General features: G+C 42.5%; 5 protein-coding genes, 1 long non-coding RNA gene, 8 other non-coding genes and 1 pseudogene across 19 annotated transcripts; 6 read left to right on the top strand and 9 right to left on the bottom strand.

Moving 5' to 3' along the window:
- Nucleotides 1–10,988: 10,988 nt before the first annotated feature.
- On the bottom strand, nt 10,989–34,242 carry LOC490647 (E2F associated phosphoprotein). Of its 3 annotated transcripts, XM_038544470.1 has the most exons (6): nt 34,053–34,240; nt 28,357–28,538; nt 26,918–27,013; nt 24,929–25,046; nt 19,770–19,883; nt 10,989–11,558 (listed from the first exon to the last, which is right to left on the bottom strand). In XM_038544470.1, the coding sequence occupies exons 1-6, from the start codon at nt 34,124–34,126 to the stop codon at nt 11,282–11,284; spliced, it is 861 nt and encodes a 286-aa protein (XP_038400398.1). In that variant the 5' UTR covers nt 34,127–34,240; the 3' UTR covers nt 10,989–11,281. The 3 variants fall into 3 exon arrangements, with proteins under 3 accessions (XP_038400398.1, XP_038400400.1, XP_038400399.1); XM_038544472.1 differs by lacking the exon at nt 24,929–25,046 and having other exon boundaries at nt 34,053–34,242; XM_038544471.1 differs by lacking the exon at nt 19,770–19,883 and having other exon boundaries at nt 34,053–34,242.
- Nucleotides 34,243–41,133: 6,891 nt separating this feature from the next.
- LOC119876487 lies at nt 41,134–52,890 on the top strand. Its single transcript, XR_005363132.1, has 4 exons — nt 41,134–41,286; nt 49,271–49,430; nt 49,510–49,595; nt 51,157–52,890. It is a non-coding gene; the product is annotated as an uncharacterized LOC119876487 (long non-coding RNA).
- A 950-nt stretch (nt 52,891–53,840) lies between these two features.
- On the bottom strand, nt 53,841–54,004 carry LOC119876581. The gene has a single exon (XR_005363884.1). It is a non-coding gene; the product is annotated as a U1 spliceosomal RNA (small nuclear RNA).
- A 4,992-nt stretch (nt 54,005–58,996) lies between these two features.
- On the top strand, nt 58,997–59,160 carry LOC119876582. Its single transcript, XR_005363894.1, has one exon. It is a non-coding gene; the product is annotated as a U1 spliceosomal RNA (small nuclear RNA).
- A 1,187-nt stretch (nt 59,161–60,347) lies between these two features.
- On the bottom strand, nt 60,348–64,543 carry LOC119876480 (translation initiation factor IF-2-like). The gene is made up of 4 exons (XM_038544083.1): nt 64,115–64,543; nt 63,166–63,881; nt 62,249–62,515; nt 60,348–61,861 (listed from the first exon to the last, which is right to left on the bottom strand). Exons 1-3 carry the CDS (start codon nt 64,541–64,543, stop codon nt 62,398–62,400), a joined length of 1,263 nt encoding a protein of 420 aa, XP_038400011.1. The 3' UTR covers nt 60,348–61,861; nt 62,249–62,397.
- Nucleotides 64,011–64,100, bottom strand: TRNAY-GUA. The gene is given in 2 exon segments: nt 64,011–64,046; nt 64,064–64,100. It is a non-coding gene; the product is annotated as a tRNA-Tyr (tRNA).
- Nucleotides 64,544–67,833: 3,290 nt separating the features above from the next.
- LOC119873082 lies at nt 67,834–67,997 on the top strand. The gene has a single exon (XR_005363903.1). It is a non-coding gene; the product is annotated as a U1 spliceosomal RNA (small nuclear RNA).
- Nucleotides 67,998–79,311: 11,314 nt separating this feature from the next.
- Nucleotides 79,312–79,475, bottom strand: LOC119876583. Its single transcript, XR_005363912.1, has one exon. It is a non-coding gene; the product is annotated as a U1 spliceosomal RNA (small nuclear RNA).
- A 3,737-nt stretch (nt 79,476–83,212) lies between these two features.
- On the top strand, nt 83,213–83,302 carry TRNAY-GUA. Its single transcript is given in 2 exon segments — nt 83,213–83,249; nt 83,267–83,302. It is a non-coding gene; the product is annotated as a tRNA-Tyr (tRNA).
- Nucleotides 83,303–87,987: 4,685 nt separating this feature from the next.
- LOC119873071 lies at nt 87,988–88,151 on the bottom strand. Its single transcript, XR_005363923.1, has one exon. It is a non-coding gene; the product is annotated as a U1 spliceosomal RNA (small nuclear RNA).
- A 5,013-nt stretch (nt 88,152–93,164) lies between these two features.
- Nucleotides 93,165–93,328, top strand: LOC119873060. Its single transcript, XR_005363933.1, has one exon. It is a non-coding gene; the product is annotated as a U1 spliceosomal RNA (small nuclear RNA).
- Nucleotides 93,329–94,993: 1,665 nt separating this feature from the next.
- Nucleotides 94,994–154,204, bottom strand: SNX6 (sorting nexin 6). Of its 2 annotated transcripts, XM_038544473.1 has the most exons (14): nt 154,100–154,204; nt 153,896–153,943; nt 139,565–139,669; nt 138,627–138,737; nt 136,147–136,268; nt 134,094–134,217; nt 126,748–126,843; nt 124,664–124,769; nt 113,002–113,077; nt 111,388–111,427; nt 105,622–105,708; nt 97,724–97,883; nt 97,559–97,644; nt 94,994–95,997 (listed from the first exon to the last, which is right to left on the bottom strand). In XM_038544473.1, exons 1-14 carry the CDS (start codon nt 154,103–154,105, stop codon nt 95,944–95,946), a joined length of 1,221 nt encoding a protein of 406 aa, XP_038400401.1. In that variant the 5' UTR covers nt 154,106–154,204; the 3' UTR covers nt 94,994–95,943. The 2 variants fall into 2 exon arrangements, with proteins under 2 accessions (XP_038400401.1, XP_038400402.1); XM_038544474.1 differs by lacking the exon at nt 105,622–105,708.
- A 9,058-nt stretch (nt 154,205–163,262) lies between these two features.
- LOC100855468 lies at nt 163,263–164,355 on the bottom strand (annotated as a pseudogene).
- A 1,112-nt stretch (nt 164,356–165,467) lies between these two features.
- On the top strand, nt 165,468–165,895 carry LOC119876467 (metallothionein-1). The gene has a single exon (XM_038544030.1). It carries the CDS (start codon nt 165,564–165,566, stop codon nt 165,747–165,749), a length of 186 nt encoding a protein of 61 aa, XP_038399958.1. The 5' UTR covers nt 165,468–165,563; the 3' UTR covers nt 165,750–165,895.
- A 48,160-nt stretch (nt 165,896–214,055) lies between these two features.
- On the bottom strand, nt 214,056–218,341 carry CFL2 (cofilin 2). 3 transcript variants are annotated; one of them, XM_038544475.1, is made up of 4 exons: nt 218,229–218,341; nt 216,829–217,136; nt 216,635–216,711; nt 214,056–216,552 (listed from the first exon to the last, which is right to left on the bottom strand). In XM_038544475.1, exons 1-4 carry the CDS (start codon nt 218,229–218,231, stop codon nt 216,440–216,442), a joined length of 501 nt encoding a protein of 166 aa, XP_038400403.1. In that variant the 5' UTR covers nt 218,232–218,341; the 3' UTR covers nt 214,056–216,439. The 3 variants fall into 3 exon arrangements, with proteins under 3 accessions (XP_038400403.1, XP_038400405.1, XP_038400404.1); XM_038544477.1 differs by lacking the exon at nt 218,229–218,341 and adding an exon at nt 217,739–218,216; XM_038544476.1 differs by lacking the exon at nt 218,229–218,341 and adding an exon at nt 217,256–217,359.
- Nucleotides 218,342–237,052: the final 18,711 nt, after the last annotated feature.

Genomic DNA, 237,052 nt, shown 5'->3' on the forward strand with positions numbered 1-237,052 from the left:
AGGGGCTGCATTCCTGACCAATTCATACTAATCCCCTAAGATTCAGCTCAAACTTGATCTCCTTTCGTGGAGCTGTCCCTAGTCCTTCTTCTTTTATACTCTGGTGGCATCTGGCGTTACACTGGTGCCATGGCACCTATCACACAATACTGTGATTGTTGGGCTATCTGCTTCCCTGACTCATCTCAACTCATTGATGACAGGCCCCTGTCACTGACTGGCAAATACCTAACACATGGCATAATCCCTGGCACATCGGAGGAGCTCAATTACTGTTGAATAGACAAACCAATGAAGGAAAGAGAAATAGGAAGAAAGAAAACCAGTTGGCAGGCAGTTGTAATGTTCCACAGGGGATGAAAATGATCTGGACTCAGTGTGACTAGAAAGCAAAGATAGATGAAAATGGGCCATTTGAGGATGAGAAGGAAAAAAAAGACTCTTTGGGGTACCTGGATGTCTCAGTTGGTTAAGGTACTGCTTTTGGCTCAGGGGTCCTGGGATGGAGCCTCAGGTCCTGCTCTCTGCTTCTCCTTCTCCTTCTGCCACTCCTCTGCTTGTAATTTCTCTCTTTCAAATAAAGAAATAAAATCTTAAAAAAAAAAAAACTGATTAACTAAGGGCAAGTGTGAAGCAAAGAGAAAGGAATCACCATGAGAATTTTTAAATTTTAAACCTACACAAGTAGGAGGTGAACACTACAACTGGCATAAAGGAATCCTAGAGTTGTTCAGCTTTATTGAAGCAGATTTTGTGAGGTCCTCAAAAAATACAATATGCTTTTGCACATTCAGAATGAAAATCAAGGCCCAAAACAGACTTGGGAGCCACTGGCATTGAGGCTGAAACTTTTTTTAAATGCAAATGAGGGCAGCCCAGGTGGCTCAGCGGTTTAGCGCCACCCTCAGCCCAGGGTATGATCCTGGAGACACGGGACTGAGTCCCACATCAGACTCCCTACATGGAGTCTGCTTCGACCTCTGCCTGGGTCTCTGCCTCTCTCTCTCTCTCTCTCTCTCTCTCTCTGTGTCTCATGAATAAATAAATAAAATCTTTTAAAAATAAATAAATGCAGATGAATTCTCTAAGGAAGAGTAGTAGAAGGACTGCAATCTCAAGAATGCAAAGTCCTCGAGGAAAGGAAAAAGAAAAAGGGTAGGAGAGTATGTTGTGAAGGAGTGGGGCTGTGCAATATCCCAGACACCAATGGAGAAGTACTGCCTGAGGACGACAGGCAGAAAACCCAAGAGGATAACCTGAAAAACTATTAGAACTCGAAGTTCAGCAAGGTGGTAGTTACAGAATACAGCAGGCAATTGCTTACAACAATCAATGGCTTTCCTCCAAATACAATCTGTTAGAAAATATAATGGACAAAAGATCCCATTTGCAATAGCAAAAACAAAAAACAAAAATAGGGATAAACGTTGGAAATGTGTGGACTTCTATGAATTTACAAAAACTGAAAGAAAGTTTTAACAACAAGAAGTCCTGGTAAATTGAAAACATGAAATGTCAGTGTCCTGACACTGTATACACTCAATGTATACACTTAATATATTTAATGTATACATTTATTATTTTATATGTATACATTTAATACAATTTCAAGCCAAAATAAATTCCAGGTGGAACAGTGAAATATTTGAAAAACAAAAACAGATAAAACAGGGATCCCTGGGTGGTGCAGTGGTTTGGCACCTGCCTTTGGCCCAGGGCACGATGCTGGAGACCTGGGATCGAATCCCACATCGGGCTCCCGGTGCATGGAGCCTGCTTCTCCCTCTGCCTATGTCTCTGCCTCTCTCTCTCTCTCTCTCTATCATAAATAAATAAAAATTAAAAAAAAACAGATAAAACAAGTATAAAAGAGAAAAAAGGGGGAGGGCATTTTTCTAGTCATAATCCCAAAACAAGACTAAAGAATATCAGGGTTTCTGCTTGCCAGATAGGATTTTGAACAAACCATGATTCCTAGAGCCCAAGCATCTCAGCCTTTAAAATGTCCTTCTCAGTCCTTGGATCTGTGATAAGGCCATTGCAATTTTTCTCCCCCTTTGCTCAAAATATTTCCATCCACCCAAAAAAAAATTTCCATCCCTTGTGCAGATGAATCATCTGTATTTATCAATGAGCTCCACAGTCTTGCTGTGAGCAAATCCATACTGCACATTCTCACATTCCACAACCTCTCTCAAAGCCTTGTAATATAGCAAACACTTAGCCCTGGCTAAGAAGTGAGATCAAGAGAAAAAAACAACCAGGCCATGTTTGGCACTGATAAGCCAAACACCAAAATTCCACACCAGGAGTATGTTTGGGGCTAGAGTTTTTCTAGCCCTAAAAGTAGAAGCAACACACTTCCACCTGACCAGAAGCAGAGGGAAAATAGTAGTAGGTGTCTGCATTTGGATGAATGTTTGAATGTTATTGGGCTTGCTTTTTCCTTGACATGTTTTTCTTTTTTTCATCAACATAAGTGTACTCTTTAACTCACATCCATCCCCTATTTCTATCATCCCCCCACCTACCTCCTCTCTGGTAACCATCAGTTTCTCAGTTCATCTCTCTTTTTTTTCCTTTGCTCATATGTTTTGCTTCTTAAATTCCACATATGAGTAGATTATATGGTATTTGTCTTTCTCTGGCTTATTTCACTTAGCATTTTACTCTCTAGCTCTATCCATGTTACTGCAATTGGCAAGATTTCATTCTTTTTATGGCTGAATAATATTCCATTGTGTGTGTGTATCCGTATATATAGATATATAGATACACACACACACACTATATATATATATATATATATATATATATATATATATATATATATACACACACCACCTCTTCTTTACCCATTCATCTATCAATGGACACTTGACCTGCCTCCATAGTTTGGTTACTCTATAAATAATGTGGCCATAAACACAGGGGTGCAAAAAAAGAAAAAAAAAACACAGGGGTGCAATGTATCCTTTTGAATTAGTATTTTTGCATTTTGGGGGTAAACACGCCAGGGTGTGCTTGCTGGATCATAGGGTAGTTCCATTTTTAATTTTTTTTTTAAGATTTTATTTATTTATTCATGAGAGAAACTGAGAGAGAGGCAGAGACATAGGCAGAGGGAGAAGCAGGCTGGCTGTTCCCTAATTAAAAGAAATTAATCAGGGATCCCTGGGTGGCGCAGCGGTTTGGCGCCTGCCTTTGGCCCAGGGCGCGATCCTGGAGACCCGGGATCGAATCCCACGTCGGGCTCCCGGTGCATGGAGCCTGCTTCTCCCTCTGCCTGTGTCTCTGCCTCTCTCTCTCTCTCTCTCTCTCTCTGTGACTATCATAAAAAAATAAAAAATAAAAAAAAAGAAATTAATCATTTCAATAAACAGAGAACATACTTGATAAAATTCAATATGCATTAATTATAAAAACTTTTAGCCAATCATAAATTAATCTGATAAAATATATCCACCAAAAAAATCTACATCAAACATTATTTCTTAAAACATTAGAAGCAGGGGTGCCTGGGTGGCTCAGTCCATTGAGTGGCCAACTCTTGGTTTCTGCTTAGATCATGATCTTGAGGTCATAAGATTGGGCCCCATGACTGGCTCTGTGCTCCACACAGAGCCTACTTCAGATTCTCTCTCCCTCTCTCTCAAACTCACTCTCTCTCTCTCTCTCTCTCTCTAATAAATAAAATAAAATAAAGTAAAATAAAATAAAAAACATTAGAAGCATACTCTTTAAGTCAGGAACAAAGAAGAATGCCTGCAATCAATGCTTCTATTCAACATTTTACTGGAGATCCTCACCAGTCCAGTAAAATAAAGAACTTTTATTTTATTATACCTTTTATGTATAATGATTGGAAAGGAAAAAAGAAATTCCATCATTCATAGATGATAGAGTTGTCTACTCAAAAAAAAAAAAAGCCAAGACAAAAGTTTAGGAACACAAAAATCTTGCAAGATGACTGAATATAAGATTGATTTATGAAATCAACTGGCTTTGGGGATCCCTGGGTGGCTCAGTGGTTTGGCACCTGCCTTTGGCCCAGGGTGCAATCCTGAAGTCCCTGAATCGAGTCCCGCGTCAGGCTCCTGGCATGGAGCCTGCTTCTCCCTCTTCCTGTGTCTCTGCCCCTCCCTCTCTCTCTCTCTATGTCTATCATGAATAAATAAATCTTTAAAAAAAAAAAAAAAAAAAAGAGGGACACCTGGGTGGCTCAGCGGTTGGGCATCTGCTTTTGGCCCAAGGCGTGATCCTGGAGTCCCAGGATCGAGTCCCACATCGGGCTCCCTGCATGGAGCCTGCCTCTCTCTCTGCCTATGTCTCTGCCGATCTCTCTCTCTCTGTGTCTCTCATGAGTAAATAAATAAAAAAATTTTTTTAAATAATAAAAATTAAAATTAAAATTAAAAAAAATCAACTGGCTTTAAATGGACAAATTATACAGTATACGAATTGTATCTCAATACAGCCATTATGTTTTTTTTAAATCAACGAGGGCCAGTGAGTGTAGAGCTTTGGTGAATGGAGACTGAGTGACTGAGCGTTTATAGTTTGTGCAAACAAAAGGAATGACTTCGAGTCTCATCCAAAAGCAAATACCAGATTTTTTAAAATATAGCAGCTGGGATCCCTGGGTGGCTCAGCAGTTTAGCGCCTGCCTTTGGGCCAGGGTGTGATCCTGGAGTCCTGGGATTGAGTCCCACATCAGGCTCCCTGCATGGAGCCTGCTTCTCCCTCTGCCTGTGTCTCTGCCTCTCTCTCTCTCTCTCTCTCTCTCTGTGTCTCTCATGAATAAATAAAATCTTTTAAAAAATAAAAAATAAAATAAAATATAGCAGCTCTACTAAGGTATAATTCATATACCATACAACTCACCCATTTAAAGCCAAATGAGATATACATATGCATATATATACATATATGAGATATATATATGCATATGTATGTATAAATATATATCATATTCAGTCATTTTGGTAAACTCCCATATTCCTGAAAACTTGGCATGCCAAATCACTATGTTGTACACTTGAAACTAATATAATAACATATGGTAATTATACTTCAAGTAAAAATAGAAAAAATTTTAAAATAATCTAGGCCAGACGTTTACTAAAGTTAAGGCACTCTAACAGAGACCATGATAGTGATATTGTTGTTTTGTTTTTTTAAAGATTTTACCCATTTATGCATGAGAGACACAGAGAGAGAGAGAGGCAGAGACACAGGCAAAAGGAGAAGCAGGCTCCATGCAGGGAGCCTGATGTGGGACTTGATCCCGGGACTCTAGGATCACATCCCGGGCTGAAGGCAGGCGCCAAACCACTGAGCCACCCAGGGATCCCCTGATAGTAATATTGTTTAACTATACTTTAAAAATCCAAAACAAAAAATAAAATAAAATAAAATAAAATAAATAAAAATTAAAAAAAAAAAATCCAAAACTAGGGATGCCTGGGTGGCTTACCAGTTGAGTATCTGCCTTCGGCTCAGGGCGTGATCCCAGGGGCGGGTAGTGAGTCACACATCAGGCTCCTTGCAGGGAGCCTGCTTCTCCCTCTGCCTATTTCTCTGCCTCTCTTTCACTGTGTCTTTATGAATGAATGAATGAATGAATGAATGAATGAATGAATGAATACCCAAAAGTAGGGGCACGTGGTTGGCTCAGTCAGTTAAGCATCTGCCTTGGGCTTAGGTCATGATCCCAGAGTCCTGGGATCAAGCCCCTGGTTGGGCTCTCTGCTCAGCAGGAACTCTACTTCTCCTTCTCCTCCCCATTTGTGCTCTCTCTCATTATCTCGGTCTCTTTCTCAAAAAAATAATAAATAAAATCTTCTTTTAAGAATCCAAAAGTAATCTGGAATTAGAAACAAACACAAGTTCAAAATTGAAAAATTTGAGGATGCTCCACTTCAAGAGAAAACTGCATCCTTAAATGACAAGCTCTACAAGAGAAATCTAAGTTAATCAGAAAACTAATATAACATTGCATGTTAACTAAGTGGAATTAAAATAAAGACTTAAATTAAAAACAAAAAGAAGTTAATCGGCATTATCAGAAGGAACCATCAATTTTCCACTAGTGTGCAGGGACTCCAGGTTAAAGGAATTGAAACATACCACAGTACTAAAAAAAAAAAGGAATGAATGAATGAGCCTTCCCATTTGTCTAATTGCAGCACAATTAGTGATTATTTAAATTTGAGTAAAATAACAGAGGACATGATTTTCATGATACTTAATGCTTGGATAGGACAGAGGATGAGTCTTTCATGTGGACACATTAGACCCTGTATTAGTGATCGGACTTCAGTGAAAGTGAAGAAAATAATGAACTTACTATGAGTAAAAATGGAAGTTTTTTGGTTTTTGTGAAAGGAAAAACAAAAGCCCCAGTAAAAATGGGAGAAGAATCCACCTAAATAAAAATATAGTACTTTGGGGACCCCAGGAGATGCTGCTGCTATAGCAGCCAATAAATTAATCAGCTCATACCAAAAAGGGTTTCTCTCACTTCAAAGCCCATAAACAAATATTAAGGGCAGCCTGAGTGGCTCAGTGGTTTAGCGCCGCCTTCAGCCCAGGGCGTGATCCTGGAGTCCCAGTATCGAGTCCCACATGGGGTTCCCTGCATGGAGCCTACTTCTCCCTCTGCCTGTGTCTCTGCCTCTCTCTCTCTCTCTCTCTCTCTCTCTGTTTCTCTCATGAATAAATAAAATCTTTAAAAAACAAAAAAACAAATATTAAGTCCTGCAGCTAAAAGTGACAGGTCTACATAGATTCCACAAGCAGCATTAGGAAGTAGTGGGAAAAGCAGCAGCCGGCTCTTTGGACTGAGACAGCCAGGCACCCTGAAAGCAGGAACAATTTTGAAGAATTTCTCAATATATTTCAGATCCTCTCCCTAAATACTTTTTTTTTTTTAATTGTCTTTCTCTAGTCCTTTCTCAAACCAAGAGCATAGCTTCCAGGTACAGAGTGGCTCCATTTCACGGGGCTTCTATAAGTTGGCTCCCATTTCTTTTGTATGAGATCTCAGTGAACTCTCCTTCATCTGCCTTGCCCTTCCCACTCTTGTGATTCTCTCCCTCCTTCCTTTAGTTTTCAATGTTACCATGTGCTAAGGCCTAGAGAAACAAAGTAAGAAGAGGCAATATACTTCTTTTCATAGAGTTTCCTGTATCTTAGAGAGAAGACAGACCTCAAATAAATGCACGGATTTCAGATAGTAACTGATAGTTGTGTCTGGTTGTAAATGTAGCTGCTAGAAGACAGTGACCGAGTGTAGGTGTGTGTTCTGAATTTAAAGAAAGCTCAGAGAAGGCCTACTGAAGTGGCATTTGAGCTGAAACTTGCCTATTGAGAAGGGTTATTTTCCTGCTGGTTGATTTTTGGGTTGCTTATTATTGTAGATTTAGTGGAGCCAACATGGGGCTTGAACTCAGGACTGACCCTGAGATCAAGAGTTGGAGCTTAACTGACTGAGCCCCCCAGACAGCCCGTTTATCTTGCTATTATAAACATCGGTATTATCAACATTCTTATCCATATTTCTTTATGCATGTTTGTCAGAATTTCTTAAGGTATAAATTTAGGAGTGGTAATCATAGGTTGTAGTGTATTTGCATGTTCCGTTTCCAAGATAATGCCGAATTGTTTTCCACAATAGATGTGCCAATTTATACGCCTATGAGGAAATAGAAGTAATCCCAGTTAAAGATCTCCCAGCCTTTATTCTAGAATAAAGAATCTTTATTCTTGCCAGTACTTACCAGATTTATTTTTTACCACTCTAAAAAATACGAAACAATTTTTTAAACATTTATTATTTTTTTATTTTAGAGAGAGACTGTACACTCGTGCATGAGCAAGGGGAGAGCAGAGGCAAGGAGAATCTCAAATTGATTCCTTGACAAGTGCAGAGATTACTGCGGGACTTGATGTGATGACCCTGAGATCATGACCTGGGCCGAAATCAAGAGTTGGTCACTTAACCAACTAAGCCACCCAGGTACCCCTCCATTTTACTTCTTTTAAAACATTTAAAACATAAGTACATTTTGAGTAGCAATCTTTTGTTAGTAATAGGCATTGCAAATACATTTTCTTATTTGTGGCTTATCATTTTACCTTTCACTGTTTCTTTTCCTTTTTTTTTTTTTTTTTTTAAAGATTATTTGAGGGATCCCTGGGTGGCTCAGCGGTTTGGTGCCTGCCTTTGGCCCAGGGCGTGATCCTGGAGTCCAGGGATCAAATCCTGCATCGGGCTCCCTGCATGGATCCTGCTTCTCCCTCCGCCTGTGTCTCTGCCTCTCTCTGTGTGTGTGTCTATCGTGAATAAATAAATAAAATCTTTTAAAAATAATAAAAAATAAAAAAAATAAAGATTATTTGAGAGAGTGCGTATGCATGAGGATGTGTGAGGCCCAAAGGGAGAGGGAGAGAGAATCCCAGTCAGACTCCATGCTGAGCACAGAATCCAACTGGGGGCTCAATCCCACAACCCCAAGATTAGGACCTGAGCTGAAAATAAGAGTCTGATGCTTAATCGACTAAGTCACCCAAACACACCAAGATGCAATTGCTTTTATTTTATTTTTAAAGATTTTATTTATTTATTCATGAAAGACACACAGAGAGAGGCAGAGACATAAGCAGAAGGAGAAGCAGGCTCCCTGCAGGGAGCCTGATGCAGGACTTAATCCCAGGACCTCAGGATCACAACCTGAGCCAAAGGCAGGCGCTCAATCAGAGCCACCCAGGCATCCTAGCATGTGACTCTTGATCTCAGGATTGTGAGTTTGAGCCCTAGAGTATAGGGTATAGAGATTACCTAAAAATAAAACTTAAAAAAAATCTTTAAAAATTTGTTCCTGCTTTGTAGTTTACACTCTTACTCCCCCTATTGATATGCTTTATCAGTGGTGGCAGGATGGGAGGCTGTCCTAACTGGAAGACGTTGGGAAATAATAAGACTCACCTTCATTGAAATGTGCTTTATCGTCAACTTTGCTCATCTCATAAAATGAAGGATGACGATTCTTATGGGCTTAATTGCATCCTCCCAAAATTCATATGCTTAAGTCCTAACTGTGGTGTCTAAACGAGGGGTTAGTCCAATCAGATGGGGGCCCACAAATGTGGGGTGATGTTTTGGTGGAAACAGGTGGCTTGGGCAGGGAAAGAATTCACCCCAGGCCCTAATTCACTGTGACTGGTTCCTATCAAGAGGAAATTAGAACACACACTTGTGAACAGAGGAACCATCATGTGAAGACACAGCAAGCAGGCACCCTTCTGCAAGGCAAAGCCAGGGACCTCAGAAGAAACAAAATTTGCTGACACCTTGATTTTGAACTTCTAGCCTCCAGACCTATCAGGAAATAAACTTGTATTAAGCCACTCAACCTGTGGTATCATGGAAGCCCTAGCAAACTAAAGCACTGATTTAAACGAAAAGTATTCTGCCTAGAATTGCTTTAGTATGAAGAAAATTTTTCCGGTGCTCCCCTAAGTCCCATAAACTAACACCTATTAAGTGAAAGTAAAATCTATCATTCTATTAAGAATTATTGAAATTGCTTAATTTTCTTAGTACGGGATAGTGGTAAACTGCTGCCAACCCTACTGATCCACAGGAAGAGTCAAACAAAACCAATTTATCCATTTGGCACTGCAGGCAAGGAAACAGGCATGAAGTGGATCCTGCCAATAATTTAAGGGAGCTCAGAGGTGGAATCTTCCCCAGTCAAGTCTCTAGACAAAAATGTAACCTGGCTGACAACTCAATTATAACCTTCTGAGACCCTGAGTAGAGGACACTAAGCTGTACCCACACTCCCAACTCATAAAAATGATGGGGTGAGGGATCCCTGGGTGGCGCAGCGGTTTGGCGCCTGCCTTTGGCCCAGGGCGCGATCCTGGAGACCCGGGATCGAATCCCACATCGGACTCCCGATGCATGGAGCCTGCTTCTCCCTCTGCCTGTGTCTCTGCCTCTCTCTCTCTCACTGTGTGCCTATCATAAATAAATTAAAAAAAAAAAAAAATGATGGGGTGATAAATGTGTCATTGTTATGCCACTAAGTTTGTGGTCATTTGTTACATAGCAATAAAAACTAATACAGTGAGCCAAGGTGAACAGGAAAAAGAACAGTTAATTTCAGTGGGATCACCAAACCATAGCTCCAGGCCTACATATTTATTTAAATTCACTTAAATATTAAATAATTTATGCTTCATTTAAAAAGGTAATGGTAAAAAAAATAAAAAATAAAAAATAAAAATAAAAAAAAATAAAAAGGTAATGGTAGCAGATTAAGGCCACAAGTGTTTTTTTATTTTTATTTATTTTTTAAAAGATTTTATTTATTTATTCATGACAGAGAGAGAGAGAGAGGCAGAGACACAGGCAGAGGGAGAAGCAGGCTCCATGCACCGGGAGCCCAACGTGGGATTTGATCCTGGATCTCCAGGATCGCGCCCTGGGCCAAAGGCAGGAGCTAAACCGCTGCGCCACCCAGGGATCCCAGATTTTTATATTATTAATAGCAAAATAGAAGAGAAAAAAAAAAAAGGAAAAGGAAAAACAATACCTTGGTTGCTGGCAGTAGAAATTCCAGAACAAATGAGGGCAAAAGAGGCAGCAACAGGAGTTTGAAGTCTAAGTGCAGAGGGTGAGGTTCTTTTCCTTCACCATAAATTTGTATTTACTGTGTTAATTCACTAAGTTTAGAATACTGTTACTACACAATCCTTTTAGGGAAAGACCTGTATCAATTACTCAGAGCACCTGGCAATATTAACTCCACATAATTGTAACAGTTACTAAATACTGTCACTCCATTCTATGGGGTAGAAAATAAATAAAGATACTTCTTAGCAAAAACAATATGGACAGAAGCCAGGAAATAGTTTCTAGTTTAATAATACCACAACTATATCCAAAATAAAAAATAAAAATAACACTGAATCAAAGATTACTTATAACTGCAGAACATTTTAATTCTAAAGAGCTTTAATACATGAAAAGCCCCATAGTTTCCAAATGCCCATCAAAGAGGGAATGAATTATCAGTCCCATCAGAGCTGGGGGAAAAATTTTTAAAGGGGGTGGAGGGATGAAGGCTGACAACCATTCTCTTTCAAAAAGATAAACACTGTATCCTCAGATAACCGCTCAGAATGTTACTTGATATGAATAGGCAAGAGGGTAATAACTGTCCGTGTTTGCCTTATACTGTATTGGGCAATTAAATGCCAACTGAACTATTCAAGAATGACTTGCTAAAACGTTGAAAAAATGAAAGACTTCGTCCTTGTCATAGACGGCCACTTCCGTGGAACATTCGGTGCACATAACGGGGTGATAGATCTCTTCTGCTTGTGCCTCTGTCTGCTCTGCAGCGTCTTCGTGGTTAGACCTCATCTTCTTATGGCCTCGCCTTTTCTTCCTGTTCTCTGGGATTTTGTATCTTAGAACCTCCTCTTTGTTGACAGAACAATTCATCACAAACATTGCTCTATACTGAGTTTTGTATGATTCATGCCTAAGAAGAAAATGAGATGGAGAATTTGGATTTATGTTCAATTTTAATAGGTTATCCATCCAGATTTTAAGATTTTATTGAAGAAATTAGCTGACACAGTGTTACATTAGTTTCAGCTGTACAATTCAGTGATTCAAGAAGTTTACACTAATTATGCTATACTCACTGGAGGAGAGCTATCTTCTGTCAACATACAATGCTGTTACAGTATCATTGTATTTTACCCCCAGGACTTATTCACTCCTTACCCAGGAGCCTGTGTCTCCCACTCCCCTTCACTCATTTTGGCCATCCCCTACCTTGCTCCCCTCTGGCAATCATCAGTTTATTCTCTGTAATTAAGGGTTTGTTTCTGCTTTTTTGTCTGTTTATTCAATTGTTTTGTTTTTTAGATTCTATATATAAGTGAAATCATACAGTATTTGTCTTTCTCTTATTTCACTTAGTGTAACACCCTTTAGGTCTATCCATGTTGTCACAAATGGCAAGATCTCATCCTTTTTATGGCGAAGTAATACTCTACTGCATATATATAACTATTCTCTCTTTATTCATCAAAACACACTTGTTTCCCTATCTTGGCTATTGTAAATAATACAATACACACAAGTGTGCATATATCTTTTTTAATTATGGTTTTTGTTTTCTTTGGATAAATAGTAGTGGAATTACAACATAGGTTATTTCCATTTTTAATTTTTTGAGGACTCTCCATACTGTTTCCCACAGTGGCTGCACCAATTTACATCCGGACCAACAGTGCACAAAAGTTCCCTTTTCTCCACATCTTCACCAACACTTTTTATTTCACATCTTTTTTTTTAGCCATTATGGCAAGTGTAAGATGACACTTCACTGTGGTTTTGAGTGCATTTCCCTGATAATCAATGATGTTGAGCATCTTTTCATTTATCTGTTGGACATCTATCTATATGTCTACTTTGGAAAAATGTCTATTTAAAAAAAAAGGAGGGATCCCTGGGTGGCACAGCGGTTTGGCACCTGCCTTTGGCCCAGGGCGTGATCCTGGAGACCCGGGATCGAATCCCACGTCGGGCTCCTGATGCATGGAGCCTGCTTCTCCCTCAGCCTGTGTCTCTGCCTCTCTCTCTCTCTCTATCATAAATAAAAATTAAAAAATTTAAAAAAAAAAGAAAATCTAAAAAAAAAAAAGGAAAAATGTCTATTCAGTACTCTGCCCATTTTAATCAGATTATTTGGTTTTTTTGGTGTTGCATTGTATCAGTTCTTTTTATATTTTGGTTTTAATTCCTTATAGATAGGTCATTTGCAAATATGTTCTCCCATTCAGTGAGTTCTCTTTTCATTTTGTTTTTTTTTTATTCTTTTTAAAGATTTTATTTATTTATTCATAGAGACACACAGAGAGAGAGGCAGAGACACAGGCAGAGGGAGAAGCAGGCTCCATGCAGAGAGCCTGACATGGGACTCGATCCAGGGTGTCCAGGATCACGCCCTGGGCTGCAGGCGGTGCTAAACCACTGTGTCACCGGGGCTGCCCTCTCTTTTCATTTTGTTGATGGTTTCCTTCACCATGCAAAAGATTTTTATTTTGGTGTAGTCTCAATAGTTTTTATTTCCCCTTGCCTTAGGAAACATATCTAGAAAAATGTTGCTATGGTCAATGTCAAAGAAACTATTGCCTGTTTTCTTCTAGGAGCTTTATGGTTTCAAGTCTCACATTTAGGTCCTAATCAATTTTGAGTTTATTTTTGTGTATGGTGCTAGAAAGTAGTCCAGTTTTCCCAGAATCATTTATCGAAGAGACTCTTTTTCCCCCATTGTATATTCTTGCCTCTCCATATAGTTTTTTTTTTTTTAATATTTTATTTATTTATTCATGAGAGAGACAGAGAGCGAGGCAGAGACACGGGCAGAGGGAGAAGCAGGTTCCCTATGGGGAGCCCGATGCAGAACTCGATCTTAGGACCCTGGGATCACAACCCGAGCCAAAGGCAGATGCTCAAATGCTGAGCCACCCAGGCGCCCTGCCTCTCCAGATAGTTAAAATTGAGAACACAAAAAACTTACTAAAATACAACATTGCATTCTCATGAAAAACATAAGAACAAAATGGGAAATTTAAAGAAATGTTAAGAATAGGAAAAACTTGTTAACAGAGAATAGTTTAAAGAATGAATATATCCTCTTTTCCACTACTTTAGAAGTAACTTTTATCTCTGAAAAAAAAAAATTGTTTGCTCTTCAAACTTAGAAAAGTTACTGGAAACTTGAGAGTTAATGTTTAAACGATCTTCGACTGTGTCTTTCACACTGAGGCCTACAATTCTGCCCTCCTCTCATTACAAGTGATGCCATTCTTGGGGCACCTGGGTGGCTCAGTTGGTTAAGAGTCTGCCTTTGCACTTGATGGGATGAGCACTGGGTGTTATACTATACTGTATGTTGGCAAATCTAACTTATATAAACACAAAGGAAAAAAACAGTCTGCCTTTGCCTCAGGTCATGATCCTGGAGTACTGGATCAAGCCGTGCATCAGGTTCCCTGCTCAGTGGGGAGCCCGCTTCTCCCCCTGCCCCTCCCTCAGCACCAACCCCCCACTCCCTGCCAGTTGTGCATAGACATACACACGGACACACACACACACAAAAGCATGCACTCTCTCTCAAATATCTTTTAAAAAATAAATTTTTAAAATGGTGCCATTCTTACCACCATTTTAGTGGTGGTAAGCTACAGTTTTAAAAGCTTAAAGAGCTTCTGACTTTTATAATGCCCACTTTTGGCTTTATTCCAACAGTTTAAAGAATAGATAATGCTTCATTTGTTCTCCTCATATACTCAGTATTTTCCTACTTCTTTCCCCACTTAATGTTTTTTTCCCCCTTAAACCTCATGCAACAGAAATATCTGGCTAAACATAGTGAACTCAAGTTATACTTTTATTAGTTCCAAATGTTGATCTCCATCACCACCACCACCCACCACTACCAGGAATTTAAACTATGCAACCTGGTACTTCTCCAGATAAGATTATAAAAACTTAATTTATATAGCACTAGATTGGAATCCTGTATTAACATGGAATACAATTTTTATCAAAGGTAATTTCTACATCTACTATTGTAGATGTAAGTTCTACTGCTATATCATTAAAAACTTATTCTGGATACAGAAACTACGTAGTAACAGTTAATTTGGAAGAGAAACAAGTACAGAGACATTTTATTTTTTCTGCATTCCATAAACATGCTCTGAGTGTCAATTTATATACAAAAAGCTTAAGAGTTTATATGGAAAGCACATTTTTTTAAAATTTTTATTTATTTATGATAGTCACACAGAGAGAGAGAGAGAGAGAGGCAGAGACACAGGCAGAGGGAGAAGCAGGCTCCATGCACCGGGAGCCCGACGTGGGACTCGATCCCGGGTCTCCAGGATCGAGCCCTGGGCCAAAGGCAGGCGCCAAACTGCTGCGCCACCCAGGGATCCCTTTTTTATTTTTTTAAAATATTTTATTTATTTATTCAGAGAGAGAGAGAGAGAGAGAGAGAGAGAGGCAGAGACACAGACAGAGGGAGAAGCAGGCTCCATGCAGGAAGCCCGATGTGGGACTTGATCCCGGGTCTCCAGGATCACACCCCAGGCTGCAGGTGGCGCCAAACTGCTGTGCCACTGGGGCTGCCCAGAAAGCACAACATTTAATTGTTGTAAATGACCAAAAGCCTCAAGCTAGGGATGCCCGGATGGCTCACTGGTTGAGCATCTGCCTTCAGTTCAGGGTGTGATTCCAGGGTCCTGTGATCAAGTCCTACAGCAGGCTCCCTGCAGGAGCCTATGTCTCTGCCTCTCCCTCTGCCTATGTCTCTGCCTCTCTCTGTGTCTCTCAAGAATAAATAAATAAAATCTTAAAAAAAAAAAAAAAAAAAAAAACTCAAGCTGACTAATAAGATAAACTATAGTTGGCTATTCATTGGTTCCTAGAAGAAATCCATCACCTACATCATCACCTAGTTTCAAGTTAACTTGATTCAAAACATGGACTAAGCTAGGAATTTATGAAGCCACTAAAAAGAGGGGGGAGAAAAGGAAAAAAGGTTAAGAGTCTATTTAATTAAAAGAATGAAGGGGGTGTCTAGGTGGCTCAATCAGCTCAATCAACTCTTGATCTCAGGTCCGGTCTGATTTCAGGGTCATGAGCTCAAGACCTATACTGGGCTCCACTAAAAATTAAAGTGGAGCCTACTTAAAATTAAAAATTAAAAAAAAGAAAAGGAAAAAAAAAACCACATGATCATCTCAATTGATTCAGAAAAAGCATTTTTTTTAAAAGATTTTATGTATTTATTCATGACACAGAGAGGCAGAGACACAGGCAGAGGGAGAAGCAGGCTCCATTCAGGGAACTCGACACGGGACTCGATCCCAGGTCCCCAGGATCACACCTCGGGTTGAAGGCAGCACTAAACTACTGGGCCACTGGGGCTGCCCCAGAAAAAATATTTAATGAAATTCAACACCCATTCATGGTAAAAACACACCATATACTGAAAACAGAAGGAAATTTCTTCAATACAATTAAGACCATATATGAAAAATCCACAGCTAACATCATATTCAATGATGAAAGACGGAAAATTTTTCCTCTAAGATCAGAAACAAGACTAAGGGCAGCCCTGGTGGCGCAGCGGTTTGGCGCCGCCTGCAGCTCAGGGCGTGATCGTGGAGACCCAGGATCGAGTCCCACATCAGGCTCTCTGTATAGTGCCTGCTTCTCCCTCTGCCTGTCTCTCTCTCTCTCTCTGTCTCTATAAATAAGTAAATAAAATCTTTAAAAAAAAAAGAAACAAGACTAAAAAAGTCCTGCTTTTACCACTTCTATTCAGCATAGTACTAGAAGTTCTAATCAGCGATTAGCTTAAGAAAAAGAAATAAAAGGCATCCACACTGGAAAGGAAGAAGTAAAATTTGTTCACAGATGATATGATCTTTACAAGGAAGAAGGGGAGTGGGAGAGATAACCCAAGCAGTCTCCACGTCCAGTGTAGCCCAATGTGGGGCTCAATCACACACCGTGAGATCATGACCTGAGCCAAAATCAAGAGTCAGATGCTTAACTAACTGAGCCACCCAGGCATGCCAATGACATGATCTTTTATGTAGGAAACTCTGAAAATTGCACGAAAACTATCAGAGCTGATAAACTAACTTAGCAAAGCGGCAGAGTACAAAATCAACACACAAAAGCCTGTTCATTTTTATAAATGAGCAAGCCATGAATGATCCAGAAAGGAAAACAGAATAGAGGTTACCACAGGCTGGGACGGGAAGGGATGGGGAATTTTGTCTAGTGGGTACAGTTTCTGTTTGGAATGACAAAAATGTTCTGGAAATGGATTGTGGTGACAGATGCACAATATTGTAAAGTAGTTAATGCCACTGAATTGTACACTTAAAATGGTTAAAATAGGGAACAAGAGAAACACCAGTTGAGCATCTGCCTTCAGCTCAAGGCATGATCCCAGGGTCTGGGATCGAGTTCCACATTGGGCTCCCTGTGAGGAACCTGCTTCTCCCTCTGCCTATGTCTCTACCTCTCTCTGTCTCACACGAATGAATGAATGAATGAATGAATGAATGAATGAATGAATGAATGAGGGACACCTGGGTGGCTGAGTGGTTGAGCATCTGACTTTGGCTCAGGGCATGATCCCGGTGTGGGGATCGAGCCCCACACTGGGCTCCCTGTGAGGAACCTGATTCTCCCTCTGTCTATGTCTCTGCTTCTCTCTGTGTCTCTCAAGAATAAATAAATAAAATCTTTTAAAAAATAAATAGTCAATTAGTCCATAGTGAGACACCTGGATGGCTCAGCAGTTGAGTGTCTGCCTTCGGCTAAGGGCTCACAAGTGATCCCAGGGTCCTGGGATCGAGTCCTGCAACAGGCTCCCTACAGGGAACCTGCTTCTCCCTCTATGTCTCTGCCTCTCTCTCCCATGAATAAATAAAATCTTAAAAAAGAAAAAAAGTCCATACTATCCAAAGTCATCTATTGTCAATGCAATTTTATCAAAATTCCAATGGCATTTTTCACAGAAATAGAAAAAAAACCAACAAGCTAAAAAGCTTCAGCATAGCAAAGAAACCATCAACAAAAGGAAATAGAAACCTACGGAATGGAAGAAAATATTTGCAAATCATGTATTTAACAAGGGGCTAATATCCAAGAAACTCATACAACTCAATAGCAAAGAAAAAAAAAAGGCAAAGGCAAAGAACCTGAACAGACATTTTTCCAAAAAAGATATGCAAATGGCCAGCAGGTACATGAAAAGGTGTTCATCATCCTTAATCATCAGGGAAACGTAAATAAAAACTGTAGTGAGGTATTACCTCACACCTGTTAGAATGGCTACCAAAAAGACAAAACAAAAGTGAACACTTGCACATTACTGGTGGGAATGTAAATTGGTATAGTGACTATGGAAAACAGTATGGAGGCGCCTCAAAATATTAAAAATAGAACTACCATATGATTCAGCAATCCCACTTCTGGGTATATAACTGAAGGAAATGAAATCACTCTCTCGAAGAAATATCTGCACCACGACATCAGCCAGGTGATCAAGGTCAACATTAACAGTTAATAAATCTGTTTTTTTTTTTTTTTTTTTTTTTAATTTTTATTTATTTATGATAGTCACAGAGAGAGAGAGAGAGAGGCAGAGACACAGGCAGAGGGAGAAGCAGGCTCCATGCACTGGGAGCCTGATGTGGGATTCGATCCTGGGTCTCCAGGATCGCGCCCTGGGCCAAAGGCAGGCGCCAAACCGCTGCGCCACCCAGGGATCCCTTTTTTTTTTTTTTTTTTTTTTTTTTTTTTTAATTTTTTAAATCTGTTGATTTTTGTTGTTGTTGATAGTCCATGCCCTTGATACAATGTAATGAAAACAACACTTTACCTCTGTGGTCTTCTCCCCAAAAACCTACTGCAGCTTTATTCATAATAGCCAAACATGGAAACTAAGTGTACATGCTACGTGAATGGATAAAGAAAACATGGTGTATAGATACAATGGAATACAAAAAAAAAGAAAGAAAATCCTGTCATTTGTGAAAACATGAATGAACCTCGAGGGCACTAAGCTAAATGAAGTCATAGACAAAAAATTACTGAATGATCTCACTTGTATATAAATCCAAAAAAAAAAATGAACAGTAAGAAACAAAGTAGACTGGTGGTTAGTGGGGGAAGGGTGGACAAGTGAAGACTGTCAAGTGGTACAAACTTCCAATTATAAGATGAAGGTCTGAGGATGTAATAAACACAATGTCTACAGTTAACAATCTTGTACTATATACTTGAAGTTGCTAAAAAAAACTAATTTTAAGAGTTCTCAACAAACAAAAAAAGGAAAATACATGAGGTGATGGATGCATTAACCTTATGTAATCATTTAGCAATATATTTGTATATCAAATCATCATGTTGTACACTTCAAACTTACATAATGTTATGTGTCAATTATATCTCGATAAAGCTAGGAAATGATTTTAAATTTTTAAATGGTCTAGTTGACAATAAATTTAATACCCAAATGATGTACTCTTTAATAAAAAGTTTTCAATGGTTAAAACAGTAAATTTTATGTTTTATCACAATTTTTTAAAAAAGAATGTATTTGACAGATTACATCATTCCACAATATATATGCAGTTTCACTGAATCCTTTTAAGTATGTGCTTTATTAGAAAAACTACTTATGAGATGCCTGGGTGGCTCAGTAGTTGAGCGTCTGCCTTCGGCTCAGGTCCTGATCCCGGAGTTCCAGGATCTGGTCCCACATCGGGCTCTCTGCATGGAGCCTGCTTCTCCCTCTGCCTGTGTCTCTGCCTCTCTGTGACTCTCATGAGCAAATAAATAAAATCTTTAAAAAAAAAAAAAAAAAAAAAATGAAAAGAAAAAGAAAAAGGAAAAACTACTTAGAACTATGTATAACTAAAAAAAAAAAAAAAAAAGAACTATGTATAACTAAAATTATTTGTATAAAGATTAGTTATGTAGCAGCAAGGACACAGGAGGACAGAACTTTATCAGAATTCCTAAGTATATACCTCAAAAGTCTATTTCTGATTTAAACAAAAAACCAAGTTGTTTTTCATCATTTTGTGTATGCATGTGTGTGTATGTGTGTTTGTGGTGTGCTATGACACCCTTTATCCATTACCTTTGGCAATCAAGACATAGTGTGGTCATGCAGGCAGGGCAATTCAAGACAGCATCACTATTTGGAACAGGCTGCTGTTGTTGATATGGTCTCTGTATTCCAAAACCATGGTAGCTGGAATAAAAAAAGAAAATGTGGGGGGGGGGGGGGGGGGGGTAGACACACACTTTAAAGCCAGATCTTGATTTTCTTTTTTTAAGTAGGCTTCACACCTAAAATGGGGCTTGAACTCAAGACCCCAAGATTAAGAGTCACATGCTCTGGGGCACCTGAGTGGCTCAGTCAGGTAAGCATTGAACTCTTGATTCTAGCTCAGGTCATGATCTCAGTGTTGTGAGATCAAGCCCCAAGTCAGGCTCCACTCGGCATGGAACCTGCTTAAGATTCTCTCTCCCCCTCTACCCCTCCCCACCCTCTCAGAGGGAGGGAAGGAGGGAGGGAGGCTCTACCAACTGAGCTAGCCAAGCATCCCCGAGACCCTGATTTCTAATGCCACCCTCCAGTAAAAGAACCTAGTACTCCTAAGAGAAATGACTGATTCTAGGAATGAGGCATATGAAATGAACCTGGAGCATCTTGTAGTGCCAGGAAGTAAGGAAGTGCTCAAAAACAAGGAGGTAGATATATCAAGGGGCACAGAAGCCAACTCAAAGAATTAGAGTTGGCCAAAGCTGAAACAATTAGAACAATAAAATAAAGCAGTATTGGATACAAAATATAAATAAATACTCACAAGTCCATACTGATACAAATGACTAATGACTGAATAAATGAATGAGGGAAGAACGGAGGGAGGGAGAACAGACAAATGTCCCAGATGGAAGAATAACTTATGAAGATACTCTCCTCTCAAGGAAGTGGAGCATAATGCACATAATGACTTCCTTCCAAAGAGTACAGTATAGACAGGAGGGGCGGAGAGTAACTTTACAGTAGAGAAACCTGACAATTCCTTGCTAAGATGATCAAGGTCAACATTAACTATCATAAATCATGTTGACAGTATGTGCCATAATTACAATGTGATGAAAATGGCACTTTATCTCTGTGTTCCTCCTCACCAAAACCCATAATCCCAGTGTCTAATCACGAGAAAAGCATCACACAAATTCCAATAGTGTGGCCTCCTACAATATACCTGACCAGTACTCCCGAAAACTGTTAAGGTCATCAAAACCAAGTAAAGTCTCAGAAACTGTCATAGTCAAGAAGAGCCTGAAAGAGACATTACAACTACAAGTAACACAGTATGCTGGATGAGCTCCTGGAACAGAAAATGCGCAATAGGTAAAAACTAAGAAAATCCAAATAAAGTATGGGCCTTAGTTTATAATAATGAATAAATACTGGTTCATTAATTGTGACAAATGTACCATATTAATGTAACATGTAATAATAGATGAAACCATGTGTGTGTTGTTGTAGGAGAGTATACGGGAACTCTGTTGTTATTGGCTCGATTTCTCTGGAAATCGAAAACTATTCCAAAAACTAAAGTCTCTTGGGGTGTCCGGGCGCCTCATTCAGTTGACATTCCAACTTTTGGTTCGAACTCATGTCATGATTTCATGGGTTGTGGGACCAAGCCTGGAATCGGGCTCCACACTTAGGAGACAGTCACCTGAGATTCTCTCCCTCTGCTCCTCCCCCATGTGTTTTCTCTCTCAAATAAATAAATAAATAAAAATAAAGCCTCTTAATTTGAAAAACCCAGTAAAGCTACATTTAAAAAGCAAGCATGGGGAGATCCCTGGGTGGCGCAGCGGTTTGGCGCCTGCCTTTGGCCCAGGGCGCGATCCTGGAGACCCGGGATCAAGTCCCACGTCGGGCTCCCGGTGCATGGAGCCTGCTTCTCCCTCTGCCTGTGTCTCTGCCTCTCTCTCTCTCTCTGTGACTATCATAAATTTAAAAAAAAAAAAAAAAAAAAAAAAAAAAGCAAGCATGTGGGATGCCTAGGTGGCTCAATGGTTGAGCATCTGCCTTTGGCTCAGGTCATGATGCCGGGATTGAGTCCCACATCAGGCTCCCTGCAGAGAGCCTGCTTCTCCCTGTGCCTATGTCTCTGCCTCTCTCTCATGAATAAATAGAATCTTTAAAAAAAGGCAAGCATGTAAGCTTTAGGCGTGTAAAGACTTTTGTCTGTGTTGTTCCTTGCTGCATTTCAAGAATCTAGAACAGTGTCTGGTACATAGTAAATGTTCAATAAACATTTGCAAAAATATAGCATGGGTGGCTCAGCGGTTTAGCGCCTGCCTTCGGCCCAGGGCATGATCCTGGAGACCCAGATCAAGTCCCACATGGGGCTCCTTGCATGGAGCCTGCTTCTCCCTCTGCCTGTGTCTCTGCCTCTCTCTCTGTGTCTCTCATGAATAAATAAATAAAATCGTTTAAAAAAAATATATATATATATAGCATGAATCTACTTATAAAAGTACTAAAATATGAAAGTATATATTCTTAAAAGGGACTTATGGTAAACTCCCAAAAACTGAACAACAAAAGATAAATCATTTAACGTTACTTCCCAAACTCTTTAAGTGTCTCTGGGGAAAAATACTGAAAATATGTGTACATATTTTATAACCATTGTTAAATCCCTCTAATGCTTATCAGATTTCAAATCCCAAACCCAAGAGAGTAATATATTCATTCAATAGATACTTAATGTGCGCCCATTTAACAAAGCGCATGACTTCTGGGATACAGCAGTGAACAAGACAGCCATGATCACTGCCCTGGTGGCACTTAAAAGGTAGCAAATTCATTATTTTAAGTTGATTTCTGTGGTCCTAATAGGCAACTCCTGGGGGTGCCTTGGTGGCTCAGTTGGTTAAGCATCTGCCTCAGATCATGATCTCAGTCAGGGTCCTGGGATTGAGCCCTGCATCATTGGGCTCCCCGCTCAGCAGGGAGTCTGCTTCTCCCTCTCACTCTGCCTGTGCACCTGCATCTTTCTAAAAATTGTAAAAAAAAAAAAAAAAAAAAAAAAAAAGGCCAACTACTGCTTGGTGCAGGAATATGAATAAATCATTAAAATGTTATTTCTTCTCAAGATTATATAAGGAATGGGGCTCCTGGCTGGCTCAGCTGGTGGAATATTTGACTCTTGATCTTGTGGTCGTGAGTTCAAGCCCTACATTATGGGTAGAGTTTACTTAAAAAAATTTTTTTTGAAGATAACAACAATGAAAATACATTCCATCTTACCTCACTGACAAATTCTATTACCAGAATCAAAAGCTACACTGTAATTTCCTTAACTATCTCAGTATCATTCAGAGACTTAAAATGTTCATTTTACATTGGGGATAATCAAAAAACATTCCTTAAATAAATGAGAGGGGCAGTTGGAGGAAGTGGTGCATGGGTGAAACTGGGAGAGGAAAAAAGAACAAAGTGGGAGAATGGAGGCTAAAAGGTAAGGTACAAACACCCAACACCACCAAAATCTCTCTGGGCTTAAAAATACTGGATTTATCTTTTGTTGTTCAGTTTTCAAGGGTTTATCATCCTAGCCCCTACCTTAGCTAAATCAAAGCTTCCTAGAGTAGGACTCCAGGGTATGCATTTCATCCTTCCCAAGTGATTCTGAAGCACAGCCAGGTTAGGGAAGCACTAGGTAACAGTGGTACACTGACTAGCTTTTAGTTTTGTTTTTTGGGTTTTTTTTTTTTTTTTAAGATTTTATTTCTTTATTCATGAAAGACACACAGAGAGAGACACAGGCAGAGGGAGAAGCAGGCTCCATGCAAGGAGCCCGACATGGGACTCGACCCTGGGTCTCCAGGATCACACCCTGGGCTGTAGGCGGCGGTAAACCGCTGCACCACCAGGGGTGCCCTAGCTTTTAGTTTGATAACAAATCAGCCTTCATAAAATCAAACTGGAAAACAAGGATGGCATTTCCTCTTGGGATGATGAAAATGGTTTGAAATTAAACAGAGGTGGTAGTTGCATAACACTGTGAATACACTATATGCTACTGCATTGTTCGCTTTAAAATGATTAATTTTAAATCAATTAATTGATTTTTATCTCAATTTTAAAAAAGCAAATTTGTGGGGCACCTGGGTGCTTTAGGCAGTTAAGCGTCTGCCTTTGGCTCAGGTCGTGATTCCAGGGCCCTGGGATGGAGCCTCACATGGGGTTCCCCACCCAGCAGGAAGTCTGCTTCTCCCTTTCCCTCTGCCCTTATCCCCTACCCCTGCGCCCTCCACTCTCCTGTGTGCACATACTCTCTCTCTCAAATAAACAAAACCTTTAAAAAAATCAAATTATTTAAAATTATGTCTATTTGAGAAAAGTCAACTTTGTTTCTTGGAGAGACTGACTACAGCATTTTGAATTCAACAAGTGTTTTAAAAATAAACCATCTGGGGCAGGCTGGGTGGCTCAGCAGTTTAGTGCTGCCTTCGGTGCAGGGCGTGATCCTGGAGGCCCAAGATCAACTCCCACATGGGGCTCCCTGCAAGGAGCCTGCTTCTCCCTCTGCCTGTGTCTCTGCCTCTCTCTCATGAGTAAATAAAATCTTTAAAATAAGTAAATAGGGATCCCTGGGTGGCGCAGCGGTTTGGCGCCTGCCTTTGGCCCAGGGCGCGATCCTGGAGACCCGGGATCGAATCCCACATCGGGCTCCCGGTGCATGGAGCCTGCTTCTCCCTCTGCCTGTGTCTCTGCGCCTCTCTCTCTCTCTCTGTGTAACTATCATAAATAAATAAAAAAATTAAAAAAAAATAAAAGCTTTAAAAAAAAAAAAAAAAAAAAAAAATAAGTAAATAAATCATCTGACAGGCACCTCAATGGCAGTCAGTTAAGCATCTGTCTCTTGGTTTCAGCTCAGGTTGTGGTCTCAGGGTTGTGGGATCAAACCCCATGTCGGGCTCCATGCACAGAACAGAGTCCACATAGGACTCTCTCCTCCTCCTCACCATGCTCATTCTCACTCTAATTAAATCTTTTTTTAAATTAAAAATAAAATAAAATAATCATGACTGAAATGTGTTGGTAAATTTCAAAACAAACAATTCAGCAGGTTTTTTTTTTTCCAAAATTCTTTATGTCTATGTGAACATATACATACATTAAAATGTGAATGTAGTGAAAATCCTCTTTTAATTATTTTTCTCTAAAGATTCTAAATATTTAAGTTAAGTTCTTACCCTCTTCTTTGTGCATCAACCCAGGCCTGATCTCTGTTATCTTTTTCAGGATCATATAATAACTCATCATTTGTTGGAATCCTGTGTCGTTTTTTCTTTTTCTTCTTGGTTACCTGTGCTAATTTTGAAAACGTTAAGGATATGGCTAGGTATCATGTCTCAAGTACATACCTCTTTAATACAGAACACAGAATCTTCAGCTACATTTTTTTTTCTATTTATATTTTCCTTAAAAAAATTCTTAACTCTTCCTCCAAATAAACCTCTTGGCCAATTAACAAGGCATTAAAATGAAGATGACAGGGCACCTGAGTGGCTCAGTCAGTTAAGCATCTGCCTTCAGATCAGGTCATGATCCCAGGGTCCTGAGATCGAGCCCCACATTGGGCTCCCTGCTTAGCAGGGGGCCTGCTTCTCCCTCCCCCTCTGCTGCTCTCCTTGCTTGTGCTGTCTCTGTCAAATAAATAATTAAAATCTTAAAAAAAAAAAATCAAAGATAACAGAAGATGAAAAAATTGTTTCTTCACTAAAAACATAGTGCTGGGCATCCTGGGTGGCTCAGCGGTTTAGCGCTGCCTTCAGCCCAGGGCGTGATCCTGGAGACCCGGGATTGAGTCCCACGTCGGGCTCCCTGCATGGAGCCTGCTTCTCCCTCTGCCTGTGTCTCTGCCTCTCTCTGCATCTCTCTGTGTCTCTCATGGATAAATAAATAAATTCTTAAAAAAAATAAAAAATAAAATAAAAAATAAAAACATAGTGCTATCTCAAGAACTGAACTCACATAATGAGAATTTGGTCTCAGAAAAGCCACTCAAAGTGAACCAAGATCAGAAACGTTTTGATGTTATAATTGTCAACAAGTTCCTATATATAAAATGCTACTGAAATCAGAACAAAAATATTTCAAAAATGAAAAAACAAAGGCACCAGGGTGGCTCAGTCACTTGAGTATTCAACTCATGATTTTAGCTTGGGTCATGATCTCAGGGTCATGAGATCGAGCCCCATGTCAGGCTCTGAACTCAGGGTGAGTGCTTGAGGTTCTGTCTCCCTCTCCTTCTGCCACTCCCCCGACTCACGTAAGCAGGCACATGCACATGTGATCGCTCTCAAAATAAATAAATAAAATCTTTTTTAAAAAGTGAAAAAACACTGGTTATCCACATGCACTAGACTTTAAAATGTACTTATATAGGTTAATATTTAAGTAATAATATATAAAAATATAAAATTGTTTCTTGGGGTACCTGGGGTACCTGTACCTGGGTGGCACAGTCAGTTGAGCACTCAGGTTTTGGCTCAGGTCATGATCTCAAGGTTGTGGGACTGAGCCCCACTCTGTAGAGAGTCCGCTTGAAACTCTCCATATCTCTGTCTCTTTCTCTCTCCCCCTCCTTTGCTCCTCCCCACCCCATACATGTGAACTTTCTCTAAAATAAACAAATAAATCTTTAAAATATGTATATATAAAATTTTTTCTTTACCATATAAATGTGTCATTTGTGCATTCCAGTGTAATTATGATATTAAGTTAATTTTAACTCTTATGTTCACTTTTGCTCAGATTTTATACAAAATCAATTCCAGAGAATAGAGAAGCCAATAAAAAAGCAATGAGTTAGAAAAATATAAAATATATATGTTTGTATATTTTCTGTAAAACTATAGGAACTATTCACAGGTGTGAAAGCAAATATTATTGCACTAAGGAACCTTAAGGAAGGGGGGGCCAAGAGCCCTAAGGAAGTCAGGACTGAGTCAGGACACACTCTCCTTGTCGTATGCCCATGCAGCACCATGGCTGGTCCCACGTCCTCATATGTGCATTCCTATCTGTTCTTATTCATCATTCCTGCTTTTGTTTTCACATCAATGGCCTACAATTTCTAAAAGATAAAACTCAGAGGGAAACCCTAATGTCCAAAAATTGTTAGGTAAACCTTTTTTCTATAAAATGTAACCACTAAACCTGGTAAACATGCTACTAACCTGTTTTGTCTTCATCTTCAGAATCAGAATCAAAATATATATCATCATAGTACTTTGTCAGAGCTGTTCCAACTTTTCCAGTTCCTGAGGAAGACCCTATTTACATAAGGACAGTTTACAGACTAAATCATATGGAACTAAAAAGGAAAAAAACTCAATATACTCTTCTATCACCTCAAAGTAGTATCAATTCATTCCCAATCTCATGTGGGTGGAAAAAGACTTTCACATCAATGACTTACTGAATTTCTGTGCCCTGTGCAATTACAGAGGACTATAATTGTTAATTACAGTAATTAAGTGTTCCAGATCATGAGAAAATCTCTCACCTTTCCCACAAATCTAATTCAATAAAATCGCCTATTTCTAAGTTGCCACCATACACAGCTCTACCTTTCAGCCATGCAGTACACTGTGACAAACAAGGAATAAACACCTCATTGTAGGGGACTTTAAGGGAGAGAGGATAAGAGCCCTAAGAGAGGCAAGGGGCATGATTCAGGGACACACACTCTTCCTTTCTTCAGTTTTCCCTCATGCCATGACTCAGACTATATTCATGTTCTCCTATCCCTGTCTCCCTAATTCTTCCTCTTAATTCACATCTGCTTTTGCTTTTATTATTACTATTATATATGCTTTCTGTTCCTAACAATTAATACATGGAAACCAAAGCTGAGGCACAAATCAGTTTTTGGGTAAGGTACACTTTACATAAAAATGAAGTATCAAAATGAAGTATGTTTCATTACTTTCTAAAATGAGATAGGAATTTGTGATGACCAATCATTCAATCTGCCATATCAGTGCTATATAATCCTAAAAATACCTTTAAAAGCTTGGGTCTTTTTTATCCTGGGGTAAAAATTACAAAAGAAGGGGAGCCTGGGTGCCTCAGTGGGTTGAACATCTGTCTTCAGCTCAGGTCATAATCTCAGGGTTCTGGGATCAAGCCCTACATTAAGCTCCCTGCTCAGCAAGGAGTCTGCTTCTCCCTCTCCCTCTGCTCCCTTCCACCCCCATTCATGTGCACTCATGAATAAAAAAATAAAATCTCTCAAATAAATAAAATATCTTTTAAATATTTATTTATTTATTTATTCATGACAGACATAGAGAGATAGAGAGAGAGGCAGAGACACAGGCAGAGGGAGAAGCAGGCTCCATGCCGGGAGCCCAACACGGAACTCGATCCTGGGACTCCAGGATCGTGCCCTGGGCCAAAGGCAGGAGCTAAACCGCTGAGCCATCCAGGGATCCCCTCAAATAAATAAAATCTTAAAAAAAAAATTACAGGGCACCTGAGTGGCTCAGTTGGTTAAGTGTCTGCCTTCAGCTCAGGTCATGATCCTGGGGCCCTGGGATTAAGCCCCATGTCAGGCTCCTATTCTCGTGGAGCTTAGAAAGTTATTTATATGAAAATCTAACTAAAAGTTTACCTGTTTCCAGAGAGGATAACTTGTCCTCCATTGTTTTTATGGTGGAATTTAATTCAGCTTCCATTTCTTTTTCAAATTCATCTTCACTAGATGATTCACTTTCTCCAGTAAGACATTCTCTGATGAGTTTTCTTTTTTGGTCAGGAGTTCCATGTAAAAGCACATCCACTTCATCTTCAGAACTAGTATGCATTTAAATCATAAAGCATATAAATACTAAAGAATTAAAATAATTTAAAACACCCATCATCTCACTGTCCAACAATTTTAAGTTTTACAAGGTTGCATTTATCTATCATACTACATATAGCTAGCTATTCTCATTTCTTGGGATGTCTGGGTGGCTCAGTCAGTTAAATATCTATCTTTGGCTCAGGTCATGATCATGGAGTCCTGGATAGAGCCCCACATCAATCAGTGGGAAGTCAGGGAGTCAGCTTCTCCCTCTCCCTCTGCCCCTTGCCCCCCCATCATGCACATGTAATTGCACTCTCACAAATAAAAATCTTTAAAAAAAAATAAAGATCAACCATTTCTACATATTTCCAAATACAATTCTAATGTCTGCATTACATTTCCTTTTATAGATGCTGTACACTTATAACTCTTTGCTAATACAATGAATATCTTTGTAAAGTATATATAATTTTGTCTCCATTGATTTCCTTAGGATAAATGTCTAGAAGGAGACATATAAACATCTCTCTGACTTCTTGAATTTTCACACTGCTTTCCTAAAGCACTGCATCAATTCCTAACTCCATCAGCAGTGAAAAGTTTACTTCACAGAAATGGGATTTTTTTAAAACTCTGAGTACTTAAATAAAACTTAATATATGTAACTAACATGCAGATAATATACCCAAACAAAATGTTAAGATAGTAATTACATATTAGTTATAAAGGCACAACGCTATAGAGAACTATAAAGAGAAAGTAAGATTATATTACAAATTCTCCTGAGCAATTACTGCTAATTTACTTGGCCCTTTGCACCTGGGTTTCCCATCAGTAACAGTATGACAGGATTAAAGGAGATATCAGAAAGAACGAAATGTTATCAAAATGAAGGAAACACGTAAGGTATTTCTAATATAATCAATAGGACATAAATAATATCCAATTATTTGTGGTCTGATGAATAGCAACAGAATGCCCCTGGTTTTTATTCCTCTGTTTTCTTCTTCTAGAACAATGCTTTTGAGCCTCCAGCAGAAGATATATCCAAAAAATGCAATTCACACCAATCAATTTTGCTAATAATGGAGGCCTTAGCCGGATTTTACTCCCAAGAGAATTTCCCATCTAACATTCCTCATCCTAAAAAAAAAAAAAAAAAAGGGATCCCTGGGTGGCGCAGCGGTTTGGCGCCTGCCTTTGGCCCAGGGCGCGATCCTGGAGACCCGGGATCGAATCCCACATCAGGCTCCTGGTGCATGGAGCCTGCTTCTCCCTCTGCCTGTGTCTCTGCCTCTCTCTCTCTCTCTGTAACTATCATAAATAAAAAAAAAAAAAAAAAAAAAAATAACATTCCTCATCCTGCCCAGGATGAGGCTCCCTTTCTCCATTACCACTATATTCATTTGGGTCCTCTTTAACTCTGCCTGTCCCACCATATACTAAGGATCTCCAGGCCTTCAAAATCTTTATATTATGTTCCACCTTAAATCCTGCTGCCAGAATGTTAGTCCTAAGAACTCTCATCACATCACTACCCAATTCTGAAAAAAACCATCCAGGCCAAACCTCTGAGCACAGCATTCAAAACAGCCTTCCCTATTTGGTTTCAACTTTTCTTTTTTTTTTTTTTTTTTTAAGATTTTTATTTATTCATGAGAGACAGAGAGAGAGAGGCAGAGACACAGGCAGAGGGAGAAGCAGGCTCCATGCCAGGAGCCTGACATGGGACTCGATCCTGGGTCTCCAGATCAGGACCTGGACTGAAGGTGGCGCTAAACCGCTGAGCCACCCGGGCTGCCCTCAACTTCTCTTTTCAACCTTACATCTCACCCTTGAACTACACCACTGGTCTCCAACTGGGGGGTATTTTGCCCTCTAGGGTACATATAGCATAGCTAGAGACATTTTTTACTGTTACAACAAGGAGGGGCTAGTAGCACTTCGTGGGCAGAGGTCAGGGATGCTGTTAAACATCCTGCAATGCACAGGACAGCCCCCCACAATAGATGTCAATGCTACTGAGGCTGAGAAACTCTCATCTATCCTATATTCCAGTTTTTCCACAGTGGAATGTAGATTATTTTAAGGAGTCTCAGGATAGACAAGCCACTAATAACTCCGAAGCCATTGCTGGTGGGAATCTAAAATAATACAATTACTATGGAAAACAGCTTGCTTAGTTTCTTATAAAACTAAATGCAACTACCATACAACCCAGCAATCACACTCCTTGGCATTTATCCCAGAGAAATGAAAATACATTCACACAAAAACCTATACATGAATGTTTATAGATGCTTTATTCACGAATCAAAATTAAAAATAACTAGACATCTTTCAATAAGGGAATGGCTAAAACAAATGTGAAATAGTCCTTAGCAATAAAAAAGGAATGACTCACTGATACTTGCAACAATGTGGATGAATCTCCAGAGAATTACACTGAATGAAAAAAGCCAATCCCCAAAAGTCACATACTGCATGATTCCATTTATTTAATACCCTTGAAAAGGACAAAATTATAGAAGTGGAGAATAGATTAATGGTTACCAGCATTTACGTAGGGCACGATGGGGCAGAAGTGGGCAAATGAGGGATTCTTATGGTGATGGAAATGTTCTCTATCTCAACTACACTAATGTCAATACCCCAGTTGTGATATTACACTAAAATTTTGTAAAATACACTGAGGGAAACTGGGTAGAGGGGACACAGAATCCCTCTGTATTATTTTCTAACTTTTCTTGTGGCATAATTTACTGTCATAAGTTCATGCATTTTTAAATATACACTTCACTGATTTTTTTTTTAAGATTTTATTTTTATTTATTCATGAGAGACACACAGAGAGAGGCAGAGACATAGGCAGAGGGAGAAGCAAGCTCTCTCAGGGGAGCCCAATGCAGGACTCAATCCCAGAATCCTGGGACCACAACCTAAGCCAAAGGCAGACACTCAACCACTGAGCCACCCAGGTGCCCCCAATTCATTGATTTTTTTTTTTTTTAGCATACTATTTCTTACAACTACATGTGAACCTACTTCAAAATAAAGTTTAATTTAAAAACTTAAATCACAAGGCAAGAGAGTTAGTTTTATTACAAACTTTATCTAATCCTTGTGATTATTCCAAGAGAAGTGTTTAGCACTGCTAGGTGAGGTGATACATTATGGGCCATGTACATTCTTAATGACTGTGTCAAGAATGCAAGGTTCTCACCACTCAGGCCATTTCTCAGGGTTATGTTTGCAGTATGTAACCTTGAGGGATGAGGTGATGTCTCTTTCCAGAAGAAAGGACTTGCTTATTTACTGACTGCTGTAAAAGAAGTGGATGCTCCAAGCTCAAATGGTCGTTAGCCATGATGCCAACCCGTTGAGTGTGAAGCATCCACCTGAGTCTCTCTGTGCAACCCCTGTAAGAGTTGGGAAGTAACAGCAACCAACACGAACATGAAGCTCATGCTGCTTGCACCGTGAGTAGTCTCTGACCTAGGAGTCTCATATCTTCTGCCAGGTTCTATGAAACAGTAACACGCTATAAAATATTAGCTTATAAATATGGTAAAATCAAATCCTGAGAGACACCTCTTAAACACCTCTCAAATCTCTCCAATCTCCCTTTTTAAGACAACAAGCACTTGGGGCACCTAGGTGGCTGTTGGTTAGGCATCTGCCTTCAGCTCAGGTCATAATCCCAAGGTCCTGGGATCCAGCTCCACATCAGGCTCGCTGCTCAATGGAGAGTGTGCTTTTCCCTCTTCTGCTCCCCCAGCTCCTGCTCTCGCTCTGGCAGGCCCACTCTCTCCAAGTAAATAAATAAAATCTTAAAAAAAAAAAAAAAAGGACAAGCACTAGATTCAGAGCCTCGAGCAGGCAAAAAAAAAAAAAAAAAAAAACACACACAACTGTAATTACAGTTTCATTTTCACAGCATTTTTTAGTTAACCTTACCAGTGGCAACTGTCACAGGATTACAGAGCTTAAGAAAAAGAAGAAAAGAAAAAAAAAGAAAAGAAAGAAAAGAAAGACAATACTATAAAAATCTTAAAAATCTTAAATAAGTTGTAACATGTGAATGTGGAAATTGTAATGGCTGACTAACTCAGGTCCAGGAAACATTGCTATATTCCAATTAAACTGAATTACTGGGGGATCCCTGGGTGGCTCAGTGGTTTAGCGCCTGCCTTTGGCCCAGGGTGTGATCCTGGAGCTCTGGGATGGGATCAGGTCCCACATTAGGCTCCCTGCATGGAGCCTGCTTCTCCCTCTGCCTGTGTCTCTGCCTCTCTCTCTCTGTGTCTCTCATGAATAAGTGAATAAAATATTTTAAAAAATAAACTGAAAAAAATAAAAAAATAAACTGAATTACTAAGTGAGACCTACTAATTCATATACTTCCTTTAACAGACCAGACCCATTACCTGAAACTTTCGCAAGAAATCTTGGAATCCATCCTCACTCCCCACAAGAGAAATCTTCACAGCAGTCCGATCTCCCAAGCCCACAACTCCTCCCCAGGATAATATGAGGAAACATTACGATTGGAGGAAAGACAGTTTCACAGAAAGCTTAGCTGAGCAGAATGCTTTAGAGTTTATGAACAGGATCTGCTGTCAGCTTTTAAAACGGGGTAAGGGACGCCTGGGTGGCTCAGCAGTAGAGGGTCTGCTTTCAGCTCAGGGCGTGACTGGGTCAAGTCCCTCATAGGGCTCCCCGTGGGGAGCCTGCTTCCCCCTCTGCCTGTATCTTTGCCCCTCTCTGTGTGTGCCTCGTGAATAAATAAAATCTTAAAAAAATAAAAAACGGATAAATCTGCCAAAAAATCTCTTGCCGACATACCTGCATGTTCCCCCCAAGTAGGGTTAATCCCTCTTCCTGGAATTTCCCATGGAACTTCATCTGTGTCTATCTCAGGTCCTTGTTTTCTAAATACTCTTCTGAGAAACATACTTATTTCCAAGGTATATATATATGTTCCGAGATACGCATCTTATTTCCCCTACTACACTGAGAGCCCGTAGAAAACTGCAGCCCCGAGCAAGCATATAATAGGTGCTCAAAAAAAGCCTGAGCATTCCCTTATTTCTGTTGATGGCACTTTAGTCTTCAAGACGGTCATTTCACATTAAGCCCCACTAGTCTCACAACACACTTAAGATATCGCTATTATATTTCCTTTTTATAGGCGAGGAAAATCGCAGGTAAGTGACTTGCTTTCACCCACAGTGCTAGTAAGTTGCAGAGGCAGAATTTGATCCCAAGGCTTCTGAAGACTTACGCGTAATTCCCGAATATCCCGGTTCCCCGCGCAAGTGTCGGCCCCGCCTCCCCGGGGCTGCGCCACCTCACCAGAACCCCACTCGGCGTCCCACAGGCGAGAGGGGGGCGCAAAAGGCGCCCGAACGGCTGGGCCAAGGGTCCGCAAGGGCCTGGCAGGCGCAGCGACTGGAGGAGGCTAATAAGGCCAGGCCTCGGGCCGAAGCCTCGGGGGCCGGAACCGGGCCGGGGCCCACCTGCTCAAAGCGGGTTCCTCGTCGCTAGGCTCTTCCACTGCGTAGGGGTCGTACTCCTCCTGGAGCCGGCTCATGGTGACCTACACCCTCGGACGCCGACTACAAGCGTCCACACAGCGTCTGTTTACGCCACAGGTACCCGGGCTAGAGCGTCCGCACGTCCACTTCCGCCGACGTTTCCGCGCCCTCCCCGCGCGCCTGCGCAGATCGTCCCAGGGCGAGGGCGGGGGAGGGGCGGGGGCGGAGTCCTAGTGCCTCTCCGCGGCCGTGCGCGGTTTCTGCTTACCTGGAAGCAGCTGCATAATTACCGAAAATACTAATCGGCAGCCTCCTAAGTAGCAGTCTCTGAGATGAGCCCTCTATGTGCAGCGTCTCACGTCGTGACGTGAAGAAGCAGAAAACTGGATGCTGGGCAGCCCGGGTGGCTCAGCGGTTTAGCGCCGCCTTCAGCCCAGGGTGTGATCCTGGAGACGGAGGATCGAGTCCCACGTCGGGCTCTCTGCATAGAGCCTGCTTCTGCCTCTGCCTCTGCTTCTGCCTCTCTCTGTGTGTCTCTATAAATAAATAAATTTTAAAAGAGAGAGAGAGAGAGAAACTAGATGCTGAGGGGACATGCAGACAAATCTGAGCCAGTAGGTCCCAGACACCAGCACCTGATTGATGTCCCTCCAACCTTCAAGCCTCAAGGCCTTCTGACTTCTTTCTACCGCACGGCTGCCTCACCTTCCCCTTCACCGCTATTCGCTCCTCTGTCTGACTTCGGCCCGACTGTCTACTGAAAGTTGCTAGCTGTCACCAGTTAATTCCTAATTACCTTTTCTTGGCCTCTTCTCAGTCCCAGCCTTTGGTCCTTGTCCATTTCCGCTCAGTACTTGAGATGAGGCAGATGATAATTTGAAATGAGTCCTCTTGATTGTGAAACTGTTCGCCGCCTTGTTTCTATACTGGCCTGTTCTCAAGCTCCTGTTCCTCTTCGTGATCCTATTCAGATAACTACCCATTTTATTTGGTCCTTGCCCTCTCCTTGGGTACTATAATGGATTTCCAGTTGCCTGGGCAGGTAATCTCCACGGCTGCACCACTGGTAATTCAAATCAGTGTAGTCCAAACCCAACTCAGCATCTTCCACCCCATTTCTATACCTCAACCAATAGCTATTTTGACTCTTGATTTTCTGCTCACTTCCTCCATCCTTACTACTGCTATAGGCTTGAATCTTGGTTGACTCCTTCCTCTGTCCCTCCATGAGCCCTTAATTCCCAATTCCTATGATCAGTTAGTAATGCCTCTTTCATGCACATCCTATCACCCCCACCTCTCACCTTGACTACTGATATAGGCTCCTAATTGACAGCCTTGTTTGCTTTGTTCCCTCTATGCCACTCTATATAGCAGAGTAACCCTTTCCAATCTGGACAATTTCCTACCTAAAAAGTTCTAATAGTTTGCCTTTACCTGCTGATCTTTTCACCTTATCATGCAGTATTCTTGGCCCTCCACAATGCTTCAATACATCATGCCAAACTGATATCCCTACACATATCCAACACAATTTGCTGATTCAAGAATACGTCCCAGAAGGAAAAAAAAGAATACGTATCATGCCTTCCATGACTAGGCTTTTGTTTATGCTGTTCGTTGGAGCTCCTCCTCCTACTTTTAATTCCATTATCCAAACCCTATCTATCCTTCAGGATGCATTTGCAAGCAATGGATGGGTCAGTAACTAGACAGAATGACCTTTTTAGGATATCTCTCAGCCATGAGATGCTGCAGTAATAAGAAGTTAACCTGTACCTTTTCTACAGTGCCTTTTCAGATTCTCCCTCTACATGGGATATTTCTCTGCTTTGAACTCTTATGGGATAATGTACCAATCACATACCATGGATTTCTCTGGTTTTCAATTGTTCCACCCACTTTTTGAGAAATATTATACTCTCCCTGAGTCACAGTGATGTCAAGGAGATATCTTTTGGGGAACCTATTTTCTCTTTTCTGGGACTCATTGCCCTCCTCTGGCATATGCCCTTAACAGCATGTCCATTCTGCTCCACAAAAGTTGGGTCGTTATTTACTGATTCTCATAAAGTTAAAACCAAGAATTAGAGGTTCTAAGGAGTTGGCTGTGGTCCTAGGACTTATAATAGGACAAAGAAGCTCAGGGAATTTGCCAAATGAGACTGCCATTTTGGGGTGGCTGTTGGGGAGTTTTGTGTGCTGATGATGAACAAGCAAAGAAAAGCAGGACTATGTAGCAGAGAGGCTTCCCTTAACTCCCTTGTCAAAAACTTTAAGCCCTCCTCCCCAGTGCCTTCTCTCTATCCCATCTTCTCTATCCCTTAGCCCACTTTTTTCTTCTTCTACTTCATATTACTTGTTTGTTTCCATCTCCCTGTTCCATTCTTTACTGCTGCACAAATAAACACCACCCCAAAACTTGAGAGATTTGAAACAAAAACAGTCCTCTATTTTGATCACAAATAGGCAATTTTGGCAGGCCTTACTCTGCTTCCTGATATTTGGGGTCTCAGTTTGAGATTGAAACAGCTGGGGATTAGCAGCACTCTTTCTACACAAAGCCTTCGGCTTCCTCACAACATGGCAGCCTCGAAGCAATTAGCCTTCTTACATGGTATCCCATATCTCCCAGACAGTGTTCCCAGAGACCAAGATGGAAGCTGGGTCTTCTGACCTAGACTCAGAATTCCCTGAACAGGGGCAGCTCGGGGGGCTCAGCGGTTTAGCACCGCCTTCAGCCCAGGGCCTGATCCTGGAGACCCGGGATGGAGTCCCACATCAGGCTCCCTGCATGGAGCCTGCTTCTCCCTCTGCCTGTGTCTCTGCCTCTTTCTCTCTCTCTGTCTGTCATGAATAAATAAATAAAATCTTAAAAAAAATAAAGATAAAAATATTTTAACAGTAATATGTACTTGGCCCTGCATAATTTGTTCAGTGGATGAAGTTTGCACTTTGCCGTGGTTTTCTGTCTTCGAGCTTAGAGTCTTGACTTTTTTTCTTTTAGGGTGTTTTAGAGTTTTTTTTTTTTTTTTTTTTTTTTTTTTAGAGTAGCAGCAAGGGACAGAGGGAAATGTAGAGAGAGAGACTCTCAAGTAAGCTCCCTGCCCAGGGGAAGCCAAAGTTGGGGCTAGATCCTACCACCCTGAGATCACGACCTGAGCCAAAATCGATACTCAGCTTAACCGACTGAGCCATACAGGCACCCCTCCTATAGGTTTTACTAGGCTTGGTCATATATGTGGGGGTTTTTTGTTTTGTTTTGTTTTTGTCATTTTGAGAGAGAGAGAACACAAAAATGGGGGGGAGGGAGAGAGACAAGCAGACTCCCAGGATCCTGAAATCATGACCTGTGCAGAAGGCAGACACTTGACTAAGCCACCTAGATACCCCTTTACTTGTGTACTTTGAAGAAGTTCATATATTGAAGGAGTTTATGACAGGCTTACTCAGGAAGATGCCACAAAAAAATGATCCTTGTTAAGTTGTTTTCTTTTTTTTTTTTTTGATTTTTATTTATTTATGATAGTCACACAGAGAGAGAGAGAGGCAGAGACACAGGCAGAGGGAGGAGCAGGCTCCATGCACTGGGAGCCCGATGTGGGATTCGATCCCGGGTCTCCAGGATCGCGCCCTGGGCCAAAGGCAGGCGCTAAACCGCTGCGCCACCCAGGGATCCCTGATCCTTGTTAAGTTGGTTGGGGAAGTTTTAATACTTAAGTGCTTGAGGGGGGAGTGTAACTGAACCTATGTCTGTCTGCCTGATGCACACAAAACCGACCAGTGTGACAGCAGGATGCAGTAAATAAAGGGCTTATTTGAGAGGCAGCCAAAGGAGGAGATTGGAGAGCAAACCACAAATCTGCTTCCTTGAACGGGGAGAGAACAAGTTTTTTATAATCATGGGGGCTGCATACATAAATATTGATGAAAAGAGCAAAGAAACATATGACTATTCATGAGTAAAGATGGAGCGTGTGCATTGCTCAAGTGTATATGTAACATACTTCCCATGTTCGCTTTAAGTGGAGACTTAACATCAGAAAAAAACAAATTCAGTCCCTCACATCGGGTTATCCTAGGACAATGAGAAGGGGCTATGGGCATGCTCCAAGAGCTGGTATAAACTGGATGAGATCTTGGGTTGGTTACCTTGGGCTATATAGATTATATAGGTCAGAGGCTAGAGAACCATATTAGTTGGCCTTGAATCCAGGTTTCTGTAGGGACAGCTAGAAAATTCATTAGTGGGGTCAGAAAAGACACAATACGGGCACCAGGGTGACTCAGTGGGTTAAACGTCTGCCTTGGGCTCAGGTCATGATGCCAGACTCCTGGACACAGCCCCACATAGCCCCACATAGCCTCCTGCTTAGTGGGGAGCCTGCTTCTCCCTCTCCCTCACTCTCCTTGCCTGTGCTTCCTCTATGTCAAATAAATAAAATCTTTCAAGGAAAAAAAAAAGACACAATAGCTGATTCGGGGAAAATGTTCTCTGACCAACCAACTAAATTTTCTGCAAGCTTCAACCTCATTAATCCTACGGGACTCACTTTCAGAAGGGGAAATGACCTACTAATCTGTCCAATTAGGATGAGTTGACAAGGCGGCTAAGCAAAACCGACTGAAACTTCCTTTTCGCTGAGGGGAACGGGATCAGACTCCGGCCCCCATCCACCCTCTAGTGGGGCGGCAACGGCTCCACTACTTGGGGGAATCTCCCCTTCAACATGCAACTCCTGGCCGCAGACTCCTCATCGCCCATCCCTCCACCCCACCCCCAAACCCCCACCTCCCAACCCCCACTCCTCCATTTGGCCCTCCAGTCGCCGGCTGCCACCGCCCGGGAACAGTAAGTCCGCTGGCCGGGAGTCCAGGAAGGGACTGCGTGGGATGACGTCATGACATGGGCGGGCATACGCAAATGAGCAGCGCGCACAGGCTGCTGGGCCGGCACCGTTGTTTACAAATAGTACTTCTGGGACGCCTGGGTGGCTCAGCAGTTGAGCCTCTGCCTATGGCTCACGGCATGATCCTGATCTAGGATCAAGTTCCCAATCGGGCTCCACGTGGGGAGCCTGCTTCTCCCTCTCCCTGTGTCTCTGCCTCTGTGTGTGTGCGTTTCATGAAAAATAAATAAATCTTTAAAAAAAAAATAGTACCTCTAAGACCGATCTTGCATATCTTCAGCTGAAAATAAATATGTATTTCTGTTGGGTGTATAATCAGGAGAACTAGGAGCCATAGAGTCTCTTTGTGAAAAGCCTTCATAGATAGTGCCAAACCGTTTCCCTGTTTCCCAAAGTGATTCTACTAATTTACATTCCCACCGGAAGAAATGTGAGCATTGGGTTGTTGAACAGGCTTGTAATATTTGTTATCTTTTTTGTTTTAGTTATTCTGCAGGATGCGTAGGGTTTTTAAATTATAACTTTATTGCAACAGTAATTTCAGACTTACAGAAAAGTTGCAAGAATAGTACAAAGACCGGAGCCTGGGTGGCTCAGGTGGTAAAGCATCTGCCTTCAGCTCCTATTATATCTCAGGGTCCTGGGATCAAGCGCCATGTCAGGCTCCCTGCTGCATGGGGAATCTGCTTCTCCCCTCTGCCTGTACTCCTTTGCTCGCTCTCTCTCACACACACACAAATGAATAAAATCTTAAAAAAAAAAAAAAAAGTACAAAGAACTCCTGTGTATGTGTCACCCAGATTTCCTGAATGTTAACATTTTCTACATTGCTTAAAGTCCTTTTTCCCAAAGGGGCAACTGGGTAGCTCAGCCATTTAACATCTGATTCCCGATTTCAGCTCAGGGCATGATCTCAGGGTCCTGAGATGGAGCCCGAGTCTGGGGCCGCACTCAATATGGAGTCTGCCTAAGATTTTCTCTCTCTCTGCCTCTCCCCCTGCTCAAGCTCTCTCTCTCTAAAATAAGTAAATAAAATATCTCTTTTAAAAAGTACTTTTCCCAAAAAGGCCCATGTTCATTTCTTCTGCCTTTTGTGCATATCTCTTTTTTAAAAAGATAAGAATTTTTAAAAAGATAAGAATTAATTTTAATATACTCAATGTGATTATCTATGATTCCCTTTAATATCATCAAATATTCAGTATGTAGACGATCCCAGTTGCCTAGGATGGATTTTTTTTTAAATTTTTATTTATTTATGATAGTCACAGAGAGAGAGAGAGAGAGAGAGAGACACATAGGCAGAGGGAGAAGCAGGCTCCATGCAGGGAGCCCGACGTGGGATTCGATCCCGGGTCTCCAGGATCACGCCCTGGGCCAAAGGCAGGCGCTAAACCGCTGCACCACCCAGGGATCCCTACGATGGCTTTTTACAGTGGAATTCGTTTGAGTTAGGATTCAAACAAGGTCCCTATATTGTATTTGATTGACACAGTACTTTTTTTTTTTTTTTTGGTCTGTCTCTCCACACTAAATTGACTAGTTTCATCATTTCAGTCTGACTCAAACTAACCACATCTTTTTATTAGTCCTTGGTGGCTTCTGGCACATTTTGTTAATGTTTTGACTATGTTTCTGGTTGTTTTCAGTAGGAAGGTTGCTTTGAATGACCTAGTCTTCCATTGTCAGCCTTTATCACTTTATTTTTTTTAGGGCAGGGGGAGTGGTAAAGGGAGGGGTAGAGAGAATCTTAGGCGGGCTACACACGCAGCATGGAGCCCAACTCGGGCTTGATCTCACAACCCTGAGATCATGACCTGAGCTGAAATCAAGAGTTGGACGTTTAACCTACTGAGCCACCCGGGCGTCCCAGCCTTCATCACTTTAAAATCATGTGTCCACATCATTGAAATGGTGTAACAAGAGAGAAATATAAGTCATACCGAAAGATATTAAAAGTCATAGCCAAGAACTTGAGTCAAATATAGAGTCCTTCCGTAATTTCAGTCATCTTATCTGATCTCATTCTTTTTTCTGATCATTTTTTGTCAGAGTCACAAAGAAAAGGAATAGGCTAGCGGAAAGGGGAAGGCAGGGAACCTTAGGTGGAATAAGAATGGATACTGTGGTTATTTATTACTTTAAATTTTTTATAGTAGTTAAAACATTGGCTGTAGAACATGTGCTAATTAAATGCCTAACTTTTCCCCCTTTGTCAGAAAATAGAAGCACGAGTGTCTGCCGATGAGGACCTCAAGCTTTCCGACCTTTTAAAATATTACTTAAGAGAATCTCAAGCTGCTAAGGTAATTTGATTCTTCATTATTTTTACAAAAATGCATCTCATTAGAGGTTGTTAGACTTAAGATTGTTAATGATTATCTTTTAAATTTGATTTTCAAGTGTGAATTTTTGTTCTCCTTTTATAAATTGTTGGTCACTGAACCCCACCTAAGAGTCTCCTCTATAAACTTATCACATAGTATAATCTAGAACTTTTTCTTTTTTGTTAACTTGGTCTATTCATTCAGTTAAAATGCCGACAAAACAAAAAGTAAACCCCCATATAACAGTCTATATAGCTGAAGGATTCCAAAGTCCTCTATTGAAGGTGAGAGAGCTATAAAACCAGGATATGTTTTATTTTAAGGCAAGTCACATTTCCCTTTGGAAGTCTGTGTGCAAGATTAAAACTCTTACTAATCAAAACAATGTTACACAGAAGCATCTTTAAAGCACTGAAAATGTAGTGGCCCAGATATTCTAAGTTCAGGGCACCTGGGTGGCTCAGTCCATTAAGTGTCTGCCTTTGGCTCAGGTCATGATCCCAGGGTCCTTGGACCAAACCGCATGTCAGGCTCCCTCCCTGCTCAGTGGGAAGCCTGCTTCTCCCTCTCCCTCTGCCTCTCCCCCAGCTTGTGCTCTCTCACAAATAAATAAATAAAATCTTTAGGGGAAAAAAAAAAGATATTCTAAACTCATTGTTAATTTATGAATCGATATATTGTACAGAAAATTCCCATGTGATCAGTGGTGCTTTATACCGGTTTTTCATTCCTTATCAAATTATAAATAACCCTTGGGGACTTGGCTGGCTTAGTTGGTAGAGCATGCAACTCTTGAGAGATCTCAGGATCCCTCAGTTCAAGCCCCACATTGAACACAGAGCTTACTTTATTTTTTTTTAATTTATTTATTTATTCATGAGAGAAAGAGACACAGGCAGAGGGAGAAGCCGACTCCCTGCAGGGAGCCTACTACAGGATTCCATCCCAGGGCCCCGGGATCACACCCTGAGCCAAAGGCAGATGCTAAACCAGTGAGCCACCAGGTGCCTCCACAGAGCTTATTAAAAAAAAAAAAAAAAAAAAAAAAAAATTATTATAGGGGTGCCTGGCTGGCTCAGTCAGAAGGGCATATGATTCTTGATCTCAGGGTCAGGAGTTCAATCCCTATGTTGAGTGTAGAGATTACTTAAATAACCATAAAGTATAAATAACCCTTTTGTTTATTAAGATTGTGTCTATTCATGAGAAACACAGAGAGAGGCAGACACACAGGCAGAGGGAGAAGCAGGCTCCCCGTGGGGAGCCCAATGCCGGACTTGATCCCCAGACTCCAGACTCGTTCCTGGGACTCGAGGCTCACGCCCTGAGCTGAAGGCAGACACTCAACCACTGAGCCACCCAGGTGTCCCTGAATAACTCTTTTAACTTTGAGGACTTAGGTACTTGCAAAAATACTGTCCGTATCAGATTATAAACCATTCACGTGGGTGGGCAGGGATAAAATGAATTACTTACTTTGAGGACTTTAAATTCATTATTTTATTATAGTACGTAGTTGCTAAGGCATAGTTTTTAGAACATGGCTTTAAAAATAAATGCAGGGCAGCCCTGGTGGCTCAGCGGTTTAGCGCCTTCAGCCCAGGGCACAATCCCGGAGATCCGGGATCGAGTCCCAGCATGGAGCCTACTTATCTCTCTGCCTGTGTCTCTGCCTCTGTGTGTGTGTGTGTGTGTGTCTCATGAATAAATAAATAAAATCTTTTAAATAAAGATTAATTAATTAACTAGATGTAAATGCAGGGACGCCAGGGTGGCTCAGCAGTTAAGCATCTGCCTCCCTCTCTCTCGGTTTCTCTCACGAATTAATAAATAAAATCATTAAAAATAAAAATAAAAGTAAATCCAAATTTTTTAGTGACCACAAGAAATAATTGAAATTTAATTGCAATAATTAAAACTACAGGGTCGCCTAGGTGGCTCAGCAGTTGAGCATCTGCCTTCAGCTCAGGGTGTGATCCCGGTCGGGGGATCGAGTCCCGCATCAGGTCGCTGCGAGGAGACTGCTTCTCCCTGTCTATGTCTCTGCCCCTCTCTGTGTGTCTCATGAATAAACAAATAAAATCTTAAAAAAAAATTAAAACTACGTACAGCAGAGAGAGTATAGGAATCGATGGTAGTGTGATAGCATTGTATGGTGTCAGATGGTAGCTGTACTTGTGAGCATAGCATAACATACAGAGTTGTCAGAGCACTGTTGCACACCTGAAACTAATGTAATACTGTGTGTCAGCTCTACTTGAACATGAGTGAGTGAATAAAATCTCAAGCATATTCCATGCTGAGCAGAGACTCTAAAGACCCATTTTTTTTTAAATTTATGATAGTCACACACACACAGAGAGAGAGAGAGAGAGAGAGAGAGAGAGAGGCAGAGACATAGGCAGAGGGAGAAGCAGGCTCCATGCACCGGGAGCCCGATGTGGGACTCGATCCCGGGTCTCCAGGATCGTGCCCTGGGCCAAAGGCAGGCGCTAAACCGCTGCGCCACCCAGGGATCCCAAGACCCATTTTTAAAAGGCACCTCGGGGGCACCTGCGTGGCTCAGTCAGCTGACTGTCTGCCTTCAGCTCAGGTCACGGTTGATAGAGCATGCAACTCTTGATCTCAGGGTCCATGAGTTCAAGCCCCACGCCGCGCTCCCTGCTCGGTGGGGAGTCTGCTTCTCCCTCTCTTTAGGGGCACCTGGGTGACTCGGTTGGTTGGGTGTCTGCCTTTGGCTTGGGATGTGGTGCTGCAGTCCTGGGATCGAGCCCTGCATTGGGCTCTCTGCTCACTGGGGAGCCTGCTCTTCCCTCCCACTTGTGCTTTCTCTCACTCTGTCAAATGAATAAATAAAATCTTTAAAAACTAATAAAAATAAAAATGGGTCTTTAGGGGCGCCTGGGTAGTGCAGTAAGTTAAGCATGTAACTCTTGGTTGCAGCTTAGGTCATGATCTCGGGATAATGAAATCGAGCCCTGCATCGGGCTCCAAGCTCAACGTGGAGTCCGCTTGAGATCCTCTCTCCCTCTCCCTCTGCCATCGCCCCTCATGCACTCTTATTTCTCTCAAAAAAATAAATCTTAAACAAACAAACAAGGGTCTTTAGTGGGGAAAAGAAAGATAAGGGCACCTGGCTGGTTCAGTCAGTGGAGCATGTAACTCTTGATCTCAGAGTTGAGAGTTTGAGAATCTTGAAAAATAAATAGAAATTAAAAATGGCTCGGCTCAGGGGTGCCCGGGTGGCTTAGTTGGTTAAGCATCTGCCTTTGGCTCAGGTCATGGTCCCGGGGTCCTGGGATTGAGCCCCACATCAGGCTCCCTGCTCAGCAAGGACTCTGCTTCACCCTGTCCCTCTCCCTCTCCCCCTCTCCCCTGCTCATGCTCTGTCGCTTGCTCTCTGTCTCTCAAGTCAATAAGTAAAATCTTTAAAAATAAGAATAAAATAAAATAAATAAAATAATGTGTCCCTGGCCCATTTTTAAATTGGGTTGTTTGTTTTCCTACTGTTGAATTTAAGATGGTTTTTTTGTTTTGTTTTGTTTTTGTTTTTGTTTTCTATATTTGGGATAGGGGTCCTTTCTCAGATACATCTCTTGTAAATACTTTCTCTTGGTCTGTCTGTGACTTGTCTTCTCATTCTCTTGATAGTGTCTTTGGTAGAGGAGACGTTTTTTATTTTAACGAAGCTTACTTTATAATTATTTCTTTCATACATCATGCCTTTAGTATTATATCTAAAAAGCCTTCACCAAACCCAACATGTTCTCCTATGTCACCTTTTAGGGTTTTTATAGGTTTACATTTAGAGCTATAATCCGTTTTGAGTTAATTTTGTAAAGGGCGTAAGGTCTGTGTGTAAATTCATTTCTCCGTGTGCAGATGTCCAGCTTGCCCAGCACCATTTGTTGAAGACTGTATTATCTGCATGGTATTGCTCTTGTTCCTTTGCCAAAGAATAAATAGGTAACTGTATCTGGTTCTGGGCTCTCCGTCCTGTCAGTTGACTTACGTGTCTGTTCTGTCACCAGTCCCACACTGCCTAGACGGTAGCTGTATAGTCAGGCTTCAAGTACATAGGTCGGTCCTCTGACTTTGTTGTTCTCCTTCAATATGTTGATGATTATTGTTTGCCTTTTGCCCCCCTACACTTGAGAATCTGTTCGCCAAGATCCTCAAAATAATTTGCTGGGATATTGATTGGGATTAGTTAAACCTATAGATCAAGTTGGAAAGAACTGATGTTGACAGTGTTGAGTCTGCATATTCATGATCATGGAATAGCTCTCTGCTTACTTATTAGCTCTTCCTTGATTTCTTTTATCAGGGTTTTGTCGTTTTGGCAGCAGGCAGCAGAAGATGCAACTCCTTCTGTCCATGGGTCCTGCCCCTACCCTTGAGTTTTGTAGTTTTCCTCAAGTTGACTTTCTATTTATTTTGTTAGATTAATTCCTAGGAGTTTCATTTCTGGGGTGCTAATGTAAACATGTTTTTAATTTCAAATTCCACTTGTTCGTTGGTGGTATATAAGAAAACCATGGATTTTTGTGTATTAATGTTGTATTCTACAACCTTATCATACTCCTTCCTTAGTTCAGGGTTTTTTGTTGCCTCTTACAAAATTCTACATAAACAAGTCATGTTATCTGTGAATAAATACAGTTTTATTTCTTCCTTCCCGATCTACATACTTCCTATTTCCTTATCACATTAGCTAGGGCTTCCAGTATGATGTTGTGAAGGAGTGATGAGGGGGAACATGCATTATTACTGATATTAGTGGGCAAGCCTCCAGTTTCTCACCATTCAGTGTGATGGTAGCTATAGGGTTTTTTTGGTAGATGTTCCTTATCCAGTCGAGGAAGCACTTTATATTCCTAGTGTGCTGAAACAGTTGCTTTTCTTTAAAGGACAGAAACTTTTTTTTTTTTTTTAGGACAGCTGTCAATTGTTTTTTTTATTAAGATTTTTAAAATTTATTTATTTATTTATTTGAGAGAGCTCAGGCACGAGTTCGAGCTGGGGAAGGAACAGAGGAAGGGGGGGAAAAGCAGACCCCCTGCTGAGCAGGGGACACCCCCCCCATGTGGGGCTTAATCGCAGGACCCCAGGTTCATGACCTAAGCCGAAGGCAGACCAACTGAGCCACCAAGGCTCCCCAGTCAATTGATTCTTAACAAAAGTGCTAAGACAATTTAGTGGGGAAAGCATAGACTTTTCAACAAATGGTAGTACTGTGTCAGCTGCATAGTCACATGAAAATAAAGTTAGGCCCCTTCCTCATACTGTGTATAAAAATTTGCTCAAGATTAATCAAAGACCTAACTGTAACGGCTAAAACTTTAACATTTTTAGAAGAAAACATAAATGTAAATCTTTGTGACCTTTGATTAGATGTCGGTTTCTAAAAAAAAAAAAAAAAAAACAGATGTTGGTTTCTCAGATACACCCGGAACACAGTAACCAAAGAAAAAAAATAATAAATTGGACAAACCTTATTAAAATTAAAAACATCTGTGTGTCACAGTACACTAGGAAGAGAAGTGGAGAGACAACCCGTAGACTGGGAGAAAATATTTACAAGTCATACGAGTCCCTAATAAGCAGCTGAGATCCAGAGAATGTAGAGAACTAGTCTTCTCGATAAAAAGACAAATAGCCCAGTTAACAAATAGGCAAAGGACTTGAATCAACCTCTCTCCAAAGAAAATATACAAATGACTAATGAATACATAAAAAGATGCTTCTTCGTCAGGGAAATGCAAGTCAAAACCACGGCAAGGGTTGCTGGGTCAATGGGTAGAGCATGCGACTCTTGGTCTTGGAATTGTCAGTTCTAGAGATTGCTTAACAAACATAATCTTTAAAAACAAAACCAAACCACAGCAAGATACCACTTCACACCCACTAGGTGGCTTTAATCGAAAAGACAGATAAGGGTTGCCAAGGATGCGGAGAAATTAGAACCCTCATACAGTGTCAGCGGAAATAGAAAATGGGGAGTGCCTGGTTGGCTCAGTGGGTTAAGCGTCTGCCTTAGGCTCAAGGCACATCTCAGGATCCTGGGATCGAGGCCTGTGTTGGGCTCTCTGCTCGGTGGATAGTCTGCTTCTCCCTCTCCCTCTGCCCCCTCCACCCCCGCTCATGCTCACTGGCTCTCTCTCTCCCCGCCCCCCTCAAATGAATAAATAAAATGTTATAAAAAAGCAAGCAAGCAAGCAAGCAAGCAAGTGTGCACCATAAAATGGTACAGCTGCTTTAGAAAACAGTCTGGCAGTTTCTCAAGAGGTTCAACATAGAGTTACCAAATGACCCAGCAATTCCACTGCTAAGTAATGAGATATGAAAGAGAAAGGAAAACATGTTCACACAAAAACTTGCACAAATATTCATAACAGCATTATTCATAATAGGCAAAACTTGGTAACAAACCAAATGTCTATCAACTCATAAGTGGATAAATCAATGTGGTATTTCCATATAATGAAATATTATTTAGCAATAAAAAGGGAGGAAGTACTGGTTCACACAATAACGTGAATGAATTTGAAACTTTATGCTAAGTAAAGAAAGCCAGGCAGACAAGGCCCCATATTATAGGATTCCCCCCCCTTTTTTTTTTTTAATGAAATGTCCACAATAGGCAAATCTAAGAAAGCAGATTAGTGGTTGTGGGGGGCGGTGGGGTGGGGGGGGACGGTGGTATGAGAGGAAAATGAAGAATGACTACTGATGGATTGCTTTCCCTTTGGGTTACAGAATCGTTCTAAAACTGATTGCAGTGTTGGTTGTACAATTCTGCGAGCATACTAAAAACTGTTGAGGGGTGCCTGGGTGGCTCATTCGGTTAAGCGTTTGCCTTGGGCTCGGGTCATGATCCCAGAGACCCGGGATCAAGCCCCACTTGTTGCTCCCTGCTCATAGAGTCTGTTTCTCCTCCCTCTGCGCTCCCGGCCCCACCCGCGCTCATGCGGGATTCTCTTCTGCAAATAAATAAAATGTTTAAATTTCAAAAACAACGTAGACGCCTGGGTGGCTGAGCGGTTAAGCGTCTGCCCTCGGCCCAGGGCGTGATCCTGGAGTCCCGGGATCGAGTCCCGCATCGGGCTCCCCGCATGGAGCCCGCTTGTCCCTCTGCCTGTGTGTCTCTCATGAATAAATAAATAAAATATTTTTAAAAAGATTTTCAGGGATCCCTGGGTGGCGCAGTGGTTTGGCGCCTGCCTTTGGCCCAGGGCGCGATCCTGGAGACCCGGGATCGAATCCCACGTCGGGCTCCCGGTGCATGGAGCCTGCTTCTCCCTCTGCCTGTGTCTCTCTCTCTCTCTCTCTCTCTCTCTCTGACTATCATAAATAAATATATTAAAAAAAAAAGATTTTCAGGGATCCCTGGGTGGCGCAGCGGTTTGGCGCCTGCCTTTGGCCCAGGGCGCGATCCTGGAGACCCGGGATCGAATCCCACGTCAGGCTCCCGGTGCATGGAGCCTGCTTCTCCCTCTGCCTGTGTCTCTGCCTCTCTCTCTCTCTCTCTCTCTGTGACTATCATAAATAAATAAAAATTAAAAAAAAAAAAATTTAAAAAAAAAAAAAAAAAAAAAAAAAGATTTTCAAATTTTATTTATTCATGAGAGACGGGGCTCCACTGGGCACGGGGTCGGGGGGTGGCTGCGGGCAAAGACATAGGCAGAGGGAGAAGCAGGCTCCATGCAGGGAGCCCGATGCGGGACTCGATCCCGGGACCCCAGCATCACCACCTGAGCCTAAGGAAGACGCTCCACCACTGAGCCACCCAGGTGCCTCATAGCTGAATTTCTCTCGGTAAAGCTGTTATAAAAACCATCTAGAAGAGTAACTGGCATGTGTGGTATCCATAGTTGAAGTATTCCCTCTGCTGATGATGGGGTGGCGGGGTAACTATTAGAAACATGCAGCGTGTATTACTGGGAAGCATTCTGTTTTATAGGATCTCCTCTATCGAAGATCCAGGTCACTAGTGGATTATGAAAATGCGAATAAAGCACTGGATAAAGCAAGAGCAAAAAATAAAGATGTCCTGCAGGCTGAAACATCCCAACAGTTATGCTGTCAGAAATTTGAAAAAATATCTGAATCTGCAAAACAAGGTACTGTTAGCTTACCGTTTGATCCTGAAGTATACTTCAAGCTATTCTATAAAATTAATCTCATTTCTTTTGTTCACAGAACTTATAGATTTTAAGACAAGAAGAGTTGCTGCGTTCAGAAAAAACTTAGTGGAACTGGCAGAGTTAGAACTGAAGCATGCAAAGGTTAGTGTCACATTGAAGCTTAATAATTTAAATGACTTCTAATTTAGGAATGAGTCAGTTACAGGGTGCCTGGCCAGCTCATTGGGCTCCTGAGTTGGAGCCCCATCTTGGCGTAAAGGTTACTTTAAGAAGAAAGGAAGAAAGAGAGAGAGAGGAAGGAAGGAAGGAAGGAAGGAAGGAAGGAAGGAAGGAAGGAAGGAAGGAAGGAAGGAAGTAAGTAATTGTGGAATTGATAATAATTCTTTAATGACCTTTTCCTTCTTCCTACAGGCATACACAAAGTATTTCTGAATTAGAATTCATAATAATTGGAATTATACTTTTTGAAGATTATTTTACTACTTCACAATAATTCTGATTTAGAAAATAAACATCCTTCTTCTGGGGTTTTTCTGTAGCGTTTGTTTCCTTCACATCAAGCCCTTTCTTGTAGTTACTATAAAGATACAGCTTCGGGGACACGTGGGTGGTTCAGTTGGGTGAGCGTCCAACTCTTGCTTTGGGGTCAGGTGGTGATCTTGGAGTTGTGGGCTCCAGGCTCAGCATGGAGTCCACTTGAGATCCTTTCTCCCTCTCCTCCTACCGCTCCCACTCGTTCTCTCTCTCTCTCTCTCTCTCTCTCAAATAACCACTTTTTAAAACAGGATAAAGTTTGGCCCAAACCTTATAGTGATTTTAAAACTAGAGAATCTTAGAATTGAGAGGGATGTGGGCGCCGGAGTGGCTCAGTGTTCGAGCGTCTGCCTTTGGCTCAGGTCACGTCATCCCGGGGTCCTTGGATCGAGTCCTCTACCGGGCTCCCCACGGGGAGCCTGCTTCTCCCTCTGCCTGTGTCCCTGCCTCTCTCTGTGTCTCTCGTGAATAAATAAATAAAATTTTTAAAAGAGCCAGAGAGAGAGAGAATTGAGAGGGATTTTACAGAGCACCTAATTCAAACAAGAATATCTACAGTTTCTCCAAACGGTCAGCTCTGCGAGACTCTAGTACCTAGGATGAAACCAGTATCGTGTTTTGATTAGCTAAAAAACTAAATCACTTTTTTTTTTAAAGATTTTATGTATTTATTCATGAGAGACATAGAGAGGCAGAGACATAGGCAGAGGGAGAAGCAGGCTCCTGGTCTGGGACGCTCGCCCAGGACCCCGGGACCACGACCTGAGCCAAAGGCAGGTGCTCAACCACTGTCCACCCAGGGGCCCCAGACAATAAATCTTAAAAAAAAAAAGAAAAAAAAAAAAGAAAGAAAGAAAAGAAAAAGAAAAAGAAAAAGAAAAAAAATGTTCAGTAGTTTAACTGGGACACAAAGAGCACCTCCTCTCTCTCAGTAGATCATGCCAGGTAATCCAAAACAGTCATATTGGTGTACAGGGACATTTACTGAAGCAGCTGGTTATGTGGAAAATATTGTACGTGAAACAGGTTAAATAGTTTTAGGTCTTTAAACAGTTAGTTCCGTATAAGAAGCAGTTGTTTTCCAAATCCGGTTATCTTCGTGTAGCGTGCTGTGACTTTTCAGTCCGGTTCTTCTGGGCTTCGTAACTTACTCTCCTTTCCTGTTTAGGGTAACCTACAGTTGCTGCAGAACTGCTTGGCAGTGTTAAATGGAGACACATAAGCCGCACTCCACCTTCGGCTAAAAAGGGCTGCCTTCCTTCAGATTTTATTTTTGTTTTCTGAATGATATTAAAGCATTTACTGCTCACCGGGAAGAAAAGAAACAGCTGACAAAGCGCATCTACTCTCCTTTTTTCTGAGAAACAACGGAGCGGAGCCGTCCGTGGGTTCTGCCGATCTGTGGGGGGACACTGCCCTCCTGTACCCGAATGCTCCCTGGGACAGCCGTGGGTCACCTCGCGCTCCTCCTCTTCCAAAGCCCAAAGTTCAGTCTTTTCCTTAAGTAGCCTCCGTAGCTGTGTTTATTTTATGCGTAGTATTCCTTCTGGCTGCCAGCCGCATTTACGTTTAAGTACTTTCTGAAGTTTAACCCTTTTAAAAATACATTGTTCAAACAAGGTAAAGATCGCCGGCCGTCACCTTCTTCTGAATTTTGTTTTCAAAAGACATTGTGTACCTACCACCTTAGTTCATTCATGTATCCTGGTAAAGCGTCGTAATCAGACTTATTTTTAATTAATGAACATTTCTTAGAAGTTTTGGGACAGACTTTATGTAATCTTTATAAGTATGATTTCTGATGAAAAGCAAATGCATTAGTATGTTTGCCTTAAACTTGTAGACTAAACCAACTATTATCAAATAAAAAGTGATAACAGTGATAGTTTTTTTTAACTCTGTGGTCATTGTATCACTCTAAAATTTGGAGTAGCTATAACCCGTCTACTCCTTTGTTATGCTTTACAGTACAGGTCCTACGTTTTCTTTTTCTTTTTCTTTTTCTTAAAATGGCATATTGAACCAAGTTCACCAGTCCCTCTACAAAAGGATGAGCTGCTTTCCTGTGTGCGCTTTTTTGCATTTCATAGAAGATGGGATTGGGCAGAGGCAGGTTAGAAACAGCCATGTCTAAACTACGGGAGCAGACAAAATAAACGGTCTGTTACGGTTTCCTGGATTCCGTCTCCATCTAGCTCAGCTGAGGAACCATGCGACGTGCCATTGAGCCACTTGATAGTCATACTGGTGTGTAAATCGGTACGTAGAGAGGAAGAGTGCTCTAGGGAACAGCACTTGTCGGTGGGGGAACGGTTGGAATAAAAAGGATACTACTTGTCAGTAATTACGAATATTATTGGCCTTTTGGATGTAAATTAACATCCTGTCATCTCTCCTTTAAAATTAGGTTGTATGGTTTGATTGTTTTTTTCTTTTTCTTTTTAACTGTCTAACTTTTCCTCCAGTTGGAAGCCACAGGTATCGTGGGTGGGTTCCTCGTTTACATTTTCCCAGACCCTGTTTGTAGGTCTTAAGGGTAGTCCCCAGGATTCCAGCCTCGCATGTTCTCTTGCCTCACTGGTGTGCCATTTAATGTTTCTTTCACTGAGGTGGTTCCCTGATGCCGCTTGAGCCTGATTTTTCTGTTGCCTGAGAAATCTCTGTGTTTTGTCCTCCCCCACGTCTCCTTCACTGGTGAAAACATGCCCATGCGATGCTCTCCGGTGGGTGAACATGGGACAGAGCCCCGGCTTCCCGACTCGGGTGCGGCCCTTTCACCGGCGGCCCTTGTGGCCTGAGGCGGGTGGGCTTGACCTGTGTCTGCCTCATTTTCTCTACTACAAAGGACATACTGACCTACCTCACAGGGGTGTTGTGAGGATGAATAAACATTGGTACAGTGCTTTGGAAATGTGAAGATGCTGTGTAAATGCTAAGAAATAGCAGGTACAGGGCAGAAAGCTACGTACGACGTTCCACGTAGCCCTCAGCTACTCTGTACCAAGGAGGTCTTTTTGGAGGAAACCGGTAGGAGAGTGTTAACATACATCCTTTGGTCCCTGGGTTACATTTTTACCGTGTTTGTTGGGGTGGGTTAGACTGGAAGCAGTACGTACGTATGTATTAGAGCATGGGGCGCGGGGGGGGGGGGGGGCTGCTTGATGAATACATATAAATGAGTTGACCACACTGTCCCAGGGCCTTCTCACAAAACACAAATAAGAACAAAGGTTACTCCCTCAAGGGCCTGCTTTAGGAAAGATTCTACTTGGTACGTCGGGAACGACCGAAGCATTCCATACTTCATTGCTGGTTGCTGATTTCAGAAAACCAAGGTTTCACGGCTCTCGTGCTGTGGCCTTCATTACACGTTTGTTGGCCCCCGTGCCCCTGGGGGACACGAAGGAGAAACAGGAGGGTGCGGTGGCCACCCTGCACGGGTGGTACAGAGTTTCCGGCGGGTGACGGCGGACCCTCTGAGAGGAAAAGAGCGACCTAGGCACTGTCCGGGATGGGAACGGTGGGATGGGAAGCAGGGGAATGCGGTTCGCAGGTGAGAGCGGGAAACGAAAAATAAAGAAATTGCGGAGGGGGGGGGGGGGGGGGTAAAGCTTCGAAGCCCGACCGTGATACCGGAACAAACAGGAAATCTCGAGCGTTAAAACGTGGGCAGGAAGAAGCCGATACCGAGCTCGCGGTTTCCGGCCGGGCGCACGGCTGAAAATCTCGAGTCGAGAACACGGCGACGCCGCCAGGCTCCAGGTAACAACACGGAACGATAGCAAGAGCGAAGCCAGAGCAAGGAGAAAGCCGCCAAGAGCACAACCAAAGCTGCTGTTCAAACCCAGATGCCAGGGGAAAGCGCGAACGCAGTCCCCCACTACCACAAATTATGCAGTCGAGTTTCCCACATTTGGGGAAATCGCAGGGGTCAGCACATCCGGAGTGCAATGGATAAGCCTCGCCCTGGGAAAACCACCTTCGTGATCATGGTATCTCCCCTGCCAGGTAAGTATGAGTTGCTCCCCGCCCCGACGCACACACCCTCGCGCTCGCCCCACTCCTTACACACGGTCACTTCACGCCCGCCGCCTCCGCACCCCGCCTCCCCGCGCCACCCCCGCGGACACCTGCGTCCACCCCACGCACCGCCTCCGGCGCCTTCGTCTCGCCCCACGCGGGCCCCGCGGGCCCCGGCGCTGCCGGACCAGCGGCCTCTGCGCGCCTGCTCATCTGCATACGCCACGCCCCTGTCCCGCCGTTCTCCGGCTTGTGTTTGGCGCCCTGCAGATAAAACTAGACGACCAGGCGAGATCTGCTCTTTTTCTTTTTTAAGCGAAAATAAGCGTTAGTATATAGTTCCGGTTTTTGATTTTTGATGTTTTGTTTTGTTTTGTTTTGTTTTGAAGTAACCTCTACACCCAGTGTGGGGGCTTGAGCTCCGCCTCATAGTCGCCTGCTGTACTCTGGGCCAGCCAGGCTCCCCACACGCTAGGTTGTAGTTTAAGACCAGACTGAGCCGTTAGACACTCTCATTATCTTTTTCTAACCTTTTGCCACTGAGAAAGTCTTTTGGACAGTCATCCCTCCATGGGTGTCTACTTTTTCTTTGGCTGACCTGCGGCTTCCAGCAGGTGAGGGCAGGTTTCCTTGACCTGTACCTTTCTCTGGGGATGACACACTAACTATGTTAGGTAAAAAAAAAAAAAAAAAAAAAAAAAAAAAAAGATAAACTCGGGATCCCTGGGTGGCTCAGCGGTTTGGCGCCTGCCTTCGGCCCAGGACGTGATCCTGGAGTCCTGGGATCAAATCCCTCATCCGGCTTCCTCCTTCTCCTTCTGCCTGTGTCTCTGCCTCTCATGAATAAATAAATAAAATCTTAAATATATATATGTATATATAAACTCCAAAAACATATATAGTATGCTACCGTTTGTCTAGGAAAAATGTGAAAACAAGAAAAGTATACAGTCTTTCAAAAAGACAATAATAAACCAGAACTGACGACAGTTGGGGCGGGGGGAATAGAAAGAGTGATGAGTGATGCTTTACTGAGTGTACCTTCTTCGTAATTCTGATTTTGGGAACTCTATCAATGCTTTACCTGCATTTTTAAATTGCAGGGGGGAAATCCCTAAAATTGCATATAAGCAAGCACGCCTGAAACAAACGGTCTCAGATGAGTAGTATAAACCCCACTGAAATAGGAAAAAAATAAAAAATAACCTAGTGAAATGACTTTTGGACACAGTACACTGACTATAAACATCTCATAAACACCTTGTCCAAAGACAAGAACTGCGGACAAACTCTGAACTGTCCCATAGTAGGTTTGTAGTTCGTAGCTATCTCCGTGGAACAATTCTGTAACAACGTTGCATGTATTGTAGGCTTCAGCTAATGAGTAAATGGAGATCGGGGAGTCAAGGTTCTCACTGCCAGAGAAAACAGATACAAATAGGAGGTGGTGGAAGGCAAGGGGAATCCATGTGTGTAAAACTGAAAGTGGTAATTGACGGTATCGGGATGGGCTCATTACCCTTAATAGAATTAATATAACAGGTACAGATATATATACATACATACATACATATATATGGTGGGTTTTTTTTTTTCTTCTTTTTTACCTCTATCCACCAAAGGGGACTAGAAGGAAAGACAGCATTCAGCTTACCTCCTGCCAGGATCTGGCTTTCTAAACGCCATTCTCCACTAAAAAGAACCAAGCCGGGCAGCCTGGGTGGCTCAGCGGTTTAGCGCCTGCCTTCGGCCTAGGGCGTGAATCTGGAGTCCCGGGATCATCGAGTCACGCATCGGGCTCCCTGCACGGAGCCTGCTTCTCCCTCTGCCTGGGTCTCTCTCGCTCTCTCTCTCTCTCTGTGTATGTCTCAAGAATAAATAAATAAAATCTTAAAAAATAAAAATAAAAAAGTATATAAAAAATTAAAAGAACCAGGCCTCTGGAAAAGTAGATTTTTTTCAGGAGTCAAGAAAGGTACAAAGTGACCCAGGAACATCTCGTGCCAGAAGATAAAGAAATGCTCCAATAATCGTATGGATGTGTCAAAGGACACAGCAGCCACCCTGCACTTGATCTTAGCCAAGAGGCCGAGAAGTGATTCACAGTAGCCACCCTGAACCGACTTTCATAGGCCCAATCTGATAACCTCTGAACATCAAAATAAATTTAAAAACAGTTAGTGGTCACAAACAACTGAATAAAATAGCCACCATGAGTTCATATGGATGGTACACAGGGAAGGAGGCAAAGTTCCTCCGTACACTACAAGTCCAACTAATAAATGGAGAACGAATGATGGAATTAGAAGATCAACATTTGTCAATTAGAACGCAAGAGTCCTCAAAGGACGCTGAAACTATTGTGTTAGGGGTGCCTGGGTGGCTTGGTCGGTTTACCGTTCCCACTCTGTTTCGGCTCAGGTCATGATTTCGGGGGTCCTGAGATCAAGCCCCCCGCCCCCACTGGCTCAGGCACTCAGAGGGAAGTTGGCTTGAAGATGCTTTTTCTCTGCCCCTCCCTCCACTTGCTTGGGCCCCCCAAGCAGACTGCCGGAGTGCGGAGTCTGATGCGGGGCCAGATCCTAGGACCGGTGAGATCCTGACCTGAGCTGAAACCAAGAGTCAGACAGACACTTAACCCACGGAGCCACCCAGACGCCCCTAAGTGATCAACGTTAATACCACCGATAATTGAACAAACTCGCTTCCTGGGCCTCCGAAGGTGGTGCCCAGTGGAACACACCGTATTAATTTGCTAGATCTGCCATCATAAAGTACCACAAAGCGGGTAGCTTCAAAGAACACAGTTGTGTTCTCCTACGGTTCTGGAAGCCACGGGTCCAAAAGCAAGGTGCCAGTAGGACCATGCTCTCTGAGTCTTTGAGTAGAGTCTTTCCTTGCTACTTCCTAGCTTCTGGCGCTCACGGCCAATCCTCGGCTTGCAGCCACATCACTACAATCCCTGCTTCTGTCATCACATCGTGTTCCGTTTGCAAGTATCTTTACCTGGCATTTTCCTCTCATAAGGAAAACAGTCACACTGGATTAGGGCCTACTCTAGTGACCTCGCCTTAACCTGATGGTACTTGCAAAGATCCTTTTTCCAAATAAGGTCACGTTCATAGGTACCGGGGCCTTAGGACTTCAACATTTTTGGGGGAAGGACGTGAGCCAACCCATAACAGACACAACATCATTTATGCAGTCTGGGTATCAAAAATACATACCCGGATATACTTACGAGGAAACATAGGACGACTCAAAAATTGAAGGATATTCTACAAAATAACTGGCCTGTAGTCTTCAGAAATGCCTGCAAAATGAAACGTAAAGAATTACCTGGGAGCTATCTCATAGTAAAGTCGGTTAAAGAGACCTGACAACTGGGCTCCCTGGTCAGCAGGGAGTCTACTCCTCCTCCTCCCCCTGCCCCTCCCCCCCCTGCTTGTGCATGTGGGCTAGATAGCATTCATTTGACAGAGAGAGAGAGGAGAGGGAGGGAGGGAGAAGCAGACTCCCTGCAGAGCAGCGAGCCCTATGTGGGGCTCCATCCTAGGACTCTGGGATCATGACCTGATCCGAATACAAATAAATGTTAAACTGACTGAGCCACCCCTCAAATAAATAAAATCTTGAGAGAGAGAGAGAGAGAGAGAGAGAGGTGACAACTGAATGCAATGCACGATTTTGAATTTTCCTCTGCTGTAAAGGACATTATTGGGACAATTGATGGAAATGGAATCATGCCTGTAGAGGAATAATATTGTATCAATGTGAATTCCTTCATTTTGAAAATGTTCCCTTTTTTCAACCAAACAGGATGCTATGCTACATTTCCTCGGATCTGTATGCTGCTAGAACCTCAGGGAAGCCTTTGCTGACCGTCTCTTGCCTTGCTCTGCTCCGGAGCAGCAATTATCCAGGGACACAAACAACTCCATCATCTTGCTCATATCGGGAGAGGATATTCATATTTACCTCCACTCGATACCCAGGAAGGATCTTCTTGTATACAAGAGGAAAGGACAAGTGTGGACAGTGTGAAAGAGGTAACCTCACCCGGCCGGATGGAAGTGGGACATTTCTGTTCATTTGATTTCGGGAGACCATTCAACACTCCTCCCCAGCCCGACACCTACTCTGTGAAGGGACTCCTTGCCCTGCCTGGGGTCCTGTTCAAAGGTTCCTTTGCTTGTTGCAAGATTAGGTCACTACATAATCTGAAAGGTCATAATCAGGGTTAAAAGAAATTTTTTTTTTTTTTAAGATTTTATTTGTTCATTCACGAGAGACGCAGAGGCAGAGGCAGAAGCAGGCTCCCAGGAGGAGTCCGATGCTGGACTAGATTCTGGGACCCCGAGATCACGCCCTGAGCCCAAGGCAGGCGCTAAACTGCTGAGCCAACCGCGCGTCCCGGGTAAACAAAATGTCATGTTAAATTGGTGACAAAACTCTCATCTTGGTATGTAACGTTTAGCCGACTGTCTGTTGCGTATTGCGTGGAATCTTTGCGGAAAGGAAGGCGAGACCGAACCCCGGCCCTGAGCCACCACCACTCCCGCGGGGCTCCAGCGGACCCCGCCTTCTCGGGTCTCCGATCCGGGTGCCGCCTCCCGGCCGCCCGACCGCCACCCCGGCCCCCACCCCGGCCGCCTCCCGTCCAGGCGTCCGCCGCCGCCGCGGCCAAAGACTGGGACGTCCGCCCGGCGTCCCAGAGCCGGGGACCGGACTGGGGGGTGGGGACGTCACGACGGGGGCGTGGCGTACGCAGATGAGCGGGCGCGCAGAGGCCGCTGGTCCGGCAGCGCCGGGGCCCGCGGGGCCCGCGTGGGGCGAGACGAAGGCGCCGGAGGCGGTGCGTGGGGTGGACGCAGGTGTCCGCGGGGGTGGCGCGGGGAGGCGTGGTGCGGAGGCGGCGGGCGTGAAGTGACCGTGTGTAAGGAGTGGGGCGAGCGCGAGGGTGTGTGCGTCGGGGCGGGGAGCAACTCATACTTACCTGGCAGGGGAGATACCATGATCACGAAGGTGGTTTTCCCAGGGCGAGGCTTATCCATTGCACTCCGGATGTGCTGACCCCTGCGATTTCCCCAAATGTGGGAAACTCGACTGCATAATTTGTGGTAGTGGGGGACTGCGTTCGCGCTTTCCCCTGGTAACGCTGGTAGCTAAGATCAGACCTCGTTTCTGGCTGCGTGAGCCTCGGAGGCCTCGTGACCTCTTCTTTGACCTTCTTGTGGTTACGGCTTGGCCTTCGGGGCTTTTCGCGTGTCATCCGTCCCCGTGTCGTCCGTATGACCACTCACGTCGGTGCTCACTTTCGGTTGTATCTGTATGTGGCGAGGAGTTTCCTTACTTGGGACGCCTGGGTGCTTGGGAGGTGACCGGGTCTCTCAGCAATAAAGAAATAATATACTTTAGGAAAAAGAATTCCTTTCTTTCAGGGTTTTCGGTATCTTTGAAAAGACTCACATAACGAGAGGCAAGTCGCTTTCAGCAAATCCTCTGTGGGTTGTTTTTGTTTGCTTTTTAAAGATCTTACTTATTCAAGAAAGACAGAGAGAGGGGCACAGACACAGGCAGAGGGAGAAGCAGGCTCCCTGCCGGGAGCCCCACGCGGGACTTGATCTCAGGACTCCAGGATCAAGCCCTGAGCTGAAGGCGGCGGCGCTAAACCGCTGAGCCACCTGGGCTGCCCTGCTCCTGTGTTCTAAACCCAAACCAGGGGATCCCTGGGTGGTGCAGTGGTTTAGCGCCTGCCTTTGGCCCAGGGCGTGATCCTGGAGACCCGGGATCAAATCCCACGTCGGGCTCCCGGTGCATGGAGCCTGCTTCTCCCTCTGCCTATGTCTCTGCCTCTCTCTCTGTGTGTGTGACTATCATAAATAAGTAAAAAATTAAAAAAAAATTAAAAAAAAAAACCCAAACCAGGAGAACGCGTTTTCTTTCTTTTTAAGATTTTTATTTATTCTTGAGAGAGAGAGACAGAGACACTGGCAATGGGAGGAGCAGGCGCCATGCAGGGAGCCCGATTTGGGACTCGATCCCGGGACTCCAGGATCTCGCCTGGGCCGAAGGCAGGCGCTAGCCACTGAGCCACCCGAGATGCGTTCTTTCTCTTTTTCTCTTCTTTTCTCTTCTCTTCTCTTCTCTTTTTCTCTTTCTCTATTTCTCTCTTTTTTTTTCTTATGTTATTGAGTTCGTAGTCGTAGTCTTCGTTTTCTTCTTTCTTCTTCGTCTTCTTTGTCTTCTTTTCCTCTTTCTTCTGTTTTTCTCCTTCTCCTCCTCCTCCTTCTTTCTTTTTTCTTCTTTTTTAAGATTTTTATTGAAGAACCCCCCCTTTTCAACTCAACACTTCTTCCTGCCCATCTTCTTTCCTGCAGAATTATTATCAAGGCTTTATCAAAACCTTCATTAGTGTGGTCCAGTGACCAGCAGCCTCAGAAGCGTCACCTGCCACCCTGGGGGCATGCTTAAGAATGCAGCATCTTAGGGACTCCTAGCCGGCACACTGGGTTAAGCCTCGGACTCTTGATACCAGCTCAGGTCGTGATCTCAGGGTCTCAGTGGAACCTGCGTAACTTTCTCCCTCTCCCTCACCCTCTGCTGCTCCCCCTGCCCCAAAGGATGCGGCATCTTAGGCTTCACCTTTGCACAACTTACCAAATCATAATCGCCGGTTTAACAAGAGTCCCAGTTGATTCTATACACGTTGACGTGTGAGAAGCAGGGATCTAACACAGTGTATATTTGGGTTTTCTGACTCTACCCACTGGGACCTAACTTCCCTGAGGGCAGGCTTTCTTGCTTATTTTGTTGACTCTTCCATTCATACTTGGCTGGAATAGCGCATGGCTATGTAATAGGCTTTTAATATACTTCATGAATTCACTTACTGATCTCAGGCTTAAAAAAGTAGATTCCAACCATGTTCCAGATTCTAGCTCTGAGTCCAGGTAAGATTAATAACACTGTATCCTTCCTACAGAGAAGTCACAGAGTTGGAAACACTCACTCCTTGGTCATTTTCAACAGTAGTGTCTTTGAAGGTCATTTGCTTGGGCCCCTCCACGAGAGCTGTGAAAAAACAGTCCCTGAGCTCAGGGGGAGCATCCGCTGGTCTACACCATCAGCCCCCAACCTAGTCTCCTTCAGCCCCTTCTCGCTTTGGGAGAGTGGGAGGGATCATCTTACAGACATCAGAAAAAGGTAAGTCAGGGGTGTGCGCCTTAACTGCTCTCACACGCCTGCCTCCTGCTCGTGCATTGCTTCACCCTGGGTCAAGCTGTAGGGGAGCCAGAGCCTTATTTTGATCCTTCCGGGTCTCCAGCAGGCCCTTAGAATTAAATGGACAAAAAACAGAATAACAGGAGGAAAGCACACGGAGTTTTACGTGTACATAGAGGACCACATAGGAAAATGAAGACCCAAAGAGGTGGCTGGGTGGTTCTCCAAGGAGCCCTGGTCCCTTTTGCTTTTTATTTTGTCTGAAGACCAAGATCTGGTGCTTAATGTTCACTGATACTGGTGTGTCATCGCATCGCCAGTTTAACAAGGCTCCGCACCTATGTTATATCCATTGTTATCATTGTCTTATCTTGCCTTGGCCGGTGGGAAGCCTTTCAAGCTGGCTCTCTGGTGTGCTTGACACGCCCACATCAGTCATTGTACATTTCTTTACTTTTTGACACGGCTACACGTTCCGGGCTTGACGAGGCCCATCGAGACCCAGCCGTGGGGGCCCTTCTGGTGGCTTGGCTCCTTTGCCCCTCCTTTGGCCAGCGACCTGGATTCCTTTGACAGAGGTGGCCACCACCTGGAATAGGTCAAGATTCTTTGGATCTCCTGGAGAGGCCCTGGACTCAAAGGAAGAAGAAGAGAACACCAGTGCCCAGATGGGACTCCTTGCCCCGGCTCCATGTGTTTTAACACACGGTTCAGATCCCGTCTAGTGTGTGCCACCCAAGACCACTCACCCACCCTACGCAGGTCCCACAGAGGCGCAGCAGGCCGCATCCGCATAGCCTTCCCTTGACTGAGTGTGTCGCCAGCCCTGCACCCTCAAGGACGGGGCGGGGGAGGGAGTACCTTGGAAGCCCCCCACTGCTCTCCATGACTCCCAGACAGGAAGGATCGGCCATGCTTGGGGCCCACACCTGCACTGGCTGGTCACCAAAGCCCGCTGCCCCCCCCTCCCCCTACTTCCCCAAAGCACCAAAGCTAGGTCCCCGGGCATTCCACACCTCTGCATCTCATCGGAGATGATGGGGGCGCGCGCCCCATGAAGGTCTTAAGGTTTCCTCTTCGGTCCCTGTCTGCTGGTCTCTGTAGACGGTGACATTAGAGGCTGGGGTCTCTGGGCGACTTCCAAGCCATACCATCTTCCTGAAGGTCACCTGTTGGACTTCCGCGGCAGGGCCTCCTGAACCCGCAGAGGGTCCCCTTCAGTCCTTCTTGGTGAGCAGTGGGACTGGGACTGGGACTGGGTCGGGGAGAGAACCAGGAGGTGCCTTCCGGGAGAGGAAGGCGTGTGGGGAAACGCAGTGTCCCGGCGGAGAGACAGAACCCAAACCAAACAGGAGCCTGTGGGCTCAGAGGCCGGGGATGGCGGCGGCTGGGTCCCCGAGGCCTCAAGAGCCACATTCCCACTGCGGTTCCGGTTCCGCTGCCAGTCCCCCCGGCATGCACTCCAGCTGCACTGGAGCCTCTGGAGTTTCCTTCCCACAGGCAGGAAGAGAACACCCCCCCCACCACCCCCCACCACCCGGCCCCGTCGCGATCTCCCCGGGGCTCTCCGGCTGGGCCTCCGTACCCTCCTCCGCAGGCCTTGTCAGTACAGCCTGAAGGGTCTGGCTCCAGGTCAGCCAGCTGGTCAGGGCCCAGCCGCCGGCGGCCCGTGGAAGGGGGTGAATTTGCGTGCGGGTCCAAGAGGGCAGCCGTCCAGCCCGCACCCACCGCACCCCCACCGCCACCGCCACCCCCACTCTCTGCGCCCTGCCTCCAGCCCTCATTGCCCGACTCCCCGGCTCTCCCTCAGCTCTAAGTCTGCGCTTTGGGGGCCAGTCTCCCCTTCCTTCCCCCCTGCCCCTTTCTGCAGGTGGAGACCCCAGCGGTCGGAGGCCGGAGAGCGGACAAGGTGGAAGTGTTGCGTGTGTCTCACCTCCCCGGGCCACACGCACACGTGCAGCAGGAGAATCGGCGCCCCGGCTGACTGCGGAGGTGCGGGTGTGGCGCGGCGTGCGAGCCGTCCCTGCTCCCTCGGCGGGAACGCTGCCCCCCCGCGGCTGCAGGGACAGGTGCAACGGCACGGGAAGCCTCGAGGGTCCTCCCGTCGACCAGAGACCCGAAGGCGCCTCCGAGGTTCTTGCTCATCACCACGGCCAGGCCCGTGGGGGCCCCCGCGGCATCTCGCTTCGGCCAACGTCCGCCTCGACGCGAGCGCGCGGTGGGCAATGGCTTGGGAACTAGCACCCTGAGGTGTGCTAGTCCCGTCCCACCGAGTAGATCAGGCGGTCTTCTGTCTCCGTAAGTCTGTATCTTTCGGGACCATACGAGGGGCAGGGAAGAGGGAGACAGAGCCTGCAGCAGCTGGGAGGGACGGAAGCAGGGACCGCCCCGCCCCGGGAGGTGGGGCAGGAGACCGAGGCCGAGACGAGACCGAGGTGGAGAGGGACAGTTTTCACGAACGCCCAGACGCCGGGCCGCCTCGGGGGCTGGCCGAGGGCACAAGCCCTTTGCCCACTGCTGTCTGTCTGGGGCGGGAAAGGAAAGGAGTGGAAAGGGCGCGGGGACGCGCGTGTAGGTAGGCTGCGGGAGGAGGGCGCAGGCGTGTGCCCCTGGCGACAGCGCACGCGCGGCTGAGTAGGGGGCTGTGCCCTAAAGGTTTCCCCGACTTGGGCCTGGGGGAAGACGGCGACGCCAGGCTGCCAGGGCCGGCGCGGGGCAGAGGCCGGGCGGGCGCTGCGGGGCCGTGGCTTCCCGGAGGGCGCAAAAGCGTCAGGCACCTCCTTCGAGCCGGAATCGAACCAGCGACCTAAGGATGTCCGCGCCTAGCCAGCCTACAGTCCTCCGCTCTACCCGCTGAGCTACCGAAGGGTGCGCGCTCACACGCCTGGGTCGTTAGCGTTTCTCCGGGTGACGGAGGCCACCGCCCTGGCGTGCCGCCGCCCCCGCCCCCGCCTGCCTCGGCGGCGCGGTGGGAACCGCTGCGAAGGGAGCTGCCCCCGCGCCGCCCGCCGCCCGCCGCCCGCCGCGCCGCTTTCCCCGCGGGGCAGCGAGTGCCTGCGCTCGGCAGCTGCCCGGCCGGGGCCGGCCTCCCGGGTCGACGACTGTCCGCGGCCTGGGCTCGGGCTCTCGCCCGCTGCCTCAGTTCCCCACGCGTGCGGTGGGGGAGGGAGGCCCTGACCAGCAGAGGAGGAGAGCCCCCCCCTCCCGGGACCCCGCAAGGCGCGCACCAGGTAGGCGGCTGCGACCGCCTCACTACCTGCTGGGTGTTTAAATGCCTTTGGTTCAAACTGATCCTTAGGCCAGAATGACATTTTCTGGCTATGCCGCCCGCCCTTCAAAGCCAATAGCATCCTTAAAAAAAAAAAAAAAATTACATACTTATCTCCATAGAGACACAGAGAGAGGGGGGCAGAGGCACAAGCAGGCTCCATGCAGGGAGCCCGACGTGGGATTCGATCCACGGTCCCCTGGATCAAGCCCTGGGCTGCAGGCGGCGCCAAACCGCTGCGCCACCGGGGCTGCCCGGCCAATGGCGTCCTTGATTGATTTCTTTACTTTCGCCCCTGCGGCGAGATTTCTTATTTTTATTTTATGTATTTACTATTCCTATTGTTTAAAAAATAATAATGGAGAGTGGGAAGTGGAGGATTCAGATCAAGCCACTCCTCTGCTCAAAACCTATCAGTTGGGATCCCTGGGTGGCGCAGCGGTTTGGCGCCTGCCTTTGGCCCAGGGCCCGATCCTGGAGACCCGGGATCGAATCCCACGTCGGGCTCCCGGTGCATGGAGCCTGCTTCTCTCCCCTCCTGTGTCTCTGCCTCTCTCTCTCTCTCTCTCTCTCTGTGACTATCATGAATAAATAAATAAATCTTAAAAAAAAAAGAGTCCCATATTCAGGTGACTGAGCAAGCCAGGCACCCCCATCTAGAGCTTACTTAAACAAAATAGACACAACAAACACATAAACAAACCCTTTTGATTCACTCAGAAATAAAGTCTTAACAATGGCCTGCAAAGAGTGGAGCCGGCGCTTGAGATGCCTGGCGGTCCATTCTGGGGAAAGGCCAGCAGCGCCACGGTCCCCTGCGGGGACCCCTTACACGGGGCTGGACTCCCGAAGGGCACTACCAGAGGTGGAAGTCCAAATCAAGAGTGTCTGCCGGCGGTGCCCAAGGGGATCTCCGCAGCAGCGAGTACCTGCGGTGGATTTCCAGGCCGAACTGAGACGCCAAGAGGTGAGGCGGTTAAAGCAGTATTGGAACATCCAAATAGCTGATTTCCAAGTGGAATGAAAACACTATCCACGAAGGGGCGCCTGAATGGCTCAGTGGGTAAAGCGTCCGACTGGATTTCGGCTCATGTTATGAGCTGAGAGTCAGGAGATCGAGCCCTGTGATGGGCTCTGCGCTGAGCATGGAACTGCTTACGTTTCTCTCTCCTCCCTCTGCCCCTGCCCTTCCCCGTTCTCTTTCTTGCTCACTTGCGCTCTTCTCGTGCGCTCTCTCTCTCTCTCAAAGAAGAAGGAAGGAAGGAAGGAAGGAAGGAAGGAAGGAAGGAAGGCCATAAGAAAACAGTCTGACGATGATCTACAAGACCCTCATGATCTCACCCCCACCTAGTCCCCTCTCTGACTTAATTTTGTACAATTCTTCAAGGATGCTCTGGACCCGAGGCCTCCTTGCTAGTCACACACACTCCTACCCGGGCCTTTGCTCTAGGCCGTCTCTGCGCTCTGGGTGCTTCTCCCCAGGGAGCCATGACGGACTGCCTCACCCCCTTCAAGCCTTTGCTCATACAGCACCGTCTCACTGTAACCTCTTCTGACCATCCCGCTTTTCCACAGCAACCTGCCCCCCACTCAACTCCTGATGCCCTCTCCCTCCTCAGCGTTGGCTTTTCACAGCTCCTAACCCCTCACAACCCCACTGAATTACCTAGTGTGTCCACTGGCGGTTTTCTCCCGCTCCCCCTGCCCCTTCTGCAAAATATGAGCACCAAGAGGCCCTTCTGGCACCAATTCCCGAAGCGTCTGGCACAGCCTATATACTCACCAAACAGTTGTCAAGTGGACAAACTCTCAGTGTCATCAAAGAGGAGATGAGAATATAAAAGAGGGGGAAAAGAGAGAGAGAGAGAGAGAGAGAATATAAAAGAGGGGGCCGGGGCCAAGAGCCAGGGTTCAGCCAGGGGGAGGTGTGGAGTTATCTTGTTGGATCAGGAAGCAGGATCTCTTAGGTTGAGAACTGCAGAACTCTCTCAGCACAGAACCACCCCTCCAGACCGTGTCCTTCGCTGAGATTTGACCAGACTCCTTGCAGCAGCACAAGGTTCTGTCCCTAAGATGGACCGCCAGCCGGAGAGATTCGTGAAACAGCTGACACGGGCCCCCAACCCCTCTTTCGGAGGGCATCTGAAGGGTGGTGGGGGAAGGACAGGGCCCATCTCCGCGTCCCCGAGGGAGGAGAGCATCCCCACTTCCCTAGCTGCCAGCTCACTAACACGGCTGCCTACCAGCAGTTACACCGACCTCCCCCATCGGGAACTTTTCGCTTCCCCGACTGGCCTGAGCCCCCTTTCCCGCGTTCTTGCTGCCAAACGGCCACATCACCTCTGCACGATTGGGAATGGAGCTCAGCTCTTTGCCCTCCCGTCACTTTCGCTATTGTCTGCTGCGATTATCTTTGACAGGGTCCAAGTCAGAAAGCGCCAGAGGGCACCGGGTGGGGCCGCCCCGAGTGGGTGCTGGGGGGCAGGAGGAGGCCGAAGGGCGCCAGCCCCCGACTGCCCGCTGGGGCTCCCGGGAGACACGCGACCCGCTGCGGTGGAAGGGCACCGTTTAACGCTTGCCTTCCTTTTCTTGCTTGCAAACTTAGCATCGTGGTTTTCCTTCCAGCGTTTACTAGATCAGGCCACTACCGCGCGTCCTGAAGAAGCGCTTTCCCTCAGAGAGACGCCGTCAATGAACATCGCCGGGGATTCTCCTTCGGGCGGCTTAGCACTGCGGGGCAGCCGGCGGAAAGGCCTTTCCTGAGTTTTCGATTGTATTTTCAAATGAGTTTCGAACACGCGAGGACACAAATGGGCTGAAACGTTCTTGGTGCCGAAAGGAAGGCGACACCGAACCCCGGCCCTGAGCCACCACCACTCCCGCGGGGCTCCAGCGGACCCCGCCTTCTCGGGTCTCCGATCCGGGTGCCGCCTCCCGGCCGCCCGGCCCCCACCCCGGCCCCCACCCCGGCCCCCACCCCGGCCCCCACCCCGGCCGCCTCCCCTCCAGGCGTCCGCCGCCGCCGCGGCCAAAGACTGGGACGTCCGCCCGGCGTCCCAGAGCCGGGGACCGGACTGGGGGGTGGGGACGTCACGACGGGGGCGTGGCGTACGCAGATGAGCGGGCGCGCAGAGGCCGCTGGTCCGGCAGCGCCGGGGCCCGCGGGGCCCGCGTGGGGCGAGACGAAGGCGCCGGAGGCGGTGCGTGGGGTGGACGCAGGTGTCCGCGGGGGTGGCGCGGGGGGACGGGGTGCGGAGGCGGCGGGCGTGAAGTGACCGTGTGTAAGGAGTGGGGCGAGCGCGAGGGTGTGTGCGTCGGGGCGGGGAGCAACTCATACTTACCTGGCAGGGGAGATACCATGATCACGAAGGTGGTTTTCCCAGGGCGAGGCTTATCCATTGCACTCCGGATGTGCTGACCCCTGCGATTTCCCCAAATGTGGGAAACTCGACTGCATAATTTGTGGTAGTGGGGGACTGCGTTCGCGCTTTCCCCTGGCTTTTCTCGGTAGAAAGAAAGAGATGCTCGGCTCGTTTCGCGCTTTCCATCGCCTGCCCACGGTTCTTTCTCACCGGGCTCTGTTACGTTCTTGTCGTTCAGTAGCCTCAGTCGCGGCAAGGCGTGAGCTTGGTCGCACGACAGCGCTTCCTCTCGCAGTTCTTCCGAGTAGCTAAGTTGAGGACCGTGCTGTGCTGTGCTGTGCTGTGCTGTGCTGTGCTGTGCTGTGCTGTGCTGTGCTGTGCTGTGCTGCCAACGTAGGAGTCCTCTGGAGACCTCGGTACGTCGAGCTTGAGGGCTTTTGAGCGAATGCTCGAGAGTTGCGAGAGGTATGCGGGGTGGCCGTCGAAGGCGGGCGCGGGCGGTCACGCCTACTCCAGAGAAGGTAGTTCCTGCGCCGCATCCGACAGCCAAGCCGGCCGGGTAGCGGGTTGCTGGGGAAGAATCGGGAGTCCCTTGGTACGGAGGTCAGTTTGCATTGCACGTGAGTCGCGGGCCTTTCTTTAAAGCGGTGGGAAGAGGGGCCCGGCGCCACACCGGGGGGACATACCCTGGGTTCCGGAATTGCATGCAGAATTAACAAATTTTTCCCAGTGGCTTTAGGAGGACCCGTGGGCCTGAGCCCCTCCACCGGAGGCCGCCGTAGAGTTCATCTCTACCGAGCTTTCCGGGAAGGTCTGGCACTGTCCTTCTCCTCACTCCCAAGTACGTATGTATACGTGTGGATACGTGTGGAGGCCGCGTAGGCCCGTCGCATGGACGGGAGACCGGGCGAGACCAGCCGGCCGTCTCAAAAAGACCTTCCAGGGACGCCCGGGTGGCTCAGCGCTTGAGCGCCTGCCTTCGGCCCAGGGCGCGATCCTGGAGACCGGGGATCGAGTCCCGCATCGGGCCCCCTGCCTGGAGCCTGCTTCGGTCTCCGCCTGTGTGTCTGCCTCTCGGGGTCTCTCCTGAATGAATAGCACAGCGCGTATACTGTGTCTCATGAATAAGTAAATAAAAATCTTTTTAAAAGAATACGTGGGGGATAGATCCCAGGGTACGAATTGCATGCCTCGCCTGTCAAAAAGCCTAAAGTGTATTGTATCATCACGGGTTGTGCTGTAACTTTGCCATTACTATCTTTGCAGCAATTAGTAGTTATATTGACTCAAACCAGTACCGTTGTGAAGGTGAGAGGAAAAACTCACCAATGCGTTTACTTATTCCTAAGGTGTTTATAGTTAACGGGGATTCCTTTCTTTTATTCAAACCCCTCCAATCAAGTCGGTTTACAAAACATTTTTGGATCAAATGTAGGGCTGGAGTATCTCTGATACATACTAGTTTTACTTTAGTATTAAAAAAAAAAAAAAGGTTATCAAGGAAGATGGCCCACATGTAATCTACCAGTAATCACTAATAATTGAAGTGTTGAAGTTAAATCTGACCATACCTATATACTGTGTGGAGGCCGAGAAAATCAAGGCCATTCCACCTCAAGTTTAGCGTTAGCACAAGTACAGCCATCTCAGGCCCCTGTGAATAAGAGCTGAACTCTAGAGGGAAAACCGCAGAACGCCCTTGACCGAGACAGAAAGTCCCATGTTGGAATGAAAACAGAAATTCCTCCAGCCCTTCTGAAAATCCCCTAGACCAGCCCATAAAGACCCAGCTGTAACCCACCTCGGGGTCCGAGTCCCTGCTCCGCTGTGTCGGGCACACTTGGACCCAGGCTCGAGCTTGCTAATAAACCCTCGTGTACTTGCATCGGTGTCGGCTCCTCGGTGGTTTTCTCGGATTCGCAATCTTGGGCACAACAACGGAGAGTGGGGAGTGGGATTAGTTGGAAATCTGTAACTGTAGGGAATCAGTACCTTTTCAGTTGCATTCGGTAGCAATATGTTATTCTAGGGAACTTAGGTGTCAAGTCCTTGTGAAAACCATTGTCCAGTCCTCCTGAAGTCAGTGCTGGCTGTACTTGGAAAAACTTGAATCCAACTGTTGTTTCCTTTACTTTTCTTTCACTTTGACAGCAAATAAGTGACCTCGGTGAACCTTTTCAAAAAGTGTAGCGGCCACTGCCACAGCTTTCGAAGCACTAGCCCAGGAACCAGCGTCCAGAACTGAGAAATAGACTATTACTTTATAGCCGAATTCAATTTTTGAGTTGACTCCACTAGCAGCATCTTTTTATTTATTTATTTGTTATTTTTTAAAAAGATTTTATTTATTCATTCACAAGAGACACACAGAGAGAGGCAGAGACACAGGCAGAGGGAGAAGCAGAGGTTCCCTGCAGGGAACCCGACGCGGGACTCGATCCAGGGACTCCAGGATCACACCCTGGGCCGAGGGCAGGCGCCAAACGGCTGAGCCACCCAGGCGTCCTAGTATCTTTATTTTTAAGACAAAATAAGTGGAAAGGTTTTTCAAATTTTGGAAAAAGTGGAGGGAATGACTATAGCTGATTTCATTCCTTCAAAATATTTTTCTCGGGCAGCCCGGGTGGCTCAGCGGTTTGGCGCCGCCTTCAAGCCCGGGGTGTGATTCTGGAGTCCCGGGATCGAGTCCCACGTCGGGCTCCCTGCATGGAGCCTGCTTCTCTCTCCCTGCCTGTGTCTCTGCCTGACTCTCTCTGTCTCTCTGTGTGTCTCATGAATAAATGAGTAAAAGCTTTAAAAAAAAAATTTTTTTTTTTCTCCTAAGGAACCCAACCACAGGATCTTGGGAATTTTCATGCAGTGTTTTCAGTGGTTTTGCCTGTTCTGTAAAACCTGAAGCCTACTGTCTGTCTACAATACCCTAGTAGTCCACCAATTTTTAATTTTTTTTATTTTTTTGGTAGCATACCAAACTTTGAGTTTGGTGACTTTGAGACTGTAACTTCGTAACGCTTTGCAGGCCTTAGCTGACATGTCCTAAATGTTATACTTCAGTTTCACAATTATTGCAATGTTGAGGCCCTATGTCCCTTTGAAGCAAGGGATTGTAACAAAGCCCAAATGCCCATTTCACATTGGCCTTTAGTTTGGGAGGCTACCAGCACATTATTTACATATTGAATAATTATGAATCCCTCTGGTCGACGATTCTCTCTGTTCCTGTAAAGGACTAGAGAAAATTGGAGTCCTGATTTCCTTGAGAAATTCTTTCCATGGATTCCACAAGTAAAAGCAAAAATGATTTAGACTAGTCCACCAGAGGGAAAGAAAAAGCAGAACATAAATCAACTACAGAAATAAGGTTTGCAGTTGACGATACTTAAAGTCAAAATAATTGCAGTTAGAAACTACAGGAGTGCATGTTAATAGAGTAGTAAGTTTTCTTTTTTTCTCTTTAAAGATTTTACTTATTTATTCATGACAGACATAGAGAGAGGCAGAGAGACACAGGCAGAGGGAGAAACAGGCTCCATGCAGGGAGCCCAATGTGAGACTCAATCCCCGGGGACTCCAGAATCACACCCTGGGTGAAGGCAGGCACTGAACCACTGAGCCACCCAGGGATACCAACTTTTCTAAGATCTTATACAAATCTACATATTAGTCAACTATTGTATCAAATTAAATTACTTCCTTATAGACTACTCTTAAAATTATTAAAATACCTTGTTTTTCTAATTCTTTCATCACTGTTTTTTTTTTTTTGTTGTTGTTGTTGTTGTTGTTTGGTTGGTTGGTTTTCAGTTTTTTTCCCTTCTAATTGAGTTCTTGACAAAGGATATTGTTTTACACCTGAGTTTGGTTTATCCTTTCAGTTATTTTCATTTAGTCTATATCTTTAATTAAACACTTTTTTTTTCTAATTTTTTATTTATTTATGATAGGCACACAGTGAGAGAGAGAGAGGCAGAGACACAGGCAGAGGGAGAAGCAGGCTCCATGCACCGGGAGCCCGACGTGGGATTCGATCCCAGGTCTCCAGTATCGTGCCCTGGGCCAAAGGCAGGCGCCAAACCGCTGCGCCACCCAGGGATCCCTATATCTTTAATTAAATCAGTACCATTATTCCCTAAACCCAACTCTGTACACCATTTCTTTCAACTCTGAGTTCCTTTCCAGTGCTCTGTGAGATTATCATTCTCTGCCATACCTCTTTTCTTTCAGAAGGCACATAGCAAATTAGGGACTTTTGTCTCCAGGGAGCTTCACAAATATTTCATCTATAATATAGGGTATGGTAGCCTTTAGTTTGCACAGCAAGTCTTCCCCAGCAGGTTAACAGAAGAATCAGAACAAAGTAAAAACACGTTCCTCAGAAGGTCTATCTATATAGGAACTGCAGAGGAAAGAACAACTAGAAAGGTGACCTGAAAAACCAACAACCTATATTGATCTCTCACCAGCTGGAAAGGAAGACATTTCCAGGAAACTACTGAATAAGCAGTACCAGTATCTAGCAGAAAAGGTAAGGCTCTATTAGGCCAAGGAAAAGTTGTTTCTTTTTTTATTTTTTACTTATTTATTTATTTATTTATGTATGTATGTATGTATGTATGTATGTATGTATGTATGTAGAGAGCAAGAGAGAAGAAGTTGGTGGGAGCAGAGAGAGGGGGAAAGTACCTTCAGCAGGCTCCATGCTCAGCATGGAACCTGTCTTGGGACTCGATTCTACCAGTTCTGAGATCATGAACTGAGCCAAAATCAAAAGTCCGAGGCTCAACCGACTGAGCCACCCAGGCACCCCCAAGAAAAGTTTTTGGTGCATGTAGTTGGCTAACCAGTTCCTACCTCAGAGATTTTCTCAGTCAACTTTGAACCATTTACTATTTTTTTTTTCTTTTTTTAAAAGATTTTATTCATGAGAGACACACACACTGAGAGGCAGAGACACAGGCAGAGGGAAAAACAGGTTCAATGCAGGGAACCTGATGCAAGACTCGATCCCAGGTCTGGGATCACACCCTGAGCTGAAGGCAGATGCTCAACCGCTGAGCCACCCAGGCGTCCCTCTGGAGTTTCTGTCTACAATCCTTCTTCCTATGTCCATCCTGTCCCACTAATAACATACATACAGCTTTTCCTTCTTTTGCTCTCTTCATAGGTTTTCCAGAGTAGGGATTAATCTCTTATTTTTCTGAGCAGGTAACAACAGCAATTTTTTTAAATTCATTCATTCATTCATTTAAATGATTTTATTTATTTATTCATGAGAGACATAGGCAGGGGAAAAAGCAGGCTCCCCACAGGAAGCCTGATGTGGGACTCTATCCCTGGACCCCAGGATCATGCCCTGAGCTGAAGGCAGATGCTCAACTGCTGAGCCACCCAGGCGTCCCACAACAGTTTTAAATTCCTTCATTTTTTTTTTAAGATTTATTTGTTTATTTTAAAGATAGAGGAGCAGAGAGAGAAGGAGAGAATCTTAACTAGGCTCCATTCTCATCATGGAGCCTGACACAGGGCTCAATTCCCACAACCCTGAGATCATGACCTGAGCTGAAATCAAGTCACTGAGCCAACCAGGTGCCCTTCCTTCATTCTTCCTTTATTTTTTTTTTTTAAGATTTTATTTGTTTATTCATGAGAGGCACAGAGAGAGAGAGAGAGGCAGAGGAAGAAGCAGGCTCCACGCGGGGAGCTGGATGTGGGCCTCCATCTTGGGTCTCCAGGATCACGCCCTGGGCTGAAGGCGGCGCTAAACCACTGAGCCACCTGGGCTGCCCTTCATTCTTCCTTTAGATGTTCCCAAAATGGGCACCTGAGTGGCTCAGTGTTTGAGCATCTGCCTTAGGCTCAAGTTGGGATCTCGGGGTCCTAGGATCTAGTCCCACATCAGGCTTCCCGCTTCTCCCTCTGCCTATGTCTCTGCCTCTCTATTTGTATCTCTCATGAATAAATAATAAAATCTTTAAAAAAAAATTGTCCCCAAACTGTACAGCTGCTGAGGAGATCTGAACAACAGTGTGCCCTTGCCATCCTGCCACCACCCTGACTTGAGTTTGGATAGTATGAGAGCTGAGAGAAAGGTGATTAGATTGATAGCACTTCTGATTTGCACCTGGATCCTTGCCCCTGTACATTCTGAGAATTTTTTTTTTTTAAGATTTTTATTCATTCACGAGAGACACACACACAGAGAGGCACAGACACAGGCAGAGGGAGAAGCAGGCTCCATGCAGGGAGCCCGATGTGGGACTCGATCCCAGGTCTCCAGGATCACACCCTGGGCCCAAGGCAGCGCTAAACTGCTGAGCCACCGGGGGTGCCCCATTCTGAAAAATTTCAATCAGCAAATTGCTGATGGAAATTAGTATGGAACTTGAGGTCTTGTGGCACAACACTGTAATTTCTGCTAGCTTACCTGTAGCAGTAAAGGCTTCAATTTGCCTCTGGATAGTTCTCTAAAGCTCTCAGTTCTTCCACATTGGGGGGTGGGAGGGGATGTGGCAGAGAGTTGGCTTCCCTTGGTCATGAATACTCCTTGGTGTGGTAAGTCACATAGTCCCCAGTGTGCTTGCTCCATCCAAGGAGCCAAGTCTTCTGGTTGCAGAATTCCACAGAGAGCAGCCCGTGCACATCCCCACCAGTGGAGCTGTTAAGTGGAAACACACTGTAAACTTTGGCAGCCTTCCTGGGATACAGAAAAAGCAGCTTTTGAATGATAACAGCTGGTCAGAAGGGCATGTGAAGGATGAGATGGTGGAGGCTGAGTTGTTTCTCAATGGTTTTTAGCTTTGCTCTTTTTTTTTTTTTAATGATTCTATTTATTTATTCATGAGAGACACGGAGAGAGAGACAGAAACACAGGCGAGGGAGAAGCAGGCTCCGTGCAGGGAACCTGATGTGGGACTTGATTCTAGGACTCTGGGATCACACCCTGGGCCGAAGGCAGATGCTGAACTGCTGAGCCACCCATGCATCCCTAGCTTTGCTCTTAATCTGGATTTGAGGGATCCCTGGGTGGCGCAGCGGTTTGGCGCCTGCCTTTGGCCCAGGGCGCGATCCTGGAGACCCGGGATCGAATCCCACATCGGGCCCCCGGTGCATGGAGCCTGCTTCTCCCTCTGCCTGTGTCTCTGCCTCTCTCTCTCTCTCTCTCTCTGTGACTATCATGAATAAATAAATAAAAATCTTTAAAAAAAAATTAATCTGGATTTGAAGGGCTGGTTTACTTCACATCAGAAAAAGAAAAATACAGAATGTTGGTTTCTTTTCCCATATTGAATTTACAACCTAAGCTTCTGGTTTGCCTTTCTCTAAGTACAGCTATTCTCCATCCTTTGGCCTTCATGGGAGACACAGTCTTTCTTCCAAGTCTCAATTATGCTCTAATCATCTCCAGTCAACTCTACTCCTAACTATATGGTATGTATGGCAAGGATCTCTTGGAGCTGGAACCTGAACTGACATGACATGGGTAGGACTGGAAGCACACGAATCTGTGCCCTCAAACAGAGCAGGTGACTTAATACCAGTAAAGAAGTTGTGCCTTCATCTTTTTCTCTCTCCCCAGGAGTTGATTTGAAGCTGGAAGGGATAAAGGGATGCTGGAGGACCAGAGGGAGCAGGGGCAACAGAGAAAAGAGGAAGATGGTTTTGTGAGAGAGAAACTGCCATCCTCACATCACAGTTCCTCTTTCATCGTTCTCAATTTTTCTTTGTCTATTCAAATAATTTTTAAGAGATTTTATTTATTTATTTATGGGAGATACACAGAGAGAGGCAGAGACATAGGTAGAGGGAGAAGTAGGCTCCCTGCAAGAAGCCCAATATGGGACTCGATCCTGGATCCTGGGATCACGCCCTGAGCCACCCAGACATCCCTATTCAAATAATTTTTAACTTTTCTCTTAGAATGATACTAATCCTACACATGCAATAATGCATTCACTTGGGATGAGGCTCTTCTAAGGACTTCTACAAATGTATTAACTTATTCAAGTCAAAGGAACCCTCTTCAGTCTGCACATCTGAATTCTCATAGGCTTACCCATTCCAAATGAGAGGGAGGTTATTGAAGAGAAAGACCTGTCGCCTGCAATGTTTCTGACTTCCTACATTTCTCCACCCTCATAACTCACAGCATCCCTTGTGGTGTCTGTCCAGATCCGATGGGGGCCCACAAATATGGGGCGGCATTTTGGTGGAAACAGGTGGCTCAGGCAGTTATAGAATCCACCTGAGACAGAACAAAGGAGACAGAAGTTTATGGGATACAGCACAAGGGAGCAGCGGCAGGTTAGCAGAGGAGAGGCTGTCTGCAAGGGGGCAGTGGGTGGGAGCTGTTTATAAAGAGGGAGAGTGAGGAGGTATTGGCAATGTATGGATTTCCTTTTTTTTTTTTTTTTTGTAACTGTGCCTAGTTGTAAGTAGCCCATTCTTTTTTTAAAGATTTTATTTATTTAGGGGATCCCTGGGTGAGCCAATGTGAAATGGGCATTTGGGCTTTGTTACAATCCCTTGCTTCAAAGGGACATAGGGCCTCAACATTGCAATAATTGTGAAACTGAAGTATAACATTTAGGACATGTCAGCTAAGGCCTGCAAAGCGTTACGAAGTTACAGTCTCAAAGTCACCAAACTCAAAGTTTGGTATGCTACCAAAAAAATAAAAAAAATTAAAAATTGGTGGACTACTAGGGTATTGTAGACAGACAGTAGGCTTCAGGTTTTACAGAACAGGCAAAACCACTGAAAACACTGCATGAAAATTCCCAAGATCCTGTGGTTGGGTTCCTTAGGAGAAAAAAAAAAATTTTTTTTTTAAAGCTTTTACTCATTTATTCATGAGACACACAGAGAGACAGAGAGAGTCAGGCAGAGACACAGGCAGGGAGAGAGAAGCAGGCTCCATGCAGGGAGCCCGACGTGGGACTCGATCCCGGGACTCCAGAATCACACCCCGGGCTTGAAGGCGGCGCCAAACCGCTGAGCCACCCGGGCTGCCCGAGAAAAATATTTTGAAGGAATGAAATCAGCTATAGTCATTCCCTCCACTTTTTCCAAAATTTGAAAAACCTTTCCACTTATTTTGTCTTAAAAATAAAGATACTAGGACGCCTGGGTGGCTCAGCCGTTTGGCGCCTGCCCTCGGCCCAGGGTGTGATCCTGGAGTCCCTGGATCGAGTCCCGCGTCGGGTTCCCTGCAGGGAACCTCTGCTTCTCCCTCTGCCTGTGTCTCTGCCTCTCTCTGTGTGTCTCTTGTGAATGAATAAATAAAATCTTTTTAAAAAATAACAAATAAATAAATAAAAAGATGCTGCTAGTGGAGTCAACTCAAAAATTGAATTCGGCTATAAAGTAATAGTCTATTTCTCAGTTCTGGACGCTGGTTCCTGGGCTAGTGCTTCGAAAGCTGTGGCAGTGGCCGCTACACTTTTTGAAAAGGTTCACCGAGGTCACTTATTTGCTGTCAAAGTGAAAGAAAAGTAAAGGAAACAACAGTTGGATTCAAGTTTTTCCAAGTACAGCCAGCACTGACTTCAGGAGGACTGGACAATGGTTTTCACAAGGACTTGACACCTAAGTTCCCTAGAATAACATATTGCTACCGAATGCAACTGAAAAGGTACTGATTCCCTACAGTTACAGATTTCCAACTAATCCCACTCCCCACTCTCCGTTGTTGTGCCCAAGATTGCGAATCCGAGAAAACCACCGAGGAGCCGACACCGATGCAAGTACACGAGGGTTTATTAGCAAGCTCGAGCCTGGGTCCAAGTGTGCCCGACACAGCGGAGCAGGGACTCGGACCCCGAGGTGGGTTACAGCTGGGTCTTTATGGGCTGGTCTAGGGGATTTTCAGAAGGGCTGGAGGAATTTCTGTTTTCATTCCAACATGGGACTTTCTGTCTCGGTCAAGGGCGTTCTGCGGTTTTCCCTCTAGAGTTCAGCTCTTATTCACAGGGGCCTGAGATGGCTGTACTTGTGCTAACGCTAAACTTGAGGTGGAATGGCCTTGATTTTCTCGGCCTCCACACAGTATATAGGTATGGTCAGATTTAACTTCAACACTTCAATTATTAGTGATTACTGGTAGATTACATGTGGGCCATCTTCCTTGATAACCTTTTTTTTTTTTTTTAATACTAAAGTAAAACTAGTATGTATCAGAGATACTCCAGCCCTACATTTGATCCAAAAATGTTTTGTAAACCGACTTGATTGGAGGGGTTTGAATAAAAGAAAGGAATCCCCGTTAACTATAAACACCTTAGGAATAAGTAAACGCATTGGTGAGTTTTTCCTCTCACCTTCACAACGGTACTGGTTTGAGTCAATATAACTACTAATTGCTGCAAAGATAGTAATGGCAAAGTTACAGCACAACCCGTGATGATACAATACACTTTAGGCTTTTTGACAGGCGAGGCATGCAATTCGTACCCTGGGATCTATCCCCCACGTATTCTTTTAAAAAGATTTTTATTTACTTATTCATGAGACACAGTATACGCGCTGTGCTATTCATTCAGGAGAGACCCCGAGAGGCAGACACACAGGCGGAGACCGAAGCAGGCTCCAGGCAGGGGGCCCGATGCGGGACTCGATCCCCGGTCTCCAGGATCGCGCCCTGGGCCGAAGGCAGGCGCTCAAGCGCTGAGCCACCCGGGCGTCCCTGGAAGGTCTTTTTGAGACGGCCGGCTGGTCTCGCCCGGTCTCCCGTCCATGCGACGGGCCTACGCGGCCTCCACACGTATCCACACGTATACATACGTACTTGGGAGTGAGGAGAAGGACAGTGCCAGACCTTCCCGGAAAGCTCGGTAGAGATGAACTCTACGGCGGCCTCCGGTGGAGGGGCTCAGGCCCACGGGTCCTCCTAAAGCCACTGGGAAAAATTTGTTAATTCTGCATGCAATTCCGGAACCCAGGGTATGTCCCCCCGGTGTGGCGCCGGGCCCCTCTTCCCACCGCTTTAAAGAAAGGCCCGCGACTCACGTGCAATGCAAACTGACCTCCGTACCAAGGGACTCCCGATTCTTCCCCAGCAACCCGCTACCCGGCCGGCTTGGCTGTCGGATGCGGCGCAGGAACTACCTTCTCTGGAGTAGGCGTGACCGCCCGCGCCCGCCTTCGACGGCCACCCCGCATACCTCTCGCAACTCTCGAGCATTCGCTCAAAAGCCCTCAAGCTCGACGTACCGAGGTCTCCAGAGGACTCCTACGTTGGCAGCACAGCACAGCACAGCACAGCACGGTCCTCAACTTAGCTACTCGGAAGAACTGCGAGAGGAAGCGCTGTCGTGCGACCAAGCTCACGCCTTGCCGCGACTGAGGCTACTGAACGACAAGAACGTAACAGAGCCCGGTGAGAAAGAACCGTGGGCAGGCGATGGAAAGCGCGAAACGAGCCGAGCATCTCTTTCTTTCTACCGAGAAAAGCCAGGGGAAAGCGCGAACGCAGTCCCCCACTACCACAAATTATGCAGTCGAGTTTCCCACATTTGGGGAAATCGCAGGGGTCAGCACATCCGGAGTGCAATGGATAAGCCTCGCCCTGGGAAAACCACCTTCGTGATCATGGTATCTCCCCTGCCAGGTAAGTATGAGTTGCTCCCCGCCCCGACGCACACACCCTCGCGCTCGCCCCACTCCTTACACACGGTCACTTCACGCCCGCCGCCTCCGCACCCCGTCCCCCCGCGCCACCCCCGCGGACACCTGCGTCCACCCCACGCACCGCCTCCGGCGCCTTCGTCTCGCCCCACGCGGGCCCCGCGGGCCCCGGCGCTGCCGGACCAGCGGCCTCTGCGCGCCCGCTCATCTGCGTACGCCACGCCCCCGTCGTGACGTCCCCACCCCCCAGTCCGGTCCCCGGCTCTGGGACGCCGGGCGGACGTCCCAGTCTTTGGCCGCGGCGGCGGCGGACGCCTGGAGGGGAGGCGGCCGGGGTGGGGGCCGGGGTGGGGGCCGGGGTGGGGGCCGGGGTGGGGGCCGGGCGGCCGGGAGGCGGCACCCGGATCGGAGACCCGAGAAGGCGGGGTCCGCTGGAGCCCCGCGGGAGTGGTGGTGGCTCAGGGCCGGGGTTCGGTGTCGCCTTCCTTTCGGCACCAAGAACGTTTCAGCCCATTTGTGTCCTCGCGTGTTCGAAACTCATTTGAAAATACAATCGAAAACTCAGGAAAGGCCTTTCCGCCGGCTGCCCCGCAGTGCTAAGCCGCCCGAAGGAGAATCCCCGGCGATGTTCATTGACGGCGTCTCTCTGAGGGAAAGCGCTTCTTCAGGACGCGCGGTAGTGGCCTGATCTAGTAAACGCTGGAAGGAAAACCACGATGCTAAGTTTGCAAGCAAGAAAAGGAAGGCAAGCGTTAAACGGTGCCCTTCCACCGCAGCGGGTCGCGTGTCTCCCGGGAGCCCCAGCGGGCAGTCGGGGGCTGGCGCCCTTCGGCCTCCTCCTGCCCCCCAGCACCCACTCGGGGCGGCCCCACCCGGTGCCCTCTGGCGCTTTCTGACTTGGACCCTGTCAAAGATAATCGCAGCAGACAATAGCGAAAGTGACGGGAGGGCAAAGAGCTGAGCTCCATTCCCAATCGTGCAGAGGTGATGTGGCCGTTTGGCAGCAAGAACGCGGGAAAGGGGGCTCAGGCCAGTCGGGGAAGCGAAAAGTTCCCGATGGGGGAGGTCGGTGTAACTGCTGGTAGGCAGCCGTGTTAGTGAGCTGGCAGCTAGGGAAGTGGGGATGCTCTCCTCCCTCGGGGACGCGGAGATGGGCCCTGTCCTTCCCCCACCACCCTTCAGATGCCCTCCGAAAGAGGGGTTGGGGGCCCGTGTCAGCTGTTTCACGAATCTCTCCGGCTGGCGGTCCATCTTAGGGACAGAACCTTGTGCTGCTGCAAGGAGTCTGGTCAAATCTCAGCGAAGGACACGGTCTGGAGGGGTGGTTCTGTGCTGAGAGAGTTCTGCAGTTCTCAACCTAAGAGATCCTGCTTCCTGATCCAACAAGATAACTCCACACCTCCCCCTGGCTGAACCCTGGCTCTTGGCCCCGGCCCCCTCTTTTATATTCTCTCTCTCTCTCTCTCTCTCTCTCTCTTTTCCCCCTCTTTTATATTCTCATCTCCTCTTTGATGACACTGAGAGTTTGTCCACTTGACAACTGTTTGGTGAGTATATAGGCTGTGCCAGACGCTTCGGGAATTGGTGCCAGAAGGGCCTCTTGGTGCTCATATTTTGCAGAAGGGGCAGGGGGAGCGGGAGAAAACCGCCAGTGGACACACTAGGTAATTCAGTGGGGTTGTGAGGGGTTAGGAGCTGTGAAAAGCCAACGCTGAGGAGGGAGAGGGCATCAGGAGTTGAGTGGGGGGCAGGTTGCTGTGGAAAAGCGGGATGGTCAGAAGAGGTTACAGTGAGACGGTGCTGTATGAGCAAAGGCTTGAAGGGGGTGAGGCAGTCCGTCATGGCTCCCTGGGGAGAAGCACCCAGAGCGCAGAGACGGCCTAGAGCAAAGGCCCGGGTAGGAGTGTGTGTGACTAGCAAGGAGGCCTCGGGTCCAGAGCATCCTTGAAGAATTGTACAAAATTAAGTCAGAGAGGGGACTAGGTGGGGGTGAGATCATGAGGGTCTTGTAGATCATCGTCAGACTGTTTTCTTATGGCCTTCCTTCCTTCCTTCCTTCCTTCCTTCCTTCCTTCTTCTTTGAGAGAGAGAGAGAGCGCACGAGAAGAGCGCAAGTGAGCAAGAAAGAGAACGGGGAAGGGCAGGGGCAGAGGGAGGAGAGAGAAACGTAAGCAGTTCCATGCTCAGCGCAGAGCCCATCACAGGGCTCGATCTCCTGACTCTCAGCTCATAACATGAGCCGAAATCCAGTCGGACGCTTTACCCACTGAGCCATTCAGGCGCCCCTTCGTGGATAGTGTTTTCATTCCACTTGGAAATCAGCTATTTGGATGTTCCAATACTGCTTTAACCGCCTCACCTCTTGGCGTCTCAGTTCGGCCTGGAAATCCACCGCAGGTACTCGCTGCTGCGGAGATCCCCTTGGGCACCGCCGGCAGACACTCTTGATTTGGACTTCCACCTCTGGTAGTGCCCTTCGGGAGTCCAGCCCCGTGTAAGGGGTCCCCGCAGGGGACCGTGGCGCTGCTGGCCTTTCCCCAGAATGGACCGCCAGGCATCTCAAGCGCCGGCTCCACTCTTTGCAGGCCATTGTTAAGACTTTATTTCTGAGTGAATCAAAAGGGTTTGTTTATGTGTTTGTTGTGTCTATTTTGTTTAAGTAAGCTCTAGATGGGGGTGCCTGGCTTGCTCAGTCACCTGAATATGGGACTCTTTTTTTTTTAAGATTTATTTATTTATTCATGATAGTCACAGAGAGAGAGAGAGAGAGAGAGAGAGGCAGAGACACAGGAGGGGAGAGAAGCAGGCTCCATGCACCGGGAGCCCGACGTGGGATTCGATCCCGGGTCTCCAGGATCGGGCCCTGGGCCAAAGGCAGGCGCCAAACCGCTGCGCCACCCAGGGATCCCAACTGATAGGTTTTGAGCAGAGGAGTGGCTTGATCTGAATCCTCCACTTCCCACTCTCCATTATTATTTTTTAAACAATAGGAATAGTAAATACATAAAATAAAAATAAGAAATCTCGCCGCAGGGGCGAAAGTAAAGAAATCAATCAAGGACGCCATTGGCCGGGCAGCCCCGGTGGCGCAGCGGTTTGGCGCCGCCTGCAGCCCAGGGCTTGATCCAGGGGACCGTGGATCGAATCCCACGTCGGGCTCCCTGCATGGAGCCTGCTTGTGCCTCTGCCCCCCTCTCTCTGTGTCTCTATGGAGATAAGTATGTAATTTTTTTTTTTTTTTAAGGATGCTATTGGCTTTGAAGGGCGGGCGGCATAGCCAGAAAATGTCATTCTGGCCTAAGGATCAGTTTGAACCAAAGGCATTTAAACACCCAGCAGGTAGTGAGGCGGTCGCAGCCGCCTACCTGGTGCGCGCCTTGCGGGGTCCCGGGAGGGGGGGGGCTCTCCTCCTCTGCTGGTCAGGGCCTCCCTCCCCCACCGCACGCGTGGGGAACTGAGGCAGCGGGCGAGAGCCCGAGCCCAGGCCGCGGACAGTCGTCGACCCGGGAGGCCGGCCCCGGCCGGGCAGCTGCCGAGCGCAGGCACTCGCTGCCCCGCGGGGAAAGCGGCGCGGCGGGCGGCGGGCGGCGGGCGGCGCGGGGGCAGCTCCCTTCGCAGCGGTTCCCACCGCGCCGCCGAGGCAGGCGGGGGCGGGGGCGGCGGCACGCCAGGGCGGTGGCCTCCGTCACCCGGAGAAACGCTAACGACCCAGGCGTGTGAGCGCGCACCCTTCGGTAGCTCAGCGGGTAGAGCGGAGGACTGTAGGCTGGCTAGGCGCGGACATCCTTAGGTCGCTGGTTCGATTCCGGCTCGAAGGAGGTGCCTGACGCTTTTGCGCCCTCCGGGAAGCCACGGCCCCGCAGCGCCCGCCCGGCCTCTGCCCCGCGCCGGCCCTGGCAGCCTGGCGTCGCCGTCTTCCCCCAGGCCCAAGTCGGGGAAACCTTTAGGGCACAGCCCCCTACTCAGCCGCGCGTGCGCTGTCGCCAGGGGCACACGCCTGCGCCCTCCTCCCGCAGCCTACCTACACGCGCGTCCCCGCGCCCTTTCCACTCCTTTCCTTTCCCGCCCCAGACAGACAGCAGTGGGCAAAGGGCTTGTGCCCTCGGCCAGCCCCCGAGGCGGCCCGGCGTCTGGGCGTTCGTGAAAACTGTCCCTCTCCACCTCGGTCTCGTCTCGGCCTCGGTCTCCTGCCCCACCTCCCGGGGCGGGGCGGTCCCTGCTTCCGTCCCTCCCAGCTGCTGCAGGCTCTGTCTCCCTCTTCCCTGCCCCTCGTATGGTCCCGAAAGATACAGACTTACGGAGACAGAAGACCGCCTGATCTACTCGGTGGGACGGGACTAGCACACCTCAGGGTGCTAGTTCCCAAGCCATTGCCCACCGCGCGCTCGCGTCGAGGCGGACGTTGGCCGAAGCGAGATGCCGCGGGGGCCCCCACGGGCCTGGCCGTGGTGATGAGCAAGAACCTCGGAGGCGCCTTCGGGTCTCTGGTCGACGGGAGGACCCTCGAGGCTTCCCGTGCCGTTGCACCTGTCCCTGCAGCCGCGGGGGGGCAGCGTTCCCGCCGAGGGAGCAGGGACCGCTCGCACGCCGCGCCACACCCGCACCTCCGCAGTCAGCCGGGGCGCCGATTCTCCTGCTGCACGTGTGCGTGTGGCCCGGGGAGGTGAGACACACGCAACACTTCCACCTTGTCCGCTCTCCGGCCTCCGACCGCTGGGGTCTCCACCTGCAGAAAGGGGCAGGGGGGAAGGAAGGGGAGACTGGCCCCCAAAGCGCAGACTTAGAGCTGAGGGAGAGCCGGGGAGTCGGGCAATGAGGGCTGGAGGCAGGGCGCAGAGAGTGGGGGTGGCGGTGGCGGTGGGGGTGCGGTGGGTGCGGGCTGGACGGCTGCCCTCTTGGACCCGCACGCAAATTCACCCCCTTCCACGGGCCGCCGGCGGCTGGGCCCTGACCAGCTGGCTGACCTGGAGCCAGACCCTTCAGGCTGTACTGACAAGGCCTGCGGAGGAGGGTACGGAGGCCCAGCCGGAGAGCCCCGGGGAGATCGCGACGGGGCCGGGTGGTGGGGGGTGGTGGGGGGGGTGTTCTCTTCCTGCCTGTGGGAAGGAAACTCCAGAGGCTCCAGTGCAGCTGGAGTGCATGCCGGGGGGACTGGCAGCGGAACCGGAACCGCAGTGGGAATGTGGCTCTTGAGGCCTCGGGGACCCAGCCGCCGCCATCCCCGGCCTCTGAGCCCACAGGCTCCTGTTTGGTTTGGGTTCTGTCTCTCCGCCGGGACACTGCGTTTCCCCACACGCCTTCCTCTCCCGGAAGGCACCTCCTGGTTCTCTCCCCGACCCAGTCCCAGTCCCAGTCCCAGTCCCACTGCTCACCAAGAAGGACTGAAGGGGACCCTCTGCGGGTTCAGGAGGCCCTGCCGCGGAAGTCCAACAGGTGACCTTCAGGAAGATGGTATGGCTTGGAAGTCGCCCAGAGACCCCAGCCTCTAATGTCACCGTCTACAGAGACCAGCAGACAGGGACCGAAGAGGAAACCTTAAGACCTTCATGGGGCGCGCGCCCCCATCATCTCCGATGAGATGCAGAGGTGTGGAATGCCCGGGGACCTAGCTTTGGTGCTTTGGGGAAGTAGGGGGAGGGGGGGGCAGCGGGCTTTGGTGACCAGCCAGTGCAGGTGTGGGCCCCAAGCATGGCCGATCCTTCCTGTCTGGGAGTCATGGAGAGCAGTGGGGGGCTTCCAAGGTACTCCCTCCCCCGCCCCGTCCTTGAGGGTGCAGGGCTGGCGACACACTCAGTCAAGGGAAGGCTATGCGGATGCGGCCTGCTGCGCCTCTGTGGGACCTGCGTAGGGTGGGTGAGTGGTCTTGGGTGGCACACACTAGACGGGATCTGAACCGTGTGTTAAAACACATGGAGCCGGGGCAAGGAGTCCCATCTGGGCACTGGTGTTCTCTTCTTCTTCCTTTGAGTCCAGGGCCTCTCCAGGAGATCCAAAGAATCTTGACCTATTCCAGGTGGTGGCCACCTCTGTCAAAGGAATCCAGGTCGCTGGCCAAAGGAGGGGCAAAGGAGCCAAGCCACCAGAAGGGCCCCCACGGCTGGGTCTCGATGGGCCTCGTCAAGCCCGGAACGTGTAGCCGTGTCAAAAAGTAAAGAAATGTACAATGACTGATGTGGGCGTGTCAAGCACACCAGAGAGCCAGCTTGAAAGGCTTCCCACCGGCCAAGGCAAGATAAGACAATGATAACAATGGATATAACATAGGTGCGGAGCCTTGTTAAACTGGCGATGCGATGACACACCAGTATCAGTGAACATTAAGCACCAGATCTTGGTCTTCAAACAAAATAAAAAGCAAAAGGGACCAGGGCTCCTTGGAGAACCACCCAGCCACCTCTTTGGGTCTTCATTTTCCTATGTGGTCCTCTATGTACACGTAAAACTCCGTGTGCTTTCCTCCTGTTATTCTGTTTTTTGTCCATTTAATTCTAAGGGCCTGCTGGAGACCCGGAAGGATCAAAATAAGGCTCTGGCTCCCCTACAGCTTGACCCAGGGTGAAGCAATGCACGAGCAGGAGGCAGGCGTGTGAGAGCAGTTAAGGCGCACACCACTGACTTACCTTTTTCTGATGTCTGTAAGATGATCCCTCCCACTCTCCCAAAGCGAGAAGGGGCTGAAGGAGACTAGGTTGGGGGCTGATGGTGTAGACCAGCGGATGCTCCCCCTGAGCTCAGGGACTGTTTTTTCACAGCTCTCGTGGAGGGGCCCAAGCAAATGACCTTCAAAGACACTACTGTTGAAAATGACCAAGGAGTGAGTGTTTCCAACTCTGTGATTTCTCTGTAGGAAGGATACAGTGTTATTAATCTTACCTGGACTCAGAGCTAGAATCTGGAACATGGTTGGAATCTACTTTTTTAAGCCTGAGATCAGTAAGTGAATTCATGAAGTATATTAAAAGCCTATTACATAGCCATGCGCTATTCCAGCCAAGTATGAACGGAAGAGTCAACAAAATAAGCAAGAAAGCCTGCCCTCAGGGAAGTTAGGTCCCAGTGGGTAGAGTCAGAAAACCCAAATATACACTGTGTTAGATCCCTGCTTCTCACACGTCAACGTGTATAGAATCAACCGGGACTCTTGTTAAACCGGCGATTATGATTTGGTAAGTTGTGCAAAGGTGAAGCCTAAGATGCCGCATCCTTTGGGGCAGGGGGAGCAGCAGAGGGTGAGGGAGAGGGAGAAAGTTACGCAGGTTCCACTGAGACCCTGAGATCACGACCTGAGCTGGTATCAAGAGTCCGAGGCTTAACCCAGTGTGCCGGCTAGGAGTCCCTAAGATGCTGCATTCTTAAGCATGCCCCCAGGGTGGCAGGTGACGCTTCTGAGACTGCTGGTCACTGGACCACACTAATGAAGGTTTTGATAAAGCCTTGATAATAATTCTGCAGGAAAGAAGATGGGCAGGAAGAAGTGTTGAGTTGAAAAGGGGTTCTCAATAAAAATCTTAAAAAAAGAAGAAAGAAGAAAGAAGGAGGAGGAGGAGAAGGAGGAGAAAAGAAGAAGAGGAAGAAGAAGAAGAAGAAGAAGAAGAAGAAGAAGAAGAAGAAGAAGAAGAAGAAGAAGAAGAAGAAGAGAAGAAAGAGAAGAAGAGAAGAGAAGAGAAGAGAAGAGAAGAGAAGAGAAGAGAAGAGAAGAGAAGAGAAGAGAAGAGAAAGAAGAGAAAAGAGAAAAGAAAAGGCAGCTCGGGTGGCTCAGTGGCTTAGCGCCTGCCTTCGGCCCAGGCGAGATCCTGGAGTCCCGGGATCCAGTCCCGGGATCGAGTCCCAAATCGGGCTCCCTGCATGGCGCCTGCTCCTCCCATTGCCTGTGTCTCTGTCTCTCTCTCTGAAGAATAAATAAAAATCTTAAAAAGAAAGAAAACGCGTTCTCCTGGTTTGGGTTTAGAACACAGGAGCAGGGCAGCCCAGGTGGCTCAGCGGTTTAGCGCCGCCGCCTTCAGCCCAGGGCTTGATCCTGGAGTCCTGAGATCGAGTCCCGCGTGGGGCTCCCGGCATGGAGCCTGCTTCTCCCTCTGCCTGTGTCTGTGCCCCTCTCTCTGTCTTTCTTGAATAAGTAAGATCTTTAAAAAGCAAACAAAAACAACCCACAGGGGATTTGCTGAAAGCGACTTGCCTCTCGTTATGTGAGTCTTTTCAAAGATACCGAAAACCCTGAAAGAAAGGAATTCTTTTTCCTAAAGGATATTATTTCTTTATTGCTGAGAGAGCCGGTCACCGCTCAAGCACCGAGGCGTCCCAAGGAAGGAAACTCCTCGCCACATACAGATACAACCGAAAGTGAGCACCGACGTGAGCGGTCATAAGGACGACACGGGGACGGATGACACGCGAGAAGCCCCGAAGGCCAAGCCGTAACCACAAGAAGGTCAAAGAATAGCTCACGAGGCCTCCGAGGCGCACGCAGCCGGAAACGAGGTCTGATCTTAGCCACCAGAATCACCAGGGGAAAGCGCGAACGCAGTCCCCCACTACCACAAATTATGCAGTCGAGTTTCCCACATTTGGGGAAATCGCAGGGGTCAGCACATCCGGAGTGCAATGGATAAGCCTCGCCCTGGGAAAACCACCTTCGTGATCATGGTATCTCCCCTGCCAGGTAAGTATGAGTTGCTCCCCGCCCCGACGCACACACCCTCGCGCTCGCCCCACTCCTTACACACGGTCACTTCACGCCCGCCGCCTCCGCACCCCGCCTCCCCGCGCCACCCCCGCGGACACCTGCGTTCACCCCACGCACCGCCTCCGGCGCCTTCGTCTCGCCCCACGCGGGCCCCGCGGGCCCCGGCGCTGCCGGACCAGCGGCCTCTGCGCGCCCGCTCATCTGCGTACGCCACGCCCCCGTCGTGACGTCCCCACCCCCCAGTCCGGTTCCCGGCTCTGGGACGCCGGGCGGACGTCCCAGTCTTTGGCCGCGGCGGCGGCGGACGCCTGGACGGGAGGCGGCCGGGGTGGGGGCCGGGGTGGGGGCCGGGGTGGGGGCCGGGCGGCGGCACCCGGATCGGAGACCCGAGAAGGCGGGGTCCGCTGGAGCCCCGCGGGAGTGGTGGTGGCTCAGGGCCGGGGTTCGGTCTCGCCTTCCTTTCCGCAAAGATTCCACGCAATACGCAACAGACAGTCGGCTAAACGTTACATACCAAGATGAGAGTTTTGTCACCAATTTAACATGACATTTTGTTTACCCGGGACGCGCGGTTGGCTCAGCAGTTTAGCGCCTGCCTTGGGCTCAGGGCGTGATCTCGGGGTCCCAGAATCTAGTCCAGCATCGGACTCCTCCTGGGAGCCTGCTTCTGCCTCTGCCTCTGCGTCTCTCGTGAATGAACAAATAAAATCTTAAAAAAAAAAAAAATTTCTTTTAACCCTGATTATGACCTTTCAGATTATGTAGTGACCTAATCTTGCAACAAGCAAAGGAACCTTTGAACAGGACCCCAGGCAGGGCAAGGAGTCCCTTCACAGAGTAGGTGTTGGGCTGGGGAGGAGTGTTGAATGGTCTCCCGAAATCAAATGAACAGAAATGTCCCACTTCCATCCGGCCGGGTGAGGTTACCTCTTTCACACTGCCCACACTTGTCCTTTCCTCTTGTATACAAGAAGATCCTTCCTGGGTATCGAGTGGAGGTAAATATGAATATCCTCTCCCGATATGAGCAAGATGATGGAGTTGTTTGTGTCCCTGGATAATTGCTGCTCCGGAGCAGAGCAAGGCAAGAGACGGTCAGCAAAGGCTTCCCTGAGGTTCTAGCAGCATACAGATCCGAGGAAATGTAGCATAGCATCCTGTTTGGTTGAAAAAAGGGAACATTTTCAAAATGAAGGAATTCACATTGATACAATATTATTCCTCTACAGGCATGATTCCATTTCCATCAATTGTCCCAATAATGTCCTTTACAGCAGAGGAAAATTCAAAATCGTGCATTGCATTCAGTTGTCACCTCTCTCTCTCTCTCTCTCTCTCTCAAGATTTTATTTATTTGAGGGGTGGCTCAGTCAGTTTAACATTTATTTGTATTCGGATCAGGTCATGATCCCAGAGTCCTAGGATGGAGCCCCACATAGGGCTCGCTGCTCTGCAGGGAGTCTGCTTCTCCCTCCCTCCCTCTCCTCTCTCTCTCTGTCAAATAAATGCTATCTAGCCCACATGCACAAGCGGGGGGGGGGGGGGGGGGGGGAGGAGCAGGGGGAGGAGGAGGAGTAGACTCCCTGCTGACCAGGGAGCCCAGTTGTCAGGTCTCTTTAACCGACTTTACTATGAGATAGCTCCCAGGTAATTCTTTACGTTTCATTTTGCAGGCATTTCTGAAGACTACAGGCCAGTTATTTTGTAGAATATCCTTCAATTTTTGAGTCGTCCTATGTTTCCTCGTAAGTATATCCGGGTATGTATTTTTGATACCCAGACTGCATAAATGATGTTGTGTCTGTTATGGGTTGGCTCACGTCCTTCCCCCAAAAATGTTGAAGTCCTAAGGCCCCGGTACCTATGAACGTGACCTTATTTGGAAAAAGGATCTTTGCAAGTACCATCAGGTTAAGGCGAGGTCACTAGAGTAGGCCCTAATCCAGTGTGACTGTTTTCCTTATGACAGGAAAATGCCAGGTAAAGATACTTGCAAACGGAACACGATGTGATGACAGAAGCAGGGATTGTAGTGATGTGGCTGCAAGCCGAGGATTGGCCGTGAGCGCCAGAAGCTAGGAAGTAGCAAGGAAAGACTCTACTCAAAGACTCAGAGAGCATGGTCCTACTGGCACCTTGCTTTTGGACCCGTGGCTTCCAGAACCGTAGGAGAACACAACTGTGTTCTTTGAAGGTACCCGCTTTGTGGTACTTTATGATGGCAGATCTAGCAAATTAATACGGTGTGCTCCTCTGGGCACCACCTTCGGAGGCCCAGGAAGCGAGTTTGTTCAATTATCGGTGGTATTAACGTTGATCACTTAGGGGCGTCTGGGTGGCTCCGTGGGTTAAGTGTCTGTCTGACTCTTGGTTTCAGCTCAGGTCAGGATCTCACCGGTCCTAGGATCTGGCCCCGCATCAGACTCCGCACTCCGGCAGTCTGCTTGGGGGGCCCAAGCAAGTGGAGGGAGGGGCAGAGAAAAAGCATCTTCAAGCCAACTTCCCTCTGAGTGCCTGAGCCAGTGGGGGCGGGGGGCTTGATCTCAGGACCCCCGAAATCATGACCTGAGCCGAAACAGAGTGGGAACGGTAAACCGACCAAGCCACCCAGGCACCCCTAACACAATAGTTTCAGCGTCCTTTGAGGACTCTTGCGTTCTAATTGACAAATGTTGATCTTCTAATTCCATCATTCATTCTCCATTTATTAGTTGGCCTTGTAGTGTACGGAGGAACTTTGCCTCCTTCCCTGTGTACCATCCATATGAACTCATGGTGGTTATTTTATTCAGTTGTTTGTGACCACTAACTGTTTTTAAATTTATTTTGATGTTCAGAGGTTATCAGATTGGGCCTATGAAAGTCGGTTCAGGGTGGCTACTGTGAATCACTTCTCGGCCTCTTGGCTAAGATCAAGTGCAGGGTGGCTGCTGTGTCCTTTGACACATCCATACGATTATTGGAGCATTTCTTTATCTTCTGGCACGAGATGTTCCTGGGTCACTTTGTACCTTTCTTGACTCCTGAAAAAAATCTACTTTTCCAGAGGCCTGGTTCTTTTAATTTTTTATATACTTTTTTATTTTTATTTTTTAAGATTTTATTTATTTATTCTTGAGACACACACAGAGAGAGAGAGAGAGAGAGAGAGAGAGAGACCCAGGCAGAGGGAGAAGCAGGCTCCGTGCAGGGAGCCCGATGTGGGACTCGATCCCGGGACTCCAGATTCACGCCCTGGGCCGAAGGCAGGCGCTAAACCGCTGAGCCACCCAGGCTGCCCGGCTTGGTTCTTTTTAGTGGAGAATGGCATTTAGAAAGCCAGATCCTGGCAGGAGGTAACCTGAATGCTGTCTTTCCTTCTAGTCCCCTTTGGTGGATAGAGGTAAAAAAGAAAAAAAAAAAAAACCCACCATATATATGTATGTATGTATGTATATATATCTGTACCTGTTATATTAATTCTATTAAGGGTAATGAGCCCATCCCGATACCGTCAATTTCCACTTTCAGTTTTACACACATGGATTCCCCTTGCCTTCCACCACCTCCTATTTGTATCTGTTTTCTCTGGCAGTGAGAACCTTGACTCCCCGATCTCCATTTACTCATTAGCTGAAGCCTACAATACATGCAACGTTGTTACAGAATTGTTCCACGGAGATAGCTACGAACTACAAACCTACTATGGGACAGTTCAGAGTTTGTCCGCAGTTCTTGTCTTTGGACAAGGTGTTTATGAGATGTTTATAGTCAGTGTACTGTGTCCAAAAGTCATTTCACTAGGTTATTTTTTATTTTTTTCCTATTTCAGTGGGGTTTATACTACTCATCTGAGACCGTTTGTTTCAGGCGTGCTTGCTTATATGCAATTTTAGGGATTTCCCCCCTGCAATTTAAAAATGCAGGTAAAGCATTGATAGAGTTCCCAAAATCAGAATTACAAAGAAGGTACACTCAGTAAAGCATCACTCATCACTCTTTCTATTCCCCCGCCCCAACTGTCGTCAGTTCTGGTTTATTATTGTCTTTTTGAAAGACTGTATACTTTTCTTGTTTTCACATTTTTCCTAGACAAAGGGTAGCATACTATATATGTTTTTGGAGTTTATATATACATATATATATTTAAGATTTTATTTATTTATTCATGAGAGGCAGAGACACAGGCAGAAGGAGAAGGAGGAAGCCGGATGAGGGATTTGATCCCAGGACTCCAGGATCACGTCCTGGGCCGAAGGCAGGCGCCAAACCGCTGAGCCACCCAGGGATCCCGAGTTTACCTTTTTTTTTTTTTTTTTTTTTACCTAACATAGTTAGTGTGTCATCCCCAGAGAAAGGTACAGGTCAAGGAAACCTGCCCTCACCTGCTGGAAGCCGCAGGTCAGCCAAAGAAAAAGTAGACACCCATGGAGGGATGACTGTCCAAAAGACTTTCTCAGTGGCAAAAGGTTAGAAAAAGATAATGAGAGTGTCTAACGGCTCAGTCTGGTCTTAAACTACAACCTAGCGTGTGGGGAGCCTGGCTGGCCCAGAGTACAGCAGGCGACTATGAGGCGGAGCTCAAGCCCCCACACTGGGTGTAGAGGTTACTTCAAAACAAAACAAAACAAAATAAAACAAAACAAAACAAAACATCAAAAATCAAAAACCGGAACTATATACTAACGCTTATTTTCGCTTAAAAAAGAAAAAGAGCAGATCTCGCCTGGTCGTCTAGTTTTATCTGCAGGGCGCCAAACACAAGCCGGAGAACGGCGGGACAGGGGCGTGGCGTATGCAGATGAGCAGGCGCGCAGAGGCCGCTGGTCCGGCAGCGCCGGGGCCCGCGGGGCCCGCGTGGGGCGAGACGAAGGCGCCGGAGGCGGTGCGTGGGGTGAACGCAGGTGTCCGCGGGGGTGGCGCGGGGAGGCGGGGTGCGGAGGCGGCGGGCGTGAAGTGACCGTGTGTAAGGAGTGGGGCGAGCGCGAGGGTGTGTGCGTCGGGGCGGGGAGCAACTCATACTTACCTGGCAGGGGAGATACCATGATCACGAAGGTGGTTTTCCCAGGGCGAGGCTTATCCATTGCACTCCGGATGTGCTGACCCCTGCGATTTCCCCAAATGTGGGAAACTCGACTGCATAATTTGTGGTAGTGGGGGACTGCGTTCGCGCTTTCCCCTGGCATGTGGGTTTGAATGGCAGCTTTGGTTGTGCTATTAGCGGCTTTCTCGTTGCTGTGGCTTCGCTTTTTCTGTCGCTCCGCGTTGTTACCTGGAGCCCGGCAGCGGCGCCGTGTTCTCGAGTCGAGATTTTCAGCCGTGCGCCCGGTCGGGAAACCGCGAGCTCGGTACCGGCTTCTTCCTGCCCACGTTTTAACGCTCGAGGTCTCCTGTTTGTTCCGGCATCTCGGCCGGGCTTCGAAACTCCCCCCCTCCCCTCCGCAATTTCTTTATTTTTCGTTTCCCGCTCTCACCTGCGAACCGCATTCCGCTGCTTCCCATCCCACCGTTCCCATCCCGGACGGTGCCTAGGTCGCTCTTTTCCTCTCAGAGGGTCCGCCGTCACCCGCCGGAAACTCTGTACCACCCGTGCAGGGTGGCCACCGCATCCTCCTGTTTCTCCTTCGTGTCCCCCAGGGGCACGGGGGCCAACAAACGTGTAATGAAGGCCACAGCACGAGAGCCGTGAAACCTTGGTTTTCTGAAATCAGCAACCAGCAATGAAGTATGGAATGCTTCGGTCGTTCCCGACGTACCAAGTAGAATCTTTCCTAAAGCAGGCCCTTGAGGGAGTAACCTTTGTTCTTATTTGTGTTTTGTGAGAAGGCCCTGGGACAGTGTGGTCAACTCATTTATATTCATCAAGCAGCCCCCCCCCCCCCCCGCGCCCCATGCTCTAATACGTACGTACTGCTTCCAGTCTAACCCACCCCAACAAACACGGTAAAAATGTAACCCAGGGACCAAAGGATGTATGTTAACACTCTCCTACCCGTTTCCTCCAAAAAGACCTCCTTGGTACAGAGTAGCTGAGGGCTACGTGGAACGTCGTACGTAGCTTTCTGCCCTGTACCTGCTATTTCTTAGCATTTACACAGCATCTTCACATTTCCAAAGCACTGTACCAATGTTTATTCATCCTCACAACACCCCTGTGAGGTAGGTCAGTCTGTCCTTTGTAGTAGAGAAAATGAGGCAGACACAGGTCAAGCCCACCCGCCTCAGGCCACAAGGGCCGCCGGTGAAAGGGCCGCACCCGAGTCGGGAAGCTGGGGCTCTGTCCCATGTTCACCCACCGGAGAGCATCGCATGGGCATGTTTTCACCAGTGAAGGAGACGTGGGGGAGGACAAAACACAGAGATTTCTCAGGCAACAGAAAAATCAGGCTCAAGCGGCATCAGGGAACCACCTCAGTGAAAGAAACATTAAATGGCACACCAGTGAGGCAAGAGAACATGCGAGGCTGGAATCCTGGGGACTACCCTTAAGACCTACAAACAGGGTCTGGGAAAATGTAAACGAGGAACCCACCCACGATACCTGTGGCTTCCAACTGGAGGAAAAGTTAGACAGTTAAAAAGAAAAAGAAAAAAACAATCAAACCATACAACCTAATTTTAAAGGAGAGAGGACAGGATGTTAATTTACATCCAAAAGGCCAATAATATTCGTAATTACTGACAAGTAGTATCCTTTTTATTCCAACCGTTCCCCCACCGACAAGTGCTGTTCCCTAGAGCACTCTTCCTCTCTACGTACCGATTTACACACCAGTATGACTATCAAGTGGCTCAATGGCACGTCGCATGGTTCCTCAGCTGAGCTAGATGGAGACGGAATCCAGGAAACCGTAACAGACCGTTTATTTTGTCTGCTCCCGTAGTTTAGACATGGCTGTTTCTAACCTGCCTCTGCCCAATCCCATCTTCTATGAAATGCAAAAAAGCGCACACAGGAAAGCAGCTCATCCTTTTGTAGAGGGACTGGTGAACTTGGTTCAATATGCCATTTTAAGAAAAAGAAAAAGAAAAAGAAAACGTAGGACCTGTACTGTAAAGCATAACAAAGGAGTAGACGGGTTATAGCTACTCCAAATTTTAGAGTGATACAATGACCACAGAGTTAAAAAAAACTATCACTGTTATCACTTTTTATTTGATAATAGTTGGTTTAGTCTACAAGTTTAAGGCAAACATACTAATGCATTTGCTTTTCATCAGAAATCATACTTATAAAGATTACATAAAGTCTGTCCCAAAACTTCTAAGAAATGTTCATTAATTAAAAATAAGTCTGATTACGACGCTTTACCAGGATACATGAATGAACTACGGTGGTAGGTACACAATGTCTTTTGAAAACAAAATTCAGAAGAAGGTGACGGCCGGCGATCTTTACCTTGTTTGAACAATGTATTTTTAAAAGGGTTAAACTTCAGAAAGTACTTAAACGTAAATGCGGCTGGCAGCCAGAAGGAATACTACGCATAAAATAAACACAGCTACGGAGGCTACTTAAGGAAAAGACTGAACTTTGGGCTTTGGAAGAGGAGGAGCGCGAGGTGACCCACGGCTGTCCCAGGGAGCATTCGGGTACAGGAGGGCAGTGTCCCCCCACAGATCGGCAGAACCCACGGACGGCTCCGCTCCGTTGTTTCTCAGAAAAAAGGAGAGTAGATGCGCTTTGTCAGCTGTTTCTTTTCTTCCCGGTGAGCAGTAAATGCTTTAATATCATTCAGAAAACAAAAATAAAATCTGAAGGAAGGCAGCCCTTTTTAGCCGAAGGTGGAGTGCGGCTTATGTGTCTCCATTTAACACTGCCAAGCAGTTCTGCAGCAACTGTAGGTTACCCTAAACAGGAAAGGAGAGTAAGTTACGAAGCCCAGAAGAACCGGACCGAAAAGTCACAGCACGCTACACGAAGATAACCGGATTTGGAAAACAACTGCTTCTTATACGGAACTAACTGTTTAAAGACCTAAAACTATTTAACCTGTTTCACGTACAATATTTTCCACATAACCAGATGCTTCAGTAAATGTCCCTGTACACCAATATGACTGTTTTGGATTACCTGGCATGATCTACTGAGAGAGAGGAGGTGCTCTTTGTGTCCAAGTTAAACTACTGAACATTTTTTTCTTTCTTTTTCTTTTTCTTTTTTTTCTTTTTTTTTTTTTTTTTTTTTAAGATTTATTGACTGGGGCCCCTGGGTGGACAGTGGTTGAGCACCTGCCTTTGGCTCAGGTCGTGGTCCCGGGGTCCTGGGCGAGCGTCCCAGACCAGGAGCCTGCTTCTCCCTCTGCCTATGTCTCTGCCTCTCTATGTCTCTCATGAATAAATACATAAAATCTTTAAAAAAAAAAGTGATTTAGTTTTTTAGCTAATCAAAACACGATACTGGTTTCATCCTAGGTACTAGAGTCTCGCAGAGCTGACCGTTTGGAGAAACTGTAGATATTCTTGTTTGAATTAGGTGCTCTGTAAAATCCCTCTCAATTCTCTCTCTCTCTGGCTCTTTTAAAAATTTTATTTATTTATTCACGAGAGACACAGAGAGAGGCAGGGACACAGGCAGAGGGAGAAGCAGGCTCCCCGTGGGGAGCCCGGTAGAGGACTCGATCCAAGGACCCCGGGATGACGTGACCTGAGCCAAAGGCAGACGCTCGAACACTGAGCCACTCCGGCGCCCACATCCCTCTCAATTCTAAGATTCTCTAGTTTTAAAATCACTATAAGGTTTGGGCCAAACTTTATCCTGTTTTAAAAAGTGGTTATTTGAGAGAGAGAGAGAGAGAGAGAGAGAGAACGAGTGGGAGCGGTAGGAGGAGAGGGAGAAAGGATCTCAAGTGGACTCCATGCTGAGCCTGGAGCCCACAACTCCAAGATCACCACCTGACCCCAAAGCAAGAGTTGGACGCTCACCCAACTGAACCACCCACGTGTCCCCGAAGCTGTATCTTTATAGTAACTACAAGAAAGGGCTTGATGTGAAGGAAACAAACGCTACAGAAAAACCCCAGAAGAAGGATGTTTATTTTCTAAATCAGAATTATTGTGAAGTAGTAAAATAATCTTCAAAAAGTATAATTCCAATTATTATGAATTCTAATTCAGAAATACTTTGTGTATGCCTGTAGGAAGAAGGAAAAGGTCATTAAAGAATTATTATCAATTCCACAATTACTTACTTCCTTCCTTCCTTCCTTCCTTCCTTCCTTCCTTCCTTCCTTCCTTCCTTCCTTCCTTCCTTCCTTCCTCTCTCTCTCTTTCTTCCTTTCTTCTTAAAGTAACCTTTACGCCAAGATGGGGCTCCAACTCAGGAGCCCAATGAGCTGGCCAGGCACCCTGTAACTGACTCATTCCTAAATTAGAAGTCATTTAAATTATTAAGCTTCAATGTGACACTAACCTTTGCATGCTTCAGTTCTAACTCTGCCAGTTCCACTAAGTTTTTTCTGAACGCAGCAACTCTTCTTGTCTTAAAATCTATAAGTTCTGTGAACAAAAGAAATGAGATTAATTTTATAGAATAGCTTGAAGTATACTTCAGGATCAAACGGTAAGCTAACAGTACCTTGTTTTGCAGATTCAGATATTTTTTCAAATTTCTGACAGCATAACTGTTGGGATGTTTCAGCCTGCAGGACATCTTTATTTTTTGCTCTTGCTTTATCCAGTGCTTTATTCGCATTTTCATAATCCACTAGTGACCTGGATCTTCGATAGAGGAGATCCTATAAAACAGAATGCTTCCCAGTAATACACGCTGCATGTTTCTAATAGTTACCCCGCCACCCCATCATCAGCAGAGGGAATACTTCAACTATGGATACCACACATGCCAGTTACTCTTCTAGATGGTTTTTATAACAGCTTTACCGAGAGAAATTCAGCTATGAGGCACCTGGGTGGCTCAGTGGTGGAGCGTCTTCCTTAGGCTCAGGTGGTGATGCTGGGGTCCCGGGATCGAGTCCCGCATCGGGCTCCCTGCATGGAGCCTGCTTCTCCCTCTGCCTATGTCTTTGCCCGCAGCCACCCCCCGACCCCGTGCCCAGTGGAGCCCCGTCTCTCATGAATAAATAAAATTTGAAAATCTTTTTTTTTTAATATATTTATTTATGATAGTCAGAGAGAGAGAGAGAGAGAGAGAGAGACACAGGCAGAGGGAGAAGCAGGCTCCATGCACCGGGAGCCCGACGTGGGATTCGATCCCGGGTCTCCAGGATCGCGCCCTGGGCCAAAGGCAGGCGCCAAACCACTGCGCCACCCAGGGATCCCTGAAAATCTTTTTAAAAATATTTTATTTATTTATTCATGAGAGACACACAGGCAGAGGGACAAGCGGGCTCCATGCGGGGAGCCCGATGCGGGACTCGATCCCGGGACTCCAGGATCACGCCCTGGGCCGAGGGCAGACGCTTAACCGCTCAGCCACCCAGGCGTCTACGTTGTTTTTGAAATTTAAACATTTTATTTATTTGCAGAAGAGAATCCCGCATGAGCGCGGGTGGGGCCGGGAGCGCAGAGGGAGGAGAAACAGACTCTATGAGCAGGGAGCAACAAGTGGGGCTTGATCCCGGGTCTCTGGGATCATGACCCGAGCCCAAGGCAAACGCTTAACCGAATGAGCCACCCAGGCACCCCTCAACAGTTTTTAGTATGCTCGCAGAATTGTACAACCAACACTGCAATCAGTTTTAGAACGATTCTGTAACCCAAAGGGAAAGCAATCCATCAGTAGTCATTCTTCATTTTCCTCTCATACCACCGTCCCCCCCCACCCCACCGCCCCCCACAACCACTAATCTGCTTTCTTAGATTTGCCTATTGTGGACATTTCATTAAAAAAAAAGGGGGGGGAATCCTATAATATGGGGCCTTGTCTGCCTGGCTTTCTTTACTTAGCATAAAGTTTCAAATTCATTCACGTTATTGTGTGAACCAGTACTTCCTCCCTTTTTATTGCTAAATAATATTTCATTATATGGAAATACCACATTGATTTATCCACTTATGAGTTGATAGACATTTGGTTTGTTACCAAGTTTTGCCTATTATGAATAATGCTGTTATGAATATTTGTGCAAGTTTTTGTGTGAACATGTTTTCCTTTCTCTTTCATATCTCATTACTTAGCAGTGGAATTGCTGGGTCATTTGGTAACTCTATGTTGAACCTCTTGAGAAACTGCCAGACTGTTTTCTAAAGCAGCTGTACCATTTTATGGTGCACACTTGCTTGCTTGCTTGCTTGCTTGCTTTTTTATAACATTTTATTTATTCATTTGAGGGGGGGCGGGGAGAGAGAGAGCCAGTGAGCATGAGCGGGGGTGGAGGGGGCAGAGGGAGAGGGAGAAGCAGACTATCCACCGAGCAGAGAGCCCAACACAGGCCTCGATCCCAGGATCCTGAGATGTGCCTTGAGCCTAAGGCAGACGCTTAACCCACTGAGCCAACCAGGCACTCCCCATTTTCTATTTCCGCTGACACTGTATGAGGGTTCTAATTTCTCCGCATCCTTGGCAACCCTTATCTGTCTTTTCGATTAAAGCCACCTAGTGGGTGTGAAGTGGTATCTTGCTGTGGTTTGGTTTTGTTTTTAAAGATTATGTTTGTTAAGCAATCTCTAGAACTGACAATTCCAAGACCAAGAGTCGCATGCTCTACCCATTGACCCAGCAACCCTTGCCGTGGTTTTGACTTGCATTTCCCTGACGAAGAAGCATCTTTTTATGTATTCATTAGTCATTTGTATATTTTCTTTGGAGAGAGGTTGATTCAAGTCCTTTGCCTATTTGTTAACTGGGCTATTTGTCTTTTTATCGAGAAGACTAGTTCTCTACATTCTCTGGATCTCAGCTGCTTATTAGGGACTCGTATGACTTGTAAATATTTTCTCCCAGTCTACGGGTTGTCTCTCCACTTCTCTTCCTAGTGTACTGTGACACACAGATGTTTTTAATTTTAATAAGGTTTGTCCAATTTATTATTTTTTTTCTTTGGTTACTGTGTTCCGGGTGTATCTGAGAAACCAACATCTGTTTTTTTTTTTTTTTTTTTAGAAACCGACATCTAATCAAAGGTCACAAAGATTTACATTTATGTTTTCTTCTAAAAATGTTAAAGTTTTAGCCGTTACAGTTAGGTCTTTGATTAATCTTGAGCAAATTTTTATACACAGTATGAGGAAGGGGCCTAACTTTATTTTCATGTGACTATGCAGCTGACACAGTACTACCATTTGTTGAAAAGTCTATGCTTTCCCCACTAAATTGTCTTAGCACTTTTGTTAAGAATCAATGGACTGGGGAGCCTTGGTGGCTCAGTTGGTCTGCCTTCGGCTTAGGTCATGAACCTGGGGTCCTGCGATTAAGCCCCACATGGGGGGGGTGTGTCCCCTGCTCAGCAGGGGGTCTGCTTTTCCCCCCCTTCCTCTGTTCCTTCCCCAGCTCGAACTCGTGCCTGAGCTCTCTCAAATAAATAAATAAATAAATTTTAAAAATCTTAATAAAAAAAACAATTGACAGCTGTCCTAAAAAAAAAAAAAAAGTTTCTGTCCTTTAAAGAAAAGCAACTGTTTCAGCACACTAGGAATATAAAGTGCTTCCTCGACTGGATAAGGAACATCTACCAAAAAAACCCTATAGCTACCATCACACTGAATGGTGAGAAACTGGAGGCTTGCCCACTAATATCAGTAATAATGCATGTTCCCCCTCATCACTCCTTCACAACATCATACTGGAAGCCCTAGCTAATGTGATAAGGAAATAGGAAGTATGTAGATCGGGAAGGAAGAAATAAAACTGTATTTATTCACAGATAACATGACTTGTTTATGTAGAATTTTGTAAGAGGCAACAAAAAACCCTGAACTAAGGAAGGAGTATGATAAGGTTGTAGAATACAACATTAATACACAAAAATCCATGGTTTTCTTATATACCACCAACGAACAAGTGGAATTTGAAATTAAAAACATGTTTACATTAGCACCCCAGAAATGAAACTCCTAGGAATTAATCTAACAAAATAAATAGAAAGTCAACTTGAGGAAAACTACAAAACTCAAGGGTAGGGGCAGGACCCATGGACAGAAGGAGTTGCATCTTCTGCTGCCTGCTGCCAAAACGACAAAACCCTGATAAAAGAAATCAAGGAAGAGCTAATAAGTAAGCAGAGAGCTATTCCATGATCATGAATATGCAGACTCAACACTGTCAACATCAGTTCTTTCCAACTTGATCTATAGGTTTAACTAATCCCAATCAATATCCCAGCAAATTATTTTGAGGATCTTGGCGAACAGATTCTCAAGTGTAGGGGGGCAAAAGGCAAACAATAATCATCAACATATTGAAGGAGAACAACAAAGTCAGAGGACCGACCTATGTACTTGAAGCCTGACTATACAGCTACCGTCTAGGCAGTGTGGGACTGGTGACAGAACAGACACGTAAGTCAACTGACAGGACGGAGAGCCCAGAACCAGATACAGTTACCTATTTATTCTTTGGCAAAGGAACAAGAGCAATACCATGCAGATAATACAGTCTTCAACAAATGGTGCTGGGCAAGCTGGACATCTGCACACGGAGAAATGAATTTACACACAGACCTTACGCCCTTTACAAAATTAACTCAAAACGGATTATAGCTCTAAATGTAAACCTATAAAAACCCTAAAAGGTGACATAGGAGAACATGTTGGGTTTGGTGAAGGCTTTTTAGATATAATACTAAAGGCATGATGTATGAAAGAAATAATTATAAAGTAAGCTTCGTTAAAATAAAAAACGTCTCCTCTACCAAAGACACTATCAAGAGAATGAGAAGACAAGTCACAGACAGACCAAGAGAAAGTATTTACAAGAGATGTATCTGAGAAAGGACCCCTATCCCAAATATAGAAAACAAAAACAAAAACAAAACAAAACAAAAAAACCATCTTAAATTCAACAGTAGGAAAACAAACAACCCAATTTAAAAATGGGCCAGGGACACATTATTTTATTTATTTTATTTTATTCTTATTTTTAAAGATTTTACTTATTGACTTGAGAGACAGAGAGCAAGCGACAGAGCATGAGCAGGGGAGAGGGGGAGAGGGAGAGGGACAGGGTGAAGCAGAGTCCTTGCTGAGCAGGGAGCCTGATGTGGGGCTCAATCCCAGGACCCCGGGACCATGACCTGAGCCAAAGGCAGATGCTTAACCAACTAAGCCACCCGGGCACCCCTGAGCCGAGCCATTTTTAATTTCTATTTATTTTTCAAGATTCTCAAACTCTCAACTCTGAGATCAAGAGTTACATGCTCCACTGACTGAACCAGCCAGGTGCCCTTATCTTTCTTTTCCCCACTAAAGACCCTTGTTTGTTTGTTTAAGATTTATTTTTTTGAGAGAAATAAGAGTGCATGAGGGGCGATGGCAGAGGGAGAGGGAGAGAGGATCTCAAGCGGACTCCACGTTGAGCTTGGAGCCCGATGCAGGGCTCGATTTCATTATCCCGAGATCATGACCTAAGCTGCAACCAAGAGTTACATGCTTAACTTACTGCACTACCCAGGCGCCCCTAAAGACCCATTTTTATTTTTATTAGTTTTTAAAGATTTTATTTATTCATTTGACAGAGTGAGAGAAAGCACAAGTGGGAGGGAAGAGCAGGCTCCCCAGTGAGCAGAGAGCCCAATGCAGGGCTCGATCCCAGGACTGCAGCACCACATCCCAAGCCAAAGGCAGACACCCAACCAACCGAGTCACCCAGGTGCCCCTAAAGAGAGGGAGAAGCAGACTCCCCACCGAGCAGGGAGCGCGGCGTGGGGCTTGAACTCATGGACCCTGAGATCAAGAGTTGCATGCTCTATCAACCGTGACCTGAGCTGAAGGCAGACAGTCAGCTGACTGAGCCACGCAGGTGCCCCCCTGAGGTGCCTTTTAAATATAGGTCTTGGGATCCCTGGGTGGCGCAGCGGTTTAGCGCCTGCCTTTGGCCCAGGGCACGATCCTGGAGACCAGGGATCGAGTCCCACATCGGGCTCCTGGTGCATGGAGCCTGCTTCTCCCTCTGCCTATGTCTCTGCCTCTCTCTCTCTCTCTGTCTGTGTGTGTGTGTGTGTGTGTGACTATCATAAATTAAAAAAAAAAATGGGTCTTTAGAGTCTCTGCTCAGCATGGAATATGCTTGAGATTTTATTCACTCACTCATGTTCAAGTAGAGCTGACACACAGTATTACATTAGTTTCAGGTGTGCAACAGTGCTCTGACAACTCTGTATGTTACGCTATGCTCACAAGTACAGCTACCATCTGACACCATACAATGCTATCACACTACCATCGATTCCTATACTCTCTCTGCTGTACGTAGTTTTAATTTATTTTTAAGATTTTATTTGTTTATTAATGAGACACACAGAGAGGGGCAGAGACATAGACAGGGAGAAGCAGTCTCCTCGCAGCGACCTGATGCGGGACTCGATCCCTCGCCCGGGATCACACCCTGAGCTGAAGGCAGATGCTCAACTGCTCAGCCACCTAGGCGACCCTGTAGTTTTAATTATTGCAATTAAATTTCAATTATTTCTTGTGGTCACTAAAAAATTTGGATTTACTTTTATTTTTATTTTTAATGATTTTATTTATTAATTCGTGAGAGAAACCGAGAGAGAGGGAGGCAGATGCTTAACTGCTGAGCCACCCTGGCGTCCCTGCATTTACATCTAGTTAATTAATTAATCTTTATTTAAAAGATTTTATTTATTTATTCATGAGACACACACACACACACACAGAGGCAGAGACACAGGCAGAGAGAGAAGTAAGCTCCATGCTGGGACTCGATCCCGGATCTCCGGGATTGTGCCCTGGGCTGAAGGCGCTAAACCGCTGAGCCACCAGGGCTGCCCTGCATTTATTTTTAAAGCCATGTTCTAAAAAGTATGCCTTAGCAACTACGTACTATAATAAAATAATGAATTTAAAGTCCTCAAAGTAAGTAATTCATTTTATCCCTGCCCACCCACGTGAATGGTTTATAATCTGATACGGACAGTATTTTTGCAAGTACCTAAGTCCTCAAAGTTAAAAGAGTTATTCAGGGACACCTGGGTGGCTCAGTGGTTGAGTGTCTGCCTTCAGCTCAGGGCGTGAGCCTCGAGTCCCAGGAACGAGTCTGGGGATCGAGTCTGGCATTGGGCTCCCCACGGGGAGCCTGCTTCTCCCTCTGCCTGTGTGTCTGCCTCTCTCTGTGTTTCTCATGAATAGACACAATCTTAATAAACAAAAGGGTTATTTATACTTTATGGTTATTTAAGTAATCTCTACACTCAACATAGGGATTGAACTCCTGACCCTGAGATCAAGAATCATATGCTCTTCTGACTGAGCCAGCCAGGCACCCCTATAATAATTTTTTTTTTTTTTTTTTTTTTTAATAAGCTCTGTGGAGGCACCTGGTGGCTCACTGGTTTAGCATCTGCCTTTGGCTCAGGGTGTGATCCCGGGGCCCTGGGATGGAATCCTGTAGTAGGCTCCCTGCAGGGAGTCGGCTTCTCCCTCTGCCTGGGTCTCTTTCTCTCATGAATAAATAAATAAATTAAAAAAAAATAAAGTAAGCTCTGTGTTCAATGTGGGGCTTGAACTGAGGGATCCTGAGATCTCTCAAGAGTTGCATGCTCTACCAACTAAGCCAGCCAAGTCCCCAAGGGTTATTTATAATTTGATAAGGAATGAAAAACCGGTATAAAGCACCACTGATCACATGGGAATTTTCTGTACAATATATCGATTCATAAATTAACAATGAGTTTAGAATATCTTTTTTTTTCCCCTAAAGATTTTATTTATTTATTTGTGAGAGAGCACAAGCTGGGGGAGAGGCAGAGGGAGAGGGAGAAGCAGGCTTCCCACTGAGCAGGGAGGGAGCCTGACATGCGGTTTGGTCCAAGGACCCTGGGATCATGAACTGAGCCAAAGGCAGACGCTTAATGGACTGAGCCACCCAGGTGCCCTGAACTTAGAATATCTGGGCCACTACATTTTCAGTGCTTTAAAGATGCTTCTGTGTAACATTGTTTTGATTAGTAAGAGTTTTAATCTTGCACACAGACTTCCAAAGGGAAATGTGACTTGCCTTAAAATAAAACATATCCTGGTTTTATAGCTCTCTCACCTTCAATAGAGGACTTTGGAATCCTTCAGCTATATAGACTGTTATATGGGGGTTTACTTTTTGTTTTGTCGGCATTTTAACTGAATGAATAGACCAAGTTAACAAAAAAGAAAAAGTTCTAGATTATACTATGTGATAAGTTTATAGAGGAGACTCTTAGGTGGGGTTCAGTGACCAACAATTTATAAAAGGAGAACAAAAATTCACACTTGAAAATCAAATTTAAAAGATAATCATTAACAATCTTAAGTCTAACAACCTCTGAGATGGATTTTTGTAAAAATAATGAAGAATCAAATTACCTTAGCAGCTTGAGATTCTCTTAAGTAATATTTTAAAAGGTCGGAAAGCTTGAGGTCCTCATCGGCAGACACTCGTGCTTCTATTTTCTGACAAAGGGGGAAAAGTTAGGCATTTAATTAGCACATGTTCTACAGCCAATGTTTTAACTACTATAAAAAATTTAAAGTAATAAATAACCACAGTATCCATTCTTATTCCACCTAAGGTTCCCTGCCTTCCCCTTTCCGCTAGCCTATTCCTTTTCTTTGTGACTCTGACAAAAAATGATCAGAAAAAAGAATGAGATCAGATAAGATGACTGAAATTACGGAAGGACTCTATATTTGACTCAAGTTCTTGGCTATGACTTTTAATATCTTTCGGTATGACTTATATTTCTCTCTTGTTACACCATTTCAATGATGTGGACACATGATTTTAAAGTGATGAAGGCTGGGACGCCTGGGTGGCTCAGTAGGTTAAACGTCCAACTCTTGATTTCAGCTCAGGTCATGATCTCAGGGTTGTGAGATCAAGCCCGAGTTGGGCTCCATGCTGCGTGTGTAGCCCGCCTAAGATTCTCTCTACCCCTCCCTTTACCACTCCCCCTGCCCTAAAAAAAATAAAGTGATAAAGGCTGACAATGGAAGACTAGGTCATTCAAAGCAACCTTCCTACTGAAAACAACCAGAAACATAGTCAAAACATTAACAAAATGTGCCAGAAGCCATCAAGGAGTGATAAAAAAAATGTGGTTAGTTTGAGTCAGACTGAAATGATGAAACTAGTCAATTTAGTGTGGAGAGACAGACCAAAAAAAAAAAAAAAAAAGTACTGTGTCAATCAAATACAATATAGGGACCTTGTTTGAATCCTAACTCAAACGAATTCCACTGTAAAAAGCCATCCTAGGCAACTGGGATCGTCTACATACTGAATATTTGATGATATTAAAGGGAATCATAGATAATCGCATTGAGTATATTAAAATTAATTCTTTTCTTTTTAAAAATTCTTATATTTTTAAAAAGGAGATATGCACAAAGGGCAGAAGAAATGAATATGGGCCTTTTGGGGAAAAGTACTTTTTAAAAGAGATATTTTATTTACTTATTTTAGAGAGAGAGAGCTTGAGCAGGGGGAGAGGCAGAGAGAGAGAAAATCTTAGGCAGACTCCATATTGAGTGCGGCCCCAGACTCGGGCTCCATCTCAGGACCCTGAGATCATGCCCTGAGCTGAAATCGGGAATCAGATGTTAAATGGCTGAGCTACCCAGTTGCCCCTTTGGGAAAAAGGACTTTAAGCAATGTAGAAAATGTTAACATTCAGGAAATCTGGGTGACACAAATACAGGAATTCTTTGTAATTTTTTATTTTAAAGATTTTATTCATTTGTGTGTGTGTGAGAGAGAGAGAGCACGCGAATACAGGCAGAGGGGAGAAGCAGATTCCCCATGCAGCAGGGAGCCTGACATGGGGCTTGATTCCAGGACCCTGAGATATAATAGGAGCTGAAGGCAGATGCTTTACCACCTGAGCCACCCAGGCTCCCGTCTTTGTACTATTCTTGCAACTTTTCTGTAAGTCTGAAATTACTGTTGCAATAAAGTTATAATTTAAAAACCCTACGCATCCTGCAGAATAACTAAAACAAAAAAGATAGTGCAGCCCAGGTGGCGCAGCGGTTTAGCGCTGCCTGCAGCCCAGGGCGTGATCCTGGAGACCCTGGATCGAGTCCCATGTCAGGCTCTCTGTATGATGCCTGCTTCTCCCACTGCCTGTGTCTCTGCCTCTCTGTCTCTATGAATAAATAAAATCTTAAAAAAACACTTAAAAAAAAAAAACAAAAAAGATAACAAATATTACAAGCCTGTTCAACAACCCAATGCTCACATTTCTTCTGGTGGGAATGTAAATTAGTAGAATCACTTTGGGAAACAGGGAAACGGTTTGGCACTATCTATGAAGGCTTTTCACATAGAGACTCTATGGCTCCTAGTTCTCCTCCTGATTATACACACCCAACAGAAATACATATTTATTTTCAGCTGAAGATATGCAAGAACGGTCTTAGAGGTACTATTTTTTTAAAAAGATTTATTTAGGGATCCCTGGGTGGTGCAGCGGTTTAGCGCCTGCCTTTGGCCCAGGGCGTGATCCTGGAGACCCGGGATTGAATCCCACATCAGGCTCCCAGTGCATGGAGCCTGCTTCTCCCTCTGCCTGTGTCTCTGCCTCTCTCTCTCTGTGTGACTATCATAAATAAATAAAAATTAAAAAAAAAAAAAGATTTATTTATTTTTCATGAGACACACATACACACACACACACACACACAGAGGCAGAGACACAGGGAGAGGGAGAAGCAGGCTCCCCACGTGGAGCCCGATTGGGAACTTGATCCTAGATCCCAGGGATCACGCCCTGAGCCAAAGGCAGAGGCTCAACTGCTGAGCCACCCAGGCGTCCCAGAAGTACTATTTGTAAACAGCCACAAACTAGAAACTATCCAAAATGCCTACCAACAGTAAAACAGAAGAATAAATTTACATATCTTTTTGCAAAGGAAAGCTACATAGGAAGAATGAAGGAACTATATACACATGCAACAACATTGACGAATCTTATATAGGTAATGCTGAGTAAATGAAACCAGACATAAAAGAATGTATACCAGATAAAATACTTATATAAGATAGTGGTTACCCTTGCAGGAGGTGCTGACTCAGAAAGCAGCTCAAGAGGGGCAAGGCATCTGAGTTGCTGGTAAATATTCTATTTTTTCATCTGAGTATTCATGATATGGGTGTGCTGAATTTGTAAAATTTCACTGAGTTGTGTACTAGTACTACTTTTTTTTTTTTTTTAAGATTTTATTTTTCATGAGAAACACACAGAGAGAGGCAGAGACATAGACAGAGGGAGAAGCAGGCTCCTCACAGGGAGCCCGATGCGGTACTCAATCCCCAAACCTAGGATCACGCCCTGAACCCAAGGCAGATCTCAACTGCTGAGCCACTGAGGCGTCCCGAGTTGTATACTTCTGATGTGTATAACATACTTCAATAAAAAGAAAAAACCTTGAAGCTTAAGTTTAAATTCCTTTATTTTTATTTTTTATGAAACATTCCTTTATAATAGAGAAATAAACTTATTAAACTTCTTAATCTAACAGATAAATGCACAGACACAAAGTATATTCAAAACTGACTTAGGGGATCCCTGGGTGGCGCAGCGGTTTAGTGCCTGCCTTTGGCCCAGGGCGCGATCCTGGAGACCCAGGATCGAATCCCACGTCGGGCTTCCGGTGCATGGAGCCTGCTTCTCCCTCTGCCTATGTCTCTGCCTCTCTCTCTCTCTCTCTGTGACTATCATAAATAAAGAAATAAATAAATAAAAATTAAAAAAAAAAACTGACTTAGATAAATCTAGGTAACATGTTAGATGGATGTTGTGTGCTTTAAATATGGTTCCTCTCCTTCCATTAAGATATGGGGTATATCTCCTTGAATCTGGGCCCTAAGATTGACCAATAAAGAAGTGATGCTGTCCCAGTTTCTAGGCCTTAATGAAACTAGCAATTTCTGCTTCCCATCTTTTGGGATGCTTGCTTTTGGAACCTACCCACCATATCGTGGGGAAACCTAAGCAGCAGTGTGGAAAGGCAACATGCAAATGTTATAGCTAAGAGCCCTGGCTGAAGTCTCAGCTGATGGCCAGTATCACCTTCAACATCGGAGTAAAAGAGTCTTCAGAGGATCCCAGGCCCTGGCCTTCATATGTTCCCTGTTGAGGCCCCAAATATCATGCAGCAGAGGCAAGCCATCTTTGTTCTGTCTTTTCTGAATTCTTGACCCAAAGAACTCATTAGCATAATAAAATGTTTTAAGCTACTGATTTTAGGATGGTTTGTTACACAGCAAATAAGACCACCACAAAAACACTAAAAAAGAAATGAAGATTGTGGTGGGTATGGCAATGTGCCACCTAGATATCCTTCAAGAGAAACTGCTTGCTGCAAGGAGCATAGATGGTTCAGAGTCCCAACCGCAATCTCTCTAGATTCAGAACAATATTCATTCCAAGGTTATGATGCATCCTCCCCTACCCACCTCAGCTGCAACCATGACAGAGCACAGGGGCAGTAATGCCAGCCCATTCTTGACTGATGCAGTACTCCTTGTAATGATCAACTCTGGCTGACTTGGACAAAACTTTCTTGGGACTACGCTACAGTTTGAAACTCTTCCTACCCAGTCCCCTCTTCCTCTGCTCTTTCCTTTCACAATATAGACCTGCACTATGGTCTGAAGGCTCTTCCTATCTATCCTGCTCCTTCCTCTTTGTTATTCTCAAGAAGTCTCTTGCACATCTAATTCCATTTGGTATCTGCTTGCACATCTACTGACACACAAAGCTATTTTGTGATAAATCCCTGTTCTTTTGATGTAAACGCATAGAAAAACAACTATATCTTCCCAGAAAATGCTCACTGGTACAAATACCAAAAGCAGAATAATGGACCCCAGTATAACAACATTTATGTATTTAACGACTCTTTCCTTTGTGAGAAAAGATCTTTCCTTTCCTTGTCTTCACCACACATTACTCAACTGACAAAGTCATGCTGAAATCTGATTTATACAATGGACTGGCCACCTCCACCTTAGTTTAGTATGCTTAAACATTTTCATTATTCCATCAACTTTATCAAAAGTGTTTAAATATTACTGTGTCTAAGACTGATCCCTGAAAAAATATGTCAACATTAAATTATTATTACTATGAATTAAACTTTTCTGCAGTTGTGTATTTGTCTTGTATTGGTACAACTCATTCTTATTTCTTAAAAGATTTTATTTAGGGCAGCCCGGGTGGCTCAGTGGTTTAGCGCCACCTTCAGCCCAGGGCGTGATCCTGGAGATCTGGGATCGAGTCCCACGTCAGGCTCCCTGCATGGAGCCTGTTTCTCCCTCTGCCTGTGTCTCTGCCTCCCTCTCTCTCTGTCATGAATAAATAAAATCTTAAAAAAAAAAAAAGATTTTATTTATTTGAGAGAGAGAGCGAGAGCATGAGAGGCAGAAGAGGAAGCAGGCTTCCTGCTGAGTCCAAAGCTACAAGGAGCTGGATCCTGAGACTCTAGGATTGTGACCTGAGTTGAAGGCAGATGCTTAACTGACTGAGCCACCCAGGTGCCCCAATACAACTCAATTTTCAAAAAAGATTTATTTATTTATTTATGAGAGAGAGAGAGAGAGAGAGAGAGAGAACGAGTGGGGTGAGGGGCAGAGGAAGAAGTAGACTCCCACCGAGTAGGGAGCCTGATGCAGAACTTGATACTGGAACTCTGGGATCATGACCTAAGCTGAAGGCAGACACTCAACCGACTGAGCCATCCAGGCATCCAATACAACTCATTTTTAAACCAGTGTCATGGGGAATCAAAAGCAGTATCATCTGGGTAAAATTAAAATGAATCTAAGACTTTCTTCTAGCTTACAAAGCCCCAGGAAAAGATCATTCTTCTTAAAACTAAACACAGTTATAAAATGAACATGTTCTCTGATCCAGGATATGAATTTTTATACAAATACCAAAGGCCATAACAAAAAAAGAAATTTCCTGAAAAAAAAAAAAGTCAAATTTTCAAATCTAAATCTGTCTCTTCATCCTTCTGAGGTATATCGCTCATCTTTCTCAATAAAGTTAAACGCAACCACAACAGGTTACACACATGACTGTATGCAAAGATTTAGACTCTCAAAGGTTAACTGATAGTACTTACTCTTGTTTTATCAAACAGTTCTGAAACTTTGAGAAAAAACCTGGAAGGGAAAAATATTTCATCAGAAGTCACCTTTGAAATGATTTTTCATTTCAAATGTTCAGAGCAATATGCCTCTAAAACCGTATTAATAATGAACTTTCTTATTTCATTATAGTATTATTTGATGATCTTGTTTACTGCAGACTTCATTTTAGTTCACCATCTCTGTACTTCCACCTATGGGAAAATCTTCTCATTTCAGGCAACAGTCTAAACCATTTATTTATTTATTTAATATACATTTTTAAAGTAATCTCTACACCCAGCATGGGGCTCAAACTCACAACCTCGAGATCAAGAGTCACAGGATCCCCGGACTGAGCCAGCCAGGTACCCCTAAGCCATGCATTAAAATTTTTAAAAATGTTTCTTATATTCTTCAGAAGTATGCCACATAATACTAAAGCCTGTATCTTCAAAATTACTACAGAAGTAGAGAACAATCAGATCCAAAGAGGCTGATGTTCACTTTTAACTAAATAGCCTATCTCTCAAAGGCTGACACCAACTAAAAAATGTCCCAATGTAGAACTATTAAGAGGGTATTCTGTAAATTAATACATAATTTACTGGTGACTGGATTAGGGCAAGTACTACTGAAAGTTAAAATACTATTTTATTAACTTTGTTTTACTAAAAAGAACTTGCTCTGACAGGTTTATGTCCAATAACTCATGGCAAGGTTAACTTTTTCCTCTTATCAAAGACTTAAGAACTAACTCTTTGGGAAGGTAGCATGTTAATCAATGTAAGCTACATATAGAATCTTGTTTTGCTGAAAAACTTGGATCTTACATATCTGCTAAGACAGGATATACCAGAAAAAAGTTCAAGGATGTGGTTTAGAAAAAGGCATAAACTATGAGAATAGTTTTGCTACTTAAAATTGAAAAAAAAAAACGGTTTGGATTATTTTTCAGTGAAGAGTTGGGTTTAAACAATATTATAGGAACTAAAATTAACTGGTTAGATTAATGTGAAAAACTAGTATAAAATAAATAAAGGACAGCTGTGTAAGCAAATATCCAAAGAGTGTTTCTATACTAACATGTGTAATACCTTCCCATCAGGTTACTCTAGGACTGCCCTAAGATTCATTAAACTTATTTATTTATTTTTTCATTAAACTTATAAACTAGAATAACCAGCCTCTTTAAAAAGTATAAACTGACAGCATATTTTACTTTAAAAGTCAATTTGGCCTCCAAAAAAATACATACATATATATCCTGTATATTCCAATTCTAAAACATTTATTTATAATAAACTTCAAAACCTAAGAACATTTTGATATGAATTCTCTTCCTATTCCTTATACACATGTATCAGCAAATTTTCATCAAATAAAACTTTGTAAATGTTAAAATTACATATATTACAGTCAATTTTTACTTTTCAGATTTAAAATAAAAGAAATGGTAGAGAAAAAAAATGACACTGATCCAAGTTTATAAGAAGCTCCTTATTACTGATGTATTTTGAAGAAGATATTCTAAATGCCTCTTGGGTCAAATGTTGTGTGCCCAGGCTGCCAACAAAATTTTTACTTAATTTTTAAATCAAAATCCTTACTTGCATATATCTGTAGAATCCTGAGTTCCTAAAGCATATAATGAAGAACCAATTCTATTGTAATCATCTGCAGCACCTATGGAAAAAAATTTTTAGACTGATTTATTCGATGATTCAAAAATACTTACTGAGCACCTACCTGCCAAAAAATGTGTATGTAGTATGAGATACCTCAAGTCTGGTGAAGGAAATGACAATAGCTATAATAAAATTTGATGAGATTTATTTATTTATTTATTTATTTATTTATTTATTTATTTATTTATGAATGATAGTCACAGAGAGAGAGAGAGAGAGAGAGGCAGAGACACAGGCAGAGGGAGAAGCAGGCTCCATGCACCAGGAGCCCGATGTGGGACTCGATCCCGGGTCTCCAGGATCGCGCCCTGGGCCAAAGGCAGGCACCAAACCGCTGCGCCACCCAGGGATCCCGAGTATTATTTATTTTTATTAAAGATTTTTATTTATTCATTTGACAGAGAGAGTGAGTACAAGCAAGGGGAGAAGGAGGTAGAGGGAGAGGGAGAAGCAGGTTCCTTACTGAGCAGGGAGCCCGATGTGGTGCTTGATTCCAGGACCCTGGGATCATGACCTGAGCTGAAGGCAGACTAAGCCACCCAGGTGCCCCAGATGAATATTATATTGGAAGTAGGAACAAACTACTTTGGGAGCAGGGGAAACAGATTCCACCTGAGTAAGTTAGGGAAAGATTTATAGACATAATTGAGTGAGTCAGAACTTATAGGAGAAGCAAATCTTTGCAGGCAAAAGGGAGGGGGAGAGCATGGACAAAGGCCAATGAGATATAAAAGAGCACAGTATATTTAGACAGCCTTCTAAGAAGAAGGCACTAGAGGGTACAAAGGGGAAAGGATAGAGTTGAAGATGGAAAAATAGGGATGCCTGGGTGGCTCGGCGGTTGAGCGTCTGCCTTTGGCTCAGGGCATGTTTCTGGGGTCCTGGTATCAAGTCCCACGTCGGGCTCCCTGCATGGAGCCTGCTTCTCCCTGTGCCTGTATCTCTGCCTCTCATGAATGAATAAATAAAATCTTAAAAAAAAAATAAAGAAGATGGAAAAATAAACGAATGGTCTTAGGGGGAGGAAAACGGGTTTTTGTAAGACATGATAAAGTTTGGATTTGATCTTATAGGAATGGGTGTCATTAAACATTTAAAAACGGTAGTGGTAAAATCAACTTGTTAAGGATTTTAGATAAAAAATTCTGCCGTCTGGAATAAAGTCTAGAAATGGAGGGACACAGAAGGCAACTGGGAATGTGTTGTGTCAGACACTGATGGTCAGGATCAAGATAGCAAAAACAGTGACAGCAGAGAGACACAACAAATATAATAGGTAGGATTTACAAACAGGAAACCTGAGGTAGGAAGGAAAATTATGGAGCTTGAAAAGCTAGATGAATGGTGGCAGCACCATTATCCTTGGGTACTAGGAAACAAAGTATTCAACTTCAGCACAATACTTTTCCTAGAGCTCACCCCAGAGGACAACTTGTTGAGAAAACAGCACTCTTTTCAGAAAAAGGATAGGATAGTTCAATGGTTAAGAGCATGGACCTGGAACAAAACTGTTTAGGGTTCAATTCCAATTTACCGCAGTTCAATCCCAATCTACGCAACCTTGAGCTTTTCACTTAACCTGCATATGCCTCACTTTCCTCATCTGGAAATGGGGATAATGGTACCAGGTCCATGTAATTACTTGGACTAAATGAGTTAATAAATGTTACTATATACCTGGCACATAGCAAGTATAGTGTTATACAAATGTTTGCTTTTTTTTTTTTTTTAAGATTTTATTCATTTATTTATTCATGAGAGACAGAGAGAGAAAGAGAGGTAGACATAGGCAGAGGAAGAAGCAGGCTCCATGCAGGAAGCCCAATGTGGGACTCGATCCCGGGACTCTGGGATCACGCCCTGATCCAAAGGCAGAAGCTCAACTGCTGAGCCACCCAGGCGTCCCAATGTTTGCTATTATTAATGAAATCTGAGACATGCCTACTTTGTATGGAAATTTCCATTTATGCCAGTAGTATCTATACAGGATTTTAATGTGTTTATTCTCTAACAAAACAGTAATCTTATGCTATACAAAGTTATATTCAACAAATAAAGCTGAAATTTGGTGACTCTATTTACTTTTTTTAATTATTCAAAAACAGATCTATCTTGATATTTTTCAAAGAAAAAAAAATTTAAAGTAGGCGCCATACCCAAAACAGGGCTCAAACTCACAACCCTGAGATCAAGAGTTTCATGCTCTACCCAAGTAAGCCAGCCAGTGCCCCAATAAAGAAACTGAATACAAACTTCAGATCTGATTGGTAAACTGTATATGCAAGACTGTCACTATAATCCTAAAAGTTTAAGTTAAAAAAAAAAAACAATACTTAAAAATCTCACAAAGGGTGAAAATTAATAAGACAGTAAACAACAAATGTTGGAGAGGATGTGGAGAAAGGGGAATCTTCTTGCACTGTTGGTGGGAATGTGAACTGGTACAGCCACCCTGGAAAACTGTGTGGAGGTTCCTCAAAGAGTTAAAAATAGAACTGACCTACAACCAGCAATTGCACTGCTGGGGATTTATCCCAAAGATACAGAGGCAGTGAAAGGGCAGGACATCTGCACTCCAATGTTTACAGCAGCAATGTCTACAATAGCCATACTATGGAAGGAGCCTCAGTGTCCATTGAAAGATGAATGGATAAAGAAGATGTGGTGTACGTATACAATGGAATATTACTCAGCCATTAGAAACGACAAATACCCACCATTTGCTTCAATGTGGATGCAACTGGAGGGTATTATGCTGAGTGAAGTAAGTCAATCGGAGGAAGACAAACATTATATGGTCTCATTCATTTGGGGAATATAAAAAATAGTGAAAGGGAATAAAGGGGATACGAGAGAAAATGAGTGGGAAATATCAGTGAGGGTGAAAGAACATGAGAGACTCCTAACTCTGGGAAAGGAACAAGGGGTGGTGGAAAGGGAGGTGGGCAGAGGGTTGGGTTGACTGGGTGACGGGCACAGGGGGGCACTTGATGGGATGAGCACTGGGTGTTATGCTATATGTTGGCAAATTGAACTCCAATAAAAATTATACAAAAAAAGTATGCTAATAACCAGACTACCTAATAAATAGCCTAACAATATTTGCTAAAAAAAAAAAAAAAAATCTCACAAAGGTTGGTTGAGGCAGCAATCAAAAATGATTTGTGTTTCACATCAAATACATTCATATTTTATACTTAAACTGACCCTGAAATTATTTTTTAAAGCAAGAAATTAAAAAAAAATAATAAAGCAAGAAATTCCTGGATCCTAATGCTATCTGGCTCTGGCCCTAGTACTATATACCCTCTTTAGCTGTTACAGCACGTGATTACAGAAAATAAGCAAACTGCCCTGATTTTATACATCACAGTGATGCTGAAGGCTTAATTTTTCATAGTTCAGATAGCAAGTTCATGCATCATAAAGAAATAAATTACTTTATAACTTTGTAAAATTGTGTGTAATGTACTTGTATGTAGTAATTATAATTTTCTAAATAGGTTCATAATAGTCTTTCTTAAAAGCATTGTTCCATTTGGCCAAATAAATAAAGAAGAATTACTAATATTTTCTTCAGTTTCTTAACAGATGATTCTCCACCTTTACAGTTCTCTATGTTTCCATGACATGAATACACACCTCTATTACAGGACTGATTACTATATACTGTAGTTTTTTGCTTATCATGTTTATTTCACCTGCAAAACTGGTGAGCAGTTAAAAAACTGGTTATTTTTAAGATTTTATTTATTTGAGCGAAAGAGAATGAGCAGGGGAAGGTGCAGAGGGAGCAGACTCTTCACCAAGCAGGGAGCCTGACACAAGGCTTGATCCCAGGATCCCGGGATTATGACCTGAGCTGAAAGCAGATGCTTAACTGACTGAGCTACCCAGGTGCCCCTTTCACCTGCAAAATTATTATTTAATTCAAATTCAATTACTTAACAAATAGTATATTATTAGTTTCAGAGTAGAGTTCAGTGCTTCATCAGTTTTATTTAATAGCCAGTGCTCATTACATTATATGCCCTCCTTAATGTCCATCACACAATTAACCCCATCCTCCACCCCTCTCCCCTCTAGCAACCCTCAGCTTGTTTCCTATGATTGAAGAGTCTCTTATGGTTTGTCTCCCTCTCTGATTTAGTCTTACTTTTCCCCTTCTCCCCATGATCCTGTTTTCTTTTATTTTTTTTTGTTTTCTTAAATTCCACACGTGAGATCATATAATTGCCTTTCTCTGACTGACTTATTTTGCTTAGAATACGCTCTAGTTATATCCACATCATTGCAAATGGCAAGATTTCATTTTTTGAAGGCTCAGTTCCATTGTATATGTTACCACACTTTTTTTTTTCTTTTTTTAAGATCTTATTTATTCAGAGACACAGAGAGAGAGGCAGAGACACAGGCAGAGGGAGAAGCAGGCTCCCCATGGGGAGCCCGATGTGGGACTCAATCCAGAAACTCCAGGATTACAACCTGAGCTGAAGGCAGAAGCTCAACCGCTGAGCCACCTAGGCACCCAATTACCACACCTTCTTAATCCATTTATCTGTCAATGGACATCTGGGCTCATTCCATAGTTTGGCTATTGTGGGCACTGCTGCTATAAACATTGGGGTGCATGTGCCCCTCCGGATCACTACATTTGTATTCTTTGGGTAAATACTTAGTAGCGCAACTGCTGGGTCATTTGGTACCTCTATTTTCAATTTTTTGAGGACCCTCCACATAGTGTGTTACTGACTGCACCAGTTAGCATTCCCACCAACAGTGTAAGACGGTTCCCCTTTCTCAGCATCCTCACCAACATCTGTTGTTTCCTGTCTTGTTAATTTTAGCCATTCTGACCTCAATGCAAAATTATTAACTCCTTAAGGGCAAAGACTGTATTTTCTTCATCTTGAAATTTGAGATATGCCAAAGTTTATGAGCTAAATAACTTTAAAGAAATTTTAAATAATCAAATCTAAACTTGAGAATATTCCTAATTATTACAACTTACATTGTATATACCATTTCATATTTAGAAAGTTTTTCTTTCTTGAGAGGGTACAGAGGAGGCCTGTGGGCTTGGGCCTGGTCCAGCTGCTACAGTGTGGAGTTCTCCAGGAAGGTAAAGAGGATACAGCTGGAACCCTGCAGGGTACTCAGTGTGACTGGGTGTGTAGGGGAGAAAGTGCAGGTCTTGATGGAGGGACATGGAGATGATGGGCTGGGACAAAGTAGCTCTTAAGAGAGGAGTAAAAGTATGAGATATTTTATCCTTAATGTCATTTTATTTTTTTTATTATTATTTAAATTATTTATTTATTTATTTATTTGAGAAAGAGAGAGAGAGAGAGCGAGAGAGCATGAGTGGGAGGTGGGGTAGAGGGGGAGAGAGAGATGCAGACTCCCCACTGAACAGGGAGTCTGCTATAGGGCTTGATCCCAGGACCCTGGGATCATGACCTGAGCTGAAGGTTTAATGCAGTGAGCCACCCAGGCGCTCCCCCTTAAACAAGGAAACCAACATAAGACCAATTATATGACTTGTCCAAGGCTCTAAGAGCAAATCAGTAATGAATCTAGGAAGGAATTCAAGCTTCCCACACCTTTATAGTTCTTGATAACTGAACATGCAAGTATACATAACTAATTTATTAAAAGAAATCTGCAAAGTGCAAAGATATAAAAAAAACTCTGGGTGGCTCAATTGGTTAAGTGTCTGACTCTTGATTTTGGCTTGCGTCTTGATCCCGGGTTGTGAGATCAAGCCCTGTGACTGGCTCTGCACTGGGCAAGGAACTTGCTTAAGATTCTCTCTTTCCTAGAGATGCCTGGGTGGCTCAGCGGTTGAGCATCTGTCTTTGGCTAGGGGCATGATCTCTGGGTCCCGGGATCAAGTTCCACAATGGGCTCCCAGCATGGAGCCTGCTTCTCCCTGTCTGTGTCTCTGCCTCTCTCTCTGTGTCTTTCACGAATAAATAAATAAAATCCCTAAAAAAAAAAAAAAAAAAAAAAAAAAAAAAAGGACTATCTTTTTCCCTTCCCCTTGCCCCTCCCCTTCTAAGATAGATAAATCTTTAAAATACTAATAAATCTTAATCCTCCCAAAAAATGACACAAGAACAAAAGTTACCAAGCCAGAGGCTTTATTTCCTCTTTTCTGTGATAGCATGTAACAATACTCCAAAATGGAGGTTCTTACTTCTAGGTACCAACTGAATTGTCTCTGCATCAGAGGTTCTGAAACTTATATAGGGACGCCTGGGTGGCTCAGCAGTTGAGCGTCTATCTTCGGCTCAGCGTGTGATCCCGGGATCCAGGATCGAGTCCCACATCGGGCTCCTTGAAGGGAGCCTGCTTCTTCCTCTGCCTATGTTTTTGCCTCTCTCTCTCTCTGTGTCTCTCATGAATAAATAAATAAAATCTCTTAGGGAGAGGGAGAAGCAGGCTCCATGCAAGGGGCCCAATGTGGGACTTGATCCTCAGACTGGGATCATGCCCTGAGCTGAAGGCAGACACTCAACCGCTGAGCCACCCAGGTGTCCCTACGAGTAATAGTTTAATAGTTGCATTGGGTAATCTAAAACCATTATCAATGAACTTTTGAACTCTATTACATTTATTATTTTTATTTATTTTTAATTTTTATTTTTTAAAAGTTTTATTTATTGGAGAAAGTGTGAGAGAGTGCACAAGCAGGGGGAAGGGGCAGGAGAGGGAGAAGCAGGTTCCCTGCTGAGCAGGGAGATTGATGCAGGGCTCTATCCCAGGACACTGGGATCATGACCAGAGCTGATGGCAGATGCTTAAATGACTGAGCCACCCAGGGGTATGTATGTATGTATGTATGTATGTATGTATGTATCTATTTAAAAGATTTTATTCATTTATTCATGAGACACACACATAGAGAGAGAGAGAGAGAGAGACACACACACAGGGACACAGGCAGAGGGAGAAGCAGGCTCCATGCAAGGAGCCTGATGTGGAACTGGATCCCCGGACTCCAGGATCACGCCCTGGGCCAAAGGTAGGCGCCAAACCGCTGAGCCACCCAGGTATCCCCTATCCCTATTTATTTTTTAAAAGATTTCATTTATTTATCTGACAGAGGACATGGCGGGGGGGGGGGGGGTGAGGGCGGAGAGGAGGTCAGAGGGAGAGCCCAATAAGGCTCCATCCCAGGACCCTGAGATTATGACCTGAGCTGAAATCAAGAGTTGGCCACTTAAGCCACCCAGGTGCCCCTGAACTTTACTACATTTAAACTCCTTTGGTATAAGTAATATTTATCCTAAGAACATAAGGTTGGTTTAACATTTGAAAATCAATCAATACAATTAACCATACTGGGGATCCCTGGGTGGCGCAGCGGTTTGGCGCCTGCCTTTGGCCCAGGGAGCGATCCTGGAGACCCGGGATCAAATCCCATATCAGGCTCCCAGTGCATGGAGCCTGCTTCTCCCTCTGCCTGTGTCTCTGCCTCTCTCTCTCTCTCTGTGTGACCATCATAAATAAATAAAAAAATTAAAAAAAAAAAAAAAAACAATTAACCATACTGTAGACTAAAAAGGAAAAATGGTATGATTATCTCAACACTGTAGTTGCAAAAAGAGCGTATGATAAAAATCCAACATTTATTCCTAACTTAAAACAAAACAAAGCAAAACAAAACAAAAACCCTCTCAGAAAACTAGTAATTTCTGGGATCCCTGGGTGGTGCAGCGGTTTAGAGCCTGCCTTTGGCCCAGGGCGCGATCCTGGAGACCCGGGATCGAATCCCACGTCGGGCTCCCGGTGCATGGAGCCTGCTTCTCTCTCTGCCTATGTCTCCGCCTCTCTCTCTCTCTCTCAATGTGTGACTATCATAAATAAATAAAAATTAAAAAAAAAAAAAAACTAGTAATTTCTAAGAGAATTTTCTCAATTTGATAAAAAGCATCCAGGAAAAACCTATACCAAACACTGCAATTAATGGTTTAAGAATGAATACCATCCTTATAAGATAAGAAACAAGGCAAAGATGCTTGCTCTTACCACTTCCGTCCACACTGTACTGGAGCTACAGGTACAGCTTTAGTACAATGGGGCAAAGAAAAGAAATAAGTGGAATTTAAATGGGAAAGAAGTATGATTTTTAAAAAAGATTTTATTTATTTATTCATGAGAGACAGAGAGAGAGAGGCAGAGACACAGGCAGAGGGAGAAGCAGGCTCCATGCAGGAAGCCCGATGTGGGACTCAATCCAAAGACCCCAGGATCACGCCCTGAACCAAAGGCAGGCGCTTAACTGCTGAACCAACCAGGAGTCCCTATAATTGTTTTTATTAGCAGATAATCATCTATGCAGAAAATCCTAAGGAATCTACAAAATAGGAATCTACTGGAACCAATTAGTGAGTTAATTTAGTAAGACTGCAAGATTTAAGATCAATATAGAAAATACATTTCATTTCTACATATTAGAAAAGAACAACTGGAAATCGAAATGTAAAAATTATATCATCTACAACAGCATCAAAAAATAACTAGGGCCCAATCTAACTAAAAGTGTATAAGATCTGTACAATGAAAGCTATAAAACATCGCTGAGAGAATTTAAGGAAGACCTAAGTGGAAAAATAAACTATATTAATGTATCAGAAGACTCAATATTGTTAAGATGTCAATCCTCCCCAAATCGAACTACTGATTCTACACAATCCAGATCAAAATCCCAGACACTGGGCACCTGGGTGGCTCAGTGGTTGAACATCTGCCTTTGGCTCAGGTTGTGATCCCAGGGTCCTGGGATCCAGTCACACATTAGCCTCCCTGCAGGAGCCTGCTTCTCCCTCTGCCTATGTCTCTGCCTCTCTCTGTGTCTCATGAATAAATAAATGACATCTTAAAAAAAAAAAATTCCCAGACATCATTTTTGTAGAAAGTGACACGTTGATTCTAAAATTCACATTTTAATGTAAATGTGAAAATGTAAAGAGCCTAGAGAGGCCAAAACAACTTTGCTAAAGAAGAATAAAGCTAGAGGACTTATATAAGAAAAGATGTTCAACATCGATAGTCACTAGGAAAATGCAAATTAAAACCACAATGATACACCATTACTGACCTAGAATGGCTAAAATGAAAAACAGTGAGTATCCTTCCTGGAAGATGTGGAGCAACTGAAACTCTCATGCATGGCTGGTAGGAATATACAATGGTACAATCATTTCATTCTGGGAAAAAAGTTTGGCAATTTTTTCAAAAGTTAATTATACACTTATCACTTGACCCAGCCACTCTACTTTTAGGTATTACCCAAAGAAATGAAAGCACAAGTCCATACAAAGACTTACATATAAACGGTTCATGTCAGCTTTATTTGTAACAGTCTAAAGCTAACAATGATCCAAATGTCCACCAACAGCTGAATGGATAAACAATGTGGTATATCCATACAATAGAATAATACTCAGCAATAAAAATGAATGACCTTTTGATACACACAACATGAATGAATCTCAAAATAACTTTGTTGAACTTTTTTTTTAAAGATTTTATTTATTTGTTTGACAGAGGGAAAGAGAGTGAACGCGCGAGAGCACAAGCAAGGGGAATGGGAGAGGAAGTAGAGTCCCTACTAAGCAGGGAGCCAGATGTTGGGCTTGATCCTAGGACACTGGGATCATGATCTGAGCTGAAGGCAGACATTTAAACCCATGGAGCCACCTAAGCGCTCTAATTTTGTTGAATTTCAAAGCCAAATAATAAAGAGTACGTATAATATGATTCCATTTTTATAAAATTCTAGAAAATGCAAACTAATCTATAGAAATAGAAAGCCCATCAGTGGTTGCCTGGATACAGGCAAAATGGAGGGAATGCAAAGGGATATATGGAAACTTTTGGTGGTGATGGATATGTTCACTACCTTGATCATAGTGATTTTACACATATGCCAAAACTTATCAAATTGTATACTTTGAACACTGCAGCTTACCAATATCAATTTATACCTCAATAAGGCTGCTAAAAAAAACCATTAGTCTATTTTAAACTTTGAATCAATCTTTTACATACATGATTTTGCAAATCTTCCAAATGTTGACACACTTCATTATACATAAATAATATCAAAATACCACATTCATATATTATCATCAATCTCTTCAGACAAGTCTTTAATTGTTGGGAAGCAAGTTCATGAGGATAGATAAAAGTTTTCCAAAATTCTAATTACTGCTGGAAAGCTGGACTTTTCTCATTGCCAACAAATACTGTCAGCTGTTTTCCTTAAAAACTGACAGGTTCACTTCATTTTTAAAGAAAATGTCTACCAAATAGTCAAATCTGAATCATAGTTTGTCAGTTGTTCTCTCAAGTTCTCTCAAAAAAAAAAAAAAAAGGGCAGCTAATTCAGCTGCACCTTAATCACTAAAATGCTTTTCTAAAGAGAACAATCATACTTTAGTATGCAAAGTGCTTTTTGTATACCTCCTATTTTATCATTCAGTATACAAAAAAGTGAACTCAAGGGAAGTAATTTATTACAATTAATAATTTTTACTGCTTTATCACTGACATTCTTTTTAATTTTTATTTTATTTATTTTTAAAAAAGATTTATTTATTTATTTATTTATTTATTTATTTATTTATTTATTTATTTATTTATGAGAGAGAGAGAGAGAGAGAAGCAGAGACACAGGAGGAGGGAGAAGCAGGCTCCATGCTGGAGTCTGACGTGGGACTCGATCCCAGGACTCCAGGATCGTGCCCTCGGCCAAAGGCAGGTAGGTGCTAAACCGCTGAGCCACCCAGGGATCCCCATGACATTCTTTTTTTTTTTTTTAAAGATTTATTTATTTATTTATGAGAGAGAGAGAGAGAGAGAGAGAGAGGCAGAGACACAGGAGGAGGGAGAAGCAGGCTCCATGCCGGGAGCCCAACGCAGGACTCGATCCCAGGACTCCAGGATCGCGCCCCGGGCCAAAGGCAGGCGCTAAACCGCTGAGCCACCCAGGGATCCCCCCCCATGACATTCTTTTTTAAAAATATATTTTATTTATTCATTCAGGAGCGACACACAGAGAGAGGCAGAGACACAGGCAGAGGGAGAAGCAGGCTCCATGCAGGGGGCCCAAAGTGGGGCTTGATCCTAGGACTCCGGGATCATGCCCTGAGCCAAAGGCAGATGCTCAACCACTGAGCCACCCAGGCATCCCTATCAATGATACTCTTAATTGAGCAAATTTTTCCTAACTGCAAACACACTGCGGGAAAGAATACAGTGACTATTAACACAATTTGGTGCCACTGCCCTTGATTTTGTGCTAAGGTACCAGTAATTTTATCCACCATGGCTTCTGCATTATCAGTGTAAATCTCAACATGGTGAAAAATACAAAAAGCATCATGGGTTATTATGAAAATAGTTTTGACCTCTCAGAATTGCTAAAAATAAAAAGAACCTGAGGGTCAAGACTTCACAGACCACAGTTTGAAAACCACTGTTCTACATCAAGATTTTTATAAACTATAACATAATAACTTTATAATTATTCCATTAAAAAAATGTAAGCTTTAACCACAAAGAAAAACCTTACTTTTGTGGGATCTTGTCATCCTATCAGATTTAGCAGATGCATCCTTAACTCGGTTATGATATTCTAAAAGGAATGTTCGTTCATGCTCAAAGAAATCATCTACATCCTATAGGATCAAAAGAAAATATAGTTTTTCACTTATTTGCTTTAGTATAATACATAAATCAATTTACCATTATAATAAAAAATAAAAGATCAGTAAAACAGCATAGCTATCCTCTAATAATCAGATGTTCTAATGATTTTACCAACAAGTTCAGACTTTATACAGACATGCATTCTATTTATCCAGGGAAAATCTGCAATGGTTCTGCAGTTGAAAGCTTAGAGCTCCCCATATAGTTTGTGTTCACATGTTGTAGTAGTCTGAAACGTGTTCTATTTGTGCTCTGTGTCTATAGTCCTGCCTCTTCAACAAATACATTACTGTCAGAGGAGTAATTAATCAATTGCTTTTGAGAAGAAAAAAATTCGATAGACAAGTCCAAATCCATTTCTCTTGGTCTACTGGGTATTCTGTGAGCCATTCCTGAAGGTTGCCAGGCCTTTGTCATTACAGCCCTCTCCGACTGCTTTGGGGAAACATGGCAAAACTAGCTTTCTGGGAGCAATTATTATATTAACCACTGTCTTTAACCTTTTTTGAAACAAAGGTATACATTAAAAATAAAAATTATGAAAAATACTTTCCTCCTCTCTAAAAGGGCAATCATTTTTTGAAAAAGCACCAGCTGAAACAATGTAATTCAAGATCCACATCAACAGAACACAAGAAAGAAAAGTCAGTACTGGCAAAATGTCCTTTAAAATCTTTAATTAATGTATACTTATTTTCTTAACTGTTAAAATGGGGACAAAACTCTCCAATTGGTAGAACTGAAGAGTAAATAAAATGTGGATTAACGAACACCACATTGTAAATGTTCAAAAATGTTACTACTTTACCAAAATCATAATCCATACAGTAGTTTACAGTTAATGCTAAGAAAAATGTTCAATATTAATGCATAAGAAGCACCAAAACGGAAGTGGAGTCCTTATTAGAAAGTAGCCATGAAAAAAAAAAAAAAAAAAAGCAAGTAGCCATGGCACATGCATTGTCAACACACCAACTGACCTGTCTCTGAAAAAACAAAGTATAAATCAAATAAATACTACTTCCCACCTAAGTTTTACTGTTGATGTATCTATAGAAACAGGCAATGATGACAAAACAGCATTATTTATCTCTTTCTTAGCATGTTTGATAATGTAATATAAACATTTTTCTCTTTCAATGTAAGAGTCTTCAGATAAATCAGTTCTTGTACCATTTTTTAGAACATCATTAAGAACAACTTAGGTGTTATTTAATTATTTTTTAATTTTAAATATGCCTTTTTATTTATTTGTAAGGTCTATGTCCAATATGGAGCTTGAATTCATGACACTGATATCAAGTCGCATGTTCTACCAACTGAGCCAGCCAGGTGCCCCACAACAAGACTAAAACCTCAAACTAAACCCTTCTAACTCCAGATCTGAAACTAAGTCTGCACCTAACATTTGTAAGGCCAAGGGCAAGTGTACAACTGGAGATAGCCCCTCTTTGTGCTCTATCCTGCAAGCTCTATAAGGAACCCAGAGAAACCTCATGTGTATGTAAACAGATATTCTATCTTGCACACTGATCTTCTCCCCTTTGCCCTCCCTCTCCTTAGCTATCCATGGTCACCCTGACCACCTATGAGTGCACATACTAGAGGATGAACTCAGGGAACAGACCCACAGAAGAGAAAGACTCAGAAGTAGGCTTCAGATTTGGGCAAGAAAATATGGGGTTCCAGATTCCTAAAGCATGTCTAGTTTGGAGGGAAGGGGTATGTGCTTCAGGTGGGCAAATCCCCTTGGACCTACAGACCTCTCACCTCTGGGAGAAGGAGGTTCTCTAAAGAGTGGAATCCAGGGGAGGGGTCCCAGATTCACAAGCCTAACCATTCTACTGTCCAAACTTCTCTTTTACTCTAATAAAGTCATCTGCACATCTGAAATCTCAATCTATCGATTCTCAAACCAATACCTCTGTTAATCAAATAAAATCTTACCTTTACTCCTGAAACAATTACTCCATCTGCTGATTTAACCATGTTCTTAAAGAAATCTTCAAGTTTCTCTTTCTTATTTTTTCCTCTCACACTCAGCTGAAAGAAAGGTAAACTTAAGTTGGCAATTTTTTAAGATTACAAGTTGGGGATCCCTGGGTGGCGCAGCGGTTTAGCGCCTGCCTTTGGCCCAGGGCGCAATCCTGGAGACCCGGGATCGAATCCCACGTCGGGCTCCCTGCATGGGGCCTGCTTCTCTCTCTGCCTGTGTCTCTGCCCCTCTCTCTCTCTCTGTGTGTGTGTGTGACTATCATAAATAAATAAAATTAAAAAAAAAAAAAAAAAGATTACAAGTTGGAAAGTAATGCCTCTTTTATTCTCTGACATCAAAATGGCAACCTCAAAAGGATCCTGGTTTTTAAACTTTAATAAAGTGGCAATTTCATCATGTATATCAGTGACCTTCAAACTTTAGGGCATTAAAGAAGAGGCTGGCTTCACTCCCAAAGATTCAGATTCAGGTGATCTACAATAATGCCTGGATATCTCAAATTTTATATGTGATAATTCCATTGCAAGCAGCCTTCTCATCATATAACTAGTTTTACATAAAGACAATTAAAATTTTATTATTTATTTTTAAAGATTTTATTTATCTATTTATGAGAGACACAGAGGCAGAGACACAGGCAGAGGGAGAAGCAGGCTCCCTGTGAGGAGCCCAATGCGAGACTTGATCCCAGGACCCCAGATCACGACCTGGGACGAAGGCAGATGCTCAACCACTGAGCCACCCAGGTGCCTCCCGCCAGGAGTTCTTTTAAAGATGTAAAATTTACTGGAGTATAATACACCATCATATGATTCTGTAAAAGCTTTGAAAATAAATTCTGCAAGTTCTTCACTCTGAACTCATCCAAATATCGTGTCTTGTCCTGTTTTGGGGATCAGCAACTTATAGTATAAGAGACACAAAAGATGACTCTAAATGGCATGAATAGTTATCTAAGGCAAAAGTGAGAAGCAGCTAACTCTTGACTTTACCACTTGTTGCATCAGGTTGTTCCCATAAAGGAACATCCCATCTAATTTCCAAATCTACTGCCATGGCTTCAATGCTCACCATTAGGTAAGTGATTCACAAATCATGATCACTGCCCCTAAACCCTTTCCTGAGCCTCAGATCCTATTTCCAATTGCCTATATATTATATCCTTTATATGAAGATTCTACTAAACTCACAACAGACTAAGACAGTATTCATTGTAATCTTTTTTTTTTTTTAAGATTCTATTTATTTATTCATGAGACAGAGAGAGAGAGAGAGAGAGAGAGAGGCAGAGAGAGAAGCAGGCTCCATGCAGGGAGCCCAATGTGGGACTCGATCCTGGGTCTCCAGGATCACACCCTGGGCTGAAGGCGACGCTAAACCACTGAGCCACCCGGGCTGCACCTATTCATTATTATCTAATCTACAAATGTTTCCTTTTCTTGGTTCCCTATTCATGATCCCTTCATCTAACCAGTCTCTCAGAGTCCCACATATTCCCTAAAACCCCACACCTCTTATTAAAAATATTGAAATAGGGATCCCTGGGTGGCGCAGCAGTTTTAGCGCCTGCCTTTGGCCCAGGGCGTGATCCTGGAGACCCGGGATCGAATCCCACGTCGGGCTCCTGGTGCATGGAGCCTGCTTCTCCCTCTGCCTATGTCTCTGCCTCTCTCTCTGTGTGACTATCATAAATAAATAAAAATTAAAAAAAAATTCAAAAAAAATATTGAAATACGGGAAATCCCTGGGTGGCTCAGCAGTTTAGCGCCTGCCTTTGGCCCAGGTGTGATCCTGGGGTCCCGGGATCGAGTCCCACATCAGGCTCCCTGCATGGAGCCTGCTTCTCCCTCTGCCTGTGTCTCTGCCTCTCTCTCTCCTCTGTCTTTCATGAATAAATAAATAAAATCTAAATAAATAAACAAACAAATAAATAAATAAATTGAAATAACTTGATAGGATGAGCCCTGGGTGTTATATGTTGGCAAACTGAATTTAAATAAAAAAAATTTTTAAAAAGAAAAGTCTTGAAATAATCTACAACTTCTTTTTGTCACAGCTCAAATTCTACCATCCAATGCCTGAAATCTCTTTCTTTCCCACTGTCCTAGTAAAAAATCTCATTATCTTCTGCCTAATTACTACACTGGACTACTAGTTAACATCTCTCATTTCCTCAATCTAAGCCATTTTGTTGATGATTTCCAAAATCAAATTTTGAGCATCTTCTTTATTCAATAACTTTACAGAGTTTCATAACATTCAGAGATTGAAAGCCTTAGCATGATATTCAAGACTTTCAACAATCTGGTTCAACTTACTTTTCCAACCACCACCCTACCCAACAGAACCTTATATTCCAAATAGTTCTCAAAAGAAGCCCTGAGCTTTTAGGTTCCTCTGTATCTGAAATGGTATCTCTTCTCCCACTAAAAATTCTATTCAAACATCATTAAACATTCAAATTAAAACACATCTCTTCACAAAACCCTTCCAAACTGCTTTATCTTTATGCCCCCCAATACACCTTGGGTGTTTTTTTTAACTGCACGCACACAAACATATATATATATATATGTATTTATTCATTCATGAAAGACACACAGAGAGAGAGGCAGAGACACAGGCAGAGGGAGAAGCAGGCTTCACGCAGAGAGCCTGACCTGGGACTCGATCCCGGGACTCTAGGATCATGTCCCGGGCGGAAGGCAGGCGCTAAACCGCTGAGTCACCCAGGGATTCCCTGCACTTTTAATATTAATTAAATAATTAATTCACTCATTAAATGAACAACTGCCGAATGTTTATTACAATCATACACTGTGCTGGGTGTACGGGATATAAAGATGACAATAAGGTGGTCCTTATTGCTTTTTTTTTTTTTTTTTTTTTAAAGATTGATTTATTTGAGAGAGCAAGCACAAGTCAGGGAAGAGGCAGAAGGAGAGAGAATCCCAAGTAGACTTCCCACTGAGCATGGAGCCCAATGTAGGGTTCAATCTCATGACCCTGAGACCAAGACTCGAGCCAAAGTCAAGATTTGGACACTCAACTGACTGAGCCAGCAGTACCCGAAGGTGGTCCCTACTCTTAGAATAATTTATCTTTCAGAGGAGAGTATGGAGAAACATATGATTAAACATAGGGTGAGTAGTACAATGTTAGAGGAATCCATAGGGCACGAGGAGAACACCAAGGGAACTCAATACAAACTTAGGAGATGAGAAAGATAAGACTGGAGGTTGAATGAGCAGACAGGGGCTGTTTTCAATAATTCGGGCACCTAGGTGCCTCAGTCAGTTAAGCATCTGACTCTTGATTTTGGCTCAGGTCATGATCTCAGGGTCAGGAAATCAGCCCCATTTTGGGCTCTGCACTGAGTGTGGAAACTGCTTACTTAAGATTCTCTCTCGACTCTTTTAACTATAGGGAATAAACTGAGGGCTGCTGGAGGGGAGGTGGGTGGGAAGATGGGGTAACTGAGTGATGTCCATAAAGGAGGGCACCTGAACTAATAAGCACTGGGTATTGTATGCAACTGATGAATCACTAAATCCTACCTCTGAAACTAATCACAGAATATATGCTAATTAAATTGAATTTAAAATAAAAAAAAAAATTTTCTCTCTCCTCCCTCCGCCCCTCTGTGTGCACCTGCCTGTTCTCTCTCAAAACAAAGAATAGAAACCAAAAATACCTTTAAAATAATCCAGTCAATGATAAAAGTCAGAACTAATCTTTAGGTCTGATCATAGAAAGAAGTGGACACATTCCTAATATAGTAAGGGAGTATATCAGACAGGATTTGGAGTTTCCCTATTAGGAATAGGGACCAGGAAGAGCAATCAGTAATTTTTAGGGTTTATTTGTTTTTTTAAAGATTTTATTTATTTGAGAGAGAGAAAGAGTGAACAGGTGGAGGAGCAGCGGGAGAACAACAAGCAGACTTGATGCTGAGCACAGAGCCTGACATGGGGATTCAATCCTACGACCCTGAGGTCACAACCTGAGCTGAAATCAACAAACATTTAGGGATCTCTGGGTGGCTCAGTGGTTTAGCGCCTGCCTTTGGCCCAGGACGCGATCTAGAGTCCTGGGATCGAGTCCCATGTCAGGCTCCTGGCATGGAGCCTGCTTCTCCCTCCTCCTGTGTCTCTACCTTTCTCTCTCTCTGTGTGTCTATCATAAATAAAGAAATAAATCTAAAAAAAAAAAAGGTGGTCAAACATTTCATCGACTGCACCACTCAGGCGCCTCACTATTGGTTAATTGTTATATAATATTTGCAAAACACCTTGTCTTTTTATTTTTTTATTTTATTTTTTTTAATTTTTATTTATTTATGATAGTCACACACAGAGAGAGGCAGAGACATAGGCAGAAGGAGAAGCAGGCTCCATGCAGGCTCCATGCACCAGGAGCCCGATGTGGGACTCGATCCCGGGTCTCCAGGATCGTGCCCTGGGCCAAAGGCAGGCGCTAAACCGCTGCGCCACCCAGGGATCCCAACACCTTGTCTTTTTAGAGTTTCTCCAAAACACCATATACTGATATTAAAAGGGTTTATAATGCACTGCACCATTATCTCTATTAAGCATATATTAGTTTGGGAGGAAGAAAAATAAATCTATGTTGATGGGAGAAAACTTATGAAACCCTAAGATTTCTGAAAGCTCTTTAGATAAAGCTCATCTAAACAATTAAAAATCATTCATTTATCACTTAACAAATACTTATTTGACATCTTAATTGTCAGCCACTATTCTAACATTTTTGGGAGAGGGAGACAAATAAATATGTAAATTTTAAAAATAGAGATATATATGGAGTGCATGGATGGTTCAGTTGGTTTAGTGCCTACCTCTTGATTTTGGCTCAGGTCATGATCTCAGGGTCCTGGGACTGAGCCCTGAGACAAGATCTGCCCTCAGTGGGGAGTCTGGTTGAGGATTCTCTCCTTTTCCTTCTGCCCCTCCCCCCTGCTCACATCCACATCCACTTATGCTCTCTAAAATAAATAAATAAATCTTTAAAAAATATAGATCTAGAATTTCATATAGCACTAAGGGATTTGTCAATGGGATAAAATATGTGGAACATGAAACTCCTCTAGCACATATAGCCTTGAAATGATAATACCATGCCTCCCTGTATACCAACATGGCTCTACCAATTACTATTATTATTTTTAAAGGTTTTATTTATTTATTCATGAGAGACACAGAGAGAGAGGGAGAGACAGAGACACAGGCAGAAGGCGAAGCAGGCTCCATGCAGGGAGCCCGACGTGGGACTCGATCCCGGGTCTCCAGGATCAGGCTCTGGGCTGAAGGTGGCACTAAACCACTGAGCCACCAGGGCTGCCCCAACTGCTGAGCCACCTGGGCTGCCCCTTTACCAATTACTATTACTTTACTTACTTACTTACTTACTTACTTACTTACTTACTTATTTATTTATTTATTTATTTATTTATTTATTTATTTATTTATTATAGACAGAGAGAGAGAGAGGCAGAGACACAGGAGGAGGGAGAAGCAGGCTCCACGCCGGGAGCCCGACGTGGGACTCGATCCCGGGACTCCAGGATCGCGCCCTGGGCCAAAGGCAGGCGCCAAACCGCTGAGCCACCCAGGGATCCCCTCTACCAATTATTATTAAGGTCCTGACCAAGACCACAAATAAGGTTGAGCAAAAACAAACACATAAAGGTAAAAAACTGATGAGAGCATTCTGTACCATGTGTTTTTTGGCAACCCTACTCATGATTTTTAGCTTCTTTTTTTTTTTTTTTAAGCTTCTTATAATTCATGACATAGCCAGCATTCTTTCTAATCCCTAGTTACAAATGATCATGGGCCAGTATCACATACCACATTTATGCTCGTGAAAGTACCCATGCTTAAGTGCTGTTTCTGTGATCTTGAGTTACTTCATACCCTTCAAAAAAATATGTTCTACTGCTAGACTTAGGACATTCTATTGTCATTGTCCTGTCTATTAAGACCAAACCAGAAGAGCAAATTTATATATACAAAATTCTTTGATCTTAATGTTGACTTGTAAGCAAACTAGCACTATGACACATCTATTTTTTTGCTCAAATCATGAGTTAATCTTGTCATTCAAATATAAATCCCAAGATCTGTATGACCCACCTTTAAAAAATTTTTTTGCCAGTACTATGAATGAAGAAACCTTAAAAGCTCAATAGCATCAATATTTCTATTTCCACTATAATAAAGTTTTCAGGCAGGGCTGGAAGGGAAATTAGGAGCAATACCACTGAAAGAAGTCAGTTTTATTTTGTTTTGAATAAAGATTGTATTTATTTATTCATGAGAGACACACACAGAGGCAGAGACACAGACAGAGGGAGAAGCAGGCTCCTCACAGGGAGTCCAATGCGGGACTCGATCCCAGGATCAGATCATGCTCTAAGCTAAAGGCAGATGCGCAACCACTGAGCTACTCAGGCGTCAAAGGAGGTCAGTTAAACAGATCAAAAGTCAATGATTAACCCAAAAATAATCCGGAATTTGGGCAGCCCAGGTGGTTCAGTGGTTTAGTGTTGTCTTCAGCCCAGGGTGTGATCCTGGAGACCAGGGATCAAGTCCCATGTCGGGCTCCCTGCATGGAGCTTGCTTCTCCCTCTGCCTGTGTCTCTGCCTCTCTCTCTCTCTGTGTCTCTCATGAATAAATAAATAAATAATCTTAAAAAGAAAAAAAATAAAGGTAATCTGGAATTCTTTAGCTCAAATACCTCCCCCTGGGATTTCCCATAAGGCTTCAGAGGACTTCAAAACTCAAATTTAAGAAAACAATCAAGTTGGGATCCCTGGGTGGCGCAGTGGTTTGGTGCCTGCCTTTGGCCCAGGGCGCGATCCTGGAGCCCCGGGATTGAATCCCACGTCGGGCTCCTGGTGCATGGAGCCTGCTTCTCCCTCTGCCTGTGTCTCTGCCCCTCTCCTCTCTCTGTCTCTCTCTGTGACTATCATAAATAAATAAAAAATTAAAAAAAAAAAAAAAAGAAAAGAAAACAATCAAGTTGATAACCCTATTTCTTAAGAAGTTCACAATTCAGCATGAAAACCAATGTCCCATGTAGTGACATGATTTACTCTCATTTCTTCAATGAATTTACTCAAGTTCTAATGAAATACTGTATTACCATTACAAAAGTGTCATTTTAAACTGCCTTGAAAACTAAGAACATTAGAAAAAGGGTCATCTAGCTATTCCCTGCCTTTTCTAGTAACTCTAAAAATAAACCTTGATCACTACTTTAATTAATACTCACATCTTGATTATATTCCAAGAAGACGTGGAAATTTAAATCTTTTCTCAAAATAGGATGTGCTGCCACACGACATAGGAACACTTCATGCATTGCAACAGTCTTCTTGAATATTGCCAAATATTCACTAGAAACAATACACAAAATTACAGGTAAAACACTGCACCAACTAGAAAATCATCTGTAACAATTTTTTTTCAACAGATGCTCTGAATTATTCTAAATGCAAAATTAAAGATACAAAGATATAATCCATGTAAACAAAGATTTTAGTTGAACTGTTAATAAAATATGTAAAACCCAGCTCTGAAAAGGCTTCATGCTAGTTAATAGTATTTATTATACTTAAATGTTAATATTTTTAGGTTTTATGAACCTTTCTTTTTATGCAAGTTGATGTTAAAGGTGACTACAGGGGTGTTTGTTTTCAGCTCCAGAGAAAGTACACTAAAAATTATTTGATACAATCTTTGTAACTCAATTTCTAAATAATAATTACTGCATTTAAACACCTTTATATATAAAAAATTAAAACTCAAACCTCAGTAAACATATTTTCAACATTAATAATTATTTTTATCTAATGACCCCAAACACACAAGAAAAAAGCATACCACAGAGACTAATTTTTGTCATTACATTGAAAAACTGTGTTTAAAATATTTTAATATCAGTGAATCACAGCGATCATATTGTAATACATGTCAGTTTGAAAAAAGAAACACTCAAGGAAAAGGCCCAATATTCTTGCTTCAACTACGTGCAAGGAGGATAAATTTTACATACCAGCAAACCAGCAGGACCAATGTTGGGAGAAGTTTGATCTCTGTGAGGGTAGTCATTCAGTGAAGACAAAAAAGAAGGATGCAGAGGATGGAGGTAGCAGTAGAATAAACCCAAGGTTCTCTGTTATCCAACCCCTAACCAGACCACAAAAGAATCATGATCAGGGCCACTGGAAAACCACAGATTCTTTAATATTAATGTGCTCTGCTAATTTCCAGTTTTCAGTCTTATAACTATAAAAAGTATGTATCTCTACTCTCAGACTACTGCTTGCACCCAGCATGGATAAAAATCTTAAAGTATCTGTCACCTTACACTTTTGACAAAAAAGATCTACTTTGCTAATTTATCTTGTCAAATGAGTTTATTAGCATTCTGAAGAGGAGTCTAGTAGCCGTGTGGATATACGCTTAAAAGCTGAAACTAAGTTGAAGAGGAGAAAAAGAAATGCAAGAAGAGGAGAAATGACCACGGAAAGAATGATGGAGGTGACAATAATGCAAGGGAAGTATTTCCTTGTATAGCTCCCAAAATACAGAAAAACAATATACTGCAATTCTCAAATTACTTCAAATGTCTAATAAAAGGGGGAAGATTTGGTATTTTTAGCAAGTATGCTAAAAATAAAATAGAAATTATCTCAAACTTTTTCAAGGACTTAATACATTTCTAGTATATGTGAAACTAATAATTATTTAATGAAAAACATTTTAAAACTATTTTCGTTACTTTCCTCCTATTCTTTTCCCTTCAGCCAGAAGCCAGAGGCAGAAAAAAAGGGCAAAAACAAACACACATACAAACACACGTATTTAAGGAAAAAAAAAAAGAAAACAATATATGCAGAGTTGCTCAGTGTATATTTCTATGAGAAACAGCAGTTTCAGTAGTATGCACATACCGAAAAAAAGAAAATCAGGCTGGCAGTGACTAAGACCTTGTAAATAAAAAACAAAACAACTTACATTCTGTTTTAAAAAGTCATATTTCCCTTTCTACTATTTGTAAATAAAGTTTTGGATCCTCTGCTTTCAATTTTCAAAGTCCATTTAAAACATTAATTTAAAGAATTTTACAATGCAAACAATTATTCTATAATTTTCCTGTAGGCTCTGATCATGATCATTAAAACTGGTTGTTTGGCTTAAACCTGCATCTTTCAGAAAGGGTCACTGTGGTGAAATGATTAAAAGGATGGGATATCAGAGAGCACAGAAAAAAGGCATTAAAACAAGCACAATTAACAAAAGCAACAACAAAAATCACATACGCTTCCAGTTCCTGTTTCATCTTTGTGAATTCTTCCTTTGTCATGGACCCTTCTCCTTCTCCAAGCTTCTGCAGTTTTTCCCTTGAAGCATCAAAATCAGGTCTTGGTGGTGCTGGTGGGATCTGTGTAAGAGAATCAAGTCACTAATTTTAAAGACTATTTTTTTTTCACAGCAGTTTTACTACTGCCACCATAAAAGATTGTATCTGGGAAAGCTAAGGACATCCTGAATGAGCATGACACCAGGACTATCAGATTAGAGAATCTGATTAGCTCCTTTGCATCAAGAAAGACATAAATACAACAGAGCACCATTTTCTAGTATTAGAACACTAGTTCCCAAACTTTAACCTGCAGATTCGGATGGGACAACTTGAGAGTCCTCAAACGTACATACACATTAAGCTGAGTATACATTAAAAGATGTATACCATTTTTCAGAAGTATGTAAATGGTTTGGTTAAATACAAATACATATCTTTTTAAGGAATTAATAGTAGCTTTATGCTATTCTATCTTTTTAAAATTTACAAATGCCAATAGTATGATCCATCAAGGAAGGTTAAAAAGGGTTCTTGAATTGTATGGGTTTATCAGAAGCATAAAGCACGGACTTAAAACCAGGAGAATAAGACAGGGATTAATCACTAACATCACAGTAGGTAAGTAAACACTTACCTTAAATAAAAATGTAAAATCTAGAAGAGTCATATCATTCAAGGGAAGGATAAAGAAAAAGTTTATCTTAAGGAGGGTCTACAAGTAACAACTGTTAAGGAGAAATGATGGGAAATAAAGAAAGCAAGGAGATGAAAGGAAGAAAAGATAGGAGAAAGTTAATGAATACAAGAAAAGGGTTACGCTTGAGGAAAGCAATAGGAAGGGAGCAGCACGTACAGCTGAGCACACATTCATTGATGCTTGCACACCACATCTACTATGTGCTAGGAATGATGCTGAACAATGCGCATAAAAAGATAAGACATGGTCTTGATCTTTGAGGAGTGTTTAGTCTATAAGAGGACATGGTAGTAAGAAAATACCATTAGACAACTTGAAAAAAAAAAAGAAAGAAAAAAAAGAGAAAAAAGAAAAAAGAAGAGAGAGAGAAAAAAAAGACAAGATGAAGAAGAAAAGGTGGAAATAAGATGGGAAGAGAAGGAGCTTCCAGGTTGGTGAACACACTGACATGCTGGGAAGGTAGCAGGTGGTACACCTGGACAGGGCATGAAAGTTCTGCACCAACCCCATCTCCCCCTCTGTACCCTGTCCTATGTACACTTCTTCCTTTTGGCTGTTCCTGAGTTGATCCTTCATATAAACTGGTATTTTTTTTAAAGGAAAAGAAGAAAAGAGAGAAAAAAAAGAATGTACTGCCAGTTGTCCACCAAATTCTGAGTTATACAAAGAAAAAGCAAATGACAGAAGGAGTGGCCACAGGAGGGAGATAGAATCATCAGGATGATTTCAAGGAGATCAAAGGAAACTAAATTTCAGGAATCTGAGTGCAGTCAACAGCTGAGGTGTGACATCTGATGCATACTTGGATAACATCTCTTTTTAAAGATTTTATTTATTTGAGAGAGAGAGAGAAAGAGAGAGCACATGAGCATGCATACAAGCAGGGAGATGGACAGAGGGAGAGATAAGTTGACTCCCCTCTGAGCAGAAAGCCTTACTTGAGGCTGGATCCCAGGACTCTGGGATCATGACCTGAGCCAAAGGCAGACACTTAAACAGCTGAGCCATCCAAGTGCCCCATATAAGATCATTTTTTTTTTCAAGGTTTTATTTATTTATTCATGATAGATACAGAAAGAGAAGTAGAGACATAGGCAGAAGGAGAAGCAGGCTCCTCGTAAGGAGCCTGATGCAGGACTGGATCCCCAGACCAGGATCACGCCTTGAGCTGAAGGCAGACGCTCAATCGCTGAGCCATCCAGATTAAATAACCTCTTAAGGAACCCTCCAACTCTGAGTATGTCTACCTAAGGGTTCAAAACCAGAATGGTTTATAACATTCCCTTAATTAATCTCTAGTTTGAAAAGCCCATTTCATTTCCAATAAAGACTGAGAATTTAGGTTAATTAATTTATTTATTCATGAGAGACAGAGAGAGAGAGAGAGAGAGGGAGAGAGAGGCAGAGACACAGGCAGAGGGAGAAGCAGGCCCCTTGCAGGGAGTCCAATGTGGGACTCAATCTCGGGACTCCAGCATCCTGCCCTGGGCCAAAGGCAGGCACTAAACCGCTGAGCCACACAGGCATCCCGAGAATTTAAGTTTAAATGAAGGAGCATAATATATCCATATATCTACACTCTCAAACTAGGCAATTCAGGATAAGAAGTGGTAGTCAATTGTGTTTTTCTGACAATTTAAAAAAATCACACCAGCTCACTAAAATACTAAGTAAGATTTAACATAAAGTATCTAAAAAGCTTCTAGAAAATGGGATTAAAATGGAACCCCAACACTTACAATGTAACCTGCGTAGTCTTCATTTTCAACGAAGGAATCATGAAGCCAAATGAATTCCTCATGTTGTCGAACAACAGAAAACTCATTTTGTTTAAAATTTGGCAATGAACTCTGTAAAGACAGAGATACTCTTTAATAAAAATTACACTAAAAGGCCTTTAATAAACATTTTAAATCTTATTTTCTTAAATTAGTCTTACAAGAATGATTATTAGTACTTTTAAACTCTATTATGAAAACTCTGAGACACCTCAACAAAATTATCCTGGGATCTTTAAGAAAGTAAGTTGACAGTCTCTCTTTTTTTTTTTTTTGACAGTCTCTTATTATATTGTACTGCTACCATTACTTATTAAGTTATCTTATTATTAATATATATTATTTTTCACTTTTTCACTTATTATTAATATATATTAAACTCAAGTACTCAAAGGAAAATAAATCTACGATCTGAAAATATGCCGGAGAAGTGAGATCCAATAAGAAAATAATTTGTAAGACAGTAATTTACTTATTTATTTTTAAAGACATTATTTATTTATTTTGGTGGGGGGAGTGTGGTTGGGGGAAGGGGGCAAGCTGAGATCATGACCTAAGCTGAAATCAAGAGTGGGAGGCTTATCCAACTGAGACACCCAGGTGCCCCATAAGGCAGTAATATAATTAACTGAAAGAACAAAACAAAATTGAAAAGAAAAATAGTGAAAGATGTTACTAAATATCTAGAGAAAATTAAATTTGCATTATATCTAGGTTCTGTGATTAATTCTTAAATGTTAACCTTTTAAAAGTACATTTTTAAAAAACTGTTCAAATATAGTGAAATTATAAACTAAAATACTCTAACTTTGTTCAAAACCAAAGTTCCAGTTAATATATCATATGTAACATTAGCACAATAAATAGCTAAAATAATACAAGTACAAAATCACATTTACCTTTGTGTGAACAGTGAATTTTACTTTATCTCTCTCACTAAGAGCATCAGAAATGTCCACTTGCAGAGCAGCATCACTTTGAAGATCTACATTTATTGCTTTAAGCTAGAAAAAGATAATGAAAATTCTGTGGGCTTATACAGAACTTCATTCTTTTCTCAGATATTAAGACAATGCAAAAACAACAAAATAAAAGAATCTTGAATCTAAAAAAGTACTCAAGTTCATTTAAACCTCATATATTTAGAGAGGCAGGGGCTTTGGGTAGGTTATTAATCAATTTTCATTCTATACCTTCTATACCATTCAACTATGCTTTGTATGAGCCAATGGGGTAACCACGATTCATTATAATTTCACTCAAAAAGTAAACTATTTTTTCTCTCTCCTATTCTCTGCCATCCTGGTGTGTGTGGTTGTCCGATCCTCACCACAAACAGCAGGGAAGCCTGGAAGGCACCCTAACCTAGGGGCTTGGATGACGTTGGTTTGAATCCCATCTCTGCACATTAATATTCTGATTTGGGTCTTCTCACAAAACCTATCAAGTAATTCCTGGCCAAGAAACAAAAGCAGAATCGTTTCATTCGCCAGTGGATTCAGATGAAACTGGTAACACAATCAGGTACAACTTCAAGGGGAGGTATTGGTACTGGAATTGGGAGAACCAAGCTGGTCTACATGAAATAGCACATGAGATGGCACACATATTTATGCTGCATGTAGGTCACATATTCCTATCCTATCACTCCTAACATCACTACTACCTGAGCAATAGACATGTTTTATCAGGGAAATTTTTCTTTTCTGTTACTATGTTTCTGTGGCAGTTGGTTGGTTCAGTAATAAATATGTAAGACCTTTTGTTTGAAAAAACACATGTAATAAATTTCCAAGAAGATGTTCCTTTAAAGTTCAAGTGTTCTAAAATTAAGGGAAGTATTTATCTTTTATTTTTTTTTAATTTTTATTTATTTATGATAGTCACAGAGAGAGAGAGAGAGGCAGAGACATAGGCAGAGGGAGAAGCAGGCTCCATGCAACGGGAGCCCGACGTGGGATTCGATCCCAGGTCTGGATCACGCCCTGGGCCAAAGGCAGGCGCTAAACCGCTGCGCCACCCAGCGTTCCCGAGTATTTATCTTTTAGAACAAGAAAAATAATGAAAAGAATACTGGCTAATAGTTTTAACTCTACTGATTATTTTAATAAACAATGAAACTATTAAAATAGTTAAATATATTACATATATGTAAAGTGCTAAGAAAAAAAATATAGTAAATACCCAATAACTATCACCTGTGATATGAATTAAATCTCCCATTTTACTCTCCAAGCTTTAATACATTCAAAGAATTAAATGCATTCTCTATTCAGTGCTTTACTTATCTATGAGAAGATTTCTCTACTTATCCTTATTTATTTTTTTTAAAAAAATTTATTTATTCAAGAAAGACAGAGAGAGAGAGAGAGAGAGAGAGAGGCAGAGACACAGGCAGAGGGAGAAGCAGGCTCCATGCAGGGAGCCTGATGTGGGATCTGACCCCGGGACTCCAGGATCATGCCCTGGGCCAAAGGCAGGTGCTAAACCGCTGAGCCACCCAGGGATCCCATAATCCTATTTTTTAAAAAAGTAAACTCTATACTCAGTGTCGGGCTCAAACTCACAATCCCACTCCGAGATCAAGAGTTCCATGTTCCACTGTATGAGCCAGCCAGATGCCCCTCTACTCATAAGGCTTACTATTAATTCTGGGCAGCCCGGTGGCTCAGCGGTTTAGCGTCACCTTCAGCCGAGGGTCTAATCCTAGAGACCTGGGATTGAATCCCACGTTGGGCTCCCTGCATGGAGCCTCTGCCTGTGTGTCTCTGCCTCTCTGTGTCTCTCATAAATAAATAAAATCTTAAAAAAAAAAAGCTTACTATTAATTCTATTTATAATTCTTAAATTTTCTCTATTTTTCTTCCTCGTTAGACAAATACTCTAAAATATGTGACTAATTTGAAGACTTATTAGAAAACCAAAATACACTAAAAAATGAAAATAAAGTCTTAGCCTGCTGCAAAGAAATATTTAGTCTTGTTTATTAACTACCTAGCTTTCTTCAAAAAAATAGATCTTTAAAAAAATAAAAAAAAATATAAAAGGCTTAAAGAAAATACAACAAAGTGTGGATTTTCTTCTTTATATATTCCTTTATTCTCCCAATTGTCCACAAAATGCATACATTACTTTTATAAATGGGGGGGGGAGGGAAGCCTTCTTTATACAGAAATCCTGTAATCTATTAAAATATTTTATGAAACTTCATTATATAGAGCTGTTTAACTTTCATTAGTAATGAAAAAAATTAACAGTATTTCACTTTTGCACTACTGGTTCTAAGAAGATATGTTTTTAAAAGATAAAAACCATTATATATATTATTTAGATTCACAGAAAAAAATTAATCACTGTTTAAATTATGTGGTACTTTGATGACCCTTAGTAAAAATTTTATAGGTAACTTAAGTTTACATTAAGTTAAATTTCATCAGTAATCCTATTTTTAAAAGTTTATACTATAAACTTAATAAAACATTTTAAAATGTTAAAATATCTGTTACTGTACTGTTACACATAGCCTACTGTCTGATAAATGAAATTAAAAGTTGCCTTGAATTATGAAGTTTTCTTTTTCATTTTCCAACTATCTCATTGCCTCTGCAATATTGAAAACATTAGTCTTTTGGTTTTCTTCCATTGACTTAGTCTTATCAGGCCTTCATATGGTCTAGCCTACCTCTTCTCCAACCCCTTACCTTAATTCTATTTTAAGAAAGGTTTCCTTTTGGAGCACCCAGGTAGCTCAGTCAGCAAAGTGTCTGACTTCAGGTCATGATCTCAGGGTCCTGGGATCCCAGTCCTGGGGCCCCCTATCTCAGGTTCTGTGCTCAGCAAGGAGTCTTCTTCTCCCTCCCCCACTCCTTAACTCATGCTCTCTCTCAAATAAATAAAATCTTTAAAAAAAAAAAAGCTTTCTTTTTTCCTCTTTACTCACAATCAGGCCACTTTTAAGATGTTTACTGTGGTAGACTGAATAATGGCTCCCCCAAAATATCCACATCCTTGGAATTTGTGGACATTATCCTATATGGGAAAAAAAGGGCTCTGCAGGTGTGATTAGAGATGGGGAAATTATCCTGATTATCTAAATAGGCCTTAAATGCAGCTACATGTATCCTTGTAAGAGGGAAATGCCGGGAGATTAGACAGACAAAAAAGGAGATAACAGGACTATGGATGCAGAGATTAGAGTGACACAGCCACAAACCAAGGACTGCTGGCAGCCACCAGAAGCTAGAGGAGAAATTCTTCCCTAGAATCTCAGGCAGTGTGGTCCTGCTAATACCCTGATTTCAGCTCAAAGATACTGATTTTGGACTTTTGGACTACAGAACTACAAGAGAATAAATTTCTATTGTATTGTCATTAAATTTGTGGTAATTTGTTAGAGCAGCCACAAGAAACAAATAAACTTATCATTATGATTTTGGGAACAATAACCTTGGCTTTTCTCCATTTCCTATGTTTTCATTGCCTACTTAAGCATTTCCCAAATGCAACTGGTAAGAATCAACCTAGGTGCTTGTTAAAAATACAGAACCCCAGTCCCTAACACAGACTTATCAAAACAATCTTCAGAGACTCTTAACTAGAGAAAATAAATGGAGGGTTGCTGGAGGGGAGGTGGTAGGGGGATGGGATAACTGGGTGATGGGCACTAAGGACACCTGATGTAATGAGCACTGGGTGTTATACGCAACTGATGAATAACTGAACTCGACCTCTGAAACTAAACAGTTACTTAATTATTGAATTTAAATAAATTTTTTTTTAATCTTTGGGGAATAAGCTTTAAAAACTGTGTTTGGGAACCCTAGCCTAGATTTTCAGGGTTGTCTTTGCATTTACATTGTCAAAATTTCATCTCAATTGCTAATCTTTTTAATGATTACATAAAACATTGTTGCTGGATTTTTTTTTTAAAGATTTTTATTTATTCATGAAAGACACAGAAAGAGAGAGAGAGAGACAGGTAGAGGGAGAAGCAGACTCCATGCAGGGAGCCCGATGTGGGACTCGATCCCAGGACTCCAGGATCATGCCCTGAGCCGAAGGCAAGGCATGTTAAACCACTGAGCCACCCAGGCATCCCTGTTGCTGGATTTCCTATGTATATATACATTTTCATTTTCAGACTTAATTTTACTTTAGCTGTTGTATTATCAATGTGGTAACATACTTCTCAGGTTTCTACATTTAGTAATTTATCTTCCAATTTAAGATTATTCCAAATTATTCTTTCTTGTATTTCCTTATCCCTATATATCAAACACTCCCCCCTTTTCTGATAGTACAACACCTGGCTTTTTAAAATTGTAACTTTTATTGATAACAAACATTCCTATATTATATATTTACTGCTTTTGTTCTTGGATTTTTTTTTTAGTACACCTTACATACAATGAAATGCAGATTTTAAGTATATAGTTTGAAGAGTTTTGACAAATACACAGGTTACACCCTTGTGATCATGACAATAGTTCCCTCTTTTATTCTCTCATTTCTACTTCTTTACTTTCTAACTCTTCTGTAAATTCTTTTGCATGCATTATAAAAGCTTGTAAGCCATTCATATATTGCCTCAATGGCCATTAATTCAATCATTTGTCTTTTTCATTCTTTTAGTAACTATGTTCTAGAACTGATTTCGGGAAAAGTGCATGAATCATAAATGTGGTCACAGCAAAATGATGGTGGTGAGATTATGACTCTTCTAATTTACATTTCATAGTAAATTCTAAATATCAGCTGAAGTGTTCATTCTGATATTACATCTTTCTACAGTCAGTTCCGGTGTACACTTCATACCTCAATTTTTTTTTTTCCATTTCCTGAGCTTACAGAGAAAAGGAGACATAAAGGAATTACTTTGACAAGAAGATGTGCTTCACACACATTACAGTTTTTTTTTTTTTAAAGTCCTGTTTCTAATAACTAAGATGTGTAATGGAAAAGCTGGTCAATAAAATGAAATCATCCCCCACATAAATACAAAACTTCCACTGAAAGGTAATCTGCTATATTTCATCAATTCTAGATGTGTATTTTGCACATTTTAACATTTGAAATAGGAATGTCTTGCAACTGACCACAAATTACAGTTTAATTGACAGTAGTTTTTCTTTCTTGGTGGCACATAAAAGAAAGTATACCTTCCAATCAATTGTGCCTTAGATTTGATAAGGTATTGTATTGTAAATCTAATGTTACATAAAATGTACACAAGATTTTTCAGATATATTTTCTTCTTTCTTTAAAGATAATGTTAGAATTTTTATTTAGGGAAAGAGTGAAAGCAAACAACTTGTGATTCATCAACATTTAATTAACTGTCTGAAACTAGTAAGGAAATTCTCATTAGATAACATTCACTGGTTTAATCCTTACATGGGCTGATAAACTTTGTGTTTTGTCAGAGACTGACTAGGTTAAACATTTGTGTCAAGGTCAAGAGAAAGATTTGGCAGGGAAGATGGATTAAGTAACACAAATACAGTATTATTAGAAAGATAATTTAGGGGCGCCTGGGTGGCTCAGTTGGTTAAACATCTGACTTCAGCTCATTTCATGATCCCAGGGTCCTGGAATTAAGCATCAGTGGCAGGCTCCGTGTTCAGCAGGGAGTCTGCTTGTCCCTCTGCCACCCCCCTCCTGCTCTCTCTCTCTCAAAAAAATAAGATCTTAAAAAAAAGATAATTTAAAGACACTGCCCTATTGCTGATTTTCCATATATAATTATTTAGTAAAGACATTTGCTACTAGTTTACTATACTGACTCATTTACCATAGAGTATCTATCCTAGAACATTCTTAAAAAACTGGTTGTTCATCTTTTGTCAGAAAAGCAAATGTATAATAGGTAGATGGACAGAGGAAGGAAGAAAAGGAAAATAACTATTGCAATGGCTTCCAAACTGGTGTCTTGCTTCTGCCTTTTACCCTCTTCAATCTTATTTCTTACAGAGCTACCAGAAATCTGATTAAACTAAAAATCATTTCTCTGCTCAAAACCTAAGAGTTCCTACTTGGAGAAAAGCCTTACAGGGGTCTCCCAGGCCCAAAAAAATCTCTGACATCATTTCCCAGGCTAATCTACTATTCCTCTGGTTCACTGTAAACTTGTCATATGGCTTCCTTGTTGTTCTTTAAACACTGGGGCATGCTACCACTTCAGGAGTCTGCACTTACTGTGCCCTCTCCCTGGAATATTCTGCCCCCAGATATCTATCTGCATGACTCACTCTTTCATTTCCTTCAAGTATTTACCAAAACGTCACCTTCTCAGGAAGGTCTTTCCTGGCAACCCTAAGACTACAGCTCAACTCCCCTCCATTCTCAAATAATTCCTATCTCTCCCTCATTTTTTTTCCATATCACTTGTTTACCATCTACTATATCTTATTTTTTAATTAAAAAAAATTTTTTTAAGATTTTGTTCATTATTCATGAGAGACATACAGAGAGAGAGGCAGAGGGAGAAACAGGCTCCATGCAAGGAGCCCGATGCAGGACTTGATCCCTGATCCTGAGATCACGCCCTGAGCTGAAGGCAGACACTCAACTGCTGAGCCACCCAGGGATTCCTATATCTTATTTTTTAATAGTCCTCCCTAACTAGAATGTCAATTTTGTGAGGACATGGATTTTTGTTTTATTCACTGCTATATTCCCAGTGGTGACTTCAATAAACACAGGCTGAGTGCAAAGGAGAGAAGAGTAGAAAGAAAGGTGGTAACCATAACTGGGCTAAGAACTGTAATTATAGTATAGTAAATGGAAAACCCCTAAGACAGACAGAAGTAAATTCCATTAGGCTCACTAATTCAGTCCAAATTTTAAATCTACTGAACTCCTAGCCCAGATATCATTTTGGAAGTCCTATAATATTTCTATTATTATTGTATGTCTTATACTGAGCAGTCAGATTAGTGGTTGATTATATGTGTGTGTGTGCGTGTGTGTGTGTGTGTGTATGTATATATATACACACACACACACACATACTTTCTGGAAACTGGAATTTGCAATCAGATTTCCTCTCATATACTATACCAGAAACAACAAAACATTACTAGGGTCACATATGTCACTCCAATGCCCTTTTTTTTTTTTTTTTAAGATTTATTTACTTTATATATAGAGAGAGTACATGTGAACGAGCTGTGGATAGGGCAGAGGGAGAGAGAAGGGGAGACAAGTGGACTCCCCACGGAATGCAGAGCCCACCTCGGGGCTGGATCATGACCGGTGCCAAAATCAAGAGTCAGGTGGCTTAACCAATCGACTATGCCATCTAGGAGCCGCTTCCCTAGTACTTTTAACCAAATAATCGATTTTTCATCTTGTTTTAATAAAGTTCAAACAACTGTCCTAGGTGTTGTGGAGCATATAAAGTGAACAAAAAGCCTTGCCTTCAAGAAATATGTAGTGAGGGAGACAATTTTATGTGATAAAACACAAAATTAAATATTTCCCATTCTTTTTCCTCACCAACTGTATTCTGTACAATTTACCCTTATAATACTTCCCCATCTTGTGATCTTTCCACATGTCTGCAGCCTGTTACGCTTTTCTACTTCCCTCCTCTTCCACTCCACTGCGTATGTCATTCCAATACCTTTCTTGCTGGTCTCGTCAACTCTCATTGCTTTTTGCCATACTTGGCTCGCAAATTCCCACTCAGGATCAATTCAACAATCACCTTTGCTTTCTTAGCTGCCTGTGTGGCTAGAGAAAAGTCACAACTGTTTATACTGGTCTACTGCAAATTAATGGTCTTCAAATTGCATTAGGCTCTTAAAACCATTCAACACTCCTGAGTAGATCTGCTCAGCTCCCCTTGATTCCCTTCAGCAACTACTCCAAACTTTTACTACTTCAACTCTCTACATTTCCGCCCCCTCTCTCAACAAGTGACCTTGTTTCCCACATTCTAAAGAAACAAACACTGGCAGCTGTTTTTTCCCCCTCAGATCCATCAATAAAGTCTCCTACAAATAAATCTAGCCTCATCATATTCTCCACTTTTTCATAAGCAGTGTCCTCTGGAGGGATGAACTATCTGTCCACCTGAGCATTTAATTGTGCTGTCTGCTTCACAATCTGCTCATACACTGCTCTTCTAGTCTAGTTAGCCTTGATCTCACAAACCCTTCACACAGAGGATCTAATTTTCAAATCCAGTATTTTTTAGTGTCCTTGACCTCTCTGCAGTATTTTGCCTTGGTGATCATTCTGTCCACTTTCTTTAAACTCTCAACTTATGGGAATTCTCTCATATCCTTCCTACCTCTCAGCCCTGTCAATCGATCCATTTCTTCCCTGTAACACTTAAGGGTTGGTTTCCACAGGTGCTATCTAGCCTAGGCAATCTCAGCCATTCTCGACTATAACTCCTAAATATTTATCATAAACTCAGACCTCTTATTCTAAATCCCCAATTATACTTTCATGTTATCAACTAGACACATCTGCCTGGACGTATTCACTTTAATAAGTACTGAGTGTCTTCAATGTGCAAACCACTGTCCTAGGAGCTAGGGATGGAACAGTGAAAAGACACAAGCCTCACTCTTCCAGATCTTACACTCTAGTTTGGCAGAAAAGGGATTAGATACCATCTAGGCACTTCAAATCCAACACATATGAAATCAAACATACTATCTACCTTCTAGCTCTGTTCTCTCCTTTATTCCTCATTTTCTCCTCCTTCTCTCCCATGTACTTATACAGTCATTTTACCCTGTCAATTCTATCTCCTATACATCTCTTTGCTATGTTCCTTCCTTCATCCTCTCTTCCACTGCCATATACCTTCATCATTTTTTCTTAGGATTTTTAAAAATTTATTCATGAGCAGAGACATAGGCAGAGAGAGGCAGGCTCCCTGCGGGGAGCCCAATGTGGGACTTGATCCCAAGACCCTGGGATCACACCCTGAGTCGAAGGCAGACACTCAAACAATGAGCCACCCAGGTGTCCCACCTTCAGCATTTTTCATCCGTATTGTTAAAGCAGCCTGTCAACTGGTTTCTCTGCCTTCACAGTAAGAATCAAACCACTCTCCACATGAGAGTAACCTAACCTACAATGCTATCTTCATCTACGTATAGGTCTTTCCCAGTTTATGATCCCTGAGGACTTCCCATCGCTTAGAATTGTAATTATTATGCCCTTTATACTTGATCTGTACTATCCATATCTACCCTTGCTTCCTATAAGAACAAGTGCTTCAGGTGGAACCAAATTACCTACCCATGCTATCCACTCTACTGGCAAGCCTTCCTCTTCCCTGAGAGCCTACAAAATTCCTGGTCAATATTTAAGGCTTAGTTCATTTAAGTGATAAATAGCTGTTAAGAGTGCCAGACCTGAAGCTAGACTGTCTGAGTCTGAATCCAGCTCATACTGGCTGTTATAACCTTGGGCAAGTTATTTAATCTCTCTGAACCTCAGTTCTCTTTCCAAAGTAGAATAGTAGCAGTTACTTAACAGGGATTTGAGAATTGAGTTAACACATGCAAAGTACCTGGCCCACAGTAAATGCTACATTGGTATGTAGCTATCATCATGTCTTTACTACTTCCCCTTCTCCCAAAGGCAAACACTCCTTCCTTTGTACTCCCATGGCACTCTATCATAAGACTGTCACTACCCTGTGGTGATCTTAGGGCAGGAACTTTCTTAATTTCCTCTGCCAACATAATCGATGTCATATTTTTATCTAAAATAACATCAATAAATGTGGAATCTGTTCAAGCTACATGCTGTGTAGGTGCAAAAGAAAATGCAAACATCTGGCCAAGACTTCAAAGATAATCAAATTTCAAGTGGACAAAAAAAAGGTGAGAAAAAAAAGCATGCTACAACATTAATAAGCATGCATAAAGCAGACACTAAAGTGCAGAGGTGGCTGGGCAATGGGCAAGCAGACTAGAATATGTCTAGTGCTAAGGATATACTGAAAAATGAAGCCAGCCTGAAAGTGTCACGAATTGTGTTTAATGCTAGCCTAAGGAGTTTGAACCTTACTGCAAGAACTGGGTCCAAGTAAATACTTTTGACTAGTGTCGTTATATGACTTAGTCATTTTAAGTTAGGTAACTTTAAATAATGTGAAGCCTGGATTGGAAGGTAGACAGACAGGAGACACAGATCAATGATGGGTACTGCTACAATCCATGCAAGTTATCTAAACATTAAGTGGGGCCATACAAACGAAAGATGGGATAAACATTTTTGAGATGAAATTAAATGGCTTCGGGCACCCCCAGGGGCGCAGCGGTTTAGCGCCCGCCTGCAGCCCAGGGCGTGATCCTGCAGACCCGGGATCGAGGGGATCGAGTCCCATGTCGGGCTCCCTGCATGGAGCCTGCTTCTCTCTGCTTGTGTCTCTGCCTCTCTCTCGCTCTGTATCTCTCATAAGTAAATAAAATAAAAATAAAATCTTTTTTTAAAAAAAGAAAGAAATTAAATGGCCTCAGTGACTATTCTAATATGGAGATGAAGGATAGGATTCAGAAGTTTCTTGCCTGCATGACCGGAAAATGGTAACATGACAAAGATAAGGAACAGAGAGAGAGGAGCAAAGCTAGAATCCAGGAGAGGTGTCTTTACTCCACCTGAAGTAATTTTGAAAACAATGAATAATATATTTAGAATTAAAATCAAATGCTAAGAGAATTATTCCATCACACTGGCACCCACTGCTCTTATTTAACAAGCACATCAGAGCAAAATGTGTCCAGTTCAAAGGGCTCATTTGTTTACTAAATAATATGTCACTGTCCTTCATTTTGGGGAAAAAATAGCCTATTATGTAGAGGTATGGCTGAAGAGTGGCCAGTAATTTTCAATACTGTGTATTTCTTAAAGCCTGCTTTTTAAAAAAGTTTTTCACATAATAATATTTTGTTGAGGCTGTAAGATTCTCTTCTCTGCCAAATATCCTGATGAAAATTGAAGGCTGCTTAAGAATGTATTTAAAAATGTTGCCTTTAGTTTTGCTTACTCGCTACTCTGTATGAAATGCTTGCATTATTTTGAATCTGTGATTTATATCAAAATTCTTTGTTTTCTTAAAGATTTTATTTATTTATTCATTCATGAAAGACACACAGAGAGAGGCAGAGACACAGGCAGAGGGAGAAGCAGGCTCCATGCCGGGAGCCTGATATGGGACTGATCTCGATCCCAGGTCTCTAGGATCTTGCCCTGGGCCAAAGGCAGGCACTAAACCGCTGAGCCACCCAGGGATCCCTATATCAAAATTCTTATCAATATATGCACTTCATGCTTTTTCTCTATCAAGACTTTCTCAAAAGGCTGATCAAGATAACCTAAACTTTTAGTACAATGTCTAAAAGTTCTAATTATGGCAGTCTACTTCTATCAGAACAAACACAATATAAGGAAACTTAAACAGGCCAGATATTTCTGTATTGCTGTAAGCAAACTTCAGTGCACAACAGAATATTCCTGGTTGTTTGCTGAAAAAGTAGTGTATAGCAATTACACTGGATTTAAAAAAAAAGAAAAAGAAAAAGAAAAAAATATTTTAAAAAGTAAAATGTCCTTCTCCCTACTTCAGGAGATTCTGATTTACTATAGCAGGACCCAGAAACTTTTGTTTCGTTATCCAAACACCCCAGGTGATTCTGAAGCAAATGTTTCAAGGCCACTTTGAGAAACACTTGTATTAGCTCTGATATCAGAAACATGGTTTAGTTTCAAGTCTACCTTTCCCACTCATTGGTTGTGTGACCTTACACCGCTTACTTAATTTCTTCAAGGTTCAGATTTCTTATCTGTAAAAGGTGAATACTAAAAGTTTCACAAGGATAATTAGAGGATATAATGAAACAATGCTTATACAGTCCTTAAGACAATGCCCACCTATAATTATTACTATGATTCACCCAGTTCCACAGGACAAAAATAAGGAAGAACTGCACATAAATACATATTCACCATGACAGTCTAAATGCTTTGTAATTCATGGTAATGTTTTTTCACTTCCTCCTGGTCAGGCATGCTGTTTGTCTCCCTTTCCCTTTAATTTTATAATACATGAAAAAAGTTTTTAGACACATTACATAAGTGCTTCGAGTTTCATAAACAAATTTTACCAAAGGCATAAAGCAATGAACGTGAATGTTAACCAAAAAATATTTTCATATCAGCATAAATACTCCAAAAATTAACACTTCTACTGAATATTATTAGTCAGATTTTACCAGAGAGCAAATCCTGTTTGCTTTTGCTGGTAGACCACAAAATTAGAAACAAAGTTATCCAAAGAAAGAATGCCAACTGCTTTACAATTAGAAAAATCAGTTTAGGGGATCCCTGGGTGGCTCAGCGGTTTAGCGCCCCCTTCCGCCCAGGGCTGATCCTGGAGACCTGGGATCGAGTCCCACGTCGGGCTCCCAGCATGGTGCCTGCTTCTCCCTCTGCCTGTCTGTGCCTCTCTATCTCTGTGTCTCTCATGAATGAATGAATGAATGAATGAATGAATGAATAAATAAAATCTTTAAAAAAAATCAGTTTACTGTACTATAATCAATTCATCTCCTTTCATTAGGAAATGGCAAATCTACTGGCTTCCCTATTTTAAAATCCAAAACGTAATTTTTAAAGTGCCCATCTAATTTTAATGTCTTATCTCAGAAGATGCAGATACACATCTACAGTTTTTATATATTTTTTATTTTTATTTTTTAAAGATTTTATTTATTTATTAATGAGAGACAGAGAGGGGGAGAGGGGGAGAGAGAGAGAGAGAGAGAGAGAGGCAGAGACACAGGCAGAGGGAGAAGCAGAGGGCTCCATGCAGGGAGCCCGACGTGGGACTCGATCCCGGCTCACTGGACCTAAGGCGGCGCTAAACCGCTGAGCCACCTGGGCTGCCCTCCACAGAGTTTTTAAAAACTTATTAGAGACTAAACTTTTTAGAAATAACCAGAAAACCTATATGATGCTTTCACACTAACTAGAAATTCTAAATGATGCTTTTGTGTAAACTGAGAAATTAAAACATCATTTATAAAAGAATGCAGCCCCCTCCTTATCCTTCTACTTGAAAGATTTATAAAACTCATCAGTTAATGGGGATCCCTGGGTGGCTCAGCGGTTTGGCGTCTGCCTTCCGCCCAGGACATGATCCTGGAGTCCCACGATCGAGTCCCACATCAGGCTTCCTGCATGGAGCCTGCTTCTCCTCTGTGTCTCTGCCTCTCTGTGTATCTCTCCTGAATAAATAAAAATCTTAAAACAAAAACAAAAATCCTCATCAGTTAATACTAAATACTTCATTTTTTATTTAAAAAATATCCTACAAGAATATTTTTACCAGCTGCCAAAAATCGACTGATGTATCTCTCACATTAACTAACATGAATAAGTAAAGGCAAAATGGAAAACTGAAGTGCAGGCTGTTAAATGTGATGGACCCAAGGAACCTTACTGAGCTGCAATCATTTATCAGTATTTTTCAAGTGCTCACTTGTACAAGGCACTATATAGATTACCACCCTTCAGCCAGGGCAAATGAGGGGAGAGAGTGGGAGGGAGGAATCGGAGCCCTGGGGTTCCTTTCTTAAGTAGCATGCAACTGACCTCAAACCACCAAGAGAACTCCGTAAAAGATGTATTTTTTGGACATTAAGAAACGTTAAGGTACCCTAAGCTTCCAGTACTTTGCACAATCTCGTAGGATACTGGAGAAGAGTTAAGGTTCGGCAACTGCAAAATTCCTTGCAAAAGGGTAATTTAGAAAAAGCTTGTACTATATCCGTTTTAGAAGATAAGAGTGGGCGGCACGGGTTCGAGGTCCACAGAGGGAGAAAACTGAGGGTGCCGCCACGAAGGTCTGAAAATGGGTTTTCAGAGCCCCCGAAGTGTCGGGGGGCGGGGGTAAGGCTCCAGCTCCGGCCTCCACTTCTACTTCCCCCCCCTGCGCCCCGAGCCGGCCAGGGGAGGGGGGTCCAACAGAGGGTCGGCGTCGGGGCGGCGGACAAGTAAGCGGCCGTGGGTCTCGGGGAAATCAGAACCGAGCGGCCCCGAGGGAGGAACGGCTGCAAGAGGGCGGGGCGCGGTGCAGCGAGGAAACCGAAAGGACGCCGGGGAGAAGGTGCCGCGCGACCGGGGACCCTGCCCGGTACCACACCCGGGGGCCAAGGCGGGGGGCCGAAGGGTCCCACGAGCGAGAAGGAGGCAGAACTTACTCCGCGGTCCTCCTCCGAGAGGAAGTCGGGGCCGTCGTCCAGGCCTTCCTGCGGGGTCGCCGGGCCCGGCGCACCAAGGAAAAGATGGGAGTTGGGGAGACACAAAGGGAGACATTAGTGCTAGGCCGGCGCGGCCCCCGCGCCCGCCCCGCGCCCGCCGCCCCCACCGCGCGCCCGGGGCTCGGCACCGCTGAGAACACCCACCATCATGGCTGCTCCGAGGCGAGGGCCAGCGCAGGCGCGCACCGCACCGCGGGGCCGGAGGGAGCCGGCTGTAGAGGGAGGGGCGGGGCTGGTGGCGGCAGGAGGGGGCGGGCTCTCGGAGGGCCTGCCCCGCCCCGCCCCGCCCCGCCCCGCCCCGCCCCGCCCCGCCCCGCCCCGCCCCGCCCCGCCCCGCCCCGCCCCGCCCCGCCCTGTGCGGGGGCCCGGGGCCCGCCGGCCGCGGGAAGAAGGAAGGCTGGGCCCTCGGCCCAGGGTTGCGGCGCCGGGTCGGAAAGGGCCCGCAGGCCCAGGCCCACATGGCTGCCGGCAGGTCGCGGCCGGCCGGCTCCGACCCGGAAGGGCCGAGTGCCACCTGGGGAGCCGTCCAGTTTCCTTTCCCTCAGGGCTGCAGCGGAAAAAAAAAAAAAAAAAAAAAAAAAAAAAAAACCAAGCAAGCGCGCTCCAGAAGCCACAATAAATCGTCTAGTTTTTGTGTTATGCCACGCGGTAATTAATCACAATTAATATTTTGCCCATAGAAATTGTGGGAACTGAGGGCCTCCGCACAGTCAGCTGTAATCAAGCTTTTACTGTTGGTGAGGTAATAACACCTCAGGGGTTGGGGCACTAATGGTTGTGGACTATAAAGATGAGCTGAGCTGTCCGCGTTACAAGAGTGCGCCTTTCCTTTATGTGAACAAGTGCCTCCAGACCTACTCTAACTGTCCAGGGGGACAGCACCACAGGAGTGGCCACAGGCAATTTAAAAGATGCAACAAAATCATTCCTTAACCTTTGCCCCATGTCACCTGCTATGCACTCACACACGCGCACGCGCATACACCATCCTTGTGCTTTCAGTCACTTAATGGCATCAGCATCTTTACATTTTTCAGGCCAGAAACCTCAAAATCCTATTCAGATCTCTCCTTCCCCTCCATCACTCGTCACACCTTTAGTAACAAATTCTATTTGGTCTTTAATTGATTATCTGTCTTATCTCTTAAATTGGTCCCAGTCCACAACAATGGGTCTCTTCCCTTCCACAGCAATTACCCTCAGTATTTGTATGGACTTTTGCAATACTCTCTTAACTTTCCTTATTTCTATCTCTCTCTCCTCCATTCTATATCCTGCTGCCAGTTTTCCTCCTAAGACACAGATATCCATGATAAGGGTGCTAACTTGTTCAGTAATCTTTATGCATCTTTATCATATGAAGGTCCAACTCTTCCACCTAGCATTTAAGGCCCTCCACACTTGATTCTCTCCCTATTTTGCCAGGCGCTCTGTCCTATCTTGTTGAGTCAAAGCTCTCAAAACAATAATGTTAAACTATTAATATTTTCATGAGAACTTCTTGTAGCTTTCGTTTTGTATGTAAGGAGAACAGAGGTATAGAAAAATTACGTTACTGCCCAAGCAAGGATTACTCTCCAATTTGATGGGGGCGGGGGGTGTCTTTATTTTTTGTCTTTTGTTTCTTGTTTTCCAGTGCATTGTAATAACGACTGGAGTAGTGTTTTTTTCACTGAGAGTCATGAGGCATCATGTGGTGTCAGTGTAGTGTGATGAGGTGTCAGGAGGAATGTTTTGGTAATTTGTTGCTGATGAAAAGTGCTAATATTTCCTAATGATTTGTTTTGGGATTGAAGGTAATGCCTGTAGAACTCTTCTTCCTAGATGGAGAGAGGAGTGGAGCTACAATTAATGGGTAGGCTTTGCATAGAACTAGGAGGAGGGGCAAGTGTCTCCTGCGAACAAAGGTTGAGAAGAGCCACCTAGGACCACCTAAATGTCTCTGATCATTAACCAAGAGTTTCAACACTTAAGCCAAGTCCAGAAACACTCAAATTATCAAATGTCAAAACTTTGAAATCACTAGTTAGGGACACCTGGGTGGCTCAGCAGTTGAACATCTGCTTTTGGCTCAGGGTGTGATCCCGCTCCCGGGTTGAGTCCCACATCAGGCTCCCTTCGAGGGGCCTACTTCTCCCCCTGCCTGTGTCTCTGCCCCTTGCTGTGTGTCCCTCAAGAATAAATAAATAAAATAAAATCTAAAAAAAAAAAAAAAAAAAAAAAAGAAAAGAAAAGAAAAAAAAAGAATTCACTACTGAAAAACAAGATTTAAAATATAAGTAGCCAAATAAAATTATCAACAAGGACATTTAGTAATCACTGCAGTGAAAATCAATAGCTGAAAACTCACATGAATAGAGAACCCAACCATGAAACAATAAAGTTATTCATTAATACCTGAGCCTACCTATCCGGGTAAAGGTCTCAAACTATATTTTGTAAATGATAAGAAGGAATTATCAGTAACTGATACTAGCAAGTATCAAAAAAGCAATTACAGAATTTAAGGCATATCAAAGGAAAAGAAAGTAAAAAAAAAAGTATTTTCAAGAAACCTAAAAAACCCACAAAAAACAAAGGAAAAGAAATTAAAATCAGCTCACATAACAGATTTTTCTGCTACTTATAAAATAAATCAAAGTTCGTCTGGGAGGCTCAGCGGTTGGGCGTCTGCCTTCAGCTCAGGGTGTGATCCCGGGTCCCGGGATCAAGTCCTGCATCGGGCTCCCTGTAGGGAGCATACTTCTCTCTCGGCCTATGTCTCTGCCTCTCTCTCTGTGTCTCTCCTGAATAAATAAATAAAATCTTAAAAAATAAAAATAAAGAAGATATTAAAGCTGAACTACTTGTCTAGTACTTTTTATTTTTAAAAGTTTTATTTATTTATTTTAGAGAGAGAGACAGCATGAGTGGGAGGGGCAGAGGGAAAGGGAGAGGAAATCCCAGAAAGGCTCACACCTAGCATAGAGCCTGACATGGGGCTCAATCCCAGGATACTGAGATTATGACTTGAGCTGAAATCAAGAGTCAGATGCTTAACTACCTGTGCCACCCAGGAGCTGCTTCCCTAGTACTTTTAACCAAATGATTTATTTTTCTTCTTGTTTTAATAGATTTTTATGAGATTGCCTACTTCTATATAAATTCCTTTTTTTCTATATAAATTTCATGAGCAAATTATGTTTTTGAGCAAAAATTGCAATCTGATTACTTTATATAGATTTAACTACATGAAAATAAAATATTACAATTGGGATTAGATACCCAATAGTGTGCTTCAAAATCAAATGTATTGGAAGATTTTAGAGAAGAATAAACTTTTAGAGAATAATAAAGTCACTTTTAAATTTTGAAAATCAAAAAATGTATTTGCTTTGAACATTTTTGTCAAACAAAAAAATCAAGTATTAGGGCACCTGGGTGGCTCGGCAGTTTAGTGCCTGCCTTCAGCCCAGGGCGTGTTCCTGGAGTCCTGGGATCGAGTCCCACATAGGGCTCCCTGCATGGAGACTGCTTCTCCCTCTGCCTATGTCTCTGCCTCTCTCTCTCTCTGTGTCTCTCATGAATAAATAAACAAAATCTTTAAAAACAAATGAAAAAAAAAACCCAAGTATTTTTCTAGAAGAAAACATTTTAAAATATGAAATAGTGATTATTTAATTAGATTTAGAAGAAAACTGTTTAATTCCTTTTATCATGTTCTGACCAAAGAAGTTTTCACCAAAATGTATTTTTACCAACTCCTCACTTCTTCAAATTCTAGATCATTTTTTGTTTTGGTCAACCATTGTATATGTGCTGCCAAAGCGAGCACATTTGGACAACCTTTGGATCCTAATTCTTGCCTCCTCCCTGGGAGTTATGCTACAACAGAATTAGGAAGATTGCTGAACTCTGTTTTTTCGAATTATATTAATTGGGATGTGTTTACCTGCAAGTAACAGAAAACATCAATTCAAATAAACTGAGCAGTGTAGAAATTTATCTCACAACAAAAAAAAATCAAGAAATAAGGGGTCTCTAGGCATAATATAGATCTTCCTCAATTTATGATGGTGTTACACTCTGATAAACCCATCATAAGTTGAAAATATCATAATTGAGCATATGTTTAATAAACCTAACTTATTCAACATCGTAGCTTAGCCTAGCCCACCTTAAACATGCTCAGAACATTTATATGAGGCTACAGTTGGGCAAAATCATCCAACACAAAGTACAACAAGTGTAGATTGTCTCATATATTCATTGAATTCTGTACTGAAAGTGAAAGACAGAATGGTTGCATGGGTACAGAATGGTTGTATGGCCTTGTGATTGTATGGCCAACTGGAAGCTCTGGTTCATTGCCAATGTCCAGCAATGATAGCTTTGACAAAACAAGTCACTTATAATCCAGCACTTGGAGATAGTCACTACTTATACTTTGGCAAATAAGCTTTTAAATGTTTTCCCATGCATATGCCTCATCTAGTATTTTTATTTTATTTTATTGATTTATTTAGAGCAAGCATGAGAGAGAGATTGTGCATGAGTAGGGGGAGGGGAGCAGAGACAGAGGAGAATCTCAAGCAGACTCCCCGCTGAGCCCTCAGTCCATCTCGGGGCTTGATCTCAAGACCCTAAGATTACAACCCAAGCTGAAACCAAGAGTTGGTCACTGAAGCAACTATGCCACCCAGGTGCTCCCCTCATCTAGTACTTTTTTGACATAATCTTTTTTTTTTTTAATTTTTATTTATTTATGATAGTCACACAGAGAGAGAGAGAGAGAGAGAGAGGCAGAGACACAGGCAGAGGGAGAAGCAGGCTCCATGCATCGGGAGCCCGATGTGGGATTCGATCCCAGGTCTCCAGGATCGCGCCCTGGGCCAAAGGCAGGCGCCAAACCGCTGCACCACCCAGGGATCCCTTTTTTGACATAATCAAGATCGTGTTTTATAGTGTTATGTCATATTATTATATATATTTCTATTCTTCAGCTTGAATTTTAATAACTGTATAATACTCTATCAGCTAGATATATCAATGCATTTAACCAAACCCCATTGTTGAAATTGACATTGTTTATATTTTGGTTTGTTACTTGAAAACAAAAAAGCATAAAACACATTCTTTTTTTAAAAAAATTATTTGTTTATATATTTGAGAGAGAGAGTGAAGGAGAGAACATAAGTAGGGGGAGCAGCAGATGCTGAGGAAGAAGCAGGCTCCCCACTGAGAAGGGAGGCAGACTCGGGCTCAATCCCAGAACCCCAGGATCATTACCTGAGCTAAAGGCAAATGCTGAACCAACTGAGCCATCCAGGTACCTGTTTGAAACATATCCTAATAGTTAAATCTTTGGAAATATCCTTGATTATTTTTAAGATGTGTGATTATTATGTCAAAAGTTTTAAATACACATTCCCAAATTATGCTCTAGAAGTGTTGTACTAATTTACACTCCCACCAACATTGTATGAAGTGTTCTTTTCCCTTATACCATTTTCCTACAGGGGTTGTAGTAATACAACATGGTTGTAAATGTATCAGTTGTATCTTGTGCAGTACCTGCCACATAGTAGGCATGAAAGAAAACATTTATTGAATAATTTATTTAACAGGTAAAAATGAAATCTCATTGTTTTAACATGTGTTTCTTGAAAGACCAATGACTTTGAACCTTGTTAATTTGATATTAGTAATTCTTCTTTTGTGAATTTCTGGTCTTAGCCTCTATTTTTTCTATTGCTTTTCAAAGCTATTTATTTATTTAGAGAGGGGCAGAGGCAGAGAATTCTAAGCAGGCTCCACACCTAGTATGGAGTCTGACATGGAGCTCAATCTCATGACCCTGAGATTGTGACCTGATCCAAAATCAAGAGTTGGGCACTGGGTAACTCAGTGGCTGAGTCGGTTGAGTGTCCAACTCTTGATTTTGACTCAGGTCATGATCTAAGGGTTGTGTAATTTAGCCCCACTAAATGCCCAGAGTTGCAGTTGGGCTCTACACTCAGCGGGGAGCCTGCTGCTTCTCTTCCTCTCTCTCCCTGTTCCTTTACCCTTCCCCATCATGCGCTCTCTCTAAAATAAATAAATAAATCTTAAAAAAAAAAAAAGAGTCGGACACTTAACCAACTGAGCCACCCAGAAAACTTGAAAGCTCTTTCTATATTAAGGATAAAAAGCCTTTTTTGGGTATAATAAAGATTCATGTCTTAACTTTGCCTTTTAGTTTTACAGTATGATGTTTTTGACACCTTAAGTTTTAAAATTTATTTATTTTTTATTTTTTAAAAGATTTTATTTATTTATTCATGAGAGACACAGAGAGAGAGAGAGAGGGAGGCAGAGACACAGGCAGAGGGAGAAGCAGGCCCCATGCAGGGAGCCCGACGTGAGACTCGATCCCAGGTCTGGTCTCCAGGACCACACTCTGGGCTGAAGGCGGCGCTAAACCGCTGAGCCACCTGGGCTGCCCAAATTTTTAAATTTAATGTACTTAGATCTATCTCTCTTCTCCTTTAGCCTTCTATTTCAGTGATAATACTAAGAAAGATACTACCTATCCCAAGTACATAACTATCCACAAATATTTTTTTCTAGTAAGTTTTTAGATCGAATGTTACTGACTTAAGTTATTTATTTATTTTTTTTTAATTTTTATTTATTCATGATAGGCACACAGTGAGAGAGAGAGGCAGAGACACAGGCAGAGGGAGAAGCAGGCTCCATGCACCGGGAGCCCGACGTGGGACTCGATCCCGGATCTCCAGGATCGTGCCCTGGGCCAAAGGCAGGCGCCAAACCGCTGCGCCACCCAGGGATCCCCTGACTTAAGTTAATGTACTACATCCGATAAGCAAAAATCACTTTGTCAATCTCATTGCTCCTTGATCCTCCCCCATAACTTAGGGGTTAAAAAAGCAAACCACACCTTATTTAAATAAATCAATAAGCAAGTAAACAACACAGACATCATATATAGAAGATAAAAAAAAAAAGTCATATCTCAGGAGAATGAGGGTGGAAAAGTTAATGTTCCAGAGATGAAAATTACTCTTAGAGGAAAAAATCAACTCCCACTTTTCTGGGATTCGGACCTGGGAATCAGTACCAGTAGTGAATCTGCTGAACTAATCTTGACCATAGTGCCTAAGGGCCAAGAGAAAAAGTGACAAAATCTCTACAGAACCCTGACCCCAGGGCACATGCAGATTTATTGATTAATGTCAGTACCTCTAATTCTATTTGGAAGAATCTCTATTTAGAAGCTGAGATTATTATTTTTTTTTAATTTTTATTTATTTATGATAGTCACAGAGAGAAAGAGAGAGGCAGAGACACAGACAGAAGGAGAAGCAGGCTCCATGCACCAGGAGCCCGATGTGGGATTCGATCCCGGGTCTCCAGGATTGCGCCCTGGGCCAAAGGCAGGCGCCAAACCGCTGCGCCACCCAGGGATCCCTAGAAGCTGAGATTATTAAACTGAAGTCTAGCACACTTTCTTTTACCTATTTTATTTTATTATTTTATTTTTTTCATTTTTATTTTATTTATGATAGTCACAGAGAGAGAGAGAGGCAGAGACACAGGCAGAGGGAGAAGCAGGCTCCATGCACTGGGAGCCCGATGTGGGATTCGATCTCGGGTCTCCGGGATCGCGCCCTGGGTCAAAGGCAGGCGCCAAACCGCTGCGCCACCCAGGGATCCCTCTTTTGCCTATTTTAAACATGAGTTGATAAAGATAGAGATGTAGAGAGCAGTTTAATGTTGCTTCATGCCTGGAAAAAAGTAGCACATTATTATGTTAAATAACTTCTTTTTTTTTTTTTTAATTTATGATAGTCACAGAGAGAGAGAGAGAGAGAGAGAGAGAGAAAAAGAGAGAGGCAGAGGGAGAAGCAGGCTCCATGCACCGGGAGCCCGACTTGGGATTCGATCCCGGGTCTCCAGGATCGCGCTCTGGGCCAAAGGCAGGCGCTAAACCACTGCGCCACCCAGGGATCCCTGTTAAATAATTTCTAAGTTGTATTTCAATATTGATGATTTGATGACCTCATTCCTCCACCATAGAGCTGCAGTAGAGGCAGAAGATATAAACCTGCAAGAAATATAGGGACATGCCTAACATGTGACACTCATAAGTAGTCAGAAAAATTAAAATAATAATATTCAAATAATTCAAGATTTCCTACCTCCCTAATCCCAGATGTGAAATGCTTTAGGAGAATGGAGTTATGTATACATATATTTTCTTTCTTTTTTTTTCAGACAAAAAAAAATCACATCTATTTCAATAGTTCAAAGTGCAAATATAGCAAGTCAGTTCACAATGTTTCAAGATACAGTTTTAAGTATAATGAAAACTTGATATACAAAAATGAAAGGGTAAATAGCAGAAATAAAGCTCAATTTTTTTAAAAAAATTCAAGTAACCCGAAAACATTTAGACTAAAATATCCCATTTATGACAATTCAGAAACGCCTTAATTTATAGATACCAGTAGCACATTGCCATCCGAAAGGGCTTCTCAAAGAAGGAGAATCACCCCAAACCTGTCAGCTCAGGACCAGAGTGGAAGTTCTTGGGGCAGGCTATTCCAGATTTGGCCGCCTCACTCTCACTGTCGATCCATATGGTTCGACCCATGATACTTGGATGTTTAGGCAAATTCTAGAAAATGTTTTTTTTTTTTTTTTTTTTTAATTTTTTTTTTTTAAATACCTTCCTGGATTTTTTTTTAATTTTTATTTATTTATGATAGTCACAGAGAGAGAGAGAGAGAGAGGCAGAGACACAAGCAGAGGGAGAAGCAGGCTCCATGCACCGGGAGCCCGACGTGGGACTCGATCCCGTGTCTCCAGGATCGCGCCCTGGGCCAAAGGCAGGCGCCAAACCGCTGCGCCACCCAGGGATCCCTAGAAAATGTTTAAAGTTCAATATGAGGCCAACACCCTGCTAAGAGATACTGAAATGGCCACTATATATTTACAAGATTTTAAAGACCATCTTAGCTTCAGGCCTCTGGTGTTACAGTGGAAAGACAGACTGATACTTCTTCCATTACTTAGAACCTTTCTGTAAGGTTAGCAACACGGCCTTTACAACCTCCTCACGAAAATCATACTTCGTTATAGATTTACTTATTTCTACACATACAGAACTTTTATGTAAAGTAGAAAAAGTTCCCGCTAGGAAGATAATTAAAGGTTATTAATGTTCTTTGTATCACTTAGCAGCCAAGACACATGTTTATTTCTGCTCCGCAGAAGCAAGGTTAGCTATTCGCTTCAATTCAGGAAGGCGTGTGCTTTCAGGATGGTGGAGATGAGATATTTATTGCATCTTTTTCTCAATCTTCATCTTTTCATTTAGGCAGTGAATTGAGAGTCTGTTCCGAAAATTCTATCCCACCATGTAAATGTGGAAGCATAGTTTCCGATGAAGTTCATGTGGTGGAAATCATGATGCCGAGAACCAGCATAGAAAGGGATCAGATTTAGGGGATCCCTGGGTGGCTCAGCGGTTTAGCGCCTGCCTTTGGCCCAGGGCGCGATCCTGGAGTCCCGGGATCGAGTCCCACGTCGGGCTCCCAGGATGGAGCCTGCTTCTCCCTCCTCCTGTGTCTCTGCCTCTCTCTCTCTCTCTCTCTGTCTATCATGAATAAATAAATAAATAAATCTTTAAAAAAAAAAGAAAGGGATCAGATTTAAAGGGTTCAGGGGACTGTCATAGCCACTATGGACATCAATGGTTTCTATCAAGCAAATGGTCACCCATGCCCAAAGGAGAATGACATGATCACATAAAAGCATGATTCCAATGAAAAATCCAGTTCCAAGAATCAGAGTTTCCAAAGGATGTGCATATTCAGCTTCCATTCCAAATGGAGCCTGAAACTCATGATGAACTTTATGAATATATTTATATATTCTTTTGTGATGCAAGAGCCTCTGCGGAAATAGTGCCAGGTATCCTCAATCACCGCACAGCCAAAGCATCTTGCCAAAAGCATATACCATCTTGGCATTCTTTCCCAATCATAAGGTATATTAAAATACTCTGTAAAATAATAAGTTCCACAGATCAAGGGAAGCTGGATACAAAAGTGATTAAAGAGAAGTACTTTAAAACATTTCCATTGGTTTTCCCATGTTTCTGGTTTATCCTTTTGAATTTTGTACTTTTTCATAAAAGATATAAATTGAAACAAAAATCCAGGTAAACAGAACAAGAAATAAAGAACTTCGTGAACTATCAAGGATCCCCATGTTGCAATCTGGAACTTTGTATAATTGTTCAACATATAGTTCCAAGCATTTTTAAATGGTTCTTGTAGAGGGTTCTCAGGTAAAAGTGAATCTACATACTCCACAGCCAAGGATGCTGAACTGAAAATGCTGATACTTGCCATTTTTCAAATCTCTGCAGAAAGCCTTAGAATTCTGGCCAAGCGGCGGGAACCATATACTTTCTTTCATCTTTTGTTATATTCCATTATTTCACCTGAGGATTCAGACCCTACAAGAAAATCAGAAATAAAGAGTGCAAATCTTTCAAAGAATTTTTGAAATTTAAAAAAAGAGTTTTTGAAATAAAATATCTGAAAAAAAAAAGAAATAAAATATCTGGTGTAATGACTTTATTTGCATTTTAGGCACAGTGGAGCAGGCTAAGAGCCCTAATGTTTATTACCTGTCAGAAGAATTTTACCCAGACATCATTCTGATATATTTTTAAAAAGATTTTATTTATTTATTTGACAGACAGAGAGAGAGAGAGTGAAAGCACAAGCAGGAGGAGTGGCAGAGGGAGATGGAGAAGCAGATTCCCTGCCGAGCAGAGAGCCTGATGTGGGGCTCAGTCCCAGGACCCTGAGATCATGACCTGAGCTGAAGGCAGATGCTTAATTAACTGAGCCACCCAGGTGCCCCCTGATATTTTTTAAGTCAGAAAACTTCCAAATATCTAAAATATTTAATTTCTAAAAACTACATTTTACTCAGATTTTCAAGAATATACCTATCATGTGACATAAGATAGAGCTGTGTTTTTTTAGACCATAGAAAAAAAGGATTTTAAAAGATTTAACAAAATTGTTGGACTCTGGCAGCCCAGGTGGCTCAGCGGTTTAGCGCCGCCTTCAGCCCAGGGCCTGATTCTGGAGACCTGGATTGAGTTCCACGTTGGGCTCCCTGCATGGAGCCTGCTTCTCCCTCTGCCTGTATCTCTGCCTCTCTCTCCTCTTTGTGTTTTTCATGAATAAATGAATAAAATCTTTTAAAAAAATTGTTGGACTCTATGCCACAAACATTATGTTGTTTCTCTGTTAAGAATTTTTTTTTTCTAGTTAGAATTTCTGCCTTCAGAATAAAAGCCACACTTCTAAGACATTCTACTACTTCTCTAGGGACTTTTCTCCTTTTTTCTTCATGTGCATGCAGCTATGTGTGTGTGAAGCATTTTCACTTCCACTTTTCCCTATATTTTGTAAGCTGGGATATTTTTTTAAAGTCTAATTGTTGGTCTCCCGCCCGGGCTCTGACTCTCCGTGTGGTCTGCCTGGGACCTCCGTCCTCGCCTCGCCTCGCCTCGCCTCGCCTCGCCTCGCCTGGGCTCGAGATGGACCCCGACTGCTCCTGCTCCACCGGTGGCTCCTGCACGTGCGCTGGCTCCTGCAAATGCAAGGAGTGCAAATGCACCTCCTGCAAGAAGAGTTGCTGCTCCTGCTGCCCCGTGGGCTGTGCCAAGTGTGCCCAGGGCTGCATCTGCAAGGGTGCGTCGGACAAGTGCAGCTGCTGTGCCTGATGTGTGAGAACACCTGTTCCTGATGTATATAGAGCAAGCAACATGTACAAACCTGCAGTTTTAAAGCATTTTTTTCATATCACTCTGACTTGTTTTCTACATTCCCGTTTGTATAAAATACATGAATTAAATTAAAAATTGTTGAATTTAAAAAAAAAAAAAAAAAAAAAAAATAAAGTCTAATTGTTGCAAAAAATGTTGATGAACCAAGATGTCTCCTGAAAAAATGATTAATCCAAAAAACAAGATTTAGCAATTTCAAATCATTTTTGGATACTCCCTCTACTCACACTGACATCAATACTATATGTTTTCATTTTTTAAAGGTTGAATTCAGGAGCTTAGAAATTCCTTGTCTTCTCTCAGTCATATTACCTTAACTTTAAGAACTGGGTCCTTTCATTCTTCTGGTTGACTAATAGATAATTAACCTTAATGTTGACAATTACATTCACTATGCTGACATAAGTGGCTTCTATAATTTTTGAATACCAGGTGAGGTTTCGTGGATGAAATTTCAATTTGGCAGTTGGATTGAGCACTTTTTATTTTTTTAAAGATTTATCTATTTGAGAGAGAGAGAGAGAGAGCATGAGTAGGGGAAGGGGCAACAGAAGCTTTCAAAAAAAGTTCCATGGGACTATCAACAGGTTTCTAAAACGTGCTTGATTTCTTCTTAAATTTTTATTTATTTTAAGTAATCTCTATTCCCAATATGGGGCTCAAACTCACAACCCCAAGATCAAGAGTTGCATGCTCTTCCAGCTGAGCCTGCCATGTGCCCCTATAAAGATGCTTTATAAAGCATTTGTTACAAATGTGCTCTTCCGGTTCTTACCTGATGTGCTATTTAAGGAGAAAGGTCAGAATAAATTGAAATTGTTCCTTTACACACATGAAAGTTCCTTTACACACATGAAAGTAAATAGCAATTGCCAGATGCTGGGCAGGGTCAGGGGAGAAATAGAAGGTGACTGTAATGGATATGTGGTTTCTTCTTACAATGATGAAAATGTTCTGGAATTGGATAGTAGTGATGATTGCACATGGTGAATATACTAAAAAGCACTGAATAATAAACTAAAAGAGGGCAGGTATGTGGATTGTATCTCAATTAAAAAAAAAACACGGGGGAGCCTGGGTGACTCAGTTAAACGTCTGCCTTTGGCTCAGGTCAGGATCCAGGGATCCTGGGATCAAGCCCCCTCGGACCCTGCTTCTCCCTCTCTTCCCGGCTAGTGCTCTTTCTCACTCTCTCTGTTGCTATCTCTGACTCTCTCTCTCCTAAATCAATAAATAAAATATTTTAAATAAAAAGAGAATGAAGTGACTTTGGGGAATTTCTTTCTTAAGAGTTTACACACAGTTTTAAAGAAGGTGTTTCAAAATGTCACTGCATTCTTTTCTGAAAAGATACCTGCATGTTTGCATAAAGTAGGATGAGTAATGTATACAGATCCTGTGCCTTGTTTGGAAAACCTGCTGTCTCACCCTCTTGCTTTAAAGTTTCTAGGAGTGGTTTATCCCTTTGTTTAGGATCTAAGAGTACTTGGGTAAGAACCATTGTCCAGGAAAGACTAATGGGGTTAAGTCCTGGGAGGCCTGGGCGGGGGCCTCAACCTCTGCCATACGAGTCCCAAGAAAGGAAGTATATAGCGATCAGGGAATAATTCCAGCTCCCAGGGAAAAAGGCCTGGAAATACCCCATGGAGACTCAGCCATAGGCCCTGGGCATGTCTATCCCTTTGGGACTGTTGCTCAGAAATAACTGGGCCCAAGAGTTCAAGAAACATGAAGCTTTCCAAATTAGGAGTGGGTGCGAACAGTGTTTGGTCATTGTGTTCCACAGAGAATAAAATGGTGGGTTCAGGAGGCCTTTTGATTTATGGCATTGAACTTTCCCTCTCAGTATGGTGAAAAGACTCAAAGCTCAGTCTGGTCTAGAAAGAGGAGCTGCCTAGATTTTGGTATGTATAGGTGGTATAAGTTTCTTTTCTGATCTCACTGCCTGAACCAACTTCTCATCTTTGCCTCTCCCAATCCTATTCATCCTTCAAGATTGGTCCAGGAATTGCCTCCATCACCACTCTCTCTTCACCTGTAATAGGTAAGGACGGATATGGGTTCTGGGGATAGTCTCCAGTGGTCAGATGCTCACGCTGCAACTAGTCACTATGGACGAGCCATCTTCTCTCTCTGCACTACTTTCCTCATATGTAATATGGCAACAATAACATAGTCTCTGAAGTTAGACTTCCTGAGTGTGAATCTAAGCTTTGCATTAACTATTGTGAACCTTGAATATTTTCCTAAATGTTTTTGTTTTTTGGTTTTCCTTAAAAAAAATTATTTATTTATTTGGGAGAGAGAGAACATAGCAGGAGGCTCAGAGAGAGAAAGAGAGAGATAATCTCAAGCAGACTCCCCACTGAGTGCAGACCCTGACGTGGGGCTCAATCTTATGACCATAAGATCATGACCTGACCTGAAACAAGAGTTGGACACTCAACTGACTGAGTGACCCAGGGTCCCCAAGGTTACTCATTCTTTAAAATGGGGATAAGAAGTACCCCTATTTCAAAGGGTTCAATAAGGTTTAAAATAATCCATGTACAGGGGCACCTGGGTGCCTCAGTGGTTGAGTGTCTGCTTTCAGCTCAGGTTGTGATCCCAGGGTTCTGGGATGGAGTCAGCATCAGGCTCGCTGCCTGAAGCCTGCTTCTCTCTCTGCCTATGTCTCTGCCTCTCTCTCTGTGTCTCTCATGAATAAATAAATAAAATACTAAAAAAAATTCCTATACAGCATATAGAAGAAAATCTGAATATGGCAAAAGCTGAGATGTTTGTTATAATGATATTGCTACCATTTTCTTAGAGCTACTTATCCCACTGCAGATAAGTGGGTCTCCCAAAGCTCAGTTTCTATCATGGACAGTAAACCCATCTTACAACTGATTTGGTCAGAGGAAAATATTGGGCAGACTCAAGCTTGCTGGGCCAATCAGATTCCTCTACTTAAGAATTTTAGCAGGGGAGGGGCACCTGGATGGCTCAGTCAGTTAAGTGCAAGGCTCTTTTTTTTTTTTTTTTTTTAAGATTTTTATTTATTTATTCAAGAGAGACACACACAGAGAGGCAGAGACATAGGCAGAGGGAGAAGCAGGCTCCCTGCAAGGAGCCTGATGCAGGACTCAATCCTGGACCCGGGATCACGGCCTAAGCTGAAAGTAGATGCTTAACTGCTGAGCCACCCAGGCGTCCCTAAGTGCCAGACTCTTGATTTTGGCTCAGGTCATAATCTTAGGGTCCTAGGGTCGAGCCCTGAGTCAGGTTCTGAATTTAGCAGGGAGTCTGCTTGAGTATCCTCTCTCTCTCTCTCTCTCTCCCTTTGCCCGTTCTCCCACTCTCTCTCGCTAAAATAAGGAAATCAATCTTTTTTTTTTTTTTTTTTTTAAGAATTTTTAGCAGGGGGCAAAAGAGAATTTTAGAAGACACATACAGAGATAGACTTGGAAGCTGTGTTATGATAGGCCCATCCCTACTCATCACTATTTAAAAGTTATGATAGGGACACCTGGGTGGCTCAGTGGTTGAGGATCTGCCTTTGGTTCAGGTCGTGATCCCGAGTCCTGGGATCCAGTCCCACATCAGGATTCCTGTGAGGAGCCTGCTTCTCCCTCTGCCTATGTCTTTGCCTCTCTTTCTGTATCTCTTATGAATAAATAAATAAAATCTTTAAAAATAAGTTATGGCAGTTACTAGACTTTTACCACTAGATCTAATTATTTAATGTGTTAATAAAAATCCCATATATTATTGTATCACAATTTCTAAAAATTCCAATACCTATATTTCAATATGTTTTGTTTTCTTTATGATCCTATTTTATGCATTTAAAACATTATTCTGGAATTCTACAAAATACGTGACTGATACACCTCAAAAGTACCTGTTAAAGGTCATGAATAAAAGGGAATGCCCTGGGTGCCTAGGTTGGCTTAGTCAGAAGAGCATGTGACTCTCGACACTCAGGGTTGTGGGTTTGAGCCCCACATTGGGTGTAGAGATTACTAAATAATAATAATAATAATAATAATAATAATAATAATAATAAACTAAAAAAAAAAGGAAAATATAGACACTGTTATAGACCAAAGGACACTGAGAAGATTTAACAGCTAAGTACAGTATGATACCTTGGATTAGATCCTGGAACAGAAAAAGGACATTAATGGAAAAAGGAGCTCAATCTGAATAAAGTCTGGAGTTTAGTTAATGATATATACTAATATTGGTTTCTCGGTTTTGGCAAATGTACCTCAGTAATGTAAGATGATCAGATCAGAGGAAACTGAAGCTCAGTGAGGAGTATAAGGAAATTCTCTCTACTATTGCAGTAGACTGAATGTTTATGTCTCCCTCCTGCCCCAATCCATATGTTGAAATCTTAATGCCCCATGTGGTGGTATAGGAGGTCAGTTCTTTAAGAGGTGATTTGCGCCTCCCATGAATGGGATAAGTGCTCCTATAGAAAGGGCCCCAGAGAGTACTCTCACCTCTTCTGCCACGTGAAGTTACAGTAAGAAGACAGCTGTCTATAAGGACAGATTCACTGGATACTGAATCTGCCAAAAGATACTTTGTCTTGGACTTCTCTCAGCCTCCAGAATTGTGAAACAAATTTCTGTTGTCTATAAGCCATCCAATTTATGATATCTTGTTATAGTGGCCCAAATGGACTAAGATCCTATCTTTGCAAATGCTCTGTAAATCTAAAATTATTCCAAAATACAAAGTTTATTAAAAATGGGGGATATGTGCCTGGATGGTTCCATCAGTTAAGCATCCGACTCTTGATTTCAGCTTAGGTGATGATCTCCGGGTTGCGAGATTGAGCCCTGAGTTGGACTCCGCATCTTTAAAAAAGGGGCATGATTCTGAAAAGGGATTCAGGTATCCATGGCACAAAAAGATTAATGCCTGCCCTAGAGCCTCAGATGCTATTGAACAAGGGTAGGAAGAACACCAGGATCAAGAGAGAAGCTTCTGTGGGCCAGGCCTGGTGGTACATTCAGTCACATGGTACGTCCTGATAAATAAAGGTCTGGGAAGTGACAGTAACTCCAGGAATGGGCAGCATCTCTGTACTGTGGGAGGGCACACAACCCAGCTAGCCATCTCCCATGTGAGTTCTGGCAGTGGAGTTATGGGCTTCCTGTCTATCAGGCAGGATTCTAATAGGAAACAGATGTCACACTCAAATTAAGAGATTCAAGGAGGGTTCACTTACAGAGGGAAAAAGTTCAAATGTGGTGGCAATGATGCAGGACCAAGGCAAGCAGAACCCAGGCCAGTAGAAGCCCCAAAGAATTGAAATCTTGAGGGCAGGAAGTCCACCATTATAGTAGCATAGGAAGGAGTCCTTAATGGATCCTTAACAAATAGTTTTTTTTTTCTCAACAAATAGTTTAAATTAAATTGCAGTAAAATGGAATGAAAAACCTGGGAAATATATTATAAAGCAAGGCTGACCTTGAGCAGAAAAGTTAAAGAATAAATTCTTTGAGTGCCAAGACTTGAATTAGACAGAACTCATTTGAGTTCTAGCTTCTCCACTTCTTGATAAAATAGGACTTGCTACTATAAATATTAAAATATTGACTATACATACATTCCTCAAGTTTATTCCCTGCTTTTCCCTCTCTGGCCTGAGCCTTAAAGCTTTCTGCCTCAGAGCAAGAAAGAGCAGTTACTTGCCCTTCGTTGCAAGATACTTGGCTGTTGGAGTAGTTAGAACACAGAGCTCCCCTGACAGTGTAAACAAGAGATTCCTGCCTGCTCCTAAGTCCTTGCTGGGAGACTGGACTGGAGAGGGAGACAGTAGCTCCAGCCCACATCAGCCCTGCTTGGGGGGAAGACAAAGCGAGAGAAGAGGAGGGCATAGACGCAAAGGTCTTGATTTCCTCTCTTCAGACTTTAGGTCTGGAGGGAAGAGGGGCATCAGACACATGATGGACATGCTGGTAATAGGGAAACACTCTTGTTCTCTTCTTTCTTTCTTTCTTCTTTCTTTCTTTCTTTCTTTCTTTCTTTCTTTCTTTCTTTCTTTCTTTCTTTCTTTCTTTCTTTCCTTTTCTTTCTTTCTTCTTTCCTTTTTTTCTTTCTTTCTTTCAAGTAGACTGGGTGTGGGGCCTGAGCCCAATGCAGAGCTTGAACTCATAACTCCAAGATCAAGATTTGATCAAGAGTCAGACACTTGGGGCACCTGGGTGGCTCAGTGGTTGAACGTCTGGCTTTGGCTCAGGTTGTGATCCTGGGGTCCTCTGATCGAGTCCTGTATCAGGCTCCCCATGGGGATCTTGTTTCTCCTTCTGCCTGTGTCTCTGCCTCTCTTTCTGTATCTTCATGAATAAGTAAATCTTTAAAAAAAATAAAAGAGTCGGACACTTAACCACATGAGTCACCCAGGTGCTCCAAGCCACTCTTGTTATTGATCACTTTTAGGACTCTGAGCTGAGCTGTCTGGAGGGCTGCCCCAGTGCTAACCTGGCAGTTCAGTCTTACTAGGCAGAGGGAAGTCTTGAGATTTAGCTTTCCTTGCGATAGGGTTGAGGCCCAGAAGTTTCCCCAATCCTCAGCCCTCTCTCAAAGTCAGAAGCAGCTAAGTTGGGTGCCAGTAGGTCTTCCATGTCTAAGGCACCTAGCAGATACTGAGTATGTTAGCTGCTGTAGAGATGTTCTGAGGACTCAGACGAAACTTTGAAATGGTCTATACAATGCCTTCTCCATGCCTAGAAATCGTAGAACTGAACAGACCCTACCCCTGGTCCCCTTTCCATCTCCATCCTTCCCCAGCCACCCAACCCCACCCCACCCCATCCCACCCTTGCCCCAGCTTGGATGATTTTGCTCTGAGCCTTCCCAGAAGCAGAGAGTTGGGCCAAACGACTTCTTGAGTTTTTTTTTTTTTTTTCTGCTTTTTGACTCAGCAATGTATTGAATTATTCACTCTTTTATATCCTACAACCACATTTTTTAGTCACTCCTCTGACCTTGCTATTTACACAATTTCCTTCGCCTTGCAGTTTCTAAAAAGGAAAGTCAGAACATGTCCATCCTCATTTTAAAGGCATATCGGCAGCATACCTTAAATTCTAACTTATCACATGCAGAAGAATGAAACTAGACCACTCTCTTTCACCATACACAAAGATAAACTCAAAATGGATGAAAGATCTAAATGTGAGACAAGATTCCATCAAAATCCTAGAGAAGAACACAGGCAACACCCTTTTTGAACTCGGCCATAGTAACTTCTTGCAAGATACATCCACGAAGGCAAAAGAAACAAAAGCAAAAATGAACTATTGGGACTTCATCAAGATAAGAAGCTTTTTCACAGCAAAAGATACAGTCAACAAAACTCAAAGACAACCTACAGAATGGGAGAAGATATTTGCAAATGACATATCAGATAAAGGGCTAGTTTCCAAGATCTATAAAGAACTTATTAAACTCAACACCAAAGAAACAAACAATCCAATCATGAAATGGGCAAAAGACATGAACAGAAATCTCACAGAGGAAGACATAGACATGGCCAACACGCACATGAGAAAATGCTCTGCATCACTGGCCATCAGGGAAATACAAATCAAAACTACAATGAGATACCACCTCACACCAGTGAGAATGGGGAAAATTAACAAGGCAGGAAACAACAAATGTTGGAGAGGATGCGGAGAAAAGGGAACCCTCTTACACTGTTGGTGGGAATGTGAACTGGTGCAGCCACTCTGGAAAACTGTGTGGAGGTTCCTCAAACAGTTAAAAATATACCTGCCCTACGACCCAGCAATTGCACTGTTGGGGATTTACCCCAAAGATACAAATGCAATGAAACGCCGGGACACCTGCACCCCGATGTTTCTAGCAGCAATGGCCACGATAGCCAAACTGTGGAAGGAGCCTCGGTGTCCAACGAAAGATGAATGGATAAAGAAGATGTGGTTTATGTATACAATGGAATATTCCTCAGCCATTAGAAATGACAAATACCCACCATTTGCTTCAACGTGGATGGAACTGGAGGGTATTATGCTGAGTGAAGTAAGTCAGTCGGAGAAGGACAAACATTATATGTTCTCATTCATTTGGGGAATATAAATAATAGTGAAAGGGAAAATAAGGGAAGGGAGAAGAAATGTGTGGGAAATATCAGAAAGGGAGACAGAACGTAAAGACTGCTAACTCTGGGAAACGAACTAGGGGTGGTAGAAGGGGAGGAGGGCGGGGGGTGGGAGTGAATGGGTGATGGGCACTGGGTGTTATTCTGTATGTTAGTAAATTGAACACCAATAAAAAAAAATATATTAAAAAAAAATTCTAACTTATCAAAGATAATTCTCTCTTGCATTTAACTGAACCTGTACCTTATATAAACTTGCTATGGGAAGGTCTCAGAAATTTAGGGGAAAACCACCATTATCTGCCACAGGATTCACCACAAGATGGAGATTGCAGTAGTTGTAAAGGTCTGGTCTGGGGCAGGAGGGTGGTGGCCTCTAGGAGGTGAAAGATGTTCAGTCTGGCTGGTGGATCCATGAGGGTCTGTGGAGAAGATAGTCATCAAATCCTCTTCTTTTTTTTGCCCCTGGCCACTCAAAGACACTACATTACCCAGATCCCATAGAAATAGGAGCAGCTGTGTGATTAAGTCAAATAGGATGCTAGTGAAAAAGACGTGCACAGGGCTGCCTTGAAAAACCTCTTTTATGATCATATTAGTTTTCCTCCTGCTTCTGTGACAGATTACCACAAATTTAGTTACTTAAAACAACACAGTTTTATTCTCTTAATTCCAGTGGTCATGAATCTGAAATCAGTTCCACTGAGCTTAAAAGTCAGGGTGTTAGTGGAGCTGGTTCCTCCTGGAGGATCTAGTGGGGAATCCATTTCCTCGCCTTCTTTTTTTTTTTTTTTTTTTTCAGCTTCCGGAGGTTGCCTGCTTGCCCTGGCTCACGGCCCCTTCCTGACTCCAACATTTCTAATCTTCACATCTCCTCTTTCCTCCTTCCTCCTTCGGCCTTCTTGACTCCCTCTTATAAGGACTTTAGTGATTACATTTAGGGGCCACCCAAATAACCCAGGATAATCTCCCCATCTTAAGATACTTAATTTAATCACAACCATAAATTCCCTTTTGCAATATAAGATAACAGTCACAGAATCTAGAGATTAGGATGTGGACATCCTTGGGGACTCATATTCAGCCTACTGTGCTGATCCTGTACACTTTGTCTTTCCATACCTGCAGAGAACAATGAAGCCAAAAGAGATGGGAAAGTTCCCCATATCAGAAGGCCGGGTGGCTGATTGGGTGGAACACAGTTCCCTTGCTGACTACACTGGACTGTGAAAGAAAAATCTTTTGTTGTGGTTAGCCACTGTGGTTGACTGAATTATTGGCCCAATGCTTTAACTCACCTCCCGTGGCCTTTCCAAAGAGAGTAGACTGTACTTCCTAGCCCTTTGACTTTGAGCTTGACAGTATGGCTTGCTTCGGCCAATAGCATGTGAGTGGAGGTAGCTAATGGCGTGCTCGGGCCTTAAAGATCACTCATGCATCCACTTGCAATGGTTGTTGTTTTACACCAACACATTAGGATGGCTTGCTAGATAGCAAAGGTTAACTAATGTAACTACTGAGATTTTAATTTGTTTGTTTCAGGCAGTTAGACTAAAGCTGGAGCTGGGAAACTAACTGAGTGAGAGAGATGGAAGAATAGAATGCTGTGGCCAGGGTGTGGGGAGTTGGAATCTATTATTCCAGCCGGGTAGCAGTTCCCAGTGACAGCAAGATCCAGGTATAACCATGAAGGGAGTGACTAAAACTAAATGGAGCCATTGTCACTGCCGATGAGCAGATCAAAGATAATTACAGAACTTGAGTTGGAATGGAAGACTGACATGAGCCAAGGGCGTGAGCCGCCACTGAATCAAGGAGACTGGTCTTGAGACTGGGAAGCTAAACATCAGGTAACTCTGGAAAGAAGAAAATTCAGAAATTGCTAGAATGACCCTATGAAGAGTACTAGGAGTGGGAGACCGCCTCCAAACCTTGGTTATATGGAACCAGGGAAAGGTGAAGCAATTGGGAGGTGACATCTTACTTGGAAAGATAAACTGTGCTTGATCTCAGTTGTCTGTTTAGTCCCGCAGAAGAAGAAAGGCAATGGGGATGGGAAGGCTTCATTAAACCACAAATGTTATGAGATTATACTGAAGCTTCTGCTGAGTGAACCAAAGAACAATGGCACTGGCTGAGTACCTCAACAAGGCCTGAATTAAGTGCAAATGCAAAAGTATCTCGCACTGGCACTTGATAACTGCTTTTCTATCAATTGGCTCATTATTTCACAAAATTTAGGATAAGACATAATGTATGTCAACTATAATTCAATAATAAATATTAAAAAATAAAAAGGGCAAGTGGGGCACCTTGCTAGCTCAGTTGATAGAGCATGTGACTCCTGATCTTAGGGTCCTGAGTTCAAGCCCCACACTGGGTGTGGAGCCTACTCAAAAAATTAAAAAAAAAAAAAAGTTTTTTCAGGGCACCTGGCTGGCTCAGTTGGTGGAGCATACAATTCTTGATCTTAGGGTTATGAGTATGAGCTCCATGTTGGGTGTAGAAATTATTTAAAAATAAAATCTTTAAACATAAATAATAATAATAATAATAATAATAATAATAATAAGGCAAGGAATGAGAGTATTTTGGATGTCCTTCATAGAAATTAAGTGCACTAATAATACAATAATAAGCGGGCTTACTATTTGAGTGATCCTAAAAAGGATCTGGAAGTGCTCAAAAACTTCCTCCTGCAGCTCTAAAGACAGCTTGATGATATGAAGTTCATTTTCCAGTGAAGTTGCAAAAGCTACCCTCTGAAACAGCCTACAGCTTCCTGTCCTTCTCACAGATGGCACTATGGTGGTACAATTGGTACAATTCTAATTCCAAGTAGTGCACATGGTGTGGTAGGCGGAGTGATGGCCTCTGAAGAGATCTGTGTCCTAACCGCTAGACCCTGGGAATGTGTTACCTTACAAGGCAAAGACGAATTAAATTTGCAGATGGAATTAAGTTTGTTAAGCAGCTGGCCCTGAGAGGTGGAGATTACCCTGGATGATATTAGGTGAGCCCGGTATAATCACAAGTGTTCTTGTAAGTGAAAGACTGAAGCAGAAGAGGAGACCCAGAGGTGTCGGCATGAGAAAAATCTGGCCCAATGTTGCTGGAAGGGGGCCACGAGCCAAGGAATGCAGCCTTGGCCAGGGAAAAGGCAAGGAAACAGATTGTCCCCTGGAGCCACTAGAAGGAATACGGCTCTGCTGACACCTTGATTTCAGTTCCATGAGACTCTTTTCACTTCTGAGCTCCCCAACTGTAAGACAGTACAGCACCTTATATGTACTTATCATTACTCAGCTGAAGACTTGATGGGAACCCTCTTCAGATCTTTGGAACTCTCTCTTTCTGTGCAGCCATTCTCTGTGGGGCTCTGCCCTGCAAATTCTAGCCACCCGAGTCTTCTCAAATTCTTCACCCTGTCTCCTTCACTTGGGGAGACTGCAGGGCTCTACCTAGTTTCCCCCTCCCTGTGCCACTGCCTGGAAACTTCCCAAAGGCAGTAAGCTGGAGCGATCATGGACTTCAGCTTTTTATTTCCTTTCAGAGATCACTGTTCTCTGCTGCCTATTGTCCAATGTCTGAAACTGCTGTTTCAAACATTTGGCCCAGTTAAAAAAAAATGTCTAAGGCAGGCAGCAAATTTGGTTCCTCTTACCTCTTCATGGCAGAAAGCAGAAGTCCCGGGAGCCATATTTCAATCACAGATGGGCTCTTTTATCCTGAACAAGTTTGTTAATCTCTCAGACCTCGCTTCTTCAAGTGATTTTTGAAAAAATTTTTGAAAAAAAATCAAGTGATTAAGAAAAAATGTAGATTACTTTTAAGCAGTTTTAGGTTTATAACAAAGTTGAGTGGAAGTTACAGAGATTCCCCATATACTCCCTGCTCCTATACATGCACAGCCTCCCGGATTATCAACATCCCCCACCAGAGAGGTACATTTGGTACAACTGGTGAACCTGCATGGACGCATCATTACCACATGGGTTCCACAGTGTACAGTAGGGTTCACTTTTTGTGTTGAATATGCTATGGTTTGGACAAATATATAATGACAAGTACCCACTATTTATGGTATGCCACAGAGTAGTCTCACTGCCCTAAAAATCCTCTGTGCTCCCCCTAGTCATCTTTCTCTACCTTCCCCCACTCCCAACCCCTGGCAACCACTGATCTTTTTACTGCCTCCATAGTTTTGCCTTTTTCGGACTATCATATAGATCAAATCATACAGTATGTCCCTTTTCAGATTGGTTTCTTTCATTTAGTAATACACACTTAAGGTTCCTCCATGTCTTTTCATGGCTTAATACTCCATTGTCTAAATGTCTCACGATTTATCCATTCACCCACTGCAGAATGTCTAGGTTCCTTCCAGGTTTGGGAAAGTATGAATAAGCTACTATAAATATTTGTGTGTAGGTTTCTGTGTGTGCATAGCTTTCATGTCCTTCGGGTAAATACCAAGGAGCATGGCTGCTGAATCATAAGGCAAGGGTATGTTTAGTTTTGTGAGAAACTGCCAAATGTCTTCTAAAGTGGCATTCCCATTTCCACCAGCAATGAATGGGAGTTCTTTTTGCTCCATATCCTCACCACTACTTGGTGTGGTAAATGTTCTGGATTTTGGCCATTCTAGTAAGTCTGTAGTGATATCTCATTGTTGTTTTTAATTTGCACTTCCCTGATGACATATGATGTGGAGCATACAGATTATATGCCCTTTGTATATTTTCTTTGGTGAGGTATCTGTTAAGGGCTTTGGCTCATTTTCTGACCAGGTTGTCTGTTTTCTTATTGTTGAGTTTTAAATGTTCTTTGTGTATTTTGGATAACAGTTTTTTTATTTTTTAAGAGAAATATCTTTTGCAAATAGTTTTTCTTAGTCTGGTGCTTGTCTTTTCATTTTCTTGATAGTATTTTTCACACAGCAGAAAATTTTAACTTTAATGAAGTCCAGCTTATCCATTTTTTCTTTCATGGATTGTGCCTTTGGTATTGTATCTAAAAAGTCATCAGCAAATTCAAGGGCATTTGGGTTTTCTCCTATATTATCCTGTAGGAGTTTTATAGTTTTGTATATTACATGTAGGTCTATGATCATTTTGAGTTATTTTTTTGTGAAGAGTGTAAGGTCTGTGTCTAGATTGATTTTTTTTTTTTGCATGAGGATGTCTAGCTGTCCCAGTACCATTTGTTGAAAACTCAAATGATCTTAAATGATATTTAGCATGAAGCTTTCCAAATTAGGAGTGGGTGCGAACAGTGTTTGGTCATTGTGTTCCACAGAGAATAAAATGGTGGGTCCAGGAGGCCCTTTGATTTGTGGCATTGAACTTTCCCTCTCAGTATGGTGAAAAGACTCAAAGCTCAGTCTGGTCTAGAAAGAGGAGCTGCCTAGATTTTGGTATGTATAGGTGGTATAAGTTTCTTTTCTGATCTCACTGCCTGAACCAACTTCTCATCTTTGCCTCTCCCAATCCTATTCATCCTTCAAGATTGGTCCAGGAATTGCCTCCATCACCACTCTCTCTTCACCTGTAATAGGTAAGGACGGATATGGGTTCTGGGGATAGTCTCCAGTGGTCAGATGCTCACGCTGCAACTAGTCACTATGGACGAGCCATCTTCTCTCTCTGCACTACTTTCCTCATATGTAATATGGCAACAATAACATAGTCTCTGAAGTTAGACTTCCTGAGTGTGAATCTAAGCTTTGCATTAACTATTGTGAACCTTGAATATTTTCCTAAATGTTTTTGTTTTTTTGGTTTTCCTTAAAAAATTATTTATTTATTTGGGAGAGAGAGAACACAAGCAGGAGGCTCAGAGAGAGAAAGAGAGAGATAATCTCAAGCAGACTTCCCACTGAGTGCAGACCCTGACATGGGGCTCAATCTTATGACCATAAGATCATGACCTGAACTGAAACAAGAGTTGGACACTCAACTGACTGAGTGACCCAGGGTCCCCAAGGTTTCTTATATGGGGGAGTGTATTAAGTGTTCACACCAACAATAACCCTCATCCTGATTTCAAAACTTAATTGTTTTTAGCTTTTATTTATTTATTTTAACATACTACAATTATTTGCTTTGATGGTTTGGCTTTAATTTGAAAATTTTTTAGGGACACTTGTGTGACTCAGCGGTTGAGCGTTTGCCTTTCGCTTTCAGCTGCATGGATGTCCTCAAGCTCTTTGAAATTCAAATGGCAATTAGTTCAAATACTCAATGTTTCTGAGGATTCTCTGGAGTTTAGTCTCTTCTTGGTGTCCTCTGGTTGAGGTCTTGTTTCCAGCGACACTACAGCCCCTCAAGTCAGTGTTTCTTCTGTCTTTTCCTCATCTCGTCTCCTCACTAGAGAGTGCTTCATCTCTTCTCTCTGAAGCACTACTCATCTACAATGTACGTAAGCGAATATTATCGAAAGAAGAGAGGCATGGAAGAGGTGATATTTTAGGGCAGAATGACCTAAATTGGATCTTAACATTTCTGAACCTAAAAATCCCTGGTCCATTCTTTCTTATAGTGAAATCATTCTGTATCTCTTCCTTTCAGGTCATAGTCTTTTTGCATTATGCTGGGTCCCTCTTGGGGTCACTGCTGATCCATATGACATCTTTGTGTACATTTAGAAAAAAGCAGGCCTCCTTTAGCAGGCCTTGCAATTCGCAGCTTGACAGCAGAAAGTGGGCCAGATTTCACTCAAGTGCCCCCTCATCTTGCTTTAGCCTTCATCCTTCCCTAACTTATTTGTCCTTAATCCCTCAAATTCTTGTTCATTTCTTATAGAACATTTTAGCTCTTTCTTTATTGGCTCTAGGCCATCCAAGTTATTCCCCACAGTCTCATCTTCATAATTAATTTAAAAATGTGCTCTTAGCGTCGGGCTCCCGGCATGGAGCCTGCTTCTCCCTCCTCCTGTGTCTCTGTCTCTCTCTCTTTCTCTAGGTCTATCATAAATAAATGAATAAATAAATCTTAAAAAAATGTGTTCTTAGGTTCCTCAAAAGTTAAAAACAGAACTACTCTACAATCTAGCAATTGCACTACAAAGGATACAAAAATACTGATTCAAAGACAGACATGTACCCGATGTTTATAGCAGCATTCTTAACAATATCAAATTATGGAAAGAGCCCAAATGTCCATCAACTGATGAATGGATAAAGAAGAGTTGGTATACACACACACACACACACACACACACACACAATGGGATATTACTCAGCCATAAAAAATATGAAATCTTGCCATTTACAATGATATGGATGGATATAGAGTGTATTATGCCAGGTGAAATAAATTAGAGAAAGAAAAATACCATATGATTTCACTCAAATATGAAATTTAAGAAGCAAAACAGATGAACATAAGGGGGAAAGGAGAGGCAAAACATAAAACAGACATTTTTTTTTTTAAACAGACTTAATTATAAAGAACAAACTGAGGGTTGCTGGAGGGAAGTGGGTGGGGGGATGGGCTAAATGGGTGATGGGCATTAAGGAGAGCACTTGTTTTTTATTTATTTATTTTAAAGATTTTATTTATTTATTCATGAGAGACACACAGGGAGAGAGAGAGAGAGAGGCAGAGACACAGGCAGAGGGAGAAGCAGGCTCCATGCAGGGAGCCCAACGTGGGACTTGATCTCGGGTCCCCAGGATCAGGTCATGGGCCGAAGGCAGCACTAAACCGCTGAGCCACCTGTGCTGCCCAAGGAGAGCACTTGTTTTTTTTTTTTTTTTTTTTTTTAAATTTTTTTTTTAATTTTTATTTATTTATGATAGTTACAGAGAGAGAGAGAGGCAGAGACACAGGCAGAGGGAGAAGCAGGCTCCATGCACCGGGAGCCCGATGTGGGATTCGATCCCGGGTCTCCAGAATCGCGCCCTGGGCCAAAGGCAGGCGCCAAACCGCTGCGCCACCCAGGGATCCCTAAGGAGAGCACTTGTGATGAGCACTGGGTGTTGTATGTAAGTGATGAATCACTAAATTGTATATCTTAAGCTAATATTACACTGTACATTAATTAAGTGGAAATCAAAGATTTATTTTATTTATTTGAGAGAGAGCATGAGCGGGAGGGGCAGAGGGAGAGAAAAATCTCAAGCAGATGCCCTGCTGAGTGTGGAGCCCTACTGGGCTCAATCTCAGGACCCTGAAATCATGATCTGAGCCCAAATCAAGAGTAGTTGCTTAACTGACTGAACCATCCAGGCATCCCTTACCTAACTGAAATTTAAACAAAAATTTGAAAAAAATAAAGAAGAAAAAAAATTAAAAGGCTCTCCTAAACTCTAACAGTTTTAACTCTAGAAGGAACATTGGGGTGTTGAATTTTTTCCCTTCACTGCACATACATTGTAATGATGGTAATGGTGATGATGATGATAATGACAAAGATAAGTAAATATGCTTAGGTTCTTATATGAAGAGAAAAGTATTTTTCCAGGAAAGTCAGTGGTCTTTTCTTTAACATGTAAGAGATTGCATATTATACCCGTTTGTTACAGAATAGAAACCAATGTCTCTAAAGTGCCTTATGCTCTCAAGATTAAAAATGCTTAATGCTGCAGATGCATTTTGCAAATGTATATATAGGGCAGAAAACCAGGAAGTTCCTGGAAGACAACAGGATGTTAGCCCAGCTTTTTAAAGCATATATACTGGCATAGTCATCACTATTCTTGAACAGACCACAGAGAAGTAAGAGACAGGGCCACATCTTTAATATAATGTATTTCTGCAATTGTAGGATATACTGACAGCATATGGGGGAGTGTATTAAATGTTCACACCAACAATAACCCTCATCCTGATTTCAAAACTTAATTTTTTTAGCTTTTATTTATTTATTTTAACATACTACAATTATTTGCTTTGATGGTTTGGCTTTAATTTGAAAATTTTTTAGGGACACTTGTGTGACTCAGCAGTTGAGCGTTTGCCTTTGGCTCAGGGCGTGATCCCAGGGTCCTGGGATTGAGTCCCACAAAGGGCTTCCTGCATGCAACCTGCTTCTCCCTCTGCCTGTGTCTCTGTCTCTCTCTCTGTGTCTCTCGTGAATAAATAAATAAATAAATAAATAGTCTTAAAAATTTTTTTAAAATTCTGGTATAGTTATCATAGCATGTTATCTTGGTTTCAAGTGTACACTAAACTGATTCAACAATTCTATACGTCACTCAAAGCTTATTATAAAGCATGTGTTCTTAATCCCTTCACCTATTTCACCCATTTCCCCCCGCCCCACCTTCCTTCTGGTAGCCATCAGTTTATTCTCTATAGCTAAGAGTCTATTTTTTGGTTTGTCTCTTTTTTTCCTTTGTTCTTTGTTAGCAGAGTATGTAGAACAGAAGAGTGTTCACTGCTCTACAGAAATTCAGAAAGACCTGCAAAGGAAAGGCTAGAGATTATTTACTCCTTGTATTATTCAATCTAACTCAACAAATATTTAATGACAATCTACTTTATGCCAAGAATTGGGCTGGGAGCTGTTATAGGAGCAAATAAAGAAGAATGTTGTGGTTATCTTAAGAAAAGAGAGCAGATGAGAAATATTTAGCAAATTTAATTTTATTAGCTGAAATTTGGGTTTAAACATTGATTATGTTATATTCAAATTATCAAATACATTAAATGAATTAAACGAATTAAATATGGTAAATATGTTATGTTGCTCCAATATACCTATTTAGTTTAATATAGTCTGTTTTTATACACGACTTAGAGATAATGCTTTACTTTTAAATTAAATTTTATTTTTTAAAGTAATCTCCATGCCCAATGTGGGGCTCAAACTCACAACACTGAGATCAAGAGTTGCATGCTTCACTGACTGAGCCAGCCAGCTGGTCCAAGAATGCTTTATTTTTAAGTGGCACTAACCCAGTTTCCCCAAGAAAATTAAAATTTGTGAATCAACCTGGGTAGACACCTTACCTCTAATTCCTGGGCCTGAGGAGTAAGTGAATAAATTAAGAAATATCTCTTACTTCTAAAATAGCAAACCTGAGATGTACTAGGACATGTTCTTGATGACAAGAGTGAATGGCTCTGTAGGACACTTTAGGATTAGATGGTATCCTAGGTATGTGTCATAGCCAGTCTCCAAGATGGCCTCCAGAGATTCTTACCTTTAATTACTGCAGGCCTGGCCAAAATCTGATTGCATCTTCATGAAAGACTCCAAGGAGGAACTTTCTAGCCAAGCCCTTTCCAAATCCCTGACTCATAGAAACAATGAGAGAATACAGGATTATTATTGCTTTAAGCCACTGCATTTTAAGATAGATTATTACTGATACAGAACGTATTGAGGTGATGTCAAGTTAATCAAGGATATGAAGGAGAGAAGTACATAGGCTTGCATCTTAGAAATAATACCACTTGTGGTGTGGAAGTTGGGAAACTAAAGGCAGGACACTAGTTAGGAAGCTATAATACTATCCAGGTATTATGTGGTGGGGACCTAAACTAAATGACTGGCAATCAAGCTGGAGGTTACAGAAATGGATCAAGAAGTGTTTATAAAAGACAGGATGACCTCCATTAAGTGACTGATTGGCTGTGGCAGGAAAGGTAGAGACTAAAATGATTTTTGGGTTTTTTTTTCTTCTAGAATCTTTGTGTAAGTAATATCCAGCTCTTTATTTATTTATTTATTTATTTATTTATTTATTTATTTATTTATTATAAATATTTTATTTATTTATTTATTCGTGAGAGACATAGGCAGAGGGAGAAGCAGGCTCCATGCAGGGAGCCCGACGTGGGACTCGATCCTGGGTCTCCAGGATCACGTCCTGGGCTGAAGGGCAGGCGCTAAATCACTGAGCCACCCAGGTGTCCCTATCCAGCTCTTTAATTGCTAAATTAAACTACTTGCTAAATTGTATAACTTTGTAGAAAGGATATCTATTTGCCCTCCAGATCTACTTTTCACCCTTTTTCACCCTGCTCTGTGGAGTGACTGACCCAATGAACAATATGGGCTCAATGTGTTTGACTTCCAGTGAGGTTCAACCAATGAAGATCTCCAGGAGAGATGAGAGGAAGAGAAGACAGTGAGTGTGGTGGTATAATTGTCCAACTTCATCCTTGAAAGGTAACCTTGGGCTGCTTAGGTCCCTTGACCAAAGGTCACATTCCTCTTCTGGCAGGTTCCACATCTCTCTGTAGAGTGTGCTCCCTCTCTGGCCAACAGGTAGGATTAAGCCTGATACACTAACCTTGGTAGTCACCCTATAGGAGACATACACTGCACACACTTATGTAAATTGTATCTTTATTAAACCCACCTTGAATTATCCTAATTTGAATATGCTGTTTGTTTCCTCCTGACTTAGATACATCTTGATAGAAGCAATTTACCAAGCTATTATTAGCCATAAACATCCAATTATAAATAAACTTAGGAGATTGCTTTTCAAGGTATAACTACCTAAGGTCACACCTGGAGGGAATGAGACATAAAACAAATAAATCTTCATAGAGGTAAAAGAGAAACAATACAACACAACCAAAAGAGCAAGGGTGTGAAACCAAGAGATCTCCAGCTTGAGTTCTAGATCAGCAGTTTGTAACACTTTGGGTCTCATTTTTCTCATCTGTAAAATAAGACTTTTATAATAGATTAGTGTCTTTCTTTCTCTCTCTTTTTTAAAGATTTTATTTATTTATTCATAGAGAGAGAGAGAGAGAGAGAGAGGCAGAGACACAGGCAGAGGGAGAAACAGGCTCCATGCAGGGAGCCTGATGTGGGACTCAATCCCAGGGTTCCAGGATCACACCCGAGGCTGCAGGCGGTGCCAAACCGCTGCGCCACCGGAGCTGCCCTATTTCTCTTTTTCGTTCTTTGATTTTAAGTAGTCTCTATACCCAATGTGGGGTATAGAGATCAAGATCTCACAAACCCAAGATCAAGTCGCATGCTCTTCTAACTGAGCCAGTCAGGTGCCACTAGATTAGTGGCTTGCAATTTGTATTTCACAAAACGTCGCAGTTCCACAGCGGTACCTCAGTGTCCACCAACCTGGGAAGGTAGAGATACAGAGAAAGGCCTGGAGGAGACAGAGCCCATCCTTACTTCAACTGGGGCAGCTCTGCTGTCTGCTTCACCTGGAACAAACTAACCAAGGATGTGACTGAGGATTCCAGATCAAAGACAGGCTACTTTATTTTAGGTACTTCTGAGGTCATGGATGCAAGACTGGGTATTCTAGCTGCCAGTCTTCTAGGGAAAGGTGGGCTTTGATGTGTGTGTGTGTGTGTGTGTGTGTGTGTGTGTGTGTGTGTTTAAAGAGCAGTTTAGGATATCTGCCTTTTGTATGCATTAAACTGGATGGGGAAGGACATCCTTCTTAGCTCCTCTAGGACTCATTGCAGGTGTCTGTGGTGTGGGACAATCCAGGGCAATGCTGGGGGCGATGGAAACTAATCCAAATCTGAGTCTGCACATTCCCAGCAGAGACCAGTAGGCAAGCAAGAGGAAGACTGGGTCCCAACCCAAGTCTGCACTCTGGAGTTCATAGACTACAGAGAGGAAATCTGGGAAAGGAAAAAGACATGTTCCTGGGATTGGCATACACATGTGTGCATGTGGCAGAGTTGCTTAGTTTTAATGTTAAAAGGAATTTAAAAAACAGATTTTATTCATTTTTTCAGGGGAGAGATACAGGCAGAGGGAGAAGCAGGCTCCCCGCAGGGAGCCCGATGCAGGGACTTGATCCTGAGAGTCCAGGATCACGGCCTGAGCCCAAGGCAGACACTCAACCGCTGAGCTACCCAGCATCCCTGTTAAAAGGAATTTGATGATATTTGGACCCCTATCTTGTAGAAGTGACACATACTCATGACATATCGACAGTGCATGGGCTCAGAATAGGTGCTCAATAACTGGGGACAAATAAATGTATGGATTAATTCCGAATTACACTGCACTAGAAGATAAGGATTCTGCTTTTAAATGCAGGTGTGAGAAGCAATGAGCTAGTTCACATTAGAAGTCTGGTTACCTGTGATGGCCAGTGGGTATGGGCACACCTGTGCTTGCTGGACCCTTGCAGGTCCTTTACGACATGGAGAAGGGCTATTGACTTCTAGCCAAAGGAGAAGCAAGGAAAGAAAAATCATAGAGAATACAAATCTCACATGCATATTTTTCTAACTCTATCATTGGCATTTTCTTTCTTTTATGATTCAATAAGTTCAAAGAAAGATTTCAATGATTCAAAGCTTCAAAATAGTCACTAGATTTTTTTTCAACTTTTAATCTTGCAATAATTATGGTTCACAGGAAGGTGAAAAACTATTATGGAGAGACGAGTGTACATTAGAAACTATATATATATATATTTATGTGTGTTATGCATATATGTATATGTGTGTGTATATATATATATATATATAAAGATTTAATTTATTTATTTGACAGCACAAGCAGGAAGAATGGCAGGTAGAGGGAGAGGGAGCAAGAGCTGAGCAATAGCCTGATGTGGGACTTGATTCCAGGACCCTGAGATCATAACCTGAGCTAAAGGCAGACACTTAACCGACTGAGCTATCCAGGAGCCCCACAAAATAGATTTTTAAAATGTAAAATCCAGTTAAATATTTTGGGATCACTTTATTGCATTTAATTATTCTTCTGATGTGTTGATTATTTTAGAATCAGGATCTAACAGATATTTAAAAAATATTTTATTTATTTATTCATGAGAGACACATAGAGAGAGAAGCAGAGACACAGGTAGGGGGAGAAGCAGGCTCACCTCATGAAGCCCGATGCGGAATGCGGAACTCGATCCTGGGACTCGGATCAGGGACTCGATCAGGGACTCCAGGATCACGCCCTGAGCCAAAGGCAGACGCTCAACCGCTGAGCCACTCATGTGTCCCAGGATCTAACAGATAATTGATCACATTTAAATGGCATCTCAGACACACTTTTTTTTTTTTTTCTTTCCAGACACACTTCTAATTAAGGAATCAAGTTAGCTCCCCCCCTCAAAAGTTACTGCTCTCTCTTACAGAGAATAAGACTTCAGAAAAAAAGTCACTCAATAGGGCAAGTTATATAGAGAAAGGGGTATATTTAGGATGTTTTAAAAATTGAGTCCTCGGGGATCCCTGGGTGGCTCAGCGGTTTGGTGCCTGCCTTTGGCCCACGGCATGATCCTGGGGTCCCGGGATCGAGTCCCACGTTGGGCTCCCTGCATGGAGCCTGCTTCTCCCTCTGCCTGTGTCTCTGCCTCTCTCTCTGTGTCTCTCATGAATAAATAAATAAAATATTAAAAAAAATAAAAAATAAAAATTGAGTCCTCTGTGAAACCATTAGCTGCCTGGCTCTCTGGAAGGTAACCAGTAGAGGGCACTCCAGGCTTCATAGACTGCCGAAAACGCTCGGGGGATCAGTCCAGAAGCCTTAATCTTTTTCTTCACCCCATTATGAGCTTGCCTTTTGGATGATGGCAGAGTAATTTTCTTGGTGACAAAACCCAAAACTTCTGAACTGCCAAATAGCTATGTCAATATTACACGAATAATTTAAAAATAATTCAATGTTCTTGCATCAATGTTGCTCCATTATTCAACTTCTTTGAATCGGCTGCTTAATACAGGATTCCAGGAGATAACATACCCATGATTATCAGGATTTTTAAATTCTGAACACTCTTGCCTGAATCCACATACATTGCGTGAACCCAAATGCAATGCAGATCTATTTCTACATTAGTCTTTAAATAACTTGTAAAACAGGAACGTGCTTTGAGCAGTTTGGCAGAAGAGCAAAGCATGCTTTTTCACCTTTTATAAACAGTGTACAAAATACGGTTATAATTTTCCCCATAAACATGCAGACATAACTAGAACTTCAGCAGAAGTAAACCAATGCATGCTTTATTTTTTTAAAGATTTTATTTATTTGAGAGAGAGAGAGAATGAGCAAGAGAGAGAGAGAGAGAGAGAAGAGCGGGAGGAGGAGCAAGGAGCAAGAGGGAGAGTGGGAAGCAGACACCCTGCTGAGCAGGGAGCCCAACTTGGGGCTCCTTCCCCGGGCCCTCTGGGATCATGACCTGAGCTGAAGGCAGCTGCTTAACCAACTAAGCCACCCAGGCGCCCCTAATGTGTGCTTTAGATGCAGCAAAGTCCCTCTGGAAGTGGGAGGAAAACTAGTATTTGCCAAAAATTTAGCACTCGTCAGGCACTTGCTGGGTGTTTTACACAGAATCTCATTTCATGCTCCTACTGACATGCCTACTGGGGAAACAAAAGTTGCTCAAGGACATACAGCTAGTTCAAGGACATCCAGAAGCAAACCCAGATGTTTCTGGCTCCGTGGGCCTGTTTTTCCGGGGAGCTCCCTCATCTGTACTGAGTCACTCTGCCATGACTTGTCCTGGCACTTTCTGGGAATGTGTTCCACAGTGAGGTTCATGTTCAGTGATTTCTGATTGCTTTCATTTTGGAATCTGCCTGTTGCTTACAATATGCCATCTGTTGTTATGAAAATGCCCCGAACTGTGGTAAGAGAGATTTTTTTAAAAAAGAGAGAGAGAGAGAGAGCTTTTTTGTGGGGGCTGAATGGTGGGAGAGGAGGGCTGGGCGAGGGCAATGAAGGGAGACCTTTGTTTTTCACCCTGTATACTTTTGTAATGTTTGAATGTTTTATGATTAGCACATATACATGTACTCCTTTTTCTTAATAAAAAAGGAAGAAAGAAACTTTTCAGGAAAATACAAAAAAAATGCAGAAAGAACCACAGTGCAGTATTTTTTTATGATGTATTTATGATATATTTATAGTAATTTGAAGATAAAGACCTCTTTTGAGAGGACCAAGATTTCATTATATGGCTAGTTTCTTCTCTTCATCCCTCACACCCTACACACAGAAACACAAACAAAAGCCTTTTATTGTTTCCCCTCATGGAACAACGATGACTAAGTGAATAAATCATCCAGTCACCAAAACTTCATCCTCAGTCATTTGACACCATGTAGGGAATACTATGTTGGAAATGTGCAGCTGTTTGAATCTGAGCAGCACCACCCCTGGAGGTTAGAGGGCTCGAAGACCAGGAAAGAACTAGTCAATACTGCTGGTCTCTAAGTGAACTAGGGCCGGCTTGTTAAACAGTTGTGCCGCTAATTTGAGGGTGAGGGGGTGAAAATATGCATGCCTTTTTCTTCTCTGTGACTCCAGCAGAAGCTATCTTCATAACAAGTTGAAGGAAATGAGTTTATTTTTATTTTTTTTAAAGATACTTATTTTTTTAATTTTTAAAAAAATTTTCTTTAATTTTTATTTATGATAGTCACACAGAGAGAGAGAGAGAGAGAGAGAGGCAGAGACATAGGCAGAGGGAGAAGCAGACTCCATGCACCGGGAGCCCGATGTGGGATTCAATCCTGGATCTCCAGGATCGCGCCCCGGGCCAAAGGCAGGCGCTAAACCGCTGCGCCACCCAGGGATCCCAGGAAATGAGTTTAAACATTTTTGGTTGAACTTGCAAACTGGAGCCTGTTCAATCCATTTCATGGTCCTGTAAAGTAAAACCTGTACCAGTAAATTGAAGTACTTTGGGGATCCCTGGGTGGCTCAATGGTTTAGCGCCTGCCTTTGGCCCAGGCGCGATCCTGGAGTCCTGGGATCGAGTCCCGTGTCGGGCTCCCTCCATGGAGCCTGCTTCTTCCTCCTCCTGTGTCTCTGCCTCTCTCTCTCTCTGTCTCTGTCTATCATGAATAAATAAATAAATCTTTAAAAAAAATTGAAGTACTCTGGGGTTAACTGTTAGACATGAAAAGGGCTTAATAATCTTCTGTGATGATTCAGTATCTGCTGAGAAGAGTTACCGCAGAGGAGCCTGACAATGGGAACAGTGTCACGACACTCCCCCCCCACCCCCATTACTCACACTGCTTTGAAACCTTATTAAAATGGAAGGCTTGTGAAAGTTCTATTTATTCTAGTTATTCTGTCAAAAATCCCCTTGTTAGGTGGCAGGAGCACCTTAAACTTATTTTCAACCTTCAGCAGCTGGCACCCTGCTTTCCCTGTCACCCCCTGAATAATCAGAACTGCTTAGGTATTCCTCAGTGCCTCTGTGCAGGGCAAATTTTGTGTGTATATGCATATATACTGTATTACCCACACATATATGTGTATATGTATGTGTTGTGTATGTGTCAGTGTACACACACATATATGTAGGTATATACACAATAAAGACATTTATATATACATATACATACATGTATATGTATATTAATGTATTTTGTCTTAAGAAACTGAGGGCTTCTAGAGCAGTTTCCTTTTGCTGGCCTTTTGTCTCTGGTCCTTTAAAAATCACTGAGGGGCATTGGCTCAGTCAGTGGAGCATGGGATGCTTGATGTCGGGGTTGTGAGTTCGAGCCCCACATTGGGTGTAGAGATGACTTAAATATAGAAATATTTTTAAAAAATAAATAAAAATGAAAATCACCAAATTACTGCCCTACAGGCAATAATTAAATATAATGAGATGTATAAGAGAGTTCACAAGCAGAGTGGATCTGCTGCAGTCATTGTGACTATGTTCTGCTCACCTATTTGATATTTTTACTTCCTTGTATTGGTTCTTATGACTTTTTGGTAAATATGCTCTTTTGGGGAGTTTCTTAATTCATCTATTTAGATTACCTCATGTTTTTTGCAGTACGGAAACATATTATTTTACCTAACAAGAAGTTCAGAGGTGAGGAAGATTTGGAGTTGGTTAATTTGGTGTCTCAATGTTGTCAAGGACACAGATTCTTTCCATTTGTTCTCTGGCCATCCTAACTGAATTGGCTTTTCTCCCCCAGCGTGTCCCTTCCCAGTCTCTGCAAGTTCTGTTCTTGTTGATTATTCTTGGTTCTTTTTCTGGTTTCCTTACCTAAAGGAGTTTTGCCCCAGGAGATCTGAGGCTCTGCACATTCAGGCGAACTTCTACCCTGTCCTCAGGTTACCTAATCAGACTCCAGCTGACATAGCTCTGAAGCCTTCCCCCCACCCCACCCCCGGCCCCTCTCCCAGATGGTCTTGAGAATTAATTTCATTTGCACCCCCCCTTTTAAAAGATATTATTTATTCATTCATTCATTCACTCACGAGAGACACACACACACAGAGAGAGAGAGAGAGAGAGAGAGAGGCAAAGACATAGGCAGAGGGAGAAGCACACTCCCTGCTGGGAGCCTGAAGTGGGACTCAATCCCAGGATCCTGGTATCGTGCCCTGAGATGAAGGCAGACTCAACCACTGAGCCACCCAGGCACACCAAGCCCTAATTTGCACCTTGAATTAAAGAACCATAAGCAGCTCAGGGGTGGGATCCATTTGTTCCTCATTACCTCTGCACCCCTTCCCCCTGACTCTGCTGGGTGTCCAGCATACCCCACTGCTTTGCCGCTGGCCTGGAACTCTCCAAGGTTCAGACTAGCCTCCTTAAGAATACTCCCTTTCCTGGGAAAGTCACCCATTCCATGGCTTTTCTTTCCACTTCTCTGTAAGTGACTTTCTTTACCTTACCGAGGAAGAGAATCAGGTTCCCATCTCCAGCCACAACCTATTGGGCTTGTCACGTGAATGTTCTGGCATTACTTTGACTTGAACATGCCCCAAGCTGAATGCCCCATCCCTTCCCTCCTCAGCATTGTGTAGATGCTGTTGATATTTATTATTCCACTTAAATATGCTAAGAACTGAAAAAGCTAAGAACTGGAAAATAGTGGGATCGTTTTTAGTATAAACCACCTTTTAAAAAAAGTACAAGGATCAGAAATGAAGATGAAAAATTGCTGGGGCCCCCACTGAGTTATGAGGCCCATAATGTAAATAAAAATTGAGAGGGAAACAACAGGTTTAGCACAAAAGGGGGAAGTGCTAAATTTCAGAATGACTGGATGAGATGTGACAATTAAGTGCAATGTATGATTTTTTTTTCCTTTTTTCTTTTTGAAGTCTAGATTTTTTTTAAACCTATGGAGGAGGACATTATTAGGATAATTGGAAATATTTGAATATGGACCATATATTAGATAATACTAGTGTATTTATGTTCAATTTCCAGAGTGAGATACTAATTCTGCAGTTATGTAGGTGGAATGTCCTTCATCTTAGGAAATACACACTGAAGTATTTGTTGTTGAAGTGTCACAGCGTCTATAATGAACTCTTAAGTGGTTCAGCAAAAAGTTAAAAATTAAAAAGCAGAATGAGAGAAAACAAATGCAGTGAAATTCCACTGGTAAATCTAACTGAACAGCATATGACATTCAATGTACTACTTATAACTTACGTGTTTGAAAATTTTCAATATTAAAAGTTGGGAAAAAGCTGTGCCTGGTAATGAAAATCACTCTTGTAATTCAAGGACTCTGTGTGTGTGTGTGTGTGTGTGTGTGTGTGTGTAAGGGTTTTCATGGCTTAAGTTTATATTTAGAAATTTTGGAGGTATAATCATTCAAGAAAGCAGATGTGATCATTGACTATTTAAAACTAATAACAGTTTGAACTGTTCTAATGGGTGGAAGGGCTGCTTAGGAATGTTGCTTCCTGAAGGCAGGGGTTGCGTCAATCCCTTCTCTGAAGGCCTTCACCACTTGGCAGCAAGCCCTGTTCACTGGACATATGCCCCATGAAGCAATTGGGCCACAAGTCTCACTGTGTTCAGATACAGGCATGATGCACTTGGTTCTGGCCCACGGACTGGGTCACCACCACAGGTGGGAAGCAACATGTGGTTCCTGCCAGTTGTCAAGCTCTGTTCTAAGCTTTCACATACATCATCTCTCTCCCTCTATACAGCCTCCTGGTGAGGTAGGAGTTATCATTCCCAGCCACAGAGAAGAAAGCAAAGTTCATGAGTGATTATGTTTTAGCCCAAAGTCATAAAAGTAGGGAAGTGTGGGAGCTGTGATTTCAAACCAAGTCTTTACATAGAGAAAACCTACCAATTGTTACAAAATTGTTCTCTTTCTCCACACTGCCCTGACTGGACTGTGATGCACACATCTTGAATAGCTTACATGTTATCAACCTGGTTGTGGAGTCAAACTGCCATTTGCTATGGAGAGGCTGGAGGTTGTGTAAGTCTGTCCCTATCGAGTAGGGGGTTATCCAGCTCCCAGAGCTGGCCACGAAGTTGCTGACACAAGTGAAGTCAAATAGTTTGGCCAAATTCTTCCCTGCTTGAGAGTATTAACAGCTCGGAGGGGCTCTGCTGTAGCAGATGTATTTCAGTAGATGAATCCATTCCAAGCCGACTTTCTCACCTTTCTTTAATATATATATTTTTAATTTATGATAGTCACACACACAGAGAGAGAGAGAGAGAGAGGCAGAGACACAGGCAGAGGGAGAAGCTCCATGCACCGGGAGCCCGACGTGGGATTCGATCCCGGGTCTCCAGGATCGCGCCCTGGGCCAAAGGCAGGCGCCAAACCGCTGAGTCACCCAGGGATCCCTCTCACCTTTCTTTAAGTTGGCAACATCAGGGTTTTGTTTTTGCTTTTCAGAAAATGGCTCAGGACTTAATTTCCTGAATTTCAATGATCATGCTTCCTACTGCTGATCTTCCAGGTCCAGTACTCCCTTACTTTTGCAATGTTCATTCTTTTCTTTTTAAAAATACAATTGAAACTAAATGTGGGTTTTGTTTTTCATTTTTTCTTTCCCAAGGAAAGGGATTTTTTTTTAATTTTTTTTAATTTTTTTTTTAATTTTTATTTATTTATGATAGTCACAGAGAGAGAGAGAGAGAGAGGCAGAGACACAGGCAGAGGGAGAAGCAGGCTCCATGCACCGGGAGCCCGACGTGGGATTCGATCCCGGGTCTCCAGGATCGCGCCCTGGGCCAAAGGCAGGCGCCAAACCGCTGTGCCACCCAGGGATCCCAGGAAAGGGATTTTTAATTTAATTTAATTTAATTTAATTTTTTAAAAAGATTTTATTTATTTATTCATGAGAATACACAGAGAGGAGAGAGAGAGAGAGAGAGAGGCAGAGACACAGGCAGAGGGAGAAGCAGGCTCCATACAGGGAGCCTGACATGGGATTTGATCCCAGGTCTCCAGGATAATGCCCTGAGCTGCAGGCAACGCTAAACCGCTAAGCCACCGGGGCTGCCTGGATTTTTGATTTTAAAAATAACATTTTTGGGGATCTCTGGGTGGCTCAGTGGTTTAGTGCCTGCCTTCAGCCCAGGGTGTGGTCCTGGGATCCCGGGATCGAGTCCCACGTTGAGCTCCCTGCATGGAGCCTGCTTCTCCCTCTGCCTGTGTCTCTGCCTCTCTCTCTGTGTTTCTCATGAATAAATAAAATCTTTTAAAAAATAAATAAAAATAACATTTTCATCAGATCAAAATCTGTAACAAGAGCTGTTATTTATTGATGTGATATAAATTGTACTAGGAGATTTGTAAATATTATATTATTTGCTCTCTGCAACAACCTCCTGGGTAGGTATTCTTCTGAGGGGGAAGTTAAGTAACTTGCCCAGGTCACTCAACTTCTGGGTGGCAGAGATAGAGCTGGGGCTGGAACTCATATCTAGCTAACAGCAGAGTCCATGTCCTTAATTACAGCTGCCTCCTAATTATAAAAACATATGTGTGTATCATAAGAATACTTGGAAAATACAGAAAGTCTGAAGAAATAAATTCCCCTGAAATCCTGTCTACTGAAATAAACCACCAGTAACACTATCCTCAGCCTTTTTCTCTGCATATACATCTTTTGCATATATACAATATGTACTTTCATACAATGTTAAATGAAAAGCAGGAAACAAAGCTACACTGAATAATTCTACTTTAAAAAATATCAATAGAAAAAAAAAATCAATAGGAACGCCTGGGTGGCCCAGTCGGTTAAGCATTTGCCTTTGGCTCAGGTCATGATCCCAGGGTCCTGGGACTGAGTCCCTTGCTGGGCTGCTTCTCCCTCTGCCTGCTGCTCCCCCTACTTGTGCTCTCTCTCTGAACAACAACAACAACAACAAAAAATCAATAAATAGAGCTCTTACTTCACATTCATCGTGTACTTTTTCTTTCTTTCTTTCTTTCTTTCTTTCTTTCTTTCTTTCTTTCTTTCTTTCTTTCTTTTTTTTTTTTTTTAAGATTTTACCTATTTATTTGAGAGAAAGAGAAAGAGGGAGCAGGAGCATGAGAAAGGGAAGGGGCAGAGGGAGAAGCAGATTCACTGAGGAGCAGGGAGCTCCAGGGGAGGCTCTATCCCAGGTTCCCAGGATGGATCATGACCTGAGCAGAAGGCAGATGCTTAACCAACTGAGCCACCCAGCCGCCTCTATTTATTTGAGAGAGAGGGAGAGAAAGTCCATGTGCAAGCATAAGTTGGGGGGGAGCTGAGGGAAAGAATCTCAAGCAGATACAGACTCTCTGCTGAGCATGGAGCCCACTGAGGGGCTCATGACCCTGGGCTCATCACCCTGGGATCATGACATGAGCTGAGATCAAGTCGGCCGCTTAGCTGACTGAACCACTCAGATATCCCTCATTGAAGATCTTGATATTTATCCTAAAATGTAAAGAGATTAAAGGATTGTAGACAGGATAAACTCTGAACTGGGAAAAATTCTTCTGCTTGCAGTATGAAGGACATGCAGGAGATACAAGACTGTGAGAAAGCTTCCAGGAATCCGGTGAGAGATGATGACAGCCTGGCCACTGGAAAAGGTGACCAAATCTGAGATCTTCTAGAAGATAAGGTTTGGAGGACTGGGGATGGATTGGTTAAGGAAGTGTGAGGGAGAAGGAAGTGTTGGCCTGCTGCCTGGTTTCTGACTTGCAAAACTAGAGGACACTGTCCTTCAATCAGCAATATCGGCAAAAAAAAAAAAAAAAAGCAAGTTTGTGGGAGGTAGTAGAGTCATGAAGCTGGGTTAGCTGGGTTAGGAAATGTTTTTCTTCTTCTGTAAAGAACCAATTTTTATAGTCTTGGTTTAATTAGTTAATTTTTAAAAAGATTTTATTTATTTATTCATGAGAGAGAGAGAGAGAGAGAGAGAGAGAGAGGCAGAGACACAGGCAGAGGGAGAAGCAGGCTCCACACAGGGAGCCCGATGTGGGACTGGATACCTTGTCTCCAGGATCACACCCTGGGCTGACAGCAGCGCTAAACTGCTGAGCCACCCAGGCTGCCCTAATCTTAAACCTAATTTGGTTTAATATAAAATTTTAAATTTAGGAGTTTAATGTCCACATATTTGGGAATTTCCTAAATTACTTGTCATTATTAACTTCTAATTTCACTCCATTGTGATCAGACAATATATTTTGTTTCAATCCACTGACTCAAACCAGAAAGGCAAAGACAAAATTTTCCTTTTGTCTTCCTTTTAATTTTTAGGACTCATCATGGCACATGGTGGCAGTTAATAAAAGAACCAGAGTATCACCCCACAGATTAGTTTCCTGGTCACAGGGGGAAGCACAGCTTGGTAATGGGAGGGATCAGACTGTGACCAGCAGACCACAGCCATCAGTCACGGCCTCACTATCAGTGGGACAGCTGGATAACGTGTGCACCTGATGTGAGGCAGTACGAAGGACACAGAATCACCCAGGAAGTGTTCCTACCAAAACGTTTAGCCTGAGTCTAGCCAACTTTTAGATCTAACTGCCAGCTTACAGGAAATGCTAGGAAAGGGAAACAAGGGAAATGACATCACAGGAAACCATCGGACAAATCCAGAAGGTGGGACATTCTACAAGACATACTGAGTTTCTTCAAGTCAGTAGCATTAAAAAAAAGGTTGTTGGAGACTTCTGGATTATCAGAGGCTTAAGAAGAACAAAACCCAAATGTAATATTTGAACTTTGTTGGACAGTAGTTCAAATACATGAGCTGTAAAAAGACATTTTGGGGACAACTAGGGAAATTTGAATATATATCAGGTATTAGATTATATTAAGAAACCATCAGTTTGTTAGGCATGATAATGATCTCTCTTTGATACACAGCTAGGGCTCAGAATCTCAGGGCTAGGCCCAGTGGGACTCAAGCAGCAGACTTGGTATCTGCAAGACCAAGAGTAGTCATAATCTCCCTGGATTTATCTCAGCAGTGAGAAGAAAACCTCTGCTCCAGGAATAGAACTGATAATAAGTGACTGCTAAGGGTCTGATGTCTATAATTATGGATGGTAGATCTGGGATTCATAAAAATTCCAGTAAGCCCAATAGTTTCTTGGAAAGCAGGTGAATTTCACTGGCATGAAGATTGTTCTGGAGCCCCCAAGGATCCAATGTTATGACTGATTCTTCTAAATAAATCAATAACAAGTAGGTCAGATGCTGCCCTAGTTTTCATCTGTTCCGTGTCACTGTCCAGGAAGGAATTGACCCTTCCTGTTAGCATTCTTGGTAAAACTTCAGCTTTGATCAGTTCTCTTTTGCAGCTCCTTCTTCATGTTCACACATGAAATGTGGAGACATGAAAAAGCATGCACTAGTAAATGGGATTTCTTTTTTGCTTTAGAATAGGCTTAGGTTTCATATGAGCTGAATTTCCTGCTACCTTAAAAAAACACGGGATGCCTGGGTGGCTCAGTGGTTGAGTGTCTGCCTTTGGCTCAGGTCATGATCCCAGGGTGCTGCGATCGAGTCCTGTTTCAGGCTCCCTACAGGGAGCCTGCTTCTCCCTCTGCCTGTGACTCTGTCTCTATGTCTCTCATGAATAAATAAATAAAATCTTTAAAAAAAAAAAACAACCCAAGCATTGTGATAGTTTGGATTTTGTTTATTTTGTTGTCTATTAATGTAACTATTTGTAGAATTTATCTTGCTATTTATATAATTATCATTTTAAAAAAAGATTTATTTATTCATGAGAGACACACACAGAGAGAGAGAGAGAGAGAGAGAGAGGCAGAGACACAGGCAGAGGGAGAAGCAAGCTCCCCGCAGGGAGCCTGATGTAGGATCCCGGATCCTGGGATCATGCCCTGAGCCCTGAGCAGAAGGCAGCCGCTCAACCACTGAGCCACCCAGGTGGCCCTCTAATAATCATCTTAATGAAATCAACTAGAAATTGAACGGCTAGATCACCACAGTTTGGATGGCCACCTACCTAGTTCAACTGACCTTGGTCCAGGAAATGCTGTGCAAAGAAAGTCCATGAGTCTTTATTTAGATCTCACTTCTCATCTTGATGTAGCGCTTGCAGCCCAGATTTCTAAGTACTGGGGAAAAGAGGAAAGGAGGGAATTTACATTTATCGAGTAGCTATTATTGGCCAGGAATTACACTATTTCACCTATGTTCACTCACTTAACTGGGGATGAATATAAAATAGTAGTTAAGAGGTCTGGCTCTAACTGACCTGGCTCTGATTTTTAATGAAATCAGAGAAAGAGAGGAAGGGAGGGAAGGAGTAAGGGAGGGAGATATTTGTGGGGGGAAGCAGGGATATAAAATTGGCAAAATGTTTTTTTTTCTTTTTTTTTAAGAATTTATTTATTTATTCATGAGAGACACGAGAGAGAGAGAGAGAGGCAGAGACACAGACCGAGGAGAAGCAGGCTCCATGCAGCGAGCCCAGTGTGGGACTCCATCCCAGGACCCCGGGGTCATGCCCTGGGCTGAAGGTGGCACTAAACCGCTGAGCCACCCGGGCTGCCCAAAATTGGAAAAATGTCAACAATTATGGAATCCAAATGGATGGTGTCCATGTACTCTGTACTATTATTCAACTTAAAAAGTTCTCTCTATTATGGGGTGCCTGGCTGGCTCAGTTGGTGGGGTATGTGACTCTTGATCTCAGGGTTGTGAGTTCAAGCCCCACATCGGGTGTAGAGATCACTTAAAAGAATAAAATCTTCAAAAAGATTATTTTTTCACAATTAAAAAAATTCCTCAAAACCTTAAATATAATTATCATATGACCTAGCATATAGCTACTAGATATATAACCAAGAAATGAAAACTTCTATCTGTACACAAGAAAACTTGTACACAAATGTTCATAGCTCCATTCATTATTTATGATAGCCAGAAAGTGGAAACAACCCAAGAGCCCGTCAACTGATAAACACATAAACCAAAGTGGTATATCCATACAAAGAAATATTATTTTATTTGTTAATAAAAAGGAATGAAGTTCTGACATATGCAATGAAAGGGATAAACTTTGAAAGAATTATGCTAAGTAAAAGAAACTAATCACAGAAAACACATATTTTATGATTCCATATATATGAAGTGTCCAAAATAGGCAAATCTCTGGAAACAGAAAGTAAATCAGGGGATCCCTGGGTGGCTCAGCGGTTTAGCGCCTGCCTTTGGCCCAGGGCATGATCCTGGAGTCCCAGGATCGAGTCCCGCGTCGGACTCCCTGCCTGGAGCCTGCTTCTCCCTCCTCCTGTGTCTCTTGCCTCTCTATGTCTATCATAAATAAATAAATAAATCTTAAAAAAAAAAGAAAGAAAGAAAGTAGATCAGCAGCTGCTTAGTGCTGAGATTCGGCGGTTAGGTAGAGTGATTGTTAATGGGTATGGGGTTTCTTTTGTGGGGGCATGGGGAATAGAATGTTCTAAAATTAGATCGTGGTGATGGTTATATAACTGTGACTATACTAAAATACTACACTTTAAATGGGTAAATTGTATGACATAAGAATTATATCTCAATAAAGCTATTTATAAAAAGGATGACAGGTCAAGATTACCTGGGTTTGGATCCTGTCTCTACCACTTTCTGTGTCATATATCCTTGGGCAAGTTATTAAACTCTAGGGTACAGTTTCTAAACTAAATAGAGGAGTAATAGCACTACTACTAGCCTTGTTTGGAGAAATAAACTGTGAGGTAATCTATGTGAAATGCTCATATTAAGTTCTCAATAAATGTTAGCTATTATTATTATTATTGTGGATTATCCAACAACCCTAGAGTTTGGTACTATTCCCATTTTTCAGATAAGGATTCTGAGGCCCACTAAAGTTGGTACTTTGCCTGAGGTCATGCACCTAATAAATAATAGGAGCAGGTATTCTGATGACACATGACTGTAAAAGCCAGGCTTTTTCCCAGTGTAATTTAGCCTGCCAGAATCGATATATCTTTTGTGGTATAATATGCATTTATAGAAGGTGCTTTAAGAATTATTTAACTGCATGTGAGAAATTAATATGCTAAAAAAAATCTAATTTTGACATAGCCTTTTATGCCAAAGTGATATTATTTATTTCATATTCCCCAAACTGGGGTGCCTGGGTGGGTCAGTCAGTTAAGTGTCTGCCTTCGGCTCAGGTCATGATCCCAAGGTCCTGGGATCAAGCCCCGCGTGGGGCTCCCTGCTCAGGCGGGGTCTGCTTCTCCCTCTGCCTCTCCCCTCATTTATGCTCACTCTCTCTGTCTCTCAAGTAAATAAAATCTTTACAGAATATTAATAATATTCCCCAAACTGCTCTAGCTCAATCATCTGACATAAACCACTTTAGATAAACCATCTTATATCAATAGGATGACAATTTGTCACTGTGCAAAACATGCAGACTTTCCCTCTACCCATGTAGTAGATCTGAATGGCCCTGGGCTATTTTTACAGCCGGGTTAATGGAATTAATAATGTATTATCTAGGTCCAGCACAGAACACTTCCTACATTGTGTGATAGCTATTTACATATGTCTTCTTTTCTCAGCCCAGTTCCTTCAGGGCAGTGACGGATGCTAAATGTAGAATGTATTCACTAAATTGCTTCTTTTTTTTTTTTTTAAGATTTTATTTATCTACTTGAGAAGGAGTGAGAATGAGAGAGTGCGAGAGCACAAAGGGAGAGGGAGAAGCAGACTCCCCGCTGAGCAGAGCCTGATACAAGGCTCCATCCCAGGACCCTGGGATCATGACCTGGGCTGAAGGCAGTCACTTATTCAACTGAGCCATCCAGGTGCCCCTTCTAAATTGTTTTTGAATAAGTGAGTGAAGGAACAAAAAAGATGAACAAATACACGCGAGTCACACACATCCAACAGTCATTGGCTCTAATACTGGCAATATATTTTCCTACAGGTTGTGCACTTCATGCTAAGAGCCAGCTGGAGAGTAAGATTTACAACTAAAGAGTTAAGGTACTCCTCCATCCCTTTTTGCCCTTTTTTGGGCAAAAAGTCCTAGTAACTCTTATTGATTAAGCTATAAATTACCCACACATTTCCAAAAAGTATTGAAAGTTCCCATTTGATCACCTTCCTCTTTACTTGGCTCCCAAAACCATACACATGTGCATAGCTGGGATTTTCATGCTTCTTCCTTAAATTTGTTAAACAATGCCTGATTAAAGTTAATCTAGTAGAATGAACTAGAGCTGTATTTAGGTTGTACACACTGTGAAAAGCCTTCCGGCTACCATAAGAAACGAATCTAGCTGAATATTCAAAATAAGTCTAGCCTAGTACACCCAACTGGACCTGGGTTTGGATTGCAATTTTGTGCCTGGCCCTCAGTGCTGTGTCTGGTACATATTAAGCATTTAGAAAATGTTTGCTGCATGAATAACTGAAATTGCTTTTCCATGGCTCCTATTCATATTGCCCACATTTTGTATTAGAATTCTCATTTTCCCAGGTACAGATTTGAGTTCCACCGTGAGGACCAGGGACAATGCTTTAGATGGAAAAAATAAGAGGGATATTTGAAAATCAGTTCAGTTAGAGAAAGAGGAAATGAAGGGATTAAAAAAAAAAGATTTTATTTATTCAAGAGAGACACACAGAGAGAGGCAGAGACAGAGGGAGAAGCAGGTGCCCACAGGGAGCCTGATGCAGGACCTGATCCCAGGACCCCAGGATCACGACCTGAGCCAAAGGCAGACGCTCAACCACTGAGCCACCCAGGCACCCCAGTGAAGGGATTTATAAAAGACCAGAATTCTTTTATGCAAAATATTATCTTAGGGTTTGCACTCTGTGCAAGTCAATTTCTCTTTGTTCTGTGGCCATGGTAGGTCCCAAACTTGTCATCTTCTTTTAAGGTATGCCTTTAAAGAGGGAAGGGAATGCAAGGCAAAAAGGAAATCCAATACCAATTTTGAGGGGGGAGAAAAGTCTCTCAAGACACAGGTTCTACTAAGAAAAGTCAGTGATATCATCTTTGAAAATGAGTTAATGTTTTAATGCACTCAAAGACTATGAAGATTATGAGCCTCCCTGATAATTCCCTGACCATAAACATCCAGAGATTAAATGAGGCAGGATATACTACTCTAAAATGTGGAAGCACAGGACTGCTTGGATTCTCCACAGTTCACATAAAAGTTCATTTACTCGTTCAACAATCTTTTCATTTAAGTGCTTTTTCACATTCTTTTTAGCCCCTAATTTGGATTTTTTTAAATATTTTACTTATTTATTCATGAGACACACACACACACAGAGACAGAGACACAGGCAGAGGGAGAAGCAGGCTCCATGCAGGGAGCCCGATGTGGGACTCGATCCCGAGACCCCAGGATCACGCCCTGGGCTGAAGGGAGGCACTAAACCACTGAGCCACCCAGGGATCCCCCTAATTTGGATTTCCAGCGCCTAAAATAGTTCTTGGTATAGAGAAAGTAAGAGATAATACTGGCAGAAACCTCCTTCCAATCCTATAGGCCCCACAGAGTACTGACTAGTCTTTCTCTTCCTTGACAGACGAGTTTCTTGAAAGAATAATCTATACACCTCTGCTGCTGTACTTAATTAAGAATGAACATTTAGAAACTTCTATAGCAATTTGACATGGCCATGATCTCCAAGCCTGTCATCAGTGGGCTTGTCTTGTTCAACAGAGTATAGACCTGTTAGCTGGTGGTTATCCAACATACTGGTCACGCACAGCAGGACTGCTGTCAGTCCGTGACAGACTGGGAATCACAGACACTGTGCTTCACCACAGACCTTCGCAAAGCACTGGTCTATACCACACCATTTCCACTTCATCACTTGTTCAGTCTTTTCAGACTGGCATCAGTCCTCCCCACCCTGCTGAAAACGCCACAGGAAATTTCACTGACTTCCTTACGGCCAAGTTTGGTGGATTGATTCATTTTGTCCTCATGCTACGTGACATCTCCAGCATTTGACACCCTTTGCTTCTGTAACATTATGGAAGCTGTGTGCTCCCACCTCCTGACAACTCCTCCGTTCTCTCCAGGCTTCTCTTCTGCCTACCCGTTGGCCTGCTCCTCTTCTCATGTTACACTCACGCAGATTACTGCCGGGCAATCTTACTGATGTTCCATGGTTTCAACTATACACTGTTGACTTCTGAATCTCTATTTCCAGGGTCATAAACTAGATGGTACACTCACGTGCTTAGAATATTTACAAAAGAAATCAGTTTAAGTTAAAAGAGCAAGATAAACAGAGAATTTTTCATTTACAATTATTTTCAAAAATTATACAGTATTTAGCCCCCCAAAACATTTTTATTCCAAATGAAATCTTATATGAACTCTGATATATAAAACAAAATAAAAGCAACTTCTTTGAAGTGAATGTGAGCCCTATCTACTTAGTCCTTTACTTCCTGGGGCTCTCAGGTAATTCCTAAGCCATGGGGTTTCTTTTCTTTATTTTTATTTTTTTTAAGTAGGTTCCACACCCAACAGGAGTTTGAATTCACAACCCTCAGATTCAGAGTAACATGTTCTACTGGCTGAGCCAGCAAGGAACCCCTACCATAGGGTTCCTTAACCTGGGGTCTTTGAATGTCCAAGCGATCCATGGAAAGAATTCAGGGGACCTATGAAAAATTACATTAAAAAAAAAGATTTTATTTATTTATTTGAGAGAGAGAGTGCTCATGTACAAGAGAGCATGAGCATGGTGGAGGGGGTAAAGGGAGAGAAAGCAGCAGGCTCCCTGCTGAGCCAGCCGCAGGACCTTGGTTTCATGATGTGAGCCAAAGGCAGACACTTAACTGACTGAGCCACCCAGGTTCCCTGAAAGTTAAAACACCTTTATTTTAACTAACTGCTACTGAAATCTATTACTTCTTTAAACTATGAATACAGACCCCCCAAAATAGGAATATAGACCATAAACCACAGTACAATCAGCAGTACTTATGGGTTCGTCACCAATAGAAATCATATATTCAAGTAATATTATGTTACTGCAGATCAGAAAGTATTATTTACATTCATCACTACATATTATGGTATTTATTATATTGCCACTAGACACTGTCATGTGTTATTAAAGAAGCATGTTAAGATATCACTTTTGACTGATATATTTTATATATATAAATAAAATACATACATATAAATTTTAAAATCTTATTCTAAGAAGGGATCTATGGTACAAGAGGTTAAGAACCCCTGTAGGAACTCAGGATTCTGTGACAATTACCCACATGGAAAACAAAGCTCCCAAAGTAAGGTCTCTATTTTGGCCCTAGTCCTTCTCCAAAAGAATTTAATGTTAGTGGTGATAAAAAGGCCCTTTTTGTTCTTAATTTTAAAGAGATATTCAGTGAAGAAAGAGGCTGTTGGATCCTTGTTTCGAATAGTTCTCTATTTGAAGGGAAAATGTCTTGATTTAAAAAAAAATTATATTCCTTAAATGCTATTTAAAACTCACTTCTACAAAATCTTTTCTCTATTCTTTTTTCTGCACCCCCTCAATGCTTATTCAATTGCTTATCTCTGAATACTTATTAGTTCACAGGTCTATTTTGTTTCGCCAACTGGATTAAAGAAGTGCCCTTGAGAAGTTTATTTCTCAGGATGGCCAGAGTAGTGTTCTACAAATAGACACTAAATAAATATTTCCTGATGTGTATAAGGCCTTTCAAAAAAGTGAGCTTATTTACCATAAAAGCAGTATTAAAAACCAATATGGTTAAGCAATGTTTATTACAAGCTGCTGAAAACAGAGGAATCTTTGAAAGTATTTTATGAAAGGAATTAAGATGTATGTTTATAAATAGCTTTTATTTACAAGTAAGGATTAAAAATCTTCCTTAATAGAAAGTGACCTTTCAGATGACCTGAGAATTCCATTTTCTATCACTAGCACAGTGGGACAGGCTTTCTCTAATGAGCAGAGTATATGAATATTGCTAAATTCTAAAATTTTTTTTTTAATTTTTTATTTATTTATGATAGTCACAGAGAGAGAGAGAGAGAGAGAGGCGCAGAGACACAGGCAGAGGGAGAAGCAGGCTCCATGCACCGGGAGCCTGACGTGGGATTCGATCCCGGGTCTCCAGGATCGCGCCCTGGGCCAAAGGCAGGCGCCAAACCGCTGCGCCACCCAGGGATCCCAATTCTAAAATTTTTGATCCAGGAGTTTGGTGTGTCTTGTATGTGATCAAATAAGAGTTTTACACTAAAAGCTCAAGCATGGAATAATAGAAAAATTCAACAATGATTTTTAAAACTATAGGATATATTCCATTTCAAAGATGTTATAGCTATGGTTGTTTTAATTTTTCTTATTTAATGAAACCATTGTTTTATGAACATTACTGCAAACCAGGTTTATAAATCTAAATTCAAGTAGCAGAACTACAACTTTTTAGCCAATGGTTTATTTCAAAATGCTACTTTCATTAAAAAGGTGTTAATATTTAATATTTTTTCCACATTTACAAATTTTTTCCACATTACAGATATTCTCTTCTTAGCCAATCTGATGTTTAAATGACCTTAAATATCAACAATACTAAAAATGTAGCTAACATTTCCCAAATAACGGTTAAAGCCTTGTATCCTTTAATTCTGAAATCAAGTCCTGTCAATTCTCCTACATACTTCTTAAATACACTCATCCTAAGCACATTGGCCACTGCCTTAATTCAGGCCTAACTGCTTCCAATTTCCTCACCCTCCTGTACATTCTCAACATGGTCATAAAGTGATCAGACTTGTGTTTCAGAAAGATCATGGCACTCCTCTGCTTAAAACCCTGCACTGGCTCTTTACCAGGCACAGGTTTCATGTTCATTAGCACGGTATCCATGGCCCTTGACGATATGGCTCATACCTCTCCCACACTTCTCTCATCACAGTGCTTCACACTAAACTAAGCAGCTGTGATGAACTATTTGCAGGGGCTCTGCACGGTTTTTCCTTTCTCCAGGGCCATCCTCTCATACTGCATTCTGGTTAACTCTACCACTCTTCACAGCCCAGCTCAAACATTACTTCTATGAGGCCTTTTTGAAGCCCATCCAACTTCAATGTTAATCATTCCCTCTTCCATTTCTTGTAACATATCATCGTACTTATCACATTGCATTGTAATTGTTTATATGCTTGCCTTTCCTGTATCACTGTAGACTTTGAGATCATGAAAGGTGCTTCATGTTTGTTGAACTGAACTAAATTTGATCTAATGATCTGAGTAATTGGGAAACAGAGATGGAATGTTTCCAGAATGATTCATAGTGGCCAGGAAGATCATGTTTCTTCACAGCAAACATAAATCTTATGTCTCTTTAATCACAGGGATTACCAGACCCTCTTGGAATAGCACACAGAACACAAATGCTTAAATATAGATAACTTCTGGCTTAGTGCAAAATATATACATTGTTTTATCTTAAATCTTTTAGCAGGGTACAAAGTAGATTGAAGGATGGTTTCTTTACACTGCATACAAGGAACTAGTATTTATTCACCTTTATCATACACACATCAGGATAAAAGTAGACTCCTGATATATTGGAAACTATTTTGTAAAATAATTTCTTTGGGGAACAGTGAACGTTATATAATGGGTGCCCATTATCAAGTCCCAATGAAACCAAAGTAGATGGCATAACAAATACAGGGAAATTTTGTGGCTTCAAATATTTATGGTAGATGGTACCAAGTCATCTAGCAAGCATTCAGATAGACGGGATGCATAGTTTTCAAGATCCAAATCTGCTCCTCTGTGACTAAGCCACAATAAAGTTCTCTTTCTGGGATAAAAAATACTAAGGAATTTGTACAAACAATATTTAAGGATGAAGTCCTCCTTTTTACCAGCATGCATAAATCGACTTAAAAACTAGTTTTAACTACAGGTATCTCCATATAATTCATAATAGCTTAACAGGATACTTTGTCTGCAATATTTAAAATTAACTCATGACTTATCTTTATTTGCTCTTTTCTGTATTTTGCAGATTCCACACTAAACACATTATTTTTTAAATAAAAGTGTAATCACTTAAAAAAGTTACCCAGAAAAATATCAATCATGTTAGTCTAGCTCATTTTTTAGGATTTTCCCATCAGAATGTCATTTCTGTTTTACCTAAGGCTCATTTTTAAGAATTCTATTCATTATTTTACATATTTCCAAAAGAAAGTCTGAGTGAAATAAAATATCCAGCTCAGAGAAGAAAACTATTGTTGCAGGGGCAATGACACAGAATGACATTTCAACTAATCCCAAAACTTTTTTCTATAGCCAGGACACAAGATTATCTACCTAATTCAATCACCTGGTATTTCTTAAAAACTGCTATTCAATGATAACTATAAGGCATTTTCTCTTTAGCATGTAGATATAAACAAAGCCAAAATAAGGAAGTACTTGCTAAATCAACGTCATCATAAATTTAATTCTAATGCAGCAGCTATTCAAAGTCTACACATGACTTGCTAGGCAATAGTATTACAAGTTGTCAATCAACAATGTTACTTTTAAAAATCAAGCCTAAAAAACCCAGATATGTTCTAAAATCTAAATATATTGCAATTAGGAAAATGGCTAACACCAGTTTTGTTAGCTTCCCATCCTGTTCTCCCTTCTGTAAAAGACTTTTTGAAATGGAAACTATAAAATATCTTTACATCCCTTCATAACATAATTATCAATAAGCAGTAAGAGTAAAGGGGTTGTCACTCTTTTTCTCTAGTTCTTTGATCCATAGCTTTATTTATTTTGGGGGGTGCCTGCATGGCTCAGTTGGCTAAGCGTCTCTGCCTTCAGCTCAGGTCATGATTTCAAGGTCCTGGGATTGGGCCCCACATCAGGCTCTCTGCTTCTTCCTCTCCTTCTGGCCTTTATCCCACTCATACTCTCTCACTAATAATAAAATCTTAAGAAAACAAAGAGATTTATTTATTTGAGAGAGAGAGAGAGAGAGAGAGAGAGAGACCATGCAGGGGAGGGACTGACGGAAAGAATCTCAAGCAGACTCCCCACCGAGCACAGAGCCCAATATTGGGCTTGATCTAACAACTCTGAGATCATGACCGGAGCTAAAACCAAGAGTTGGACACTTAATTGAGTGAGCTACTCAGGTGCCCTATAGCTTTTTTTTTTTTTTTTAAAGATTTTATTTTTAAGTAATCTCTACATCCAACATGGGGCTTGAACCCACAATCCTGAGATCAAGAGTTGCACACTCTTCCAACTGAGCCAGCCAGGTGTCCCTGATCCATTGCTTCTTTATACACAAAAGGTTTACACATTAATCTTCACATAAAATTCTTTTACATTTATTTCATGAAGTCTACATCTCTTTTATATCTTATTCCTTATATGATATAGCAACATTTTATGATTTCTAGAACAAAGTACTGCCATTTTGACCTTTGACAAAACTAATTACGCCAATTTGGGAACTGCCTTTTTCATATGGTGATTTAGTTTGTTGCTAATAATAATTTAAAAAAGGCCCTATCAGCTTACAGGAACACATAGAAATTATGGGCCAGGGATCCCTGGGTGGCTTGGCGGTTTGGCGCCTGCCTTCAGCCCAGGGCATGATCCTGGAGGGCCAGGATCGAGTCCCCGGATCAACCCGGGATCGAGTCCCACATTGGGCTCCCTGCATGGGACCTGCTTCTCCCTCTGCCTGTGTCTCCGCCTCTCTCTCTGTGCGTCTGTCATGAATGAATAAATAAAATCTTAAAAAAAAAAAGAAAAGAAACGATGGGCCATATGCCCACAAATTTTATGACTCACTCAGTAACTATCAATTTCCCAAAGGAAATATTTGAAATTCCACCATTACGAATATATAAAATGAGGAAAAAAGTACAAAAGTTCGTGCCATTAACTTGAGTTTTCATGTTAGAAAATTATACATTTGAACAAAAATCTGTTCCAAATTTTCATGTTATCTGTTCTTTCATGTTATGCCGAATAAACTACTAAACCATTCTGTATGCATAATCAAACTTGCTGTAGAAGTCAAGAGTAAATGAAAGTATTTATATATCTAGATGAAGAGTAATCAAAGCTATTTCCAAGTGAACAAATCTAAGGTACATTTAAGAAAAATCTAATAAGCTCAAAAGATTAATTGGCATTTTCCATTTTTAAAGATTACTTTGCTTATCAAATGCATATTCTCATATTCCGTTGTTTCAATAATCTAGAATAAGCCTTTTCTCTTAATGGGAACAAATTCATTTGTGTGCCTTTAACAATACAAGTATTGCCAAAGACAAAAATAACTTTTTAAAATATTAATGACAATACACAACTGATAAATTATGGAACACTACGTTTGAAACATGATGTACTATATGTTGGCTAATTGAATTTAAAATAAAAAAATTAAAATATTAATGACAGGGATGCCTGGTGGTACAGTCCATTAAGCATCTAACTCTTGGTTTTGGCCCTGATCATGATCAGGTCATGATCTCAGAGTTATGAGATAGAGCCCTGCATCGGGCTCTGTGCTTAGTGATTCTCTCTCAACCCTCATTGCTAGTGCTCTCTCTCTCCCCCCTCCCACTTGTGCTCTCTCAAATAAATAAATCTTTAATATATTTTTTTAAAGATTTTATTTATTCATTAGAGACAGAAGGAGAGGCACAGACATAAGCAGAGGGAGAAGTAGGCTCCACTCAGGAAGCCTGACGTGGGACTCAATCTTGGGTCTCTAGGATCACACCCTGGGCCAAAGGCGGCGCTAAACCGCTGAGCCACCGGGGCTGCCCTAAAAAAATATTAAAATTTTTTATAAATAAAAATATTTATATTAAATATTTTTAATAAAATATTTTAGACGCCTTGCAGGAATACAGCAATGCTTCTTTTATCTACAGCTCAGCTATTTTACATACTTACTAAAAATCCAAAAACCAAGAATCCAGAAAGTACACCAAAGTTCTTTAAATAGCCAAAAGAAATGTTAGGAGGTTCATGTGCTCAGGTATTTTGCTCTCAAGCCCAAGTCTATTCACTTTATGTACACAATTCTAAACAACCTGGCTTTCCAAGTCCACATGAGATGAAAAGCAACAATTAAGAGAAAATGCTATAAATAGACTGTTAATAGTAAAATGCAGTATCTAAGAGTTTGTAAAAAGTCAAAAGGAAAGCTAAAGTGGCACCTGGGTGGCTAAGTCGGTTAAGTGTCTGACTCTTGATTTTGGCTCAGGTCATAATCTCAGGGTGAGATCAAGCCCTGCAATGGGCTCTGTGGTGGGTGTAGAGCCCGCTTATGATTTTCTCTCTCCTTCTTCCTTTACCCCTTCCCCCCATCTTCTCTCGCTCTGATTTAAAAAAAAAAAAAAAGGAAAGCTACAAAAAAAAATTGCATTAAAAAATCCAAAGTTGACTGTTCTGAGGCCAATTACTTAAAAGTAATCGTGTACTTCAAGAGAATCTTAGCATACTAGTACCTTATAAAGTTGAAATTAATAACTTTGAATCTTTTATACAGTTTCTTCTATTTAAGTATTACATTTTGACACCAGCCTACTTTTTGGTAGTATGACTACATCTGGTTTGCTGGGAACTGTTACAACTTAAGCCTGTTGTCCTGGGATAATTATTAAAACTCTCCCTTTTGTTCTAAAAAAAAGTCCTGGTTTGGATTGCAAATTTAAAAAAAAAATTATTTATATATTCATGAGAGACACAGAGAGAGGCAGAGGTCTAGGCAGAGGGAGAAGCAGGCTCCCTCTGGGGAGCCTGATGTGGGACTTGATACCAGGACCCCAGGATCATAACCTGAGCCAAAGGCACACTCAACCACTGAGCCACCCAGGTGTCCCTATAGAGCGCTATGTGCCAGTAATTACTCAAGGTGTTTTCATTAATCCTCAAATTCTATGAGATAGGGTACAATCACTATCTCCTTTTATACATGAACTAAGGCTCCGAGAGGTTGATTTTTTTAAGGTCACTCGATAAGTGTTAAAGGCTGATATGTGAACAACCCAAGCAATCTGATAACAAACTTCTAATACTTAGCCACTTTAATACAAAGTACTATTTCTCCTTTGAAAGATGACTAGAGGAGCATAGGGAGGGAGACATCCAAGTTTTTGGAAAAAGAATGAGGTATCAGCCTTGGGGGCCTGGCTGGCTATGTCCAGTAGAGCATGTGATTCTTGAATTCAGGGTTGCGAGTTTGAGTCCCATGTTGGGTGTAGAGATTACTTAAAATCTTTAAAACAATTTTTTCTAAAAAAAAAAAAGAGGTATCAGCTTTCTGGAAAATGGGTCTATACAATCCTTATGGGTTTCCATAATCTCATAAACTTACAATACCGAAACATCTAAGAAAATCTTTGAAGTGTAAAATTATTTTAGGCTTTTATGACCATGGGCTTCCTTAGGAGACAAAAATCCCAAGACTATTTTTCAAATATTCTTGAGACACTACTTTGAAAATATACTAATTATATCCTGCTCAAAAAAAAAAATAGATTATTCTACTTTTAAAAAAAAGTAAATTAGTAACTCGTTCTCCATTATATAAATGCAGAGTGAAAAGTATACTGGACAGGAATCAGCTTTGCTACTCAGTAACTGAGCTGTCTCTTAACCTCTCCAGACTTTAGTTTCTTTGTGTGTAGCAGAGAAATAATGAAAAAAAAAAAAGGATGTTAATAATGATAAGCAGGCATAGGTTTTCAACAACAACCTGGATCATGACTCATGACAAGTATTCCATACCAATTATTTCTCTAGCTTTATTTCCTCTTTAATTCAAAATTATTTGGGGGAAAAGACTAGTAATTGGTTGTATGTAAAAAAGAAAACTACACTTAAAAAATTAAGCGCAGTCACAAACATCAACTCAGCAGCTATGCTTTGCTACTTTCTGAAAAACCGATGTCACGTGCCAGCTAATTCTCACACTGTAAGATTAAGTGGAATAATTACAAAAATGAAGCGGTTCAAAGACTTATAATAAATCTTAAGATTATAATAATCTTATAATAACCTTATCTTAAACATGGTTGTCTACTTAACTACATTTAGAATGGTTTAACTAAATTATTACATTTATATAGCATTTTCTTGTTTTCCAAAAGTCATTTCCATAGTTGACCCTCTGTAATGAGGAATGATAGACAGTTATTATGATAAGGCTCAAAAAGAATAATTTACCCAACTGCTTTATGACAGGAAATTGAAGTGGAGGAATGACTCCCAATTCTACAAGGAAAAAAGCAATTTGGATGTTCCAAAGCAAAAGAAAAGGCTCAGACTTCTTTACTGGCTGAGATGAATACGGAACATCCATAAATTCAAGCTGTCTGAAAAAGCAATCATCACTGGAGCCTGCCAGCACATCTCTAACAATTTTAATATTCATGAAAAATTAATATGCATGTTTGTTTGGATCTCAAAGTATCATTAAATTTGCTACCAAAAATAGGACCTATAAAAAGCAGAATCAGATTTTTTGAGCGGCAAACCTAACGAAGGGTGTTCCCAATCCTTCTATGATTAACCATTGCTGAGATTATTCCTTAATAAGGTACTTAATTTTCTCCCAAACCTCATTTGCTAGATTTCATCAATTAGCTCCTACAAGGGATCTATATCAGAAAAACTCAAAGACGACTTTCTTCCAATCTACTAAAAAGGCACATTAAATATACAATGCTGGCCTCATTATTTTAGATAATGATTGAAAACAACAGCTGATGATAGCCAGTTTGGGACAAATGCCAACTGTTCCCATTTGTCTGAAAATGTTAAAATTAATTGCTATAGCATTAAGTTTTCAAAGAATATTGATACCTGTAAATGAGAAAGTTTATCAACTAAAATCCTGAAAAAGACTAAAGATAATGGTGCCTCCTTAATCTGCAACATTAGTTTTGAAATTTTTAATGTTCTTAAGTGTAAGGAAACACATCTCAACAGCTTTATATATTTTCATACATTTTATTTTTTTAAACACTTATAATTTTGCAAGCTAGCAGTAAAATATTGCCCTCAATATTTTACTAATTAGCACCGTATACTTTTTAAAGCTAACTGGAACATTGTTTCATTGTAAATGATTGTAAAATAAAATGATCATTTCAAATGCCAAATTAGTCTCAAGTAACATGTGAATCATTAATTTTATCATTATTTTTGGCTTTATGCACAAAGATGTATTTCAAAGATGAACTTAGTATCAGTTCCGTCAATCGAACAAAGTACCACAGTTTAAAGCAATATTTAATTTCTGAAATTATTATTTATGAGGCATATAAGAAAGCTGATAAATCAGCTATAAAAAACAAAAGATACTACATAACTTATTTAGAGTCCCTTATTTTTTTAGACGAATGAGGAAAATAATGAAAAATTCCACGGTATAAGAATCAGTTACACATATGGTTTAGTGTATGTCAGTATGAGTTTAGCCTTACCAAAAAGCCATCAAAATGTCCAGCATATTTCACAGGGACAGCTGGAAGCCTGAAATAAGATGGCTCAGTACAAAAGACCCCAAGCCATTCATATAATTTTAAATGGAAGCCTAGACATTTAAATCTTATTTTTGTTTTTACTTGAAAAAATATTCTGAAAATATGGGAAAATATCTAATTATACTCAAATTACTTCCACACATTAAAAAAAGGGGGAGAGTTTTTGTTTCCTGTTTTCTGATAAGAGCATTCTTAAAAAAAAAAAAAAAAAGAGCATTCTTCAGAGCTATGGGGTTAAGTTCTAAGCCACGATTGACTGCTTACTAGCATGCCTGTTTTGCATACCAGTAGAATCAAGTCCAGTTTTGCCATTTGTGGATAACTATGACAAGATACAAAAGCATGTGTTTGCCATAAATAGCTCTGGCTAACAGCAAACTGCTCACACTGAGCAGATCAAATTCTCTATAAGGAGAGCACTCTGGACCACAGCCAAATCCCACTACTAATGCTTAAGACTGCTACATCATTATTTTTTCCAATTTGCAAAATATATTAAGAAATAATAGCTGAAATGAAAGTTCCTAAACATGAGAAGTATTAACCTTTGAAGGACATTTTATAAGTTTTCATTATGACCAAATATGCAGTAAGAGCTTCCTGCTTCTACTAGTCATTTACTTAGAAATGTAAACGTGAATTAAAAAACAACTACCCTAATTTATCCAGAGAATAAATCTGGTATTGAAGAATATTTTTCAAAGTGCAAAAAATAACTTCTGATCTTCATATTAACATATAAGGAAATAAATAAACTAATGCTTATAAAAGTATCCCGCTATAACAATAATATTTTCTATTAGTTGGCTTTAGGATAGAATATTTTTTAAACTCAACAAACTGGAAAATATGCATGAATGTTGTACAAAAAAATTCTTAAATGACCAGTGCAAAGATTAACAGTAGCTGTTTACCCTAAAAGTTGCTTCACGTAACATTTTGCAAAATGTCCAAGGAAAACAAGGCAACGTTCTGTAATATGCCACAATTTTTATTGCAACGTGGCCATTTTTGTGAGGGTAGGGAGTTTGATCTCAAAAACAATGTTCCATTTAAGGCTCTTTTATACAGAAATTGCCATCATGACTGATATTCAAAATATTTTTAGTGTTGCAAAACTTACATGGTAAACATAAACTCCTACACTTATTCAGTAGTGTACACTCAATAGAAAACAAAAAGGCATTAGTAACAGCTATTTCTTTTAAGATATGCAGGTAACAGGAATGAATACTGAGGTACTAGGATAAGTTGATGACACAGTTAACAAAACTTAATTGGCATTCCTTTTGGGGGGGTGGGAGGTTAAACTCATTACAAAAAAAGTGCTTTCAATGCATAGTGTTAAATCTGTGCTGCCATGTCACAAAAATAGGCTTGCCAAGGCAGGTGAGGTGTATGAATGCTCGAGCCTCACAGAACTGCAATCAAGTGCAACTATAAATAATACTGAATAAAGTTTACCATCTGACCAGTGGATAATACTTTCAAGGCATTCAATCAGCTTACCCTTTGCAGTATTCTAAGCTATTCACATTGACAATCACTTTCATTGTAGTGCTTGCTGCAAGGGAGGCATATAACGAGTTGTTTTGGCTAAAATATGATGGGAAGGCATTCCTTGGGTTCTACATAAAAGTAACAGTATTAAACAGTCTAATGGCAATCACTGATAGGCTGCTTACATGAATGATATTTCCTTCATTCACTGTATTGGAAGGACCCAGTGGGAAGAGGGGGAAAAAAAAAAAAACACCACCTAATACTATTTCAATTGATTGAGCTGGAGAAATGGAAGCTCCTTAAGATCCAGATGGCACTTGAATCTCATTTTATAAGGGTTTTCCTTCAAGTGAAACTACTACGTTGCCTCCCAATTTCTCTCCAAGTGTCGAACGGTCCTTTATATCATCCAAGCCATTTACTTGCCACTCATGTTTAATACCTAAAAAGGAAAAACATTATCCCATTATCTTATTATAATTAAGAAAGAGTAATTCCTCTGCACAAATTTTTAATGTTTGTACCTGTAAATTTCTTTTTAATGGCATCTTTAGAGCTAGCATAAATCATCTTGCTTTTTAAAGGTGCACTTTCAGGAGCCCTACAGAAAAAAGAAACAATTGTTGAATCCCACTTAAAAGGAAAACAAAGGCAAAACTGACTATGTTAATAACAATCCTTGCATTTTAAAAGTACTTTTTCTTTTGTTTTTACACACCAGAATATAAATACTAGGTCTTCTTTCTTAGACTCTTTTGTTTCGTATGTGGCATCGTACAAAGCATATCGGCAATCATTCAGAGGTAGCAACTTCACAAAAGATGTGTAGGGGTCCTCTACAGTATCACCAATGTCACCCACCAAGATCTGTTTTGCTTCCTCTACAATTATTTGTCTTTTGTCATCGCTTAAACAGAAGAGAACTGCTTTCTTTCTTTTTTTGATCTCCTCTTGTGTAGAAGATTTCCTTACTTTCATATCATTAAAAACTTTGATGACTTCATCATTCACTGTAACTCCAGAAGCCTGAAATAAAAAAAGAACAGTAATTCAGAACAAGTATTTTGGTTTTAACCAAAATTACTGTTTGCCTAGAGAGGATTCACGGATTCACTTTAATCTGGACATCAAAAATTGCATCCTACCAGGCAAGCAGTCCAATCAGAGTTGCCACATTTTAAGTATCAGTATATGAGATGCACCGAAGGATTCTAACTCGTCCTGCCCCATTCATCCTTTTTAAAGGGATTTGGAGGTTGAAGTAAATGGAAGGTAGAGGGAAAGGGACAAATACAAGCTGTCCCATCCCTGAAATGTTTCCTATTTCACTGGGTGATGTCAGAGCTTCAGGAGCAGCAGCAAAAATACCTTCTGTATTGTGTCAACTCTGCTGGCCTTAAAAAAACACTTTTGGATTTCAGTTAAAGCTTCTACTATTTTTTTTTTTCTTTAAAGTCATCCTAGCCAGTGCCGTTTCCTCATAAGGAAAGAGAATCAAGTGTGAACTCCAAACCGCCCACGGCTACAACATAATTGCCTCACAGCTCAAATGCAGACGCTTCAAAACTAACGGAGCTAGTGTAAAAGCTTTTTACGGCGAAAAGGCATTTTAAAAAGCGTTCTCTCACCTCCTTAACCTCCTCTTAGGGGTTTTATTACAGGGCCAGCAAGCTCCTTCACAGAAAGCCTTCATTCAGCAAGGGCTCTTTAGAGCACGTACCAATTTGAGGCGAGCGCCCAGTAAATAAGGAAGCCCCGCGCGAGCGCCGCGCGCCCAGGACGAGCCCCGCAGACCCTCCCGCGCCGCGGGCCGCCGCTCGGCACGCCCGACCTCTCCAGACGCCGCTGCCCGGCTCAGGCCTCAGGCCCCAGCCCCGGTCCGCGCCCTCCTCGCCCTCAGGAATCCGAAGAGCGGCAGGGCCTGGCCTGACGGCGGGAGGGTAGGCCGGCCGGCTGGAGAGGCAGAGCAGCGGGGCCGCAGCGCAGCAGCCCCCCGCCTTGAAGGCCCAAATCGGGCTAAAATGGCGGCCTCACTCCCAGGGCCCTGCAGGACCGCGCGGGGGTTTTTGCTCGACGCGTCCCGGCCCTCGGTCCCCCGGGGCGGCGCGCCCGCCTTACCATAGTGCCCGCGGCTGTGGCTGCGGCGGCGGCGGCGGCGGCTCGGGCTCCGCTCTGTGGCACTGGTGGGAAGAGAGGGAGGGGCTGGCGGGCGGGCAGCGGCGAGTGCGGGGCACGCCGGGAGCTGCAGCCCGAGAGGCAGAGGCGGAGGCGGCGGCGGCGGCGGCGGCCGGGGGGCTGCGGGCGGCGGGCGGGGCGGTCACGTGGGCACGCCCCGAGCCGGCCCTTCCGCCGCCCGGCCCCGCCCGCGTCCTCGGCCTGACCCCGGCGCGCGCGCCCAGCAGGCCCGGCGGCTGCGCGGCGGTGGCTGGGGCCCAGGGGCTTGCAGAGCCGCCTCCAGCCCCGGGGCGCCGCTCGTCGGCCGGCCGGGGGGTGGCGCTTTCACTCTGCCTCCCCGAGGGCGCTGCTCCCGGCCTGGGGCGCCAAGGTGTCTTTCCTTGGGTCCCCTGTGGTTTCCACCGAAAGGGGCTGGATTCCAACGTTTTGAGGGTTTTTTTTTTTTTTTTTTTTGGAGAACACATAAGACGTGGTGTGAATTGTTTAGATTTCCTTCCTCCAGTTAGATGAAAATAAATACTATAGGGGGTTACCCCAGTTGACTGAATTACTCAGCAAAAGCAAAATGATAAACAGAAGCGTAAAATCACTTTCCCAAAGTCTGTGGTTGGCATAGTAACAACAGGGGGAAATTGGGTAGCAACATCCCTTGGTCATATCCTTTTGTATCTTAGACTTCATAGGATGCGGATGCACTCTCTTTTTTTTCATGAAACCCCAGCTGTGACAGCTGATATCAAATAAACGGACCCAAGGGTAGAGAGAGTCCTCCTTCCTGGCAATCACAACCTCTTCTGGCAAAGCCTGCATAACTGAGCCAAGGCTCTTCTCTAACTAAGCCTTTTTTGTACTTACACATGTATCCTGTTTATCATAGAAAAAAATATCGATGACATTTTCGATGAAAATTTTCACAGATATTTACTGCTTCATGAGTTTATATGAAAAATGATAACTGAAACACTTATCTATAACGAAAGGAGATCTAATAAAGTGTTTTATTATTTTGGGTTGATTTATGCTACCTTTACTCCTGAACGCTTACTATTTCTCTCTTTCCTCATTTGTAAAATTGGTAAAATAAATTTAAAGCTCTGATCAATAGTTAAACTTATTTTGTGAAAAAGACTTGCACTAAAAAAGCACAATTGTTATTGCCTAAGACTGCTGGGAGCAAAATAGTAAGTGCAGATAAACCTTGACACAAACTAAGCCAGATGTGCAGCTCATAAGCAAGAACTTTGGGCTGGGAATTGAGAGACTTGGGTATTAATCTTGGTACTGCCCCTATCCCTGTAACTTTGAAGGGCTTTCAACATTGCCGACATCTGTAAAACAGCTCTTATTAAAATATCTTTAAAGTCCTTTCCAGATTTAAAATTCAGTTTCCTACCATACCACTGTTTCTCAGGAAATTGTATATATATGTTCTCAGGATTAAGCAAATTTAGGGATGGAATATTAGAGTGAGAAGGGGTTATGCCCTAGTTGTGTGATAAAACCTTGTGTCCAAAATTTAATGTATTTTAAATGTACCATGTTAGGTATTGCCCAGCAAACATAGACCTGGCTTAATGTCCACAGCCTGTGTGTATTTTCTTTTCTTTTTTTAAATATTTTATTCATGAGAGACAGAGAGAGAGAGAGAGAGAGGCAGAGACATAGGCAGAGGGAGAAGCAGGAGCCCTGCGGGGAGCCTGATGCAGGACTCGATCTCAGGACCCCAGGATCATGACCTGAGCCAAAGGCAGATGCTCAACCACTGAGCCACATGCCACTTGTGTGTATTTTCTTAACGGAAAGATCGACTTAGTTTAGAGATGAAATTTCCCAGTGCATAAGCATGAGTCCCAAGCAAGTGGATAAAGGTACTTTATATTGAGCTGGTACTTTACAATTCATGAAACCATTGGGGGAAGAAACACTTTCCTTTGCCTTTCAAGATCTTTTGGCTGGTCTACAATCAGACTGATAAGTGACAGGTTAACAGAGAGGAAAGTCAAATTTCATTTTGTATATGGGGGAATCCAAATAAATATGAGGTTCCAAAAGCAAGTCAGGCAAAATGAAATATATATTTTAAATAAGCTCTACCCCAATGTGGGGCTTGAACTCATAACTCTGCGACTGAGTCACATGTTCTGTCAACTGAGCTAGCCAGGTGCCCCAAAATGTCATCCTAAATTGAGGAGAAGGGGTAGGATCTAGGGCTTCAAAGGGAAGGAAGACAATTCACAGGAAAAAAGGAAAGAGTTTAAAATATATATACATATATATATATACATATATGTTTGCCAGGCCATCCAGAAACAATGGGACATAGAGAGGGCTTTGATCGAATACACCTTGCTAGTTTTCTATCTACCATACCTAGTTCATATTTTAAGCTAGTTCTCTGTCGTGATGGCTCTGTTCCTTGAGTAAGTCCCCTATTTAAATTCCTTTAGGCAGTTAGAGGGGAAGCTCAGAATTTCTTCCTGAGTCTTTTGGGCCTTGATTATTTTTAGCCTAAAATAATCTGCATGCCAAAGTGGCACATCTTGGGGCTACTTATTCTGAATGCCTACACATCCTTTTTGCTTTCTTTATCTCTCTTGAAGTTCCACGGAAATCATGGAGAATGGATCTCCAGTGCTCCAAACATTCGCTCTGAGTATGAAGAATGCTTCCTTCCTGGACTCTTTCTCTCAGGGTCTTCCTCCCTCCTCAGCCTTGAAATTTGAACCAGAGAGATTCCATAGAGGCTACAATCCTGACAGAGACCAGGTCTGGCTGGGGACACAGGGATCTAGATTAGGTGTCAAAACGTCTCCCCTCAAAACTAGGGACTCTAAAGATGTTAGTCACCCCCAGCTATGACGTCAAACTCTCATCAAGCCCCCTCACCCCACCTGCTGCCACCACCACCCACAGGCAGAATTGATATTTTTCATACACTAGGATTCTTCTCTTGAAGATATTTTTGTCTTTGCACATATCTTGTTGTATTGTAATAGTTTACGTGTTCTGCTACACGGCTAGGCTCTAAGTTCCTTAAGGATGTGAGTTCTGCTCAATCTTTGAATTTCTGGAACCTGGAATATAGTGGGTGCTCAATAGATAATGGGGTAATACATTTAAGATGCTCAAGTGCTATAAAGAGAACACAGAAGAAGCTTTTGAAGACAGTGAGGTCTATGTGCCCTGTGAGGCTGGCTCTTAGAACCTCAGGGCCAGTAGCAACAGCTCTTTTTTTTTAAATATGTTATTTATTTATTCATGAGAGACACACACAGAGAGAGACAGAGACACAGGCAGAGGGAGAAGCAGGCTCCCTGTGGGGAGCCTGAGGTGTGACTCAATCCCCGGACCCCAGAATTACAACCTGAGCCGAAGGCAGACACTCAACCACGGAGCCACTCACGTGCTCTTCATACCTGTTATTTGTAACCAGAACCTCCCACCACTTGGTAAAGGGATTGCATTACCAACAATTGCTGCATGAATTCGGGCCCCTGTGTAGTGGAGGGATCTGAATGTCGGACATCATGTGTGGTGTGGTAAACAAAGGTGGAAAAAAAATGATTAAATTTCCTTACTACTTACAGCCCATTGACAAGTCCTTGAAACAAGCAGAGTGACATTCTTCCCAGAACCCAGCTGCTTCAGGGTTAATACTTTGCTAAGGGCAAAAGGCAATCTTAGCCCGACTCCCAGGATCCTGTAAGTCTACTTTAACATATAAAAATTCTTTGAAAACTTCCTTTATCCCTACCTCCCCAGATGTCTCTTAGCAATCATCCTCCAAGCATATGACCCACCAATATACCTCTGAAGGGTCTCATGACTAAGGTTTTATTAAATGGTAATAAGTGACCTTTTCCCAACAACAGCTAGCCCCCTCAAGGTTCTGGGAACCTTGTTTCCAAAATTCCTTAAAGACTTACACGCTATCCCTAACCCCTCCCAACTTGAAAGTGTAAAATGGGCCACTCCTCATGACCCTGGTGCAGCTCTCTCTGCCCACGGGTCCTGTCCCTGTGCTTTAGTAAAACCACCTTTTTGCACCCAAGATCTCACCAGAATTCTTTCTTGGCCATCGGCTTCGCACCCTTATGTCTTTCCTACATCAATGTGTGTTAGTTTCCTATCGCTGCTGTAAGTAACAAATTACCACAAATTTAGTGGCTTAAAACATACAAGTTTATTGTCTTACAGTTCCAGAGGTCAGAAGTCAGAAAGGAATCCTGTGGGACTAAAATCAAGGTGATGGCAGCTCTACTTACTTTTGGAGGCTACAGAAGGAGAATCCGTTTCTTTGCCTTTTCCAGCATCTAGAGGCTGCCCACATTCATTGGTTTGTGGCTCCCAGACAGCTTCAGTCATCACATCTCTGATTTCTCTCCTGCCTCCCTCTTTTATTCCCTCTTTTACTTTTACTTCATTGTGATTATTTTGGACCCACTGGATTATTAGGATAATTTCCCAGCTCAAAATCATTAATCACATCTGCAGTCTTTCTTGCTGTGTAAGGCAAGGTAGTCACCAGTTCTGGGACTTAAGACAGGGACATCTTCTGGGGATGTTAAAAAAAAAGAAACAACAAGCCTCAAATGGAATCATTTGGCTCCCCAATCCCCATGACAGCAAACCAAGACTTAATTACAGTTTCCACCTATCCCAGGAATGTGACCTTTTATTTTTATAAAAGATTTTATTTATTTGACACAGAGACAGAGCACAAGCAGGAGTGGCAGGCAGATGGAGAGAGAGAAACAGTTTCCTCCGCAGAGCTGGGAGCCTGACAGTGGGGAGCCCAACATGGGGCTGGACATGGGGCTGGATGTGAGGCTGGACGTGGGGCTGGACGTGGGATCATGACCTGGGCTGAAGGCAAATGAGCCACCCAGGCATCCCAGAATGTGACCTTCTAAAAGTCAAACTGAAATGTTCTGATCAGCAGTGAGGTAGTCTGCATGATACAAATCTTGCTGTGCACTTGCTTCCCAAAGAAGATGTCCTAACCTGAAACACGCCTTTCTTTGGCTAATAGCTCTCTTGCCCCACTTTCCTCTGTAAAAACCTTCCACTTTATACAACTCCTCTCTACTTGCTAGAGGGATGCTCCTCGATTCATGTATCAGTTAATAAAGCCAATTAGATCTTCAAACATAGTTGAAAATTTTTTTTTTTTTTAAACCGGGGCCATTATTCTACCTACCACACCACATCTGTTCCCTTTGGCAATTTCAAGCCCAAGCAAATAATGAACAGGTGGGACAGAAGGACCCAAATCAGTCCAGTACTAGAACTCACATCTAAGCTAGAATTTTCCATTTGCTGGATCACACGTGGATGGCAGCAATGCACAAGCATTAGGACTAAGAGTAACCTCACAGAGGATGGATCTGAATAGCATCTCTGCTCTGACACACAATAGTGGCACAGTCTTAGGCCATTTACTTAACTACTCTAAGGCTATTTCTTCATGCGTAAAAAGGGGATTATGTTACCTCCTCCCTCTCAGAATTATGGTGAGGATCAGGTGAGATGCAGTATGTAAAGCTCCTTCCAATCCAGGAATAGGAGCCCTAATGGCCAGTTAGCACCAGCGTGGAGTGCAGATGAGAGCATGGTTTTACCAATGATAGGGTTCAGGGCTGGCTGCCCCTAAATATGCCTTTTTGGCATATTGATTATTTTAAGTTAAAGTTACTTAAGAAACATCCAGTGCAAACAAAACACTCTGATCATCCTTTGTCCCCTTGAGATAAGGAAATACATCTCCCATGTGAAAGGTACTCTTCTTGTACCAGGAGGTAGAGACATCCCTATCACCAGAGATAGGGAATTCAGGGCCAAGAAAGCTGTATAAACAGCCCTTGTTCCTACTTCAAGCTCAATCAGACCTCTTTGTCTCAGTAATTCCTCACATATTTATCATTTCTTTGTTTAAAAGGGATAAAGCTGCCTGCTCTGAGTTTCACATTTCTATGAGCTCCCATGTATGAAATTAAATTTGTTTTTCTCTTGTTAACCCGTTTTATGTCCATTTAATTAGTAGGTCAGCCAAAGAATTTAGAAGGGGAGAAAGGAAATGTTTTCCTCCCCTACATCAACTCATGGGCAACAGTCATGAAGCAATCCCAGGCCTCATGGGTATTGGTCTGTAAGCCTCAGCTTAAGTTTGTTTATTCAATATACTTAGAAAATTAGAAAAGTGGACATCTCCTAACGCATATTCTCCCAAGAAACAAATTAATCGGAGTTTCTGTGGCATGTAAAAGTTTAGAATCGTTTTTCAAGTCCTGTCGAAACCAATGAATCTGGAAGATTATGCAGAAACATTCTATTCTAGCCCCACTCACTGTCAAGACACATCACACTCAGCTCCCACAGCTATTTCCTGACAAAGACAAATGTAAGCGTAAAGACATTTGCCACTTCAAAATGTACCTTTCTACCCACATGCCTTCTTTATTCTGACATATCTTTCCTAACCCACGCCTGAGCTAAAAGACTGGTAAGGAGGCAAGTCATGTATTTTTCTAAATTCAAGTTGGAACTTAAAACAAGAAAATAAACATAGTGGGGGATGTGTCAGAGTCTGATCTTTGTGAATCACTCTCTGATCCACAAAACTCACTTTGGGTCTTACCTGCCTCATTTCTAGTTCTTTCTAACTTAAGAGCACGATCGCACAATAAAGGAACTTAGCAGTTTATGTCACATGACAAGGCAATGAGGTAGAGAGTCGCAACAGTGAAGTGCAGGAAGTAGTGAAATGTTGTTTGAAACAGTTGCAAACTCTGTATTTACAGATGCTGGTTTCAGTTTATTTACTTATTTTAAAAATATATTTTTTAAAGATTTATTTATTTGAGAGAGCAAGCGAGTGAGCGACAGTATGCACATGCATGGGAGGAGGGACAGAGGGAGGAGGAGGAGAATCTCAAGAGAATCCTTTTGCTTAGCATGGCGCCCAATGTGGGGCTCGATCCCCTGACCCTGAGATCATCACATGACCCAGAATCAAGAGCTGGATGCTTAATGGACTGTGTGACCCAGGCGCACTGCTAGTTTCAATTTATTAACTCACAGACACGTCACAGATCCACCTATCAGTGATTTGCTATTAATCAAATTATGATAATAAGTAGCAACTGGTTACCGAAATTATACAACCCATATAAAAGCAACATCTGAGAAAAGAGACTTGCTGGTAATTTATTTAAGGTGGACATCTTTTGTTTAGCATATTTTATTATAAAAGCTGTAGATTTTTATTTATTTTATCTTTAAATAATCTCCACACCCAATGTGGGACTCAAACTTCAACCCTGAGATCAAGAGTCATATGCTCTATTAATTGAGCCAGCCGGGTGCCCCAAAAGCTGTAGAGTTTCAAATCATAGAAATCATAGAGACATGAAAAGCATTACATACAAAAACTATATATAAGACATGAATAAGAGTAGGCAGGAGAACAAAAACTAAATCAAGAACGACAAAAGCTTACTCAGTCACTCACTCTTTTGTTTCATTTATTAAGCACCTTTGCTAGAACCTGAGAATGCAGAGATAAAAATAACATAATTTGTGCCTTGAAGGGAGTTCAGTTCTGTGACACTACATCTAGGAAGCCAATGTCTATGGAACAATTGCGTCCATGCTCCAGTGGCATATGCACAGGATGGTTGGGAGCACAAAGGAAGGCCACCAGCTCAGTCTGGAGTGGTTTGGGTCCAAAGGGACAAGTGTGAGTTCACTAGGCAGATAGGGAAAGAGCATTTAAAGCAGATGGAACTGAACATACAAAGCCCCAGCAGTGTAAGGCATAAGAAACCCATGTAGTTTGCTATAACTGGAGCCCCTAGACTTGGTAGGAATGAAGATGGGGTGATAGGAGATACCAGCTCTTGTGAGCCTTGTATACAATCCTGCAGTTGGAATTTTATTCTGCAGGCAATGAGGAAGACAACAAGGATCTTTCAATTTTGTTTTTTAAGTAACAGCTATATTGAGATATTAGTCACATATCATAAAATTTACCCCTTTAAAGTGTACTATTCAGAATTTTTTCATATATTCACAGTTGTGCACAGTGAATATGTCACCACTATCTAATTCTAGAACACTTTTATGACTCCCAAAAGAAAACCCCATAACCATTATAAGCACTCCGCATTCCCACCTCCTCTCAGCCCCTGGTAACCATTAATCTGGGTGGATTTTCCTGTTGTGGACATTCCATATGAATCGAATCATTTAATACATAATCTTTGGTGACTGGCTTCTTTCACTTAGCATAACATTTTCAAGGTTCATCCACATTGTACTATATGTCAGTACTTCATTCTTTTTCTATGGTGAAATAATATTTGGTTGCATAGATACACTACATTTTCTTTATCCGTTCATTAGTTGATGGGCCTTTCAGCTGTGTGCACTTTTTGGCTATTACGAATAATGTTGCCATAAGCATTCACGTACAAATATTTGTGTAAACATATATTTTCATTTCTTTGCTGCATATACCTGGGAGTAGAATTATTGGGATCTATGGTAACTTCATGTTTAATATTTTGGGGAGCCTCCAGACTTTTCCAAAGTGGCCACACCATTTTACAATCTCATTCACAATGTTCCAGTTTCTCTACATCCTTACCAATACTTGTTATTGTTAGTCTTTTTTATTTTAGCCATCCTAGTGAGTGTGAAGTGGTACCTTTCTGTGGTTTTGATTTGCATTTCTCTCATGGCTAATGATATTGAGCATCTCTTCGTGTGCTTATTGGCCATTTATATATTTTCTCTGGAGAAACATCTAATACCCTCAGTTATTTTTTTAAACTGGTTATTTGTCTTTTTATTGAGTTATGAGAGTTCTTTATATACTTTTTTCTTTCTTTTTTTTCTTCTTTCTTTTCTTTTCTTCTCCTTTCCTTTCCTTTTCTTCTCCTTTTCTTTCTTTCTTTCTTTTCTTTTCTTTCTTTCTTTTCTTTCTTTCTTTTCTTTCTTTTTTTCTTTCCTTTCTTTCCTTTCTTTCTTTCTTTCTTTCTTTCTTTCTTTCTTTCTTTCTTTCTTTCTTTCTTTCTATACTTTGGATCCAAGTCCCTTATTAGACATATGATTTATCAAAAAATTTTGCTTTTTCTGTGGGTTGCAGGTTGTCTTTTCAGTTTCTTAATGAAACTGAAAACTTAAAAGCAGAAAACTTCGGAATTTTTATAAAGTCTAATTTACCTAGTTTTCTTTTGTTGCTTGTACTTTTGGTGTTATACCTAAGAAACCATCATCTCATCTATATTTACAAAGGTTTTCTCCCATTTTTTCCCTAAGAGTTTTGTAATTCCAGCTTTGCATGTAGATCTATGATCTATTTTGAGTTAGTTTCTTACTATCATGAGGTAGGGGTCTGCCTTCATTTTTTTGCATGTGGATATCAAATAGTCCCAGCAGCACTTGTTGAAAAGATTTTTTCCCCTCAAACTTGTTTTTTAAATGCCATTAGAGTACGCTAGCAATCACATTAAAAAACACTACTGATTTTTAGATTTATAATTGCTCACTGACCAATTGAACTGATAACAAGAAAGGAATTCCTCTTGTCTTTCACAACTTGTGTGCCTTAAGATTAATTTCTAAATAAATGTATCAATAGGAAGTACCTGGGTGGCTCTGTTGCTTAAGCAACGGACTCTTGGTTTCCACTCAGGTCATAATCTCAGGGTCTGAGGTCCAGCCCTAGGGCCCCACCTGGGATCAGAGGGGGAGTCTGCTGGAGAGTCTTTCTTCCTGTGCTCCTCCCCCTGGTTGTGCGGGTGCTCTCTCACTCTCGCTTAAACAAAAACAAAATCTTTAAAAAAACATATCAATAAACATATACAGTTTTTTGGTTTTGTCTTTATTTTTTGATTTTCTTTTAAAGATTTTTTATTAATTCATGATAGACACAGGGAGAGAGAGGCAGAGACACAGGCAGAGGGAGAAGCAGGCTCCATGCAGGAAGCCCCACGCGGGACTCGATCCCGGGTCCCCAGGATCACACCCTGGGCCAAAGGCAGGCTGCTGAGCCGCCGAGCCACCCAAGGATCCCCATATTTTTTTATTTTTAAAATATTTTATTTATTTATTCATGAGAGACACAGACAGGCAGAGGGAGAAGCAGGCTCCTGTGGCTGCCCGATATGGGACTCGCTCCCAGGACCTTGAGATGACGACCTGAGCCAAAGGAAGACTGCTCAACCACTGAGCCACCCGTGCACCCCCTTTTTGATGTTTTTAAAGTATTAAGTTCCTACTACGTGCTGAGAACTGTGCTAGGCTCTGGATTTAAGATGAACAAAACACACGGTCTCTACCTTCATGCAGCTTTTGGTCAATTGAGAAAATAACTGGGGACTTAAGGAAGGTTTCTCAGGTTGAAGAGCACTCCAAACAAACACAAGAGCATGAAAAAAGATGCTCCGCCTTTTGGGGAAAATAATAAGCCAGTGAAGCTACAGCGTAGCCCACAAGGAGAGCACAACAATGTGAGGCTGAAGTATTAATGCAGAACCTATAAACCTGTCCGAATTAATGCAGGATTAAATCAATGCGGGACCAATTTAATGCAGGACCTATAAACGTGTCCCAAACCCTGGGTTGGGGCTCCCACCCCCGCACCTCCACCCCCACCCCACGGGCTCCCAGCGCCCCAGGCCCCCCGCAAATTCTAGCCGCAGATGCTTTAAGTTTTAAGGGGAACACAGCGACATCTCTCGGACACCGCGGGAACTTACTCACTCGAGCCGGTTTGAACTTGAGATCCCGCTGTTTCTTCGCATTAGTTTTCCGCTGTTGGCGGGATAAAAAGCTACTCCTTCCAGAGAATCTGTGCGGAGCAGGAATCAGGGTGGTCATGTACGATGATTCCAAGGTTTGAGAAGTTACGTCGCGCCAAGCAGGCACGGTTAGGACTTATATATTAAGTCGCTTGGACTTAACTACTTAACAGACCTGCGAGGTATTACTTTGGGCCTAAGAGCATCTTGAAATCAATTACTGAGGATATTAACGGCACCTTAAATTGAACAGAGATTTGGTAGCTTCTACTGTTAAGGATCTTTGGGTTTTATTCCAAGTGTTACAGGAAGCTATTAAAAGGTTTAAAATAGGGAGAGTGACATGGAGGGTTTAATACCTTCTAGTAAAATGATACTTAAAAAATCTAGACATTTAACCTAAAGTGATTTTGCTATCAACTACTTGTTTCATCATCACAATATCAGGTTTAAATTTTGAAACTCTAATTAATTAGGGACTCCAGTGCTTTCCTCCCTAACAATTTTGCCCCAAGGCTAGACACTAATCAAGAACCAAAGCAGAGGCAGATGTCTTTCATTTTTAATTTTTTTTTTTTCAAAGAGTGAGAGGCACACAGAGAGAGAGGCAGATACATAGGCAGAGGGAGAATTGTGAGGAGCCCAATTCGGGACTCGATCCTGGAAACCAGATTGCAACCTGAGCCAAAGGCGGACGCTCAGCCACTGAGCCACCAGGTGACCTGGCAGGTGTCTTTCAATAACTTTTAAATTGTTTCTCCCTCTGCAAAACATCTTTATGCCAGCTCACGTACTTTATAAAATTTTCTGAGGGTTATTCTTTTCCTTACCTGTAGCAATCCTTTATATATCCGGTATACCAACTTTTTGTGTTATATGCATTGCAAGTACCTTCTCCCCTTCCCAGGGTGATATTTCAATGTGTTTATGGTGTCTTCTAAGAAGTTAAAAAAATCATGTGATAGAATGTATCAAATTATTCCTTTAGGTTTGTGCCCTTTTCTTAATGTTTATGGTTTGTCTTCCCCCCTTCCTTCCTTGATTTTTCCCTTTCATCTTCCTCCCTGTACCCTTCTCCTGCTTCTCTTCCTCTTCCTCCCTACTTCCTCCTTTTTCCCAACCTTTTCTCTTTTCTTTCAAGAAATCCTTCCCCATTAGATATTTGATGAGCTCAAGGAATCAGTAGTAAAGTCTTTTTTAATAATGATATTGAGGTGATTTTTGTTTAGGGTCCCTTTCCTTTTATTTTTTTTTATTTTTTTTTTCCCTTTCCTTTTAGAGATACATTCTGAAATATCTACAGATGAAATAGTGTGATGAGTGGAATTTTCCTCAAAATAATATAAGAAATGGAGACAGATTAAACAAGATTGGCCATGGGTTGGTAATTGTCAAAGCTGAGTAAAAGGTACATAGAAGTTCATTATACTATTCCATCTAATTTGTATGTTAAAATTTGCCCATAATAAAAAGCATACATATTATATATATATATGTATCCTATGATATAGGAATATTTTCCTATATATTCTTCAAATAATTTTAAAGATTTTATTTATTTTTCAGAGAGAGTGTGTGCACAAGCAGGGGGAGGGGCAGAGGGAGAAGCAGACTGCCCGCTGAGCACAGAGTCACACACGAGACTCAGTCCCAGGACCCTGGGATCATGACCTGAGCTGAAGGCAAACGCTTAACTGACTGAGCCACCCAGGCACCCTATTCTTCAAATAATTTTAAAGTTTTATTCTTTGCATTTAGGCCTCTAATCTCTGGGTGACTCTGAAGGAACGCCATAGAAGAGGCCCAGAGAACAGGCTTTTATTGAGCTATCCAAAGATGGTCAAGAAGGAATGTTTGTGTGGTTGGCTGCATCCTATGGCCATTTTTATCCGACGAAAGCCCTTTCCAAACCAATGAGGACACTTTGCCTTGGCTATGTGGAAGCATATTTTTTTACCCAAATTTGAAGAATGAGGCCCATTATCTTCTACAAAATAGAAATAGCCAGAGTACTATTTTACATTTATTAGAAATTTTTTAGACCCTTCTCTTCTTCGCCATTCATTTTTTGGCCATAGGTCAGGACATTTTAAAAAATGTGATAATTGCTTTATTTAAGTAAAATACTCTTGCTAAAGTTTCACCTCAGAAAGTTAGCTCTTTAAGATTCTGCCCTGGAATTCCTTGCACATTTAGAAATGAAGGGCTTCTTTCACATTTGGGTGGGGGCAGTGGTAGATGTTTTTAGACCTAGAAAAAAGTTCAAGCTAAGAGTCTTTGATCTGGTGGGATTCCTAACATATGTGAACTCTCAATACACTTTCTCTAATTCTACCAGATGTAGCCATAGCTAGTCCATCAACTTATAACTTGCTGTAGTTAGAGATCTCTTGCTTTCTATTATACAGGATGGATTTCCAGATGTTCTTTTGGTTTGTAGTTTGCTCCTTTCCATGAAATTGTCAAGAGATGGTCTGGACTGGTGGACCCTTTATCTTTGTTTGTCCTAAAAGATGGCATAGTTAGCCGCCCCCCACCCTACCCACCCAGTATGTTAAATATGGTATTTTGCAGACTCTGACATGGTTGGTTTAGACGTTAGAGAGAAAAAAAGCAAGTTGAAATGGAGGCTTATGGCCCTGGATATGATCTTAGTATTTGTGCCTTGAGTATGTGAAAAGAATGTGTATTCCACTGTTGTTGGGCAGCAGTTTCCATGAATGTTGAACAGATCTATGGATTGATGGTGGTTAGTTTTATGTACTTGCTGATTTTCTGCCTACTTCTATTAATTGTTGAGAGAAGAAGGATGAAGTCTCCAACTGTACCTGTGGATTTGTCTATGTTTTCAGTTCCATCAGGTTTTGTTCTACATGCTTTGCAGCCCTAAGTGCATACACATTTAGAATGACCATTCTTGTATTGACCTTTTATTATCATGTAATGCCCCTTTGCTGCCTTTGATAACTTTTATTGTTCTTAAGTCTACTTTACCTGATATTGATTTATATAGCTACTCCTGATTTTTTTTTTATCTTTTTATCTAAATGTTTGCATGCTGTATCTTTGTCCATCCTTTTACTTTCAAGCTACCCATATAAATTTGGGTACCCAAATTTATTTATTTATTTATTTATTTATTTATTTATTTATTTATTTATTTATTGATAGTCACACAGAGACAGAGAGAGAGAGAGGCAGAGATACAGGAAGAGGGAGAAGCAGGCTCCATGCACTGGGAGCCCGACGTGGGATTCGATCCCGGGTCTCAGGATCGTGTCCTGGGCCAAAGGCAGATGCTCAACCGCTGAGCCACCCAGGCGTCCCAATCTCTCTCTTTTTAATTAATAGACTATTTGAACACTTAGAGGTTTAGATAAAAGTAGAGCAGAGGGATCCCTGGGTGGCGCAGCGGTTTAGCGCCTGTCTTTGGCCCAGGGCGCGATCCTGGAGACCCGGGATCGAACCCCACATCGGGCTCCCGGTGCATGGAGTCTGCTTCTCCTTCTGCCTATGTCTCTGCCTCTCTCTCTCTCTCTGTGTGACTATCATAAAAAAAAAAAAAAAAAAAAAAAGTAGAGCAGAAAAGTACAGAGCATTCTCACATACTTCTTAACCCCCATCCCCAGTTTTCCCTATTAGTAACATCTTCCATTAGTGTGGGACATTTGTTATAACTGATAAACCAATATTGATACAGTATTATTAACTAAAGCCCATAGTTTACATTAGGATTCACTCTTTGTGTGGTACATTCTACGGGTTTTAAGAAATCTATAATGAAAAGTAGCCACCATTACAGAATCATACAGGATAATTTCACTGCCCTAAAAAGCCCCTGTGCTCCATTTAACCCTCTTACTGTCTCTTCCTCCCAGTCTCTGGCCATTTCTTTTTTTATTGTTGTTCTATTTTTTTAAACAGTATATTTGGACTCTTTAAATTGTACATAATTATTGATTTGTTAGGGCTTATGTATACCCTCTTTCCCCTATTTCTTCTTCAAAGATGTTCTCATCCTAATCCCTGGAATCCTTACATGTTACTTTACATGGCAAAAGAGACTTCTAAAATGCGATTAATTTAAGGGTCTTGAATGGGGAGATTATCCTGAATTGTCCGGGCAGATATAACCTACCCAAATCGGTTTTTAAAATCAGGGAAAATTCCCTGGCAGCAGTCAGAGGAAGATGTAACTATTGAAAAAAGGCGCAGAGAAATGTTGGTAGATCTGAAGATGGAGGCCATGAGCCAAGGATTGTGGGTGACTTCTAGAAGCTGGTAAGAGCATGGAAATGCATTCTTCCCTAGAGACATCAGAAAGGAAAGTAGTTCTCTGAAAACTATTTTAATCTGTGAGAGTTGTGTCAGACTTTTTTTTTTTTTTAAAAGATTTTATTTATTTATTCATGAGAGACACACACAGAGAGACAGAGACACAGGCAGAGGGAGAAGCGGGCTCCCTGCAGGAAGCCCGATATGGGACTCGATCCCAGGTCTCCAGGATCATGCCCTGGGCTGAAGGCAGGCACTCAACCACTGAGCCACCAAGGCGTCCTGCTGTGTTGGACTTCTAACCTACAACTAATAAGCTTGCATAATTTAAGGGGCTAAATTTGTGGCAATTTGCTACAGTAGCAATAGAAAACTGAAACTCTTTTATTTTTTTGTTTCAGGTATGTTTGTGGTTGCTGATTGAAGCATTTTCATCATGGCTGCTTTATTATTATTTTTATTTTTAAAGATTTATTTACTTATTTCAGAGAGAGAGAAAAAGTAGAGGGAGGGGAGAGGGGGAAAGTAGTGGACTCCCCACTGAGCAGGGAGCCCAACTCAGGGCTCCGTACCTCCTGACTGGTTAATCATGACCTGAACAGAAACGGTTAACTGAGCCACCCAGGTGTCCTTGTCATGGCTGCTTTAAAATCTTTATCACCTGGGTGGCTTGGTGGTTGAGTGTCTACCTTCCTGATCCCGGGGTCCTGGGATTGAGTCCCACATCGGGATCCCCGTGAGGAGCCTGCTTCTCCCTCTGCCTGTGTCTGCTTCTCCCTCTGCCTGTGTCTCTGCCTCTGTCTCTCATGAATAAATAAAATCTTTAAAAAAAATAAAAGCTTTGTCGCATAATTCTAATGTGTCGTCTTGGTGTTGGCATCTTTCTCTTTTTCATTCAGTTCGAGATATTCTTGGTTTGTGGTGTAATTTTTGACTGAAACATGGATATTTTCATATTGTAAGATTCTGGACCTTATTTAAGTCTTTCTTAGCTAGCTTTCTCTGATCCCACTGGTAAGGAAAGCCTGGGAACTGCCTTGAAATCGCCAGATGCAGTAGAAATCTGTTTCCCACTCAGCCTCTCATGACACGAGAAATGGGGTTTCCATTATTGCTGGTCAGTGGCATGAGTGTAGGCATTCCACTGCCGGGGAGCAGGGAAATATGTCATTACTGACTGGTAAGGATGAAAGTCCAGGCTCCCTTCTTGGTCTTTGCAGACACCACTCTAGTGGAGGTGATGGGGCACCCAATTTTATCCTTATGAGTAGAAGTCTAGGCTCCCCACTTGATTATTGCTGGGTGTGGGTAAGGCCCGTTTTTGTCTGTGGTGTTTGGCTGAAACAGACTGGTTATTGTCTAAATGTTTTGTCTTACTAGGTTGCTCCTTTGCTGGTCCTTTGGCTACAAAAAGATTTGTGCCATATCGAACATCCAGTCGTCGCCCTCGTCAGTATTGTCTGGATATATGAGCCAAATAGAAAACCCAGGGAATTCATTGTTCTTTCCTCAGATCCCAAGGTCCCTAGTCAGTCTCCCTTCTCTTCAACTTTCAGCCTTAAGTTTGCTTTATACATAACATCTAGGGATTTTAGTTTTTAGTGTTATAGCGGGAGGATTAGGGAAAAGAATGCTTACTTACTTCATTATCCTAGAAGTGGAAGTCTGCCTAAAGCTAATTTTTAAAGTTGTTTTTTCTCCTTATAGGCTTTTGGACACTTTGGCAATTTTCCCCCCAGTCTACATTTCTACTTCTTTCTTTTTCTTTCCTTTCTTTCATTTTTTAAAGTAATCTCTATACTGAACATGGGGCTCAAACTCACAACCCAGAGATCGAGTCATATGCTTTACTGAGTTAGCCAAATACTGTTCCACTCTACATTTTCCTTCCTTTTTTTTTTTTAAAAAAATTATTTATTTATTTATTTATTTATTTATTTATTTATTTATTTATTTATTTATTTATTTAAGAAAGAGAGAGAGAGAGCATGAGTTGGGAGAGGGGTAGAGGAAGAAACAGACTCCCTGCTGGGGGTGGTGGTGGTAGTATACAGGGCTCAATTTCGGGATCCTGAGATCATAACCTGAGACGAAATTAGATGCTTAACCAACTGAGCCACCCAGGTGCCTCCTGTCTATATTTGCAAAAAATGTATAGTCTTATGAGGGTTTTAGCTTTACATGCGTTTTCAGTTCAGATCTAATTTGAATGAGCCCCAGAATTAATCTCTATGTAGGTTTTATAGTCCAACTCCCTGTAGTATTAAGACCACCAGCTTTCCTTTACCAGCAGCCTACCCTCACTGGCATAGCTGTATCTTCAGCTCATGTGACTGCCAGAATGGTTTTTCAACCACCCTTGTGCATTCGGCTATGAATTTAAACAGATGCTCATTGTGTTTTAGTTGACATTTCTGGGTGTTTAAAAAATTTATATATTTTATCATGGTAAAATACACATAACATAAACTTACCATTTAAAAACTTACTGTAAAATATACACATTACAGTTTCCATTTTATGTTTATTTTTAAAATAAACTCTGCTCAACATGGGGATCGAACTCATGACCGTGAGATGAAAAGTCTCAATGTTCCACCAACTGAGTCAGGCAGGTGCATGTGAAGTTTCCATTTTAACCATTTTTAAGTGTTGCATTCAGTGTCATTAAGTACAGTCATACTGTCATGCAACCATCACACCTATCAATTTCTGGAACTTTTCATCATTCCAAACAAACTGTGTTCTGGATGTTTTTAGTTTATCAGCTTCAGGCTGGAAGTGGCAGAAAGACATTTCAGGTGGAAGGCATAGCAAGTGAAAAGGCATGAAGCCTTAAAAGAGGCCTAATACCTGAGAAACAATAGAGGCTAGTGTGACAGGGACCAACATGTAGATGGTGTAGTGGCAAGTAAAAGATGAGGCTGACAGAATGGTGTCATATTGTGCAGGCCAAGCTAATCCCATTGGAGGTGAAAGGAAAGGAAACTTATAAGTAAGAAATTGAGTGGCTTAGTTTTATTATTTAGGAAGATAATTCCAGCAATAGGGAGATCTTGCAGATGACAGTTCTGTATTGATTATTGTCCAATCTATGAAAGGTTTGGTATATTTTGTTCACTTTTCTAGTTGTTTATAGCAGAGAAGTTTCCCAATGAGGTCTTAGATGCAGTGGAATATTGGACAGCACAAAATGAACAGAGGTATCTACAATGTATTGTACTAAGTGAAAAAAGCTGCTTGAAATAGGATTTGTAGTCAGAGAAAGACAATTATCATATGATCTCACTTGTTATGTGGAATTTAAGAAACGAAACAGGATTATAGGGGAAGAGGGAAAAATAAAACTAGACAAAATCAGAGGAAGACCAACCATAAGAGACTCTTATCATAGGAAACAAACTGAGGGTCGCTGGAGGGGAGTTGGGTTGGGGGATGGGGTAACTGGGTGATGGACATTAAGGAGGGCACATGACGTGATGAGCACTGGGTGTTATATGCAGCTGATGAATCACTGATACCTCTGAAACTAATAATATGTAAATTAATTGAATTTAAATAAAAAAATAGGATTTGTATGCCACGATCCCATTTTTGCTGAAGAAACTAATTTGAAAAATTATACATCAAATTAAAAAAAAAAAAAAAAAAAAAAAAAAAAAAAAATTATACATCAAATTTATTTCT

Source organism: Canis lupus, chromosome 8 (assembly GCF_011100685.1).
Source record: "Canis lupus familiaris isolate Mischka breed German Shepherd chromosome 8, alternate assembly UU_Cfam_GSD_1.0, whole genome shotgun sequence".
Taxonomy (NCBI): Eukaryota; Metazoa; Chordata; class Mammalia; order Carnivora; family Canidae; genus Canis; species Canis lupus.

Excerpts from the sequence above, each read along its gene's own strand:
- LOC119876467 (XM_038544030.1), top strand. The coding sequence starts at position 165,564 with ATGGACCCCGACTGCTCCTGCTCCACCGGTGGCTCCTGCACGTGCGCT.
- SNX6 (XM_038544473.1), bottom strand. Across the intron at positions 105,709-111,387 it reads AACTGTTTGATAAAACAAGA|AAAATAGAAGCACGAGTGTC; the intron begins GTAAGTACTATC and ends CCCCTTTGTCAG. Across the intron at positions 95,998-97,558 it reads TAGAACTGAAGCATGCAAAG|GGTAACCTACAGTTGCTGCA; the intron begins GTTAGTGTCACA and ends TTTCCTGTTTAG.
- CFL2 (XM_038544475.1), bottom strand. Across the intron at positions 216,712-216,828 it reads GACCTAGTATTTATATTCTG|GGCTCCTGAAAGTGCACCTT; the intron begins GTGTGTAAAAAC and ends TTTTTTCTGTAG. Across the intron at positions 216,553-216,634 it reads CATTAAAAAGAAATTTACAG|GTATTAAACATGAGTGGCAA; the intron begins GTACAAACATTA and ends TTTCCTTTTTAG.
- LOC119876480 (XM_038544083.1), bottom strand. The coding sequence starts at position 64,543 with ATGTCATTCTGGCCTAAGGATCAGTTTGAACCAAAGGCATTTAAACAC. Across the intron at positions 63,882-64,114 it reads GAAACGCTAACGACCCAGGC|GGCACAGCCCCCTACTCAGC; the intron begins GTGTGAGCGCGC and ends GGAAACCTTTAG. Across the intron at positions 62,516-63,165 it reads TGTGCGTGTGGCCCGGGGAG|GCACCTCCTGGTTCTCTCCC; the intron begins GTGAGACACACG and ends CTCTCCCGGAAG.
- LOC490647 (XM_038544470.1), bottom strand. The coding sequence starts at position 34,126 with ATGAGCCGGCTCCAGGAGGAGTACGACCCCTACGCAGTGGAAGAGCCT. Across the intron at positions 28,539-34,052 it reads GAGGAACCCGCTTTGAGCAG|TTCTGAAGATGAAGTGGATG; the intron begins GTGGGCCCCGGC and ends AATGCATACTAG. Across the intron at positions 25,047-26,917 it reads TGAAGATGAAGACAAAACAG|CACAGGTAACCAAGAAGAAA; the intron begins GTTAGTAGCATG and ends TTTCAAAATTAG.